At 36.6% G+C, this 243,793-nt stretch overlaps 3 protein-coding genes across 4 annotated transcripts; all 3 read right to left on the reverse strand.

Moving 5' to 3' along the window:
* Positions 1–61,830: 61,830 nt before the first annotated feature.
* Positions 61,831–63,619, reverse strand: LOC126759773 (uncharacterized). Its single transcript, XM_050474920.1, has 3 exons — positions 63,602–63,619; positions 62,128–62,255; positions 61,831–62,065 (listed from the first exon to the last, which is right to left on the reverse strand). Exons 1-3 carry the CDS (start codon positions 63,617–63,619, stop codon positions 61,831–61,833), a joined length of 381 nt encoding a protein of 126 aa, XP_050330877.1.
* A 23,910-nt stretch (positions 63,620–87,529) lies between these two features.
* Positions 87,530–92,865, reverse strand: LOC126759844 (52 kDa repressor of the inhibitor of the protein kinase-like). Its single transcript, XM_050475044.1, has 3 exons — positions 92,099–92,865; positions 92,000–92,040; positions 87,530–87,585 (listed from the first exon to the last, which is right to left on the reverse strand). The coding sequence occupies exons 1-3, from the start codon at positions 92,848–92,850 to the stop codon at positions 87,530–87,532; spliced, it is 849 nt and encodes a 282-aa protein (XP_050331001.1). The 5' UTR covers positions 92,851–92,865.
* A 30,558-nt stretch (positions 92,866–123,423) lies between these two features.
* Positions 123,424–232,836, reverse strand: LOC126751328 (5-hydroxytryptamine receptor 1). Of its 2 annotated transcripts, XM_050461512.1 has the most exons (3): positions 232,802–232,836; positions 182,050–182,138; positions 123,424–127,973 (listed from the first exon to the last, which is right to left on the reverse strand). In XM_050461512.1, the coding sequence occupies exon 3, from the start codon at positions 126,959–126,961 to the stop codon at positions 125,015–125,017; it is 1,947 nt and encodes a 648-aa protein (XP_050317469.1). In that variant the 5' UTR covers positions 126,962–127,973; positions 182,050–182,138; positions 232,802–232,836; the 3' UTR covers positions 123,424–125,014. The 2 variants fall into 2 exon arrangements, with proteins under 2 accessions (XP_050317469.1, XP_050317470.1); XM_050461513.1 differs by lacking the exon at positions 182,050–182,138.
* Between the last annotated feature and the right edge of the window lie 10,957 nt (positions 232,837–243,793).

Raw genomic sequence — 243,793 nt, forward strand, 5'->3', positions numbered from 1 at the left:
GGAGCCAAGAAATACCTGTACCAAGCTTCATCATGATATCTCAATTTTTACTCAAGTTACAGCTTGCACGGACGGACGGACAGACGGACGGACGGACAGACAGACATCCGGATTTCAACTCTACTCGTCACCCTGATCACTTTGGTATATATAACCCTATATCTGACTCTTTTAGTTTTAGGACTTACAAACAACCGTTATGTGAACAAAACTGTAATACTCTCCTTAGCAACTTTGTTGCGAGAGTATAAAAAAATTGTACACTCGTTTTCCTTCTCCAATTGATGAAGAAGTCACACCAAAGGGAGTCTCCTTGTCTGAAACCTCGCCAAGTTGAGACATAGCGGTATAGAGGCAGTTTCCTTTTGTGCTGTCGAAGGCGGCTTTAAAATCGACGAAGAGGTGGTGTGGTCGATCTTTCTTTCACTGGTCGTTTCCAAGATTTGGCGCATTATGAAAATCTGGTCGATTGTTGATTTTTCAGGCATAAAGCCATACTGATAAGGTTCATTCAGTTTGTTTGACGGTGGACTTTAATCTTTTACACAATACGCTCAAAAGAACCTTATGTGCGAATTTGAACAGCTGTTTTGTATTTCAACTTATTTTACTCTTTAACGCTTGGCGAATCGAAGACGACTACAGTCGGCTGGAAAATTTAACTTTTCTTACTACTTTTAAAATAAATATACAAGTATATCTATGATTCAATGCAGGGCAGTTGTATAAATCTTTATTTGTATTTACTTATTCCAGGAAAAACTGTTGACTGCATAATAAATCACCAGATTGAAATATTTATACTCTCTGTACATGCATGACAGTAAAGATGACTTTATTTTTGACCACCAAATGTATTTGCAAAAACATTCTCTGCAAAGGCCTTATATATAAATATTTCACCATAAATGAAGCAAAATGGCAATTCTGCGACACACACACGCGCAACGTTTTACTTTTATTGAATTTTCGTGCATATATTAGCCCAGATAAATAACGGCATTTACACAAAAACATTTATATGTATAAATAGCATGTCACCATTTAAGCATTTCCACTACCCCAAGCATACACACACACACACACTGATACTCGTTGGAGCAAATATGCAATTTAAATTTAAAACCGAAAGATGATGATTGAATAAACCATATTTTCGATCAATGTCCGTCGCTTTGTGGCTGCAGATGAAAATTGCTTGCGAGCTTGTTGTTTCCATTAACACTTGTGGGAATTCCTTGCAGTGAACATTTTTCAATGCATTTTTTCTCGATGCCATTACTTTTTGTATGGTATGTCTGTATGTATGTAAGTCGCAAAAAGTTTCATATTTTCGCATGCGTTGGTGCCAGTGTTCCGTTCAATTGCATATCCAGAAGCGTGTCAATAAATGTTTTGCGGTTTCGCATATGAATTCCGCGGCGAGATGATATATCGGCGAACTTACGAAATGCTACGTTTGTTTTGACACATACACACAAATAGTTACGTGAGTTTGTTTGAGGTTATTTTTGCATTTATAAATGCGGGAAACAATGCAACAGATGACACATAAAGCATGCGTAGCCCATAAACAGAAACATAGCGATAGGAAAAGTTGTTTTTACGCACACTGATTTGGTATAATACAGGGTGGCTCAATAAGTTATAATATGAATTTCTTTGGTTACACATGTTCTAATGTCATAACACCGTATGTAATATCAATTTTAAAATTTTTTAATTAAAAAAGGGTGGCAACATCATAATAACTTTATTAACTAAAAATCAAAATATATTAGACCAGATATCTTACTCAACTACATATTATTCAAAATACTGTTTTAAGGTCAAGTGGCAACTTCTTATTCAAAATACTGCTTTTTAGATTTAGTGGCAACTCCATATTGAAAAATCTGTTTTTAATAAAGCTTTTAAAATGTGTTCCCTTGCATCCAACTCAATAATTATAACAATATCTCAATTAAATAAAGTTAAAATTTTGAAAAGGATGGCAACACCATTACTTTTATACTTATCCTAAATACTTACAAAAATGTAGAGTTATCTCGCATACGCCTAGTAGTTCCTAAATTATATGAAATTTATAATATTTTGTAATATTAGGTGGCAACCTCTATTATTTAATCGAGTTTTAATAAAGCCTATTTCCTTTTGCAGTTATATTTATAAAATTTTTAAACAAAAAATCTTTAATTTATGTGGCAACCACATAAGATGACATTTCTTCTCAATAAAGCTAGTGAAAGAAAATCCTACGTAACGTGGGTCCGTAGAACATATAATATGTAACTTCAGATTTTATATAATTATTTAATGAAATACATACATGTATGTACATATGGCAACTCTGTAAAAAATTATCTGAAATAGAACAAAAATATAAAGATGTAATATAGTAAATGATAGATATGATAGTTTCATAGATGGTCGACTAAGGCAAACGTCTCTTCGGTATTGTGAAAACGTGTTACCCTTTTAGACCCGAGTAAGTCAGATGCATTGCTTTTCCAAGGAAATTCACTTCGATTGTCGTCAACTGACCATTTAGTCTGTATTTCATTTGTAGTATTCTCTACCTTTGAATCTCCAGGTTTTTGCTTGCGATACAAACATATTTTGGCCAATTCTAATGTAGCTAGATCGCTGTGGTGACATCTTAAAAATAAAGCGTTTTCGATTATGCCTCGTGTTTAAGATTCATCAGATAGATAGTTTTTTTGAACAAGTTAGAGAGCTTTTCTAAATCCTTTTGATTAGTACAGTTTTGATTTCCGAGCCATTATCCCAACCATCATGTTCTGCTGATAAATTAACTATCCGACTTGAAGAAAATACTTGCAGGTGAAGGAATCTGTTGACTTTGAAATAATATTGAATTGAAACACGTACTAACTCAAGAAAATTTTCAGCAGAGTCTAGAAAACATCCGTATTGTTTTGAAACCATTTGGATTGTTATATGTTACTGCACCTACTTAGTCACCCTTTTACTCACACACACACCCACATAGCAGTTCGGTGAAAAGTTTATGTTTGAAATATTTTCCAACTGCGTGAGCGGTTACTGTCGGCAACAGTTGCAATTTCTATTGCTGTTTTTACTCGCGGAGTCTGGCTACCGTTTTCGCTGCCACTGATGTTGTTGACAGTTCTGCTAATATGCATGAGCGCTTTTCCGCTTCCGGTTGTTGAAATTTCATGCAATTTATTCACGTTTGCAATGGCACAAGTGTATGCGAAACATTTCCACACACACACGCGCACCAATAAATGCATACATCTGCCGCCAGAGTGCAACAGTTTGAGGCACACACTCATGCATATGGAGTCGGTGTGCTTGTGCCACATTGCAAATGCACAGGCTTGTTGATGTTCAGGATTTACACAGGCTTATGTGATCACGAATGCAAGAGAGCGGACGGACCAACAGGAAGTTTGCTTACATTGCATAATACACAATATTTACATGCTAAGCAAATGGAACATTGCATGCTAAGCAGAAATGGTGCATTAATATTTTGTCATATTCGCCATAAGCTGGTGAATTTTAAATATGAAAATAAATTTCGCAAAAATATTTATCAAATTGCAAACGGAGTTCTGAACGGAATTAAAAATTAATAATTCCAGCGAACTTTTGTGTATACTTTTATATACAATTTTAAAAAATTCATGTTAAGTGCAACCGTAGCTTTCATCGAAAGCTAAATGAGCTAAATACACTGAGCATAAACAGAAATGGCAATTCTGGCAGAAATTTGAAATGGTTATCATTCGGAAAAGACTTCTCAGTTGGAAAGGTTCAAAACTATTTGACTTCACCAGCATGTGTTTACTCGACTTTTGCTCCCCTTGCACATTTCATAGTAAGTTTGTTGTGAAATTTGTAACACATAGGAAGAAGCGTTGGAGATCCTATAAAGCACATATTTTAATGATAGACTTGAGTGCTGAGTTGCATTAGCAATACCATTTGTTCGACCATCTGTCTGCACTACTACGTTGTTGACAGTGTGACCGATCGGAAGGAATTCGGAATGCACCACTGCTGACATAACCTTGATTTTTGACCTGCTTTGACTTGTTTTCTTCGGCTTCAGCTCACTTTTGCCGCAATATTCGGCCGATTGATCGTTTATTTTCGATTTATTAACGGGAAAAACGACGTTACAAAAGTAAGTCGATAGGGACAGCAAACCACGCCATATTTTTTCTCGCCCTTTTGACATTTCTCTTCAGTAGGGTTTGCCATTTCATCATGCAAAGATATACGATTCAACAACGAGTCGAAAATACTAAAATTTACTATCGAAATTCGGACTCAGTGGCCTTAGCTTTAAGAGCGCTACGTCTAATTTATGGTCGTAATAATCATCCTGTCAGATAAACAATTGAGCGTCTAGTTGAAAAATTTTAATCCACAAGCAGTACAAAAATGTTCCCGTGCTAGTGAGACAAAGAAGTGCCCGTAGTGTCGAGAATTTTGCTGCCGTTAGCGCATCAATTGAGGAAGACCAAAATCAGTCTCTCACACATCCTTCACAATCGTTGGCCATCTCTGTGACGTCGTTGTGGCGAATTTTGCGAAAAGATCTTGACCTACATCCCTACAAAATCAAATTAAATTGCAAGAACTGAAGCCACTTGATCACTAGAATCGTCATATGGTCGTGACTTCGGCTGAGCAACAACATGAAAATGATTCGGATTTTCATCGAAAAATCATCTTCATCGATGAGACTCATTTCTGGCTCAATGGCTTCATCAATACTCCATGAGTCACCATTGCATCCCGAAAAAATTACAGTTTGGTGTGGCTTATGGGCCGGTGGCGTCATTGAGCTGTACTTCTTCCGTGCTGATCAAGACCGGCACGTTATTGTGAATGGGAATAGCCGATAATTTTTGGCCTAAATTGGTATGGAATTGGACAATATGTAATTCAAACAGGACGGCGCCACAAGCCACACAGTGTATGTCACAATCAATTTATTGAAAACTAGTTTATCTGACGGAATGGGCTAGTAAATTTTGCCGCCTCCGATTTGATGCCGTTAGATTATTTTCTGTGGGGCCACGTCAAGTCTATGGTCTAACCAGTATCGGCCGATTTATGCTTGATATCCGTAATAGTCGAAATTGGGTTCAGCGTCTAAATTTCTGCAAGCATGCCCGTGATGGCAATGCAAAAGAAATCGAGTTCTATACATAATGGCATCAAACGTACTTTCATAGGAATAAAATATGTCAACGATATCCCCAAATTAAAAAAACAACTTTTGTAGCGTTTTTACTGAAAAATCCGTTAGCTGTCATACAAACTTAACAACCGGAGTCAAATCGCCTCTAGGCTCAGATATTTGATTCTTTTCTGAGCTTTTAGTCCATTTAAAATATTATAATGGGTTCGGATACTGTAAGTCAAAGAACAGGGTAGAGAATATTTTGTACCTTGTCGTTCTGTCTATCTTGGTTAGGATTTCCCATAACGACATAACAAACTTACTTTCAAGTCGCTTATCTGATCACAGTGAGTTCCCCTAGCATTTGTTTGATTCTCGGCAACGAATAATTGTGAAAAAAACTAAATTATGTGTACTATTTTCAAATCTCACTTCAAAAAAACAGAAAACAACTGATAATTCGACTCTCGCACAAAACGCTAATAAAAATGTTTAAAATCGGTATATGAAATAGTGGTTCTCGATTTTCTAAATGTCAACAAAGTTTTCTAGCAAAACAAAGATTTTTAAACGTCCCCTTAAAAATCGATGGCTCGAAACCGTTTTAGACACATAGTCTCTTAGACAATGCTATTCAGAATTACTCGTAGAAGATTTCCCACATAAACGATTTTTCCGATGTTTTGGCATCCTGTAAGTCAACCCGCTCTAATATACTTATAATTGAGAATATTCGCCGTGAAGTTGATTTGAAGTTGATTCGACGAAAAGCTTCAGAGACATAAGCGTATTTGTATGAATTCTTTCACTTATTGTAATCGGTTCCAAAACTTTAAACTTTGTCCTCGAAGTCGGTGAGGAAAATTTTCCAAAATAGATGGGCCAATCGATTTAGAATTTTCGCACGCATTTCACAGATATATTTGTCAGATAATGATCGAAGGAATAAAGTTTTTGGTAATAATTTAGATTTTCTAAGCGCCACTGAAATGCAAAATTTGACTCAAAAAACTGTTCGTTTTGGAAAGCCGGCATTTTGTCAAAAACTCAAATTTTGGGCTTAAATATTCATCTTAAATTTTAAGCATTTTTTTGGTTTTGATCTCGAAATAGTTTTAGGTAGAAAATTTTTCTCATATCCAGACACCTTATTTCGGAGGTTTTTCAGGGTATCGATTAAGGTATCAAGGCAATGCAAAATTTTGCAAAATGAATGGCCGAATTTTGTAAATTTTTATTTTTTCATTTATTAAATAAAATTTCTCCTTTAAAAAGTTTACAAAAACGCATTTTTTCTGTGTTGTTTGGTTTCAAAAAGTCGAATTTTTTATTGACTTATTAAATTCTACAAAACCTCTAGAATGTATTCATAAATTTTCTAGTTGATCCGAGTTGTAGTTTCGGAGCCTTGAGAACTTGTACACTCCGGGCTAGCTTAGCTAAATGCGCCGTCTTTAAGCACGTTATTCTCGAAACTATGTTTTTGAAGTCGGTTGGCAAGATTTCTCGTTAACTACTAAACCGATTTTTATGAAATTTTACACAGGTCTTTGAGATACAATTCTCACAGACTCGGACGTTCAATTTTTATTTTTTTTTATATTATTAAGATTTATGTAATTTTTTATACGAGAAAAAAATTGTTGCTAAAAGGCTGTTTTTTACCCGAGGAAACCCATATAACCACTTAAATGAATATAAACTACGTTGTTGACTCAAAAAACCGTCGTACACTTCAAAATATGAAATCCGTGACTTGTGTGATCCATAAGGTTTATTCAAACTGGCCCAAAGCAATTTTGTATCAATGTCTTAAATCGGATTTATTACAGTTTCAACATTGCTAACTATATCTTGTAGTCGCAGGCAACACTAAAATGTGCACAATTCTCTTACAATTCAGGCTTAGCAAAATTCACACTGAGCTGCAAAGCAACCGTTGCAAATTCGCACAGAATTGCAACCATGAAGTAAATCCCCAAAGACGATCATCGTGAAAGTCATTAAATATTCATAACGTTTCACTGCAACGTTGAAGGGATCATAAGGCAATTGGCTAATTTGGCCGCAAAGCCATTATACCAAGATGCCTAATTCTATTCAGGCATACATATAGTACATAATATTTGTGTACCGTTATATATACGCATCTACATAGAGACGCACACACGCTGACGCACAGCTGTGTCTATGTGTTGAGGTATTGATGCATTTTTGTAATTATTTTTTATGTTCACGGGCAATAAAATAATAATTTTTGGAAAAAAGCTAATAACAACAGCAAAAACTCAACAAAACAGTAAATTAGCGGAATTCGGTAGCCTATGGGCGAGTGTATATTTCACCTAATTTTACTCTTATAAGTATGTGTTGAAATGTGTATTTATGAGTGCATATATGTATGTGTGCGCTTATGTTGTCTAACAGAAAATTGGCATTAAGTTTAATGACTGCGAGCAGTCCATTATAGGCCAGCGAGCATTTTAGGGCCACGCGCGCACATAGGCGCAGGTGAGATGCTCATAATTTCAACCATAAATTAAGTTGCACTCTTCTGTACTTGTGTGTGTGCATGTGTAGACACCTTAGCAGTAAAACTCATTAACGCACAATTATGGTCGGCTCATAAAAAGTTATTTACATTAGCCACCTTCGACAATTAATAAAGCTTTCAATTATATTTCATACACACGCTCACATTTTCAAAGTCCACCACTAATGGTCTGCTAAGCAAAACACTAAATTTTGTATCTTCGGATAATTTTTAAATCTCTCTTATTTAAATACCTTGTTTTATTTAGACAAACCACAGACTACTCAAATATTATTAGAAATCACCTCGCCTTCAGTCCTTGAACTTCGCCGCAAAGTAGTTGTTGTTGTTGATTCAACGAGCAGCTTTGTTATCTGTGCACTTGAAATCTTTGCTTTTATGAAATTCAATCAATATTTTAATAAATTGCAGACTAGTGTGGACGCACAGCTGATGCGATTTGATTTTCCACTTGCCGAGCGGATATAAGGCGAGTTGCTTTGTCTCAACGCTTCATAGCATATGCTCATATCCGGCTGCAAATAGGAGCGTGCATACATGAATTTATATATGCAAATATCCTGCTCGGTGTGGTTATGCAGATGGGAAAGTTTATGTAGAGTTTTAGGAGAAATTACCTAGTCCGAATATGCCTACGACGACACTACTTGGGAAAGTTAACTTGACAAGGAAGGTATTTTCAAATGATTACATTATTTAATTACGAACTGAATTGAATTTGATTCATCAACAAATGCCTCGTATAACAGGAAGACACTGAGCTAACAGAGAAATGTGTTTTACTGTTGCAATAAGTGTTTGACGGTCCGTAACATAGTAAAGCGTCATCCATTTCGAGATTCCCTACCTCTCTTAAAGAAACTTAAAATTTAATGGGGAATGTTTATCATCATTCGAAAGAAAATTTTTTGGCATTTATTTTTGTAAATTAATCTCTTTAAAATTTTGGCCACGGCTTCGTCTCAGATGGTCCATTCGTTGAGTTCAATTTTCAATGACTCGTTCCAACATTTCGATTGGAAACTGGCGAATGATGAGCGTGATGTTCTGCTCCAAGAACTGAATTGAAACGGGATTGTTCGCATAGTCTTTCGATTTTAGATATTCCCACAGACGCAAGTCTAAAGGTGATCTTGGTGGCCAATCGTCCCACCCGAAACGTGAAATTATCTGCTCATCGTAGTGTTCTCTCAATAAGTTCACTGATTGATGCGATGTCTGGGAATTGGCGCCTGCCTGATGAAACCAAATGCCAATCGACCGACCCGAAACGTGAAATTATCTGCTCATCGTAGTGTTCTCTCAATCAGTCCACTGATTGATGCGATGTCTGGGAATTGGCGCCTGCCTGATGAAACAAAATGTCACTGAGATTACAAGCTTCATTTTCAGGCATCAAATAGTCGGTTGAGTATGGTCGCAATTGATGGTTACGTTCTTACCCGCATCATTTTTGAAGAAATATGGACCGATGATTCCACCGGCCCACCTAAACTACAAAACTAAACCGTTGCTTCTTCTGGATGAAATCGCAGATCTTGAATCTCTTTATCAGAGCGAAGCCATATCGTTGATTTTGGAGAGACTCTTTGACGACAATTTTCTTTAAAGCCTATTGCCTACCAAAAGCTTTAAAAAAGTGTAATATAACTCTCAAAAAGCTCACATTGTACGTTACTTTATTGAAGCTCCACTTTTTGTTACAGAGGAAGCTTTGCTTCATTGAGTCTTGATAGAAAAAGTAATTTAACTTAGCAGCTACTAGAACTTAAAGAAGATTTAGGTTTATTCTATTTGACTCAACTTTCGGACTCACATTTTAACTTAATTAATCGATTTTTCTTTAAAAAAAAAAACACCAAAATGCGTGCGGTCGTCGTATAACGATGGCTAGGCTATTCCTCTTTTTATCAAACCAACCACTTTCATTTTTGGGAATTACTAAAAGGAACCTCATACATACTTACTTCATTTGAAAATTAAAGTAGTACTTCCATTTGAAACTAGTTCATTTGAAACTAGTCCATTTTTGCTGCAGGCAACTGCATTTCTGGCTGCAGAAATTCTATAATACTTGCAGGTTTAGTAACACATGTGTAGACGCAAACACACTCCATCTAAACTGATTAGGTTTTGCGGAGAAACTTATCTTCTAACAGCGGTCACTGCTTCTCCTCGCCGCAACCGAGGTGCCTTCTTGGGAAATTGCTTTGACTAAATAAATTATGCGCACATAAATTTGACAAGATTGCATCGCAAAATGGAAAGTGGATTCCAGTAGGTGGTGTTCGCAGGCAATAACGCACATTTTTTAAATGAATTTGAATAGGGTTGCATAGAAGCTGATGCTATTAAATGGAGAGGTAGAGCTGTAAATAAACGCAGAGACTGCCGAAATTGAAGTATATTAAACGGGTATGGAGACGCCAAGTTCGGGTGTAACCATATACTCTTGAAACTTGCAAGAATCAAAGTCGGGGAAATTCCTTCCTTATGTTAAAAAAATGTTGCGAAAAAAACTTTTAAACTAATTTAATTAAGATTTCACACATTTAAGCTTATAGGGTTTCTTTTAATGGCGTATTGTAGGCGTGGCGGTGGTGCGATTACGACTATTTAAGATCTTGTCCTTACTTTTTTATCCAGGAACTTATATACAAGTAGCATTGTGATATAATATTTCAATTTTATCTCAATTTGCAGCTTGCAAGGACGGAAAGACGGTCTGATGGACACTCACTCGGAATTCAACTCATATCATTGTCTGATCATTTATATAAGTATAACCCTATATCTATCTCGGTTAGTTTCAGATGATACATACAATCGTTAGGTGAACAAAACTATTATACAGGGTTTGTCCGGAAAGTAATAGGCCTGAGTCGATTTAAAAATACTTATTGAACCAGTCGTTACAATTCTTTAAAAACTTTCAAAATAGGCTTCTTTTGAGTCGTTGCAGCGTGATTTCCAAGCATTGAAGGCGTCACGGAAGGCATTCTCCGGAATAGTCTTGAGAGCCGAGGTTCATACTGCTTGAATCCCCTTTCATCAGCCTTCCCAAGCAAGGAAACAAAAAAGTCCGGGGGGCCACATCTGGCCTGTAGGGCGGCTGCGAAAGCGTTAGGATGACGGCCTTAGTTAGGCAGTTGTTTACAAGAAAGGTGGTGTGAGCCGGGGCGTTGTCGTGGTGCAACTTCCAATCGACTGCGATGTCTCCACCCGATTGACCCTCCATTTGAGTCTCTTGAGGACTTATATCATATCTTGAGGAACAATATCATAATGGACGATGCCTTTGATTTAAAAAGAGACAATGAGCGTCGTTTTCACTTTGGAATTGCTCATTTATCAGCGATCTCTTCCCGGCCCTCCAAAAAGGCCAAAAAGGCCACCGAAGCACTGCACTTCTTGCTAAAGCAAGGTAAACCTGCTTGATCATATCAAACGTCTCTGTCGCAGATTTACCGAGTTTCACACAGAACTTAATCACATACCTATCTAACGAACGCTGCATTTTCGGCTTGCGCCACTCACAAAAACACATCGCGCGTAAATATTTGTCCTGAGTCTCCAGGTGCTCGGAGACAACTGACCAGCCGCTCGTTCCTTAGCTAGGAACGCCTTCTACCGAATATCTTCAACTTTGATATCTTCAAACGGTCTACCATTTTGAACCACCTTTTATCTTGGAACCAGTGAAAAGTAGTGGAATGGCAGTTTTGGAATCTAAGTCGAATCACTCTCCTCTGCAAATAGTTTGTCGAATTCTAAAATTGCAAAACGACCGCTACAAATTTGGTCAAGGTAAGTTATAGCTTTATGCAGTCAATCAAAAAGGAAATTACGAAAGGAAATATGAGCTGTTCTTAATTGTTCATCGTATCGGCAAGATCCATCAGAAGAAATCCTATCCTATCCTATTTCTTGCTGTTCACAACAAATGCCTCGTTATTTAATGTGTAACTCTCAACCGGGTCAACCCACATGCCATAAAACAAGTTTAGTATACAAGCAAAAGCCAAAATTACCATTTTAAAGCTTTCGCACAACCAACAGGTGTAAAAGTTTTCAGACAACATTCAAACAAATATACTCGTAACTCCCGCCATCTAAAGTAAAATATTTATTTAAACAAGGTGTTGAAAACCAGCACAACACTTTGGACTAAAAAGGTCAGTTAACATACAAACACTAGTAAAAACATAGATAGAATCAAATTGAAAGGTATCACAGTAAATAAAAAAAGTGTATAAATAAATAGCGAGTAAGCTCGCACTGCATACGAATAGAATCAAATATTAACATGTAAGTGTAAATTTAAGTGGTAAAAATATTCTGAATACTTTAAGGGAGGGGGAACTATATGTTACACAATATTAAAGATTATATGACAGCAAAGCTTCAAGTGCTTATATAACGTCTTAAAAAGTGTTAATCATATCTGTTTAGTTCTCTTATCGACTCCTTCATTCGATGAAATTTTTGTTTCTGCGAACATTCTTTTCAGATCTTAGGACAGAAAATAGTCGCTGGTGGCCAGCCCTGGAGAATGTATACGGTGAATGCGGGAGTACTAGGAAGCCCAGTTCACCCAAAATAAAAATGCTATAACCCTTGGAAAGGGAGTGGGTTCATAATGTGCAGTCCACCCGGATGACCGTCGATTGAGCTTCGGAATGAAATGATGGAGCCAGAGTGGCTAATATAGGGTTATTCAATAAGGCACTATAAAAGTAGAGTAGTAGTTTTGCTGTTCATACCAAAAGCCGCTGCTTGACATTTTTCTCGCATATTTGTCATTTTTCTTCAGTAAGGTTTGGCGTTTCATCACGGAAAGATATACAACAACGAGTTGAAATTATTCAAATTAACTACCGAAATACGGAGTCAGTGGCCTCAACTTTAAGAATGTGGGTTTTCAATAAGATCGCCACCTTTTAAATAAAACAAAAACGGTTTGGGATATCAATGAAATTCTTTATTTCTGTGAAAGTAAATTCGTCCGTATTCCATGAGTTACCATTGCATCCCGAAAAAATTACGATTTGGTGCGGTTTATGGACCGTCGGCGTCATTGGGCCATTCTTCTTCGGTGATGCTAAAGACCGGCACGTTAATATTAACCGATTATTTTTGGTCCGAATTAGGTGGTATGAACTTGGACAATATGTGGATTCAATAGGACGGCGTCACAAGCCAAGTTTGGTGAACGTGTTATCTCACGAAATTGCAAAATTAATTGGCCGCCTCGGTCGTGCAGCAGTATGGGCCGTTTTATGCTTGGAAACCGTCGAAAATTGAGTTTATCGTCTTGACTTCTGCAAGCTTGCCCGTGGTGGTCATGCAAAAGAAGTCGAGTTCCATACACAATGGCATCGAATGTTCTTTCATCCAATTTAATTGATATCCCAAACCGTTTTTGTTGCGCTCTTGTTGAAAACCCCGTTAATTGTTTATTATATTTCCACCAAAGTTTGTCCTCCCAAAAGTATTAAACAGCTGTCACTATTAATTAAACTTGAGTGATTCAATAAGAGATACAGTATGAGATCTTTTACAGACGTTACTTCTTCTTCTTCTTTATTGGCGTAGACACCGCTCACGCGATTATAGCTGAGTTAACAACAGCACGCCAGTCGATTCTTCTTTCGCTACGTGGCGCCAATTGGATATTTCAAGCGAAGCCAGGTCCTTCTCCACCTGGTCCTTCCAACGGAGTGGAGGTCTTCCTCTTCCTCTGCTTCCCCCGGCGGGTACTGCGTCGAATAATTTCAGAGCTGGAGTGTTTTCGTCCATTCGGACAACATGATGTAGCCAGCGTACCCGCTGTCTTTTAATTCGCTGTACTATGTCGATGTCATCGTATATCTCATACAGCTCATCGTTCCATCGAATGCCATATTCGCCGTGGCCAATGCGCAAAGGACTATAGATCCTTCGCAGAACTTTTCTCTCGAAAACTCGCAACGTCGACTCATCAGTTGTTGTCATCGTCCAAGCCTCTGCACCATATAGTAGGACGGGAATTAGGAGTGACTTATAGAGTTTGGTTTTTGGTTGTCGAGAGAGGACTTTGCTTCTCAATTGCCTACTCAGTCCGAAGTAGCACCTGTTGGCAAGAGTTATCCTGCGTTGGATTTCTAGGATGACATTGTTGGTGGTGTTTACGCTGGTTCCAAGATAGACGAAATTATCTACAACTTCAAAGTTATGACTGTCAACAGTGACGTGAGAGCCAAGTCGCGAGTGCGACAACTGTTTGTTTGATGACAGGAGATATTTCGTCTTGCCCTCGTTCACTGGCGGACCCATTTGCTTTGGTTCCTTGTCCCGTCTGGAAAAAGCAGAACTAACGGCGCGGGTGTTGAGGTCGCTGATATCAATATCATCGGCATACGCCAGCAGCTGTACACTCTTATAGAAGATTGTACCTGCTCGATTAAGTTCTGCAGCTCGAACTATTTTCTCCAGAGGCAGGTTGAAGAAGTCATAAGATAGGGAGTCGCCTTTTCTGAAACCTCGTTTGGTGTCGAACGGCTCGGAGAGGTCCTTCCCGATCTTGACGAGAGAGACGAGACAAGAGAGACATTACTACCTTTACTATATAAATCAGAGAATACTTCTTCTTCTTCTTAATTAGCGTAGACACCGTTTACGCGATTATAGCCGAGTCAGAGAATACTAGGTATATCATTAAACGGTTAGACATTATTTCTCTTTTTTTCCTAAAAAAAATTAAATGTTTTTAAGAAATATCATTTTGTAAGATACTACTTTATTGGCTGGGGTTCTCATTGGAAAACTATTATTAATTTTGACTGTTTTATTGTTTGTTTCTTTTACCAAATATTTGAGAAGGATGACACTGCCTCTCAATAATTTCTCTTAGGGGGATCTTTTTACATTGCTTTTTGTTTTCCTCACTGGAATCTGAGCTACTGAGGCCTTACAACAAACAACAAGGATATGCTGGGCTGAGGTTAAACATAAGAAATTATAAAAACGTCAATACGTGCAATAAAGTCAACACACAAAAGGAGTTAAAGGCGCCACCTTTATACAACAGGAAGTAAAGTAGCGAAGGAAAGGTTAAAATGAACGGAAAGAAATACAAATAAATTGTTTGCTTAGGTTAATGACTATTCGGATGCTAGGCGGAATGAAATCTAGAAAATGGAAGTGAAGAAATGTCTTAGCTAACATCGCCTAGCTGTAGCTAGGTCTCGCTGTAGCGAAGTCTTATTCTGAGTGTTAGTACTTTATATAAATGTAATATATTTACATTAAATTTTAAAGACGAGTATATACATATATGCATGGCTAAGTGGACAGTTAGTATAAATTACTACATATATGCAACCGCAGTACTCCGACCGCACCCACACACTACCACTCATACGAAAGTGCTCTTCAGCGACGAGTTTGCTTATGGTCATCACCAAATTCTGCCCACAGGCTGTTCTTAGCCTTACAATGACCCTTGCCGGTTTGTCCACTCCACTCAGCAGCTCCTCACCTCTTATCGACGTCTTCACTTCGCACTCAGCCCGTTGCCTCGAGTGGCAAATAAATGCTCCTAGATATGCGCAACGCCTCTTTGTGTGCGCTCACCGCTAAATGTCTGTGCGCCGTGTTTACATTTTCGTCCTCAATACGTCGTAGCTTCATGTATGTGGGTGTGACACGGTTTACTCGATTGTTTTTGTGCATTGTCCCTTTTGCGTTTCTTTTCGTCGATGACGGCAAGTAAAAGACAGCGCCGTGTCTTTTTCTAGTCATTGATGAGCAGTTTCTTTATTTTGGAATTCTGCGGCCAAGCGAAACTATGCTTTTATATAACATGACAACACACATGTAAATGTCGATATATGTATGTTTTCATCTTGGGACTTATCAGTTTGTCGAAAATTCTGCCGCAAGCACTCTTAGTCTGTCTTTTCCAAGAATTTCGACACTATCTGTCTCCATCGGCCTGGTAGTTGTCAACCTCCATTTAAGTTTTGAGTATGACAAATTAGGGTCAACGCCTGCCAATGTGCCATGAGTATCAACTGTGTGTATATACATATGTGTGAACGCAGTGAAGAAGGAAAAAATCTTTCTTCATGCCTTTTTTGCTTTTTTATCTTGCGGCTGTTTTGCTTTTCAGTAACTTCGTCATCGCTGTAGCATCTATTATTTATGCTGAAAGGCAAGAGGCTGTAAGATACTGTTATTTTTGTTGTGTCACTTAAAAATTAATTCTTATAGTTATAGCGTAGTGGCACGAAGCTGTGGAATTTAGAAATAATTTAGGTTTCCGACCCAATTTATATTGACTTAAGTTTTTTACGAAATGTTTTTAAATTTGGTACCATGATAGGAGAAAAAATCAATAAATAATTTTATATTTATTTTATTATTCTCAAAAGTATTTTCGAAATTATACCTTTACTTATTAAAACTGATAAATTCTTCTTTTACTTCTTCTTTACTGGTATAGACAACGTTTGCGTGGTTGCAGCCGAGTTAACAACAGCGCGGCTATCGTGTCCTGTTGTAGCAATGATTTCTAAGGACATATTGACCGATTAGCGTTATCTGTTTGAAAAATATAAAATTATATTATATTATAAACTGAGCCAAGTAGCCGTTCCCAAGCCCTTGTTGTGAAAGGAGGAGGGCTTAATCAAGTACCCAGATTCTGTATAACCAAACCACGCCCACAGACGAACGAAAGTGCCGGATACTTGAAGTTACTAAATCGCCTCTTGCAAGGGACCAACTGCGCAGAACAATAATGGACAATCAGCTTCTGGTACCGACAAGAAGAAAGTTAACAGTGATAGGTAGAGGGAAAAGAAGTTCTACGCGGAGGCGACACTTATGAATCTAATCCCGTCGTTGAACTCGAACAGGTCGGTGCTCAAAATCAACATACCTCGCTTCGAAAAGGGGTCTCCCGATTTGCTACCAATTGTGTGGAAGACGTTGCAGTTATCCTCCATGGTGGAGAGTCTCTCAAAGCTATGTTATAATTATCGATAAAGACCAAGACTCATAATCATTTTATGAGTCTGTAGGTTGCGCGAAACAGAGACTGACGCGGAAATGGTTGCGGGGTCAGGACTGACGCTTTCTCAGAAGGACAGACCCCTGAGTAGTCCAGCGTCACCAATCTGGTCGACATTGCCATAATCTTGGAACCCAGCACTTTTGAGGGTCGCGTTACTGGACTAGGCTCAGTCAACCTCCCTTTTCAAGCACATTCTAATATAGATTTTAGGCTAAAAAAATAGGAAAATTATTTTATTATTTATTTTATACAAAACAAATATTTAATATCGGGTGATTTTTTAAGAGCTTGATAACTTTTTAAAAAAAAAAAAAACGCATAAAATTTGCAAAATCTCATCGGTTCTTTATTTGAAACGTTAGATTGGTTCATGACATTTACTTTTTGAAGATAATTTCATTTAAATGTTGACCGCGGTGCGTCTTGGGTGGTCCATTCGGAAAGTCTTTTGGGCAACTTTTTCGATTATCATTTCGGCACGGAATAGCCCGAATTTCTTCGGAAATGTTGTCTTCCAAAGCAGGAATAGTTGCTGGCTTATTTCTGTAGACTTTAGACTTGACGTAGCCCCACAAAAAATAGTCTAAAGGCGTTAAATCGCATGATCTTGGTGGCCAACTTACGGGTCCATTTCTTGAGATGAATTGTTCCGAAGTTTTCCCTCAAAATGGCCATAGAATCTCGAGCTGTGTGGCATGTAGCGCCATCTTGTTGAAACCACATGAGTCAACATTTAAATGAAATTATCTTCAAAAAGTAAATGTCATGAACCAATCTAACGTTTCAAATAAAGAACCGATGAGATTTTGCAAATTTTATGCGTTTTTTTTTTTTAAAAAGTTATCAAGCTCTTAAAAAATCAGCCATAAATTGTTTTTATACTCTTGCAACCAGGTACTACAGAGTATTATAGTTTCGTTCACCTAACGGTTGTACATATCACCTAAAACTAAGCGAGAATGTCGGTCAATGTGTGATATATGTAACGGAAATAAAGAGATGAGCCTCCTGTTATAATGGTATGTCCGTATGTTAAAAATGGGTTCAACCGGATTAATACTTCTCTTAGCCCACATATGTATACGTGATGTAAAGATTTTCGAACTTTCGGGTGACTGACGGTGTACCGCACATACCGGCCAATATTTGAATTATTCCAATAAATTGCGCATAACAGTTTATCTTTGTGCCTAAAATAGATAAATTTGAGATAAAACTTGGCCTAGCCCCTAAATAACTAATATCAAGATTTTCGAACATCCGGCTGACTTTACTTTATATGATGGTTTTACACCTTAAAGTATTTCCCTGGCTTGGATTCTTGCAAGTTGCAAGCGTATAAAATATCGGTTGCACCTGAACTTAGCCCTTCCATACAATTTTTTTTGTTTAATTTTTTTACCATAAAAGAAGAACGGATTGAAAATATTTTTGAATTAATTTTTTAAATTTATTTATTGGAAACTTACAATAAATATTTATTTTCGAAATTTCCGCCAAAGAACATACATAGAAACTTTTCGGAAATTTTGAAGAGTAAGCTAATTAGAAGTATTGAACAAATGCTCGCATGCCTAAGTTTTCAAATACTCAAATACTTCTATAAGCTCTACTTGGTTCAGTTTTGTCGAAAACACTCCAAATTGTTATACGAAATGGATATAAATTCTCCTTCTCTCATTGTTTGTGTTACGCAGTAGTCATATTTAAAAACAACTCAATTTATCGCTTTCACTTTCACAGTAAATACTTACTATAGCGAAAAAATAAGTATCTCCATTTCAAACCAATTTTCAAATTAGAAAAGTTCTAAACCATCTATTAACATTTGTTAGAAATGTTAAAAGTTTTCATTAAATAAAGATGTTATAGCTCCGAATTTGGTCAGAGAGTTCAGAGTCCTCATTTACTTATTACTACACTTTCAAACGTATCCCGTTTGCATATATTTATTTTAACTTTCCTCCTTACATTTTTCGTAGCAAATGTGTTTCTAGTATGAAATCGTCTTTTTATAGGCGTATTGCATTCGACACGTGGCTATTTATGTGCTACATTGTATTTTCCTGATAAGCATATCAATTTATAATACACGTGTCTATGTACGAGTATATAGAATGTACGTAAAACAAGAAAGAACGTTAATTTCGGTTACAACGAAGCTATAATACCTTTCACAAAAGTTTCCACGCAAGAACTTGATCTTGATCGTTCACTTTGTATGGTAGCGATAGTAGCCCAATATCAGTCATTCAGACAGCTTCATGGTATGAAAAGAACGGTGCAAATATCAGATCAATATTAAAAGACTAGTTCGTATATACTATATAATAAGGTATACAGTTGGCTGAGCAGATAGATGGACATGGTTAAATCGACTCAGCTCATTCCGCAGGTCATGTAACATGTTATATTATTTGTATAGGTTCTTTGCTGTTTCCGTCTGGGAATTACAAACTTCGTGGCAAACTTATTATACCTTGTTCAGGGTATACGTTTTATTCCACATTCTTTTTCGCTTTGACATTTTACCGAATCGTTTGTTGATTTATTTGTTTGCATACATATGTAAGTGTTGATAAGTATAATGCTATATTTGGTTATATCTTCGAGTGTGGCGAATGCTATCTGTTGTTGCTAGTTAAAAGCACGTGCCGTTTGACAGAGATGAGAGTGTGTGAAAATCATCCGGATTTGTGGCTTGCCAACACTCTTTCTGAAAATCATATGTCAATTGAGCATAAGTGTGTGACACAATGGTCATTGAAGAAAATATAATTAATCTTTGTTATATTTATCGTAATACCTAGATACATTTGTAGTTTTATTGATCAAAGTCAAGATAAGAAATATATAGTACATACAAGGACAGTTCGAAAAGACAGAAGCTTTTTTAAATCGCCTTGTGTTTACACATTAGCAAAACCCTCGCAAATCGTATGGAGCCGTTGGATCACTATCAAAATTTGTATAATTGTAAGGGGTTACGAAAACTACTGAAACTTAAAATTCGTATTACCTTAGTCCATTCTATTCTAGAAAGTTCATCTGATTCGTACCAGCTTAACTTCTGATCATTAGTCTTTAAAAAAAATATCGACGAATTTGAAATTCTCGATAGTCTCTTCAGATGATGGAATACAGTTTTATAGCACAATCTTCATATCATATCCTCATGGATTCTTGAATATTAGGATAAGGGAAATCCCAGTGGACATTACATGCAGCGTGCAGATATACATTGTATTTCCAATCACAGTCAACGTTAACAAAATGGCTTTCAATATTTTAACCGAGAATCGAAACTATGTGCAATACTACAAAGGAAATTTGTTAAAAATAATAAAAAATGTCAACTATGGTAGCATCACAGCTGTAGTACCCTTCATAAATACAAAGGACGTGAATTTCATTGTTCAGTTTGTATAATAGCTATATGCTATAGTAATCCGATATCGGCGGTTCCAACTAATGAGCGGCCGGACGATCGGACGGACGAACATGACTAATATGACTCAGCACGTCATGCTGATGATGTATATACATATATTTTATAGGATCTCCGACGTGTTCTTCCGGATATTACAAACTTCAAGGCAAGTTTTATACACCCCATTCAAAATATAAAAAACGAAAGTAGGAATCGAAGATACACTAGAATTTTCTCTTCTAGTCTCATTTCTTCCGACTATTTTCCGTCTTAAATTTATCTAGGTGGTAAGAGCTTGGATCGATTGAAGTGTATGGTAGTTTGATACGATTACTAAGCTTTACAAGTTTAATTTTTGAAAGTTTAGAAGGAAATATATTTGGCTAACTATTTTTAGTTCTTTTTCAAGCTGCTCTCGTACATACTCATTCGTATATACTTCAGTATCTTCTATACATTACTCACCATAGGGGCACATATGACAATTATTTTATGAGTTGCTGCTGTGGTTATATAGACTGCCTAATGTACAAGTGGATATAATATACAATCACTTAGATTAATTCATAATTATCAATAATCCTCAATATTATCTTCTGGTTTCTGCAGTGACATGTCTGCTAGCGGGTACCTGTACAAGCTTTTAGCTGTCAGCTGGTTTGAGTTGTAATAAATGGACATACGCTGCCAATTAAGGGCATCAACAGAAATAGATACCCATAACATAAATATATGTAAGTAAAGGGTGATCCATTTCGAGGTTTCCTGTTTTCTAAATAACAAATACAGAAATAAATTTAGTCAGAAATGGGCCTGATGGCTGAAAAAAAAATTTGTCTCGAAAACGTCGAATCTTCTTAGAATTTTCCAAGTGCCCATAGGGCGAACCGATGTCACTTGGGTCGAGCGGCTTCACTTCTTACAAAAACTATATTTTGTATGCTTTCAATGTAAGAACTCGACGTAAAAGGCGCCAAGATTTTCCATACGTCGGTCCGTGTTGCGGCGAACGGCGCCGAATCTCTGCGGTCTTCACATAAACTCTCAGCGATGACGCTATATTCTCTTCTCTGCGTACTTGGCTTGGTCTATTCGCTCGAATTTTATCCAATAATGAATGCTCGGTCTCAAGTTGGGTGATGGTGTTGCGAATAGTACACTCAGTACACCGGTTATGTTGTTTAGACGTAAGTCTTTTCACTATGAAATGGCAAGCAATACTGAAGAAAAATAACAACTTGACGCGTGATCTGTTACAAAAAGGCCATTCTATTTGGATCACCCGTTATAAAGATAGCAAGACAGAAATAGATAAGATGTAAATATGTACAAATAAAGTTCTGTAAATATGAAGGCATTTGACAGCGAGTGCTGTGTGTGTGTATGCATATATGTATGTGTGAAATGTGAGTAATTTATGTGCTTCCGCTCGGTCAGCAACCTCTTGGTACACAACTTTATTATCAGCATCATCATCTCGGCACTTCCTTGCGGACATCTTTGTTTGTCCGCTTACCGAAACAAGCGTAGCTGGTAACCAATGCAACAACAACAACAACACTAATTCAATAGATCCGCTTTAAATGATTTATGAGCCAACTGGCATCTATAGATTTATAGCCCCATCTACTTACGAATTTATTTACGCATGTGTGCATGTGTGCATGTGTGTGTGGTTTGCACACCAGTACAATATGATTTAATCGATTGCGGTATTATTTGCTCGAATATTTGTGCAACTGCATTGTGTGCTCACCTAATGGATGATGTTAACTGAAATGTCATATATACACAAACGCACACTCACACATACACACATATAAAGGTTTGCAAGAACTACAAATCTGTTCGAGATAAATGCACAATTAATTGAACAAAAAGTTACATTTTATATTTTATTGATTGCCATATATTTTGGACAGAGTGAAGAAGTTTAGAGAGGGGCGAACACGCGTAGTGACCATAAAGTGAATTGGAAAAGGAAATCTTTTTTCGAATTTCCAGTTGATCTGGCGACAAAATTGGCTTTCACTTAAGTTAAGTACCATACTTGATTTGTAATTTTTATTGAATGTGTTGTGAATATATAGATTCGACGTTTATTGTTGTTAAAGCAGTGGGAATGTTTGTTGATTTAGAAGTTTTTAATACGAGTAGCACATAAATCTAGTTTCATTTAAAATTTATTGGCCTTGTTCTAGTTGGTAAGAATTGATTCAAATAAAATAATTCACCGGAGAAAAGTAATATGAGGGACTGACAAGTCACTCTTTCGTTTGCACTTGCGCTGATATCTAGGCAGGCGAGATTGTATCGCCCGTGTGATAGGCATACTACTAGTATCTAATATAGTTAGACCAAACCTTCAGAATACGCATGTCATTTACAAACTTTGGAAAAATGGTTGATGGTATTGAAATTTTTTTTTTAACAATTAAACAATTTTTCATGTTCATTAATACACTTTCTACTTTTATTATTTAAAACTTTTACCTTGTAGATTCTGTAGTAATAATGGGTTGTCAAAAAAGTCTTGCGGTATTTTCGCTAGTTGGCTCTGAAAGCGCGTAGTTCTAGCTTTATTCGTCGCATCGGGTCATGCTATACCTTTTTGGAAAGCACATTTCACGCGCTAACACGTGTTTGATTGATTGTCGTTTCGTCGTTCGTGAGTTATAGCGTCGCAAACATGGAGCAAAATAAAGAGAAAATACGGCATATTTTACACTACTACTACGATAAAGGCAAAAATGCATCTCAAGCCGCCAATAAAATTTGTGCAGTTTATGAACCCGATACGGTTTCCATTTCCACCGATGGTTATCACGTTTTCGTTCTGGTGTAGAGGTGGTCGAAGATGGGCCACGCTCCGGAAGGCCTGTCGTCGAAAATTGCGATAAAATCGCTGAATTGGTCGAAAGAGACCGGCATAGTAGCAGCCGTAGCATCGGTCAAGAGCTGGGCATGAGTCATCAAAAATTCATTTCAATTTCAATAAAAAGAAAATTCAATAAAAATACCGCAAGACTTTTTTGACAACTTATTATTCTTCTTCTTTATTGGCATAGGTACAACTTCCGCTGTTATAGGTGAGTTTACAACAGTGCGCCGGTCGTTCTCACTTTTCGCTGTTTGGCGCCAATTGGATATTCGAAGTGTAGCCAAGTTCTTCTCTGTCTTTCCAACGGAGTGGTGGTCTTTCTCTCAGAACCGGAGGATTTTCATCCGTTCGGACAACATGACCTAGTCGGGGTTGCCGCTGCCTTTTAATTCGCTGAGCTATGCAATGTCGTCGTATATCTCATACAGCTCATCGTTCCATCGAATGCGATATTCACCGTTGCCAATGTGCAAAGATCCTTAAATTTTCCGCAGAACTGGCACGCGTTTGTAACGCCGACGAAATACTTTTATGAACAATATGCAACATACATATATATAAACATACACATATATTTAGTTACTTAGGATATTTTGAAAAATAGTAATTTAGAGGTTTGAAATTTGAAAATAAAATCAGAATGAAATATTTCTCAGCTTAGAAGCGATCTTTATTTTTCTCCCACCAGTGGTAAGAATCTAAAGACTCTGATTTAATTTTAAAGTTTGGTCTTACAAATCAAACAAATTTATTGCAAACTTCTGCTTCTTTTCAGTGGCATGCTTTTTGCTGTTGAAAGTATTTGATCAATGCAACAACCAAATGTGTTGAGCCATTCCGATGTCAGAGCTCAGAGGCTTTGTTAGCACTACTCAAGCATACTATACATGATAATTTTGTCTCTGTTTGCTGACTAAACTTCTTTTTCTTAAATATTAAATATGTGGAATAAGATTCCCGAAGCCAACAATTTCACCATAGATCATCAACAAAAAACCATTTGGCGATATCGAACCATTAAAAAGTGCTCATATAGATATAAAGCGTATGATTGTAGTTAAGCGATTTGCCGCAAGCAGCTAAAGCGCCCACACTATAGGCAGATACCGTTAGCACATCGCTTATTTGTTTACTTTTTGCCAAGCAAACGATTTAAAGTTAATGCCAACGCAAATAAATGTGCGTGTGTGAACACTCAACAATCGTTGACATTTGAATATAAATCACCAACAAAAACAACAGCATTCAACTAACAAACCAACAGTTATCAACTCTTTAGTGGTCGGGAGCTGCGGACGCACCACTGCGGAGCAATCAAAACGGGTAAATTGAATTACGTGCATGAGATGCACACGTACGCAACGGCAGCAACGGCGCCGAGGATTGCCTGAGGACGGATGAAAAAAAATTACAACAAGAGCAGCAAAAACAAAAAATGATAAGCAAATAAACGAGCACAAACAAACAAGAAGTGACAGTCGCACGGGCGTAAACAAACAAAGGCAAACAAAGCGTGCAATACATGATGGGAATGAAAAGATGACAGTGAAAAGTAGGAGCCGCCGGGGCGTATGAGTGCTCGGCGAGCGTGTGTGTGGCAGCGCGTATGCGAGGGACGAATCGACAAAGCGTTGACATATGCGCCCATTCGGCGACGCATCGCTGACAAGCTGCGGTACTAACGCTTCCTTTGCACGAAATTCTACCCCTTTGCCCTTACAGCACCCCTTATAGCCCCGCGGAGCACTTGTTGCACCCCCACCAAAGCAGTTGTCAGCGTAGACGCTTGCGGCAACATCACTTCCACCACTTAGCAACAATAACATTTTCTAAATGCAAGGCAAATATTGTCACACTAGTCGGTACACAAATACAACAACACACACTCACACTCATGTGGAGACAAAGTGACAAAAAGTTGTAGACTTCAAAATTGGGGGACGCTGCATGCAGAAAGTAAGGTAAATCAAAACAACTGGGGCAATAAGCGTGACAAGCAGAGGCAGAGCGTTAAATCAAAACAAGCAAAAACAGCAGCAACAATAATGGCAGCAACAGCACACAAAATTGAAAAATATCAACAGCTACTGGAGGGCGGAAGCTGCAGATTAGGAAAAATGTGTTGAGAAGCAAAATTCGTATTTTAACATTTGGGGTTCCAAGCATTGCTGCAGCATGTTGAGCAGCGACAAATAAGTCAACACACAAAACAGTTATTTCTAGATTTTAAAGGTGAATTAAAGTGCTACATAGTAATGTTGTTTGAACGCAGAAGTATGATAAGAAATGAGCAGCAGAGAGCAAAAGTGAAAGGAGCACATCCAACGCATAAAAATGGGGGAATATTATGTACACACTAATAAAACAAATAGGGTCATATTTTCTTAAGATTCTTTACAGTGACACTTGTTCGGCAAAGATACAAGTGTAAAATATTTAATGAAAGCACATAGAGGGAAAAAGAGATATGCAAAAATAGAGAAAATGTATTACTTGGTTAAGGGCAGAATCGTCCGTAATGGCCGTAAAGAGTACCCTTTCACGATTTTTTATCCCGGAAAGACCATAATTTTTAGAAAATTAGGCTTCAAAACATAAGTTTTTTCTTAAAATTTGCAATTATTTTAGTTGTCTAAAACAATTTACACTTTACGTCAGTAGCCTGAGTAGTTTTTTCTGCCTTTTAAAATAAAACAGAGAAGTTTCGAGAAAAATGCGTTTAAACTATGACTAAAAGAACGTTAAGAACAACAACGGCGGCGACCGATGGATTCCCGGCCGAGCTATTTAAATAGGGCGGCGAAGAACTGATAAGGAATATGCATCAGCTTCATTGTAAAATATGGTCGGACGAAAGCATGTTCAACGATTGGAATTTAAGAGTGCTCTACCCAATCCACACAAAGGGAGACCACACAATCTGCGCCAACTACCAAGGGATACGTCTCCCAAATATCGCATATAAGGTTCTATAGAGCGTATTGTGTGAAAGATTAAAGCGCACCGGTAAGAAACGGATTATCAGTGTGGCGCCATATCTTGGAAGAGAGTCGACACACACCACCTTTTCGTCGATTTCAAAGCCGCTTTTGACAGCACGAAAAGGAACTGTGTAAACTGACGTTAAGCAATAACAAAAGCTCCGTCAGGATCGGGAAGAATTTCTACGAGCCGGCCGATACCAAACGAGGTTTCAGACAAGACGATTCCCTTTTGTGTGACTTCTTCAACATACTTCTGGAGAAAGTAATTCGAGCTGCAGAACTAAACAGAACACTGATGATATTGATACCATTGGCCTCAACAACCGTGTCGTTAGTTTTGCTTTCTCCAAACTGGATAAGGTAGCGAAGCAGATGGGTCAGGCAGTGAACGTGGGCAATATCTCCTGTCATCAAACAAACAGCCGTCGCACTCGAACTTTGAAGTCGTAGATAATTTCGTCAATCTTGGAACCAGCGTAAACACCACCAACAATGTCAGCCTAGAAACCCAGCGCAGGATAACTCTTGCCAACAGGTGCTACTTCGGACTGAGTAGGCAAATGAGAAGTAAAGTTCTCTCCCGAAGAACAAAAACCAAACTGTATAAGTCACTAATTATTGCCGTGCTGCTGTATGGTGCAGAGGCATGGACGAAGACAACAACTGGTGAGTCGGCCTTAGGAGTTTTCGGGAGAAAGGTTCTGCGAAAGCTATGGTCCTTTGCGCGTTGGCGATGGCGAATATCGCATTCGATGGAACGAGGGTTGTATGAAATATACGACGACATTAATATAGTTCAGCAAATCAAGAGACAGCGGCTGCCCTGGCTAGGTCATGTCGTACGTATGGAGGAAAACACTCCAGCTCTGAAAGTATTCGACGCAGTACCCGCCGGGGGAAGCAGAGGCAGAGGAAGACCTCCACTCCGTTGGAAAGACCAGATAGAGAAGGACCTGGCTTCGCTTGGAATATCCAATTGGCGCCACGTAGCGAAAAAAAGAAACGACAGGCGCGCTGTTTTTAACTCGGTTATAATCACGTAAAGGGTATCTACGCCAGTAAAGAAGAAAATAGCGTTAATCTTGAAAATGATCATAATTTAGAGTAATATTTCTAAAAAAAGAAACTTAAAAAGAAAATTAATTTCCGATTTTTTTTATTTTCTAAACCACGTTATCTTCGATGCGAAATAAGTATATAAACGATTTTTGTAGAGTCTACAAAAGGGTATTAGATTTTGTTGCACATCATCTGCCATCTGCTAGCACTTGCAAGAGTTAAAGCTGGAAAATAGTGGATATGTGACTTTAGTTGCTGTGAGCTAGCTATCGCAACTGCTAAATTAATAGATGCCATTATGAAGGTTGTGCAAATAATAGAAGTACATCGTTTCATCTTATGACGCTCTACCCCATTATTGCAACTTCGAATTAGTACCATCAGCAGTAGCATCTCCAAATTGCATTCCCAAGTTATACAGAAACTGATTGTATTAAACAATTAATTAATTTTCCAATTTTTTATACTGTCAGAAGGAAGCGTCGGTGACCCGAGAAAAGATATAACAAATAGCAAAACATAGTAAGACCTTGTTCATAATTTTAAAACTCTTCATTTATTCTTCAAAAACTATGTCGTCCCCCTCAAAGTAATCCCACTAGGCTACAATACAGTTGTCCAGAGTCACAGATCCCGGAAAGAAGTTTTTGAGACATTTGAGAAATGTGTAACTGTAGACTATACTTTTGGTTTTATAATACATGTCGTAGTTAATATGTTGTGGAGTGCTAAGCCGTTCAATCTTTCCTGGAGCATCGTTGTTCTGTTCCAGGTCTTGATTCGGCAGAATGAAGAAAAGGATCGTTCAGCGCTAGCAATTGTGGCCGGCAAAATGTAAGGTACGTGCAAAAAGTATGGATCGTTTGAAATATTGAAATATGTATATCCTTATGGCAAGTGATAAGGGTTTCTAAGCAGAAAGCGCTTGCGTTCTCGTAGTCATTTGCATCTTCTTTTGTTGTTGCCAAAGCGCTACTTCTGCTTTGAGCTTCAATTTTTGTAGTTCCTGGCAACTGTGAATTGAGGAAACAGCATCATGTCTTTGTATCCACCTTTTTTCAAAAAGCTGCAAAATTTTTTTGTCCAAAAATTGAGTTAAAGCAGTGTAATGTTTCGGTCTTGAAACTTGGAAAAACGTATTTCAGATATCTTTTTAATAAAAGCAATTTGAACGGATTGCGAAATACGGATCCACGACCTCCCAACATAACAATAAAACCATGAGTACCTATTACAATGCATTTCTGAGCATTCAGACCCACGTCTTTCATCTCTTTCAAAACCAACTACGCTAACGCAGCTCCCGTGAATGAAATCTCCTCGTGGTTGTTTTCTTCAGTACTTATGCTGCACCCTTGCCCGATTTTTCATCAGTATCTGAAGAGTTGTTGGGTTGAACGAAATCTCCCGCAGATCTTAGAACCCAATGATCTTTCAAAATGGTTTTCACCGATCCTTCCGATATTTCAACGATGCCAGTAGGATCACTGACTATTAATCCTTGATTCTCAATCATCAATTCCTTTATTGTAATGACGTGTTGATCATCAGTTAATATTGATGACCGTCCTGGACGTGGTTCATCTTCAACGCGTTCTCGAATCTCTTTGAATGATTTGTACTAATCAAAAACACTTACTTTATTAACAACTATTTTCTAATATACTGAACGGTTTAGCACTAGAAATTTGATGGAACTTCTTTGTTGAATAATTTTACGTATCGTAAAAATCGCCCAATGCACTATATGTACTTCAGAAAGACAAGTTTATACTTAACACTAATGATTATTTTGATCTGACGTTTAACACAGATGCCACAGACAGTCACATAAAATATAAACATATATGTATAATTTAAAAAGTCTTACTATTATTTGCCCACACGGGTATAAATGAAAAGTGTGACGAGTTGAGTCGATTTAGCTATGTCCGTCTGTTTGTATATACGCGAACTATTCCCTCAGTTTATGAGTTGTCTTTATGAAATTTTGCACACGACCTTTTCTCTCTAAGAGGCTGTTCATTTGACGATACCACCGATCTCCGGACTCATGTGCTTATATGCGGAACTAGTTATTTGTCGAGATATCTTGAGGAAATTTATTATGAATTATTGTTCACGGCAATAGTGCAATCTCCGAAGGAATCGTTCAGTTTTAGCATATAGCTGACATACAATCTGGTCGATCAGAATCCAGATCCAGTAAGGAATCTATTGTAATTGGGAAGGGCATTATAGCTTCAGCGCAACCGAAGTTAACGTTTTTTCTTTTTTTGATTAGCTTCAGCTATTCAATTCCACTCTACAAAGCTGAATAAAAGGTTATATCCACGCATTCACCAAATTAAAATTTATCTAAACACACCGCACTTAATTTCACCAACTCGCTTTCATCGAAGGTAAAGTAGACCAACAGAAAACGACGCCATATTTTTTCAAGCTCTTTAGACATTTCTCTTCGATATTTGAGAGTCTAGTTTAAAAATTTTAATCCATAGGCTCAGTACAAAATATTAACATACCATTGAGAGAAAGCGCCCATAGTGTCGCGAATATTTCTGCCGCTAGCGCATCAATTGAGGAAGATCCAAATCAGTCTCTCACACGTCGTTCTCAAGCGTTGGGCATCACTGTGACGTCGTTGTGGCAAATTTTGCGAAAAGATCTTGGCCTACATCCTTACAAGATCAAATTAACGCAAGAACTGAAGCCGCTCGATCACCAGAATCGTCGTATGGTCGTGAATTCAGCTGTGCAACAACTTCAAAATGATCCGGATTTTCATAGAAAAATCATATCCAGCGATGAGGCTCATTTCTGGCTAACGGCTTCGTCAATAAGCCAAACAACAACAACGTGGATGCCTTATTGGCCAAGCGGCAATCCACACGTACTCCATGAGTCACCATTGCATCCCGAAAAAATTACGGTTTGGTGCGGTTTATGGGCCGTACTTCTTCTTCTGTGATTATCAAGCCCGGCACGTTACTGTGAATGGAAATCGCTACCGTTCAATGATAACATACTATTTTTGGCCCGAATTTGATGATATGGACTTGGACAATATGTGGCTCCAACAAGACGTCGCCACAAGCCACACAGCGAATGGCACAGTCGTTTTATTGAAAGCCAAGTTTGATGAAAGTGTTATCTCACGAAATAGCCCAGTCGAGTTCCATACAAATAGTCATCATATCTACTTTCACAGAAATAAAGAATTTCATTGATATCCCTAACTTCGTTTTAATTGAAAAACTTTTGCAGCGCTCTAATTGCAAATCCCGTTATTCATATTCATCTGTAAAAAGCAACAGCAATATTAGTTTGTAATAATCTCCGATTTTACAGATTTTTCGTTTCTAATTTCGATCTGGAAAAGCTTATCAGGAACTGTAAATATTTAAGAATCTTCGATATTGTACCTTGTTCTACAAATTTATTTTTAAGATGACCTCTAACAACCTTAATCATTATTGAGTCCACATAAGCTTGTTATCAGTTTTTGCTTGTCGCTTGTTGGCATCAACACCAAAACCTTAGCTTAAAACTGATGTTTTAAACCCAATGCATTGTCTCACTATGTTGAGCCAAAAGTCAACCATCATTTCTTAATAAATATAATTTTATCAACAATATCAACATATGTATGTATGGTTATCGACGACGAATTACTTACATTTGTATACAACTAGTCGTACTAGTATTTGAGTCAGGTACAGAACACGTCGCACCAAAATCAACAAACAAGAACACACACACATCCTATTTACCAACAATTTCGAAATTACAGAGATCATTAAACTTTTCGTCAGTCATTACAATTTCCCAAATAGCTGCCACAGCTGCTGGCGACATCACGAGTACATTACCCCAGTTATATATTTTCATTCTCCTATGAAGCAACTAACATACCACTACTTAAATACCTGCACACATTCATATTTGTACGTACGCACACATATGGCCGACCGTTGTCAAAATGTGATGACATTCTACCAAAGTGGCAAGTGATTTGTTGAGAGAGCCCGCGTTGCAAGCGGCGAAAATAACGAGGCCACAAAGCAGAGTCTCAGCTATGGCGGCCTACCATTGCACATAAACCCACATGCATACATATATGTAAAGCTCTATGCACTCATGTGCCAATTCATGCAAAATGCGCCGCAATGCAATGCATCATTGGTAGTCACTGCGCTTGCAACACGCGCAACATGAAAATGCGACATTTCCGGCGGCATAAATTTTAAATATGCACCTCCAATGATATGCCGGCAAACTTGCTGACTAGCTGCCTGACAATTCAAGCGCAATCGATGCCTAGTACTGAACTAACGGTGCGTATGCAGCGGCACGTAACGCATGGCCCATGAGGTATATGGGTGTTCGTAGTTAAAGTTCGTTCGAGTGTACTCTGCTGAGGGCGAGTGGAAATGCCAGCGATGGCCAAAACTAACCAAATATGTTTGGTGTATGCCTGTCAGTGTGTGTGTGTGTGTGAGGTAGATATACCAGATGGTGATTTCCCGTACAGCTGAACGTTCCACTACCGGTTCCAGTCGTGACTAATCGAATTCAAGTGGATTAGGAAATGATAAAATTTCCGACACTTTGAAGCTATCAGTAATAAAAGCGAAAACATGTTAAACAGAGTACGGAGCTTTAATCTTTTAAACCTAACCTACTCCCAACTCAAGACTCTTCAACGAAAACCCCAGATAAGGCATTACTTCGTGAAAGTGTCATGTATGATGACGTATGTTACGTCATTTTACGTCTCCTCGCGAGCAGCTTACCACTTATCAGAGGACTGACATATAAATGCAGTAAAATTTTCCAGCGTTGAACTACCACCTAGCGAGGACAATGGAAAACACTTGTTCAGAGTTTATGGACTCCGTATACATCGAACAATAGGACTGACGTCATTTTGAAATTTGTATAGATAGCCTCTGAGGTATCCATGCTCGTTTAATCCTTGGGTCAGGTGGAAATTCAGGTCCCCATGTTGTTTGGTTATCCACGTATAGATGTCAGGTATAAGTCTGTGGGTCCACCGTTTTTGGTTGAGGTTTGCCACCGCTCTTCTTTCTCTCCTCTCTTTTTTTGATTTCTGTAGTTGGCACCGATAGCTCACATAATCTCGTGAATTCGTCTCCCTTGATTTTTATGGGCGGCATATTAGATATTACTTCAGCTGCTTCGCTGATTATATTTACGTACTGATTACTTTTACTTACACAAGATATTACATTAAAGAAGAGCTAATACTGAACCTTGCGGTACTCCACTTGAAATAGGGTAACTCTTGGTGCCTTCGTTGGTGTCGTAAATCAGCCTTCTATTTTCAAAATAACCATAAGAATATTTATGAGGTACTCAGGGGCGTTTCATATAGGGCTTCGAATATGTTTGTCCGTTTAGCAAAGTTGAATGCATTCTTCACATGCAGGGTAATTATCTTTTGTCACCTACTACACATATAGCAGTCTCGACAACTTCTTTCGATAGTGGACCTCTGTTTTCTGAAGCCGTATTGCCTTTTTGATAATACGCCGGCTTTCTGGATTGCAAATTCCAATCGGTTTCTTGTTATGCTTTCGTAGACTTTGCCCATTGTGTCGAGTAGTCACAGAGGTCGATACCATGAGGGTTTATCAAGTGGTTTTTTTGGTTTTGGGATTAAAACCAGGCGCTGGACTTTTCAGGGATCGCGAAACATGCGTTGTACATTTTAGCGAAAAGAGTGGGCTTAAAAAAAATGTGACTACCTTAAGAGATCTGTTTGGTATGCCATCGATTCCAGGCACTTTGTTGTTTTTGATTTTTCGGATTTTTCTGGTCTTTTTCTATGATCTGCTCCACAGCGTCTTCGGTGAGTAATATAAGGACTATAACCTCTACTGAGCAATATATTGAGCGAATTATGAACGCATCACACTATTATTTCGGTAAAAAACTTGCATGTTTTCCAAACGCTGCTCCGGAGCACTATTAATATTAAATCCATACGATTTTAGTCAGTTCCTTTCTTACTTTTGGGGGATACGTTAAAAATTTGACAGCTGTCGAACTATTAGTTCAGAAGATATAATAACTTGTGTGAAGCAATTTGTATTAGCTTATAAAAAATTGATCAAAAGAAATTTCATGTGTTAATAAAACATTTCTTTTTATTTGAAAAAATGCTGTTCTAGCGAATGTTTGGATTGAACAATATTATTTGGACCCTGCCCCAGAAAAATCAACCATTGAATTGTGATTTGCTAAGTTTGAACGAGACGAAATGAGCACCGAAGACGGTGAAGGTGATAGACGCCCTCCAGAGGTTGACGAATGCTTCAAAAAGTTCACAAAATATTTTAGGATGACCGCTATATGAGGATTATAAAGCTTTGTTAATGTAACGGTTGTTTGTATCCCTTAAAAAGAAATGGGACAGATGTGGGATTATGTATATATAAATGAGAAATGATAAATCAGGATGACGAAACGAGTTAAAATCCGGATGTATGTCCGTTTGAGTAAAAATTGAGAAATTAGAATGAAATTACATGTTCCTTGGCAGAGATGAGTTCGTAGATGGGCGTAATCGGACCACTGTCATGATTGCCTTAAATCCAAAAATTATTAAAGTCGGATTAAAGCTATTTCAGCCCGCAAATATGGAATATGTGAAAATCAGTTCTTATTGCGAACCTTTTTACTAAAAATATCGGGCAAACTCTCAGATTTATTATAATAATTATAATAATTCCCTTGCAAAATGTAAGATTTATATTTAAGATAATTTTACGCTGAAAAGTCTGCCTGACCATTAGACACCAGAGTGTTTCATTTAAAATTTGATTTTGATTTCTTCGCGGACATATGAATTTTGGTTTTTATGTTAAAAAAAAAAATTCCAGAAAATTTGAATCCTTAATTTTGAATTTAAGTTCCAAATGGCAAAGTTCTGAGCAAATGGCAGGTCTTGTCGAAAAACTCTCTAAGGGTAAGTTGTTTGAAATTAAATTTCGACCAAAACAAGTCTATGCATGTCACAAAAATGCTTTGTTTGAGATATGTACGCATAAGAGAGCTGCAACGAGTAAATCAGTGTTTAGGCGATGATATACAAACCGAACGCTGTCGATCATTTCAATCATTGAAGCATGAGTATGCATCATTTCGGGTATTTTCTGCTAATGCGAACGTTCATAAACAAATCATGTATAAGCTGATCGCTAGTGATTCAAAGTTGTTCTCTATCGCTGATTTGAAGACAAACCATTCGATTCTTGTACATGAACCGAACTGACGGAATCAGACAGAGTAACGGATCAATACCCGATTATGAACAAAAATTTACTCGTTACAGTTCTCTGGTACGCATATATTATATACAAAACGAACGCTTGTATTTGTCTTCCCCCCATCCTATAATTCACTACGCTAAAAAACCAATTTAAAAATTTGTGACGGATCTGCCAAGAGTTTCGTGGGGTATTTGAGGTGTCCTGATTGCAAATAAGAGTTCACAAATTTTTCATGAAGTACAGCTTTTTTGTTGTTTTAGCCAGAAACAGTTTCTAACATCACAGACGTAAAATGACTGTAAACTAGAGCTACCAAACCAAGTCCATCAATATAAATAATCATAAATTCGAGTTTATTAGCAAAATTTGTGTTTAGTATAGAATACGGGAAGCGCTGAGTTTACAACACAAAAGAAGTATTTTAACTCGCCTCAAACAGAACTTTTTGGCCTTATGGGATTTTAGAACCCGGTGTTAAATAAAAATTAGGTCTTACTGTTTAAATATTTTAGCATAGACGGTTTCGATAGTTCACTTACTAAATTATCAGACTAAAATCAAAGTTGTTTAAACACTGAAGTGGAAAAATTTGCGAATCATATAGAAACACACAACAATCACAAACTTGCAAGGTAAAAAAGATGTTATAATGAGTATAGTCCTGGAAAAATGTGATAAGTTCGGGAAGTAGTACATATTTCTATTCCGTCCACCATAAGTTACATAAAGACATTTTATAATACCAAAGTAATACAGCTCCTGTTCTAAAATAAATCTTCTCCGAGTAATGGCAGTGTTGTTAGTTTAAAAATCCATCGGTTTTTCTCCTAGGTTATTCGGTGCTCATATGTGTGTATACGGTAACTATGCATACCACAAGTGTCGAAATATTGATTTTGCGATCAAAACTTCACGCTCCATTGATTTAGATTTTCGTTAATTTGGTATTGCAAGTAGTAAATTTTTTGTTTAAAACATAAACATATTTACGGGCTTAGCTATTTGCATATCGTCAGCTCTACACTTGATAGAAGCGGAACTAAGAGCATGATTTAGGGCCGATTTCAAAGTGAATTTATGAAATATCAAATTGTAAAAATGTATAATTTTTAGCTTAGACTATAACTAGTGGGCCCCAAGTTAAAAATGCATCCTCCTAAAAACTGAAAAGATAACTATAAATACGAACTTGCATCGTTTAGTAACAAATTGTTAGTAAATGGCAGTGTGGAATGGACAAACCAACCATTGAGGGTTCGAGGTTTATTTAAAACCTTTTTTTGGGAGCCGGTTGCAATGCAGATAACTAGTTCTTCCCGCATTCAATTTAACCAACCGATACTCCCCTAAGACCCAGTCACCCATCAGAATTAAGTATCCGGTCAGACCCCGTAGCCGAAACTGGTCACTAGGGATTGAATCCCATATGCATATTACACCCACACACCATTCACACAATAAGTTAACCCTAATTTGCATTTAAACACCTTCGGTGCCTAAAGAATTCACGCGCAAACGACCCTAACTGTTCAGCAATCCCACTAGTGGAGATCACATCGCGAACATCTAAACGTCCATCAGCTAATTTCACAGACACCAAATGACCGAGTACATCGAGCATTCTGCAATTACATGTACCCAGTCCTCTACTCCTGCAGAGTTTTCATGACAGCGTAATGTGAGTTAGAACACCTTTGTCCTCTTCTGTGGATCTTGGCGAAATACTTTATTGAAAAAATCGAGGATCGTGAAGCCTCTGCCGACATCGTTATGATGAAAAAGGAAAGTGCTTGAGTAAAGGTTGATACAAAGTATTTAAGTGTCGTAACTAGTTGGATGACTGGAAGAGGCGAGCTCTGGCGGCTTTTCCTTTGTCCACATACCTGCAAGGGCGTTCCAGGTAGTCAACAGCCGTTAAATGAGAGGGGTGGTGAGCTTCTTTACGGATGGGTCAAAGCTTAGGATAAGGTGGGTGGATCAGTATATTGTCAGGACCTCTCTATAAACTTTAGTTGTGGATTTACTGACTATTATAGTGTTTATCAAGCCCAGGTTACTGCCATTAAAGTAACGGTAGATTTATTACTCCAGAGTGCGTCCTCCTTCAGAAAAGTGATTAACAACTCTAGCACTAACAGGCCAGCGATACTAGTATTGAGTTCACTAAACGTGGAGTCTAACTTCGTTAACTTAACCTAACGTCGTTATCAATGGCATCAAGTCACTTTATGAAAAAACTAGTGTGAGTAATAGGTCACAGCGGATTCGCAGGAAATTATAAATATATCGAGCTAGGAAGGAAATGCACTCTAACCCCGCTATCAGTAGCAAGGAAAGGAGAAGATGCTCCACTGCTCTCGTGTTTTCTACTATTGGATGGGCCTGCGCTGAGCTATCGACGGTCATGCTCTGCCGCAAGATTCTTCTCACCCAAGATCGATCGTAAGATATCCAATGACTTTTCTGCCCTCAGTAAGGCTAGCATCTCCCTAATTGTGAGGGTCATTATTCTATCAGCGTTCACGCCGTTAAATTGAGAATCTTACCGGATGCCAGCCGCAGATGATGTGTGGAAGAAAATGAGTTGAAAACACCTCAATACTTCCTTCTTGATTGTGTTGTGTTTGCGAGATTAAGGCTTAATCACTTTAAACATCGCACTTTTAGATGTCCCACCCAGTAGGTAGAAATAGAAATTAAACGTCTAAACAAATATGCGCTATCCACAAGGCGCTGAGTTCACTTATAAGATCGGACACAGGAGTACTATTTTTAAGATTCATCAAAGGACTAATCGTTCAAGTCCGATCTCTGGAACAGCCAGCGAATCTAACCATCCGCAAGCTTAGCAGGCGTAAATATTTGAAAACAGTAGGTTTAAAATTTTAATGTTTTTATGACTTAAAATCAGCTCCAGTGCCCTGAGTTCCTAAGCATAATGTTGATAGCATCTTTATGACTCACTTTTCAAGCTTCCAACTACTTATACATTATATTCAAATAATTACAATTTTTATACCCTGAACAGGATATATTAAGTTTGTCAAGAAGGAAGCGTCGGAATAACCCTACTATAAAGAATATATATAAATGATTAGTGAGCTGAGTCGATTTAGCCATGTCCGTCTGTCTGTCTGTCCGTCCGTCTGTCTGTATATATACAAACTAGTCCCTCAGTTTTTATACTTTCGCAACAAGTTTTGTTCACATAACGGTTGTTTGTAAGTCCTAAAACTAAAAGAGTCAGATATAGGGTTATATATACCAAAGTGATCAGGGTGACGAGTAGAGTCGAAATCCGGATGTCTGTCTGTCAGTTAGCTGTCCGTCCGTCCGTCTGTCCGTCCGTCCGTCCGTGCAATGTAACTTGAGTAAAAATTGAGATATCATGATGAAACTTGGTTATTCCCTGGTTCCATAAGAAGGTTAAGTTCGAAGATGGGCAAAATCGGCTTACTGCCACGCCCACAAAATGGCCGAAACCGAAAACCTATAAAGTGTCAAACTAAGCCATAAATAAAGATATTAAAAAGAATTTGGCACAAAGGATCGCATTAGGGAATGGCATATTTGGACGTATTTTTTTTGGAAAAGTGGGCGTGGCCCCGCCCCTACTAAGTTTTTTGTACATATCTCGGAAACTACTATAGCTATGTCAACCAAACTCTACAGAGTCGTTTTCTTCAGTCATTTCTATATACAGTTCATAAATGGAAGAATCGGATAATAACCACGCCCACCTCCCATACAAAGGTTATGTTGAAAATCACTAAAAGTGCGTTAACCGACTAACAAAAAACGTCAGAAACGCTAAATTTTTCGGAAGTAATTGCAGAAGGAAGCTGCACCCAGGCTTTTTTTTTTAAATTGAAAATGGGCGTGGCCTCGCCCACTTATGGACCAAAAACCATATCTCAGGAACTACTCTACCGATAGCGGAATAAAACTTTACAAAAATACGGTATTTGAAAAATATGTAAATGACGTATAATGAAATCTCGATTATCACTTTATAATGCGAGAGTATAAAATGTTCGGTGACACCCGAACTTAGCCCTTCCTTACTTGTTAAGATATCGTTTTGAAATTTTGCAAACGTCATTTTTTTTTCAAGAAGTTGTTCCTTTGTCGGAACTGCCGATATTGGACCACTATAACATAAAGCTGCCATACAACCTGAACGATCGGAATCAAGTTCTTGTATGTTAAGCTTTCACATTTGATAATTTATCTCCCCAAAAGTTGGCACTCCGAAGAAATTGTTCAGATCGGTTAATTATAGCATATAGCTCCCATACAAACTGAACGATCGGAAAAAAGTTCTTGTATGGAAAACTTTTGCATTTGGCGTGGTATCTTCACGAAATTTGACATGGATAACTGCTTAAGGTAATAATTTAATCTCCGAAAAAACTGTTCAGATCGGATTACTGTAGCGTATAGCTTCCATATAATCTGAACACATAGCTACTAAAAGAAATGCACCTGTGAAGGGTATATCAGATTCGGTGCAGCCGGAGCTAACGTTTTTTCTTTTTTTATTTAATCTTTAAAAGTTCGCCGTAGTTTATTTTAAATTCTTTTTTCAAAAGCTATATGCTATTTTGTCGGAGTGTATTCTTAAATTTGTCCATATATGGATTGTAGTGAATAAAACTACGCCTGACTTGGCGCCATTATTTTGAAGCAGATACTAAAGAGAAGAGAATATGAACAGTTTTTTCTTCACACAGCCAGGCTGATGAAAAAATGTATTTATGTAAATCATACTTTTACATACGCGTATAAGAATATATACACAAATTTTAAAACACACTTACATATATAAGCTCATATTTAATGAATTTTACGCTCCAATGAAGCATACAAAAAGCAAAAGTGCGGCACTTATGACTGTAGCTCTTATTAAATATGCGATGCCAAAGCCGTAGTGCACACACACACACACTCACAAATGTATGAAAATATAAACTCACACCTACTTAAGCAAAATCAGCGAGCTGCCAAACAATACCGGCATACATAACCTCAACAAAAGCAGGAACTGATTGAAGGTTAGTTGAAAAATATTCCTTACCAAACAACCTCAGCAAGTGAAATTATTTTCATAGAGAATAGGCAAACGTATGGGTGCAACACCAGAAAATAATAACAACAACAAGCGGAATAATAGCTGTATATAAACAGCTTTAGACGATAAAAAGCGAGGGGCTCACATGAGTTATCAAATAAAATGCAAATGAAATTGTGTGAACGCAGATGAAAAGGGGAAGGTGGGGAGAAAAAAAAGCGGGGGAAGGCAGACAAGAGAAACCGCGTTGAAAATAAGAAAAAAATTACAAAAGGTTTATGAAAACATTTCATTTGCCGTAGCGAGCGCTTTTACCGTTAGTGGGAAAAATCACTAACACATACATACATCACATCAAAATTAAGTGAAGCCTGTGGCACCAGGAGGGAGAAAATTGCTGATAAACAACAACAAAAACACCAATCACAAAGCATACATTATGCGCGCACATTTAGCGGTGCGACAGGGCGTATGATTGCTATCGTCATTATTGCTTTATCGAAATTGACACAACGCGCCCCCACTAACAAGCGACCGGGTATTTTGCGCCATTGCCGGATTTGGTGTACTGCATATTGATTTCATTTTGCAATTCCATAAACGTCATTGTATTTATAATTAAAATAATATATTTTTGTTTTCCGGTGACCGCAAAGTAATTCTCCATATTATGAAGTGACCATTGAGCACTTATTTTAGCGGAAAATTTTGCATGAAAGTACGCAGAAATTGCGCGTTGATGATTTAACAGTTAAGCGGATGTTTAAATGAGCGGATTAAAATTATATATGGACTGTAGCAACTTGTGGCAAAGGGGAGAATAGTTTTGTTCACATAAATGTTATTTGTAATACTTAATAGACCAGGGTCGATAATTTATTAAGCAAATAAATAAATAAAGTGGTTGGAAGAGAATATATTAAAATTAGAGAAAAACTAATTTACAGGGGCTCATGCAGCTCACGACTTTCGGTCTTAGACCAAGTATCCTCTAGGTAGCCAAGTACATTTCGTTGAAGGCGAGATAAAGTGAGAGGGCAACCCATCCTTCTCCAGGTTTGTGCGCTGCAATACAGCATAGGAAAATTCACCAAGCTACAGCCAGGTAAAACAAGAGAGATCGAACTGCCTCTGAGTACGAAGAGCTTAAAAATCTGGTCGAAAGGGGTTTTGCACGAAAATTCTACGAAAAGATGCGGCGACCGAAGTATGCTCTTACGCTCTTGTAGAACCTCAGAGGTGGTCTAATGAGTGATCTCCAGAGCATACTAAATAAGGAGGGAGCAATTCCCTAGCCTGCTGACTGGCAATGAAAGCATAACACTAGGAGAAGGCAAAACTAATTCCCCAATATAATGGAGCATACGTCCGATCGCCTGATATTCAGATATTCAGCATGCGCCCAATCTTGTACGGATACAAGACCCTTGAAAACAGCTTCGCCACACATGATCTTCGTCGATTTCTAAGCTCCTTTTGACAGGAATAGAGGTGTGCAAATTGACGCGGTGTCAGACAAGGCGGCTCCGAAAAAAGTGTTCAGATCGGATTCTTCTCTTCTTTACTGGGGTAGACACCGCTTACGCGACTATAGCCGAGTTGACAACAGCGCGCCAGTCGTTCCTTCTTTTTCTTCTTCCAAGCGAAGCCAGGTCCTTCTCCACTTGGTCCTTCCAACGGAGTGGAGGTCTTCCTCTTCCTCTGCTTCCCCCGGCGGGTACTGCGTCGAATACTTTCAGAGCTGGAGTGTTTTCGTCCATCCGGACAACATGACCTAAACAGCGTAGTCGCTATCTTTTAATTCGCTGAACTATGTCAATGTCTCGTATATCTCGTGCAACTCATCGTTCCATCGAATGCGATATTCGCCGTGGCCAATGCGCAAAGGATCATAAATCTTTCGCAGAACTTTTCTCTCGAAAACTCTCAACGTCGACTCATCAGTTGATGTCATCGTCCAGGCCTCTGCACCATATAGCAGGACGGGAATTATGAGCGACTTGTAGAGTTTGGCGTTTGTTTGTCGAGAGAGGACTTTGCTTTCAATTTGCCTACTCAGTCAGAGAAGTAGCACCTGTTGGCAAGAGTTATCCTGCGTTGGATTTTCAGGCATTGTTGGTGGTGTTTATGCTGGTTCCCAAATATACGAAACTCTCTACAACTTCAAAGTTATGACTGTCAACAGTGACGTGAGAGCCAAGTCGCGAAGTGCGACGACTGTTTGTTTGATGACAGGAGATATTTCGTCTTGCCCTCGTTCACTACCAGACCCATTTGCTTTGGTTCCTTGTCCAGTCTGGAGAAAGCAGAACTAACGGCACGGGTGTTGAGGCCGATGATATCAATATCATCGGCACACGCCAGCAGCTGTACAATTCTGCAGCTTGAATTATTTTCTCCAGCAGCAGGTTGAAGTAGTCGCACGTACCAGAACTTACTACAGATTGTGCCTGTAACTCAACGACATTGCTGTGAAGCTTAAGGTATCCTGAGCAATCCTAAAAACTTGGGTCACAACGTCGCCAAGTCTACTCCTAGTAGCATTTTCTCTGTCCCTATACCCGCAAGGAAAATGTGCGCGAAGAGAAGTCGCTGAAAAAAACCCGCCGTCAATTCCTCACGGATAGGCCGAACTCCGGAGGCACCTGTGAGATTTCTGATGGCATATAATAATATTGCAATTCACATATTACTCCGAAGTGCAGCCCTTTCAAGAAGATGAGCATTCAATACGACGGCAGGTTATATTACCTTAAAGCACGCTCACTGTGCGCCTAAAGTTAGTCAAGGATCAATAGCATCAAGCTATTTCTTCTTTGTGTGCCTTATGGTTATGGCAGAATCACTGGAAAATGCAAAGCTGTTAAGCTTTGAAAATAGATTCTTAGACATTTTTATAAGAAAGGCTCTTCAAGTATGACCTTTCAATAGTAACGGGAAGGTCCTCCCTCCTAACAGTTTTCTAATTTTTTCTTATTATCAGTTATACAAATTAAAATCCTGCTTCCAAATATCTCTTGTCATACACCTTAAATACTGATTTCTATAGTTTACGGGTCTAAAAATTTTCTTTTCCCTTCCCCAACCCCTCTTCCAAATATTTGAGCTGCTTTAGTGGCTTCTAAAATGCCACTTTGACTCGGAACACAAATCTTAGCACTCTTTATATAATATTTATTTAATGGCGCACAAATGCACAAGCAAAGTGGGAAAGTGTCAAAGTGTGTATGTTCACTTGGTTAAGTTGGAGTCGAGTTTGGGCACCCAGCAGTGCATAACGGCAACTGCTGGAATTCAAGCGAACAGCTCTTAATGTTTTAGTCTGAGCTAAAATACTAAAATACTGCAAAGTAAATTGTAAAAGGAAGGAATTTTGTCGGAAATAAATAGTTTTAAAGTCGAAAGCAGCAGCTGTCACAGTCGAACGCACGTGCGGCATGCGGCTGAAATGCACTGCTTGTAACGCCAACTGGGGCAGGTGGCAAGAACTTCGCAAAATCGTAAAGAAAGCAGATAAAATGTGTCGCACGCATGTGTGTGTGTGAGGCTGATTCTATGACAGCATGACAAAATGTAGCAAAAGTAAAGAATTTAAGTAGCAAATGCTCCGGCTTAACAGCAGTTGGTGGAAATTTCAGAGAAACTTTTTAATCGCTTCCTCAAGGATGTAGCCATCTTGTGTAAATAAGAAGATGCAAGTATTTAGTGTCAGTAAGGAAATATTTTAATTGCGAATCTGATAGAAGATAAACTTCTTTTTGTGCTTAGTATCTTGGATATCGAATAAGGACAACGAGGAAGTCACGAATTAATCAGTTTTGCACTGTTACAACGAAACTGATGTTAATCAAGCCATCCGCCTCTCTGTCAGAGAAACTCTGTATGTAAACATGTATTTAAATTAAATAAAAAAAAATATCTTTGGTTGCACCGAAGCTATTTTTACTTTCACAAAGACAAAACATTCCATTGAAGAACTTCAATTGGTCAGTTTGTATGGTTTGTATTGGGCAGTTTGCATATGCAATAGTGTTTCAATCGTCACTTCCTTCGAAAATTGCATTACTGTCTATGGAAATAAATCATGCCGAACTTCATGAAGATATCTTGTCAAATGAGAAAGTTTCACAGGCAAGCACTTGATTCAGATCGTTCATTTAAATTGGCAGCTTTATTCTATGGTGGTTCGGGTTTTGGGGAGAGAAAAGAAAATGTGCCTTAAGTGCAAAATTTCAGATGATACTGGTATCTCGTGCTACCGAAAACGAAATAACTATAAGATTGAATCTTGATGTGATTTCGTTCAACGTTGTATATGAACAAAGCGACTTAAGAGTGCCACAAATTTGATGAAGCAATTAGTATCTATTCGGGCATAGAAAAGGCCTGCGAAGTTCTATTGGAAAACCACGAGACTATACGTAAATCAGCAATGTTTAGGGATAGCCAGGCGACCCATGATATGCCCATGAAAAATTCCAGTATGGTCCACAATTGCAAGAAGGCACTAAGCTCAATAAAAGACAAGCTCCAAATAGACGAGCAGACGAGTTGGCAAAGGCAGGAGCTTTCCTTAACGAATCCAAGGCGGTGCTAATACCAAGCCCACTAGGATCGATGAAAAGAGAGATCAATAGACAATTTCAACAAGTTGCAAATAACAGATGGGAAAACATAACAAAATGCATCATAGTTAAACAATTATGGCCAACCTCAGACAAGAAAAGAACTAACGACTTATTAAATAGGTCTACGAAAAGTATCTATAGAGTAACAGCTACCATAACAGAGCGCTGGTCGTTCGGAGGACATGTGTCCAAAATGGGTATGCCCTACAACAACATCTGCCGAGGCTGCGGAATAGCAGAGAACAAGGAAACCATTTTCCACTTTCTCTGTGATTGCCCAGCCCTATCACAGATCCGACACAGAACACTTGGAATCCATCAAGCACCAAACCTTGAATGGATTTCTACTAAAAGCATATCAGACATAAGTAGCTTCATCGAAACCTCAAAATGGTTTGAAAGAAAAGGTGAAACGTGATAGCAGATACAAAAGGTCTACGAATAGTACATCAAAATGGCACAGCGAGTGCTAAATGAGCCCGAAAGACAACAGGGCTGCACTTCTATTTACCTACCTAATATCTATTCTAACTATTGTGCGTGGTTCGTGGAAAAACTGAGATTCTTCAGGCTATATCTTGCGATAATTGGACAGTGGGAAGATGTACCGCATTAGAAACAATATGACAGTGTCTATGGGGAACTCCTTTTATTGCGGTGAGATGCTAAGAGCATATAATTGAATAGATCTCTTACGGTCCACCTTCATCCAGGGAAACATCACTGTCGCACGCATATTGTGGAACAAAAGCGTAGAAGAATATGTTCTCAATATTTTTGGTGGGCTCATATCCATCCCTTTAGCTTCCTCAGCTCATTCAAATACAAAGGATTTTTGTCTACAGAATACATGTCTCTCTGTATAAATTTCAAGAGCCTCTTTCGTGGATTCTCTTATACATATAAAGATAACACTTCATCTCCCTTTTTAAACGGTTTTACTTTTTTGCACGTGTTTTTCTTTATTATCATATACTTCTTTTGCAATGATTCCATTCGTAAATACAAGTTTGAAAATGGAGACTAAACTAGAAACAGTAATACTACTACGAGGAAAAAACTGTTTACAATTTAAAAATTCTTAATTTATTCTTCAAACATGGTTTGTCGTTAACTCAACCCTCTTTGAATAATTTGTACCAATCAAAAACACTTGCTAGCGATAAGCAATTATCATATACGCTCTTTTCCAACATTGCGAACATTTCGACATCAGAAATTTGATTCAGCACGCAAAATTTAATGGAACTTCTTTGTTCAATAATTTCACTAATAAAAAAATCAACGAAGGCACATTGTGTACTTCAGAAAGACAAGCGTATACCAAATACTACTGTGATTTTTATGTGACATTTGACACAGATGTAAAAAGGAAATCAAGTGTGCAGGTTACTCATACGCTAATCAGGTCGTTCATGTAGTTTAAGCAAGTAAAATTTATGATAACAAATTACAGTTTAAGCAAGTAAAATTTATGATAACAAATTACCATTTCCTATCTTCCCTCTACTCTCAATCTGTATGTACATACCTTGTTATATGCATACATCACTGCGTATACGCAACTTCACATGCAAAGTCGAAAATTAAACGAAAACAAAACTCAAATACAGCGAGCAAAGTCTGTGTTTGTATACATGTACACACATACTGCAACACTATAGACTGCATCACGACTCGATTAAATTGCTCAGAGCTCCACCACTGCAAGCTGTATTATAGTTGTAGCTTAATTTCGAATCCCAACGAAATGAGTCCCAACAGAGCAGTTTTAAATGCACTGCAAACCAAGATAATCTGCCACTGATGCATGGGCAAGTGGAAAATGGCGACTGGAGAGTAGAGCAGCTGAAAAGTTGAACAAAGTGTACGGATGGATATATGTGTGAAAGCAACGCCGCAAAAATCGTTTTGTTAAAGTGTGAAAAAAATAATAATGGAAAACTAACCGTTAATCTGACCGAAGTTATTTTGCTTGTACGCACCTCCCAGTGTAAGCGTAAACAATTTTGTGGCAAGAAGCATTCAATATTGAGTGAATAATTGAAATACTTTTTGCATCTGAAGATAAAGGTGAGAATATCGAGGGCATTGTTACGAACGTAACAAGAGAGTGGTTGAAATGATAAGCAAATACTCAACATATGTACATGTAGAAAGCTGCAGCCATCAGGAATTGATTTCTAAATTAGATGCTTGGACGGAAGAGGCTCTGCAAAACAAGCACATATTTTTGACATTTATGTTTAGTAAGTTTTGACTGATATCTACAAAGCCATGGATTGCACGAGATTTGAAATTCGTGGAAATTTATACCCGAATCCATATTCTATTCAGCGAAGCCCGTAGATAAGCGAAATCGCGAACATTTCTGAAGAAGCTTGCGCTTGAATTTCAGCCAACATCAGTGTTAATAGTGGATCACTACTTTATTGGGACCATCTAGATCAGTTAATTTGATTCCGTTTGACAATTTTTGCAAAGTATATGTTTGGGCAAAGCAATGATCTCTGCTGAAAAACTAATTACACTTAATTAGTTTGAACCAAAATTCTGTCGGTTGTTTTGGAAATAAGACCAAAATTTGGCTGACAGAATTGTCTTTATAAGACGTTATATGATAGCCATATTATCAAAACTTTGTGCAAATAGTAATGCTATATTTAATTTCGAATTTAACACCTCATAAATAAGTCATTTCACTTATTTTACTTTATTATACTTGTAATCATTCTCGATAAATACGAATGTCGCTATCTCAAGAAGGTTCAGAACATGATAGATGTATATATATATAGAAACCGTATATACTTATGTGGGATCGATACAATCCGAAGAAATAGAAACTAGGTCTGGAGTAAAATACATAACACCTCATGTACATGTCATATTTCAAGTAAATTAGCTGATTAGAAATTGAGATGTCATGGCGACCGCATCAAAAAGAGTTTTTTCGAGAAAAACGAGTTTTAAATTTCGTCCACACCTCAAAACCGCAAAAATAAAACATACAATATTTTACAATCTTTTCCCCAAAAAGGCAAAAACGCAGTACATTCGACAGAAAATGTGAATGGTGTTTATGGACCTGATACTGTAATATCGAATCCCGCCCAATTTTGGTTCTGCGACTCTGTTCTGGTAATTTTGATGCCAATTATGCTCGACTCGGTGGTTGGTTAATAGTCGAATACATCTCTAAAACAAGTAAGGAAGGCTAAGTTCAGGTGTAACATTTTTTACTAATGCACGTTGCAATGTTCAATGAAAGAAATACCTTCATATACATACAGTTTGTTAGTTATATGGGGTCTAGGGCACCGATATATATGGTAACAAGTCACCCGGAAGTTCGAAAATCATTAAATTAAGTATATGTTGGCTGAAGGTAGTATTGATCACATTAAGCTTGTTCAAACATGTGCACACTCCGCATTTCAATTATGTATCTCACAGATTGACCGTTTATTTCGGAAGAAAGTCAGCTATGTGGACCCTCACATATCCATTACATTGCCTTGAATAGTTCAGGTTCGATTTGCACAATTTTTGGTCTTCAGGCAGACCTCAAATATACTATTCGGGAAAAGCTGTATCCCGTTATATATTGATGCTGTGTTCGTTTGCTGGAATGTGAAAAAATTATATGGAAATTAAAATTGTGTTATATAGGAAGTAGCCGTGGTTATAGTTCGCTTTCCTCAATTTTCGGACTATGACATAGAAATATCAAGCTATTCAAATACGGTGGCGAAGAACTGATAAGGAATATGCATCAGCTTTCTTGTAGAATATGCTCTGCATAAGCTTCCTTAATATCGCCAAAAAACGCCTTATCCAACGCACTTTGTGAAAGACTGAAGCCCACCGTCAACAAATTGATAACACCTTATCAGTGTGGCTTCAGGTCTGGAAAATCAATAACTTACCACATATTCATCATGCGCCAAATCCTGTTAAAGCCCAGTGAAAAACAAATTGACACACATCACCTCTTCGTTGATTTTAAAACTGTTTTTGACAGCACTAAAATGAGCTGCCCTTAGGCCGCTATGTCTAAATTTGGTATCCTCCTAAAACTAATACGGCAGTGTAAACTAGCGCTGAAGAATACCAAAATCTCCGTCAGGATCGGGAAAGAACGCTTCGAGTTGTTCAATAACAAACGAGGTTTCAGACAAAGCGACTCCCTATCGTGTGACTTCTTCAACCTGCTGCTGGAGAAAATAATTCGAGGTGCATTGTTGAATAGAGAAGGTACAATCGAAATCCGACGCTGAATAACTCTCTTCAACAGGTGCTACTTATTGAAAAATAAAGTCCTCTTTAGACGAACAAAGCCCAAACTCTTTAAGTCAACATCTGATGAGTCGGCGTTACGAGTTTTCAAGAGAAATGTTTCGCAAAATTTTTTAGTCCTTTGCGCATTAGCAACGGCGAATATCGCAGTTGATGAAACAATGAGCTGTACGAGATATACGACGGCATTGACATAGTTCAGTGAATTAGAGATAGCGGCTATGCTGGCTCAGTCACGCCGTCTGAATGGATGAAAACACTCCGGCTCCGAGGTTATTCGATGCAAGGCTCGCCGGGGAAGCAAAGGAGGAGGAAAACCTCCACTCCGTTGGAAAGACCAGGCGGAGAAGGACTTGGCTTCGCTTGGAATCTGTAATAGGCGCCATATTGCGAAAAGAAGAAATAACTGGGGCGCTATTGTTAACTCAGCTAAATCCGCGTAAGCGGAGTCTTCGCCAGTAAATAATTAGATTGTCTGAAGCAACTAATCGCCAACAAGCGGTCAGCTTTGTCTTAAGGACATATATAGCATCCTATACCTATCTATGAAAAATGAAAAATATGGTGAAAATTTCACCTCAAAAGAAGCTTTTGTAGACCGCCGGTCCCATCTTTTGTCTATAAGAAAACTTTATATTATATAGTTATGTACAAGTAGTGTACAAAAAACAGTTGAGCCGTCAAGTAAAGTAAAAACAAGGGCGCTGCAAGCAAAGCAAAGGCAAGCAAAGGGTGAAATACATTGCAAAACAGAATGTAATATGCAGAAGCATTAGGGTCGTTATTTTAATGGTGCACATAAAGCAAAGTCAGCGAAATTCTTTGAGGGGCGTATGATTTTAAAGTTTCCCATTAACTTGTAATTAAAAAAGCGTCAAAAAAGTGCAAATACTATACCACTCAGCTTGCACGCCGCGATATTTAAATGCGTTTCACGATTCGTATGCTCGTTAGCAAGGCAGCGAGTGTGCAACATTAGTATTAGTTTCTGTGCAGTCATAAATCCTGATTAGCTGCTGCGAATTTCCGCTCTTTTAGAGCTTTACCTCCCCGACCGCCTGCATTATCCGCTTAGCAGTGTTGATAGGCGCGCGTAAAATCAGAAATTCGAAGAGCTTCGGCACACTTAACGCCCCTTATTAAAACCAGCGTTAGGCGTTAGGGGGTGTTCAGTGGTGATGGGGGATGCAAAGACATCTGCGTGACTTGTTACACGTGCGTACGCTGGCAGACAGCTGTGTGAGAATGATTCCCGTCAATGTTGGCAAACCCCACAGATGCGCAAGTAGCCTCCTGCTACACGATGCCAACTCCTGCCGCTCAGCTCAGCTCATTGATTTGCAGCTGTTGTCTGCTTTTAGTTGATCGCCTGATGATTATTACGTGTCGAGCATTTGTAAGGCCTCCCACAGATGGATAATAATAATAAAAAAGTAAAATCTTAAATCGCATCGTGCACACCATGTTCCGTGTTCTCAGTTTGAAATTAAAGGCGAATGGCGGGAAAGTGGGGCGGCAGTGGCGTGTCGTTGAATGAGGGGGCGAATGATATTCTATAGCATATTTTGTAGATAGCTTGATATGTCTGGCAGCATAGAGGTGTTTACCGACAACTAAAGCAAATCGTACACACAGTCGTTCACACTCGGTAAAGCTTACATATAGCAGGCGCAAACGAAGCAGGGGTCCGCTGTTGCTTGCTGCTTCCTCTCGATTTATGTATTTGATTGCTTTTACCGCACTAGTTGCACCTTTTATTTGTTTTCGCTCAGCATCTGCTCACCCACTGTGCATTTGCCGCACAATAGACGTTTTGTAAATAAAAATCTACACTAGGGTGCGCCTTAGTTAATGGTGGTTGAAGAAATTTTGAGAATGGTTTATAATTTGAAGATGGTTAACATGCCTAGCCTCTTCTTCTTAATTGGCGTAGAAACCGCTTAAGCGATTATAGCCGAGTTAACAACAGCGCGCCAGTCGTTTCTTCTTCTCGCTACGTGGCGCCAATTGGATATTCCAAGCGAAGCCAGGTCCTTCTCCACTTGGTCCTTCCAACGGAGCGGAGGTCTTCCTCTTCCTCTGCTTCCCCCGGCGGGTACTGCGTCGAATATTTTCAGAGCTGGAGTGTTTTCGTCCATCCGGACAACATGACCTAGCCAGCGTAGCCGCTGTCTTTTAATTCGCTGAACTATGTCGATGTCGTCGTATATCTCGTACAGCTCATCGTTCCATCGAATGCGGTATTCGCCGTGGCTAACGCGCAAAGGACCATAAATCTTTCGCAGGACTTTTCTCTCGAAAACTCGCAACGTCGACTCATCCGTTGTTGACATCGTCCAAGACTCTGCACCATACAGCAGGACGGGAATTATGAGTGACTTATAGAGTTTGGTTTTTGTTTGTCGAGAGAGGACTTTGCTTCTCAATTGCCTACTCAGTCCGAAGTAGCACCTGTTGGCAAGAGTTATCCTGCGTTGGATTTCTAGGCTGACATTGTTGGTGGTGTTTACGCTGGTTCCAAGATAGACGAAATTATCTACGACTTCAAAGTTATGACTGTCAACAGTGACGTGAGTGCCAAGTCGCGAATGCGACGACTGTTTGTTTGATGACAGGAGATATTTCGTCTTGCCCTCGTTCACTGCCAGACCCATTTTCTGTGCTTCCTTGTCCAGCCTGGAGAAAGCAGAACTAACGGCGCGGGTGTTGAGACCGATGATATCAATATCATCGGCATACGCCAACAGCTGTACACTCTTATAGAAGATGGTACCTTCTCTATTTAGTTCTGCGGCTCGAACTATTTTCTCCAAAAGCAGGTTGAAATGTCGCACGATAGGGAATCGCCTTGTCTGAAACCTCGTTTGGTATCGAACGGCTCGGAGAGGTCCTTCCCGATCCTGACGGAGCTTTTGGTGTTACTCAACGTCAGTTTACACAGCCGTATTAGTTTTGCGGGGATACCAAATTCAGACATCGCGGCATAAAGGCAGCTCCTTTTCGTGCTGTCGAAAGCAGCTTTGAAATCGACGAAGAGGTGATGTGTGTCGATTCTCCTTTCACGGGTCTTTTCCAAGATTTGGCGCATGGTGAATATCTGGTCGGTTGTTGATTTGCCAGGTCTGAAGCCACACTGATAAGGTCCAATCAGTTTGTTGACGGTGGGCTTTAATCTTTCACACAATACGCTCGATAGAACCTTATATGCGATGTTGAGGAGGCTAATCCCACGGTAGTTGGCGCAGATTGTGGGGTCTCCTTTTTTATGGATTGGGCAGAGCACACTTAAATTCCAATCGTTGGGCATGCTTTCGTCCGACCATATTTTACAAAGAAGCTGATGCATGCACCTTATCAGTTCTTCGCCGCCGTGTTTGAATAGCTCGGCCGGCAATCCGTCGGCCCCTGCCGCTTTGTTGTTCTTCAGGCGGGCAATTGCTATTCGAACTTCTTCATGGTCGGGTAATGGAACGTCTGCTCCATCGTCATCAATTGGGGAATCGGGTTCTCCTTCTCCTGGTGTTGGAGGATGGAGGATGGAGTCATGTGTAGAAGTTCACGCAAGTGAGGAAAGTTCTCTGATCGCCATTCACTTGGGAGTGGCCAGAAACGATTCTTTTACACATGGCTCAAGCAGCTCACTACTTCCGGTCTTTGACCAAGTATCCTCTGGGTAGCCTAAGAACATCCGTTCGAAGGCGAGCTAAAGTGAGAAGGCGAAACATTCCCTACAAGGGTTGTGCGCTGGGTTTGGGACCCGCCACGTAAAAAACACCCCCAGTGAAGAGCTACAACCAGCCTCGGATGAGAGACCCCCTTTTGACATGCCTAGCCTAGCGACAAAAAATAGTGAAGATGAGGAACTGCATGCATTACTCGATGTAGATTGATGTCAAACTCAAGAAAAGCTCCCAGAATCAATGAGAGTCACTCAGCAGCCATTTCAAAATGTTTTAAAGCAGCCGGATACATTCAAAATCAAGGAAATCGGGTATCATATCAGGGAAAGCCAAGCGACAATACAAAAAGAGTTCGTATTTTTATCGGGTTGTGGCTGGTGACGCATAATGGATCCCACTTGAACACGCTTCACTTCAGGACAGGCTAATAAAAATTGGTGCTGATTCATACTTGCTCGCCAAGCCGGCAGAATTTGTCTGAAAGATGAGATAATGTTATAATTTAGGATGGACAATACTTCCAACGATACTACTGATGTCAGCAATCTTTGTAGAGATATTGAGGGTTAATAGATACCCCACAACACTTTTTGATGCTCAGAAAAACGCAAAAAATCGACTCACCCTAACATGTGCTCCAGGTGAACTTTGTAGATTATTAAGCAAATCAATATATAGGGTTGCCTAAACTATCAAGCTACGTTCTGATAATATACGAAAATATTAAGACTATAAAGTTTATAGCACTAATATCCTTCAATAATACGGTGAGCAAAAAATAGTAAGACTTTTTAATTTAATTCCGAAAATCGTGGCAAAGCTGGACCAATGCCCAAAAACTTTTAACAAATTCTCATTTTAATCATCGATAATTAAATTTAGTAATAAAATTATCCTTAGCTTGAACTTCTTGTACTACAACAAACAGTAAAAAATCTTAATATTTTACAAACTGTCTAAGTGATCTAATATTTTCAGACCTCTGTTTTTGTGACACCCTTTAAGACTTTCCTCATTCCTATTTAGCCATTATTATGCATAACATATTTTCAATATTTTCTGCCCAAATTTAGTCAAAAAAAAGTTTTGGTGAAATTATTCCATTTTGTATTCTTTGCTAGCTCCACACAGCGGACTCTCCATGCTGGCTCAGTAGCCGAGCATTTAATTGAAATTTTCTGTTTTTCGAAAAGCTTGCATTGCCACTGGTTGGATTTGCAACATTAAATTTAGTAGCATACTGTGATTTTGATGTGATTTCGTATTATGTTGGCCTCATCTGGCCGAAAGGCATTTGTATAATTTAATTTTGCGATAAAAAATGAGTATTTCTTGCTTGGCAGCGTTGTTGTGTGGTTAGCCACAATGAAATTTTTCTCATGTAAATAATTCATCTACCAACAACACAGCGCTGCATCAATATGACTAACTAAATATGAGCCCATTTATTATAAAAAGAAATTACCATTGGTTGATATGAGTGTTGTCAATTCGATACCCTCGGACGTCCGATGACTTATATTGATGTTATATAATATCTAATGATATGTACCAAAAGTATGTAGGGGTAAGATCATAAGTGGTGAGTAGTGTAGAGTCTTCGATTGTTCGACAGTTAGAGAAAATTAGGTATAAGATATTGCATAATAAAATACCTTTTGCTTCTAGTATTTGATTATACACTAATAACAAGAGGTATTTGTCCAGATGCCCATAGCTCTCCATCAGATTCCAGCAACATGCTTAAAAAGTTATTGGAGTTTAATTTTTTTATTTTTTAGAGGGTATATGGAAAATATCGCGAGCTGCAGAGCTTAATCGAGCAAGTACAATCTTTCATAAGTATATTGCTGCTGGCATACGCAGACGATGTTGATATCATTATCTGAACACCTGCGTCGTTAGTACTGCTTTCTCCAGACTGGACAAGGAAGTAAAGCAAATGTGTCTGGTAGTGAACGATGGCCAGACAGAATATCTCCTGTCATCAAACAAACAGTCGTCGCACTTGTGACTTGGCTCTCATGTCACTGCTGACAGTCATAACTTCGAAGTAGTAAATAATTTCGTATATTTTCGAACCAATATTAACACCAACAACAATGCCAGATTCGAAATCCAACGCAGAATAATTCTTACCAACAGGTGCTACTTCGCACTGAGTAGGCAATTGAGAAGTTAAGTCCTCTCTCGATATAATTCCCGTCCTGCTATATGTTGCAGAGGCTTGGACGATGACAACAACTGATGAGTCGACGTTGCGAGTTTTCGATTCAAAGGTTCTGCGAAAGATTTATGGTCCTTTGCGCGTTGGCCACGGTGAATATCACATTCGATGGAATGAAAAGCTGTACGAGATGTACGACGACATTGACATAGTTCAACGAATTAAAAGACAGCGGCTACGCTGGCTAGGTCATGTTGTCCGAATGGACGAAAACACTCCAGCTCTGAAAGTATTTGACGCAGTACCTGCCGGGGGAAGCAAAGGAAGAGGAAAACCTCCACTCCGTTGGAAGGACCAAGCGGAGAAGGACCTGGCTTCGCTTGGAATATCCAATTTGCGCCACGTAGCGAAAAGAAGAAACGACTGGCGCGCTGTTGTTGACTCGGCTATAAACGCGTAAGCGGTATCTACGCCAATAAAGAAGAAAGAAGAAGATTTCATAACTAACCACAACTGACTGTTTGTGTATTAATAATTTCAATATATATGCAAGTCTTTGGAATGCATTTCGTGTCTTGCTATCGTGAGCAATGTATGACTTCAGAATACAATGCAGCTAATATTTGTGCAATCAATCAGTAACAAATTAGTTTACTATTATACTCTCCACACGAAAACCAGCTCAATATATATAGCTATGCATAGTTTGCACAAGAATATACAATCACTTTGTGGTAATTCAATTCGCAAATATAAGCCAGTGTGCGCCCACTCGCATGCAGATGCATATAAGTATGTATGTATATATAGAGATGCAGTACAATGCCGAAGTCATGAATCACGTCTTATCTAAAGCTGCCATAGTTGCACCTTGAGAAGTTTCCCCAATGCGCTTATTGATTACATTTCTCCAATATTGCGGACGGCCCAAGGACATCAGTTGCAGTGCGACCGCCTACTCACTGCTCTCAGCTGCATGTAAGTAACTCCCGAGGCATTTCATGTATCACTAATTAGCAGGTGAGCGGCTGAATTGTGGTTTCATTGTAAATCCGTTTGAATTTAATCATGAAATTGGTCGGTGGTGAGTCAGTAATATCGACAATATTCTAGGAGAATGCAGCAAATTTAATTAGTCAGTTGTTTTTGCAGTGGTATTGAGATAACTGTGTGTATGTAAGTATTTGGCTATGTAATTTTGATGCAACTCTGTCACTGGCCGTTGTTTTGTCGCATCATACAAACAATATTTCCGACAATTAATCTTAAACAAAAGCAGCCAAATCTCCTCCTTTAATGCATCCGAAAGCTTCAGCTCCCTCTCGTGGTGCCTGCTGATAATTTGCGGTAATTGTCCTTAATTATCACAATTCTCGCAGGCGCCACAGCGTTTGCTTGTTGTTTGTGTTGTACATACTTATGCACGTAATACAAGTAGAATGTTATGTAATACATGCAATCCTTCGTTCATGTTTATGTCGCATAAAAAGGCGCTCCCTCACATGTGTTTATGTACGAGCATGGCTATGAGTGTGTCTGAGTCGTGGCTTTGGTTCACGGGGCGGTCCATTTGTGATTACACTTCGACATCTGCTCTTAATATTAATTAGAGATCAGCAACGATTACGCCGCCTGTGTTATTAGGTCATTTACTTTCAATTGATTTGTTCCACAATTATCTAAGAAAGCATTTGCTCCTATTTGTAATTTGGTGAATTTAACATTTAATATTCATATGTAATACCGTTAATCAGCCGAACTAAAATCTGTGGTTAAAAATATTACAATCGTTTTCGAAATGATCATTTTCATTCAAGGTTAATGGTTTAATTACTCTAAGGAAATTTTGGGTTATAAGATGAGTAAGGGAGAGAATCTGGTATATATTTTTTCTTGTTACTCCTTCAAAGGCCTTAACAAGGTTGCGAAAACTCGCACGATTGATGAACGTGATATTTGCATCGCAGCTAATTTTGACAGAACTGACTGCTTTCATAATAGTTTCAGTCCAGCGATATCCTCATAATGCTGTCTGAAGCGCCATTTTTTGCGCTTTATAGCTTCAGTAGTAGATATTCTTTCGTTAAACTCCATAACACTTGATTGCTCATAGTTTTGGGCCTGCATATTCGGCATATGATTCGTAGATACTTATTAATTAATGCTTGTAGTCTCTGTGTTTCCACACACTTCCGCGACTTCACGCATGCGCCAGATGTACCTTACTCACTTCAATTGCAGTTGTTGAAAAGCCGCCTTTGATTTGCTCATTCTACAGTTGCTTCTAAGGTTGCAAAAGCTGTCGGCGATTTCATGATTGCCAATACATACCTGGGTTCTCCTAGAATTATTGACACTCATGAACTTTCTTTTAGATATGGTTATTTTTAAGTCCGTGAATTTTTGAATAGAAAATAAATAATTAAACTGGTATTTCTTTTAAAGAATTCCCATTGCGATCTCTCGCTTCGACCAAATTTCTATTTCGAGTGAAATGATTAGTTGGTATCATTATTGATTATCATCCCTTTTCAAAACTCATACTCATTTAAATTAGTTTAAGTGCGAACATAGTTTAAGTCTCTTATTTTCTTTTCATTTCCAAGCATAAACTTCCTAACCCAAAACTCTGTACTATATTATAGATATTTTTTCACGATCCATTCTTTTAAATAATAACTTTTTACATAATTCTTTGTTAAGCAGTTCAAATTTTTCATGTGCTCTTAACGTTAAAAAAAAACTGAAAGGTACAGCACAATTCGTTGTGGGAGAGAGACTCCGGCGTAGAGTATTGTCATTCACCTCGGTGGATAAACGTCTAGCTACAATACACATCAAAGCGAAGTTCTTCAGCATATCGATGATTTCTGCCCACGTCCCGACGGAGGAGAAGAACGATGTGATCAAAGATGCCTTCTATGAAAGCTGTCCTCACCACGATGTCAAAATCGTACTTGGAGACTTTAACGCCAGGTTGCGTAAGGAAGGTATTTTTGGCACAACAGGCGGCAAATTCAGCCTCCAAGAGGAAACAACCCCATATGAGTTGAGGCTGATCGACTTTGCCGGGGTCCGAAATATCGTCATCTGTAGTACTAGATTCCAGCTCAGAAAAATTCATCAAGCTACCTGGCTGTTTTCGGATCGAAAAGCCACCAACCACATCGTTCATGTTGTGGTAAACGGAAGACACCTCTCCAGTATTTTAGACGTGCGTACGCTCCGAAGCCATAACATCGAGTGGGACCATTATCTTGTTGCAGCCAAGATTCGCACCCGCCTCTGTGCAGCAAAAAACGCATGTCAACAAACACAAGGAAGGATCGACGTCGAGAAGCTACAGTCAAAACAGATAGCCGAACGATTTTCTACTTGACTTGCATTTCTGCTCTCTGAGAGCACTCGTAAACAACTCGGTTTAAGGGAACTGTGGAACGGCATTTCAAGCTCCTTACGTACAGTTGCAACCGATACCATTGGTTTTCGGAAAATTCAAAAGAACATCGTGTTGCAGCGGAGAGAAAACAGACTGCCGACCTCGCAACGCTACGATCGACCACAACACGTGCGGGATGGGATACCAAGAGTTAAAGAAGCTATTAAAATACGGCGGCGAATAACTGATAAGGAGAATGCATCAGCTTCCTTGTAAAATATGGTCAAGCGAAATCATGCCCAACGATTGGAATTTAAGTGTGCTCTGCCCAATTCACAAAAAGAGAAACCCCACAATCTGCGCCAACTACCGTGGGATAAGTCCCCTAAACATCGCATATAAGATTCTATCGAACGAGTTGTGTCAAAAATTAAAACCCGCCGTCAACAATATGATTAGACCTTATCAGTGTGGCTTTAGACCTGGAAAATCAACAACCGACCAGATATTCACCATGCGCTAAATCTTGAAAAAGACCTGTGAAAAGAGGATCTTCGTCAATTTTAAAGCTGCTTTTGACAGCGCGAAAGGAGCTTCATATACAGTATGCCCCTATATCTGTATTTGGTAACCCCGCAAAACTAATGTAAATGTATAATGTATAAATTGACTTTAAGCAATACCAACAGCTCTGTTAGGATCAGTAAGAACCTCTCAATGTCGTTTGATACCAAACAAGGTTTCAGACAAGGCGACTTCTCATCATGCGACTTCTTCAATCTACTGCTGGAGAAAATTATTCCAGCTCCAGAGCCTAATCGAACAGATACAATTTTCTATAATATTCGACTCACTACCCGTCGGGGGAAGCAGAGGAAGAATGGAGTAATTTAAAGAACACTAACAAAGTGAGGTGAAAAATTAGCCAACCGCAGCTAGATTTCATGACACACTGGCGTAGTTTGTTTTTAAACTGGATGGCGTCTTGTTTCGCCGTGGAGGGAAGTGCGAACGCACGACACCTAAGTAAATTAAGTTGGCCATTACTCAGCCAGTTTCCTAACTTCACTGCGATATTAAACCACTACATAGTAAATGCTGACGTTATGTAAATTTACAAGTATGTAAACGTGTGCGCGTCGTCAATAGCGTTTATCTTCACCAAAACGTGCAACAAAATGCAGTGCAAAACGAAAAAGTGTGCTAACAGAAAATCGCTAACCAAAGCCAGCTGTGCGGAGAGACAGCCATTCGTCCGACAGTCAGGTAACGTAGCCAGGCTGTTGTTGTATTCATTGTAGACGCGCGACATTGAGGCTGGCTGTTGTCACGCAAAGTGCAGGGAATAAAATGCATTTAAAAGAGAATTGCGATGCATGAAATGGCGAAAGCGTGGCAAATGCGGGCTATTACTGCCACCAATGCTGACAACTAAGTGCTTTGTTCGTGCCGCCAACGCTGGCCAGTTGCGTCCGTGAGCGTGTGTATGTGTACGTGGATATGTGGCGGCATAGTATGCTGCTGGTGGAAGTTGTTAAGACGAATGGCAAAACCAGCTGGAAGCTCTGAACGCATAATGGCGGTTGCATTTCCGTTTCACTACAAAATGCTCAAGTATCATTGGTGTCGTAAATGCAGAGTTTATGCTACAATATGCGCGAAATACACACAATACTATAAACTTGCGCCAAGTGCTGCTCAAGCGACGTGCTGAAATATGCAACATTAAGCAGTATTACTGTCATATTTGCATGATATATCCAATTTTAAATAAGAAGAATTTGAAATTGTTGTGTCTTAACGTTTCTTATTTTAAGTTAATAATTTCCTCTTTGCGTATTAACATTCAAAATCAATTCGTAATACGATTGTCTTTTTGAAGTACATAAAGTGCATTCGGAAATTTTTTCGATAAGTGAAATTATTGTACAAAGGAGTTCCATTAAATTTTGTGTGCTTAATCAAATTTCTGGAGCCAAAGCATTCAAAATGTTGGAAAAGGCCTTCGGTGGAAATTGTCTAGCGCGAGGAAGTGTTTTTGATTAGTACGAAAGAAGGTCCAGATGCCGTTGACGATGGATCACATCCAATATGGCCATCAACATCAACTAATGACCAACAGGTCAATAAAATATTGTAATTAGTGCTTGAGGATCGATGATTTACAGTAAGTGGTCTTTCTATCATCGAAAGGACCACTGAAAACCATTTTGAAAGTTCATTTGAGCTTAAGAAAAGTTAAAGCACGATTGGTTCCGAAATTACTAAGTTTTTTCAAAAAGCAGCGTCGCATTAACGTCTGTGAAACAGTACTTTCCGACTACCAGGATGTCATGGTACGTATTATTACTGCCTATAAGTCGCCGTTTACGCTGCGGAAGCAAACGATCAGTCGGTCGAATATCGTTGCCGATGCCGAAAAAACCACGCCCCAGCAGGTTGAAAATCAAGTATTCTTCGACTATTGACGACTAGGACCGGCTAAGCTGTCAACAAGGAATACTATTTATATGTATGTTAGGCTTCGTTTGCGCGAAGCTATTCGTAAAAAGAAGGCGGAATTATGGGCCGACAACTGTTTGCTTTTGCACCATGATAATGCACTATCGCATACTGCATTGATTCCTCGTGAGTTTTGCGGCAAATTTTCAACCATTATCGATCCTCAGCCTCCTGGTATTCGCTTGAGTTACCTTCGTTTGACTTCTGGCTATTTAGCAAACTCAAACGAAAAAAGTATTTCGAGCCGAAAGGCTCAGTTTTCGACCTCTTTTTACAACAATTGGGGTAATATTCTCTCTTTCAAGGTGTCAATCGTCTCGGCCTTATCAGCGTAGCCAATTGCTATCACATAACCTCACAAAAATGTTCATTTGCAAACGCAGTAAGTCTGTTCATTATGAAATGGTAACCCAAACTAAGTAAATATAAATGAAATATAAGCTATCAAAAAGGCGAACTCCGAAAGAAGTATGGCCCCATTGAAAACCACATGAAACACCCGTTATAAACTGTAATGTTGAGCTCATTGACCCGTCTTCTCTACGCAATGACAGCTCTCATGTTTCGAACACTTACGCGCACTAGACCACATTGTTGTTATTAACTAGTAACTAAGCCGAGCTCTCGGAAGGAAGTTGGTCAACAAATTTAACTCTGTGATAATATTTTTGGTTCATGGGAATCAGTGACTTTTTTCCATAGTTATGCTATCTTAAGTTGAGATTTGAAATATAAGTTTGAATAAAACCAGTTTGCACATGTTGAGCGTTTTCGGAAAGTTTTCCAAATTCTACTCCAGAAAATGCAAAAAGGAATATAACATTAGAGACTTTCACATCAAATTATCGGTTATTCGAGGGAAGTCAAAAGCTTCATGTTCCGGTTAGGATCCGTTGTGTTATCTGCTGTGGTATGCATAGGAGACTTTGAATATAACAAATTCGTTTGCGACGGATGGTACTAAACAAATTAATCTATCGACCTAGGCGTAAGCCATATACGTACCTAGTTCGAGCAATATCCGTAAATTGATAGATTCCTGGAAGTTTTATTTCTGTAGCTGCTGAGCTGACTTTTTCGAAGCGATGGTCTCTACCGATGGAGTAAAGTAATTAAGCTGAAACATGAACGCTGCTTAAAAGAGGCAATAAGAAACTAGCAAAACTTAAAAGCAAAATGTCTACTGCATTGAGCATTGCCTCTAAATAGCGTTTACGATGGAACTTTGAACGACTTTAACTTATGAAAAGAAAGATGCATCAATGAGCAACTAATAAGGTGCTTTGTGAGATCACATGTAAAAGGTGTTAAAGAAAAAAATACACGAAGATCCGTATCCTTCGATGATCTAGAAGATGAAATGGAAATAGAACCTAATCAAACTAAGACATTATTTAAATATTTCAATGATGAAACTGCAAAATTGATTTGATAAAAGTCATGCATGAAACTCCTTTGGATGCTTTGAAAAAATCGTTAAGCAATATTTTAATTAGATTATATTTATTGTCTTTTCTACTTTATAATAAAATACTTTCATTAAAAAATTGTTGATTAGTTATGGTTTATATAGATTTATATTAATTATTTCCATTGTGGAGATTTCCACATAAATTTCTTGCTTGAATGTAAAACCAACATTTATACATTTTTCACTATTTACTGCCTTTGGCCAATGACATTAAGAGCTTGGCACTGAATCCACGCTTCATCACCTTAACACGCGTTTTGTAACCATTTTTATCGGCTGTATATATCGTCATTGTCTCAGTATCGCTCTTCTCGTCATAGGCCGTGTACATGCCCATTATCACCAATTCCTCATCCGCTGTACCGGGATTCATAATAATGCCAATCTCCTCACGTATACTGCCATTCGGCTCGTCCTGCCTAGGTAGATCAAAGGCGACAATTAATATGTTAAAATAGTTATAGACTTGTATGCCAGTTACTTGAATCGATAGCCCTCCTTTGTGGGCACCTGACTGTAGTACATGGTGATGAATCCAGGATAAATATAGTCCAACATTTGGGTATTTGCAGAGAGCAAAGAGGTGATAAGAATTGATGCCGTCAAAAGCTACATTATGACAATAGAGCTATAAAAATTAATTTGAACTTGAATTCTTATTGCAAAAGATCGTAAATATACAAGTAGATTTTGTGTTACGTGTCTCGAGCTTGAACCATTTTCCTGCCAAAAAAGATTAATAATTCGAGGCCAGGAACAGCAGCAACATTTTTACGTAAATATATTGATTATTGGATTTAAAAGATTACTAAAAATTAGAGTGTGTATAATGCTGATGAAATATATATTTAAACCATCCATACAGAGCTCGAGTGAGGCACTCGATGTGAAACCACACGCATAAAGAAATGCGAAAGTGTTGGTAAGCAATATACGTATTGGGAACCCACAACATCGCTTCATGATCGATTTTGTACAAATTCACTATTTCTCAGCCCAAAATTATTTGCGACTTTTTAGTAAAATCAATATGATTTAATACCAGTGCCGTTGAGAGCGCAAAGTTGGAAGAAATTGTTTGATCTAAACATCTTGCTGTAGAAGTCACCTCGAGGAATATTAAAGTTGTTTCAATTCTTAAAGATACAGAACTAGCTTTCAAAGGAAATATAACTTTAGAAGCTGATCAAAAGGTGGAATGGTCATTTCAGCGTCATTTTAATGTTTGTAGAAGAACATAAGACGGGATTGCTGCGTAATATTCTGCTCTTCTTCGAGCTTTTCGAGTAATGATTTCTTGTGCCGTAACCTCAGAACTAATCCGTAATTACGATTTCTAACAAACATTTTAATATTGGCCAAACATGAAGCGCGTCAAGTTTTTATGGTAATAAGTAGTTGTAACAAATCTGCTTGGGAATTTGTCGGTTGTATTAAATTTATCTACAAATGAATATTTTCAACCAAAGTTGAATCAAAATCGACCATGTTGTAAAAATTACTCCAATATGCCTTTATATGCGCTAAAATTTTATGTAATTCAATTAAAAGTCGAAAAAGTATACTGGAGTATTCCATAAACCGGATCCTAATTCGGTTGTAGATCAGATCCGTCGATCTAATATTATGAAAAAGCGCTCAAAACTATAAATTTAAATATTTGACCAAATATGCGAGCGAAAAAAATCTTCGAGTTATCAACTTTTAGTAGAATCACTTTTCTTATCACTTCTTAGTTAATATCACATTGAAATATCAAACAATACATTCTTATTATTTCGTGCTTTTGCAGTATTTACTTTTCATATTCAATATACCATATTTCACACAATATGAAAATTCATTGAAATTAACTTTGCAAATATTGTATAATGTTTTCCTTGTAATATAATAAAAGGTGTGACATATTCAATAGTTTTTGTAACTAATCGCCAAGCTTCTTCTGGATCACATACCAACTTTGTGGACACCATTTTGCACTGTATTACGTTAAAGTTCAAATAAACGACTGAAGCATTGTAAAAAGAGGCGTTAACATGAAGGTTTCCAATCATATGCCATTGAGTCCATCACTTCAGATATGCATCATTGTGATTTGCAAGTGGATATACGCATACAGTGACAAGTGAAAAAATGCACTTTTTGCAAGGCAATAAAATTTATTTCAATTGTCAAAACGAAAACTTAAAAAAAAGGCGAACCGAAAAACGATTGGTGTAAATCATATAAAGTGAGTTAATTAAATAGAGATTAAAGAGAGCAAACTGTCATAAGAGATTTGCATGTATGTACATCATTGTTCTGTATTCGACTGAATAATATGGTTGAAATATTCTGCACATTTTTTGATCAAGGCTAAACTCAAGCATAGCAGGCAAAATGTACATATAACAGCTTAATATGAACTTACTTTTAATCTAAGTTGCATTTTTACTGTATTCCACTGTAAATAGACACATATATGCAAAGAAAATACGTAACATCGAGGTAAACAGGTGGGTCCAACAATTCAACTGCAGTGATTTGCAGATTTGAAAACCATCTTTTGATGTTGTAATTAATAATCAACTAGTATATGCTCCGTTCTTGGCGATTTTATTGATGATTCGTTATTTTAAATTGTACAAGCTTGGAGACAGTATGACAGAGTAATAGACACCTGCTTTGACAAAAGATCAATTAAATACATTTTTAATTGCACTCACTATTGAAATGTCATGTACCAGACATGCAGAGCATATCTTTAAAGAATTTATGAGCTGCACATGGCACTCATCCTATACTGAAATTATAGTTCGAAAATATCAAGGTTAATGTCTAAAGTGAGGGTTTCGAAATAACGGTTACAGCAACAGCAGTAGTCCAGCTTGATCATTGACCTATTCTTCACAATTCCTCGTTACTTCCGTTTGTCAACCCGTGACCCAAAAATACTTAGCAATTGTCGGTGTATTTTTCTCAAACAAAAATTTATAACAGCAATCTGTCCAAAAATTGAGATCAAAGTTGGGGTACTAAAAGAGCTTTGACCACTACAGGGAGTGCGGTTGTCATCTATCAAACCAACCCACCTTGTAATTACCAAATTTTCTTCAATGAAAAGCAACTGATTTTAATACTTACAATTACTATAATTGAAGTAGGCTGCAGCCCAATAGGTTTCTTAATAATTTCTATATTTTCTTGAAAATTTATGGCTATAAATAACATACGACTTGTATGAATTCCAAGAAAACCTATCTGTATATTCAAAAATATATGAAAATTCCATTTTGCTTGAATGACCGTAACAAAATGGATTTGTTATTTTGCCATAAATAAATTAAACATATTAACTTCAAGAAACGATGGGACCTTATTCATCGACAAGAATGACGTACAACTCTAAACTAAAAAAATTTTTCTACTAAAAAGTAAACCTCCTTAGGTCTACACATTAGGCTTGGTATGTATGCTTTTCACGATCTTACGTAGGTTGCTAAATATATTTTTGGCCTAATAATGTAAATAGGCATATTTATCAACGAAAATGGTTTTTTTGTTGTGCTGTTTTGTTTCGGGCTCATACGCATAGATCCATGATTCGTCACCCGTGACGATCTTATAAACGTCTTTTGAAGCACCGCGATCGTATTTTTTCAGCATTTCTTTACACCAATCCACACGAGCCTTTTTTTGAGCGATTGTGAAATTGTGCGGGATCCAACGAGAACAAACCTTTTTTACGGCCAGGTGTTCATGCAATATCGAATGTATGCTGGTGGGAGAAATGCATAGGCATGCCTCTATCTGAAGGTATGTTGCATGACGGTCTTGCATTATCAGTTCACGTACGGCATCGATGTTTTCTGGCACAACGGCTGTTTTTGGACGACCTTCACGGAATTCGTCTTTGAGCGAGCGTCGGCCACGATTGAATTCGTTGTACCAGTTTTTCACACTGCTATAGGATGGTGCTTCATAGCCATACAAAGATTTTAGTTCATCGATGCACTCTTGTCGTGATAGTCCACGTCGAAAGTTGTGAAAAATTATCGCACGAAAATGTTCACGAGTTAATTCCATTTTTTGGCCGAGATGAATTTTTTAATTAAATAAAACAATTCACGATTAAATGACAAAATGTTCTGAGTGATGTTATGCTAAAAAATGTCAAACTTCCCAATGGAAATGTCAGATTGCACCTGGCAACACTTAGTGTTGCCCTAGGCCAGAATATATATAGCAGCCCTCGTATTAGATAACGCTTGCAAAGTAGCTAATAAAAAAATTAAATAAAACTGGCCAGACATTCGGAAAATGCTATATGTACTTCAAATTCTATAAAAATCAAGCGTTCCTACCAAAATCCTACCTACCTACCATAATTTCTCAAAAACGCAATGTTCAAAAACAAATGTCATCAAATATTGTATAAATCATTTATCTATGAATAATAAATTTCTTTTGTTTTTTATGAATGAATAATATTTACCCAATACGCTTTCTGGTTTGGCCACATGTCAAGTCACCAACATGTCGGCAAAAGTCAAGATCGCGAAGACGACAGAAATGACCTTCTAAGCAGTCAATTAATTCGTTGGAATATGCAAATATTATATTTTATATACCTGTACATGCGCGTTCATTTAGCAATAAATATTAAAAATATTGTTTAAGCAAATTATTAATTATATGACAATCATATATTTCGTGGCTCTTTGGAGTGAAAGCGAGCATTTAAATTTTGATTGACATTTTCTTCTTTCTATTAATGACATATCAATACATAGTATAAAAGAAAGTCGATTTTTCTGTCCCGATCTCTCTACGTACGCTTAAATCTCTAGACTACGCAACGGATTTTGATGTGGTTTTTTTAATAGATAGAGTGATTGCAGAGGAAGAAATACTGTTATTTTTGGGATTTCTAATGTGATGTCGTAAATAATTATATTTTCTCCGCTTACATTGAAAATGCAGGCTGAACCCTACGATGTTTATATTTATCAATTATAATCTACTAAGTATTGTACACATTGAAAACTTCGCGATAGTACATGTCTATCTCTTATGGATATCCCACAATAACATTTTTATGTCTTAAGCATTAATCCTTATCCAATTAAATACCGCAAATACGTTGTTGATTTAATATAGATCTTTACAGCATATGCGGGACGTAGTGTTTTAGCGTGTACATGTTTTTCACACGGCCAGTTATAGGTGGCGTGTTCACGCGTTGGAAAACCATCTTCTCTGTACATTTACGCACCGGAAAAAAAAAACAAAAAACGTTGTTTATCAAGCTGTGTTGCATTGAACAAAATGTAGAAAAATCGCAAAGAAATGATTTTCAGCACAATATAAATTCTTTTCATTTCAAAATACATAATTTCACGCAGGACAACGGCTGCGGGGTCAGCTAGTACTGGATTTAAGTGACGGTATAGACCTATTGCTTAGTTTAAGAAAAGAGTTTCCACATATCAGGAATTTTCATTTTGACATATTTTTGTGATTGTAAAGTTCTCTTTAAAATTGGCCGAAATCAATATTTCGTTGTGGTTGTGATCCGATTTCACAAAATTTTAAGTTGCACCAAGAGGACCTGAGGTTCAAGTTCTGGTTTAGATGGTAAGTAGTTTAAGTATATGAGAGGATGCGGCTATAAACCTGTTTTGATAATTTTTGCGTAAAGAAATAAGTACCGTTATACGGAGAGTAGTGAAACTGCGAAACTGGGAACTATTCTCTATAATTTGTGTAAACGCATGAGACAGTTGCTCCTAAGGACGTCACTTATTTAGAACCACAACAAGAACTACGTTTACACCCAAACTATAAAACTCTTCACAAATACCAAAGTTTCCGTACAAGAACTTTTGATCGGTCAGTTCGTATGGCAGCTATATGTTATAGTAGTCCGATCCGAATAATTTTTTCGTATATTAGATAATTATCTTAGAAAATAACCTGTGCAAACTTTTGTAAAGATACATTGTCAAATGTGAAAGTTTTCCATACAAGAACTTGATTCCGATCGTTCAGTTTGTATGGCAGCTGTATGTTATAGTGGTCCAATTTCGGCCGTTCCGACAAATGAGTAGCTTCTTGAAGACAAAATGTCGTTTGCAAAATTTCAAAACGATATCTTAAAAACTGAGGGACTAGTTCGTATATATACAGACAGACAGACGGACGGAGAGACAGACGGACATGGCTAAAACGACTCAACTCAACATACTGATCATTTATATATACACTTCATAGGGTCTCCGACGCTTACTTCTGGGTGTTACAAACTTCGTGACAAACTTAATATACCCTGTTCAGGGTAAACAATTCTATGCTTTTATCGAAAGTAGACAGAAGAAAGTTTCTCCGAGATCCCTTGTTTTATGAATATTTATTTAGTTCTCGAGATATGTATTTTACACTTTTGATGCTTTAAATTGACAGAGTAACATATACAATGTTCGATACCCACCATATTTGTAATTCCTTCATTATTAGCTACTGGTTCTGACGAATTTTATCATATTAATGAAACCGCATATTGAACCCTGTGCCAGTCATGAACTCGTCCTCCGTTTATCTTTCTTTAATAGTAGTGAATGAAAATGTACCATTGGTCTCTTTAATATTAGTATACGTATGTAGCTACGATCTATTTATTTGCTTTTACCAGGAAAATTCCTACAGGTCTTCTATTAAGTCAAGGCATTTTCTATTGAATTTTTATATGAATTTTGGCCTTGCATTGCTGATTGAAATTTATTCAGCGCTGTCAAATTAAAACGATTTATGTTTAAGGCGGTAAAATTTAGCTCACGCGCCTTTATGTGTTATCATGCTTAGCCAAATGCGCCTATAAAATCAACACTGGTAGATAAAAGAAGAATCGTAAATATATGTATACTATATATTTATCCATGTATGTATGTATGAATGGGCCGTGCAAAGCAAATTCAGAAAAACAAATTTTATCTACAAATCGCTACTCAGAGAATAAGCGGCATTTCCGCTTCAGTTGAAGCACTCGCCTTCCTCCAACATTATCACACACTTGGGACAGTCATAAATTCCAGCACATATCCGAGCAGGTAGCTAAATATGTAAACATTTTAGATTGTATTTACAAGTATATACATAGATATGTAATATTATCACATATATGTATTTGTATCCCTCTATGTGTAGAGATTCGGCATTCATTTCCGGGCATTCAACTAACGAAGTAACTTATCTCACCCAACTCCACGAAAAGCTTCAACACCTCTGCCGTATGTATGTCTTCAACGAGAACATTTTATTGTTGTTACCGTTATTGTTGTGACTGTTTGTTTTGCAGAGCATAAATATTGTATAATATCCACTTTGAAATTCAAATCACTTGCCATTTATGCAATTCTAAAGCTTAAATTGAGTCGACGGCTGTACGGAATGCTATGCAAGTGGCTAGGGTGTGTGTGTGATGCGAATAGTTACGACGAGGTGCGGCAAATCTTACCGATTGTGGTAGTAATGTCTAAGTTACCTAAGCTGAGTATTAAAACAGCGCGCGAGTGAAGTAAAGTAACTCAACGAATGCGAAAAGTTGCCACAAGTTCATTGAAGCTTACAGCTGTCGCCTGCTTTTGCGAACTCGCTTCACTTTCGAACTATACAAGTGCTGGAGCAAAGAGTGGCGAACTTCCGCAAGTCGCATTTCAAGTGGCAACTGCACACGCATTCATAGGAAGTTTATATCTCGTGCGTGCGCCGAGTTTTGCGCGAGCTTATGCAGTGCTTTTGGTTCGTACACGTACAAGCGCATTCACGCACTCATCTTTAATGGAGTACGAGGTTTAAAAATCAAGCACGTTTAAGAGTTTTTCGAAGAGGTCGTGCGGAGTACTTGCGTTCATATGTGTGGGTTTAAAATTAACTTAAACTAAGATAGTAATGCTGTTGAAGGCATAGGTCTAAGAGTACTTTTAGATAAGAAACTGAAAAAAGTCTAATAATATTTTCACAAGGCAACTGGCACATGCCTTAAACGTAATCTTACGTATGTAGATGAGACGCTCACACAGCTCTTTGAGTAATTCTAGACAGGAAACTGACACAACTGTCATAAAATCTGTCTTAAAACTATTACCGTTGTCGGAGAGAGTTTTATTAGAAGTGGGAAGACCATATCACACCTCGAATCTGGTCAATTATTCTTTTTTCGGGCATTGTGGTGAAGCGATATAGTCCTGGGAAATTTTTGTATAGAGATTTTTATCATTGAAAAAAAAATGCAAGCTTGCTTAAACATTTGTTGTTCCAATGGAATCACGGCTATGGAGTAATTGAAAACATTGCACAAGGGTCTTGTGAAGTCTACTTTCTTTCAAACACAATCAGTTGAGTGCCACGAAGCATTCAATGAAGATCGGGAAGTCATCGAAAACTTGCCTCTTGTGAGTCGTCCAATAGCCTCCCTTAATGATAAGACCACCGAAAAGGTTTAAAAAACATCGCTCAAAAATAGTCGTGTAGGCATCAGAGAGATGTTAAATATCTTAGTATCCCATATGGACATTTGGTTAATGTTTTGGATATGAAGTTTGTCAGTATTGGAGTCATACCAAAAGACGAGAATCTTTTACCGACGTAGAGTAGAAATCGCAAAAGAGATAATTGACAACGTTGATCAAACGCATATTTACTGGCAAGATGTGCGCTTATGAATATGACGTCGAAACTCTCAAACAATTTGGCGTATGGCGCTCCAGAAATGATAGTTTGTAGCCACAGGTTTCAGCGATTAAACTCTCATAAAGCGAAACACTCATGTCTGCACTTGGAATGGACAACTTGATTTACCACTCAAAGGTTAGAGGCAAATAGTGAAGTTTTTTGTTCTCGGTGCAGACCAACCCATGATCGTAGTGCCAAAAAAGAAAATGAAAGAAGAAACTTCAAAAATGAGCAATACCAGCCGAGGCTTATAGAAATTGTATGGACTTTGGATTAATCGTTGGAATGTTTAAAGGCGATGAAAAAGTTAAAAATTCATTTACATACTTATTGTTTGTACAATGGTCCCAGATCTTATTTGGTATTTTCTCGTTGAGCTATCCAACAACAGTGCTAGACTCAGATGAAAACGAATATTATTAGCTCTATAAGCACGGATGAGAAAGACTGAGGCTGTCGTGTCCTTTCGGCTATAACCACGTAAACGGTGTCTGCGCCATTAAAGAAGTAAAATACTTCTTCTGTCATTTTGATAATATAGTCTCAAAAGAAGTTTAAAATTTTTCTACTTGATCATAGAAATATTTTCTGATTTCTAACATTAGAAAAACTCATGTTTTGCATAGGCAAAAATATATTTGAACACTTTTAGTACATTCACTAAAATATTGAAACAGTTATTAATAAGATACACTACCCTGAAAATAAAAAAGGATGCAAACAAAATGTATGGGAAAGTATAAAATGAGGTTAGGGGAATAAATGGGAATTCTCAACATTTATAGGCGATTTATTTACGAAAAGTGAACTTGAAATATATTACCATATTACAGACGCTTTGAACGGGTATAGCAAGTAGACGCAGAAGGCAGAGCAAAAATAATAAAGAAAGCGACATTCAAGAAGGATCATGTCCGTCAATTGGCGCAGAAGAGTAAAGTTGACGCCTCCGCCATACCAACGCTTGCAGTTGGGCCAAACTCAGGCGCTTTTTCATGCACCCACAGCACAATTACAATCCCCCATACACACGTACACATAGCATATATCGGGTGATTTTTAAGAGCTTGATAACTTTTTTTTGAGCTGCTGAAAAAAACGCATAAAATTTGCAAAATCTCATCGGTTCTTTATTTGAAACGTTAGATTGGTTCATGACATTTACTTTTTGAAGATAATTTCATTTAAATGTTGACCGCGGCTGCGTCTTAGGTGGTCCATTCGGAAAGTCCAATTTTGGGCAACTTTTTCGAGCATTTCGGCCGGAATAGCCCGAATTTCTTCGGAAATGTTGTCTTCCAAAGCTGGAATAGTTGCTGGCTTATTTCTGTAGACTTTAGACTTGACGTAGCCCCACAAAAAATAGTCTAAAGGCGTTAAATCGCATGATCTTGCCAACTTACGGGTCCATTTCTTGAGATGAATTGTTCTCCGAAGTTTTCCCTCAAAATGGCCATAGAATCGCGAGCTGTGTGGCATGTAGCGCCATCTTGTTGAAACCACATGTCAACCAAGTTCAGTTCTTCCATTTTTGGCAACAAAAAGTTTGTTAGCATCGAACGATAGCGATCGCCATTCACCGTAACGTTGCGTCCAACAGCATCTTTGAAAAATACGGTCCAATGATTCCACCAGCGTACAAACCACACCAAACAGTGCATTTTTCGGGATGCATGGGCAGTTCTTGAACGGCTTCTGGTTGCTCTTCACCCCAAATGCGGCAATTTTGCTTATTTACGTAGCCTTTCAACCAGAAATGAGCCTCATCGCTGAACAAAAATTGTCGATAAAATATTCCGGCCGAAATGCTCGAAAAAGTTGCCCAAAATTGGACTTTCCGAATGGACCACCTAAGACGCAGCCGCGGTCAACATTTAAATGAAATTATCTTCAAAAAGTAAATGTCATGAACCAATCTAACGTTTCAAATAAAGAACCGATGAGATTTTGCAAATTTTATGCGTTTTTTTTAAAAAAAAGTTATCAAGCTCTTAAAAAATCACCCGATACTATATACGCAGATTTTTTAACATTATAAATGGCAGGGCATTAAGCAGTCATCGTCGCAGCCAGCGAAAAGCAACCGAAAAGCGCCAGAAAAGCAAAAATCGAGGAAGAACGAAATGTGGTAAGCGACTACAAGCCCATACATACTTATGTATGTATTTACTATATGCTTGCATAGCTATATATAGTCCGTAAGGCAATGAAAATAAAGTAGAAATCAAGACTGCAGAGTTTTTATGCGATGTTATTAATACTTAATGTACCTTTTTCTTGATATTAATCATTTCCCTTTTCTTGTGCCCCGTTTTTCCAAAGTGCTGTTGGAGGCAATGTTGCATCGCGGACAGGAAAAGGGCAATTTAAAGGCATAAAAAAGGGTTAAAAGAGTAGTTATAGGCGGTGGATAACTTCATCAACATGATCCGTAAACTACCGGACCGTAATTGTGGAAGAACGTAAAAGCATTACGAAATTGCAAATTGTTTCGATTTAAATGATTTTCGGGGCAAACATTAAAACTGATTAATTTTCGTCAGCGCGTTTTATTTTTATAATAATTTAAGTAGCCTTAATGCTATTTTTGGGTTGGAAAATTATTTCGCTGAATATTTTAAGGCCTGCACTTACTTTGTTTAGTGAATATTTAGTAAGGCCACCTAGGCCACCTATGTACTAATAAAGATTTGTTAAAAACTAAAGGGCACTACGACGAGTTAGAGCAATTAAGCAGTTGTTTGAGGACGATTAAGTTGAAATTTATGGCAGTAAAGAAGAAAAAACAATAACATATACATCCTCATAAGGAAAACGTTACTTTAGTCCATAAAGCAAAGGCCTGCACTCGTACCTTTATAATCATTTTGGTATATCATACCGCATAATTCAATTACTTTTGTCTTAGTTTTGGTGTTCTAAATGAAGCCCTTGTGAAATTATGGTATACAAAATAATTAAATAATGGGCAACCCTCTTATAATCTGTTTTTGGAAAGTAAGCCTCAGAAACGGCATTATTTCTCGCATTTGCAAAGAAATTTGCATATAACTCAGATTGAATATATTTATAAAATAGTAACCGCTGTTATAGAAAACATTCCTGAGAGGATCCGCTTTTTTATGTGATTATAACTTAGTTATAATTTTTGGTTGCATAAAAACAACTAGAACTAAATCAATTACAACTATTTTTTTATTTTTTTTTTTTTATTCAAGTTAAATTTACAATCTGTCTTAATTTTAATAGACAACAAGAAAAAACGTTAACTTCGGTTGCACCGAAGCTAAATACCCTTCACAGGTGCATTTCTGTTAGTAACTATGTGTTCAGTTTGTATGGAAGCTATATGATATAGTTAACCGATCTGAACAATTTCTTCGGAGATTACATTGTTGCCTTAGAAAGTAACATATACCAAATTTCGTGAATATATCTTGTCAAAAGTGAGAGATGTCCATACAAGAACTTGATCCCGATCGTTCAGTTTGTATGACAGCTATATGCTATAGTTAACCGATCTGAACAATTTCTTCAGAGATTACATTGTTGCCTTAGAAAAAAACATATGTCAAATTTCGTGAATATATCTTGTCAAATGTGAAAGTTGTCCATACAAGAACTTGATTCCGATCGTTCAGTTTGTATGGCAGCTATATGTTATAGTGGTCCGATATCGGCCGTTCCGACAAATGAGCAGCTTCTTGAAGAGAAAATGACGTTTTCAAAATTTCAAAACGATATCTTAAAAACTGAGAGACTAGTTCGTATATATACAGACAGACGGACAGACAGACAGACGGACATGGCTAAATCGACTCAGCTCGACATACTGATCATTTATATATATACTTTATAGGGTCTCCGACGATTTCTTCTGTGTGTTACAAACTTCGTGACAAACTTAATATACCCTGTTCAGGGTATAATAAGTAAATGTGCTGTTAAGGTACAAACAAATTGTGAGTGTTACTTCATTAAGTGACCCTCTGTTTAGTGACAGTATAATAAAAATAAAAATCCAAACTACATACATACTAATTTACATAATTATTTGCTATTTTCTTTATGTTAAAATAACATAATCATACACTAGTTTGTGCTAAAGTTGTGTATTTATATTACGTGCATGCGTGCTGGTTTACAAGTTTAATATGTTTTTCTTTTTAACCTTGTTGTAGTGGGTGCCTGTAGTAATGCCACTGCTAGAGGATTGGGATGGATCTCTAACCTGATTTTGTATCTTTCACTAAACTTTTTTATTTCATCTTTCACTTTGCATATTTTTAAATCTCTGTGAATAGTATGATTAGAAACATACCATGGAGCTTTTGTAATTGACCTGAGAGTTTTTGATTGAACGCGCTGTAATATTTCAATATTTGAATTGCTTGCCGTGCCCCATATTTGTATCGCATTAGCAGTTTATTTTCAAGAGAAAGAACATATTTTTTACCCAGAAGCCAATAAAGACTTCTCAATTTTATATTAATTTGTTCTTTTTTCGCTTTTACATGATATTTCCAGGTAAGCCTTCTATCTATGTGTAACCCCAGGTATTTCACATGATCACTAACAGGTATGGCTGTATTAAAAATTTTGATTGAAGGACAATCACCTTTTCTTAGGGCAAAAGTAACATGGACAGATTTATCTGAATTGACTTTAATGTTCCACATCTTCAGCCAGTCTTCTAGTTGGAATAAGTAATTTTGTAGTATGTCAGAAGATTCTGAAGGCACTTTATTTGAAGTTAGGACTGCAGTGCCATCAGCGAGTATTGCTATCGTAACATCGTTGTTTTTTGGGATATCCGCTGTGAATATCGAATAAAGATATGGCCCTAAACACTTCCCTGTGGTACGCCTGATTTTATTTTATACATACTTGAGTACTAATTTCCAACCCTAACATAAAATTGACTATCTTTTAAATAAGATTTAATAAGAAAGAAAAAGGGAGCAGGTAAATTTTTTTTTAATTTGTAAAACAGTCCGGGGTGCCAGACTTTATCGAATGCTTGTTGCACATCAAGGAATACACCTGAACAATATTCTTTTTGCTCTAAAGCTGACCTTATTTTATTATACATCCTGTGGCATTGTTCAGGAGTCCCGTGGTGTCTGCGAAACCCGTACTATTGGTCCGGAATTATATTTAAATTTTCCAATACCGGTATCAGTCTTCGTAAGAGAATTCTTTCGAATACCTTTGAGAAAGCGACCAGTAGACTTATGGGGCGATACGAACTAAGTTTTCGGGTTCTTTTGGTTCAGCAATCATAATTATTTCTGCACATTTCCAGGCTGTAGGAAAGTGCTGAAGCCTTAGTATGGCATTGAATATAATTGTAAGAGCTTGCATGGACTTTTCAGTTAGGTGCTTTAGTACTGCGTGGTCTATCTGATCGTAGCCTGTGCTTTTTTTGTTGCTGCATTTTGCCAGTTTCACTTCTGATAAAATAATACGCCTTACTGGAAAATCCATTTGGCATGGAGTATCCAAAAAGTGCATCACTTCCCTTTCATCAGAAGCATTAATAAAATTAAATGGTGTGAATACTTCATTTAAGTACTTAGCAAACGCCTCTGCTTTATCCACATCTGATCGATACCATGAATTGCTGATTTTATTGGAACCTTTCTGACTTTTGGGCGTTTGAGAAATTTTGTGGCATTCCACAGACATTCAGAGCGAGTTGCGTTAGGGCTAAGGTTGGTTAAAATGGTTTCAAGGGAGTTGTTTTTTAACTGTTTAAGCCTTGTTTTTTTTTGTCTTTTTATTTATTTTTATCCCTCCGGAAATCAAAACCCTAATAAAGGAAAAACGATCGTTGAGGAAAATATGGCAAAGGACCCAGAATCCAAGTGACAAATTAATTTTAAATTACAACTATGAGCAAAAAAAATAGTAAGATTTTGTTTATAATTTCAAAATTCTTAATTTATTGGTCAAAATCTGTGCCGTCCCCCTTAAAGTAATCTCCCTTGGCTTCAATACACTTGTGCCAACGTTTCTTCTAATCGTCAAAACAGTTGTTAAAGTCCATTTCCGGAATAGCCTTCAATGCGCGTTGCGAATCATGATTAATATCTTCAATAGACTCAAAACGGTTTTTCCTGAGCGGTTGTTTAATTTCCTGAACCACGTTTGGGAAGAAGACCAACCTGAAATTATTCAAAAATTATGCCGGTGAGTACGTAACCGCCAATGACGACCGTTATTGCTTCATGATAACCGACTATTTGTTGTCTGAAATGTAAGCTCGAGATCTCGTGGACATTTGATTTCAATAAGACGGCACCACTTCCCACACATCGCATCAATCAATGCATTTATTGAGAAAACACTTCGGTGAGCAGATAATTTCACGTTTTAGCCAGTCGATTGGCCACCAAGTCCATGTGAGATCACACCGTCAGACTATTTCGATCCGGGCCTTGGAGCAAAATTTCACGCGTGTCATGCCAGCATTTGAAAGATATAATCTGCAAAAAGCGAAGGCCAAAGAATGTTCTTTCGAATGATAATAAACAATTAAATTGGAAGTTTCTGTGTTTTTATTTAAAGTAGGAAACCTCGAAATGGATCACCCTTTATATATTTCACTTAATTAATTTGGTGCATAACCTTTTAACTGATTATATCGATTTAGAAGTCACGAAAAACGCGTTTTTTTTATTAATTTCTTATATTATTATTTGTTGTGAGGAGGCATTTTATTTAATAAATAACTAAATGAAAGCAATTCTAAAGAATTTTGATTATTTAGTGTGGCTTAAATAATCGAAATAGTTATCCAAAATCATTTCTTTAACATTATCGGAAAATATTACAAGTCGAGGGGTTCAAGTATTTCGTAGAAATTTTCCTCAATGCCTCAGAAAGCAGCATATTAGGAAAAACTCCTTTTCGAGTCGATTACATAAAGTTGATATCTTTTTCAAATACGCTCATATCTCCAAAACTATTCCTCGGATCAATATGATCAATATTCGGAGAATACGTATATTTTCAGATGTATGCATATTCGATCCGAGTTTTTGAAATTCACTTGTCAGTAAGTTAGATCATTAAAAAGCATTTTTAATTCCTAACAATCGAGAGAATATGTATTTATCCACTACCAGCGAAGCGAAGGGTATCTAATTAATTATTTCTTATTAATGTGAAATTATGAGATTATTGGTAATCTGAACCATGAATTTTAAACTTTAAGGAAATTACTTCGGCTTGAGATCTATGTTTATGTAAGGAATAACAAAAAACCTTAAAAACTGAACTTTCGTTTTTAAAAATGTTGCTCATGCCTTGTACAAAGTTTAGTCGACAACAAAATGTGATGAAAATAAATGAGAAATAATCTTTTACGAAACTGTATTTGGCTGTGAGTTAATTTTAATTTTGACTCAAAAATAGTCAAATAATATCCCAAGGTACGCTAACTTCATAAAGATCTCTGCGCTTCTCTTTTCAGCTGTCATAAGTCAACTTTTCTTCATTAATTAGCTAAAGTTTTCCTCAACTTAATCGCCAAGTTTGCTAAATCCACGAAGGAAATATGCTCGTACGTATATCTGTCAGCGATAAATCCTGAAACTCACGCCAATGATGTCTTTATTTACTTTTTCGATATTTTTCGTCACGGCACCATGTTAACATTTGCTTGCATGAAACTATCTATAAGCAAATATTTAGACTTAATAACTTAAGCCGCCACCCACATCACGAACAACTCAAACCTTACAACCGTTGTTTCCACTGTCTCTCTTGTGCTTATATGGTAGTGTGTGTGTGTGCCCTTTAAGCATTATCATTGTTATTATATTCCCTCAATGCTCTTAACGACCTGCTGCATCACACCATAAAGCCCCATTGTATTAATCACATTTCATTCTGCCCACATCTCCAAGGAAATCGTAAGCACTTTGCTATCATATTGTCGAACATTTATATTGCGCCACGCCTCCCCTTGCGCATCTCGCAAGTAACTTTGTAAACAAACATTTTTATTCATCTTCGGTCATTTTCGTACTCATTTTCAATGGATAGAAAACAAAGCCCACAAAATACTCCGAAAAGTAGTGGAATATTCGACCCGCATTGCTTCATCAAAAGCCCATTAACCATCAATGCCATCAGTGTGGCGTCACCGGCCTTTATGTTTACGTATCGAACTGGTGCGATAAAAGCCGAAGCTGCGTGTGCGAAAGTTAAGGAGACTGCCATCGGCACATGCCAACATGTTATTACTCGTTACTCGCAAGGAAAATAATACAATGCAACGTTCCAATTTTAGGCACACTTAACGACCTTGACAATGACTGCCGAAATGAGTTGCCTACACCGGCGCCCGCACACCACGCCAGCGCCAATCAGTATCGCTTGAGTTCGTGAAAGTTTTTCTCAATGAATGACTTTGATTTAATTTGGCGATTGTTCAGAAAATCCTTGGCATACTTTTACAGGAGTGAATAAAAGTGTAATTAAAGCGAAATTGCGGGGAATTTACAATTTGGAGATGGTGTCTAGGTAAGTGACTTCTAAATAGAAAGGACGTAGAGGAAGGGTGTGTGGTAAGAAATAAACCGGTGAGCAGGTGCACCGGTCGCAATTTGATTTCGTTATCAATGTGTTGGCGCTTTTCAAACACCAATCCAATAGAGCTTTTACCTAAGTCCTTCGAGCTTTAGTATTACAATGTAATGAATTTGGTGACGCCGCGTCTAATTATACTATCGCAACAAAGTTGCTAAGGAGAGTATTATAGTTTTGTTCATATAACGGTTGTTTGTAAGTCCTAAAACTAAAACTGAAGTGATCAGGGTGACTAGTAGAGTTGAAATCCGGTCTGTCCGTCCGTCCGTCTGTCCGTCCGTCCGTCCGTGCAAGCTGGAACTTGAGTAAAAATTGAGATATCATGATGAAACTTGGTACACGTATTTCTTGGCTCCATAAGAAGGCTAAGTTCGAAGATGGGCAATATCGGCCTACTGCCACGCCCACAAAATGGCGGAAACCGAAAACCTATAAAGTGTCATAACTAAGCCATAAATAAAGATATTAAAGTGAAATTTGGCACAAAGGATCGCATTAGGGAGGGGCATATTTGGATGTACTTTTTTTGGAAAAATGGGCGTGGCCCTGCCCCCTACTAAGTTTTTTGTACATATCTCGACACTACTATAGCTATGTCAACCAAACTCTATAGAGTCGTTTCCTTCAGGCATTTCCATATACAGTTCAAAAATGGAAGAAATCGGATAATAACCACGCCCACCTCCCATACAAAGGTTATGTTGAAAATCACTAAAAGTGCGTTAACGGACTAACCAAAAACGTCAGAAACACTAAATTTTACGGAAGAAATTGCAGAAGGAAGCTGCACCCAAGCTTTTTTAAAAATTGAAAATGGGCGTGGCCTCGCCCACTTATGGACCAAAAACCATATCTCAGGAACTACTAGACCGATTTCAATGAAATTCGGTATATAATATTTTCTTAACACCCTGATTACATGTACGAAATATAGGTGAAATCGGTTCACAACCACGCCTTCTTCCAATATAACGCTATTTTGAATTCCATCTGATGCCTTCTCTGTATAATATATAGTACATTAGGAACCAATGATGATAGCGGAATAAAACTTTACACAAATACGGTATTTGAAAAATATGTAAGTGACGGATAATGAAATCTCGATTATCACTTTATCGTGCGAGAGTATAAAATGTTCGGTGACACCCGAACTTAGCCCTTCCTTACTTGTTTTTTAATGCAATTGCTGTTTCTACTACTATAGGCGGCTGGATGTAATGAAATTTGCAAAATAAGTCTTGGGAGATGAAAAAGCCTGTAGCATTTAAAATAAAAAATAATAACAAATTATATTTGCGAATTTGATTTTATTATTCGACATGGTTGTAATCAAGGACAACGTGCTTACAATTGGTATCTTTCCACTTTCCCATACTTATTTTGCGATACGATTGCCCTTTTACCTCAATATAGCAGTCAACATTTTTTTCCAGTGCCCATCTACTTTAGGTACGAAGTTAGAAAGACCTTGCTGGGGCCAAACTAAGCATCAAGGCGGTGCCCAAATCGTAGGAAGCTTGAAAAGATATGTATGTAGCTTACGTGGTTAGGTCTAACTAAGAAACATACTAAGCTCTGGTAGCGCTCTTTTATTTATACTTAGTTTATTTTGCCGTTTCAGTAGGAATAGATCTACTGTAGAATGTTTACATATTGTATAAATTTTTTACCAAAACGACACATCTCTTTGCGTTCAATAGTCGGTCGACATAATCCTAGCAGAATCGGTAATTCGAGCAACTATGAATCGGCTTCGCACCAGGTTTACTCAAGTGTATAATACGCACTTTCACAGATACCTTACAATGCGCATCGTCTAAGAAGACCCGAATGACTCCATCCATCAGTCAAAGCACCACCCATCGCAAGCGAAGATCTCGAGTTGCCGCAAGAAACAAGAGTGAACCTCGCGCAGCTTCGTTCTGGATACTATAAAAATTTAAACTCCAACTTATCCAGAATAGACCCCGATATATCCAATACATGTTCTGCGTGCAATCAGTCGCCGCATGACATTGGCCACCTCTTTGCATGGCCCATCAACCTCACTCATCTGACACCCCTCTCTCTATGGACCGGCCCCGACGAAACAGGACGTTACTTGGGCCTTCCGTTGGATGGCGTCAATAACAACTTAGCAAATCCTTACCATCTTAACGGGACTAGGTACCCACAAAAACAACAGCAACAATTTGGAGCTATCTTCCCATCCTCTTTATGGAAGATTTTGGGGAAGCATCTTGATTTGCGAGATTTCCAGATCCAACTCGTGCAGGAATTAAAGCCGAACGACCATGAAGCGCGTTGCACCTGCGGTGAATGGGCCACCGATTCCGATTTTGTTCGGCGATAAAGTCCACTTTTGGCAAAATTTTCGCATTTAAATCGATGAAAACCGACAAGTCATTCTTGTCACGCCGTTACATCCATAAAAAGCCACTGATTGGTATGTTTTAAAGGTTAACAGTATTATCGGTCAATATTTCATAAAAAATTAAGTCATAGTGCTGTGGTTAATAACTTTTTGGTGGTCCAAATAGAGGCTGTTGATGTGAACGATCTTTGGTTCCAAAAAGACGTCACTACTCACCATACAGCAAACGAAGCCATCCAATTAGTTTAGGAAATTTTGGCGAGCACATTATCTCGCACTGTGAGACTATGGCATGGCCACCTCGATTATGCAAAATCGCTTGTCTACGCAGTAAAACCTGAGACGATTGTCGCATTGAAAGAGAATATTCGGTGCGTTATTGCGGACATCTGGCAAAAAATCCTCGACTGGAATCTATTCCGCCCTGTCGCCGGGTTCAACCGCCCGAAATCATTTAAGAGAATGCAATTGCTTTTCTTTATAATAAAGCAAAGTTCTTGGCCATTCCGAAAAAGGCAGTTTCATAAAAATAATATATATAAAATTTGAATTGAATATATCAACATACATAATACACATATATACTATATATATGTAAATAAAGTATTCGTGGTTTATATAACATTTCTCTTTTTAGTTTACATACATATGGTAAATATATGTACATACATATGTAAGTGCAACCTCATATTTTCTTGTTCCCTCTTCAGTTGCGGCTTGTGGCATATGGCGTACTTATGAATGAGTGTACCTGTATAAGTAACAACAATGTGGTTGCTGGCGTTATTTTGATACCAGTTCCCCCTAAAGCAGTTTACATTAAAAATCGAAAGACCACAAGAGCAGACGGCAAGAATCACATGGAAAAAATATTTAGGGCAGAACGGCACTTCCACACACAAACAATAATACATGAGGAGGGACGATATAAAAAGAGAATAGAATTGGAAAAGAAAATAATAAAAAGTGTCAATAACTTTTATTGCCTATTGTGTAAGTGTCGAACAAGACGGCAGTGAGTGCTTGAAATGAAACTTTTTTGAGAAATATGCTTTGCCCCTTTGCGAAGTGATTCTAGGTGAGAAATAAGGGCAGGTGTTGAAGAGCACGTCAAGCATAGCGACACTTTGTATTTGTTGCTTCTCTAGACATTGTTTTCGTTCGGTGTCGAATAAAATAAAATTTACCTGCAACAGTAAAAGTGAGTATGTGGCACGGGACCATTGTAAGGCCATGGTGATGGTGTGCTACCACGTATTACCTATTGTTGCCAAAATGTATATAAAAGTACGAATATCTTAAAATTGTTCTTTTTGGGGTTGCGACGAAAAAAATGATATTACCCACTTATGAAATATACGTGGGCTTGCATCTTAAGGGGTAATTCTAGTCAAGAGGCCAGAATTTCTAGCATCTTTTGGCAATTTATACAAACAGTAGTTGCTATTTTACGATCCATTTTATCATTTGTTTATTTATATTTGAAGAGTTCACAAAATTAATTTAGAAAAAATCCATTGTCTCGTGCGTCCTTGAATTAGAAGGGGAAACAATTCCATATCGTTTTCGCCAAAATTCATTTTACTGAGGAAAGGTGGTGGCTATTTCAAGAAGCTGCAAAATAATATATAAACAAAAAATTTACAAAATGATGCCTACTTAAAAATTAAATTTACTAATTTTTTAACTTTGTCCAATTTTTTTATATATTAAAAACTTCAATTTTTCACGTTTTTGCTTCACGTGATAGAGGGATAGTATTTACGGAATATTCTTGCCACATTTCATGCAAATCGGGTAATCGGGTAACAAGAAAAAAGTAGTTTCACGTTTTAAGCTCCGTCCGCAGCTCAAAGCGGCCCAGTTGCTCAGACACTTAAACCATTATTTATTCGGAAATAATGTAAATTTTGAAAAATATCTTTAAGAAAATAGAACAATCTCTTAAACTTGCTCTACAAAACTTATATATTGCTTATAAAAGGTGATCCATTTCGAGGTTCCCTACTTAAAATAAAAAACACAGAAACTTCAAATTTACTTTGGGGAATGTTTATTATCATTCGAAAGAACATTATTTTGATTTTTTTTTAAATACTATCTCTTTCAAATGTTAGCAGCGGCTACGTCTCGATGGTGCATCTTCGCAGCAAGGTTGTGATTGACTTTATATATCCCCACAGAAAAAAGTGTAACGGTGTGATATCATACGATCTTGGTGGCTAATCGACCAGCCCAGAACGTGAAATTATTTGCTTACCGAAGTGTTTTCTCAATAAATTCATTGATTGATGCGATGTGCGAGAAGTGACGCCGTCTTATTGAAACCAAATGTCAACGACATCACGAGCTTCCATTTCAGGCATCAAATAGTCCGTTGTCATAGCATGATAATGGTCACCATTGACGGTTACGTTCTCACCAGCATCCTTTTTGAGGAAATATGGACTCATGATTCCACTGGCCCACAAATCACACCAAACTGTCATTTTTTCTGAATGAACTGGCAGCTCTTGAATCTCTTCTGGTTGCTCTTCGTCTCCAATGCGGCAATTTTGCTTGTTTACATACCCATTGAGCCAGAAATGGGCCTCATCGCTAAACAAAATTTGGCTCAAAAACTGCGGATCTTCTTGAAACTTTTTAAGAACGTCGAGCGTCTTTAGTTCTTGCACAATGTACGCTTTTAATTAAAGATCCCGACGAAAAATGCGCCAAGTCGTTCCATTCGTCAGCCCGAGTTGCTGCGAACTGCGCCGAATCGACTCTCCACAGTCTTCGTGGACACTCTCAGCTACGGTTGCTATATTTTCTTCACTGCTTGCTGAACGTGGTCTATTCGGTGGAATATTATCCCATAAGGAATGCTTGGTTTCAAGATGGATAATGGTTTTGCGAATAGTATGCGCAGTAGACCGAATATGTTGACCATAAGTTGAGCGAAGCGCACCAAACACATTCTGTACAGAACGTAAATTTTCGTAATAAAGTTGAATGATTTGTAAACGTACTTAGGCCTTTCCATGACGAAATGCCAAACAATACTGAATAAAAGTAACATGACAACTTGACACGACTCACGCGTGAACTGCCGAAAAGGGGCTATTGAGGAAAGTACCTTTACTTGGATCACGCGTCATGATTGTTCATCCTATGGACTGTCAGTGTGATGTTATTTCCACTGGAACTGTGGTCAAAGCCATAAGTAGATATGAAGGTTTTTAATCTCCGACGTGAGGGATCATTCGTAGTTAGGCAAATTCTTTGCGGTTTCAAAAACTCATTTGGAAGCATGTTCGGGTACATATCCCTAAACCTTGTCAAAGATGAGTCTTGCTGTTGAAAAGGAGCTCTTAAGGCTCTTTTGAATTAAAACCCCAAGTAATAGCCATGCGTCAGTGTAACTCAAGGGCTTCTATAGCGGAATTTTCTTAGACCTATCAAAGTGTATACCTACCTTTCTGAAGGACCTAGCACTTCGGGCAGCGGATCTGCCGCTACCGAACGATTGTGACATCAGCTTGACTCCAGATTTTCCAACAATATCAACTTTTCTTTTTATCGTCGAACTATTTGTATCGAAACGTTCGCTAATATGAAGGATACTATCGTAAGGTTAGGCCACCAAGAACGGTGTATTGAGGTCAAAGATAAGGATAACATATCAGCCTTCAGAGCAGTTCAAACGGAACAGTGGTATATGCAACGCTCTCGATTATATAGACAGCTCACTGGTGATAATATGTATAGCAGTATATGCTAATGGAGACACAATATACTGACACTATCAGGAGCGGACAACAAACGATGCCGCTTGTTATAGCTTATAATTAATGGCAACCATTTCCTGAAATCACTCGGCTGTACAACGACTTGTCAGCTTGTCGCTCAGCGATTTTTGGTTACCACTTCGCGACTCGCATCAAATTTACGATGCCTACATTCAATTCGCTACATTGTACCGAGACAACGAATTCCATTGTTGCGCAAATTTATTGCCCCTCGTGAAAAAAAACGATAAAATACGCATAGTATCAACTATTTTAGTCAACACCTGATTTCATTGCATTTCGTTTATAGAGTTATTTTTATCGCTCTTAAAGCAAGACCTCTTGTTACCCAAAACGTCTGCACTGCACAGTAGTTCGTACTTTAGTTCATTACAATGTCGACGGTTTTATTGTAACAGGCAAATCAAAGTTGCAAGCTAAGGCAGCTAAGCTTCTACTCTAACGAGTTCTCTTTACTATTGCTGACATACTTATCTTTGCACACAGACACATAAATATATATCTGTAATACAAATGCACAGAGAGTATTAAAATTTTATTGCTGCCAAAAACAAATTCCTCATTATGTCTACATGTCTTCATACTTTCATTTTCTTCCTATACGAATATAACTTCGTTCTCTCGGCATTTGGTATTTTTCTTTATTGAGTCTTTGTTATATTTCCTGGAAAATGTTACAATGAAAGATACAGTTTTTGACTGCATGTTCCATAAAATGTGTAATATCTGCACAACGAATTGTTAAATTCTTGCCAACCTAATTAAGTGCAATTTTCCTGAGATTATATTTGTATGTATCAACGTAATTGCTTGCTGCTAGTGTCCAGGCAAATACCCTTTAGAAATTTGCGATCTATAGAAACTTTCAAATTGTGAATACTCAATACATATGTATATATATCTTTTCTTAGTAAGTCATACTATTCGGAAAATAATTCTTCTTCTCAATTGGCGTAAACACCGCTTACGCGATTATAGCCGAGTTAACAACAGCGCGCCAGTCGTTTCTTCTTTTCGCTACGTGGCGCCAATTGGATATTCCAAGCGAAGCCAGGTCCTTCTCTACTTGGTCCTTCCAACGGAGTGGAGGTCTTCCTCTTCCGTTGCTTCCCCCGGCAGGTACTGCGTCGAATACTTTTAGAGCTGGAGTGTTTTCGTCCATCCGGACAACATGGCATAGCCAGCGTAGCCGCTGTCTTTTAATTCGCTGAACTATGTCAATGTCGTCGTATATCTCGTACAGCTCATCGTTCCATCGAATGCGATATTCGCCGTGGCCAGTGCGCAAAGGACCATAAATCTTTCGCAGAACTTTTCTCTCGAAAACTCTCAACGTCGACTCATCAGTTGTTGACATCGTCCAAGCCTCTGCACCATATAGCAGGACGGGAATTATGAGCGACTTATAGAGTTTGGTTTTTTGTTCGTCGAGAGAGGACTTTACTTTTCAATTGCCTACTCAGTCCGAAGTAGCACCTGCATGGAGGATGGAGTCACGTGTAGAAGCTCACGCAAGTGAGGAAAGTTCTCTGATCGCCATTCACTTGGGAGTGGCCAGAAGCTCACGACTTCCGGTCTTTGACCAAGTATCCTCTTGGTAGCCTAAGAACATCCGTTCGAAAGCGAGCTAAAGTGAGAAGGCGAAACATCTCCTACATAGGGTTGTGCTTGGGACCCGCGACGTAAAAAACTCTACCAATGAAAAATCACAAAAAAAATTCGGAAAATAGTTAGCTTACTTAATTTATTTGAAATCATTCATCGCCATAAAGAAATTTGTTGAACGTGAAATCAAATGGCCAATTAGCACTAAGTAAGACGGTGTAGAGCTATCAGTATTTTTGAGTTCGCACTCTTAAATTTATTAAGAGGATGTTTATTTTCTTGCTTTGGAATATAAGCAGCACATTAAAACTAATAAAAACTTTGCGCTGACTAAACCTAATATTAGAGTTTTTAAACCTCCAGACCTCTTAGGAGTTAATAACATACATATGTCTCAATATACAAATTAATACCAAGAATATTATAAATATTAAACTATCGATAAAGATTTTCAGTCGTATAACTAGTGCTCAATTCTCCACGGTCTTCGTTTATACTCGCAGCTACGGCGAAGCGCCCGAAACACATTCTTAAGAGAACGTGAATTTTCGTAATAAAGTTACACGATTTGAAAAACTTGTTCAGGTATAGGTCTTTTCGTGATGAAATGCCAAACAATACTGAACAAAAATAACATGACAGCTAGACACGATTCACGCGTGATTTGTCAAAAACTGAACTACTGATAAAACTACTTCTACTTGGATTACGTTTTACATGACACTGACCAACTAGCTTGAAGCAGCCCTACCGCCGTACAAGTCATTCGTGTAAATATATATATCTTTCCTAGAGGGTATCATTTATGTTAGCTTCACACACAACTCGTAATAACCGAAACAATGTAGCAACTGAAATTCTGTATGTGCGAAAAACAATGTTAAAACATGATTTTGCCACAAAGAGTTCAATGCAGTCGAAGAGAGAGAAAATTTGGGGCATTGCAAAAAGGAAAATTCACTTTTAATTTGGGAGTAATACTCAGTTTGCAACACGACCTATACACACTGAACGATTTTTTAATTATTCCGACTTTGCTTTTAGAAACGTTGGAATTAGTGACAGAAGGAGAAGAAGAAGTGTTAGTAACCAAGTTGGCAAAAATGAGGATAGCGTTGTTGGTGCTTTATTGTGTTTTTTTTTTTGCAAATTAAAATTCTAGCAAAATTAGTATGATGAGATGAGATTAGGTTCCACGCATGAAACCAAATGCCCAAAATTTGCTGTTTTTGATCTTACTGTTTAGCAAAGCTTTCTGGAGCGATTCATACAAGAAGGTCGAACTTAACATTTAGAAACCCGACAATATGTGTTTTCAGGTATCAAATGCTGATCGACCCTATAACATTTTTTATACCTAAAATAATTGTTAAATGTATAATTTATTTTTCAATGAATTTTCATCATAACAAGAATATAACTAGAGACAAGAAATACGCCATCGTTAAACTATTAATAGTGACGCTGACTGCACAGAGCAAGTATAAGTATTTTAAAATTCACTGTTTTGCTGACTCGAAACGAAACTGATGAGCCCAGACAAAACCCTTGAACATGTGTCTGCTAAGACTCCCTTAATAAAGTGAAAATAAAAGCACTTTGTCAACTACATTTTAATAATATCTCATTTTCTGTTTTAGTTTAATCAACTTTTGCTTGAAAATTGCAACGTAATTGTCAAATGTTTCTTAATAGAGATAGTACAGAAATTTATTTCGGTATTAATTAATAACACAAATACCTTTGAATTAAGATATGAAAGAACTTGCAACATAAAGCTGAACATATGCACAAACTTCCTAAAATGCCAGCAAGAACAATGAATTATTTGCACGGCACTAAGACCTAGTGAAATATGAGTAGGTGCCTGGAACGCAAATACATACATGAGTAGATATGTAAACCCCTGCCACTTTTATAATATGGGTAACACTACCCGACGAAGTGGGTGTAATGACAATGCTGTCATAAACTTTCGTCGTTACAACCTTTTAATTAATTTCCATCACAAGCGTTCGTAGTGGCACCTAAACCGTCTCGAATTTACGGTGAAAGTTTTTTTTGCTCTCGCTCTCTCTCACTCTCTTTCATTTTCACTTCATATTTCAAACAATATTAATTAAAATTTCAAGCTTCCGCACACAATTTCAGCCAAGCACATGGACACATATACACACATAAGGACACATACTCGGACATATCCCTGGTAACTGTTAGGTGCAAAAACGCTGCAGCATGCGCCAACAGAAGAGGTCGCTTCAAGCTAAAGGCCGAACGCCAGAGGCTTTAAGGTATACAGTTGCAAACATCAACAGCTAGGGCGAGAGCACGGCCAGCGGTGCAGAACGCGAACATCACCTATTTGCCGACTTGCCGCCAAATGTTGAGTCTCGCAATTCCGGTCAGCTTTTACCGCATGAAACATCAAAGCTTAATGCGTTGAAACGAGTGAGCTGTGGCAAACGGGCCTAAAGTCACTTGTTAAGGCACTCATGTGAGTTTCTCCAGCGCAGTTTATGCAACTGAAATGACCTTAATTAGTGAGTGTCGAGAGCTTGACTTGGCATTGTCCATCTGCTCGGTGAATTGATTTTGAAATTAGTGCGAATTTCGGTGGTCTGAGTGAGCAAAAGTTAGAGTGGAAATGGCGAACGCACAGCCATTAGTGCACTAGTTGGAGGATAATGGCTATTTTGCCAATAATTGATTTTTAAATTAAGCTTAAGGAGGTTGAGATTTATTATTAGTGATTAGTCGCATGTGCAGTATGCTAAAATGATATTAAGGATAACTACTTCGACTATATCACTTTATAACAAGTATTCCACTGATACCCATGCACAATTGGGCAAACAATTCTTTTAATATAAGAGAGAAATTATTTTTAAGTGTTTAGAAACGGGTTACCCCCTGGTTTTTTCTATAAACCATTATAATTGCTCTTCAGTGTTAAGTTTTTAATATCAAAGAAATATTTTGTCATTTGAGCCACTCATATTCGCAAATTGATCTAAAATCTCCATAGCTTTGCATATAGCGGTTTAGAATTTTAATACAGTTTCAGCAGACTATATTCAATCAATCAATAGTATCAATTTAACTTAATAACTTTTTTGTTACTTTTTCATGAAATCTTGTATAAGAGATACCCGTGGAAAGATAGCGAGAAAAGAAATGGCGAATCGAAGCTATTGATGTGCAGATTGTTGGCTAGGTAGGTTCGATGGCTGATCAAAAATCGCACGTGGACTATAAGTAGTTCTTTGTGAGGCCATAGAAAAGAAGAACTTCTGTATTCGAACTTATAAATTAGCGACACGCTTGGTAATCAATACAAATTTCCATAGGCATTTAATTTCCACACCTGCCATCTCGGTGGGATATCGGAAGGTATGCGCTCCCAAGAGTGTACGCCTTGACCTCCCAAACGCGAGATTGTCAAGAAAGTAGTGTTGGATTGTTTCCACCTCATTATCTTCCACACAACTCCTGCAGATATCGTCTGGTCGGACTCCCAGTATTACTGCGTGAACGACAATAAGGCAATGGCCCTTTAAAAGCCCCAATACTAGGAGGAGGCTAACCTAGGCACTTACTTATATCACGAGCAATTATTTTTGAAACCTCTACTTATAAACTTGTTGCTTTGAAAGACAAAGTTTAATTCAACAAACAAAGATCTAAACTCGTATTTTGAACTGATTGAATAACCAAGCTTATTTTTCTTTAATGTAAGGGGTTTCTAGAACAAAACATATCATAGGAACTACAACAGCGCTTACGGCTGACAACGAGATTCATGGAACATTGCCAATTCAGAAGACGTGCTAACAAATTTTACTTTCGATAAAACTATTAAAATATCTTAATCAGAAATAGTGACTCAATCTATTTTTGGGTTCAACTTTTGTCAAATAAAACAGTTTTACTATACATACTATACTATACAGTTACCTTTTTATAGTGGAGGAAGCATCGAAAGCCGGCGTCCGGAACTTTAATTCGCTAAACCTACTCCCAACTCAAAACTCTCCCACGGAGCCACCGGTTAAGTATTACTTCGTGGGAGGGACATGACATTTAAGTATCCTCTATTGTGCGGATTGGCGGAAGCCAAATATGATGAAACTGAAACTTTTCATTTGTCATTTTGAAAGCAGACGCTTCATTAACAGCTTTCCGTTTCTCATTGTCGTTAAGTTACCGACCGTAAAACTACCACCAAGTTTGGTTTTGGTTGTTTCCTTGTATTTGAAAAGCGAGGACAATAAAATAATACATTTTCAGAATCTTCTATGTACTTTGTACAGTCGCACAGTTCGGACTAATGTCATTGTGGAATCTGTAAAGGTAGCTTCTAAAGCACCCATGTCCACTAAGTATTTGGGTCAGATGGAAACCCAGGTCCCCATGTCGTCTATCTATACATGAGTGGTTGTCCGTCTGTTGCTTCAGCGCCCTTTGGATGAGGATTGCCAACGCTGCTGCCACATTTTGATGCTCTTGTTCCTATCCTCTATCTTTGCCGATATTTTTTTAGGCGCTGATAGCTAGTAAAATTGCTCGAGTTCATCTCCCTGTATATCAATAGGTGGCATCCTGGCTAATACTTTAGTAGCATCGGTTGATATAGTCCTAAAAGCACTTAATATTTGAATTGCTTAAACTCTATCTAATACAATTATTTGTTTAGCATACGCTAATTACGCATGCAGTATTACGGAACTCATTGATTTTGGTATTAAAGTTCACTGTTTGGAACGCACGGAGCCGCTATTGGCCATCATTCTTGATAGATCATTATAAATTTGAGTTGCTTTAGCGGAAGTATAGGCTAAGTGTTCCTTAAATTTTAATTTGGAATCCAATATTACATACTTCCAGGTACTTCAGCTGCTGCCGTGAAGTAATCTCGTATTCCTCTATGATGAGTTCTATTCAGTGGCGAACGCAGGAAAAAAATTTGGGGGGGGTTTTAGGTAAAAAGACAATGTTTCATTATTTTATTCACAAATTGAAGTCTAATCGTCTTTTATTTTGGGCCATAACATTTAAAATCTCTTCCTCCGTCACGTCTATATCTCTATGGATATTCAAGAGAGCCATTCCGTTCAGGCGTGCTTCTCCAGTTTTATTTCTTAAATATGTTTTGAGCCTGCGAAGTGAGGAAAACGAGCGTTCACTTGAAGCGACAGATATAGGGATTGCTGCTCCAATCTTTAAAAAACGATGCACTGTTTTGAAAATTTTTGCATCGCAACAATTCAACGCGTCTAAAAATGTTTTGGATCTCTTTGATTGATTTAACCAGTTCCTGTCAATATTATCAAAATTTTAGTTAGAGAATATAATCTGAAGAAAAGATTTTTAACCTTTTCCACATTCTAAATTCAGCAACGAAATCATCGGGATCTTCTACATCAGCGGACCATTGCTTTTCTAAAACACGAACAGTCTCCTGCATCTCAATAACGTCCAGATTTACGCATTTATTTGGCAAAATGTTTTCAATTTTGGAAAGCAGCTCTCGATGTTTTAAAAATCGTTCATTGATTTGGTCCAAAAAATGATCTAAAAACGGTATGTAAATTGATCTGCGGTAATATTCTTCCGGTTCGCCTTCATAATTGTCGCGATTAGTTTGCCGTTTCGCCAAACGCGGAATTTTGATTTCTAAATCTAATTCTGCGGCTATTGTTTTAACTGATTCAAAAATTAGTTTAAACGATTGTTCAGAATCCTTACGCATTTCACTAATTTCAGCATACAAATTATTTGCATAAGCAACGCAGCTGCTCAAATCACAATCTATTTGCTGCAAACATAGGCTTATGTGTTTTGATAATGCAAAAATTGGCTTTAGTATCGCCATAGCAATCACAAATTGAGGTGATTGGATTGCAGTCAACAAAGCATGTGGCTTTGATAAATCACTTCTTAAATTTTCAATATCAAGCTCTTCCAACGCAGTACAGATCAATGGGAATAAATCGTTAAATAAAGAAATAGATTCTAAATGCTCCACCCAACGTGTTTCGCAGAATTTAAGTAACCTCACTTGCTTTGAGTTTGGAAAGGATTCAAGAATAAGATTTTTGAGCAGTGTGCCTGCTTTAGTTGACATCCGAAAAAGATTTACGGTCTCTTTCATGGAACCGATACAATTTCTTATAGCAGGTATTTTGCAAGTCGTTGCGATGGCTAAATTTAAGCTGTGATTAGCACAGTGCACATAAAGAGCCGCTGGATATAAATTTTGGATGACACTAGCACAACCTTTGACATGTCCACTCATCGACCGCGCTCCGTCATAACCTTTAGAAAGAAAAAGTATAATTTAATTGTCCCAAAAATAGAAGAGTTGAAAACTCACCTTGACCCCTTATGTGTGCAAACTAAGTTTAAGTTCTTTTAATTTATCAATTAGCACATTCGCAAGACCGCTGCCAGTTGTATCCTCAACAGGAACAAAACATAAAAAGTCCTCTCTCAGTTTTTCCTCATTCTCAAAACGATCAACATACCGTATACAAATTGAAAATTGCTCAATGCCACTAACATCCGTGGTTTCATCAGCAATTATTGCAAAGCATTGAGATTTATTAATACGGTTAATAACTTTTTTTGTATTATTTGTCCTGCTATTTCAATAATTTCATTTTGGCTGCGCCAACTGAAATAATTAGCATTACGTGCTGCAGTTTGAACATGTTTTTTTAAATTTTCGTCGCCACTATCTATTGCTAAACGCAAAAGAGCCCTGAAGTTCCCGTCGTTTTCAGCAGGCATTTCTAAAGAAAGATTTCCTTCGTCACGATGGCCTCTTAACGCAAGCCTTGCCTCCCGCAGATAAGCAAAACACGGATTATAGGATGTAATTTTGCTCGATTTTCAAGCTGTTGCTTTTTGCGGCCATGATCAATTTCTGTTAATATATTGTTTCTTTTATTTTCAAAAATCAGCTTGAAATTGGCTGCGTCTTCCACTGCTCTGCGGTGATAATCCTTCTGCTGATGTTCTTTGCATTTCTCAAGTGCTTTTTTCCAAGTTTTAAAAGCAGTTTGAACAAAAGCATTTGCCTTTTGTTGACTACCATTTCCAACGTTTTTCCGAACAAAAGCAACGCAATGTAGACAGTAGGCACCATCTTGTCTAGGCGAATATACTAGCCATGGAAAAGACTTCAGCCACGACAACTGAAATTTTAAGTTTCGATCACCAGACGACGGAAAAATAAATGATAAATGAGGCTGCCACACCTTCGTTAAAAGCTCATATGTCTGCTTTTCGTCAATTTTTTTGCAAAAATTAACGATATCGTTTGCAAACTGCTAAATTTAACGTGATATGTGTACATAGGTAAACGAAATATTTTTTTTATTGAAAATAAAAGTAAACACTTACTGCCACTCGGGGGACCTTAGGGGCAGCGTTTTCTTCATTAATTATAACGGGAGAATCACTTACGCGTTTTAAAACACTACTTTGAAAATATTTTTTAATCGAATTTTCACTCATTTTTACAACTTAGTACTTTCTTCAACGACCACTTTGTAATGACGCCAATTACTGTGTAGTACACATTGTGTACAATAAGCAAATACATTTCATTGACGCTACTGCGGTAACGGTACATTAACAGTCAAAAAATTCGTTTGTGAGGGAGAATCGACAGTTAAGAGAGAAATCAGAGAGCTTTTTCATCTCTGCTTACTGATGCTCAAAAGAGTTACAATGATTAATACGAATGCAAAATATAAGGAAAATACAAAAACGGCACAAGAACAAAACACACGTACCCACATTATTCATTTGTTCTATTCTCATTCACGCTCTAATCATTAGTGACAAGTGTTGCCGCGAGCTAAAAAAATTAAGTATATGTTGCCAAGCAAAATAAGTATCAAAAAGTATCAAAAGCACAACCGTTGTTTTAAAAATTTTCATTTGAAAAACAAATAATAAGTAAAGTTGTGTATCTAATTCAGACCAGTTTTTTTCTGGTCGTTTTTATTAAAAATATAGACATTTTAGTTAAGACACTCAAGTATTTTTTTGCAAATAGCATAATTTTTTTTAATTTAAATTTATTTCACAACAGTTTGCTCATGGAACGAAAACTGAAAGTCATAATAAATGAGTTTTTATTTTTCCTGTATTATGATTAACAATAAACTCTAAAAAAATAATAGAAACCTTATTGGTGACTTTTCAGTTCAGAACTAATTTTCAAAAGAAGTGCACTTTCGACTCGCAATTCCCCTTAAATCTAAAAAAATCCAGTTCAGCAGCCACAGAGTTATAAGGCAAACTCATTACTTTGAAGCAAATTAAAAAAATGTCTCTGTCCAGTTTATATTTTTCTGGGTTTTTTAATTGGCCTATATTCCCACAACTTTTTAATACTATCCAGATACAATAGCTTTGTTTTTAGTTTAACATTTTCATAGTTTCAAAAACTTAAATTCTATCAGCAGAAAAGTATCAAAATAGGCCGTTTGTGAACAAAAAGGTATCAAATCACAAAATTTAGAAAAAAAAGTACCAACAAAGATACAATTGTATCAAAACGGCAACGCTGTTAGTGACTAATGTATTCATTTATTTTACATATTCATACATCGTCGGCAGAAAGATTGCTTTGAAAACAACAAATTACAATTTTTCAAATGACTATGTAGAATTAAATTCTATTATTTAAAAATTCAATTACTTTGGGGGGTTTTAACCCCAAACCCCCCCCCTTTCGCCCCTGGTTCTATTCGTTCTCTCACCTTCCAATTACGTGTGAAACTTCTGTTTTGTGCTCAGCCAGCTGAGTCTGGAGACTCACAGAAGTCAACCATTGGCGTATATCATTTAAGAACTTATTGCATTTGTGTCCTAGGTCATCGAGTAGTTTAGCCACTACTCCATGGCATATGTTATTACATTAACGTCTTTTGGGGTCTTTTGGGTCCTTGGGGTACTGCACTCGAGATAGAGTAGCTCTTGGTGCCTTCGTCCATATCAAAAAACAGCCTTCGATTTTTAAAATAATTTGTTATAACGGTCATGAGGTATTCAGAGGAGCAAGTATGGCTTTGATTATGTGTGTCCATTTTGCAGTGTTGAACGTATTCTTGACATCTAGGGTAATCAGCGTGCAGTACCTTTCTGTGCCGAATATCCAACTCTTGTCACTTACTGCACATTTCGCAGTATCGACGACTTCTCTTAGTGCGTGAATATTGGATCTCTTTTTTATAAAGCCGTATTGTCTCCCTGATAAAACGTCGGCTTTTTCGAAAGCTAACTCCAAGTGGATTTGTATTATATTTTCGTGCACTTTACTCATTTTGTCGAGCGTATACAGAGGTCGGAACGATAAAGGTTCTTCAATTTGTTTCTTTGATTTTGGAGGAGTACCAAACGCTGTTACTTTCCGCGAGTCGTTGTACACTTAGCAAACAGTTGTGGTTTTGAGCTTATAGCTTCTTTCAGGACTTTGTTGGGTATGGCATCAATTCCAGGCACTTTGGAATTTTTTATTGTCTTTGCTGTGACTAAAAGCACTTCTTCCGTGACTAAGGTAGGTGACTCTGCAGCTTCGTTTCGTCGCTTGGCATAGGAAACCCGATAGTGTTTCGAGAGTAATGTTTCGACGACTTTTACCATAAAAGATGCATCTGTTCAGTTTAAATGGCAGCTAAATACTGTAGTAGTCCGATATTAGCGGTTCTGCCAAATGAGAAGTTTCTTAGGAAGAAAAGGAGGCTTGCGAAATTTTGGATCGACGTCTCAAAGACAGTGGGATTACTTAGCGCACATACAGAAAAACAGATGAACAGACAAAAGGAATGGCCAAATGGACTCAGCTCTTAATGATGATCACTTGTATGTATATTTTAAAGGGTTTCATCGTTTCCTTTTGAGTGTTGAGGATATAAAATGTTTTACATGCATATGTAATTGTTGCCATGGTATTTCTCTACTGGGATTCACATAAAATTTGATAAAGATATGTAAGTAAGAGAGTGTGGAAAGAAATTAAAAATTCCGCTTATTGTAATTTTAATAAAATGTTTCTAAAAACCTCATAAACTCTAATTGTTATGCAATTATAAGTGAAAAGATTTCTTATTTTCATAATAAATACAGTTATAAAGCACAAACAATCGCTTCTGTTCTATCTTTTAACGTAACTAAAAGCTCTAACTCAATAAATTTGAATTTCTCCCATCCATGACCCTGTTGTTCTTCAAAGGAGCTCGCTCCCATACACACGCACGCACACACCAACAGCCTTGCATGTCATAAATTTCCTTGCATTAGCATACAAACTGCAACTATTTACACAAAATTTCGGCTTGCTTGTCAGTAAGGGAATAATAAAATAATTTATGAGGCATATTTGATAGCCACACACACACACACGCATGCGCACAACGGCGCACTCGCTAGCTCGCTTAGATTAAAACTCACGCCACAGTGCCTCGGATGCGGAAGTAGAAACATGCACTCACACACACATACACGTGAGCATGTATGTATGCCTTTGTAAGATTATGCTGAAAGATTGGCTGCATTCTGCCACAATGCTGCCGCACCTCGTCTAAAACCAGCTAACGCTTATACTTGCCACATACTGCTGCCACCGCTGCTGTAGTTCCTTAGCATATAAGCAGACTTTATATAGAGAAATAAATCTACCAGCAGATTTGTCTTCACCTGCCTTTCGGTTTCCTGCCACTTCCGTTGGCGCAACTACACCTTCACGTATTTATATAGAAGTGTATGTGTATGTGTGTGTGTGCTTGGTAGCAAATAGTTTGGTAATTCTGTTGTGTGGGCGTTGGTGTTTCGGCAACATTTTGTTTGCTTTTAAAATTGCTCGTACAATTACCGCCGCCACCGCCTTGTGGCCGCTGCGCAGCATTGTGTTGTTGTGTAGTAAGCGCGGTTTTTTGGTTAAACTTGCTGATACCACTTCCTTTATGCATATGTATTTAGTTAGCTCACCGTTGCAACCGCTGCTGTTGGCTGCCATCGTTAGAACGATAGCGGCGTGTTGCTGCTGCTGCTGCCACTGTTACTTACTTTTAGTTGTTGTTGTTGTTACACAATGTCATAGGTATTCTAAAAAATTACATGTACACACATACACTACAAGTATATATAATATATACTGCTTTTATATGCATATAAAAACCAATGTTGTAGTTGTGGTAAACATATAGTTTTATGTGCTTCTGGTACATGAACATTTCGACTTATATTATCACTAAGTTAGGTACGAAAATAAACAATCTCATTTTAAAATTCTTTTAAGTAAAGTAGGCGATTAAGACCACAAGCAGACTCACTATGAAGTTTTGGTTAGGTTAGGCTAGGATTATATCTAATATAATATAATCTAGGTAGGCTCATGAGCCGCGCATAGTCCTTTTAGTCCTTAGCGCTGTCTGGTGGGGTGCCGGTACGTACTATAGCCAACGCTTGAGGCATGTAAGTATGTATGCCTTTTAATAGATTCTGTGGTTCCATCGATATTTCTTCCAGTGTCTCGTTTCGTGGGGCCCCAAATGTATGAAGTGTTGTCTTGTAAGTGTGGGACAAATGCACAATACGTATATGCCATTCTGCTCCATTGTTTGTCTGAAATATATCCGCTTATCGTACCTCTTGCATCTACTGCATTCATCTCAATCTGACAGCCCCATCTTCAGGTGTGTGCCGCTACTAAACTGTGACCAGTGAGTATTCCAAACATGTTCCTACAGTCTCTTCTATTAAGGGGATATATACAGTTAGAAGTTGAAAAAACAACCAATTTTTTATTTTATTTTCTTAACGTACATATATTTAAGAATCCATACAAGTTATTTTCGAAGTTACACGCAAATTTGAAAAAGCGTTTCAAAGTGCTTGGAAATGCATTCCAAACCATAAACGCGTTTTTCTCAAAATGCTGTTTTCAAAGTCGGTGACCAACATTACCTGAAAGAGGCTAAGCCGATTAGTCTCAAATTTTAACGAAAGTTTCTTAAATATATTTTAAGTAATTAATCGAAAAGTTTTTCTCACCGATAAATATTTTATGATTTTTTTTGGAAACCGTCATTTTTACAAAAAAATGTATTTTGCTTATTCCTTTGATTAATTACTAGATTTAATATTACTTTAGCAAAATCTGTTTGGTGTATTAATTTCAGGGGAACCAGTTCAGAGGTATAGTGGTCACCGCAAAACGTCTTTTTTGAGAGGAGCTCCCGGAGATTAGCTGTAGTTCCTTTCCAAATAAATATTTTTACAAGGACTAAGTCTTACAATACAGCTAAAAGATAACATATTATGTGTACAAATTTTTAGATTAATAAATCCAGGAAAACTCGTTTTTTCGACCTAGTAACTGTTTATAACCCCCTAAGTGTGGGCATGACTATTGACAATCTCGCCCACTATCTCGTTGCCATTGATGGTTTTGTGACCTGATAGGGTCAGTAGAAGTGAAGTCGGATGTTCTCGGCGACACTCTGCACTACTGCCCTGCTTCTCACGATACTTTTGGCTGCTATGCGAACCTATATTATAACCTTGATCGCTGTTTGGCTGTCTATGTTGATATTAAGCTGTTTTTTATCCGAGGAAACCTATATGACCCTTAACCCTTCGTTGTATAGCATTGCGTATATGCAATGTTAACTTCTCATCGATCCGCCAGCTACATTGTTTTCAATCATTTTAGCCTAAACTTTTATTTGTAAGGCGCTTACTGATATTGATATAGAATGAATAATAGAAAACTGTGATGAAAGTGAATTTGAATTTTTTAATGATGATGATGAAGCAAATTTTGAATTGGAAATACAACGACGCGACGCGAAGAAGCAAGCCCATCCATAATTAAAAAATAATAATTATAATCAAAGAGACGCAGGAGTTGTAAAGTCCTTAAAAGAAAACAAGAAAAAACTTTAACTTCGGTTGCACCAAAGCTAATATACCCTTCACAGATGCATTTCTTTTAGTAACTATGTGTTTAATTTGTATGGAAGTAATTCGTTCTGAACAATTTTTTTGGAGATTATATTGTTACCTTAAAAAATAATCTGTACCAAATTTCGTGAATATATCTTGTCAGATGCAAAAGTTTTCCATACAAAAACTTGATTCCGATCATTCAGTTTGTATGGCAGCTATATGTTATAGTGGTCCGATATCGGCAATTCCGACAAATGAGCAGCTTCTTGAAGAGAAAATGACGTTTGCAAAATTTCAAAAGGATATCTTAAAAACTGAGGGACTAGTTCGTATATATACAGACAGACAGACGGACAGACGGACAGACAGACGGACATGGCTAAAAAATTTATATATATACTTTATAGAGTCTCCTGTCCTTCTTTCTGGGTGTTACAAACTTCGTGACAAGCTTAATATACCCTGTTCAGGGTATAAATATGAAAGAAAAATTTGGAAACTAAAACAGTAGGACGGCTTTTATACTGACTTCAAAGGCAACGAACAGCTATCGTCAGATTTTTTAAATTTCGCTGGGCCGTGCAGCTACTTTTGATATATTTTCTTCAGATGACCTTATGGAGTCAACAGTTTATCAATCAAATTTATATTTTTATTATAATTTTAAAAAAACCAGAGAAAATGAAAAATATAGACAAACAAGATCTAAAAAAGTTTTTAGGGCTATGTTTTGTGATGTCTACTGTTCAAACTCCTAATATTCGAAAATATTGGACGCCAATAGTAGGCAACAAATTAATACCGGACAAGATGTCAGTGAATAGATTTGAAAAAATTAAATAAATGTTGCATTTCAACAACAATGATGAAATGGAAGACAAAAATGATCCTTGTTTTGATCGATTTTTCAAACTACGCTCTGTTGTAAACCATTTGATAAAAAATCTAAATCAATTACCTTCGAGAGATGCTTATCTGTTGATAAACAAATATGTTCTACTAAATGTAAATCGTACTTGAAACAATATCTCCCAATAAAGCCAAATAAATACGGACTTAAGTTGTGTGTTTCGGCTGGCATATCTGGATATAATTATAAGTTCGAAATATATACCAGCAAAGAAAACAACAACTTCCTAAAAAAATTGATTTGGGATCAAGTGCCAACATAGTTATAAGCTTACTAACAGATATTCCCCCACAAAAGAACTACAATTTTGTTTGATAGTTAGTAGACATCTTTGCCACTGGCGATTGCCCTATGTAAACGTGGAATTTACTCAGTGAGAATAGTTCGTCGCAACCGAATTTTAATTTAAAGCTTCCGGAAGAGAAAATTGTGATGAAGAAAACACGTGGAGAATTTTCAAATATCTGTAGTTTATTAAAGTATGTACATTAAAAAATTAACTTGATTTAAAGTACTGTGACAAAACTCCACTACAAACAGTTGAACGGTTTGATAAGAAATTGAGCCGGAAAATATTGGTCGCTGGCCCAAACGTTGTAGCAGAGTATAATAAATTCATGGGAGGTGTTGATAGGCTAGTTAAGGGGGTAGTCTCATGTGAACGCATACATTTTAGCACTGTTTAGGAAATTTTTTTTTATGCGACAACAAAATTCAATCATTTTAATTTTTTAATATATTTTTATTTGTATTTTGAAATGTACAAAAAAAAAATTTATCGTTTTTTTACATTTTTAATATAATTTTTTTTTTTTAATCAAAGTAGTCCCCAACAAAAAAAAGTAGTTCACTGGCCATGGTGATAGTGGCTGTTCATGTTGTCTGAAATAAAAAAATCGAATGGATTATTATTCAGTAGTTCTGCGGCTATCGTCCCTACCAAATATGTATAATCAATTTCATTAAAAAAAATGTCGAACTTCAAAAAAATGTCACGAAAATTTTGTTTTTTTTTTCGTTAAAAATCGTTTAAAAAAATATGAAAATATTTTCGAAAATAAACAATTCTGATAGGGACGATAACTATAAATGAGTAGCAGAACATAAGTAAATTTTAAAGCAATCGGTTGAATACTTTTTTTTTAGGACTACGACAGTTTCAGAAAATGATGATTCGAGAAAAATGCGTTTAAGACAGTAAGACAGGTAGACAGTCGCTTACGACACGTCGGCGACTATGAGCTGAAACTTATCAAATACTATGAATTTCGGTCTGAATTTTTCACAGCATGTTTTCAATACGTTTTACTGTCAAAATAAAAAAAAACGATTTTTCGAAGTGATTATATGAGAATACCCCCAAAAATGTGAAATTGATTTATGTTTCAACAAAACAAGAAATTGTTTCAAAAAATTGCATACCAAATAAATTGCTAGAAACACGGCAGCCTTAAAATTTCAAATTTGTCATCTCATAAAAATTTTTATTCTCACTAAAATTAAATCATGACACGAAGAATTAATAATATTCGTACCAAGTTTTTATGAAATATATTTTTAAAATCTCGCCATTGAGTTCTTCGCCGTTCGGCAACAAGATCTTAATTAAAGTAAAATTTTGACCTAACGATCCAATTAAAGTAACGAACCTCATAAACCGAGCGCATCACACTGAGTTGCATTTAATTGCTTTCTAAAACTATCAATTTAGTTCAGGAAACATTCACACAACCAACGCGCAGTATTTTTTTAGGAAGAACATTTCACCAGATAACAACATTTCAGCAGATAATAACAAAAGGTCACAGAATACTGCAACAAAAGAAATCTGCAACGTATGCACTTAACAATATATGAAATTGCATTTTGAGCCAATAAAGTAGCCAAATGCTCCAGGGATACTTTATGGCCAAGAGCGCGCACACACACACGACTATGTGCTGAAACGAAGATTATTACAGCAAAAAGGAAGAAGAAGAGTATGAAGCTGAAATTCTTGCCGCTGCACACATACATACAATGTCAAGTGTATGTGTGTATGCGGAGTTATATATTTTAGTGTAGAAATACAAGTGAGGGTCGCTATTGAAGTCCCCAGACGGCCTTACATTTGCAAGTGGCAACCTTCGAGTCTGGCTCGGCTGCGCTCGGCTCGGCTCAGTTCAGTTCAGCGCAGGTGTTCAAATAATAAAACGAATTTACACTTTATGCTAACTTTATGCACAAAGCGAATTTGGAGGTGAAGTATAACAAGCAAAAATGGAAAAAATACTTCATAGAAAGAGAAAAAAATTATATAAAATATTTACAGTATACTATAAATGAGAATCGCCGAAGAACATGAAAACAAAAGCAAATGCTGCTCTCGGCGCATTTTAGCACCAAGTTTTATGTTCGAAATTTTAAAGTTGCGCTCATAATGAGTATGTTTTCATATACATATGTGGGTGCGCGTGTGTGTGTGGTGGTGCAACGTAGTGGAAGTTATGGCACAAACATAACGAATTACGTTTTAAAAGTGTATTACAAGCCGGTTTTTATGCGCCGTTCAGTGCCATACACGGGGGAAAAAGTGCCACATGCTCAGTTTAATAATTTAGTAGTTGCGATCAAATGGCGGATACTCAAGTGAACTCCATTATTTTGGTACTTTCCTCATTACAGCCGGCTTACTGCATTATTTTAGTGACAACAAGAAAAAACGTTAACTTCGGCTGCAGCGAAACTAATATACCCTTCACAGGTGCATTTCTTTTAGTACCTATGTGTTCAGTTCATATGGCAGCTATATGCTATAGTTAACCGATCTGAACAGTTTCTTCGGAGATTACATTGAAGCCTTAGGAAATATTCTCTACCAAATTTCGTGAATATATTATGTCAAATATGAAAGTTGTCCATACAAGAACTTGATTCCGGTCGTTCACTTTGTATGGCAGCTATATGCTATAGTAATCCAATCTGAACAATTTCTTCGGAGATTACATTGTTGCCTTAGAAAATAGTCCATACAAATTTCGTGAATAAATCTTGTCAAATGCAAAAGTTCCATACAAAGTTCCATACAAGAACTTGATTCCGATCGTTCACTTTGAATGCAGGTATATGCTATAGTTAACCGATCTGATCAATTTCTTCTGAGATTACATTGTTGCCTTAGAAACTAATCTATACCAAATCTCGTGAATATATTATGTCAAATGTGAAAGTTTTCCATACAAGAACTTGATTCCGATCGTTCACTTTGTATGGCAGCTATATGCTATAGTTAACCGATCTGATCAATTTCTTCTGAGATTACATTGTTGCCTTAGAAACTAATCTATACCAAATCTCGTGAATATATTATGTCAAATGTGAAAGTTTTCCATACAAGAATTTGATTCCGATCGTTCACTTTGTATGGCAGCTATATGCTATAGTAACCCGATCTGAACAATTACTACGAAGATTACATTGTTACCCTAGAAAATAACCTGTGCCAACTTTTGTGAAGATACATTGTCAAATGTGAAAGTTTTCCATACAAGAACTTGATTCCGATCGTTCACTTTGTATGGCAGCTATATGCTATAGTAACCCGATCTGAACAATTACTACGAAGATTACATTGTTACCCTAGAAAATAACCTGTGCCAACTTTTGTGAAGATACATTGTCAAATGCAAAAGTTTTCCATACAAGAACTTGATTCCGATCGTTCAGTTTGTATGGCAGCTGTATGTTATAGTGGTCCGATATCGGTAGTTCCGACAAATAAGAAGCTTCTTGAAGAGAAAGTAACGTTGGCAAAATTTCAAAGCGATATCTTAAAAACTGAGGGACTAGTGCGTATATATACAGACAGACGGACAGACAGACGGACACGGCTAAATCGACACAGCTCAACATACTGATCATTCATATATATACTTTATAGGGTCTCCGACGCTTCCTTCTGGGTGTAACAAACTTCGTGACAAACTTAATATACCCTGTTCAGGGTATAAAAACGAACCTCAATATACAAATTTTTAAAAACAGCAAAAAGACGACGAATTTGCTATTGTGACCAAAAAAGTTTTAGTTGTGGCAACTTGCTGCCAGCGCATAGAAAATTACTTTTTAATAGTTTCTTTGGTTTTTGCAATTCACCGCAAACACATGAACTGATATAAAAGAAGAAGTGGCGAAACGCAAAGTGACATCACATGCTGACACATGCCTGGCACCTGTAAAGGTGGACAACAGAATTTAGAGCAACAATAGACCATGACATAAGCAGTAAATTTCATGAGAGAGAATTGTGAAAAAATTGCGGAAAATCATCGTTATATCATTCTCCTACTTTTCGCAGCTACCCGTTCCAATTCTTGTGGTATAAACGAGAGTAATTTAAAAAAAACAAGTTTTTTTCTGACAAAAAGCGTTTACATGACACTTCGTACACTCTGCCTAACCGTGACAACCAGTTTCAAGTCACCCGTCAAACCCGTTGTAAAAATACCGAAGTGTATGATATCGGTCAGAATTATAAAAGTACCGTTCTGTCTGTCTCTCCGCCTACTTCCCATGTAGCACAATTGTAATCTCCACTTGATTCGTTCAGTTTCCAGTACACAAATCAAGAAATAACACTAGTTTACAGAATTGAACTTTTTGTCTGTTGCCGCGAATTCTGCGATTGATATTGTTCACTTATTACTTGTTTTTGTCAAATCTACCCTCAAAATTTTTTGAGCTGCTCGAGTTACTTTGTTTTTGACTTATGTCATTTAAGCATTAATATTCATCGAAAACAGGCGTATTTTACTGTGTTAAGATCAGTTTCTCAAGTTTTTGCGTCATGAGTAGTTTAAGAAGACGTTGTTTAAATAAACCAGAACATTTTTGCTACATATGCGGAGAATATGTGTTTAAAAATTGTAGAAAAGTTATACTCTTGGATAAAAATAAGAATTCTTGGGCTCCCAATTGTGTTTGTAAATCTTGTGTGGAATATCTAAGATTATGGAAAAGTGGTAAAAGAAGTGCCTTTAAATTTGGAACACCGACTATTTGGCGAGAACCACGAAATCATCTCGCTGGGGTACCTATTGCCCACAGTACAAAGTTAAAGGAGGAATATTGTAACATTTCGCTAGTCTTGAACAAAATAAAATATGTACAATGACCTTGAGTGGCAAATTTGTGTCGATTTAAAAATGGTCAACATTCTTCTCGGTCAACAAAGTGGTTATACCAAGTTTCCCTGTTTTATATGTCTTTGGGACAGTAGAGCTAAAGAACAGCATTGGGTGAGAAAAATCTGGCCCTTGAGAGAAAAAATGGAGCCTGGAAAGCACAATATAGTCCACAATTCATTAGTAGCTCGTAACAAAATTATCCTTCGACCATTACATATAAAACTGGGCCTCATGAAACAGTTTGTAAAAGCACTAGATAAAGATGGGAACTGCTTTTCTTACATTTGCCAAAAATTCCTCAGCTCACTATGGAAAAGATTAAATTTTTGATGGCCCCCAAATTAGACAACTTACGAAAGATACTCAATTAAGAAATTCCATGACTGAGTCAGAACTGAAGGCTTGGACAGCATTCCTATCTGTGATGCAGAATTTTCTCGGAAATAAAAAATCTGTAAATTATATTGAACTTGTAGAAGACCTTCTGCTACAATTAAAATATATGGGATGCAATATGAGTATACAACTCCACTTCCTCCATAGTCACTTAGAGAGGTTTCCGGAAAATTTAGGAGATATGAGCGAAGAGCAGGGAGACCGTATGCATAAAGACTTACGCGTCATGGAAGAGCGCTATCAGGGTTTCTGGGATACAAATATGATGTCTGACTATTGTTGGTCTCTAATATGTCATTTTCCAAAGTCTGCACATCGGAGAAGAGCTTTAAAACCAAGTTTATTAGAACTTAATGATTAATTATTTTTCTTAATAAAATTTTTCTTAATAAATACAGGTTTTTTTCTGTGTAATACCTACATGGCTGAAACTCTGAAACTAGAGCTGATAAAAATATTTAAATTATATTTTTGGAAATAGCATATTATATGGAGTCAGCAACAGCTAAAATTTCTTCGGCAACAAATGTACTGTAAACTAGAGTAATTAATATAGCGGGATAAAACTTTGCACGAATAATGTCTATAGTGTGTGCCACTTTATGACTAAAAATTGTTTAAGTCCAATAAAAATTGTTCAAGCCCCTAGGTACCGAATATGTGAACCCCAGAGTCTATAGTTGCCTTTCGGTCGAAATTATCGGTCAATGTGTTATCTATATAGCTGAAATTAGGGGATAATCCTTATATTATAATGGTATGTTCGGATGTCAAAAATGGGTTCAATCGGATTAATACTTCTCTTAGCCCCCATACACTTAATATAAAGATTTTCGAACTTTCGCGTGACTTTGTTCTGCATACATCGGCCAATATGTGAGTTATCCCAATGAAAATGAGAGAGCGTGTTTTGTTTATAACAGTGTATCTTTGTGCCAAAAATAGATAAATTTGAGCGAAAGCTTTGCCTAGCGCCTATATAACTAATATCAGGATTTTCGAACTGACTTTACTCTATGTGACTGGTTTTACACAGTATAGTTTTTCCCTGGCTTTGATTATTGCAAGTTGCAAGAGTAAAAAATGTTTGGTTGTACCCGAATTTAGTCCTTTCTTACTTGTTTTATTTTATTTTTCTTGGGTTGATACTTTGTTGCGAAGAAGTATGTAGTAACATTGTAGAGCTCCTAAATGAAGAAAAGCTTTTATATAAACTGAATCAAAACGGAGCTGAAGAGTTCCCGGTTATCTATAAGGCAGTTTCCTTTCCATACTAAGAACTTTAGCTCAATTATTAACTTCATTTCTTAATTACTACTTTTCTACCATGGTCAAAAAATAATTAAAATTAATTTATAATACGTGATTTTTTAAATTCTTTCAAATAAATTTATTATATTATAAACTTTTGTAAACGATGAATTTCCAAACATGAAATCTCTGATTTTTTTGACATTCCCTTCGTCGGTAAAGGACGTCCAGAGCGCTGTTCTTCTTTAAGGCGTTCTTGGCTCACTTTGAACTCTTTCGATTGCTTTAAAACATTTTTTGTGCCATAGTTTGATCATCGAAGGTCTTTCGCAACATTTTTAACGTTTCTGCACAAATTCTTGTGACAAAGAAACCATTAAAAGTAGAAAAATTACCTATGGTTTTCGAAAACTTGACCTAGCTCCCATATAACAAACATATAACAACCGAGTAACTTCACTTTATATGATTATTGATTGTGTCTGAGGTACTTTATGAATCCCAGGGAACAATCATTTTTTTTTTGTATGTGGCATGTCAATAGTATGTGGTGTTGGCGAATTTGATATGAATATGCCGACGTTCTCCATAACTCGAACTCTTGAATTGGCAGCAGAAATTAAAGAAGAGAAGCCTCTCTAACTCGAAGTTTTTTGTGGATTATGGTGTTATACAGTGTTTGTTTTGGTGCACTATTGCAATCCTGTTATTGATGATGAGTATATGTTTCTAAAAACGCTTTTACATCAACGATGACTTTTACAAATACCCTTAAAAATAAGAGTATTTACTTTAAGCTGTATCATTTTTTCCAAGATTTCCATTAGTATTGGATTCCACACGGTATATATAATATTTACAACCGTTTTTATAGCCAATTTGTTATGAAAACCAATGTGCACAACACACACTTTCAATTTAAAACTCCTCAGTAGATGCAAGTAAAGCCAACGATAAAGATGAACATTTATTGAAAACATAAAATAATAATAAATAATGAGTCAATTTGTAAAAGCAGCTGCTTCTACTCACCGTCACACTCATGCCTTAACGCAGGCGATTACCCCGGCTTTTATTTCTTAAATAAAAGTCACTTTATTTTGAAGAGCATATTGATCTTATTACCAAGTTTTCGTCGAGCACGGCAAGCAAAAGCGAATATACTTAAAAAGTTATTGTTCACCTACAGCAACAACAGCAATAACAACAACGCAATAGCAACAGCCAAGCGCTGCGACAGCTCCAGCAAATGGCAGCGGGAAATAGTTGTTGCGCTCAACTCACCTGGGCACGCGTGTGCGTATACGTAACATTTTGACTGCCGCCAAGGAGCGCGTGTGCGTTCAACGAATGTAATTACAGCGTCGCTTATTGCTCTGCGGTTGCACTCTATCTGAGGTAATGTGGCGCGGTGAGTTGTGCTGTTTTTAAGTACTTTTGAATCAAAATGTGCGTCGAAACTTTTTCATTAAATCGACGTGTGGCATGAAACACTTACAAATGCACAATTATGAAGCCGCAAATGCTCGTGTGTGCGTTAATAAACATGTGCGAGTGTGTGTATGTGTTAGTGGAGGAATTTCTAGAAAAAGCGAGGGTGCGTTGTACAGTGATAACGCGCCGCCATGTCTACTGCTTTGGCTTAAGTTGGCTATATATGTATGTAAGTATAAGTGGTACATATACAAATTCCAGCGTATGTACAGTTGTGCGTGTGTATGTTAGCGCGTGCTTCCGTTTCCGCTGTCTTATCTGCACTGAGACAATAAACAATAAAATTGTGCGTAAAGCAGAAAAGTTTTGCTTTGCGTTTTGTCTACTTTACGCCACTTGCCTTAAGAAAATTTGCTGCAGCTAATGTGGGGATGACAGTGATAACAAAGGCAGCGAGACAACAATAACTGGGAAGGCAATTTGTTGTGATTTAGCACTTATAGCAAGTGCCCAAAGCATTTCGCATATTTGTCTTTTTTGTGGTGAATTATTTTAGTTAGATATCGCCTGCGGTTTAAGCGGCGACACCAATACATTTATGCTCATGGTAAACAATACACCGATTGACACACGCATACACCATATCTAGTTTTCCACATACATTTATTTATAAATTAGGCTTATCTTTACATCCGTAGACATATTTGGGTATATATAATGGTTATTTGTGGGTAATAAGATAGCTTGAATGGCGGTTTGGAAACTTTTCTTATGGTTTTGCTTCAATTTCAGTATTCTTATGAGCTCATATGTGAAAGTGTTAAAATGTTATACCTTGTACTGAAGTGGTAACGAAACAAAATCTGTAATAAGTAAACAGGTACGAATTTTATTATCGGTAAAAAATTATTACAACAAAACCACTAAAACTGTATGTACAAAACAATCTTCAGATTTTCCAAAAATTATTTTTTGTTTTGCGTGATATTTCGAGAAAAGCCATTTCTTTCGTTTACATATTAACATAGTATGTACCCTTTCAAAGAACATAATATAGTTTCATTTAATTTTTTAAATATCCTGTGGGATTTTCGGTTACTAAAGTGCAGTCGTCAATAGTACACTCACTATGTACATCGGTTTATCTTTAAAGTCACAACGGACCCTTAGCGCAGCACATTGATGAAGTCCAATATGTTGTTAGGTACTAGTGAGGCCGTCTGAATCCTATTCAGAAAGATGGATCTGAGGGTCTCAATCCTGCGTCTGCGTACTGCTGTGCAGTCTATTAGCAGGTTTGCTGAGGTTTCCGGCTCCATGCCACAGAACCGGCAGTTTGCAAACAGAGCCAGGCCCGTGTTGTGTAGGTACTTTCTGAGTGTAAAATGGGACAAGTTTTCGAAATTTATTTAACCTACTAAGGTTGTAACCAGCCATTAGCAACCTTGCATGGCGCATGCCTTGAAGTTTGTGCCTCTCCGTGTCTGCTCTCTCCTCATTACGTAACAGCTTCTTTATTATATGGCGACCAACCGCAATATACGGTTCCGGTCCTACCATTCTTGTGGAAGCTACAGAGCAGGCGAGCTCGTCGCCCAGTTCATTCCCAGCATGCCTGTCGTAAGAGGTGACTAAAATCCACATGCACTGTGTCTGACCCTTACAGGTCTTGGTTGAATGTCAGCATGGTCTGAAGAAATAGTGCTCTAATACTCAAACGATATTATAGACTTCATATCAATTCCTAATATAAAGGCATTTGTTGTTCAAGCGACAAATGTCATTGAGTTTGGAGAGCTCAACTGGTATTAGCAATAGCAACAAAGTTACACAAAAGACTATAACCTGGTACCACGGGGAGCAGTTAGCCCTTGGAGGTAACTCCAATCTGCTCATTGGGTTTGGCCCTTTGTGGAGGTTCGTGGTGGCTGTGGTTTAAACCTAAATGCAGGCAGGGCTTTTGTCGGGTGTGGATTCGCATTGCGGCCGGCTGCCGGACCCAGACTACGGCAGAGGTTTAAGGTCGGCCTCGAACCCGACCAAGGCGGCTAGGGTGTTTCCTTCCACCCGAACCAATCGGAACCAAGGTATAAGTGCAGAATGCATTCATGCTTTGGTTCTCCAAGGTATGATTGCTGAATGCACTTACATATGCCTTGGGGCGCTAGTCAACGCATTGTATTGATGTAAGTGCTTCTAGCAATAGAAATCACCGTGAGGTTAGGCCTTCGCAGGCAGGTACTCACGTGAATCACAACGGACTCTATACCCTTGCGACCAAGCAACAGATAGACTGTTTAGCATTACTATACACTCCTGCATTAGAAGTGATTTAACATCATAAGCGGAGATTGCTTTTAGTGCAAAATTTGGTATGTAATAATGATATTAAATTTCTATGCGACAGCATAAAAGCAAGGAAAATCGGAAAAAATGCCTACTTTCTACAAACACAACTTTAAATTCCATTTGTTTATTTCACTATCCAGTACTATACTGAATAGTGAAGGAAGTCGTGAATAAATCAAGATATAAGGAAGAAATTTTCACAAATAGTGTCTTTGATGTATACCATCTTAAGTCTAAAAAATTTCAAAATCGGACCAATGGGTCAATAAGTCTTTTATACCCATACACTTAATTGAAATATACATATATCGGTATAAAATAAATAAAATCGGAGGAAACTTTCCCTAGCCTCCATATAACCAATATGCCAAAGGCCGCCTAATACGACCAAAAATTGTTGAATTCCACCTATAACTTTTGAATAAGTCAAACGCTAAATATTTGGACCCCAGTGCGTATGAAGAAGATAATTAGCGGCGGTACTTGCTAAGGTGAATGTAAAGTAATTTTCTCTGTTTTAGAGAGACAGAGAAGATTGAATTAGAATTTTATCCTGATCTGATACATGCAACTAAAATCCTACTTTGTATAAATGTAGATCTTGCGACCAAAAAGCTAAATCTGAAATGACCTAGCTGTTCTGTTGAGGTGTTCCCTAAATTATTTTGAGAAAAGTGTTAACATATTATATAATTTAATTTTTATTTTGGTATACATCTAAAAACTTGTGGGAAATTAAAAAAAAAACCATTTATTTATACCTAATGAGGCCAATGCCGATTTAAGGCGCTACAAACCGGCTACCGCGAATAGGTTAACTATTAGCCCATGGCAACGTGCCACTTTTTATGATGTTGCCGCATTTCACTTTATTTAAAATTTCATCAATATATTAATTGGACAAACACCATTCCAGAAAAATCATCTCCACACCATGATTGAGTCCAAACCATGGTTCATTATGCGGGAGAAGTGGCGATCATCAAATTCCTGATTGATTGATCGGCAAACATATCTTCGACAATCAGGACCTATGTGATTAATTTTTGTTTTTTTGCTCCAAGGGACATTCTTTTGTAGATTTTTTTGTTCAAGACCAATGAGATTTAGCAAAGTTTACGCATCGTTTATTTTGAATTTTAGTGAGGAGATGTTTCTTTGTTGCTGCCCTGCCGTGAAGTCCAGACTCGACCAAATGCAGGGAAATTTTTGAATTTCAGGGAGAATGTCAGTGGAAGTCTTTGGTAAATGGTAGTGATTATGCGGTCAATTTCTGTTGAGGTTAGGGTATTTTTTAGAGTGCAATATCGGAAAAATTCTGTATATGCTTATGAGCATTGAAAGGCATTATTTGTTATTTAAGCAGATTCGTAATTTCTTTCTACGTCTTTCCAGCTTGGCGATGGCCGAATATGGAGCGGCTTTGAGCAGGTGTACAGCTGCTGATTTTTCTCTATAGAAAGCTAAACAACAACTTTCAAACAAATTCTTACGAGAAATCAGTAATAATCACCACAAAAAGGGACAAATGAAAGAAAGAGACCTTTTTTTCGAAGCTTCGGGTTATCTCAAAATTCTCCATGGGCCAAACAAGCATTTCTGTTCTAAGTCAAATTGATCCGCAACTTTTTCCTCATATAGAAAATATTTCAAAATATTTCTCATGGATTCTGGTGACTTACTGAGTAAAATATACTTTTGTAATATTCATAGATGCTTTGTTTTATAGCAATAATCAAAATATCTATAGGGTATACTCTGAAGTTTTCTTAAAACAGTCGAACAGCTACAACCGTAAGTTTTTACCTTACATTCTATTAACATTAAAATTGAACTCAGAGAATTGATAATACCTACCATTAGCGTTCGCCATAAGGAAATCAACATTTAGGAGCAATTGCCACGACCTACTTATCTACAAATAGAATCTCTACAAATGCAATCTTAACGCAAGCTCCAATATTTTTTTGTTTTTAATATACATTTCGTTTGACTGCCTGCCAACATTGCCTTGGGTAGGTTGTGCAAGGCCACAAAGGAAACTCGATATGCGGATTGTTATCGACAAACTCACTAACACTTGTGTTACATGTCTCCGTTTTGTTTGTGGGTTCATATGAATGTTTGCCCACGCATTCTGTGCTGTGTAACCATTGTTCCACTAAGGTAAATAACAAATACTGTAACTAGGCCAATTTTGGTAAACGCAAAATAATAGGAAATTAAGTAAATTGTGTATGCAGTCAAGGCAGAGATGCCCTAGATCCTTGAAGGTAATACTTGGCCCAATATTACGTAGCGATGTATTGTTTTCAAAAAGCAAAAATTAATGGTTTTTAGAAAAGGAATTATTATCATTTTTGTAAATAATATAAATAAAACAAGCAGATACCCGAAATAGTATTAGAAACAAGCGTCTTTTCATTCTAGGCAGTAAACAGTCAAAAGTCCGTCAAAAGTCCGTAAAAACCTTGTTAAGTGATGAAAGATTGAAAACTAAAAATTTTATTCGCCGATATTTTGAAGTGAGAGCTAGCGAAATTCTTTGAGCCATAGAATGAAACAAGCCGCTCATATTAATAAACTCGATTTTTCAAAACAGTACACGAAAAAGACAGAGCAGGGTAGATTGGCAAAGAAATCAAAGAGTTAGAGAACTAATTCATTACCGCTAAATCCAGTTACGTGTATCCCAAATAATAAAAAAAAATTATCCTATATCACTTTATAGCAAAAAATTTGGGTGGTTTTAGTGAATATTGCATGCCGATCCTCCACAATGGCTTACAACTCCATCAACGAACAACCAATCTGTCATAATAATCGATGAAGTTTGTCACAAACAAAGCCAGGAGAGGTTTTTTGGTGTAAAGTTTCCAAAATATCTTGAAAACAAGAAATAATGTCAATATCAGCTGCATTGAAGCTACAATACCCTTCATACGACCTCATAGTGGTAGCAGCTGCTAAACATCTGGATGACCTCCATCTCAAACGCAATGATAGCATAAACGGTATGCATCAATGGTTTGCTACCATAACTTTAAAGTTGTCTGAACAGAAAACGACAGTTTTGCTCATAAGCACAAGGAAGGTGAGGAAGGAGTATCACTCGTTGTTGGGGGATGTGACATCAGCTGAAGGATCTGGGAGTAAAATTGGATTCTAAATTAAAGTTTGAGGAAGACCAGTCGTATACTTTAGGTAAAACAAACAAAATATATAATACTCCATTATGTATGATGGCCCATAGGGGCTCCGTGCATTCCATCCAGCGAGCTTTAATAGCAAAAGCAATAATAAAAAATGCTTAACGAACGATTTCAAGCAGCGCTGCTAAGTCCCATTGACGTCTAGGGAGACGAATTAGCGCGATTGTACCAGCTATCAGAGCCGTATGTAAGAGTAAAAAAAAGAGGAGAGATCCCAAGTCAATACAATGTGGCAGCAATGGTGGCAAACCTCAACCAAAGGACGGTGGACCCGCAGAATAATCTCGAACATCCATTCGTAGATAGATGGACAAGATGGAGACATAGACTTTCAGCTAACACAAATGCTGAATGGACATGTGTGTTTTAGGAGCCAGCTTAGTCCGTACTGTCCGACGTATACATAGAAAACTCTAAGCACGTCTTTCCCAATGCCCTCGTCACTCATGTGTCGGGTCCTCTGGTAGATGGAAAGCTGTCAGCGAAGCGTCAGCTGTAATTATGACAAAACTAAGACATATGATCGATGAGGCATGAAGTCTTTCTCTCTACCACGTTGTAATACTTAATCAGCTGGTTCCGTGGGAGAGATATAAGTTGGACGTAGGTTAGGTTTAGCGGATTAAAGTTCCACACTCCGGCTTTCGATGCTTTCTTCTCACACGGTTAGTTGAGATAACTGCTGGGAGCTATACTGGTACGATCCGAACAACATGTTAGGAAGTTGTAGCAATGCCTTGGATAGAATCAATGCCAAATTTCATGAAAATACACTAACAACCAAAAAAGTTTTCCTTGAGTTTGATCGGTCTGATTTATGGCAGCTATATACTATTATAGTCCGATCTAAGCAGATTCATTGGAGATTTTAGCGATGCTTCGGGTAATAATCTAATCAGATTCAGTTCGTTTGACAGTTATATCTTTATTGTCGGAAATTGGCAATTCCAATAAATGAACAACTTCTTGAGAAGAAAAGGAAATTCCTGATGAGAATTTCATTGAGCTTCATAGTGGAGAGTATGCAAATATGATCATAAACAGACTGGAGGCTGTGAGGCTACAGAAGTTATATGATTTTTGGCATATTGACTTTCTTGACTATTTGCTGCCAGTTTAAAAAGCTGAAAAATTCTAAAGAAATGCAACCAAGTGACAACATGATATGTTTATCGACAAAAACAAAAATTACTTTTTTTCTGCTTCCAGTTCTTCTTCTCACTACCGATTAAAATAAATATAAATATATTATTGCAGGAAGTTGGCGAAATATTTTCGCTTATCCGACATTAAGCGCATAAAAGCATTAGAAACAGTTAGTCTAGTAACAGCAAAGTGCTCGCCGGAATAAACACAGAGAATTGCTCTTAAAAAGTTTTTAAATGCTTACCGCAATGCATATGGGATTTCACAAGAGCACACAGTTAGCTAACTATGAAAAAGCTTCCATAGAAAATAATCAATCGCTTTGGCTGGAAAATTTTAAGAATGTTCATACACGAACAATTTCAAGTTGAACAATGACAATGACAAAGTAATCTCCGGCGCCGTTGTGCTGAGCAATCACCGGCAACCAAGGCCAAACGGGGAACATCCACGCACACGCATACACATTTATAACTTGTACATATATAGAGAGATAATGGTGTGCTTACTTTTGTTGGGAGAGATGGGTTGGGGTTTGTGGTTGAAAGTATTTTATATGTTTTAAGATTATTTTTACTATCGTGATCGATGCTATTGATACAGAGTTATTGTATAAATATACAAAATATTAAAATGTTCATTTTTCGCTATAAATATTTGTCTAAATTATGAACTTTCTCATTATATTATCTTCTAATAATATAAAACAATACTTTTTACTTGTTTCTTTATGTCCTGAGCAGGCGATATTAATTTGCCGCATAGTTTGTAACACCTAGAAGGTGACCGTTTAGAGTATATGCTACTGTGCCCAAAATAAGGTGACATTTGAATTTAAACTGCGCCCGTCGAAGGATTTGGAGAATTATTGTTTTTTTAGGTTTGCAGTACATTTATGTAAAATTTCATGTCAAAATATTCAATAGTGTTTGAGATACGTGTCGTTTTGTGAGCTCCTAAAAGTGAGTTTTTCGTTTTTTGCGATGTCGAAATTTGATGAGCAAAGAATTTGCATTAAATTTTGTTTACGAAATCAATTTTCTGCTGCGGATACGTTGAGGATGGTGCAGAAAGCCTTTGGTGATGAGGCTATGTCTAAAAAAATGTTTACAAGTGGTATAGTGAGTTCCAAGCCGGCCGTGAACGTGTCGAAGACGAAGAGGGTCCAGGGCGACCATCAACCTCAACCGACGAAGCTCACGTTCAACAAATCAAAGATTTGGTGTTGAAAAACCGTCGATTAACAATTAGAGACCTTGCTAATGAAGTTGGCATATCGAAAGGCTCAGCCAATAACATTTTGAAGAATGTTTTAGGCCTCAAGCGCGTTAAATCTCGACTGGTACCGAAAACATTGAATTTTTTGGAAAAAAGGCGTCGCGTTGAAGTGTATGAAACGATGCTCTCCGACTACCGGGGTGCCATGAAACGCATTATAACTGGCGATGAGACTTGGATCTATGCTTACGACCCCGAAACAACCGATCAATCGAGCGAATATCGTGCCAAAAGAGAGAGCCGAGACCAAAAAAATTGCGCCAAAGTCGCTCAAAAATCAAGGTCATGTTGACTGTTTTCTTCGATTATCGTGGTGTTGTGCATTATGAATTCCTTCCAACCGGTCAAACAGTCAACAAGGAATATTATTTGAACGTTATGCGTCGTGCTATCCGCTTAAAAAGGCCGGAATTGTCGAAAGACAATTCTTGGTTTTTACACCACGATAATGCACCATCCCATACTGCCCTCGTAATTCATGATCTTTTCGCCAAAACTCAACCCATATCGTTCCGCAACCACCGTATTCACCTGATCTGGCGCCGCGCGACTTCTGGCTGTTCACCAAGCTGAAAAGACCGCTCCGGGGACACCATTTTTATACGATAGAGGAGATTCAAGCCGCAGCGAAGACGGAACTGAAGGCCATCCCGGAAAGTGACTACAACCAGTGTTTCGAAGATTGGAAAATCCGTTGGCATAAGTGCATTGCATCGGGAGGGGATTACTTTGAAGGGGATGAAATTGATTTGGAAGAATAAACAAAGAATTTTCAAAATAAATCCAATGTCACCTTATTTTTTGGGCACAGTAGTATATTGTGACTGAAAAATAACTGGAAATTGTAAATAAAACGCAAAATATTTAATTATTCATCAATATTTGTTTTGTCGCCTTCAAAGCAATCCCCATCAGATGTAATACACTTATGCCAACGATTTTTCTAGTCCTCGAAAAACAGGTTCCATTTCGATGATTGTTGACTTATTTGCACGTCAAACTCAAGGATCTTTCCGCTTTAAAGGCTTTGTACCACTCGTAGGTTTGCGTTTTTGATAAAACTGAATTACTGCAAGCCATGTCTAAAATTCGCAACAATGCCGCACACGAAATTCGGTTAGAAATATAAAACTCGTGTTTATAACATTTGAACATCTCCAAAAACTGCTGCGAATCATCATCTCATCATTGTTTTTAGCCAATAATTAGCCCGTGCGGTATCCACTTTGCACAGAGCTTTTTTATGTCCAAATATTCGTGAATAATATGATGAATAATTTCAGTTGATATCTTTAGAATGCCTGCTATCTTGAAAAAGTTCAATTCAGTGTTCTTTGGAGCAGAGGTAAGTGTTTAAACTCTATGTGAAACTCGATAAATCTGCGACAGAGACGTTTGATATGATCAACCATCAATTTTCTGGGTGACCGCATATCTTATTACTACTACTTACTTTTGTTTAGAAATTCAAAATGTATTAATATTACGCGAAAGTTTTTCGTTCTTCCACGTCCAATTAAAGCAAATGTCATGACTCGTTCCTGAATTTAGCCAACTAAGGAAAAAATGTTGCTGTTATTTTTGTCACGACAAGAACGTCGGGAGAGTTTTCCAACAAAGTTAGGTAATTTGTAAATTTCTGTGGCCTGTCTGTTAGTTAAGAAACTGTTTGCGGACTATCCACAAAACGGTGAAGATTTTCGCACCTTATTTGGTTAGCAGCTGAGGTAACTGACTAGCTTGTTAATCAGTATCTTAAGGATATCCAGTTTACGAAAAGTCAAATATGGTTTTTGTTCCAGAAAAGATAGGTATTTTACTAGAATATATTACTTGAGTTGAACATTAACAGAAGTTTTCATAACACCGTTTAATGGTTACAGATATAAAAACCACCCCGTGATTTCAATTTTAACCGAGAAACAGACAGATACACTTACGGTTCAGTTATCTATATAGAGATATGCTCTTATGTACTCTTCGTTTTTGGATATCACTCTTTTTATAGAAGTGATCTTAACGATAAATATCTAAAAATATTGAAAGGTACTCTTCAGTCCTAGGGACTGTATAAAATTTAGTTTATTGAACATTTATGTATATTCGAAACTTCCTAAATGATTGATAATATCTTTCATCAAATATTGAGTATTGCAGAAATCAATTTGAAAATTAATAATACGTTGAGTATTTCTTTTCCAAGTGAGTCCTTCTACTTACCAGCTTTTGCTTCCATAAATTGAAAATTCACAGAGAATGTAACATTTTCTATTATGTCATTGACAAATAAATTTATTTAGTTTGTATTTCAGTATTTTTCTGTTGCACTTTCTTGCAGAGTTTTTTTTATTTTCGAATTTTTTGTTTTTAATTTAGAGTTTATTGCCTAAATCATACTAGAACTCACTTAAATTTTCACATAATACTTTTCAGTTTTTTGCATTTATTTTTCCTTTTGCTTAATTTATATATTTATATTATGTTTTGCAGTTATTCACATTCAAATTGAATTGTTGATTGTAAGAAGTGAACTAGCATGCTTGCATACAGGGTGTTCCAAATAACAATTTTATTTGGTATCCATGGTTTTAGCACAATTACATATGTTGAAAGTGTGTTGCCAAAAGTAGGGATCATAGTATCTTGATACATTTGCTGCTGAAAACATGAATAGGTATTTAAAAGTTCTAGCAGAACTAAATATTTTTAGAATATTCTAAGGCTTATGAACTGACTCCACTTTATTTGCGCTCTAAAATATTATAACTTTATTTAACAATATTATTCCACAAAATCTAATTACACATCCTTCTTTTTGATTGTCTGTACATATCCATATGACGAGAATTCGTCTTCTATGTAAATATAACTGTGAAATTTTTTTCAATTTAAAGTAAAGATATCATCTGTCTTGGTCATTCTTAGAAAATTTTAAAAATTGTTGTTTTCTTATTCATATTTCGTGAACGCTTTAAAGTTGATCTCAAATTATTTAATCTGAAAAAAATATAACCATATATATACCATAAATATAACCATTATATTACCAAACTGACAAGTCAAGCAGTCTAAATAGAGAAAACATTAGAAAAATGTTAAAGTTCGAAATATTGGGCTTCATGGAATTATAATGTCGGTTAAAAGACTTTAGCTTTAAAGAACGAAACCTACAGACACTAGAGTGATTCGAAAAAAAAAAAATTTTTTTTCACTCACCCTAACAGACACGTATGTACTATGTATGCTCTCAAGGTACTAATATTGTCTAGATATTGGTATAAGTAGCTTTCTTTATAGAATTTCGCAGATAAGAGAAAATAGAAAAAAGTAAAGCTATTTGCGAAGTTTAAACAAAATTTTCTTCTTCTTCTTAATTTTTACTAAACAAAAATCATCTTTAGTCTGAAGTCTAAACAATTTTTTACACTTTGTTAAGTACGTTGAAGTTTTCTTTGGAGATAAATTATTTTGCTTTTGAAATATAGCTTCAAGTTTCAAAAATATCGCTAGCTAGTTCACGGAATTTAGTAAATTAAATTTTTTTATTTAGTAAAAACCCGCATAAAGTATTATAAGAAGAAATCTTCTTTCAGAGGAAACAAAAATCAAAACAGAAATATCTATAAACCCGACGAGAATTAGACGCGCACTCAAGTTTGGTGAATGATATTCGAAAGACTGTATATTTAGCAAAGTCACACTTGTTTGACCATATTTATATATTTTTTAACTAATCTGCGCACCTAACGTTTGCTTTTCAATAAATTTGTACTTGAACCACCCTGTAGCACATGCAAGCTATGTAGTTCGCAGAAAGTGGAAGAGTGTTGTTTCAGTTTCTTTCGTTTTTGCGCATGCACAGAAATTTGAACGTCAACTATGAAAGTATGGAAGCTGAAGTGTACTTTAGCATGTAATGCCGTTATTTATATGTACATACATACTATGTAGCTACTATGTGTGTGCTAGCTATGGGTGATTTCGATTAACACATGAATGCTTAATTTTACAACTATTTATATGTTTGATGGTATGTATGTATGTATGCATGTTTGTTTGATTGCTTTGCTACAATGATTTGATGACATGCTGCTTCTTACTTTTTATCAGTTGACTTTTGCAAACATATTTTGTGTTTGCTGTTTTTTTATTTTTTTAATTTTCCTTTATTTATTCATTTCTTTTAATTTTTTTATGACAATTATTATATTCACACATTTGACAGCACTTCTTTTTCTATTTTTTTTTTATTTAATAATTTTATTTATTTTGTTTCTTAAATTTTTACCAAATAACAGTTAGTTATTACTTTTAATTGTATGCTCTCATATTTCTACTTTATTGTTTTGCTTATATTTGTTGCTATAAAATTTTCATTTAGTAAAATTAACATTAAAATTTGTATCACAGAGAGACGTGACTTCTATAAAGAGACTTTGAACTTAGCAAATGTATAATTTACACATAACTATATTTATTTTAACAGCTTTTTGCACTTTTCTACAATAACAACATATTTTTTTGTGCATTAATTAGTTTTTTATTTACAAAGAAATACAATATCAATTCATTTTTCATTAATTCTGCGGCAATATGGCTTATAACAGAAAATGCTTTGTGTAAAAAATTATTTAAATAAATTTGCTAAAAATATAAATACATTGTTTTTGTTGTATCCAGTATTTACACATTTGGGTTTGGTTAAAATTTCCTATATTTGGCTTGATTGGCTAACTTTATTTAAAATTAACTAGTATGATTTTTTATAATGAAACTACTAATATTTTGCAAAATTAATATGCCACCATTAAATGATTCATAAATGATAGTATAATTAATACAATAACGAAATTTCGAAATATATAAAATATCCACAACATTTTTTTTCAATCGAAAATATTTTCAAAATGCATAAAAAGGTTTTGGATATGCAAAAAAATTAAATATAATTTAATGAAAAAAAATAAGAATAAAATGTATTTTTTTTTTGCAAAATTATAATTTTTTTAATTACAGTAAAAAATGTAAAAAAAAAACTAAAAACTGTTTAAAAAGAAATAATATATAATTTTGCATAAAAATTTAAAAAAGTGTAATTTTGGAAAAAAAAATTGTATTTAATTTTATTTTTGTTTTGCAGTTTTAACATTTCTACATTGATTACTAAAAATGAATTAACAAAAAATATACAATTGTTTTAAACAACGATATAATTATGTAATAAAAAATATCATAAAATTAAATTTTATAATTTAGTCCTACATAGTATGTTTTGTTGTTTAGAACAGCTTCAGCAATTTTTCTAATATTATACACACATTCTTTCTTATTTTTTGTTGTAATTACATAAGTCATTTATTTCTTAAAATATAAAAAATACTTATTAAATTGCTTAAATTTTTATGGATGAGCGTGAGAGTGAGATGGAAATAATGAAACAAATATATATTTATATATATATTTAGGGTTTGCCAAAAAACCTTTAAATGTTTTTTTTTTCGTTTGGTACCCTCACAAATAGATTAGACATCTCTAGGAAAATCTCTTCATGTATCAGTTCTTATTTGTAACGGGAAGTTAAAAAGTTCAAAATAAAAACAAAATTCCTTAAAATAATAAAATTTTGACCGTTAATGCTGCGTCAGAATGTACATTAAAGATAATTCCTATTTTTTCAAGTACACGTAGTTGGCATCGATATTCGAATTTTCTTTTTGTTAATAAGAAAAACAATTCGGAGAAAACTTAAGAAGAAACTAAGAACTCATAATTGGGAGAATGTCTTATACATGTCTACGAATCTATTTTCTGAATACCAAAAGAAGAAAATTTTGGGTTTAAGCCCACCCTAATATTTATATATATTTATAATTTATGTACAAAGAGAAGGAAATTAGGCAACATTGCTTCAAATTTCCTGTTATAGTCGGGTGATATATACAAATATATATAAACCAAATGTAGAAGGTTGTGGTGCTATAGTTTTATTATGTAGAAAACAAGTTTTTAGAACATTTGTAAAATTTAAAAGCAACTTAATTCAAATATGGTTTTGAGTAAGCTCTCTAAATCGATATTTTCCAATTTTAGCGTTTTAAGGTAAGCCTAGGCAATGAAGGATGCTAATTTTTTCCATAATTTCCTGCTTCACACTATCTTCAAAAAGATTTATATACAATTTACGCTTAATTTCTGCTTCAACTTGTGTTTTAGGCCCCAGTTGAGAGTGACCGTGAGTTTAGCCGATGTTCAAACTCACTCTGACTATCTGTAGAACTTTATTAAAAGTTTAAAAATCTAAATTTTGCTGTTTCATTCCGAAAAGTGATTGCTCTTTATTAACTTAATTTCAAAATATGATTGAACTCAGATTCTGCCGGAATTTTTAAGCGCTAACCATGCTTTAGTCGCTACTAAGTACGCTCGTTGCTCTTACCGACGCTCTATTTGCTTTTTTGATGCGCTCAGTACTTTAGCTCGAATTCTTTAGGCAAAGCTATTTTATCTCGCCAGACTGTGTTTACAAGATGACGTTTTTCGCCCAATTTATTGAACAAAGAAGTGCGATAATGCACCATATCATACTGCATTGGTTATTCGTGATCATTTCGCCACATTTTCAACTAATATCGTGCCGCAACCACCGCATTCGCCTGATTTACCTTCGTGTACCTTCTGGCTATTCAGCAAATTCACATGATCACTCCGAGGACACCGTTTTGACTCAATTGAGGATATAAAAGCTGAATCGAAGAAGGTTTTGACGGCCACGATGAAGAATTTTTCCAAGTGCTATGATGACTGGAAATTTCGTTGGCATAAGTGTCTTGCAGCGGGAGGGGATCCAATCAACTGTCAAAGTCGCGTAAATGAACTGCTCTCTCATTTCCAATGACAGGGGAGTTGGGCATCTCTATATCTCTAAGGAGAACTCTGAGCTTAAATTCACAAAAAAATTGTTTTTTAGCGATTTTTTCTTTATTTTTGAAATCACCACATTGTTGCAACATATCACTAGGTTAGAATCGGATCAGATTTCAAAATATTAAAGATTTAGTATACTTTTCGATATTAAATTACAGTAGCAACGGGATAAGAGCAAATATTAATTTTGGAATTTTAGTTTTCTTAATGAATCTATAATATTCTCAGACCCAAACAAAAATATTTCAATGCTAATTTATTGCTTACTTATGTAACCACTTTACTGGTTACCAACGCTTTGTTGAGAATTCAGAGAGTCGTGTCACTGAAAAGAAAGAAGAAGATTAACATTTCTCAAACTAAATTGTTGGAGTTGTTGCTTCAAACGTGTTATGTTTTTTGCCCCTTTCTTCGCAGTTGCAAATTTCTATATTAATATGTATGTATGTATGCATGTAGTTGTATGTAATTATGTATCTGATGACTTGTACTACATTTTCAAATTTCAGTTTCATTTGATTGTATTTATGTATGCATTTCCAGCACTTGACAGTTACGAAAAAGTATAAACACAAGTTAGTAAGTTTGTTTTGTTGCCTTAAAACTAGGAATTAGTACTTATTGACTAACATTCATTAGAGATACCCACAGATAATTGTAGTTGCACTTGCAGTGTCAGTTTTGTTTGCCATATACACACATACGTTTTATCAATTTTATTGGCATTTTTTACAAATTAGTACTTAGTAGTAGGTGAGCTTAAGTGTACGCTAATTTAATTCATTTCAGTTCAATATAGAGCAGCTGCTTAAACACATCTATAATTGTACATATATATTTTTACACATTTGTATTGTGACTACTTTTAGTAACTTTTTGCGCTCTAACTAGTACACTAGTCCCATCATTCTCGCTTACTTGCTTTATGGCTACGTTTATTTTTGAATTTTTCAGCTTTTTTGTTTCTGTTGTCGTTAATTTTTCTTTACGTTTTTATTATTTTTATACAATAAAGTATATACCTCATTTATGTTACATTTGAGTTGTCACTTTGAAACGCTTGCAATTGCTTTAAAACGCTTTGAAACACTGAGAATACAAATACACCTACAAATACACATACACACGCACACACACGAAAAACAAAAAAACGTATTTAGTCTTAAATTAGTCAAACTAGTAGAGTCTAGTGCGTACACGCCTACCTACGCCACACGCTTACACTTGTTCACTCACATGACGCGCTTAGACAGCCTAATTTCAGAGGAAACTCTCCCGCGCGCCATGCCGCTCATCGCCCAACATCACACGCTGCGACGGCGGCTCGCCATACTGATCCTGGTAGTAGTTTTCACGCATCATTGTATTGAGACTCGAGCAGCGGAAATAGAGTATCTCCTGGAAGGGTTTGCGGAAATCCCTATTCAGTGTGGCATAAATGATGGGATTGAGCAATGAGTTGGCATAGCCCAACCAGAGGAAGAGTGAAGCGAGCGACGGCGGCACATGCACCGTTTCCGATTCGACAAAGGGTCGTATCAGTGCGAGTATAAAGAATGGAAGCCAGCAAATGGTGAACGCCGACATAATTATGCCCAACGTAGTGGAAGCTTTCTTCTCTTTGGCTAATTGAAAACGCAGCTTCTTTTGATGCGGTGAACCGAGCAGGCCGCTAGTGCCACTCACAGCGCCGCCACTGCCGCTAGTGTGATGCGCACTCAGACCGCCACAAGTGGAGTATGTGAGCGAGGTGTTGCCATAGCTGCTGTGGCGCTGTCCATTACCGCTACCCATCACCGTTAAGTCGGTATTGCCGGGTGGCGAGCCGGTGCCGTTGAGCGCATGCTGCAAATGCGTTTGTGCGCGCTTCTCCTCGAGCACTATACGCCTGGCGGCGCGGAATATTTGATAGTACACAAAGAGCATCACAGAGAGCGGTATATAAAAGGAACCGAGTGTTGCATAAATTTGATATGCAAAATTCTGACAGACAATACAGATGGGTGTGCCGTGCTCGTCTACATGCTCGTTGCCCAATATGAGCAGTGGCGGCAGCGAAATGCTCGCGGCCACCAGCCATACGAGCGCAACGCAAGCCATCATGCGACGCGGTGTACGCTTGACGCCATACTCTAGCGGCTTTGTAATGGCCAAATAGCGATCCACCGAGATGGCGCACAAATTCAATATGGAGGCAGTGCAGCAGAGTACATCAAACGACACCCAAATGTCGCACAGTATGGGACCGAAATTCCACTTGTCCAACACCTCATACAGCATAGCCATCGGCATGACCAGCAGCGCGACACAGAGATCAGAGAGCGCCAGCGAGACGAGCAGATAGTTGCAGGGGCGCCGCAGCTTACGTACCATGCACACGGCAATGCAGACCAGCACATTGCCAATAACAGTGCCGATAATGATGAGCAACAGCACAATGCTGACAATAATCGCTTGCCATGGCGGCAGTTCGATTTCGCCGCCGAACTCGTCTTCGTTCGATCCCTGCTCCGACGGTGATGTTGCGGCGGCGCTAACGTCGGTGGGGTGTGCGCCAACCATGGGATCCCAAATGCTGCTGGTTGTGATGAGTGCGGCGCTTGCACCGCCACCGCTGCCGCTGCCGCTACCAGCGCCGGCATAACTCGCGTTAATACTGTTTGCATTTTGATTGCTGCCGTTCAGCGCGCCACTGCCGCTAACGTTCGACAACGTTGACGTGAGACTGATAACATCGGTTATGGAAGTTAAGTTCGTGCTAAATGCGCTGCTATTGAACTCATCAACGCTAACGCTCACTGATGGCGCCGCGTCAGGCGCGCTGTACGCAATACCTGCGCCGACGCTCAACGCTGGATTTGTGGGCTTGCTGTTGGGTAGCGAGCGGCGGCGCACTTGTGTAGCGGTGACAGTGGCGGCAGCTGAAGCCTGCGCTAGCCAATTGCTAAGCGGTAGTGTGAGCAGTAGAAGGACGGTGGCATGTAGCGTGTGGCGCAGTGCTCGCGGGCTGGGCTGCGCGCGTAGTAACAATTTGTGGCGTATGTTGCTGTTGTTGCTATTATTTGCGGTGGTTTTGTTTGGGTGACGGCTAGGCGCAAAGCGCTTTGGAAGCGTGCATGTGTTGTATTTATGTTTTGTAGGTGTATTTGTTTCGCAATAGTGTTGTTGTTGTAGTTGTTGGACGTCCGACTGCATGTATGAAGCCATATAAAATATAAATAGGGTTGTATGAGTATTCAAATGAAAATTTTTGTATGAATGAAAATTAGCAAAAAAATGGTTTGTGGAAAATTCTAGAAAAACTCGCTTAAAAACTCAAATTAAGCTTTTTATGTGCTAATTCTAACTTGACTAGTTAATTACCAAATAATTTTTTGTTTTTTGTTTTAAGACCAAAGCGCGCAACGTCGCCTTAGTCTGCCAGCAGCTTTTGCTCGTGTTTTGCGTGGAAATATATGCGGCGCGCAGGCTTTAGTGCTTTCAACGCCCGCGCTTTCAGTTGACGCGGCAAATTCCATAAATCCATTTATCTCCCGCTTACTCCCGGGATTTTGCTCGCAATTGCTTTGTGGCTTCTGTGACTTTGTGTCGATTCATGCTTCATGCGCGCGCTCCACACTAAGCCCAAGTGGTTGCTGATAATTTTCTCGTTTACGTTTTTCTCCGCTTTTGTTTCGCTTAATTTTCGTTTTATCGTCAGAATTAGTTGCGCCTAATCTGTTTGTCATTAATCATAATTGTGGCGTTTACACAGTTTGCGCGCTTATTTTCATAGTTAAATGAGGAAGTCTCACATCTCAATCAATTTAGTCTGACTCGCCGCTTTATTTAGTGTGTTCTTGTGCAATTTGACTTTGGTTTTTTTGTTTTTTTTTTTTGTTTTTCACGTTCGTATTATGTTTTCTTCACCTTCAAGAATTCTTGTTAGTTTCTTGGTCATCTCATTTGTTGCTCGTACCATTTCATTTATGGCACTTAATCACCGGCATCTCCGAACTGGGATTCGTTGCAATTAATCTTGTTATAGTACAACTTGTTAGTCTCAGAGTTTCGTGGAATATATTTCTCATCGGGGATTTGCTATCCATCAACTTATTCACGTGTCTAAATTTAGCAAGGTTATACTATGGGGATTGTTTTGTTGAAGTGAAACCGTTCGATTTGACTGCTTCATCTATCATAGATGGATTGTTGAAACTATGTGCTGATTGTCCAGTTGCTGTAATGGAAAAAAAGAACATTTAAGGCTTGAGTTAAAAAAATTTTATAAAGAAGTGTTTCAAGAGACATTTCAATAAATGCTTTTATAATCCTAACAGATATGTTACCACAAAGGGTATATTCCCCATAAAACCCAAAATTTACCATCATATGTTGGATTCCAATTTTCACCCATTAAAAAAATATCATTTAAGTGTTTTAGAGTATTTTTTAGGGTATCCGAGATATACAACTTAGAGCTAACTTGATGGTTGAAAATTACTATATAATATGATATGATAATATTCTCAACATATGTGAAAAGATGCCGTATTTCTAAGGTTTGTAATTGAAATTGATATTAACTTATATGTTTTAAAACAAAATAAAAACAAAAACTAGTTAGATGAGCAATATTAACATTCCTACAAAAAAAATTTTTTTTGGTTTGGTGCAGAACAGTAGTTAGTAGGTTGAATATTCCCGCTACTAGATGTTTTTTCTTCTTTATTATGAACAAGAGCTGATATGGAAAATATGACTTGTTTTCTCGTATCAACTCACAAAATATATCCAAAATCAAGTATAAAATATAAGGCACCAAAATGAGTGTAGGCCAGTGATATAGACGGTTAATATCAATCCCAACCACTTCGCCAGGGTCTGTCTAGAAAAAGCCGGGAAATAGAGGAAAAAGTGACATGATGACTCCACCTCGCTTTTCTCCATCTAGCTTTAGCTTTAACCTATAAAACATTTTTGACATTACTACGGTAAGAGGTCTCACCACGTCACAAAAGTTTTAAGTCCACCTATACTTTCATCACTCTCTCCTAGATGTTTACCTTCAAACCAATATGTCAAGAGTTTATTCTTTTTTCTATTGCAGAAGTAAACGCTATTTGGAGTTTTACTTTTTTAATTTCTCAGTATAAGGACTTTCAACCAACTTATTTGTTAATTTGTTATAAATAAGCAATAAATATATTTCTGATGATCTATTTATACATATCCTGTTCATACATATGTATAGCCTGTAAGTCTGCCACAAAGTTTGTGAAGGGTGCTATAACTTCGGTGTAGCCAAAGTTTTCTTAAAAATGTGATATAATATGATTCAATCTCCATGGCTGGATGATGGGAGCTTTCAGCTAATTTTATTCTACCTTGATTTTGGAGATTTCAACAGAAAACCAAGTAAGGTTCAGACAGGTATTATTAAATAATTTGTATCGCAATTTCTTTTACACAAATCTTTTATGATTTAGAAATCTGCTTGTATAACAGAACAGACTATAATACTAGTAAAGTTAGGAATTAAAAACTAGTAATATTTATGATATATAGAATACTAAAGAAACTAAAAAACCTCATATTAGAAAAGATGAAAAAACGACGATCTGTAAAGATTAATTTGATTTACTGTTATTTCGAAATTACAATTAGTTAAAAGAAACTCACTAGCTTCTCAGTTAAAGTTGAAGTCTCAAAAAATTATAACAATTCACTTTATCCATTTCAAGTTAATTTTCAACCAAAAATACAATTACCGACCTTTCGAATCGTCCATTCCATGCCATGTCACTTTGTTTGTTTCAAAGTAAATCTCGAAAGCTGCTGCAAACATTTGAAATATTTGTTACTTTAGTAGATTCTGCAGAATAATGAGTCGAGTCAAAGCAGTTGCTTGCCTCTGCTCATATCCCAAGATGGCAACAAAGTGTGAACAAAATATTCTGCTTACAATTTTGCTGATAATGCAAGTTCGGTTGCCTGGTATTTGCTCCAAATTGACAGAGCACACATTCTGGCGAGCTAATGGAATACTCAGTAGGAGCAAATCAAAGCTTCTTTGCAACAAAATGAAAAGAGCACAAAAGGAAAAAACTCGCATTATGAAATTGTGGGCTTTAATCTCTTTAGATATGCCACGACATGCGGATCTATGATTATTCAGAAGCTCTTTGGAAAATTGTGCTGGTGCTTGCGTGTCCATAGTAAAATATGGTGCGTTGGTTTGCGTGCCAATTATGGGTGTATAGACTTGACTATTTTTTCTTACTGAATCACTGTGGTTTAGATATACACATTTTCACTAAACTAAAGCAAAATATAGTGTAGTGCTAGCATTGTATCGCGGATTGCCATTGTTGTTTTCTCTAGAAATCTAGTTGTTTTCTGAAAGGGAAACTCTTAAGGCCGAAAAATGTTTTGTTTGTTTAAGAAATAGTCTAATACGAGCTGCGAGAATTAGGTCAGAATAATCTTTACGACTAATAAACTAGCAAATGTATTTTCTCATCATATTTGATACAGTCTGCCAAAAACACTTACATTTTCAATTATTTTAATACAAATTCTTATATATTCCTCCTTAGCTAATAATTTACCAACGATTAAACTAATTTTGCATATACTTGATATACATACACAATATATTAGCGTCAATTAGGATGGCCATCAGTAGCTTCAGCGAATTTTGCTTTCACCTCATTTGTGGTGAAGCAGTCGTTTTAGTTCCGTCGTCATATTCATAGAAGCACGTCTCGTTATCAGTAATGCTGCGTTTGAAGAATGTAGAGTTCTCAACTATATAGGTTGTCGAGCAACTCCCTTGCAACTTCGACTTGTTGTTTTGGCAAAATTTGCTGGTATTTTTCCAGGAGTCTAGCAATCATGCGCTTCATACCCAAAAAACTAACTGAGATGTGTTGAGTCGATCCATAAGAGATATTGATATCCTCTCTTGGTTTAGTTTATATGGGTCAAATTTAATCAATGGTATATACATAGATAGAAGTAAGTTGCTTCTATTGAAGCTGTTCTGTTTAAGTTGTAGCTATGGTCTTAAAGTTCTTAAGAGAGTAGTGAATCCAACACATTATAATAGCTGTTAAAACTGCCTGCCAGCACTGAGAAAATAGCAAATACATATTATTTACTATACATAAAAGAAAATCTTTTCAAGAGTCTATAAATGGAAAAAGTAGAACTGAAGAAGGCGGTTTTACTACTTTAAGTGAGGTAATGTTTCTTTTTTATCGAATTTAACGCGGTTACTTTGTTTTTGCTATAAATGTAATGACAGTTTTGCGACATGGAGGTGAGATTGACAACAGTGCTGATATGCGAAAAGAGATCACATCGCCTCCATGACAAAGGTGAGAACACAGAACAGACCTCTTAGGTCGCACTGAAAGCGACCATTCAATTTTTTCTATCAATCTCGTATGACACATACATTTTTGAATTCTCAAAGGTAACGCGCATAATATAAACCAACAAAAAATTATTTTATTTTCATCAAATGTTGACCATTTAAAACAAATTTATATTTTCTCATGCTTTATTTTTTACTTTTTCAAAAATATTACAAATATTAGAAATAACAAATTTCCTGGGCTTATTGGTTCATATGATATGATAGATAATATTTAAGGAATAATTATTCTAAGTAAATCGGCTAATTCAAACTTTATATACTGTGACGACTGAAATGTTTTAGGTTAAAATTAAATCGACAGAGCTGCCAAGGCATCAAAACTTCACTTTGAAAATAATTTGAAATATGAAAAATCATATTAAAGATATATTTCTGAATATCTAAACTAACGAGGTTCATATTCATATTAATAGACTAAAATTTCTTCATTTTTGTTTTATCGAAGTTTGCTGCCAAAAGCGAAATATAGGTATTCAAAGCTCAAAATTTGTCTAATTATGTAAAAATTACAAACTTTTATTTTAGAGAAGATAAAAGTATGTAATGGTGCAAAAGTTAGATTAATGAATAAGGGAAAATCTAAAGGAAACACAAGCATATGCCTACAGTTACCCTTTTTTGAGAGAATTTCAAAAGCCTAACGACTGAAAAATTATTTAATATTTTTATTTAATACAAAAGGGCTCGTTGCAAACATAACATTTAGGAGCTTTATCCAAATGTAGGTATTTTTTATCCCAATAATAGGCAATAGATTACACCAAATGAAAAAAAACGAACATAAATACCAAAACACCCTAAAAATGTCCACTAAATCAAATCTGCAATGCTTTGTTGTGAATTCCAGAAATAGCAAAGCAATTTTCTTTTTTGTTCAAATTGCTTTGTTGCAAATAATTTTTATTGCCTATGTTAGAAACAAGCTGCGAGCCAGCGACAATAGCTTGACCTACAAGCGAATAATGTGCGATCTACTGCGCATATTTACATCAAACAGTCTTGTTTACGCTATTGTATACAAATACAACGAATAACATATATGATTACATTGTAAACAATGCCGCATACAAACACAGAAGGGCACCTCTGCATTTTACGACGTCCCTAACAAGCGTATTTGCCGAAAGGAAATTCCAAGAAAGCATAAAAAACGCAAACGAACAGAGCACAATAAAATTATAATGGCATACAAATATTTACACACACAAGCACACTCATATATACATACATGCAGTAGCATATATATATTTGTGTGCACATGTGTGTGTGTTATTGTCGCCAAATCGCTTAAACTCGCACACAAATTACGTCAAATTGATTTAACCGAAAATCCGTTAAGTCACCATAGGAAGCGCACGTTACTCATACGCCATGGCGCGCCACACATTGTTATAATGTGACAAACCAAAATAATGTAATCACATGCGCACGTAAGCGAATACACAAAAAATACGCGAAAGGACTTAAATTCCTCGCTAAGCATAATAATTTTGGCAATATTATGTGTGCGTCAAGCGTTTGGTGGTGTGAGTGTGTAAGGGAAGCGATTGACAAATATAATATTTAATAGCACGTATACTGGCGCACCCACTCGCAAGCGTGGTCGTGAAGCCTTAAATATGCATTAGCACATAAATGGGCGTAATTGTGCTATAAAATTCCGGATTGCATACCCTTCAGGTGCGCAGCATTGTTAATGAGTTTCACACAGGACTGTACTTATAGCTACAAATATATTCTCTCTAATTACTCTTAAGAGGAAGTCTTATGAACATTTTAAGTCTTTGCGAGAGTGTTGCGAATTTCTAATTAATACTAATTTAGATATTTCATTCTTTCTTGGCACAAATTAGAAACAGAAAAGCTTGTATTAATAATAATTAATAAATTCCAATCTGGCTCAATTTTAGCAAATTTGTCAAACTAATCTCATATATTCTTATTTTTTCTCAGATTTAAAAGTATTTAAGATTCAAAAGTGGCTTAAATATTTCTTCAACTAAGTTCATCGTTTTGAGCTTCGTTGAATAGTGTGAAGAAAAAAATTGTAAGAGATACTTTTACAATAACAGTTTTTGACAGATCATGCGTGAGACGTCACAAGCTGTCATGCTATTTTTGATCAGTATTATTAGCATTTTATCTTAGAAAGACTTACGCCTGAACAACGTTTACAATCCGTTTAACATTACTACGACAATTTACGTTCTGTAAAGAAAGGGTTTTGCGCGCTTAATTTATAGTCAACATAATCGGCCTGCTGAGAGTACTATTCGCAACACCATACCCTATCTTGAGACTCAGCAGTCATCGAATCCAGCGCGCAGCGATGAAAATATAGCAGCATTAGCTGAGAGTGTACACGAAGTCCGTGAAGAGTTGATTTGGTGCCGTTTGTGGCATCTGTAATGGTATGACACGACTTGGCGCATTTTACGTCGACATCTTAAATTGAAAGCGTATAAAATACAGCTTGTGCAAGAACTGAAGAATCGGTGGACCTTTCCAAGAGATATACCTTCGTTATGTGGGCTTTTGAAAGATCCAAGAAGATACGACGTTTTCGACCCAAATTTTATTCAGCTATGAAGCCAATTTCTGGCTCAATGAGTATGCAATCAAACAAGATCGCCGCATTTGGGACGAAGAGAAACCTGAAAAGATTTAAGATCAGCTATTTCATTCAGAAAAAACAACAGTTATATGTGGTTTGTGGTTTATGAACCATTCTTCAAAAATGATGCTGGTAGGAACGTAGTCGTCAATGGCGACCGTTATAGCGCTATTTGATGCCTGAAATAGAAGCTCGTGATCTCAGCGACGTATGGTTTTACCAAGACGACATCACTTCTCCACATCGAATCAATCAATTGAGTTATTGAGAGAACACTTCAGTGTTCTCGTTTTAGACCGGTCGGTCGTCTGATATCACACTTTTAGACTTTTTCCTATGGGCATATGTAAAGTCTAAAGCTTATGCGGACAATTCCGTTTCTATTCAGGCCTTGGACCAAAGCATAACGCGCGTCCTTCGCCAGTTGCCAGTCGAAAATTGGACTCAAGAGACGGACCATCTGAGACGTAGCCGCGGCCAACATTTAAAAGAGATATACTTCAAAAAATGAAGGCTAAAAAATATTCTTTCGAATGATAGTAAACGTTTTCCATTAAATTTGAAATTTTTGTGTGTTTTTTCTTTAAAAAAGTCGGGAACACAGAAATCGATCACCCTTTATAATTTTGTAAAACTCTAACGTTAATTAATTTTGTGCCAAAACGAGCCGAAATAATGAATCCTTGCAATGAAGATTGTCGTTCAGGCACGATCTGACATCGTACTTCGGTATCGAAACTAGAATTTTAAAATAGAACAGTGTTACTCTTTTACCATATGTATGTGTAAATATGGTAAATGGAAGTAAGTATCAATAACTTTATATAATTATCAAAAGATTTATGTTTTGTTTATACATATGTAAATGCATATTTATTCCTGAAATATCTATTTTTACTCTTGTTATTATTTCAGAATATATAAATATTCCGAAACCCCCAGTCACCATCCGCAGCAGTCACTTCTGGCGTGATGTTAAACGCGTTTAAAATGCCCATAAATATTAATCATGTATGTGTATTATCAAACATTTTGTCCCGTGTAATAATAAATTTCTATAGTAATCGCATTAAGCATAAATAATGAATGTGATGAGTTGCGCCAACAAGCCAAAAAACACAAGTATTACCCGCCAACAAAGGTGAAATCGCACAAAAACGACAACAAACAGTTTACATAAATTATGTTGTGCATATGAATGTACACGGCTGGCAGTTAGACTGCAATATCTTTAAAAATTCCAATTTAATGAGGAATATATCATCAAAACATACACACAGACATATAATTTACAATAGCAATATTTTAAATTTTTTTCCTAGCTACCGTTTTACAAATGAACACAACAAACGTGAGATATATATATGTAAATATGAATATAAAGGTTCTTTATTTTGGGCAATAATTCTTCAACGCCTTAAAATTTAAGACACAAAGGAAGTCATGAGCTACACTCATGTGCTTGAATGCCCGCTCGAAATTTATTTGTTTGTAAGTAGCGAATAAAGGGCATCCTTGCAAGGAAGCTCACCAGCTATAAAATAGTAAATTTTGTGGCTCAGTTGTTTTATAAGGAAACTGCATGATGAAAGGCTCAAGGGCGACAGTCGTAATTTGGTAGATTTAGTTTACGATTGTGAGCTAATAGTTGGTGGATTTGTAACTCGACGTCCGCAAATGTATACCAAAACTTCAACTATAAAAATAACTTTCATTTATTCGGTCATAGAGGTTTCGTAAGTACCTACTTTCATTATTATTATTTTTTTTAAATTCTTCAGACACATATATGCCATGATACTGGGTAATAACACCTTTAAAAAACCGACTCTCAATCTTGTAATTGTTCAATATTATTATGCAAATTCATGTTCCCCCGTGGCGACGGTAACAGCTCTTAGCGCAAAAATATCAGGCTCTTTTCATCGTAGATGTCAGCTAAATCCTCATGTGGCTCAGAAAACGCAACTCTATTCCCAAAATTTGGTTCGGGTTGTAGTATGGTGGTTTTGTGAGTTCTAGTATAGAAATTCAAAGACAATATTTTTGGGGTGACAGCATTCCGTTATGTCAAAAGTAGGCTGAACCGGAGCAAAACTTGTCTTAGCACCCCATACTTAACATAAATATTTTCGAACTTTCGTTTGATTTTATAACGCATCTATCGGACAATATGTAAGAAATATTAGGAATATTCGGAAATAATCTACTAATATATTTCGAACATGCAAATGTAGTAAAGAAACCAAGTAAGTTTGCGACTTATAATGAAAACAAGTTACTAAGGCACCAAATTTGATTGTAATTTATTTACGATATCGTCGAACAATAAATGTCGAATTCTTTAATTCTTTCGCAACATTTGTTAGTGTAAAGTTTTATAAACACTTTAAGGTCTTTCCACGCCTTTAAACCTTGTAATTGCTAGACTTAGTACTTCCTTACTTGTTAACAAATATGTTCGAAGACTCACGTAGCAGTTAATTTTGGCCTCTTATCTACAATGAGTAAAAATTGAATGTTAATACTTTTTAAATCAAAATCATGGATCTCGAGTTGACATTTTGGTAGAACACAGCAAAGGCGCTTTCTATTTCTCCACATATCATTTCAATATTACTTCATCCATTCACAGCAACAAATATTCTTCTCGGGAAATCTAAGCATGTTCTTATGAATGACACGGTGCGCATTTCGCATCGTGTACTTAACGACTTAAATACTTTCTAACCAAAAGTCAAGAGTCTAAAAAACTTAAACCAAATACAAAAAAGTGATTGAGTTTCAAAGTGGCAGAAGAAGTCATATCTTGAATTAAACCACTCTCTTAATTTAGAAAGTCACTTAAAGAAACCAAGAAATTACCTTCGGTAGCAGCTAACCGCCAACAGCGTAAACCCAACTTATTTGCTTCTCATCCGTAAAGGCAAAAGCAAGGGAAGAAAAACGATTTAAAATTTTGTACCTACCAAGGTGTTCCAGCAAAAAGATTGAAGTGCTTATATAAGTATATGTACAAATATTTTTAGCGTTATGTATTTTTGCCGGTTGGTGTCAATATGTATAAGTTCCTACGTGCGAAGTCAACGAGTGTGGCATGAGTGCACTTGGGTAGTTGGTACAATACCTGAAGTAAGAATTCAAAGGCGAACACAAATGGTTTAGGCATGTGTGTGAAAGCTTGTGTGAAAGGTAAATTTAAGGAAAAAATTGCTTCATATTTGTTATAATACACACATATGTATTATATACATATATAACTAGATACATAAGAACGTATGCAAACGAACGCGTCTGTTTCTGACTTTTGATTTGTGTTGTGAAAAGTTCTCAATTCGCGCAGCTCAAGGTGTGCTCTGTACATTTATAAATATATGTATATATATGCACATACTTATTACAGCGTTTCGGAAGTTTAGTAAAATTTTGTATAGAATAGATTATAGGGTCATATTGCAAATAATACTCAGATTTGATAACTTTTTACTTTCCTTTTAACTTAATCTACAGTAACGGTAATCGGATGATGAAGTAAAAGGTAATATGAAAATGACTAAGATATTTGAGTTCAGGCCAACAGCTCTAAGTTAAATTCGAAAAGTAAGTCGAATCGAAAGTAATTTAATTAAGTTACATAATTGAGGCTTCATTCAAGAGGTCGCGAAGTTTCTATCTTGACTCATTATTTTCAAATTCAAATGATTTTCAATATAAAGGGTTTTCCAATAAGAGCGCTACAAAAGCAGTTTGGAACATCAATTAAATTCTTTATCGTGTGAAAGCACATTCGTTGCTATTATATATGGAGCTCGATTTTTTTTCCATGGCCACCACGGAAACGCTTGCAGAAGTAAAGACGCTGAACTCAATGTTTGATGGTTTTAAAGCATAAATCGGCCGATACTGCTGCAATTTCATATTTGATATTCGCACGAAGATCGTCGCTGATTTGTTGGCATTAACAGCACAGCAAATAGTCTAATGGCGTCAAACCGCACGACCGAGGTGGCCAATTGACTGGGCCATTTCGTGAGATAACACGTTCACCAAACTTGGTTTTCAAAAAATCGATTGTGACATTCGGTGTGTGGCTTGTGGCGCCGTCTTCGTAGAACCATATATTTTCCAAACCCATACCATTCGATTTGGGCCAAAAATATTCGGTTATCATTGAGCGGTAGCGATTTCCATACACAGTAACGTGCCGGTCTTGATCATCATGGAAGAAGTACAGCTCAATGACGCCGCCGGCCCATAAACTGCACCAAATCGTAATTTTTTTCGGGAAGAAATGGTGACTCATGGAGTACGTTTGGATTGCCGCCTGACCAGTGAGGCGTATTTTGCTTATTGACGAAGCCGTTCAGCCAGAAATGAGCCTCATCGCTGAAGATGATTTTTCGATGAAAATCTTGTTAAATTTCAAATTTGTTACTCAGTTCAATTCACGGACACACGACGATTCTGGTGGTCAAACGGCTTCAGTTCTTGGGTCAATTTGATATTGTATGGATATTTTAATGCACTACATGGGACCTTCCAGCAAAACTCTGCTCTAGCACACAAGACAAAACCACACAGCAGTGGCTTAAAATGAATATTCCTGGCTTCAAAGCTGCAAATGATTGGCCATCGGAAAGTCGAGATTTGAATCCATTGGTCTACAATTTGTGATCAGAGTTGGAGAAAATGGCCTGTCGCCTACTCCACAGAAATTTGGAGAGTTCCAAAAAATCTTTGCTTCTAACAGCGTCATCAATTCCAATATAAACTGTGCATACTGAAATTGATCCATAACCGAACCGTTTAAGTTTTACGTAATTTATTTTAGCACTTAAAACAAAGTTGTATTAAATCTGTCTATTCGTGCGTATTTCGCAGCGCCAGTAACTCCTTATATATTTTCCGCGGCACACATGTGATTTTGCGTAAATATTTAAACATGATTTTCGAAATCTGAGTAATGTGAAATGCACGCACCAAATTTGCCATGTAAACATGTGCTTAAGCATAGACATATAGTACATACATATATATATGAGCAAGCCTTGTTCAACCGAGTAAGACATTTGAGAACGATCAGCGAAGGAATTCAAACGTAATAGCGTGATTGCTTTATATTTAGCTGGAAAATCACAGCCAGCAATTGTTCGTGAGCTAAAACACCTTAATGTGAATAAAGTTTTTGTTTATCGCACCATCACTCGTTACAATGATACTGGTAGCATCGCAAAACGCCATGGAGGTGATCATTAAAAGACTGCAACATCACGTGAGATGGCTCGGAAAGTGAAGAAGCGACTTGAGCGAAATTCACGACAAAGTGCCAATCCAATGGCTAAAGAAATGAAAATATCCGGTCGCAGCATTGGACGCATATTGAAAAATAAGCTCAAGGTCAAGTCTTACATGTTCCAAAAGGCCCATGATCTCACACCGATGCAGCAACAAGTAAGACTTGAGAGAGCGAAAAGCGGTTCGCTTGGCCGAAAGCGGCCAAATTCCGAACATTGTGTTTTATGACGAAATTTTTTTTCCAATTGAGCAATTCGTAAACTCTCAAAACGATAGGGTTTACTTGACCGACCGTTCATACGAGAATCTAAGTCATCGGTTGGCCACCAGGAGGCAGCACCCGCCACAAATAATGGTTTGGTCCGCTGTTACCGCAGATGGGCGCTCCCCAATTGTTTTCATCGAGCCTGGCGTCAAAGTAAATGCGACATATTACCGAGAAAGTGTTCTGGAGGCTGCTTTGAAGCCGTGGACAAACAAACATTTCGGTCGCAAACCCTGGAGGTTTCAACAAGACTCAGCACCGTCTCACAAAGCGCGAGTGAACCAAGAATGGCTGAAAAACAACGTTTCGAACTTCATTACGACAACACAATAGCTCTCGAATTCACCAGATGCGAATCCAATGGATTATTCTCTTTAGGCCTTTTTGGAGAGCAAGGTCCGAAGTAAAAAATACACCAGTCTCGAGATGCTGAAAAAAGCTATTGTGCGTGAGTAAGCCAAAATACCGGCAAGTCACATTCGGGCAGCTTGCGATTCGTTTTTTGACTGTCTCAAGGCCGTAGTTAAGGCAAAAGGTGGTCATATCGAGCAAAAGTGAATTGGTAATTTGTGATTATTTTCACACATTTTGTACTTTAAAATAAATAAAAATAATTTTCCAAACCGAATTTATGGCTTTTTTATTTGGTTACACACGAGTGCCGAACCTATATAAATGATGAGCGTGACGAGTTGAGTTAATTTAGCTACGTCCCTCCCGAACTAGTCCATCAGTTTTTGAGAGATCGCTCTGAAATTTTGCATATGTATTTATTTTCCTCTGCAAGAAGCTGCTCCTTTGTTGTAACCGCAGATATCAGACCACTATAACGTAAAGCAGGCATACAAACTGAACAATCGGAATCAAGTTCCTTTTTGTCTGAAAATATTTCTTTACATCCAAGGCAGCGCTACAATATCCGAACAAATTGTGTAGATCAGAACATTGTAGCATACTATAGCTGCCGTACAAAACAATAAGCTTCGGTGCTAACGAAGTTAATGTGTTTCTTTTTTTTCTATTTTTTATTATATTTTATTTTATTTCCATTTATTTTATTTTATTTTTATTTTTTTTTTATTATATTAATTTTGTTTCATTTATTTTCTTAAGCGTATATTGAATTATAATTATTAATTTATGTTATTGACAGCTATTTTGTATGCTCAACCCTTATCCACATAGTATATCGACATTCAACAGAGCAGCAAGTTGCCCGCATGTGTTTGAAAGCAATTGAGAATTTATTGTCTACAAAGACAACGGGCCACGGGCAACAGGACAGCCAGCAAGTTGGCAAGGCAAGAGCGCACCAAAGCGGCGCCTGTGTAAGCTGCTCCATAAATCGTTCGTCGATAACAAAGTTGCGCACAATAGCAGCTGCGGTAGCTTGGCTTTATTGTTTCTATACTCTAGAATATCAAGTGACGCAGCAACTTACTGCTTCCTGCCCTTTGACTGCAGTTGTGGCTAAGCTATGCAGTGTTAGCTCATCCTTACTGTTTACACACAATGTAAACACACACACATACATACATACATCTATGAGTTTTGTTTACAAGTCACGGTTGCATGCGTCGAAAGTATCTTTTATAAGCAAACGCTTCGGCACTGCATCCCGTTCACATTTTGTTGCGAAAACTCGCTTGCGCCGCTCTCGCCAGTTTATCATTTCATCATTTATTGCTGCTCACCGTTACCACAAAATGCACAATTTCATTTTATTTTGCCCTCAGCGGCAGTGCAACGGTAGTGTTCACCACATTCTTGTTGCATAAGTAATCCGCCGCAAGGCTTTCGCCACAAGGGTATTGTAAATATTTTACCTCCTCAATATATTTATATAAAAGTACAGTTTTCTTTTAGGTCTTCCGTGCATCTTTCTTTGTTTGCTGCTTATTTGCTTTGCATATTCTCAATGCTTCATGAGTAACTTGCACTTGTTCTTTCGAGTAATGTGCAAGTTTTACTAGTGCGGAGCGAGAAAGCTGAGCTGATAATGGAAGTAGCAGTGTTTCCTTGGATTATCTATGCCCTGTCTTCAAGTGGACTTAGCTCATTATTTTTTAATGCGGTGCTGTTAAAGTTATCGACTGTATAAAGATTATATTTATACCAATATTTAATGTGGGGTCAATAGCAATCCATATTCGAGCGGTTTGCCAGGAGAGGACATCCAATCTTGTTTTAGTATTTCGAATAGGCGTTGGACGACAATAGCTCTCTTCTGCGTCTGTTTTGTATTTGGCGTTCATTTGAAGTGCAAACAGAAGTATTTTTTTTTACTAAAATACTTTGAACTTTGTACCTGAAAACATGTTTTTGTAGAAAATTTTTTTTTTTAATTCTTTAAGAAGCTTACCTCAGCCTAAAGTCATTGCATTTTATTGGAAGTTTGTGGTGAACTTGCTTTAGCTGAGCAAACGTGTCAAAAGTAGTTTCCAAGACTGAAAAGTGGTAACTTTAGTTTGGAAGAAAAAGAACGTCCTGGTCGGGCAAGAAAGCTTGAAGCTGAAGAATTACTAATTGTAGTTTATTGCTAAACAAAGAACCATTTGAAAAAGTTTAAAAGAAGCCGCGGATACATTCAAAAGCAAGTAAATTGGATATCATATCTTCACCTAAAATGCAAAATAACGTAACAACATTTTCAAAAATTTACAGGGGAAAAAATGAAACACGTTATAAAATGGAACATGAGTGAAACAAAATTTAAATATTGGTTAAAACTGGGTTATATCTGATAGCAGAACCTTAAAATGTTGGACATACATATGTACTTATATAGTGATCGTAATCAATAAAACATCCAATTTCGAATTTTTTTATCATACGTTGTTTTGCGTTTTAGGTGACGATATGTAGTGAAGTCAGGAAACGTTCAAAACGTTTTTGTATTTCAGAAATATTGGCTGAACGCTACAAAAAGAATCCATTTTGAGTTGGTTATTCCGGGTGATGAAAAATAGATCTACTTAGATGCAAATAGTTATATTTTAAACATCGCCGTGCAGACAAATTGAGGGAATGCGAAGCATCTAGCACGCCAAAATAATACTCTATATTTGGTGGGATGATGAACTTCTAAAACCGAGTGCAACCATTAAAGGTGAAAGACACCCCAACACCCCCTTGCTTATGCGAACAAATGCGAATGAATACCCTAAATTTGTGACACGACACGAGGCAATAATTTTTCATCATAACAATGTCTATGCTGTTATCACCACCGTCAGTGCGATGAACGAGACAAGGACTGGTTGGGATTCGTAGCGGGAGAGAGACTCCGTCGCCAAGTCTTGGCATTCACCCCGGTGAACAAACGTCTAGCCACAATCTGCATCAAAGCGAAGTTCTTCAGGAATATCCAAACCAAAGATGTCTTCAATGAGCGCTTGGAGTGCACCTCTGATCGGCCGGTCGGTAAATTCAGCCTCCCTGATGAAATATCGACTTCGTGAGGACCGAAATATGGTTATCTGTAGCACTAGTCAACTTAAGAAACCAAGTTACTTGGCTGTCTCCGGATCGAAAAGCCACCAATCAGAACGATTATGTTGTCTAGTGTTTTAGATGCGTACCCGCTTCTGGGCAGCAAAAAACGCACGCCAACAAACACAAGGAAGGTTTGACGTCCTGAAGCTGCAATCAGAATAGACAGAGGAACGATTTTCTACTCGATTTGCACTCCTGCTCTCTGAGAGAACTCATCAACAACTCGGTATAAGGACTCTGGGGATGCCATTTCAAGCTCCCTATGTACAACTGCAAACGATTGCCTTTGGAAAATGCAAAAGAACAGCCGGTACGATGACGAGTGTCGTGTCGCATTGGAGAGGAAACAGACTGCCTGCCTCGTAACTTTACGTTCGACCATAATACATGCGGGATGGGATAGATACAGAGAGTTGAAGAGAGAAGCGAGACGCATTTGCAGACAGAAAAAGAAAGAGGCCGAAATGCGTGAGTATGAAGAGCTTAACAAGCTGGCCAGGGGCAATGCTCGAAAATTCTAAAAAAAAAATGTGGCGGCTAACCCAAGGTTTCAAGACCGGAGCATACTCTAGTAGAACCTCCAAAGGTGATCTATTGATTGATGCCCAGAGCATACTGAGATTATGGAAGAAACTTCAGCCTGCTGAATGACAGTGAAAGTATAATATCAGGAGAAGGTGAACCCGATTCCCCAATCGATGACGATGGAGCAGATGTTCCAATGCCTGACCATGAAAAAGTTCGAATAGTAATCACCTGTCTCAAGAGCAAATATTATATTCAAATACGGCGGCAAAAAACTGATAAGGAGCTTTCATCACCTCTTTTGTAGAATTTGGTTAGCTGAAATTTAGTGTGCTCTGCCCAATCCACAAAAAGGGAGACCCCACAATCAGCGTCAACATCATCAATTTCATTTGTAAGAAAATTACGAACAGGTGGCAACTTTAGCACAATAATAGGTGCGCTTAAAATTCTTATTAAACACCTTCAGATTAGTAAGACACTATAACTAATTTAACTATATTTTGTTAAAATAGATGCTTCCAATAATCGAAAAATTTAATTCAACTTTTAATTTTTGGTTTAAGAAACTTTAACTGTGTTTTAGTTAAAGTTTAAAATTCGTCAAAGCTTACTTGAACATTTGCTTCTAATTAAAAAAATCAAAGTGAAGACAACTCTTTGTTTCTTAATTAATTTCACTGACCATTGCATTTTGTATTCAAACTCTAATAAGTGTGGCATTATTATGTTTTATATTTTTTCCTCGCCGAATACAATTTTCACCAAGCACTTAAAAAAATCAAACAAGTGGCAATGTCTTTTGCTTTTACCCATTTAAATTGCACTGCATAGTTTTGTTGCAGCCAACCGTCACAAAGTTATTTCATCATTTCAACGTTTTCTGTCTTATCACCATACGCAGTTGCGAACCGGACGGCATAGTGCCTCCCGCGGTTTAACCAAAATGACCAATTTCACTTCAACGAAAATGAATTTTGAGCTCCTTCACTGTAAATGCAATTTCGTCTTTTGATTCGCCTTAAGAAAAGTAACTGGATATAAATGAGTTTAACCACGTGAAACCGCAAGCATTGCAACAAAACACACTGAAGATTACTTCGTAAGAAATGCGCAGCTGGAATTGCTAACGTTGCAGAAATGCCGAAAGTGCGCGTGGCGAGATTTGCAAGAAATGCTTATTTAATATGCAGACGCCGCCATACACAACACACCGCGAATTGCTTGCGCAAATACTTTTGCCGCAGAAGTGGAAATATGCCAACAGGAAATTTCAAAGGCTCACACACGCGCCACCGCTAGTAAGTGGAGAGTTGAAATTGTGCAAAAGTGCAAAGCGTTTGGCGCGAACAGCAAGTGATGAAGTCTGGCGGCAATTCTTAGCGCTGCATATTAACGGTAAATGCATAAAAGCGTATGAGCTGGCTTGAAGACGCCGCAAGCGCTCAAACTGCGCAGAAGTGGTAGCGAGAGGGGAGAAGAGGCGCACGAGCCGCGCTAATTTCCAGTTGCAAACGCTGACTTTGCACTTGCACAACTGTGCGTTCATTTCTCTGTTGCTGATATACTACTTTCGCAGCCACTTAACGGTGTGGCACCGCTTGCGCTGGCACTGTGGCACTGTGTGCGCGCAGTTGCCTCATAACGGTGTGTAATTGCATTTCGCAGTTTTATAATTGCATACCGCTATGTCCGCTCTCGCTACGTAACAGCTTGCGGATTGCGGTTTGTGCGCTCTAGCGCCACTGTGTTGTGGGTTGCTCATACGCCGTGGCAAATGGTATGCTTCGTGGTTGGTTGGCGGTTGCGAGTGTCAGCAATGCCAATGTCGGAATTGAAATGTAAATTAAAAACTGTAATTACATTGGAAATAAAGTTGCATTTGTGCATGGCGAATTGTAAAATGCGAAAAGCGCTCGCACACGCTCTCCATATACTTGTACACAAAGTAAAATGTTTGTTGCTGCGTATTTTCGCGCACTTTCATGAGTCGCTACTTTGACAACAATTTAATTTTCACTATTGCCAATTTCATACCTGATAAATGTATGTAGTATGCTTACACTTTGCTAATTGAAATAAATAGCGGTATTTAAACCCAGTAGTAAATTTCATGAGCATAGCGAAGCAACTGGTTTCGGATGGATTGGCAATAAACATATTTCATATTATATAGACCACAGCTAACCATGTTTGAAAGCAAAAAAAAAGATAATTGGAAGGATAAAATAACCAGAATTGAAGGCAGAAGTAAGAAAGCGCTAAATTCGGGTGTAACGGAGTATTTTATGCTTTCCGAATGAGTAAGAATCTAAGCCCGCGAAAAAATCGATACATACAGTATATGTAAAGCCAACCGAAGTTTGAAATTATTATAAAGTATAGGCTAGGGAGTACTTATTAACCGATACTTTTAATTTTTGGTATCCCGACATATTTTTGCCAAAGAAATTGTTTTGTGACCTACTTTGAGATACTTCACAGAATGATATTTTTTTCCTTTCAGTAAAAATTTAGCTATAAGCCATATATTTGGTATCGAGGCGCTTAACAATCAATGGACTGATGTCTTACCGTAAAGGAAACTATTTGGAGAAGATCTTGTTCTAATGACTGCGTTAGTGCTCTATTTATATACTCTAAATATTGTTTAGTTAGCAAGTTATCGCACTTTTAGTAGTTTTCAATACAACCCTTATATGATATAGGCGAGTTTAAGATGCGAATATCGAAGGTAAGGCCAGAAAAGATATTATTTAGTTTTATAATTTTACACTAGGTGTCTCATTAAACTCTTCTAGCTATCTGAATCTAACTTGGTAATTCACTCACTAACGAAATTAGATAATGTCGAATTTTAAAAATGTCTTCCTTTTAGACTAAGCGATTTTGTAATACGTTTGCCTGTTCAGTTTTATACTGGATGGGTGAAGCTTCAGTAGAGATCATCAAACAAACTTTATCGATACCTCAATGGGTAGAAGTAAAAAACAAAATATTAATATCGCTGTAGAAGTGTTCGGTTCGCCGTCAGTATTCACAAGTTTGAAGAAAGTTCCGCGTTTTACAAGATAAGAAGATAAGACATAGAAGTATATTTAGGCTCTTGAATGGTTTAAGTACTTCATAAAATAAGGTGGAATCTGAAGGCAAATTTATTGGTATTGAAAATGGAAGAATTTGATTGGAAGGTCGAATACTTATTTACATTTAATTAAGGTAAACGGCACTCGCTGTACAGTTTTTAAAGTTCAACGAATTCAATACATTCTTAACCATAATTGGTTAATGCGAAGCATTAAATTCAAAATAACTACATAAGTACAGTAAGAGGGATCAGCATTGAAAAGGAATTAAGTGTTTACACTGCTGATATCCGCACAAATCCACTTGAATGTAAAACGAACTGAAGGTGGTCCAAAAAAAATTATTTGTTCCGGCTTACTATTTTAAACGGTAAAATCATTAGATGCCTTCAATTATACTTGTGTGGGTAAGCGATTGTATAGGCTTACTTCAAACTACCTGGCTTTTAGTAGTCAAAGGTTGCATATCGAAAGCATAACCTATATGCTAATATATAGTAGTACCAAATTTTGATATAAAATCCATTAGTTGTTTTATATTTTGTGAATCCTATCGAAATCAAAATAAATAATTTATATTATCTTCTAATAATTGAAAACTTTCTGAGAAAAAGTTTGTAAAAATTTTCTGCCAGTAACTAATAACAACCCTATTATACATTTCGTGCACACATATCTACAAATAAATATTTATATATCTTTATTCATATTATGATTGCATACTACATAAGCTCACCTTGATTAGATTGCAAGGCAATTTGTATTACAACACCCAAAGGACTTTCAATAACACAGCATTAGACACTCGAGTGCCACAACATTCCAACTGATTGCCTACATATGTACACACATATAAACATACATACATTCATGGGATATAATAACAGAAGTTTGTTAAAATTTTCCAATAAACATATTTAAGTAACTAATTGCTTGTTGTAATGATTTTCATTAATCTTCGGAACTTCAACATTTAAGTACTTTTTTAGTTATATGTTCTATGTTAGATAGAATTGGCATGTCATGAACTTTCCAAGTAATCAACAGTTTATGAAGGTGATTCGTCGTTGTAAAATGTTTAAAAGCCCAAAAAATTATATTTTCTACCTGAAGGCAAAATAGCTGAGTTCTGAATAAGTAAAATATTACATTAAAAATTGTATATGTTTTTTCAAAAATATTAGCCTGATTTCTTCAGAACAGAACCCCGGTTTGCAATTTGAAACTAAACTTTCAAGTCATGCCAAAATTATTACTCTTTGCTACCATCCAGTTCCCATTAATTTAATTGAATTCAGTTTCCACCTAAAGTTTATACACTCTGCACGCAATGAGATGATGGAGTTAAATTATGTTTCTTGGTTTAAGAAAACACTATATTTTAAGAAAACAACTTAAAATTCGTAGAACAAAGTTTCTATAACATGGCTTTATTTTGCTCTATGTCTGCCGTGAGATCACGTTTTTCTGAAGAAAGTAGATCTCTCACAGGTAAAAGTCTCGGATCCATGTTCTTGATCAGCCGTTCATATAAGAAAATTTGGAATGCCTTGTCTTTTGCATGTGGACCTGAAATTTGCGCCATAATCAAAGAATTGTTGTTTCTTTTGTATATTTTTCAGTTGAAAGTGTCATGGACGTGATTTTCTGTTGCTTAATCTTGATTTCCGTGGTTGTTACACTTTTTCCTACCATCTCCGCTGCCGCTATCAATTCAAAAGACCAAGAGGAAACCTTTATCTGTTTTTGTTGAAGACTTTTATACAAGTATTTTATTTTTTTCGAAGATATTGTCGTTAAACTTGGTTTTTGAGCTCCCATTTCAATTTTACGTATATTTTCTCTGGAAGTAATCCTGATTTTATGGAATTGGTACTTTTTTGACTACGACGTACAATATTAGATAACATTATTCTTTTCGCAGCACCTAAGAGAATGCTGGATAAAACATACAACTGACATAACATTATATAGTAGAGATAAGACTGAACGAACTTATAACTTTCTGAACAACGCTTCAACATGCTCTCCTGTAACAATTTACGAAACGTGGGTTTGTTTTCAAATGTAGTTATCTCGGGCAAAAGAAGAGAAAAGTACAATAATCCACATAAGAGAGATCTTTAAGTTGAACTCAACTCAGACAACTTTACGGTAACCCATCTTATAACCAAGATTAGTTAAAATGCTTATCTCTACGTAGCAGATCATAGGGATTTCACAAGGACAGTTGAAACACCGTGTAACGACGAAGCGATTTGAATCGTGGTATAACATGTGTTTGTAGCGGCTGAGCTCAGCAATAGCCAATTGACACGGTTGACCGAAGATTTGACACCAAAGATCCTTCAACCTCGATTTTTAAAGCTGGGCAATCGAGATGAAATAGTGAAGATGCTTTCACTTATCCTTCTTCTAGACAATTTTGAGAATTTGTTCGTCAAAAGTGTTGGGCTCAGCTGATAACTTGAAACAGAATTTATCTTTAAACTTCAGCAATAATCCATCTGTGGGACGGCATTTAAAGTTCCTTCTGTGCAGCTGTAAGCGAAATCATTTCTTTCCGTAAAGGTCGAAAGAACAACTGGTATGATGAGGACTGCCGTGGTGGCAGTAGAAAGTAAGCAGACCTACTATTTCGCAATGTTGCGATCGATGACAACACGGGAGGAGTGGGATAGAGACCGAGAGTTGAAGAGGGAAGCGAGACGCATATGCAGACGATAAGGAAGAGCTGGCGCTGGCTAGGTCATGTTCTCCGAATGGAAAAGAACACTCCGGCTTTCGATTCAGTACCCGCCGGTGGAATCATAGGATGAGGAAGACCTCCACTCCGTTGGAGAGATCAGGTGGAGAAGGCTCTGGCTGCACATGGTATCTCGATTTGGCGTCGAAAAAGAAACAACTGGGTTGCTGTTGTTAACTCGGCTATAACTTCTACGCCAGTAAAGAAGAAGATTATTCCAAGAATGCTATTAAGACATATTTACTTATAATTGCCAATTAGCTTTTTAACTACGTGTTCTTATTAAACATAAACAAGTTAGTAAATAGTTCCATTATAAAATTTCCCTTCTGCTACAATCAAATATTTTCTCCCTCTCTCCTTCATTCTAATTTGTTTGAGAGATTATGATGTAATTTTCTGCTTAATTTTCTTGTTTTCCTGTGTTTCGCTCCGGTTTTATTTCATTATAAGCTCCTTTGACATTCTCAATAGAGTTTCTTCTGATTTATTTTGCTTTGTCGCGGGTATTTTATTGCAGCCACGCATTTGTTTCTTATTCTCATTTCATTAATCTACTTTTTCATTTTCCTGTTTCCCCGTTTATTTTTTGTGTATTTTTTCATTTCAGCAAATTACCTTTGTCCGTCTGTTAAATGACCGGGTGGTTTGGTGTGCGCTCATATAAGTTACGAGTATATTGGAGCGCCAGAGGACTGCCGAGTGTACTCACTGAATGATTGCCATATTTAACTGCACATATACATAAATACACATATATATATTCACTGTATACATATATGTATGTGATTATGCATTTATATGTGTATAAATTCATGCCGCATGACCATCGGCCTGTTTGAGTTGCGTGCACCTTTGTGCTTGCGTGTGGTGTTGCAAAGTGAAAAAGTCAATATTGATGTTGAAATTACAGCACACCGGTGCACCGGTGCTTGTATTGTCTTTCAATCATTTCATTTTGCTCTGCATATTGCATGAACGCATGTGCTTTGGGGGCGGGAAGCGGACCCAGTCAGGTATCACTGAATACATTTTATTGCCCGTGATTTTAATTTTCTGCCAATTTTCTTTATAACTTGAATGCATATGCACTGACGCTGATGAACTTTGATATTGGGTCGATGAGTTGGCACGTGTCGCCACTTCAACTAGTCTTGTGCGCCCGCTCATGCATATAGCTGGAATGGTAGGGTATTATTTTTTAAAGAATTTGTTTTAAACTACAACTTCAACATTTAATTTTCAGTATTCTAAACTTAATTAAAAATTTTATCTTCGAAATCATCTAATTGAGTAAAAAAAAGCAATAATATTTTCGAAAAATATCTAACCATGCCAGAATTGTGGTTACGGCAGAAGTCAAGCTAAAAACAAGTAAGGAAGGGCTAAGTTCGGGTGTCACCGAACATTTTATACTCTCGCATGATAAAGTGATAAACGAGATTTCATTATCCGTTATTTACATATTTTTCAAATACCGTATTTGTGTAAAGTTTTATTCCGCTATCATCATTGGTTCCTAATGTATATATTATACAGAGAAGGCATCAGATGGAATTCAAAATAGCGTTATATTGGAAGAAGGCGTGGTTGTGAACCGATTTCACCTATATTTCGTACATGTCATCAGGGTGTTAAGAAAATATTATATACCGAATTTCATTGAAATCGGTCTAGTAGTTCCTGAGATATGGTTTTTGGTCCATAAGTGGGCGAGGCCACGCCCATTTTCAATTTTTCAAAAAAGTCTGGGTGCAGCTTCCTTCTGCAATTTCTTCCGTAAAATTTAGTGTTTCTGTCGTTTTTTGTTAGTCCGTTAACGCACTTTTAGTGATTTTCAACATAACCTTTGTATGGGAGGTGGGCGTGGTTAATATTCGATTTCTTCCATTTTTGAACTGTATATGGAAATGCCTGAAGAAAACGACTCTGTAGAGTTTGGTTGGCATAGCTATAGTAGTTTCCGAGATACGTACAAAAAACTTGGTAGGGGGCGGGGCCACGCCCACTTTTCCAAAATATTACGTCCAAATATGCCCCTCCTAATGCGATCTTTTGTGCCAAATTTCACTTTAATATCTTTATTTATGGCTTAGTTATGACACTTTATAGGTTTTCGGTTTCCGCCATTTTGTGGGCGTGGCAGTTGGCCGATTTTGCCCATCTTCGAACTTAACCTTCTTATGGAGCCAAGGAATACGTGTACCAAGTTTCATGACGATATCTCAATTTTACTCAAGTTACAGCTTGCACGGACGGACGGACAGACGGACGGACGGACGGACAGACGGACGGACAGACAGACATCCGGATTTCGACTCTACTCGTCACCCTGATCACTTTGGTATATATAACCCTATATCTGACTCTTTTAGTTTTAGGACTTACAAACAACCGTTATGTGAACAAAACTATAATACTCTCCTTAGCAACATTGTTGCGAGTAGCCAAAAACAAGCCTGGGTGAAGCTTCCTTCTGCCACTTCTGCCGTAAAATTTAGTGTTTCTGACGTTTTTTGTTAGTCGGTTAACGCACTTTTAGTGATTTTCAACATAACCGTTGTATGGGAGGTGGGCGTGGTTATTATCCGATTTCTTCCATTTTTGAACTGTATATGGAAATACCTGAAGAAAACGACTTTGTAGAGTTTGGTTGACATAGCTATAGTAGTTTCCGAGATATGTACAAAAAACTTAGTAGGGGGCGGGGCCACGCCCACTTTTCCAAAAAAATTACGTCCAAATATGCCTCTTCCTAATGCGATCCTTTGTGCCAAATTTCACTTTAATATCTTTATTTACGGCTTAGTTATGACACTTTATAGGTTTTCGGTTTCCGCCATTTTGTGGACGTGGCAGTTGGGCGATTTTGCCCATCTTCGAACTTAACCTTCTTATGGAGCCAAAAATACGTGTACCAAGTTTCATCATGATATCTCAATTCTTATTCAAGTTACAGCTTGCACGGACGGACGGACAGACAGACAGCCGGATTTCAACTCTATTCGTCACCCTGATCACTTTGGTATATATAACCCTATATCTGACTCTTTTAGTTTTATGACTTACAAACAACCGTTATGTGAACAAAACTATAATACTCCCCTTAGCAACTTTGTTGGGAGAGTATAATAAGAAGCTCAGTGTAATCGTCATGAAAGCTGTTTTTAGTTTTAAGATATCTCGCTGACATAAAGCTCTTTGATCATTTTGACAGGTTGGTCATCTTGGTGGCAACACGAGGTTAAGTTAGATGGCTGATCAGAGATCGCACGTGGACTGTTATATGTAGTTCTTTGTGAGGCCAAAGAAAAGAGGAACTCTGTGTTCGAACTAAAAATTAGCAAAATGCTTAATAGCCAATACATATTTGCACAGGCGTTTAATTTCCATTTCCGCGAGTTCGGTGGGATGTCTCCTCCAACACTCCTCCCTCGCTGGAAATATGAGAAACTTTACTTATGTTTTAAGCTGTTTGTAGGACCGAAGTCTTAAGAAAATTACTCATACAAGAAATGCAGACAACTTCATTAACACTTCATAAACCTCTTGTTATTGTAAAATCCTTCCATATATATAATATATAATTGCCATTGTATGCTGAGTACTGATATGAACGATAATCTTAAACTGAACGTAAAACCCAAGTTCCCTCGCAAGATTTTTCTTTCTCTTAAAAGTTGAGGTAGTGCTAGGTAAAAAGACTTCATGGATTGGGGATGAAAATTGGGTCACTTATGACAACGTCAAGCTAAAATGATTACCGTTGAACCAACTCAAATAGTGAGCAAGTCAGAATTGAAGGTCTGAAAAAATTCGCTATGTGTTTGGTGCAAGTGACAGTAAATCAATTACTATGAGCTGATCCCCGCGACTTTCACTCTGAAATCGGTGATGAACTGTCAACAATTGAACCTACTGAAGGAAGAAATCGGCCATAAACAATCACTTTTGATCAGTAGCAGAGAAATTGTGTTCCATCAGAAGCTTGTTTGGCTGGTTTTTATGCATCCAACATATATGTAGATACTTAGTTCTTATCTGCTAACAAGTGCTTCACGTATTAACTGTTCTGTATGGTATGTGAGGTGTCCTAATTTTAAAAATTTCTATCACGTCCTGCTATTTATGTCATTTTAGTAAACGGTTGTTGTTTGCCTCCTACATCCCTCGACTTCAGCACAAAAACCCCTACGTGTTAGGAAATTTTTTCTAATTTTCGGTTTTAGCTACCAAAAATGTGCAAAAAACAGCCTCTAACATCACAGTCGCAAAGTTATCCAACAAAACGATACATATTTGACCGAAACGGAATTGGTCTGAGTGAGCTGTCTAATGTGCCTTCAATTTAGTAAAACACAATGTGTTTATTTTTATTAGATATTGTTTGTGTCAAACTAAAATTTACTTATTTTCTTTGACTTTTAGCAGTGATGTTGAGTTGCCGGAGTTCTGAGTTTCAGGCTTAGATATATTGAGAATATGTAAATAGTTTGCTGAAGCTTTAAGTAAAGGGTATTAAATTTAAATATAAAGCATTCGAGTATAAATGATATGAATGAATATGAATTTATTTTAGCAGAATTTTGTTAACTCGGACGCTTCTGAAAAATATTTTTAACTATGACCTGACGATGCATCCATTCGAAGGGACTTTACGTTTTTGGGTTTTAGCTAATATTTTGAATTTATTTTAAATTTTATTTAATTCGTTATTTCTCCACCTCCAACTGCAAACAGCAATTGTGCAGAAAAAAATAAAAAAATTTTGCGAAAAAATAAATATTTTATGTACAATTGAATGAGAATTGCGATCCTAAGCACAATACTGCTTTACCCGCTGCCCATTGACATGTTGGCGTATTTATGCTATTGTCAATTGGTGTATTTCAAGTAAGCAGAATACCATATTCCAAACCAATTTTTGCTGAGAACTCGCAAGAATCGTCATATGCATACATTAATGCATACAAATATATATGCTTCAATAAAAACACACAAACATTCTCCAATATAGACACACATGCATTCTTTCATATACACACATCACATACATTTTTCCACATGCACACACGCATACTCAACAGCATAGAATGTAAATTTTTCCACAGCTCCACATCAAACCCAACATCCTTTGCTCAGCCTTCGCTGCTTTGGTCCCATGGCAGTTGATAAATATTTATGGCTTTTTAGAGTTAATGTCGCTGAAATCATCGTTTTGCCATCAGCGGCAATGCAGATATATTGGATTCATGATGCAAGTGCTGAGCAATGCCAACAAAGCATTTTTTTATTTTCTTCTCGCAATTTTTTGAATATTTTTGCATTTCATATAAATTCTATGTACCAAGTGTTATGTGCTAGTATTTATTGCGTTATTGTTGTTTTTCAGTGAGAAAAATGTTCAAAAATCACTTTGTATGCTCCAATCTGCAGGCAATAAATTATCATTTATTTCCTTTGTTGTTGTGCCATATATTTGCATGGTTTTTATTTAAATGATTTCGCTGGTGTTGGCTCTTTTATTTGTCAGACTAAAAAATTCATATGCAATTTCTATGTAAATTTAGTTTCGAATTCTGTTTGCACTTCCTGCGCGTCGTGTAACATTTGTTGTGTGCATATATATCGGGTGATTTTTTAAGAGCTTGAAACGTTAGATTGGTTCATGACATTTACTTTTTGAAGATACTTTCATTTAAATGTTGACCGCGGCTGCATATATAGTATGCGTGGTGGTCTAACTGCATGTGCCATTGTTGGAATTCATGTTAGCACATACTATAATTTCATCGAAAATGCATATGAGCCTGAGAGAATATTACTTTTATGGAACAAATATCTATTAATAGTTTCGGGTTTTTTGTCGACTTTGCGAATTTATTTCATGATTTATTACCTGCAAAGCATTTGTAAGCGATGAGCTCGTAAATATTTATTACATTTTTAGAAACGCTCAATTGAATTTTAATTCGATATTAGTTAGTCTTCTGCTAATTGGAAAATGTTGCTTTATTTATATTGAAATTAACACAGTAGTGCGATTTAACTAATTGTACAATTTTTACATTACTTATTTTAAAACTTTTATTCATACAAAAATTTTCTGAAAATAGTACATATTCGTTCATTGATGATATCTAATGAAAATATAGTTACTAAAAACCAAATTTTAAATAATTAAAAAAATTATTAATAAATTCTTGTTTTTTCACCGAACATAATTTTTAGCCAAAGACCATCCGAATCTTAAGTTAATATTCTAGTACGAGTATAGAAATGTGGGGAAGTAGATAAGAATCAGTACAGAATATACTGTACATACACAGGGTATTAGTTTTTCGAACTATTGAAAGTCATAAAGAGATAACTAACCGAAGAGAATAATAGAATATCCAATGCCCTTCAAAATTAAAAACTAACGTGTTTTGCGAAACAACAATATCACTGGAAAATATTTATTTTAAACTAAGTATTGAACCATCATTACCAACTATGATGAGCGCCACAAACAAAGGTGTCGCCAATATTAGATTTTATTGATGAACTTAAATCATCTCTGAGTGCAGAACTGGCTTCAACAGAGCGATGCAGCAATTCTTACATCATCTATAGCTGCTTCTTCACAAACTTACTTTATTACCATAACCTTTTTTTAACCGAACGATACCGAAACCGAGAAATGCTAATGACAACACTTGTGTCGAAAGCGTTGAAGTTGAAATTTTTAGATTTCATGAAGTTTGTTATAATTTTTGTTCTAAAAAAAAAAACTGAAACAAAAATACTCTATAGAAGATATTGTCTTTACAATGACATACCGTCGAATAAAAAGAAAAGAATTGATTGCAGAGAATTGCAGAGTCTTAAAAAAATAAATTTTACTCAAAATTTTGTTCGTTTTTGATCTGCCAATATTCGATTTTGGATCTGGTAGGTGATTGTATACTATAGAGCGGCGTCTACCAATTCGTGATGACGATGTCTGTTTACGAAATTGTGTAAAATTTTGTCAGTATGTTTAGTAAGGTTTGCCAATTGATCATGTCACGTTTCACTCACGTGCTTGGAAATTGTATAAGAATATTACATAATTTCAAGTTCTCGAAAAAAAGGATGAAAAAATGGTCATCTTCTCAGATGAGTCCCATTTCTGGCCTAAAAGCTGTGCCAACAATCAAAATTATCGCTATTGGAGTGAGTCAAATACTAGTATGGTTCAGAAAACGCAAGCACAAACCAAGAAATGGAGGGTTTGTTGGGGATTGTGGAATGGTATTGTTTCGAAATGAGCCAGGAAATGCGGTTACCATCAATAGCGAGCGTTATAACACGATGTTGACTGACTTTTTTTCCTGGAATTTTATGAAATTCTTGCATATGATATTTATTTCCAACAAGACGAAGAAAGCATTGACACAGTGCGTGCAAAATTTAGCTTTTTTTTATTTCAAGAAATGGCCCCGTCAAATGGCTACCAAGATCATGCAATTTTAGGCCTCTAGATCAATCAAGATCATTTATGCAATCATAGCAAAGCTGGATGAGCCTAATTCAGACTATAGCCGTAATCAAAAAATTTATGCCAAAAATCGTAAATGAGTTGAGACACACATATAAAGTCGACATTTTAGCAAATGGCACAACATCTAGATCATTTTGAAGATGAGTGTTTGTTTCAAAGTAAATAAGACTTAAAAAAATACAGAACAATAAAAGTTAATATAATACCCTTTTCCAATATAAAATCAATGTATTTTATTTAAAATAGTCTTCTGTTAAATACAGCTTTTTGCACAGTAGAAAAGGATGTCGAACGAGTGTTTTAGCTCGTTGGCCGGTATGGCCGCCAGTATGCCAGTGCAAGCCTTTTGAATGGCCAAAATGCAAATGCATTTTTCCGAAAAGGAAGAAGTCGCACGGTGCTATATCAGGTGAATACGGGGAGTGGTTAATGATTAAAATGTGATTTTTGGTCAAATAATCGGTCACAAGCGTCGATCGAATGTTGGATTTTAAGCAAGTTTTGGTCGTCAGTCCTTTTGTGCGGAACAAACCGTGCACATACCTTTCGTAAGCCCAAATGTTCGGTCAAAATGCGATAAATCGATGTTTTGGAGATGTTCAATTCCATTTCCATGAATTTCAATGGTGATTTCGGCTGATTTTTGATGAATTCACGCACAGTTTCGATGGAATTTCCGGTGATCACGGATTTTGATTGGCTCACATGTTGATCGTCATTTATGTCCTCACGAAAACTTTGAAAACGTGCACTCTGCTACGGTATAGGCAATCATCGCCATAAACTTGTTCCATCAATTGAAACGTTTCGGCAAAAGTTTTACCAATTTTAAAACAAAATTTAATATTGGCTCTTTGTTCGAAGCTCATTTTCGCACCGATAACACAAAAATACTGAACTTCTAAGTTCACTTCCAATCTATGAAATGTCATGAAATTCTCACTGGATAATCGATAAAGATAGCAAATTCTAACGCATCAGTCGACATATAGATGACGCCACCAGGGGGCGCTAGATTCAAAAAGTCCTTTGTTACTTTAGAACGCTCCTTGTATGAGTATCGACTTGAAACTCCGTTTGCAACCCCACTTGTAAGAAGCGGTTAGGCGGTGAGATGTGTACTTTGAACTTTTAGTATTATTTTTTCCGATTTATCATACGACCGATTTTGAGTTGTCTTCAAATCGCGATCTTATCCACATTAAGATAATTGCGTGAAATGACGAACTATTAATTGCAAAATCAATCAAAAACAAGCTCCAATTAAGGATATAATCAAAAGTGCGTGCGTGCGGTCGATCCAGCCAGATTATCCTTTTCGTTGATAAATATGAAAAATAAACACTTACACATGCCCAGTAATATATTTATTTGAACAACATGGAGCGTAAAAGGGCTGCGCTAACAAATTGATAGAAAATTACTGAGTGCGATAGGTTAACTAAATATGTAAATATATGTAGATATATCTGTGTATTTTTATATACGGCATGTGTATAACCAAATTGGAAACAACAAATTGATATTGGGCTTTTGTTGCATAAATCCATGCGGAGAGCTGGTTAACAAACGAATGTAAATGTAATTGTGGAAGGCACACCAACGCATGGACTAAAATTATTTAAAATAACCTGTATTCATATACATAACAGTAGATACAAACTTGCGGCTAGCCTTAGAGCCCGTGAAATCCTGTGAGCATTAGAACACTAGGTGGCTTAAGTGAGCTTAAGTCACGTTTCAAATTTTCTAGTCAAATGCATTTATTTGCACAACAAAATGAATTTGTCCATTAAGTTGAGCCAACAAAAGGCTGCCACAAGCAGCACACATGGTATATGTGTAGGTAAATATATATATACATATATATATACAAAGTAGTCTACCAATGAATGCAAATATGCTTGTGTGTTTGATTATATTTCTCTATTATTTCCAATCAAAACTGACAATGTTTTTGCATAAATACTAATGCCGACATGATTTGGCTGCAGCAAAAGCACTTAGTGTGATTCACACACTCAAATATGTGCAAACCATATAAATACATATGTGTTTGTAGCACATCCACATCACACACACACACATGTATAAGCACAGAAAATGGTAATTTAATATCCGACTCAAGGTTACTGGCTACGGCAGACCTAAATGCCTTGGCCTTTTATTGTGCAATTTAGTTGCTAGATAATAAAGCTCCTGTGGCGCTATAATTCCAGTCATTTGTGCTGAAAAGCTTTGTCGGAACTTTGATTGCTTTGCAAGGCATACAAAAATCAGGGATAGTTATTAGACGGTATTATGTCATAATTACTACTGAGCGGTCCATTGAAACGTTGTGCTTTCTAAAGTGGGTAAATTATAAAGTAAAGTCCTGAAATGAAATGTGAAGTGATAACAAGAGAAGCTGGATAAATGTACAGAAGAAACATTTAAAGGGAAAATAAAAAAACTGGTTTAATGAAAAAAATATTTTATTATTCATTGAAAGTATCTCCTTTTACATCCATTGAAGTTCTAATCTAGCCAAGAGGTGGCAGTACTTAAAAATATTGTGCAATTGGCAAAGCGTAACGGCTAAAGATATCAGTGAAAGTAACTGTAATATAAATAAGCACTTATAATAAAAATAGCCAGTTAGCTTTTAATTTAAAGTCATTTAATTTTAGAGCTTCTTCATAGCTTACAAATGTAGATCCTGTGATTGCTTGAATATGCAACAACTAGGAAGACGACATTGGGAAATATTCAGCTCATTATCATCGCACATTTAGAAATGGTTGTGTCTTTACTATATACTATATTTGCCAGAATAACCGAAATTATCTACTTGAGTTAAGGTGGAACTACTAAATGAGCAATGCCTACTGACAATACTACAATCCAGAAAAAAGTGCTTCAAGCTGATTGATCATAATTGAGAGCAGTAAGCTTGAATATTTGGCCTACCCATATAGCAGTAAAACGTGGCAAGAACAGGTATGAAAGGGCTAAGTTGGGGTGTAAACGGGATAGTAGAAGGCTAATGCAAGCTCTGGAGTGACTGGATTAACGTTTGACATTACTCAAGTATATTCGTAACAGGTCTCATCTTAATTTTAAGAAAATAACACACATATTGACCGCTATATTCGATATAACGACTGCTAAAGTAACAAAAATTCTTATATATCGTATATGGAAGCTGGTGTGATTCGTGGTCAAATTTTACCAAGTTTTGAACTAAACTAAAACTATTTTAAATCCAACATAAAATAATTTTGCTAAGATATCTTATGTATTGACCATATATTTTTGTTAGAAACCTCTGATACTAGGTGTCTCCATTTTATCCATTTTTGGCAGATTTTATTAGCGACCCTAAAGGTCTCTCGGGATAGAATTAAACTAAAGTTCAAAAATCTGTATATAAATATAGGTATTGGGTCTCTCAAAAAGCATAGAATTAAACTAAAGTTCAAAAATCTGTATATAAATATAGGTATTGTTTTATCTTAACGAAGAGAACATTTGTGGCCCTTTCTTATTATATAGTTTGTAAAACATAATGATGTTGAGATATTTATTTAGTGAGTTTTCGTACTTTAGTAGTTTTCAGCCTAATGGGTAGAGTCATTAACTTCACCAATTTTCACTTAAATTACAGTTTTTTAACCCAATTTGTTACGCTGCAATATAATTCGGTAGGCTGGTAGTGGTGCCATTCCGCTGTCCTACAATATCAATCTTCTTATAGTACCAAAGAAAGCCAAGATGATGCTGATCGGTTCACAAGTACAATTCAAACTTTTTCATGTGAGAAATGTGTATAGTTAGTTCGATTTAAGTAATAAAAAAGTGTTCTCCATCTTAGTAAAAACTGGAATTAAACAAATGACTTACGAAACACTGATACACAAACAAGTGTTTTTAGGCGTAAAGGAATAAAAAGGACTTCCTATGAAGCGGCGGCGTAATAATATATATGATCATTAAGACTGGAAAAGTGGTTCCCAATATGGACCACATACATTTTTTTGGATTTAATTGTGACAAAAAAGCACAGGGAAATTTTAATTAAATTCTCTGGGTAAACGATATTCAAAAAAAATTAATTTGGCTAAGCTAAAATGGATAAAAATATCGAAAAAAGAATTTTACTCAAATTTTGTATTTCTAACCAAATTTCTTAAGCGGAATCATTGCGAATTTATTTATTTAGTAAAGTCTTTTGGGAAAGGCTTACGGTGAATCAGTTTTATCAAAAACACAAGCCTACGGGTGGTACAAAGCCTTCAAAGACGATCGAGAGATCGTTGAAAAGACGGTCATTCTGGACAAACTTCGGCCTCTTCAACTGATGAAAATATACAAAAGTTAAGGATATGGTGTTTGAAAATCGTCAGTCAAGTATTAGAGAGATGGCAAGCGAGCTCGACATCTCTCGCGAGTCTGTTCGAATGAGTTTGTTGGATATTTTAAGTGTGAAACGCGTTCTTGTTTGACTTGCCCCGATAAAGCTGAACTTTTTTTCAAAAATCGATGGTGCGAGTTCTGATCTCACATTCATGGAGAGCATTATAACTGTCGATGGAATAAGAGTTTATGAATTTGATATGCAAACAAGTCAACAATCAATAGAATGAAGGGAAACAAATGAGCCGAAACCAAAACACCACGCCAAAGCCGCTCAAAAATCAAGGTGAAGTTCATTGGTTTTTTCGATATTCGTGTTTTGGTGAATCACGAATTTGTTCGGGATTGACAGCCAGTCAATAAAGAGTTCAATTGTCGTCGAAATTGGTCAGATTTGTGGAAAATCAATGCATGGATTTTACATGACGATAATGCTCCATCGCATCGAGCAACAACTGTGACCGAATTTAAAGTCCAAAACCCAATGAATATCACCGTATTCACCAGATTTGGCTCTGTGTGATTATTTCTTATTTCCCGAACTGAAATTTCCGTTTCGTGGAACCCGTTTTCCGTCGATCGAAGCGATAAAAGAAAATCGCTGAAGGCGATGAAAGCCATCCCAATAAGTGCTTATGAAAAGTATTTCGCGGACTGAAAAAATCGTTGGCTTTAGTGTAATACATCTGGTGGGCATTATTTTGAAGGCGACAAAATAAAGATTAATGAATAATTAAATATTTTGAGTTTTATTTACAATTCTCCGGGTACCTTTGTGTCACAATGCATTATAAGTTTGAAAAAAAGCCGAAGGCGATTGGCTCTCAATAGACCGCCATTATACTTTTTCCTGTTTTCTGTGGTTGAATATTTACAAGTTTTCGATTTAAATATAGTATTTTAATCTTGAAGTAGACTCTGACATATAAATGAAAGTAGTTTGCCTTCAAAAGTTATCATGTTTAAAAACATAACTCTCTTTTGGTAGAAATTTGAAGAAAAACGTTTCGCTTTAGAATTTTCTGAGTTGTGTCTTCCATAAAGAAGTAGCTTAGCTTTAGAAAATTATATTGTGCTTCATATGTATGTACATATAAACAACTAACCCATGTGATTGTATTTCAACTGTCAACACTTAACAATAATCACACACAACCCTCGGGCTAATTTCAAAACGATTACTTTTGAAATTTTCACATTACTTGAATTGCTTTTCATTGGCGCCAACATATTGCCACGCATTTATCTGCGTGATATCCTGCCATTTATAGTGAAAGAACGCCACCTAAATAATGAAATGACATATTGGCGGTGTAGAAAATTAGTTACTTATTCCTATAAACCGACTGTGGAGAAAATCATCATTTCAGATAACAGTAATATTAATGGCAAGGACCGCAAAAAAATTAATGGCTGAAAGCCTAAAAGCCAGCAATTTGTAAAAGGTCGCTGCAGCGTGTGAACGCATTCACTTAACTCTCGCTCCAACCAATTCAGCATTCACCAAGAAATCAATTTGATTTCTATCGAACGTTTAACGGTAAATGAAGGCAGAAAGGCAAAAACTTATTGTGACTACGCATTTTTAGTTGTGAATACAAGCAAACAAAGCAGCTAAAGCCAGAAGAGACGCGGAAAAAGATGCGTCTACAACGAATATGCGTGAGCGTAAATTGCTTTCCTCGAATGTGTGTGTGTGTTGTGGGTTTTTTGCACGCGCACTCCAACATAGTGAAACACATGTTTATACATACATACGCACTTGCTAAATCTAGCCTTAGCGGCGATAGTCTCCCATCGAACATCTCACCGTCTGCTTCGCCAACCCATCAAATGCGCGCCTCTTCAATCGCCGCTTCGGTTATGATTGCATGCGTCGATCGATGATGGGAGTGGTGGTGGCGATGGCGGTGGCGTCAGCGGCAACAACTATTGTCAGTGCCATTACCGCAAGCAACCGAGCAACCGGGTAACAATGAGCCGCTGAGTGTTGCACAAAGTGTTGGCGCGATGGAGCAGTTAGTGGTGGTGTTGGTGGTCGTGCACTAATGGTGCCATCAACGGCATAAACGTTTATATGAACTCAAGCACAGTCATTTGTATGTGTTTGTGAGTATTTAAATACAAGTAAACGAATAGATTCTTGGCAAATGACACAGCAAATTGCTCACACACACACGTAGTCACGGATAAATGAGCAAATAAGCACATCGAGTTAGGCGAATATTAAAGCGTTTTTTGATTGCGTTAAATTTACTCGTACATAGCCTTTAGGAAAAATATTAGCTGTGAAATTTACCCAGTTTTTATACCCTCAACAGTTTATATTTAGTTTGCTATGACTTTTGTGGAATCCAAAGGAAACCCTATAAAGTATATACTTGTACAAAAGGGGTTACATGGGTTTCCTCGGGTAAAAAGCAGCATTTTTTTCCACATTTTCTCGTATAAAAAATGAAATATTTTATTATAATTTTTCATTATTACAAACATACAATATTAACAAAGAAATTCTGAAATTTTTGAGAATAAAATATTTTAAACTCGGCCATTGCGATGCCACCTCCGGTGACCGCTCGGAAAAAAGGTAGCAGGATAACTCCTTACAGGATCATCTAAAGTGAAAAATAAGTGTTTCAGTTAAAACTTTCACTAATAATTTGGAGAAACAAAAAAAAAACACTGAACATGAATTTTCGGCAGACATTTTTACAAAAACTGAAAACTTAAGTGAAATTTTCAAAAATAGTTGAAATCAAAAAAAAATTCTTCATTCAAATCTTTGAGAATTGTATCTCAAACACCTGTGGGAAATTTCATGACGATCGCTTCAGTATTTCTCGAGAAATCTTGCCATACAACTTCAAAAACACAGTTTAGAGAAAAACGCGTTTAAATACGGCTCCCTTAGCCTGGCTAGCTTCGAACGCACAAGTTGTCAGGGCTGGATATCCGAAAATTTTACTCGGATCAACTTGAAAATTCAGGAAAATATTCTAGAGCTATTTTAGATTTTAATAAGACAGTAAAAAATCGATTTTTGAAACCCGTTCACCCATGAGACCCCATAAATGATCAGCATGATGAGCTGAGTTGATTTAATCGTGCTCTCCTGTCTATTAGTCTGAATGTATGTATGTGAGATATCGGTCTGAAATTTCGCTGACGTCCTTTTTTATCAAGAAGCTGCTCATATTGGAACACTATAGCATATAGCTGCCATTCAAATTCACCAATCAAAATCAGAATAAAGATCTTTTAATATCTTCTTATGCTATAAACAATGCATCTGTGAAGGGTATCATAGCTTGAGCAGTGAAATTATCAAATTTGTTATGTAATATTTGTGTGATGATATAAGTTTAACGAAAGAATAGCGTTTATTTGCTCTGCTACCTTCATCGACAGCTAACTTAATTAAATCAATTGAATTCATTTTAAATTCAAGTTTTACTTCTAGAAAACTTAATTAATGAGCGATTTATATCGTCATCGTGGTGTCTCTTCGTTGATTTGTTGCCTTCGATTCGCCAAACGGTGAAGAGTAGCGAATCGAACAAACTACTATGAGGTGCTCACTTACTCTCTTGATTCAGATTCAACTTGTTAAGTTTTTTGTTGCTTTTAGATGACAAAAGAGTAAAATAGCAAAAGATGATGAGAGGGGAAAATGCGAATCGATCAAAGCTTTTGTTTTCAAACACATTAACAATATTTTCAAGGAATTTTAATAGTCTTCAAATTTTAAATTTAAATGCACTTTGTGAGAGATTAAGGAGAATTATAGAGAAAGGAATACACCAATATTTTACTTGATTTAATGAACTGTCATGAGGCCTGTTGGAAGCGAAGCAAAATTTGAGTTTTGGTTATAAAATGGATATGTATTGGTTATCATACACTCAAATTGAAATAAAATTTTATTTATGGTTATAAAGTGGTTATATATTAGTTATTATATCTGACAGCTCGATTAGCATTCAAGATCTTTGTTTTTGAATGTAGCCGGGTATAACGTATCAACCAGGTATGCTCACTCAGCTTGAGCATTTTCAACCTTAACTTCCACCAAAATACGATAACTTTCGGATAGGTTTTTCTTTAAATTATGGCAAAGAATTCCCTGCAAAAACACTTAACAAGGAAAAAATAAACTCAGACACAAAGATCAATCGATAAAGCAGATTCGAGCTTTCAAACACATATCCGAAATATTGTAAGAATGAGAAATAACACAGCAGGCAAAACATACATAGTTAAAGACCCGATATATTGAGAGTTTACAGAGTCAAGCACGAACAAGCCAATGACCATACAATTTGGGACTTAATAATCTATAAAATGTAATGGGAAATAATACAAAGTATAAATAAAATTGTTAATCTTTATATATTTCGGTTTAACGCAGCGTATTTGGTTAAACCAATGTTGGAATAAATAATGTGTTTCATCGGACTAAAAGGCATTTGCAGGTAGTTAAGTCACAAGATAATACACTCATTGGTCAAAGCCACCAAAACCGCTTTGCCGTTAGAGCAAGCTACACATTGCTCTGTAAGCGCCGTCATGACAATATTCTATCGATTCCTACAGACCATTAAATTCTCAGTGTGTATGAACGTTTACTCGCCTCAGGCAAGTGACGTTGCAATACTTTGCTAAATTGCTCATCTTAAATGTCTGTTGTTTAATCCACTGCAGCTGCTCAATTGCTTGCTTTCTTAATTCCCCGCTTGCTTGCGACGACACTTATATTGGCCATTGTTATCGCCGCTATCCTTTCACCAATTTTAATGGATTTTTGAATCCATTCAATTTTGTGGCAAGCGCTAGGATACTCTGAACACACAAAGTAGCGCTTGCCAACACTTGCAACACACTCACATACATATAAGTAGAAATATCCTTGGCGCAGGCAAGTAACCGAAATGAGTTGTTATTTATTTTTCTCTGAAATTTAATAAGCATTTAACGTTGGCCATAATAAGCCACAATAATGATGATTATAGCAAAAGATAATGTGCAAAGAGCAAAGTGCACGGCGTAAAGCTCATCGACACTTAACGATCTCATTTAAATTTTTTCTCTATTTACACTGGATTATAAATCGAATGATATTTTTTATATTATGACATAATTTAACAAAGTTAATACGATATTTACGCCTTTGTGCTGTCGGCGCTGGCAGCCGAAGACTTGATTTATTGCGTTGTTTTCCTTCGCTTATTTGCTTTGTGCCGCCACCTTGTGCTTTAAGCAGTGCTTGCAATGCGCCTTGCTATCTTGTTCCATATCTATATATGGGTGCATGTACATGCCATATTTCTTCTACTTGCCTTTGGAGTTGTTGCACACTCTTTCCGCTGTCTTGCTGCATTACATATGTACATAAATATCGATTGTATTCGACTTCAGCATTATGGCGTTTGCCCTTCTTTGCAACGCATACACCCATACACGCACATCCACCTGCACAGTGTCAGCTTTCACTTCCTTTTGCTTTGTTTGTGTAGCACTTTATCGCTTAAGCGTACGAATATTGTTCGTAATCACTGTCACTGCCACTGTCACTTTGCACTTGGCACTTTGACATTGCCACCGTCACTCACAAGTGCGTACCGGGCACGGTGAGCACAGCACACACACCTACATCGATCATTTATACATGCATATAGATATGCGGAGGTAAGGTTTATGGCTTGTCTCTCCTTAACTTCGTTTTACCGCCTTACCTCCTTACCTCCTTACTTACATGCAGCAGCAACCAGCAACGTTGTTGGCGCCCCAACGTGTGCCGCAAGACCTTGACTGGGCACTTTATGACTGTTGCTCATACTCGCAGTCGCATTAATGCTGTTTACCAATGCAATACTCCACATCTCCGTACACGTACACGTACACGTATACCCATACATGCGCATAATATGTGGGTAGATAAAATATACCACCATATTAGTGCGGCGCATATGTGTGTGCATGTGGCTGATCTGGTTGTTTGTGTATGTGTCAATTATTGCCTGACGGTCGACACAAAATAATAATGACATGGAGGTGGATAGTAAATATGAGCACTTGTATTTATTATGGAAATTAAATTCACATAAAAGCAGCTAAGGACGAGCTGAAACTGACAGTCGGCTTGGAAATAATCAGCGATTGGCAGAAAGGGCACAAATATGTATATTATAAATCCATGTGTGAGAGTATATGTAATAGGGCGGAAATTAATTTGCATAGGAAGAGGTTTTGATCGAGGGTATCAAGTAAAAGTCTAAAGGTTCAATAAAGGGCTAATTAGAGTTTTAAATTTACAAATGTTTTTTCTCAAAATTTGTTGATACAACCTGTCAAGAAAGTATAGGGAACTCTTTATTTCCCCCTCTCATCTCCCGCTTATATAGAAGCCAGGTAAATTTTTTTTCTAGGTTGGTACAACTGTCCTTAATTATGATGCCAAATAAGGGCGATCTGTCAACCAGTGTGTTTACAGCAGCTGTTCATGTCAGTCGAAGAAGAATTTCTGGAGAGGGTGTATATTATTTCCACATAAAATGTGACTCAGGGCGAAAGTCAACAATTTCAACATACATTACCTTACAACTATGAAATATTAATGCAAGAGGTAACCTACTCTAACCTTCTTCTTATATAACAGGAAATAAATATAATATAAAGAAATTAACAGAAATTTAGAAATCGACTTAAGCGGCAAGCTATTCTGTGGAAATCCTTTTTTTATACAAACGTTTTTCACGCTGGACCAATTCAATTCAAATTGACCGCGATAACTCAACCCAAAAACAAACAATTACACTTAAATATTTATTTTTTTGGAAAATAAAGATAAATTAACAAAAATGAAAGAAATTATAAATAGTTTACGGGCGACTTGAGGTCTGGAAGAGAAAAAAATTTTAAACTCGGCCATTGCGACGCAATTTCCGGTGACCCCTCGGAAAAAAGATGCAGCCGCGTTGGCAGTATAACTCATTATGGGATCATCTGAAGTGAAAAAATATGTGTTTTAGTTAAAACCTTAACTTAGAACTTGGACGAAGGAAAAAAACTGAAAATTGAATTTACAAAAACAAGAAAATTTCAGTGAAAATTTTGCGACATTTTTTTTTCAAATAGTTGTAATCGATAAAAATTTTTTCGTCCAAGTCTTTAACGATTGTATCTCAAAAATTTTAATGTTTCATTATTTCTCGAGAGATCTTTCCAACCGACTTCAAAAACACAGTTTCGAGAAAAACGCGTTTAAAGACGGCTCACTTAGCCTAGCTAGCCTCGAGCGCACAAGTTCTCAAGGCTGTACCTCCGAAACTATTACGCGAATCAACTTAAAAATGTAGGACAATATTCTAGAGGTGTTGTAGAATTTATTAAAACAATAAAAAGATTCGAATTTTTGAAACCCATAAACCCATGTAATCCTTTAAAATTGCTTCGTCCACACGAGTCTTTTTTAGAGCGATCGATCAACTATGTGGGATCCAACATGAACAAATTATTTTACAGTCAATTGCTCATGCAACATTGATGCAGACGCCAATAATTTCCTCAATCTCACTAAAGGCCGAAATTCGTCTTAGAGTTATCTACTACCTCTATAGAATTCGCCATACCACCGATAAACACTGATCCTTGATGAAGCTTCATCGTCAAAAATTGAACTAAGTTAATTGTTGCTCTGTAGCTGAGTTAAACTCCGTCGAAAGTTGTAAAAAATAATCTCGCGATTATGTCGTGAATTAAATCAGTTATTTTGCTACAACTAATATTTAAGTTACTGTATATAATATAAATGGCGCCGTCAAGTTATAAAAAATATCGTTCGATATTTCGCGCATCTTCGGCTGAAGGGAAAATTTTAAGTTACTGTACTATATGTAGGTCAAATAGCGCTCGTATGCCAGAACAATTTGATATATTAAACTTTACGATAAAGTTGTGAGTTGCCCAATTGAAACACCAGGGTTGTTAAGTCCTGAAATATAAAGTCTAGCCACGAATTAACACTAAGCGGAGAATAAAACTCAATTTGAGCGGCATAACAATCGAAGTGTATGTTAAGTTCATGACTGGCACTCAAAATCTCACTCAAATCTCCTTTAATATAATTTTAAAATTATGCAAGAAAGACACTCGTTCTCACACTTAATAAGCATTCAATGAAGGCTGAAACGACCGCTTCTTCACTTATTATGCCAAATTATTTGTTATGCGTCATATACATCTCCCTTATAAAAAATATAACACATACTTTCTTTGCAAAATTAACATGAATAAAAACGAGTAAAATCAATAAAGCCTTTTACTTTTATGTAGACACATACAAGAACAAATCTACATTCTTACGTACATAAAAAAAACCTCCTTGGTTAATGTTCTACAATAAATATGAAATTAGTTTCCTTGAAACAAATTACGGTCTTCGTCAAATACTTGAAGAAGCTATAAATCCATTGATGCCTTATTTATGCCAATTTGATGGGACTATAGAAAATAGTATATTATTTTCTTATTATTTGCTAAGTACTAATTTCTCTATACTATAAGTATATAACTATGCGTTTTTATTGTCATCGTAAAACGCGGTAGTTTGTGGTCTCTGCTGAGTGCTCGTAATGCTGATTGCGATTTTGTGGCTGTTGTAAATAAAGTGCTAACCTTAATCAGGATAGTCTAGATTTCAGCTAGTGTGGGTATGCATACATATACATATATAAGTTTCACTTAGCGGTACATAAAACACACTTTTCCACAATTCACCAATTTTCAGACGACGTACGTAGTACCTCGCTTCCTTCTAACTCCTCTCTCCAACTCTTCTAAAGAGGAGTATAATTTATTGAAATACTTTTCTAATTGTTCTGCGTAAATTTCGAGCATATTTCTTCTAAAAATATTATTTTTCCATTCTTTGATTATAGCGAGGTATACACAACAAATTGGTGCTGAACTCAACTAGCGCCATTAGAAGCGGATATACATACATATAGCCTTGAATTACCGTTCAAGCTACCTTTAATGCTATGTTATCACATCGTAAGCCAAATTGTTGTAAAAAAGGTGCTTTATGTGACGTTCTAAATCTATATCAAATCATAGAAATATATTTCCAGAATTTAGTACGGAAGATCAACGTATGAGGAGATTTTCGTGGGCGTGACAATCCCAATAATATATTTATATTTCGCCAACTACTAAACTATGTTATAAATAAGGTCTGTCGCAAAATAAACAGGACTGTTAAAAAAACAACAAAAAATTAATATTTTTCAAAAGTTATATTTTTTTATTCAAAGTAGTTTCCTTGTGCTTCGATACAGCGTTTAGCCCGGTCAACTAGCATTTCAAATGAGTGTTTAAGATTATTTTTCGGAATGCTCTTGAGAATATCGGTCGCCGCCTTTTGGATAGCTGAAATGTCCTGAAACCAGTGTCCTTTCGTGGGCAAATGAAGTTTTCCAAATAGGTAAAAATCACAGGGGAGTAGGGTGAGTGATTAATGGTTAATATGGAGTTTTTTGTCAAAAAATCAGTGACAAGCGTCGACCGATGACACGGCGCATTATCGTGCAACAGGCGCCAGGACCCTGCCTCACGGTATTGTGGTCGAGCACGACGAATACGTGACAAAAGACGCTTCATAACACCAAGGTAAAACACAGCATTAATCGTTTGGCCGTCCCACCTGGCTCTCGGTGTACAATACCCTCGGAATCGTAAAAACAAATCAGCATTGTCTTTATTTTTGAATTCTGAAGACGACCGACTTCTGATCGTCACAGAGGTCCTCACGACCATCTTGGAATCGATTAAACCACTCATGCACCTTACTACGGGATAGGCACTGATCACCATAAACTTTTTTCATCATTTGAAATGTTTCAGTAAACGTTTTCCCAAGTTTAAAACAAAATTTAATATTTGCTTTTTGTTCAAAATGCATTTTACGACCGATGACCAAAAGCTGCTGTCAGTTTTTGATCGTTAACATCGATTGTACTTATCCAATTGTCTTAAAATTTTTACGAAATGTCAACAAGAGATCAAACTTTTTATTTCATATACCATGGCGCCACCAGAAACAGACCTTGTATATAGTGGTGACACTGTTCTTTTGCGTCTTATAAATAAAGAGTGTCCCGAAATTATTCCAAGACTTACACTACAGCACATGACAGTTTAAGCTAAGTACAGATGGGCCGTAATACGATACAACAATGTGTCTTCAATATAGAAAATTATTTCATAAATAATGGAAGTTAGGTGGCCTCATCTCGGAAATTTCACACAAAATATGGTAGAAGTGTTTTAACTTCGTCATTGCGTTAATTTTGGGACACCTGTGCCTTTATTGCGACAATTAACGAAATCCTATGCTAACCATCCCCACTTTCCATATAATGGCTTGTATACGTGATAAAAATTATGAAACATTTTGTAACCTCTGGTAAAATTATTTAATTTGCTTGATTATATCCGATATCAACTGAATTTTTGGCGTTATCTCCATTAGCATGTTAGTTATAGTGAAAGCGAATCAGATGTTTTACTTCAATCTTGTCTGGTTGTTAAATGTATTAAATAGCTCCCCCTGAATTTGGAAAAAAATCTTACACTACTGTGAGCAACAACTAGTAAAATGAGAAAAATGATTCAACAAAAAAGTTGCATTAAATTTTGTGAGCGAAATCAAATATCTGGTGGCCATATGTTCAGAATGTTGTTAAAGACCTTCGATGATAATTGTTTGTCACGATCAAGTGTTTTTTGTTGGTATAAATTATACAAAGAGGTTAATATCATCTGTTAAACAACACGTCAATGAAATAAAGGAATTGGCCAGAGATCTTACTGGCATCGTCGGAATTTCGGAAGGATTAGTCAAAACCATTTTGAAAGATCATTTGGGCATAAGAGAGCTGAGGACCGAACAAGAAAAGGAAAAAAATGTATTGTTATTTTAGTTCGTTAAGCAATTATGCTCTGCTGGAACCGGTTTACCGTTATTAGTTATGCTGAAAACATACACACATTAACAAAGGATAAGCTTTTTGTGCTCGAAAGTTGTATATTCTTAATAAAGAGATTTACTTCAATAGCAGACAAAACAAAAGAGGCAGCCAGCCTTTGGTGCAACCTCACCGAAAAACAGGAGCTGATGCGCTGGGTTCGTCATTAGAAGCCCGCCTTTTGCATTATTTCAATTTCGTTGTATGTACATATATATATATTTTTCGTAATCATAAACAACTGGTAAACTGCAAAGTTTGAAAAATTAATTAAGACAAACCAGCAAAAGAAGGATAAATGCAAAAGGTGTTTTAAGCACCAGCACAACACAACAGAAGAACAACAAAGGCACGCGGCTAAACAATAAAGGTCAAACAACTCCGCAGGGCATCCGAAGCCCAACAGTGCGTAAAAGATCGCATAAAGAAACTTTATAAATAATACGAAAAGTGAAAACAATAAATAAAAGCGCGAGGCAAAAGGGTACAAAGATGGAAAATATTAAAGAAACTTGCGCTTTCGCCGCGAGCGTGAGCCAATTAAAATATTACATAATCCCAAGCAAATATGCGCGTCTTTGGTATACTAAATCAAAGCTCATTTCAGGGCTCAGCTAACTCGATCTTATTTATTATTTCGTTTTTGTTCAACTGTTGCATGAAACATAATGACCACTGTCTCTTTGCGTTTGGGGCGAATTTTCATTCTGATGAGGCTTCAACTCATTGCTTTTTCGCCGCATAAATACCTATGCATATACGAGGGTGGTCCAATAAGCACTGAGCGTTTAAATAAAAGGAATGATTTTGCTACCTGCTTCTCGGACTTCCAGACAACGTATTTTTCAGATGGGTTTAAGAATTTGGAGACTTCTTGAGTCGAGTGTTTCAAGTTGAACGAGGAAGCCAGGAAGAAGTCTTTAAACTATCTAAAAAAAAATTTTGGAAATCTGAAAGCAGATTTCGATCATTCGACTAAAATTTATACGAGGGGAATACCCTTTTCAAAGTTGGAAACCTTTCTCTTGTGGCCAAATTTTCAATGTTACGTTGGATAGGGCAGCAATATATAGAAGCCAGTAGATGCGCAGTCATGGTGTAGGATCACTTTAAATACAGCCTGATACTTCGGCAGAACCCTGTAACCGTTTTATCCGTCTCCAGGAAGTCGCTGTAGATGTTTCACCGATTGGACAGATCTTCCCTTTTTTGTACAAGTTTCGCAAGGTGAAGTTCAACTATTCCTTGGTCTTTGACCTTGACTTTGACCGTTCCTTAGCCTTTGATGTATACCACATCATCCATGTATTGATGACAGTGAAGAAATAATCCGGTTTAAATAGCGTCAAACAGCATTGTAAGTTCAGATCACGATTACTTCTCCTGTTATCCGGAAAGAGCACAAGTGGCAGTCAACCACCATGTTTCTTGTGAGGCGTACTAGTATCAGGTATCTGACGCATCTTTAGCTGACGGTTTGTCAATAGGAGACGTCTTTTATCTGTTTTCTTCCGTGGTAGCCGTTTTAGGAGCATATGAGAGAGGCTCCTTATAAACCGACATGCGAACAAGACCAACGCGTTAACCAACATTAAGGTAATTATTGACGGAAACCACCACAGACGGAAGGGTCATCGTATATAGCGTCCAAGCCCTCTTATATTTTACTAAGTAGGAGAATGTCTTCAACGAGACTCAGCTTTTATCAGACTGCCCTCGTACTTATGCGTATATATCTCTGCCACATAGCTAAATGGGACTTTCGCATGTCCGCATCAAATAATAGGAATACAAAGCGGAAAAAGGTAACAATGCCAGCAACAGCAGCAGCAACAACAATGCATCAAGCAAATTTTTATGTAATTCGCAAATGTCGCATTAGGCGCCTTTAATTGTCAAACCAAAGCGACCGTACGGATAATCGCTTTTGCGGCAGCACGCACACGCAACCGCATGCCCGCGCGTGCCTCCCCACCCTGCCGCCCAGAGTGGGCGTCGCCACGCCGCCACACTGCCCATTCAGTTATTCATTCATTAATTTTCCCGCCATTTTTAACGTTTCCTATTTTTGAATGTGTGCGTGTGCGGTTCGTTGGTTTTGCGGCCGGTCCACATGACGCGTTCAAATGCCCGTATTTGCTGCATTGAATGAATACAAACGGTGAGTGGTCATTTTCTATTTTCTATTTTGTTTTTGTTGTTTTGTTTTTGTGGATTTTCCGCAATCAGCAGCGAAATTGTGCAAGTCAAGCCCCTATTTCAATTTCGATTTTTCGCGTGGTTTTTCGTTTTTTCGGTTTCGGTTAACAAATCACAAAATCATTCATCAACTAATTCGGTGTTTTTGCGCTTGTTTAGATAATCTTTTTCACTTGAATGGAGCTTAAAAATCAAATGTTTGTTGAAGTGCACAATTTACGGCTGAAAGAGTTTCCACGCTGATACAAAACTAATTATAAATTCGGCTTATTTCAATTTGTATATTTTGACAAAGTGATTGAGGTGGAAAAGTGTTGATTTAATTTATATACCTTCAACCGTAACAATTGGAAAATTTTGATCACAATTTCAGTTTAACACCTTTTCTGTTAAGAGGTATCCACCACTTTTAGTTTCTTAGCAGTAGTGTTTAGATTTCAATTGTCCAGGAATAAAATTAATTGTAACCTGTTGATGTCGACTTCTTTAATAGATTTCGATAAAAGATTTTTTTGTACTAGATCTCCTATTTTAACAAATTTAATTACTGTTTCCTCTTGCTTCTCAGTGCCCTAGTCTTTACTATTGCCTCATAATTGACATCAATACCGACTTTATTTAAAAAAGAGTGTAAAGTGAGTCAAGTGATGACAGTGATTGACCTAAGCAACTTTCCGTTTTCACTATCACATCTCTTCCTAGCTTAGATACAACATTAGGTTCGACCGACAATAACTGTAAAAAGCATTTTAATACAACGGACAAATCCATACATATTGATAATTATAATTTCGCGAATTCTCCCTTAGGCTGGTTGAGGTTTAGGCGATCTTTGCTATAAAAAATATGCGCATAGATTTGCTTTTTCAGGAAAACCAATGGTTTACCAATCAGTAGACACATATTCATGTGGCGGTTCCCAAACCGAGCGCACAACTTTGATGAGGGGTGGTTCGTCTTCTCATTTTTGCTCGCCTTCAAATAGATATTCTTTGGCTAACCAGAGGATACTTGGTCTAAGGCCGGAAGTCGTTTCTGCCCACTCTCAAGTGAATGGCGCTCACAGAACTTTCCTTAGTTGCGTGAGCTTCTACATAAGGCTCCATCCTCCAGGACTTCTCCGCGCCGTTCGATACTAAAAAGGTTTTAGACAAGGCGACTTACTATTATGCGACTTCTTCAATCTACTGCTGGTTAGTTCGAGCTGCAGAACTGAATCGAGAAGGTACAATCTTTTATAAGAGTGTACAGCTGCTGGCGTATGCCGATGATATTGATATTATTGGCTTCAACATACGCTCCGTTAGTGATGCTCTCTCCAGACTGGACAAGGAAGCGAGGCAAATGGGTTTGGTAATGAACGAGGGTAAGACGAAATATCTTCTGTCATCAAAGAAACAGTCATCGCACTTGTGACTTGGCTCCCATGTCACTGTTGACAGTCATAACGAAGTCTTAGATAATTTCGTCCATCTTGGAACCAGTATTACCAGCATAAACAGCGCCAGCCTCGAAATCCAGCTCAGAATAACTCTTGTCAACAGGTGCTACTTCGGACTGAGTAGGCAATTGTGTCGGCAATTGTGTCGGCCTCAGGAGTGTTTGAGAAAAAGGTTTTGCGGAAGAATTATGGACCTCTGCTATAACCGCGCAAGAGGTGTTTTTGACAATAAAGAAGAAGAAGTCATGTATTCATGACAGAAATGTATTTAACTGGTAAAATTATGAAGCTTACGCTTTAGCATATGTAGGACGGGAGTAACTTCAGGTCGAAATGGATAGATCTTCTGACAAAGACACCTTTACCTCAAAAATATAAATTAAGTTTAGTATTTAAAGACTTTAATATATAATATATGGAACTTTATAAAAAAAATAAAAATCATTATTGTTAAGAAATATGTATGCTTTATAATGAGCTTACAATGTTCAAAGTTCTCGCATTCCTTTGTGTTATCCCATATTTTTAGCCAAATAATCTTGAGTTCACAAATATTTCTAAGTACTTTATCCAATGAATTATGCTTCGTTAGGTTAGACTTACATTTTTGTTGAGGTTGAGTTAGGTTAGCCGAAAGGTTGATTCTCGCTTCACAGATGGCGATGGATCTCATTTGGAAGCCGTAAATGTTGGTCATTTATGATACCCGAAAACTCTTAAAAAGGTATCATCAGTTACTCATGACGAAGGGTTTTCACCTTAGCAGACCTTTTTTAGGCTGGTTGATATCCCAGCCTTTTCAGGGTATTTCAGTCAGCTGCTTTGATACACAACTTTGAGAAAAAGTGTACGACAAGGCGATAAAACCTTTTCGCGCAGTCACATTAATTTAGAACATTAGAATTATAATTGAAAAACCAGTTTTTGCCCTTCGCACAGGCGGAATAACGATAGGCTTGATTAACGATTAACAATCAGCTATTACACTTGTGTGTGTTCTTCATATTGTATTTTTTCTATAGTAGAAAATTGATCAACTGATTGCTGTTTTATCAATGCACAAAACCAAATTTGCAGACTGGACTAGAATTGGCAGTGAGGACAACGCAGTGTTGCATTCCAATTTTAAATTGATTTCAATTCGATTAAGAATAAATGTAGTAAACCAAGTCACTATTAAAATTAAGCTAAAAATCTTTTCTTGCAGGTATACGAAATTTAGATATCCATATGTTACTAAAGCACTTTTTACACCTTTGGTTAGACCTATGTATATTGGAATATAGCTCTGTTGTATGGAACCTTAGTTACGAAATCCATTATGACAAGTCGGTATAAAAACAAGTTTTACTTTTCGCCTTAGGGCATTTCCGATGAGATCAGAGGTTAAGACTAGTCCTTTAAAACTTATAAGTCCACCTACACTTACGAGTCGTAGAGAATGCTGAAAGAATATAATAATTCTTAGTAAAAATCTTGAATGGAACAGTTAGAAGTTCTTTTCTCTTGTCTGAAGTTAAATTTAATATCCCGGTTCGCTTTTCGAGGTAGTTTAGACTCTTAATATTATAATCTTGTAGATCAAATTTTGAACTTAACGAGCCATTCCGTCGCATACGTCATGATTTTAATACTCATTCCAGCATATTTTATTTATCGGATTCACTTTTCAAAATTTAAAAGGGCATATTGCTTTCTCTCCATAAATAAAATCGTAACAATTGTTTATAACTTATTTTAAATCTTAGCTGTTGAAATTGTTGTTTCTTTATCTGAGCAGTTTTAGTTCTCGACGCTTAAAACTCTCTTGCGTTTCATGACTGCGCCGAGAGAGGGTAATTATGTGGGTAATAATAATAATATTGTTTCTAAATATTGATTAATTTTAATCCATAAATTGGATTTTTTTAATTGGACTAACTCCAATATAGGGATAACGTAGAAAAGTTAGAAATCCAGGAGGATCTGTTTCCCGCACTAATGAGAGTTTGAAAATTCAGCCAATTATCATTAAAAATGTTATTTGCAGTTCTTCATTTCATCTAACTTCTGTCTGGAAAAGTACGACTATTTCCGTTAAAATTAAAACTTCTTCATATCCAATTACATACACATACATACATATAAACAATTTCTGCAGAAGGACAAATATGCGAGTGAGTTTTATTACATTTTATTCAGGCACATTGCCAGACTATTTGTTTATCACATCCGCTTTTTTTTTGTTTTGAGCAAAATTATCATTTCGCATTTGCAAGGCAATAAATTGGCAGCATTTTCGTAAGCCGATTATTTAAATTGACGCTGAAACAGACACCAGCAGACATTTGTCCGAATCGAGAGTTTGTTGGGTGGGTGCTTTTTTATCTTTTTATGGATGCTGATTTTTCATTTGTGTGGCTCTTATTTACCGTGTGTCACAGTTGTTTTTCGCTATGGTTTTCAAATATTTGCTGTGTTCGTATTTGTTTTGTTGTTATTATTTTTTTTTTATGTTGGTGTGTGCCTTCATTTGTTTATTGATTTAAATGGGATTTTGCCTGGAATAAATACGCCCGAATGCTTTGCATGTGCTTTTGCGGCTGCAAGCTGTGATCGATTTTCTGCCTCATAAAATATGTATGCAGGTGGGTTTGCATTTTTGACAGGTGCAAAGCCTTTACGACAGCATTTGAATTGTATTTTAGTTATTTACTTATTTACCTGAACATATGCGGCTTAAACTGAAATATATGCATTTAATGCTGCGAGCAATTACTCGCAATATTTTTGTAAGCGCGCGGGATGACGGCTCAAGGCTCAAACGAATGGATGGAATGAAGTTTGTATGCCGTTTATGCGCTCGTGTGTTGAATGATGGCTTTTTGGCTTAACTTTTGAAAGACTCGACAGTTAAATGCAGTTTTCGTTGAGCTTAATAATTGATACTCGTTTGCACATAAAAGTGTTGTTAAATCTGCAGTTGCGACAGAAAATAGCACAATTCTCTGCATTTGCTTATATGAGACAGTATTGTGTATCACTTATACAAACGCTCAGTCCCAGGTATGGAATAACATGCAACAATTTACAAAAATTGAGAAAATAAGGATGTGTCAAAATAGCCTTAAAACTTCGAAACCATTTTTTGAGTTTGAAACCCACATAAACGGTACAAAACTGCAGCCAGCTATGTTTCTGAGAAATTATTTCAAGAGGGAAGTCCTCCCTCGCTGAGCTTAAATGAAAATAAATGAATTTATTTTTCCACGTATCGGAATTAAGTTCGTCGCCTATGAGGTTTTCGTAGAAACAGAAAATTAATTAATCCATATCAACAGCTATACGCTTTTTGGCTACATCGATTGAGAAGAGAAAGCTAAATTAAATTGGTATGAGAGTGTTGTGAGGTCATTCGAATAAACTGCTTAACTTAAATTTTCCCATTCAAAAACTTTTCTAATTGCTGAGTTATCGAAACATAATGTATGACAGGCTGATGGAAAATTTACACCCACTTTTAAAAACCAAACAAGGAGAGAAAAAATATTAAGAGGTTACATGGGTTTCCTCGGGGGAAAAACAACCTTTTTCAACAATTTTTTCTCATATAAAATATTAAATATTTTACTAGAATTTCTTACTGTTACAAACATGCACTATTAGCAAAGAAATTCGGAAGTTTTCGGAGAAAAATATTTTAAACTTGGCCACTGCGACGCCATTTCCGGCGGCATTGGCAGAATAACTCCTTACAGGATCATCTACATAATGTGAAAAATACGTGTTTCAGTTAAAACCTTAACTTATGACATAGAGAAGAAAATAAACTGAAGATTGGATTTTTCGTAGACATTTTTACAAAACAATTAAAATTTCAGTGAAAAATTCGCGACTTTTATTTCAAATAGTAAATTGTAAACGAAAAAAATCCTTCGTCAAAGTCTTTAAGAATTGTATCTCAAAGACCTGTGTAGAATTTCATGAAGATTCGCTGATTAGTTTTCTAGAAATCTTGCCCACCGACTTAAATAACACAGTTAAAAAAAACGCTTTTAAAGACGGCGCACTTAGCCAAGTTAGCCTCGAGCGCACAAGTTTTTAAGGCTACTTGTATATCTCTGAACTATTACTCGAATCATTTTGAAAATATAGGTCAATATTCTGGAGGTGTTGTAGAATTTATTAAAACAATGAAAAAACAAGTAAGGAAGGGTTAAGTTCGGGTGTCACCGAACATTTTATACTCTCGCATGATAAAGTGATAATCGAGATTTCATTATACGTCATTTACATATTTTTCAAATACCGTATTTTTGTAAAGTTTTATTCCGCTATCATCATTGGTTCCTAATGTTTATACTCGTAATATACAGAGAAGGCATCAGATGGAATTCAAAATAGCGTTATACTGGAATAAGGCGTGGTTGTGAACCGATTTCACCCATATTTCGTACATGTTATCAGAGTGTTAAGAAAATATTATATACCGAATTTCATTGAAATCGGTGTAGTAGTTCCTGAGATATGGTTTTTGGTCCATAAGCGAGGCCACGCCCATTTTCAATTTTTAAAAAAAGCCTGGGTGCAGCTTCCTTCTGCAATTTCTTCCGTAAAATTTAGTGTTTCTGACGTTTTTCGTTAGTCCGTTAACGCACTTTTAGTGATTTGCAACATAACCTTTGTATGGGATCGTGGTTATTATCCGATTTCTTCCATTTTTGAACTGTATATGGAAATGCCTGAATCATTTTGAAAATATAGGTCAATATTTTTCTACGTCCAAATATGAATGCGATCTTTTGTGCCAAATTTCACTTTAATAAAACAATAAAAATATTTTGTGGGCGTGGCAGAAGGCCGATTTTGCGATTTTTCTTATGAAACGTGTACCAAGTTTCATCATGATATCTCAAACAGCTTGCACGAAGAAGAAATCCATTTCGACTGTTGATAACTTTGGTATATATAACCCTATATCTGACTAAGGACTTACAACATATTGAACAAATAAATACTCCCGCAACGTTGTTGCTAGAATAAAAATCATTATAAATAATATATGGAAATCTGTTGGTAGTAATTCCCGCATCTAAAATGTCTTACATATTGACCGATAAGGATTTACGATGTAAAGCCAACCAGAAGCTAAGAACTCTTGTATTAGATTTTTGGGGCCTAGGGGCTAATATTGACCCGAATTGGCTTATCATTACCAGGGAAAGATTCCTAATGAGTTTAATTATGAAACCTCACAGATTGATCAGCGAATTTTACCCACTTTGACGTAGTGTTATATTATTAGGAAGATAACTTCTTCGAATATCAATATTATTTTCACATAATTTCGGTAAAAAGTCAGCAATAGGCGCTGGAGTTTACATACTACTGTGCTCCGTATTTGAGATTGAAAGGTGAATTTTTAATTTATACTTCGCGTGTTTTTCGAATAATTTAATGTATGCATCCAGCGGTCCGATTACGTGCATCTGCAACACCGACGCCGAGCTGCTACTTCTCTAGATTTGCGCACTCAAATTTTACGGAGAAGCCTAAAAACTACCCTGTTACTGGACTGCTGTCAGAACGGCGGTCATGGTAATGGCGTAGAAATATGTTTAAGCTAAAACTAGTAAGCGTCAAGGTTCACGGTGTACCATTTTACAGTTACTCCAGACATGATTTTAACTTTCTTTTCTAATATAGGGCAAACTAAAATTGTGAAAGGTGGATGGTAAAACATAAAAAAATAAAATTCTCTCTCTATCTCTCTCTCACTCACTGTTTAAGTGCCTTATATGTATGTAATAGTACTAGAGGATACTGCTCAAAATCATAAAGCTCCGGAATAAACCGAAATAGAGTGGTGAAATTAACGGAAAGTCATCGCTTTGAGACAATTTTTTTAATGTTGGTTAAAAACCGATCTCCAGCCAAAGTAATGCGTAGTAGTACTATGGATCTAATAACATTACAGTAGCTGCAAAAATTCAAAGAACTGGAACTAGACAAGTAAAAGAGAAAGGAAATAAATGTTCTCACAAGGGCCTGAAAGAATGTTATTTCATGTGTTATGATTCATTGTAATATGTTGATATTTGGTGAGGATACTTAATTTGGGAATACCTATATTTTCATACTATTCCTGTATTGTTAAAGCAAACATATTAGCATATTTTGTGCTGGTGTGCCTCTAAATGTTAGTAAACAAACAACGGGATTAACAGATTATAAATTTCTTAATTTTCATAATATGTATTATGTTTATATGAAAGATATATACCTGGATTGAATTATATAAGAAGAAAAGCCTTTTACTCAAATTCTTTCTCTTCTTTTCGTGGTCTGAAAGAGGGTACTTGCCGTGAAAACCTGAAAAAATAATAAAAAGGCATTTAAGTTCTTAAAACATTGGTATTTCATATTTACTTTTTTCAATTTTTTTCTGTCTCTGCTCTCAGTGCAATGCTGTCGAATGCCACTTATATATACATATATATACCTACAATTATATGTATGTGTGCATGCAAGTTTGTTTATATAACATTTTGCTAAGAATACAGTAAAAATTCACTGCTGTCCAACAAAACCTCACTGACACTCATTAATTTCGCAAGAATACTAATAAAATATTGAAGAGCCCTTATGCAACACTTGTAAGCGCTACTTGAGTTGTGCAGCAGAAATAAGAGAAACTGTAGACGCGAAATGAAACCTGAATGGCACACAAAGTTGCAATAATAATAATAGTAATGATAGGATAGTAAATGGATGGAGGAAGAAGAGAAGCAAAAGTAAAAACAAAAAGCAAAATAAGAATAAGGTGGGGGCAGCAAAGTGTGGAGGAAGGTCAATAAAATTAAGAAGAGCGCTAAAAGAAAATTGCAGGAAAAATATAGTTGTCTATAAATTACTGCATAATAATAACGAAAGTTATGCTGGTAGAGAATTAAATCCTAGCAAATTTGGCTGTTAAGTGGAGTATTGGCTAAGACAACTGTTAAGGCGGTTAAGTGTTAAAAAAGAATTTGAAATTCGTATTTCCTCATATGATACTGTATTAGATTTAGTTATGGAGAGAAAATTCGTTTTTTTCCAGTAAAGGATCAGGGTCACTACTTATGAAATGTTGGAATATCAATTTTTGTTTCACGTTAACCCCAAATGCTCGGCATAAAAATCACATTTCAATTAGAAGCACAAAATTTTGGAAGCAAATTTAACTAGAATGTCACCAAAACTGCCATACTAACTGCTTTGCTTACGCGAATAGCGTTATAATAGCAACAGCAGCAATTAGAGCTAGCAGGCCTAGCACTTTAATAATCAACGAACCAAGAACGCCGGCAAATAACAGTAGCAGCCGAGTTGACTCCCAAGTGCCAATTAGTCAAAAAGCAAAAGTGACGACCGAGTTCAGGCAAGTCGCCGCACCACTGACCGTTAACTAACAAAACAAGCTAACTTACTGCAGTAACCACGAATATACATATGTATATCACCCAACCTACATACATACACACATAAATACTTACATACATTCAAACACATATACAATATACACAACCACTGTATCGAAAGAGTTATTTGCGCCCACAAGCGCATACAACTCACACAAACCTACAAACAAACAAAACTAGAGTTGCTACTTAAATGAAAAGCTTGCTGATCTGCGCGTGTAACGGCCATGTCCATTCCATGTAAATTAGTCGACGTTCGATGTGGCCTCCACGCCGTCAAGCGAAGAATGAAGCCTTTGTACATATTTTGCGTTGAATTGCTTAATCCTTCGATTGATTGCGTGCGAAGTGCTTTGATTGTTGGCAAAGTTGTGCGAAAACACACTCAAGCTGTGGCGCACACATTGCGTTATTGGTGCGGTTGCGTGTGCGCTCGGTCGAAAGTTCTAGTCAATGAGAATATTCAATTTCCAGCGCATTGATTGAGCACCTTGCATGGTAATTTGATTGTTGGCGTCGGACTGTAGCCAATTGTCGAAGTTTTACGTTCGATTTCATTTAATTTCTCGGCACCGCTCACGCGTGGCAGGACCGTGCGTCTTCACTTCAAAATGTGTTGTGATGCATGTGGATGTTGGTGCGAATAAAAATAAGTATGTTTACATGTTCTACAGCATAGCATACATAATATAGAATTCAACACTTTTTAAAGGGAGAGAAATTTTGTGTTGCAAATTTAAGTTGAAACGAAGAGTTCCGAAATTGTCTTCAGACTGAACGCGAATAATAGAAAATTAAAATATTTTTTACGAAATTTGCGGTTTACAAGTTTTCGATACCATTTATAGCCATATTTCCATATACAAGTATTACGGGGTTACATGGGTCCCTCGGGTAAAAAACAGAGTTTTTCAAAATTTTTTTTGTCATATAAAAAATTAAATCTTTTACTAGAATTTTTTACTATTCCAAACATTCCCCATTAACAAAGAAATTCTGAAATTTTTGAAAAAAATATTTTAAACTCGGCCATTGCGACGTCATTTCCGATGACCCCTCGGAAAAAAGATGCGCCGCGTTGACAGAATAACTCCTTACATCATCATATAAAGTAAAAAAATACGCGTTTCAGTTAAAACCTTAACTTAGAACTTAAAGAAAGAAAAAAAACTAAAGATCGTATTTTTGGCACACATTTTTACAAAAAAATTAAAATTTCGGTAAAGATTTCGCGACATTTTTTTTCAAATTGTTGTAAACAAAAAAATCCTTCGTCCAAGTTTTTAAGAATTGTGTCTTACAGAGCTGTGTAAAATTTCATGAAGAACGGTTGAGTAGTTCTCGAAAAATCTTGCCAACCGATTTCAAAAACACAGTTTCGAGAAAAACGCATTTAAAGATGACGCAATTAGCCTAGCTAGCCGCGAGCGCACAAGTTCTCAAGGCTACTTGTATATCTCCGAAACTATTACTGGGATTAACTTGAAAATTTAGAAAAGTATTCTAAGGATGTTGTAGAATTTAATAACGTACGGTGAGGCTGTCCTAAGTGAAAGAACATGTCGTGAATGGTTTCAACGTTTTAAGAATGGTGATTATGAAGTCGAAGACCGGCATGGTTGTGGAAGGGAGAAGATTTTCGAAGATGCTGAATTGGAAGCATTACTCGACTAAGATGCGTTTAAAACCCAAGAGGAATTGGCGAAAACGTTGCAAGTGACGCAACAAGCCGTATCAAAATGCCTCAAAGCCATGGGGATGATTCAGAAACAAGGAAACTGGGTTCCTTACGACTTGAAACCAAGAGATGTCGAAAGGCGCTTCTTTGCATGTGAACAGCTGCTTCAAAGGCACAACCGAAAGGGAGTTTTTACATTGCATTGTAACTGGCGGCGAAAAATGGGTCCACTACGATAATCCTAAGCGAAGAAAGTCATGGGGAAGCTTGGACATGCCTCCACGTCGACGGCAAAACAGAACATTCACGGCGCCAAGGTCATGCTCTGCATTTGGTGGGATCAGCTGGGGATGATATATTATGAGCTGCTAAAGCCAAGTGAAACCATCACAGGAGATCGATACCGAACGCAATTGATGCGCTTGAGCCGAGCACTAAAAGAAAAACGGCCACAGTACGAGGAAAGACACGATAAAGTCATTCTCCAGCATGTCAATGCTCGGCCTCACGTCGCAAAGGTGGTCAAAAAATATTTGGAGACGCTGAAATGGTAGATCTTACCCCACCCGCCGTATTCTCCAGACGTTGCTCCTTCTGACTACCACTTGTTCTGATCGATGGCACACGGTCTAGCTAACGAGCACCTCAGTTCTTATGAAGAAATCAAAATTGGATTGATACTTGTATCGACTCGAAAGATGAGGAGTTCTTTCGTCACGGAATACGCATGCTGCCCGAAAGATGGTCAAAAGTAGTAGCTAGCGACGGCAGATATTTTGAATAACATTTTTGTAACCGTTTTTATACAATAAAGCCTTAAACTTACAAAAAAACGGCGGAAGCAAAGTTGTAGAAGTTGTTTTGTTTTCTTTCCAAGAAGAACACCATAAATGTTCAAATCTGCTTTATGGCTTTTTCAACTGACCAATCAGTATTTGAGGTTTGTCGATATTCATGGCAAAGATAATAACACTAATCTTCAGAAAATTTTGTTTACTGATCGTAATATGTTAGTATGTATATGTCATACTATTTATGACGTCAAATATGACGAACTTTGTGTCTGAAAAAGTGCTTTTGCGGAGAGTTTTTCTTCATTACATTACCATTAAATCTCAGGCGAAAGTCAACGTATTTTGGCGGTATACGTTGAACATGGTCTAACTAAGCGAAAGTGTCCAAAATGGTTTTCACGATATCAAAGTGGTTATTTTTAGCTGGGAAGGCGAAGGATGCCTTGTCCGGGCCAAAAAGTTTGTATATGAAAAAGTGAAGCAGCACTCTATAAAGATTGTTGCCAAACCATATGATTGGAAGCCAAGACACGTTGAAATATAATGTTGCATGTCAGAAATGCTGCTTAAACGCTATACAATTTAGTAGTTTTTTCACCGGCATTTGGATCCATTGTGACAGCTAAACACACAAATTAATTTGTGAAACTTGGCCCGGGGAAGAAAAACTCCTCAAATCTAAAATGCTGGGATTTTGCGACTAGACTCTTGGCATTAACTTTTCACCTTTTTCATGTTGCAAACTGCATGGAAAGGAGTAGCGACGAAGTTTTACCTGACCCGCCTTATACCATACCAAAGACTTTGCCTTTTCTGATTACTCTTTGCTCCGGTACAGAACGCCCTCACTGGAATACGGTGGATATCAAAAGAGGGTATCAAAAATTGGCTTGATTAATTCATTTACCGCCAACCCGACGCAGTTATTTTGTAATAGAATCTACAAATTGTTAGTAAGTATGGAAAACTTTATGCCTTCAGATGAATAATACTTAAAATAACATGGTTATCTGATTTGAAAACAAAAAAATCACACGAATATAGCTATAGACCCAAACCACAAACCACACCTGAGTCCAAGCATCAGTTCACTGAATATTTGTTACTCGGTGAAAATGCTCAAAAAACAAAACAGTGGACCAAAAATGTTTTAGCCAGTAATTTTTGGACTTTAAATTGAATTTTTTTTAACTGATACCTCGAACATGATGAAACAATCAGTAAACAATTTTACCTTACATTATTGCATAAATTGAATGTCGATATCAAAATTAGGCCAATAATTTTTCAAGTCAAGTGTCGTCTTCAGAACACTGTACGATCTCTTTAACCTTCCTGACATCTAGCCGACTGCTTCCAATTATTTGGCGAAAACTGCATAGAGATCACACGAGTCAGCGGAAATTATCAAAAAAAAATTGACGATATTATTATATTTTCTGCTGCGATAGGCATCCGAGGCATGCAAAAGCGAAAAACAATATCTGAGGAAAAACGAATAGTATGAACAACGAGAAAGAGCGAAAATTTTCCAGTTTCAGCTCAAAATCAACAAATTTAATTAGTCTGTAAAAAGTGCGCTGATATGTGGGCAGGTGGGTTGACCAAGCTGCACGTTCTACACGGTCTTGATGCCAGCATGCGCGCAAACTTCATTAAACGTATTTTTTAAGTTGGTTGCTGATGTTTATGCAATTAAAATAGTTGGCGGTAATTTCATTTCGTCCGCGACAAGCGAGTTTTCTATAATTGCGTTAATCTTTTTCTTTTGCACCAAATCAAAAACAAAAAAACAGGAAAAGTGTTGCTCTTATTTGCGCAGTTTTTAAAGAGATAATAGACGCGCTTTATTTTCTGAATGGCTGCAAAGCCGATGGAAATTTTTTTTTGTGCCAGTATGGTCAAAGTATTTACATAAAATTAAGCGATTGCTCATTACTCTATGCTAACGAGTGTTTTGAAAACTTAATTTCTTTGGTTTTAAACTATTTTTTTAAAGCAGAGTTATATTTAGAGGAACACTTTTAATGATCACATTTTTTATTTCTGGGTTTCTATGAAAATCACAAGTTCATAAAAACAAAAACTTTGATTTTAGAAGAAGGAAACTTTGTTCATCATTTTAAAACTATTAAATTATTCATCAATATCTGTATCGTCCCCCTCAAAGTAATTTCCCTCGGCATCAATACACTTGTGCCCACGTTTTTTCCATTCCTCGAAACAGTTGTTAAAGTCAATTTCCAGAATAGTCTGCAATGCGCGTAGCGATTCACGTTTAATGACTTCAATTGACTCAAAACCTTTTTCATGGAACGGTCATTTGAGTTTGCTGAATAGCCAGAAGTTACAGAGAGCTATATCAGGCGAATAGGGTGGCGGTGACACAATACTGGTTGTAAATTTGGCAAAAAAACTCACAAAGAATCAATGCAGTATGCCACGGTGCATTATCATGTTGCAAAAGCTAAGAGTTGTTCGTCCATAATTCCGGCTTCTTTTTAAGAATAGCTTCGCGCAAACGACGCATAATATTCAAATGGTATTCCTTGTTGAGAATTTGGCGAGTCAGAAGGAATTCGGAGTGCAACACACCTCGATAATCGAAGAAAACTGTCAACTAATCTTGACTTTTGACCTGCTTTGAAGTGGTGTTTTCTACTTCGGTTCGCCCTTGCCACGATATTAGGTCGATTGATCATCTGTTTGTCGGTCGTAAGCGTAGAACCAAGAGTCATTGCCAGTAATAATACGTTTGACATTCTGGTAGTGGGAAAGCATTGTTTCACGTTAACGAGACGCTGGTTATCAAAAAAATTGAGTGATTTTGGAACCAATCGTGCTTTCACTTTTCTTAGCCCCAAATAATCATTCGAAATGGTTTCACTGATTTTCCGATATGCCTACATTGCCAGTAAGGTCTTTGACTGTTAATCGTCGATTCGTAAGCACGAATTTCTTTGTTTAATTGAGGCGTGGATCATTAGTTGATGTTGATGGCCGCCCTGGACGTGTTTCGTCGTCAATTTGCTTGCGCCGGACAATTATCACCGAACTTCTTTGTTGAATAATTTCACTCATGGTAAAAATCGCCGAATGCGCTTGGTGTTTATTTTGATGCGACATTTGCACAGAACATAGAAAAAAAGTATTTGAACCAATTGAGTTTTCGAATGAAATTCAAATTAAAAAGTCTTACTACTAGCCAGAATTAAATATTTTCGCTTAATGGATATAAAAAAACTTACTTAAAAAAAAGAATACTTTAGTTACTCGACGTATAAATAAATAATGTATAAATGTTTAAATATAAAATTAAAAACATATTTTATGCAAAATTTTTCGAAGAAGATTTCTCACCAGAATTTATAGATGCATACGTACACGTTCATGTACAAGCTCCCTATTTTCTGTTCATGTATATTTTGAATCAACGAAGCTTTTGCTTTCTTATTTCTCACATATTCCCAAGCATCAACCTCTTTGAAAATAAATTTTGTAAATAAATCTTTTTTCCACTCCATTTGATGCCAACTTTGAACAGAGCTGAGCAGGAAAACGAATGAGAACTAGTTTTACCGCTGCGAAACTTTCGCCAGCAACTTAGCGAGAACATAAATTCTCAACTTAAACAATTATTCGCATGCAAGCCGCAATGAAATGTGGTTTAAGTTTTGCCTAGTGCTTGCTATAAGCTTCGGAAAATTGCCAGCACTTTCAGCATGTACTTTAATTTTGAGTGTGGAGTTCAGAAATCTACAGTATTTTTCGGTTCTGGGAATTTTTTGAGCTCAAATTCCGAACAGTTTTACTATTCTATTTTAGCATGGATTTTCAAAACAAATTCTATATACGGGTTTGAAAAAATACCTAAAAAATTGCGAAATTAAAATATGTTCAAATGAATTTCGGTCCACAAATTCAAAATCCGTCGAAAATTTTCAAAGAAAAAATTGTTTTTCATAATTTTAATGAAAATGTGTCCCGGCTAAATTAAGGCCACAGCTGCATGCTGTCGCATTTGTCACTCAATTATTAATTTTTGTTTGTTATGAAATAAATATTTACAGCTCACAAACCTCGCCATATTTTTGGAAAAAAATTGCTTTTGTATTTGCGATTTTTTTATTCTATATTCAAATTTTTTGTTAGCAACAAAACAGAAAGCTGCTCGAATGTGTCACACAATCATATTTCAGAATTAGAGAATTATAAAAACTGCATGAAAACTAGAAATTATTTAAATTAAATTTCTATTTTCTATATCGTCACCTGGTATGCAAAACAACATATCTAGGGTTTTCACAAGTCTCATAAAGTTATAAGTTATAACGATTCGAAAACATAGCATTGAGAATTGTAAATGTGTAAACTCATTTTTGTATGAAATCCAACAACAATTTTTTTAAACAAGTGTAAAAATTTATAATTTTACGACTTTACGATGCTTTACGACGGGTTGTGAGTACCCCAATCATCAAAAAAAAATCAAAATTGACTTTTTATTGCTTACTACTTACTACATCATATTACATAAACATCCTATATGTAAATAGCATATTATTTTCAGCTTCCACTGTCAGATAGTATAACCAATATATAACCATTTTATAACCAAAACTCAAATATTGTTTCATTGTGAGTGAATTCTTTTATACCGTTTTCATTTCGGCTGTTGACTTATGAAAAGTGATGTTATGTGTTTTTGCATTTTAAGTGACGATATATATATACATTTCACTTTATATATCGTCAAAACTCATCAAAAATTTCGTTTGTCTTATTGATTACGTGAATTTTTTATATTACATACATTTTCAACATTTTCAATGTTCCATTTTTTTCGTGTTTCATTCACGCCATTGTAAATTTCCGAAAATGTTGTTACGTTATTTTGTATTTCAGTTGACGATATATAAGTATATATGTAGGTATATTTGTTGTGAAACACAATCGTTCTAATGAATTAGGGCAGTAGTATTTAGAGACAGAGTAGACAGAAATATTTCAGCTTATTATAATAATATTAAGTATTCAGTAATGAATTTGTTTAGCCTACATTTCAGTAATTTAGGCATTGTTAGTACTTAATTTTAGTTTCATACTCTAAGTATGAACTATCGTAATTTTCTACCCAATTACTACACGGCGTATGAGCAATATATTTAAACACTTTACTTTCGAACGTAACTAGACCAGTGCATCAGCCTTTGAAAATACTTAAAAGAGAAGGAATTTCAAAGTATGTTATGTTGCAACTCCTTGCAAACAAAAAATAAAACAACAAAAAAAAAGAAAAAGTATTTGACGCGCGCTCTGCTACTACGAAATAATTCGTAAATATAAACAAAAATCAGGTTTTAGTCATTTAGTGTCATTTTTGTGCACCTTCTAAGGAAGCTTAATTTAGAAATGTACAGAATTTTATACCGTCAGAAAGTAGAGCTTTCAACGAACATAAAACCGTCTACTTTTTCAATCTTTTAAATCAAAATAAGATTTCTTTCTTCATATTTTAACTAAAAAGTATAGACTCTGTTTACACCAAAATGCGTGGGAGAAATATTTTTCTATACAATGTTTGCATTTTTCATATAAAGTTTGAGGTAATGCGAAAAAGAAGTTGATACAAAAGTTGTAGATCTTTGCATTACACACCTCTTTGCCATATAAATTTTTTCTATAGCATCCGTAGTTTTGCCGGAAATCGTGATAAATCGTTTTTAACTTTCAAAAATTTAACCACTGGACCTCAGTACGCCCGTAAACAATTTTTCTTTAAATCTTTGTGATTTCATTTGAAATTTTAATGGGTTTAACTTTAATTATTTTGCTTTCAAAAATTATCTACACTGGTATAGACGGCATGGCGTATGAGTAACTAGGTTTCCGACATATTTCCTGTTATCTAATATAATATACATAGTAGATTTAAGCTTCAAATTAATTTCAAATATATGACAAATACTTCTGAAGTATCTTCAAGCGTAGCTGATTTCGGAAAACTATGTCAGGACCTGGACAAAAACATAAATCGAAAGCTGAAAAACTGAGCTGGGATAAAATTTTATTTCAATCAAAAACAAAAATTTTAAATACAATTTCACTGGACAGATTTAGTAATTATTGACTATATATTTAATGAGTAAGAAATTTGCATATTTACTATTAAATCAGCTTAGGTCTCTGACAATGTCTCTCGAACGGATTTCCTTCATAGACAGCCCATTACTGTCCTTCTCTCCATTTGTCCAGAATTCGTATCTGACTTTGATATATGGCTGAAGCTTTGATAGACCGTAATAATTGAAATAAATGTGACGTGTTTTTTGATGTTATATCTTTCAATATGTTTTTAAAAGTTATTCTGATTTTCCGAAAATAAATATTTTCTAAGCAAAAGGAAATAAAATAATAAATCAAATTTTAAGTTCTATAAAAAAATTTTTCGTTGCACTTTTCTAGGTTTATATGGAGACACGAACCTATACAAATTTAGCACTTACCATATAACATTTTGTTTCTAAACATACACTCGTTCTTACCTGAAAATAGAAAAATAAAAAGAATTATTATTATACTCACTCAAAAATAAATACAAAGAATATACAAAATCACCACATATTAATTTAAAAAAAATTCAAAAAATATGAAAATCAATGACTCACTGCAAATCAGCAAATACGCATTCAGCTGTTAAGAGCCAATGAACTCGCTTTCGGCACACCTTGTATTCGAGCACTTAAATTATCGTAAATATTTTACTCGAAAAAGCAATTGGGCTCACAATTTATTGCAAAAATTTGTTATTTATGTAATGTTTTCAAGATAAACACAACCAAATTAGTCCGAACCATTTCATGTGAATTTTATTGCAATTTAAATACTAAAATATTGCTGAATTTGTTGTACTCGGTTTTTTTATAAAAATTTTCAATATAATTGAGCATACACGATAGATACGCTTGCATATATATAAGTACTTATCTATATATGTGTTTGAAGTTATGCTATTTTTGGTTTTGTTTTACGCCACAAATGATTTGCTAAATTAAACTTGTCTGTTCTGACTCAAACTTGTTAATTTATGGTACTTATGTATGAAAAACTGTAAATTAAAAGCGCAAAATATGTATATGGTGGTGTCCTTTCACTTTCGTTTTTCATATGAAAACGGAGAGGATAACTCTACGATATAAACGTATGTATAAACATGCAAAACTGAAATTCATTTTAGAATTTTTGCATGTATTGAATGAATATTCCTGGAAACGTGTTGTAATCAATCTTAATTGTTTTCTTTTTACGAAATGATCTAAAGTTACATTTCGCATTTCGTAAATTTAAGTCAGGAATAGCGAAATGCAAAATATTACATTATTATTTTTATACTCCTGCAACATGTTACTATAGAGTAAAAAATTTTTGTTCACTGAATGGTTGTACGTGTCCCCTGAATACAAGCGAGATAAATATAAGTGATCAGGGTGACGAGGTGCGTTAAAATCCGGGTAACTGGCTGTCTGTCCATCAGTGTAAGCTATAAAAAATAGCTAAAGTGGCGGGGCTTGTAGATGGGCGTCCACAAAACGCCATAAATGGAAAATGAATAAAAGGTCCATAATGAGGCATTAAATTAAGATATAAACTGTAGCTTGGTATAAGGTTCCGCAGTAGCAAGGTGTACTTGTGGTGAAAATGGATGAAATCGGAGGCTAACCCATTCACTCTCCAAACAACGACACTGTTAAAAACTGCTAATAGTGCTATAAATCAAGAACTAAATACCATCCAGATAGTTTAAGAAGCGATGGGCACTGCCTACTTTTTGTGAACTCACATACCGAACCGATCGACCGATTTCGACTAAATTTTATACGTAGCATTCTTCTCATATTCCTAAGTCATCATGCAAAAAATGGGCGAAATCGCACTCCACCCCCACTTACTTCACATGCAACAGAATTTTGAATTCCATTCACTTCCGGTATACAAATGAAAAAGCTATTATCAAAACGAGATAAAACTGTTTCAAATTAGTGTCGTTGAAGTATGCCACTTTATGACCGAAAATGGTCCAAATCGAACCAAAACTGTTCAAGCCGCAAGATACGAAATATGCGGACCCCAGTATCTATAGTTTACTTTTGGTAGAAAATATCGGTTAAAAGCAAAATATGTGAAATGTTACGTATTACCGAAATTCCCATGTAGTAGAAAATAAAATTAATTTCGTTACTCTAACAAATCTTATGTTAAATATGGTGGTCAGAGAAATATATAAGTATATAAGGTGTGATATAAAAATACTGGTAGTCGAAAAAATTTCTAATCAAAATTCAAATTATCTTTTTATATTTATACTAATAAATAAATAAACAAATATTTACCATTTTGGATCGACCACTTTTTACCATTTTTCCGCTAGAAACATTAGTCTATCAGTGTAAATCGAAATTTCGAAATTTCCAGAACGGACGCGAACGAACCATTGTTGTGCTACACGAACTGATACAGCATCGTTTCCATAAACTTCACAAATTTCATTGGTGGCTTACGTGGTATTTTTCACTTTTTTATACAAATATTTCAAAATATAGCGAATTTCTTCATTACTTTCACGCATTTTTGAACAGCTGTAACTTTTTTCCAACTTCCGCGAATTAATTTTTTTTCTTGATAAATGAAGCCTAAAATCTCTCCTTTCCAACATTATCTTGTATAATACAATGTGATTGGAAGCAGAGGAGATATATGACTGCCGCGACATCTCTTGACAAAATATGAAAAGACCAATATCTACAATTGCTTGGATTCCGATTCTCTGGTTAACATTTTGCATCTTAAGGTATTTCTCTTGCTTTAGTCCTGGAAAGCTGTTCTATCGTAGTTCTCCAATTAATTTCATCCTAGTGTTTTCATAATTTCCAAATGCCTTAGCTCTATTATAAGTGTTGTTGAATTTGATAAGTCAGGCGCATAAAAAGTAAGATTTTCTGTAAATCAAAACTTGAAACTTACTTGCCGTTACATGCAGTCATATATAGTTCATTAATAACTCGATACAAACTAAGTTCGCTTAGCCCTTTTGATTGTGTCGAGGTGAATTTAGAACTTGTTTTCGGTATAAGCCTCTGCCTAACTCAACAAAGCGTTATTACAGCCATTGTCATTGAATAAATACGTTAACAACTATAATGTGGTAAAGTTTTTATAACAGTACAAGAAAAATTGTGAGACTGTTGAGTTCTCCAAAAACTAAATCAACTGGGTATTCGCGGAATTTTAGCACAACTAGTTTTCTAAATGGAAGTCGGGGAACATTTGAGGAGGTTTCCGAGTTTATGATAATTTCAGTCTGATTAGAAAGCTTGGTTTGATTGGATTAGGTTGTAGGGGGATATGAAGGACCCTACTTAGCTAGCTGAATAGTATTACTTAGCCGTGGTATAATTTAGATATACAAAGTGGGGTGAGTGTAAAGTGACCCAAGCCGATTTCCATTTAAGAAATTTTCAATTCAAGAGAACCGTTTTTCTTCTAAACATATACTAATATAAACATTTTCGGGTTTCGTGAAAGAAACTTTTATTAGATCTACAACTTTGCTTTCGTGTATTGTCGGTATTTCGGATGTATTGTATAAACACGGTTACAAAAATGTTATTCAAAATATTGGCCGTTGCTAGCTACTACTTTTGACCTTTTTTCTCGCAGTACGCGTATTCCGTGACGAAAGAACTCCTCATCTTTCGAGTCGATCTAAGTATCAATCCAATTTTTGACTTCTCCATAAGAACTGAAGTGCTCGTTAGCTAGACCGTGTGCCATCGATCGGAACAAGTGGTAGTCAGATGGCGCAAGATCTGGAGAATACGGCGGGTGGGGTAAGATCTACCATTTCAGCGTCTCCAAATATTTTTTGACCACCTTTGCGACGTGAGGCCGAGCATTGACATGCTGGTGAATGACTTTATCTTGTCCTTCCTCGCGCTGTGGCCGTTTTTCTTTTAGTGCTCGGCTCAAACGCATCAATTGCGTTCGGTATTGATCTCTTGTGATGGTTTCACTTGGCTTTAGCAGCTCATAATATATCACCTCCAGCTGGTCCCTCCAAATGCAGAACATGACCTTGGCGCCGTGAATGTTCGGTTTTGCCGTCGACGAGGAGGCATGTCCAGGCTTTCCCCATGACTTTCTTCGCTTAGGATTATCGTAGTGGACCCATTTTTCGCCGCCAGTTTTAATGCGATGTAAAAATCCCTTTCGGTTGTGCCTTTGAAGCATCTGTTCACATGCAAAGAAGCGCCGTTCGACATCTCTTGGTTTCAAGTCTTAAGGAACCCAGTTTCCTTGTTTCTGAATCATCCCCATGGCTTTGAGTCGTTTTAAAACGGCTTGCTGTGTCACTTGCAACGATTCGGCCAATTTCTTTTTGGTTTGAAACGCATCTGGTCGAGTAATGCTTCCAATTCAGCATCTTCGAAAATCTTCTCCCTTCCACCACCATGCCGGTCTTCGACTTCATAATCACCACTCTTAAAACGTTGAAACCATTCGCGACATGTTCTTTCACTTAGGACAGCCTCACCGTACGTATCCGAAAGCATTCGATTAGCCTCAGCCGCACTTTTCATAGAATTAAAAAAGAAAAGCAAAATTTCCCGCAAATGTCGAGAATTCGGCTCAAAAAGTAACATTTTCAGTTGACAATAAGTTTGGGATGCTAACAGATCTCTACAAATATTTTGTTGGGTTAGTGTTGACACAAATGTCCAAGATCGATATAAAACGATTAAATCGATTTAATCGACCAGTGCTTGACCCTAGAGACATCTATTGGAAAACGGCGGAAGTAAAGTTGTAGACATTACAAGATAAATATATAGGAACCCGAAAAATTTGGTTAAGAGAATTTTTCAAATAAATCTTGAGGTTATGTGAGAAAAAGAAGTTATAGATATTTTCATTACCACTAAAGCCCCGCTTTTTTTACCCCTATTTCAACAATAAAGATTTCGCTTCGATATTTAAACGTTGCCTTTATTGTTAAATTAATGGCTTGTGGCGTAGCTGTTCTTGCTAAAACCACGAGAACTTGTGCTGAACGGTACAAAGCCCGCGGTGAACAGGAAACATTCGTCATTCATTCATCAACAAGTTATGCTTTGCGGTACAAGAGTACTCATGTATTCGCTTATGTATGTATATATATACTTACATATATAAATGTGAGAATGATGTTGAAATATGTGCTAAAGTGGTGGGATATGAAAGGAATAAAAATATAAATACACAACTTCATAAATATATTTTGAGGAAAGCAAATCTTTTGCATACATACATAAATATATATAGTATTTACTTATGTTTATTTACAGTTTAGCAAATGCTGCTGAATGAAAGCGAACCAGAGACTGTTGCCACCAAAGCGTTCGCTTAACGGCACACTCACACACACGCACATATCAGCACACATTGCCAGCATAAAATGTGAGCATTTCTCTGCCACCACTGACGGCCGCACTGATGTTTGGCGTGGCCGAAAATTTTTGAGTTTAATTTATTATGCAAATTTTTTGCTATTTGTTTTCAAAATAATTTCCAACTTTTCATACTTTGCTGATTTTAAGTGAACGAATTTCAGCGAAAGCCTTGACGCGTGTTAACCACTGAGTGTGTTTGTGGGTGTTTGTAGGCGTGTACGTGCCTGCCTAGGACATGTGGGGTGGAGGTGAAACGTCCAGTGCAACATTTTGGCAGAAGTCAGCCAAATTAAAAACCAAACTGTGTACTTGTGCCAATTATTTTCAAAAAGCAAATGTGCAATGATGCCGCAATTTAATTGCTTTTTTGTGTTAAAAATAAGAATAATTTTAGAAGCCCAAATTTCTGTGAAATATTTTGGTTCAGCAGAAATGTTATGAATTTTAATATACAGTCACTCTTCATTGACATATTAAAATAATGTTGAGACGCCAAATGTTCTTACCAAATTTATTTACCAATCAACGATCTGTATTTTCACATGAAAATTTTTTACAGAGTAGAAGCTCACTTTTGGACGCATTCGAGCGCTGTTAAACAAAAGTTTCGCATTTGGAGTGATGATAATCCATAAACCGTTGTTGAGAAGGAAATATTGCTTCATATTTCTGTAAAACAAATATTGTTAAAGTCATTGGGGAACTATGGAGCCTGAATTTGAGGACAATCTTCGGTTCCAACAAGACGGTGGTACGTATCATACGGCCAACGAAACAATTACATAGTGTATTGAAGGAAACTCGCGCCGTGTGTATGGCCTCCAGGACGGTGCGATTTATCACTGGACTATTTTTTGTGGGGTTTTGTGACGTCGCTTCTCTAAACAGATAAGCCCGAGACAATTGACGCTTTGGAAGAGAATATTCGGCGCGTTATTGCTAACAAACGGCTTAAATTTCTGGAACTGTTTCGAGATTGTCCGAAATAACCCATTTATGAATACTGCCAAGGTTCATAATTATTACCCGGTAAACTTCATTATACATTTGATATATTTAACCCATTTTTCGCCCAGCAACTTTGATAAATCACTAAGTCGAAAATGAACGAGATATGTCGTGAAATCAATACTTGTATGCGATTTTTCATCTTTCTGATTCCATAGTTAACAATCTCAAAAAATTTTAAGCATCGAATTTTTTATTATTTTATTGAAATTAATGCAGTGTAAAGGTTAAGGTGAAAAATATATATAAAATAAACCTTTAAAGTAGCGCACAAATTTTATGGGTACAAATCCAGCACGCCGCAGGAAAGGCAGCGAAATTCACCTCCCAACTCAGCAGACTAATAGCCAACATAGGAGGCCCCAGCCATCAAAAGAGAAAACTCCTAATGTAGACGACAAAACTCCTAATGTAGACGACAATCAGCGTCCTATTATACGGAGCTAAGATCTGAGTAGAGGTGCTTAAAAATGTAAACCGGCGTAAGGTAGTGGCCAGAGTACACCGCACCGTAGGACTCAGAGTTGCATCAGCCTTCCGAACAGTGTCAGGCGATCTTCTGGCAAACGAAAGGAAAAAGCTGTAGGAGCTGTAGAAAACACCCGTTACAAGAGCGTAATAGAACAAATAAATAAAGATACAATAACAACATGGCAACGAAGATTGGAGAATGAGAGTCGCGACAGATGGACGGGCAGACAAATAAAAGACCTAAACTTATGGACAAGCCGTACGGATCCTTTAAAAAGTACATCCACAGGATGGGAAAGATCAAGGAGCGGCATACCTATAAAACGACGCGATAGAAGACGACGCTGAACACACATTCTTTGAATATGTGCGATGGCAATAAACGCGGACAATTTAATCAGCGTTGTGCTGGAGAGTGAAGCATGCTGGAGTTTTATCCAAAAATTCGCAGCAATCTGGCTACGCAGAAAAAAGCAGAACCTGGACAAAGGAGGCATCCCTCAATGAGAAAAATTGAAGGCCGCCCTAAAGTAATGCAAATGTGGTCCCAGGGTGGGCGACGATTCCTTAGAGGGTGGTGTTTAGTGACCTGGAAAAAAAAGAAAAACCTCACTTTTTAATCCTATCTTGTAGAATTACAACTAAATACCTAAATAAGATAACAAAAGAGGATCAAATATTTGCTGGCACAAATTAAATTAAAACAAAAAAACCTTAAAATTAACTTTAGAGAAGAATATTTTACTGCTTTAAAATCTAAAATCCCTGCTATAAATTCTTAAACGTCTAGACATCTACTAATTTGAATTGTAAAACGTCAGAAGCAATCACAAGCTACCAAACGTAATGCAACATAATATGAAATGAACGCAATAGCACTGAAGTCCTTGAACACTGTTAAGTACAAAAACGGCAAATAGAAAGTGAAAAATCAAGGTAAACTTCTCACATTACATAAGCGTACAAATTAAACAAAATTCAAATTAGCGCCAGTCCTTAAACAAGCGATATGAGACATTAAACATTTCTTTGCGGTAGTAGTCTGGATATAACAGTATTTTGATAAAACATTACTTGTTTATTCAATCTACTTGAGCGACATCATTAATGAAGACAGCGGGCATTTTCAGGCGTTCTTGGATCTGACGGCAAACGCTAAATATGCTAATTCGTGAAAATGGAAATGTGAGTGAAGAAAGCATGAAACTTCTTTTGTTGTTGACATTCAGTTATCTGTATTCACTTTAATCAGTGGTTCTTATTGCAATGTTAAATGCTAAAATTATTGCTAAAAGTTTGTTGTTATTTTTGGCTGACGGTTTTTCGACAGCATGACTCTTCTCTGGAATGTCAGAGATGAATGTGCGGGAATGTTGGCGACTGTGGAGTAAATACAGAAAATTTTATGGAATTCACTGGCCATGACAACATATTTTATCGCTGCGTAAATTTCGATTTTTTTGATAAGCTTTCAGTAAATTTGGTTTCTTCTTGGAGATACTCAAATGCATTAACTTAAAATGTCAATTGTAGTAAAAAAAAAAGTAGGAACAGATATTTCAAAAAAGTTTTGATAAGCGACTGATTCTTGTTCCTCAATGAGTCCATTAAAGTTGCAACTTTTATTCATTTGTCAATAAGCTAATCAACTAACAGGGGCTGTGAGCCAGCAGATTTTCTTTCTTCTTTTATCACATTATTGCATAAGAGAAAAAATTCTATCACTTCACTTGCTTGTTTTGCTAACATTTTTAGCTATCATAAACATCAAGCTGCGTTTGCTTCTCGAGTGTGTATTGCGCCACGTTCGATTCGTTTCACTACGACGATAGATGAATTCACTAACTTTTCTTGATTATTTGCTTTTCATTTTCTCTCTATTAACTCCGATTTTTTGTCGTTCAAACTGACGTATTCAACACTTTACATGAGGAGTTTTCGGCTGGGTAGTCAAACCAGAAGACATAGCAGAAACTGACATTAGCCGTCTCAACAAATTTTTGGGAGCTTCAAAGCATTGCGTCGATCTCATATAGGATTTTTAGCCAACACAAGTGAGATTCTGGTTAGGATCGACCTCTTCACCTACCCTAAGATTAGCCAATTATATTTTTGTTTTCCTTGATAGTCTTATGTATGTCAACGGAATCCTGCCGGCATTTTGATTGCGCTACCAGGATATAGTTTATATTTTATTTATAGTGTATACATCACAGCAGTGTATACAATCATAGAAGTTGGAATTGGAAATATTAATGAGACACTTACTCGTTGATCGCGTAGTTTAAATAGTCCGATTTATGATCTTGAGTGTTCACGTCAACATTGGTGAATCGATGTTGACTATCTACATATATCGACTGCGAAGTACAGGAAATAATAATTGCTAACATTATCCAACTTTCTTTAATCTACACTTTTCTATTATACAGTAGTTGCAACTCATTTTGTCGAAAAAGTAAAAAAAGCTCACTTTTGCCAAAAGCTTCAGCCAGCATGAATGTATGTAAGTGCTTCAAAATACTTGCCAAATTCAGTTAATGAAAAGCAAATAATCGAGAAAAGTGAGTAAAATCTCTTTTAACTCATAGTTAAATGAATCGAACGAGCCACAAGTCACCAGAGAAGCGGAGACAGCATGACGTTTGTGATGGCCAAAAATGGGAGCTAAGCACAAAGTGAAAAATGCAGAGAGGAAAATGGAAAAATATTCAAAAATTAATGCGAAGATGCTATAATCAAAAGCAACTTAATACAGTTATAGTTAGAGCGTTGCTCTACAACATTACATTTCTGTAGCAGAAACGCACAAGCGAACTTATCTACAAAAACACAAATCAACGAGAGTGAGGAAATAGACATTTATACATGCAAATTGAAGTTGCATAAATTCACTTTGCTAGACAAACAGAAGCTCTTCTTAAGTTGACTTAGCTGATGTTGCTGCTGCCGCTTCGGTTTCTCTTTCTGTTTCTGATTCAAATAACGTTGGTGAAGCAGCAGTTGCAGCTGACACCCAAGCGACCGGGAGCGGACTTTTGCTGATGGATTACCAGCCACGCAGCGCTCGGCGTGCATTCATCAAGCGCCTTGGCGCACAACCATTAGTCAGCGCAAAGTGAAGCGGCAAATCTGGAGTGAAAATAAAGTTCAAATATGCAAGTCTTGCGGAACGCTACGAAGGAAACAACAAATCTATAATGCCAGGAAATGAAGAAATGTTGCTGCTGGTTCAGTTCTCTTTCACTTTTAGTGCCTTTCTATTGTTATGGTTTTATTTAAGTTCAGTGTAGCGAGAAACGTTATTATAAAGTCTCATTTTCCAGCTTTCAACCAGATTGACAACCCGGGCGATCTTTCTTACTCTCTCTGTACACATTTGCTGTCGGCAAAGGGAAATGGAATGCAATTTTTTATGCATAAAATGTTTATGTTTTCGGAGATGAAAGAGTGTGGTGGAGTTGAGCAAATGGAAAATTTCATAACGGCATTTCATTTATGTGACAATTTCACTCAATCAGAGAAAAGTACCATTAAGTTAGCTAAAGTATAATAAAGATGTTGAGTACGAATTTCGTAATAAAGTTTTCAAGGGAATATTAAGACATCTTTGATATTTTCGAACTCGAATCGAGTAAACAGACATCAATAAGCATATTATAAAATCTTCAAAAATTAATAGTTTTGCACTGAATTTAAAAGTAGAAATTTCAGGTCTGCGAAGTTAAAAAAACCAAAAAAACGTTAGCTTCGGTTGCATTGAAGCCATAATGTCCTTCACAAGAACAAAATATTCTATACAAGGTTTTTGATCAGTCAGTTGCTATGGTATCTATATATTTTAGTGATTCGATTTGAACAATGGCGATAAAACTGTTACTTTGGACAATAATGGATGCCGAACTTTTTGAAAATATCTTATCAAAGAAAGCATACGTATACAAGCACTTGATTCCGAAGCTATATGCTATGATGGACCAATTACGGATCTAAAGAATTTAGAGATCCGTATACTTATTCTTAATAGGCGGAGTTCGAGTTCGAGGAGCTGCTCCTCCAGTAGATAATTGTAAAAAGTCAACGGTGCCACTACCTGATCCAATCTGCAGCTGAATATGCTATAGTAGCTGACCCAGCGTACTCATCAGTCTTTCTGTGAGCAGGCACCCAAAGCTTTTATAATAATTATTATGTACATAATTAGTAGCAAACACGATGTCAGAGCTAAGGAGTCTAGATATGCTTCACTGGTCTCGACTGTGTACGGTCAGCGAGCTCATGGATAATAACACAGTCCAACTATCTGGTTGGATAGTCACCACTTTGAAGGAGGCTGCGCTCCGCAACAGTATATCTACTGCGTTAAACTGGAATTACTACATGACTCCCGACAATATACTTCTCCGTCAACTTTACCGCAAACTTTTATCTATCCAATAAAAAGCTCTCTCGTCCCTTTCGTCCATCGACTCCATCCCTTCCATACCCCCTCGCAGATTTACTAGCAGAAAGAAGATTATCAAGCCTAGCCTATGCGCCCTGAGAATCCTGGTAATTGTGGTATAAAATGAAAGTATTTATGTAAAGTGACCAGACTCCGAGTAATCTAAAGAACCAGCTTCTCAGAGTCTGAAAGTAACCTTTGCGGCATTGAGTGCCATAATTGGCGTTTTTCGTAATGCACCGCACATACTGATAAGAGCCACTCGATGAACACTCAATAATTTTATCATGATAAAAATACAAAAATCCATACCATACACAAATTTAATAGAATAGTGTTAGAAGATTAACTATGATTCCATATTTCTTTAAGAAACCCAATCTTTTACCATTACCTTCCCTGGTATATGAGAACCGAGTTTTTCCTTCCTCTTTTCTCGATATTGGGTTTCTTTGAGAGCATAGTATTTAGTATAGCTATAGATACTTAACTTCTTCCGCAGACCGGAGTGCATTCGGAATTTTGTATTGCCGACTAATGCGAGGCTATAACCGCGTGTCTCCGTCAATATAAAAGAAGTAGATTAGTACGAGGTCAGTTTCTAACGATGTAGAGGTACCTTTAGGTTAGCTCATCCACAGCGTTTAGGAATTTCTCTCTTCCATAACAGCTACCAGATTTATCAAGGTTTTTCGGAAGATGACCAATGAAATTGCGAGAGGACTGTCCCGTTTAAGGTGCCCCTACTCATATTTCGGTCTGTCCGCGTTCTATTCCCATTCTTACACTATAACTCAACTGCAGAGAAGACTGAAAATGAGATACTTAAGATTCCAATCAACCACAAATCCATTTAGAGCTCTAATGACCGCTTCGGATAGTACGTTATTGAATTCCATCGCGATATCAACGAATTGGACTCTTGTTAGTATTCGCTGGAGTGACCGAACCGCTGTGTTTCGCAACACTTGTTAAAAGACAGCTATTGTATATACGAATGAACGAGCTTGTGTTTTTCTGGAACTTTCAAAGGCTTTCAGAGTTAACTACTTTATTAAACGTATTCTTAGACCAAATCAATGCACACTTTCCTCACATCAAATTATTAGCTGGGTAGTTCGTTTTCTTCACTACTACGTGCTTCATTGGTGAACCCGGGCAACCAAAGTTTATTCAAAGCTAAGCTTAAATTCAGTACACCATAAATGCCAACTTTTAGCCACAAAATGAAATCACCATTACTAGCATCTGATAACTTCAACTTTACTTTGTTTACAACATACAGCATTTTCTATACTCGTTAGTAAATATGGAAGCTTAGATTAATTTTTAAACGACCTCTTCAAGCAAAAGTTATACGCAAATACAAAACTACGAAATACCTGGAAATAAAATGTCGGTTAAAGCAAATATTTATTATTAAACTAAGAGAAGTTTAATAAAACAAAACTGCATAAATCTGCGAGCGAGTGTATTTAAAGAGTGAGTTCAGGGGAAATATTCGTTGTTCATACATTGCAATTACTGTCCGAACTTCCGATCGTATGTACTCGTTCGTGTATATGTGTTGAAATACATGTGTATGTGTGCAAGAGCGTTTTTGTTTCGAAAAATATTTGTTGCACGCAGGCAAGCACCAATACACAGGCACATCGAGTAGCTTTCGCAACCACATTCAGCATTTCAGCGCTTAGCGTAGATAACGGTACAAGCAGCGCTGCTGTCGATTTTGACCATGTGTTGGCGTAAACTTTTGCCGGCATGGTAATAAATTTTATTACCGTTTTCACTATTGATGTGCCAGTCGTGGTTGCTGTTGCTGTTGCTGTTGCTACTTCTATAGTTGTTAGTCATTTCCTATTTGTTGTTGTTGGTGGTGTTGTTTGTTGAATTTGCGCTTGGCCGCGTGCACTAGACTAATACGTTGACTTGTTGTAGGTGTTCGCTGAAAGTTTGTGGGTTGTTAGTTGGGCTTTTCTATTGAAGTTTCTGTTGGCGTCGTTGTTGTTGCACACATTGCCGTTGGCATGTTCGAGGTAATTATGTACTCTGATTTGCAATTTTCATAATTACAAGCGTGCTGAGTGCAGCAATACGATTGCAATAATAATAAAAGCGAGTGAAATGCAAGCAAATGGCAAGAACATTGTTTGACCTAACACTTTCAGCACATTCGGACCGCATGCCGGGTGTACGTTGACCAGTCGAATTCATACAAGGTGCGTTCCAAAGTAAACAGGACTTAAAAAAAAAAACAGAACAAATGGCTTTTTCGGCAAAATCAATTTTTTTTATTAAAAATAGTCCCCTCTGCTTTAATACAGCTTTTTGCACGGTCCAAAAGCATGCCGAACAGGTGTTTTAGCTTGTTGGCCGGTATGGCCGCCAGTATGCCGGTGCAAGCCTTTTGAATGGCCTCTACGTCTGAAGTCGCACGGTGCCATATCAGGTGAATACGGGGAGTCATAATGTTTAAAATGTGAGTTTTGGTCAAATAATCGGTCACAAGCGTCAATCGAATGTTGGATTCTGAGCAATTTTTTGATCGTCAGTCCTTTTGTGCGGAACAAACCGTGCACGCACCTTTCGTAAGACCAAATGTTCGGTCAAAATGCGTTAAATCGATGTTTTGGAGATGTTCAATTCCATTTTCATGAATTCCAATTATGATTTCGGCTGATTTTTGATGAATGCACGCACAGTTTCGATGGAATTTCCGGTGATCAAGGATTTTGATTGGCCCACATCTTGATCGTCATGACATAGGCAATCATCGCCATAAACCTGTTTCGTCAATTGAAACGTTTCGGTAAAAGTTTTACCAATTCTAAAACAAATTTAATGTTGGCTCTTTGTTCGAAGCTCATTTTCGCACCGATAAAACAAACATATTGACACTTAAAACGCAATAACTTCACTTCCAATCCATGAAATGTTATGAAATTCTCACTGTACAATCGACAAAGATAGCAGATTCTAACGCACTAGTCGTCATTCAGAGGGCACCGCCAAGGGGTGCTAGATTCAAAAAGTCCTGTTTACTTTGTAACGCGCCATGTATAATAGAAAGAGGACTGAAAGAGAAGATTTAAAGCAAAACAGCTAAGCCATTCATTTCCCCTGGCCAATGATGCCAACGTCGTGATAAACAATCCACACATTAGGGTGGTGTATTTTGTAACTAAATAATTGAAACCAAAAAGCTTTCGGGATCGCTTTTGTGATCTGAAAAATTGCAAACTCTGAAAATCCAAATTCAACGTTTATGGGTCGAATTAAAAGACAGCGGCTACGCTGGCTAGATCATGTCATCCGAATGGATTAAAACACTCCAGTTCTGAAAGTATACGACGCAGTACCTGCCGGGTGAAAGCAGAGGAAGAGAAAGACCTTCACCTACAGCGAAAATCGCGTTCGATTCGAGAACAATGGGTGAGTAGCAGAAGCAAAGGCGCCCTTGTGGCCAATGGAAGGACTTGTCTTATCCTAGTGTGTACAACAGGCCTGACCTCGTAGGAAATAGAATAAGCTCACGGTGTTTTATGTTCTCTACCCAGACCGACCTCTTAATATACTAAACCAGTATCGATGCAATGAAATTTACTTTTCAGTTCTGGTTAAAAAAATTTTTCTATTATCAGTCTATGTACCACTGTAATCCTTGTAAATATGAAATAATCAATTTTGTCAACAACCCTAAAGCAAATCCGTAATATACATGTCGACATATTGCATGCGAGTTTCACTCCTTTGCAGTTGTTGTGAGCAAATGCAAACTTTTAACCACACCAACTTTTTTCATCTTTTTCTGAAAACCGCTTAATTATATAATTATTTTCTATTGCAGGTAATTGTTTTGAATGCAGTTCGTGTTTTTGATTACCGGACACCCGCCGGCCAGTGGTGACGTCACTTGTCATCGGCACGCGAGGCGAGCGCTGCACAACTGTCCCATATCGCCGACGTGTTGGTAAGATTGTCAATTATGCGGATTATCATTATTCATGCATGCAGTTGCCCCACTGCCTCGGCTTAATTTGACAGCAGGCCGATTGATTTCTCATGCACTTGCGAACAAATGCAATTGTACACCCACAGCCTGGCCTGGATATGTACACATGTGGGTCTGTGTGTCCGCAGTTGCTGCAGGCATAAACGACCAGTTCGATTATGGAACATGAAATTCTGAGTTAAATGCAATTTTGATGATGTCTCTCATTAGTATTGAAATTGAAATTGCTTCTGTTGGCAATTTGCGTTGAGGAATTGTTATTTACCCAAATACTTGTCCACAGACTTTAATTGAATAGAGATTGCAGTGTTTCGTGGAACTTTTTGATGTATTTAGTGCGAATGTGTGTGTATATGAGCAACGTTCAGAGAGGTTTAAGGTAGCATTATTATTAAATTCAAAATTCCTACGAAAAGGTTTCAGTTGAATTATTATTTACAATAAATTTGCTCACGAAAGACTTACTTAATACGACATAAACATTTACAACAAGTTAGCAAATCAATAAATTTAACATAATCATGCGATTAATTGGATATAACTGCCACCTTTTGTTACTGACATAAACTATTGATCTACATCAAAAAACCTGGCTTTGATAATTTATTCTGGGAGTATTCAAAGAAGAGTAGAATTTCTCTCTTTCAAGGTATAGACATGATTAAAGATTTAAAAACTGGCATCTTCCTATAAAGCGACTGCAATTGGGTTAAGACTCCGAACCTCATTATTCAGAAGGTCCTGGTGCTGTTTCTTTTGTATAAATTAAATTAACTGGTCATATCTAAAACTAAGTAATCTTAATCTAAATTCACAATTTGGTGGTAAAATACATTATTTCTTAGCTTCACATCAATTCTTCACAAAATGGAGAACTTTTAAAAAGAGGTTCAGTTTTTAAGTAAGGAAAGGCCTTAAGAGCATTACAAGAAGATTATTGAAATGATGACTCAAACAACCAAACCACATTTTCTGCATAAGCACGATGCTCATATCTATAGAAATTTTCACCATTTTACTGGAAAGATCGAGTTTTGTTAGTCTAAAAATTCAGTTTTTTCATTACCAAAAAATAACTCTTGTTTCAAATAAATAAAGTTTCGGCACGTACACGGGGACACATGGAAGAAGCCCGCTATTGACTGATGTAACTTTAGTTCTAGTGCTCAGATCTTTATGAAATTGGAAGAAATAATCTTAAAAGGATATACTTTAAGAAAATGCAATAAAAACAAATAAGGATGGGCTAAGTTCAGGTGCAACTAAACATTTTATACTCTTGCAACTATCAAGAATCAAAGCCTGGAAAGTACTATAAGGTGTAAAACCAATCACATGTGTAGAGTAAAGTCAGCCGGATGTTCGAAAATTCTAATGTTATTTATTTAGGGGCTTTGCTAAGTTTTCGTGCAAATTTATCTATTTTCGTCACAAAGATACACTGTTATGATTAATACATGCTCTCTTATTTTAATTGGGATAACTCACATATTGGCCTATATATGCCGCACAAAGTCAACCGGAAGTTCGAAAATCTTTATATTAAGTATATAGGGGCTAAGGGAGGTATTGGTCCGATTCAACCCATATTTGACATTCCATTATAAGAGAAGAATTATCCTTTAATTTCAATTATAAATACCACACATTGACCGACATTTTCGATCAAATATCAACTATAGGTACTGGGATCCAAATATTCAGTACCTAGGGGCTTGAACACTTTTTATTGGATTTACAAATGTTTTGATCATAAAGTGGCACACACTAACATTATTCGTGCAAAGTTTCATCCCATTATATTAATTGCTGCTTGATTTGTGTACTGGAAACTGAGCGAATCAAGTGGAATTTAAAATTGTGCTATGTGGGAAGTAGGCGTGGTTATTGTCCGATTTCGTCCGTTTTTACAATGTGACATAAGAGTGTAAGAAGATCGCCACGTACTAAATTTGTGAAATTGGTTGGTCGGGCCCCGAGATAAGGGATTTCTTCAAAAAGTGGGCGGTGGCATGCCCATTGTCCACTTTTCACACCGGCTCCTGTAAGGCTCTCACATACCATCTTGATGTCTTTGGCGTGTTTAGTTATTGCTTTATCGCGCTTTGAGTAGTTTTTAACAGTGCCGTTATATGAGGAGTGATCGTGGATCATCCGATTTCATTCATTTTCACACTGCCTCCATTCAAGCTGGCCGATCAAAATCAAGTTCTTGTATACTAAACTATTTTATTGCACAAGTTATCTTCAAAAAATTTGGCATAGATAATTTTTCAAAGCAACAGCACAATCTTTACAAAAATTGTTCAGATTGGACCACTGATCAATCAAAAACAACATAAATATGTTTTTTATACTTTTATTTAATAAGAAATGCCTTATTAAGGACATTATAGCTTCGTTGTAGCCGAAGTTAACGTTTTTTCTTATTCCTCCGATTTTAACTGTACAGCCTCTTTGTACGTGTTTTTGTGTTCACTATTTTTATTGGAAGTTAAGGTGTAATTATGTATATTCTATTGGTACTCTCTAATAGAACTGATATACAATTTTTACTAGTGCTAAACGTATGCTACTCCTAGTGCAATTGGCTACTGCTTTAAATAAATTTTACTTTAAGATAATGTTAAAGAAAATTCATTAAAAATAATAAACACGGAGCGTGTTGACTTCTTAGCCATTAAACATTAAGCAAATCGAAACTTTAAATATCTACACTGTCTCAAGTAGTATTTACTACGAGTGAGATATATAAAACTTGACTTTAATACTCTGGCGTATACTTATATGTACATACATATATTTTTAAAGGAAGCAAATAAATTTATTAATTTCCGCATACCATATTCTGCAATTCATAAATCATTAAGTCAGATTCAAAAACTATTAAACGAGAGCAATTATATCATTTGTACATACACAAAAATTCCTCAATCATTGGATATTTAAATATTTAACATTCCTGTTGGATGCCTTCACCTCGCCAGATTTATTACGTCCAACTACAGCCACAGTAGCTGTTACTTGTTTGATTTCCTACTTGAAAGCTTTACTTTATTACATTTGTTTAGGAATTTATTATTTATTAGCTAATTACTTGCGGTATTTTTATATAGAAACAAGTCAGAAATCGCAGAAACCATCTTACTTCCTGACTACTTTGTTAAGTGCAAAACGTTATAATCCAAAAGACAACTTCTATGAATATATATGGATATAACGGGTCATCCAAGTGGAAGCACTTTTTTCAATAGCATTTTTTTGACAGATCACACGTGAGTCATGTCAAGCTGTCATGTTATTTTTGCTCAGTATTGTTTGGCATTTCATCATGGAAAGACTTGTGCCTGAACAACGTTTACAAAACGTTCAACTTTACTGAAAAATTCACGTGCTGCAAAAAATGTGTTTCTCGCAATTTGCTTAACTTAAAGTCAACATAATCTGCCTACTGAGTGTACTATTCGCAACACCATCACCCAACTTGAGACCCAGAATTCATTACTGAATAAAATTCGACTCAAAAGACTACGTCCAGCACGCAGTGAAGAAAATATAGCAGTCGCAGCTGAGAGTGTACACTGAGACCGTGGAGGGTTGATTCGGCACCGTTCGCAGCAACTCGGACTGCCGTATGAAATGACTTGGCGTATTTTACGTTGAAATCTTAATTTGAAGGCATACAAAATACAGCTTTTGCAAGAACTGAAGCCTATCGACCTTCGCAAGCGACATCGCTTCGCTCTGTGGGCTTTTGGAAAGATTCAAAAAGATCCGATGTTTTCGAGCCAAACTTTATTCAGCGATGAGACCTATTTCTGGCTCAATGAGTATGTAAACAAGAAAAATTGCCGCATTTGGAACGAAGAGCACCCTGAAGATATTCAAGAGCTGCCATTTCATCCAGTACAATTGGTATCAAATGGCTTACCGCCATGAAAACCCACTATTTGATGCCTGAAATTGTAGCTTTTGGTCTCGGCAACATTTGGTTTCAAAAAGACTTTGCCACTTTCCAAATATGGCAATCCAATCAATGGATTTATTGAGAGAACACTTCGGAGAGCGGATAATTTCACGGTTAAGGCCGGTCGATTGCGCACCAAGATCGTGTGGTATCACACCGTTAGACTTTTTCCTGTGAGGATATGTAAAGTCTAAAGTACATATATGCGGACAATCAGGTATCGATTCAGACCTTGTAGCAAAGTAGTAGCACGCGTGTCATTCGCCAATTACCATTCGAAATGCTCGAACAAGTCATCGAAAATTTGGACCAAACGGATGGACCATCTGTGACAATGGATCACCCTGTAGTTAGCAATGTATATCTACTATTGATTTCATATATGAGCACGTACATACTTATGAGCTCACACACACACCAATATTTTCATGTAAGTATGTAGGTACAAATTAAATATTTTCCGGAAAATGCAAATTGAGCAAACGCTGGAAATGACAAATTATCACAAACGTGCACACACACTCACAAACACATAATTTAGGCGCACGTACATTATTGAATTATTAGAACAATATCCATATATTTATCATACGTAACTGTATGTGAATGTATATTCATTAGCTAACATTCTTATGCGAAAATCCTTAGAATAATAAATGTCAACATGCCTGGGCAATAAAACAAATTATACCCTTCCATCCAATTACCAGTAATTTGCAGCTGCTGAAAACTTCTATAAATAACTCATTCGCATATATTATTGTATTCTATATAGTATGTTATATACACATATATAGTATATATGTACATATTGGTATAGAGACATGCAGTCACGCCATTGTGGACCTGCTGCTTTCATAGCACTCTTCTACAAACATAAATAATGAACCACTTCTTTAAACTCCTGCAAGGACAAATATTTGATCCAGGCAATCAAAATTAATTAGCAGAACATAATTTTGACACGTGCAGACTTTTACATCAATCAACTCTGTACATGCGCGTATGTATGTTTATATTTTTGTGCGAATCCACACTTGACATCTTATTTACTTTTGCAAAGAGGCCTCAAAAGCTGGAAATAACATGGAAATATTTTTGGGCAAATTTATTTGAGGAAAGCTGTTCATATGCACGTACTTTAATTGAGCTAAGCTAAGTGCGAAATTCGAAATCAACTGCTAGTTCACATTTATGATCCTCAGGTAGTATAAATAATAAATCCGTTCTCCATACAACTTTGATACATCTGCTTCTTTCAGGATTTTTACCTCATGAATGAAATGATTGCGGTAAGATGCTAAAGGCAAGTAGTTCAGCAGATCTCCCGCGTTCTACTATGTGTCACACAGGAGGTCCATTGCTAGAGCACTGGAGATCTAACTCGTCCACATTCCGATGTCAGCGTGGCTAGCTCATCGGCTTTGCAGTTTTCAACGATTCCGTTATGATCAAGCACCCAAAAGAGTCTGTTGATGGTCATGCCTTAATTATAACACCCTGAACAGGGTATATTAAGTTTTCAACGAAGTTTGTAACACCCAGAAGGAATCGTCAGAGACCTGTCTGTCTGCATATATTAACATCTTCTTACCGATTTTGCGCTAAAATATAATTTTTTCAAGGTTGTAAGTTTATTTGTGTAATAAAAAATATCATGGCGTTTTAGTTTTTAAGATATCGTTCTGAAGTTTTGCAAACGTCATTTTCTCTTCAAGAAGCTGTTCATTTGTTGGAACTGTCGATTTCGGTAATAAAGACCTTATCGTTTGTTAACAATTCATCAATGAAATCATCATTCTTACCATTGTAGATCAGATTCGAGATTTATAGAGATTCCGTTAGATGTCGCCAGACACGAAAAATTATCCGGTGTTGTAACTTAACAAGAAAAAACGGTAACTTCGGTTGCACCGAAGCTAAATACCCTTCACAGGTGCAAATCTGTTAGTTTCAATATATGTTAAAGAATTTGCCACAATGCAGTTTGTATGACAGCTATATAAACTATAGTCAACCTATCTGAACAATTTCTTCGGAGATTACATTGTTGCTTTAGAAAATAATATATACCAAATTTCGTGAATATATCTTGTCAAATGTTAAAGCTGTCCATACAAGAACTTGTTTCCGATCGTTTCCATGAATGTGAGTATGGCAGCTATATTTTCATATGTTATTTTAGTGGATATACGATATCATGTCGTTGAGGTTCCGACAAATGAGCAGCTTCTTGAAGAGAAAATGACGTTTTCATTTGATAAAAGTTATTGGCTTTATATTGGGCCGTCGAAAAAGTAATTTCGAATTTCGTATTTCAAAAGATATTTTAAATCAACTGAGTGTTGGAAAGAAAACAGCTCGACAAAAAAAAATTAAATACTGATCATTTATATATATACTTTATTTGGTATCCGACGATTCCTTTCATCTGGAACTTGTTACAAACTTCGTGACATAGACTTAATATACCCTGTTCAGGTGTTGTAAAAAGATGCGTTAGATGAATGAAAAGTAGTTCAGCAAGGTTGACAAGCGATTTGTACTTGACGGCGGTTTTGCAAGGGGTTCAGGTCTTTTGGTACGAGTCTAGCAACGATACTGACTACTGAAGGCTATACCAACCGAGAATTATAACAAATATAAGAAAAACTTATTTAAGTATTAGCAAGCAAGGTATTAGCTCAAAAGGAACCGATTTAAAGGCGATAATACAGATTTGTTTGAAAATACGCGAAAATCTTGACTTCTTGTTAGATCAAATTTGATGAGCTGATATAATATTAAAGCGAAATTTAATGATTCAAGACAAACCACCGTTATTTCTCATATAATATCGGATGATCTAGTATACTAACAACTCAATTTTCTTATATTATTATATTTTGAAGTAGAAATATGAAAACCTTCGGAATTACTAGATACCCTTTTAGGTGTAAATAATTTCAAACCAAAAAAAAATTGAAAAAAGCTATAGACTCATTCCCTATTTATCTGCTCATATATATTCATACATTTAATTGGTTGATTACCTAATTTATTAGCGCAACAGGTGGTGCCCAAAACAGAGCATGAACCACATAATGTATCTCACTTGTATATATAAATCTATATATGTATGTATAAGTGTACTGCTACAATTACCGTAATGTAAACATTGTTGAAAAATAAACAATAAAATTATTATACACTAGATATAAACAGCTTAAGCTGTGAGTGATTGATTAAAAGTAAATTTTGTGGCAGCCGAATATCGGGTGGGAGCTGCTATCTTAAGTTAGGCAATTTTCGGCAGCAAAGAATTGCTAGTAAAGTGTGTGTAGATGTTTAAGAGTTGCATAAAGCAACGCTTTATCAATTTTGATGAATTACTATGAACACCCAGTGTGCCGGCGTTGTAAGGTATAATATACATACACAAAGTTAAGTAAATGGTGTTTTAAAGACATAATATTAGTGGAATATATCTATTTACATATATGAAAGAACGACAAAATTATAATTAACTCAATGTTTTAGCGCCAAATAAACATTCAATCAACTGCAGAGCTTAGAGTAAACGAAGGCATATGAACACTTCTTCAAGGTGTTGAGTGCTGTATACATAAGTATGTAAATATTGCTATATGTAAATATGTTTTTGTTGACAATTTTTCGTTCATGGTTTATATGTAGCGACTTTATGTATAAAATCTTTTTACAAAGCCAAAATAATGGGTCTGGCTAAGGTATTCCGTCTGTCTTTGAACTGCACTAAAACTCACAAATCTGCCACCGTGGCAGTCAAAGCTATGAAGCCATTAACGGTATTTTCATAATATCACGTCGCAAGTTTTGCTCATGCCACAGCTAATGCTTACAAAGCAAGAAAAATAATAATAAAGTAAGTATATATATTTTAGAGCGGGTCGAGCTTGTTTATAAAAAATTGCATTTGCGGAAAATGCTCTACGAATCATGCCGAACAACTCTGCGTAAGAAAATATAGGTCTACAGTAGATTCGCGCCCGCTGCTTTTAAGGCGACATTAAGCTTTTTTTTTAAGCATTTATAAAAATCTGTTCACCAGTTTTTCAGCAAACCGATTGAAATTTAACGCCTAGGTGTATTTCGATATTGCATTATTAGTCCAATTCGGGAGACTATATTATATAAGTTTATTTAAGTTTTAAACATCAGCTAAATATTTAAGAGCATATAATTTTGCTGAATTCTACTCCAACATATAGGGTTTTCCAATAAAAGTGACTTGATTTCTTTACAAAAAAAAATCACAATTGTTAGGGGAATTCAAATGTTTTCTATTTAATATGAAGTGCAATCGATACAAGTTCTGAAAGTAGCGTTCAGAGCTCGCATTCGACACAGGAAGTGTGCAGAATATGTGAAGAAAGCTATGAATTATGGGGATCTTCAACGCTGCCTTTTGATCAAGTTCACCTTTGAGCATCAAACGTCGCACGAGGTTGCCATTATCCAAAAAGCATTTGAATCTATCCATCAAGTAGTCAATAAAATTTTCAATTTCTTTGGTTTTCAAAGCACATTCTTTTCGGGAAGCAGTAAGCTCAGTTGAAATCCATTCAAAACTTCTCTAGGAAAAGAAGATTTGAAAACGCTTCGCCAATTGTATTCAACATATAGATAGACACTGAGACCCTGTAGTGTTCTTCGCAAGTTCTCAAGCAGAAATTTTCGCGTTTTGTTTGTCGGCCACGGATTCTTGGTTTTTCTTAGTGAACTTTCAGCTCTGCCGCCATTTTTTTTCGTGTCTGAATAAATCGAAAATGTTCCACAACTTTTTGTCTTCGATTTTGGAACGTTACAAGCAACGTATCTATCATATTTCTTTCCGAAGAAGCAGAATGAGTTAGAGATAAAATGTCAGATAGGTCAAAAATTTCATTTATAAATTGGAATTTGCACTCGGCTGCGATGAGCATCGTTGCTTTGGTTATGTTTATAGTATGAAAACCATTTTATATGGAAACAGATTTGTTCGTATGTAGCCTTAGAGAATATAAGGGAACTGTGCTTAGCAATTTGTAATATTAAATTATGTACTAGGCATTCCAACAACATCAAGCTCGCCAGAAGAAATCCTTGATAGGTTTTATATTTCTTGTGTATTCCTCTCATTTTGGTGCATCTAATACAAAAGCAAATAACTAATTCACGTCGAATAATATTAAACACTCTGACTCTGACCCGATTCAATATATTGTTCTGACTCAAAGATATTCGTAATTTTCCCTCATTTCTCTCCTCGAAATCCGCCACTGTTCCACCATACCAAAAATCACGACAAGCTATCAATTTAGGTGAATGTAGTGGTTGTTCAGGAAGAATTTGTTGATTTTTTTCGCGCCGAAATCTACAGTTTCGTTTATTTACCGCACCACTCAGTTAGATATTGGTGAACGATTATTTTGATAATTAAATTGACTAATTTGTAAGCGTTGCTCTTGCATATATCTTTCCATAATGAAATTGTAAACATTACTGAATACCATAAAGGAAAAAATTACATATCAGGATATACTAAAAATGGCCGAAACTATACATGGAATCATATCATTCCTATTGGAAAACCAATTATGCTTTATTTTAAATAGAAATTAAATTACAAGAAATTGCCTTTTTGCATTATTTTTATTTCAAATATTAAATTTAAGTTTGGTTTTCCAAAAGCATGGCATACGGTGTCATATATATTGATATATTAAATTTATAATATCATAAAATGAAAAATAACTTTTTGAATGCTGCACTAACTCCAAAACTGTATACAACATCGTCTCATATGCCTTCCGCAGATCTTAGCATTTTAGACCAACACACGATGCTTGAACTAAAGCCTCAGTTATATTGTAGTTATGGACGTGAATTTTTCCATATGAACCACCCAACTCAAGTCTTTTTATGAAATGCTTTTTGATTTGAAATGGTATCTTCACGAAATTTGTTGTAGATTATTAACTAAGACACAACCGCTGAACATATTGTGCAGATCGGACCACAATAGCCTATAGCTGTCATATAAATTGAGCGATCAAAATTGAGAAAATTATCTTTTTAATCGTTTTATGCTATAAAATACACATATGGAAGATGTAAAAGATGTTAAAGCCAAAGTAGACTTTTTTTCTTGTTCTTTTATGAACGAACGAAGAATCAAACTCGCAATCTTTCAAGGTCTTAACAAGTCATCATAATATGAAAGAGACTTTTCTCTAATTTTTTGTATATAAAAAAGCGGTTTGTTAAGGCTTAAACAGTTAGAAATAACTGTAGAAGATTTGTCGAATATGCGATTTTCCGTTTTTCTCTCTACTACAAATCGACCCGCTCTAATGTACATATACAAGTATATGCATATTTAAGTAGGTGCATGCTTGTTTGTAATTTTTATTTACGCAAATTTTCTGAATCAGGCGAATTTTGCTGAATAATACTTTCACGTTGAATATTGAGGCGCTTTGAAATTTCCCTTCCAAGCGCTGAGCTACGACAATTGGCCACCTACCATACATACACATGTGCGCATTCTTAAATACTAAGTTATTTTACTTGGAGCTCCTTTTCGTTAAATCATCATCAATCATACTCACCGCTCCATTGATAAGTTTGTTCCGCAGTTGATGTGCGGCGATGTGATGAAATGTTTGCTTGTATGTGTATGTGCGCCAATCTTTTGTGTGTTTCTATACACAAACGCTGCTGTGGGCGATATGGTGCTTTTGTTGTTGCTATCGCTAATGTTGATCTGGCGTCGAAAGCGATTATGATTAGTTATGAATTGAGCTTGCTGCTGTGTACGCATACTTACATACAAACATACTTACATATGTATGCTTTTATCTGTGCTGGAGCTGTTGTCTCTGCTTGTCTCCTTGCCCCCAACTGCTAATCGCTCGTTAGTTACATAAATTGGGTGTCGGAAAAGCTTTGTATTTGATGTGCACCTTAAACTTCGATCGTTTAAGCAAATAGCTCATGTTTTACTGTTATCACTAGCAATAAATATGGCATCTAATGTGCTGCGCGATAATTTAGTGAAACGGTTTAGATTTTATTGGAACCGGAAATGGATAATAAGCTCAATATCAATGTTGTTTCAACCCGAGCAGCTAGGACTATTCGCAGATATGCAGATCCTTTTAGTATTTACCGCAGCTATTCTTCAGAGAACAGTATTTTCAAAGATTCTTATAAATATTAAATATTGTAACAGTACTGTAAGTATAGAACCGAATAATATTCTACCACATTAAAGTAATCTTAAACAATATGTTTTTTAAACTACTGTGTCGTTATGGAGGTGCTTATTCCATATAAATTTTTTTGTTGGGACCATAAGCTATGGTTAAACTGGCAGCATTAAAAGGTTATTATTAAAGATAGATTGAATCGGAAAATCGCCCACAAAGCGTCATTAATCGGAAACATACAAACTGACATTAACTGGGTTTTACAAGAAGAAACGAAAGTGTAATTTGGTATGCTGTGAACTGAAATATAGCAGTCGTAGCTGAGAGTGTGCACGAAGACCGAGGAGAGTCGATCCGGCGCCGTTCGCAACAACTCGGACTGACGTATAGAACGATTTTGCGCATCGTTTACGTCGAAATCTTAAAATGAAAGCGTACAAAGGACAGCTTGTCCAAGAACAGAAACCGTTCGACCTTCCCAAGCCAAATCGCTTCGCTCTATGGGCTCTTGAAAAGTTTCAAGTACATCCGACGTTTTCGAGTTAATTTTTGTTCAGCCATGAGACCAATTTCTGGCTCAATATGTATGTAAACAAGCAAAATTTCGGAATTTGGTACAAAAAGAAACCTAAAGAGATTCAAGCGGTGCCATTTCATTAAGAAAAAGCAACGGTTTGGTGTGGTTTATGAACCAGTGGAATTATTGCTCCATATTTCATCAAAAATCATTCCAGTGAGAACGTAACCGTCAAAGGCGACCGTCTATTTAATGCCTGAAATTGGAGCTCGTGATCTGGGCGACATTTTCTTTCAAGAAGAGGGAAAGATAAATCTTCTTAAAGAAAAGTAAATCTAGCAAATTTCTTAATGAAACTCGCAAAATATCTTCTTTCTGATAATAATATGTCGTAATGTCAAAACTTAATTAAAACCGGTATATTTATGTAAAATATCTTAAAAAGTTAACATTGGATACTTTAAAGACCGATAATGTGGGAAATTCGGTCCACGTAAATGCAAAATACGATTTTCTAGATTCTACCAAACTACCTGGTCGATCATTGTGTAAAATATCTTCTTGCGTGAAAACATTTTCTTTCCTTCTTTTGATTCCTAGTCACGATATTCCCTTGGTCCTTATGACCTCTGGCTTTCAACTTGACCCCAAACCGTTTATGTTGGTTAAAATACACTGAATTATGCAGATTAGTTTATATGAATTAAGATGTGAATTATTGTCGGACAAATAAATTTTTGATGCGTTGCCATTGCTTTTTACCGAAGTCATTAAGGCAAAAAAGGGTCTCATCTGAGAAGTTGGAACGGCCTTTCAACGATTTCTTCGAGAACGTGAATTTGCGTAATAACATTGGACAATGTCCAAGCGCTGCACCAAAGTGAAATGTTTCATGCTGAAATTGCAGACCTTACTGAACACACTAAGAAAATTGTACATAAATTCGGTATAAATTAAAGTTTGCACAAAAAGAGCTTTTGAAGTTTTCAAGAAAAAATTTGTATAATATTTTTTTTTAATTGCACTGTATTTAAAGTAACATTGAATAATTTTATGAATCAAACTCAAAAAAATAAATTTTTTTTGAGGTTTTAAATAAAAAATGCTACACGAAAACTTGTTGTAAACAAACTTTGGTCAAAGCAAAAAATTCGTGCATTCGCTTCAAATAAATCAACATCTCATTTTAAACGAGCAATACACTTATTTACAAATAATCAATGAATGAAAAACTCGCAAAGCAAAATGCAATATGTGTTGTTTTACATTCACTTTCACCTCACTCTACAAATATTTACTCATTTATACACTACACACTTGCATAAACACTTATAAAGACTTGTGCTTTGGCTATCGGATATGCTAAATCACTGAAAACCGCAAACATTTAGCTACTTGTATACAGTGGCGATAAAAATTGGTAAATAGTAAAAAGCGCTTAAAAAATTTAATTTATTTAACACACACTTTTTAGCAGGAAGTAAACAAATTTAAACTTTTTTATTTGTTTATTCGAGTTTTTTTGTTTTAATGTATTTGTGGGCGCGGGTGAGCTTTTATTTACAATAAGTGAGTAAAAATACACAAAATGCTGATGGAAGCAATACTTTGAACATATCCGCCAATTAAGCCAAAAGCACTAAAATTAAAGTGGATGTGTTTACAGAAGAAACTGAAAAGCAATAATTAACATATGGTCAATCTCTTTATTGGCTGAAACTTTTCAAATAATTTGGCAGAATATGCGCTATTTAGGAAATTACTATTTCGAGGTGCAAATTGCATGCAAATATGAGTTTTTATACGGTATAAGTGTTTTGACTGCATTTCAGCGCCATTTATTTATTGACAAGAAAGTTTAAACATTTTTCAAATTTACAAACAATATAATTATTTTTCAAAATATCCGAAAATCCAAATTGTGAAATATTTCATCATGTCTTAATATCTTAAACGGTGTTTACAAATTTTGTCATGACATTTATAACGCCTTAAACGTCGACTCTTGAAAGTACATACATATACATATGTATATAGCTAATGACCAACATGTCGAGCTGGGTCGATTTAGTGGTGGTATAAATTAGGCCCTCAGTTCTTAAGATATCGGCCTGTAATTTTGGATGCGTCTCTTTCTACACAGGAAGTTGGTCATTTGTCGGAACAACGATATCGGACATATAAAGCACAAACTTACCGATCCTACTCAAGTCCTTATATGGGAGAGGGTTTTCCAAAAAGAATGACATGATTTCTTTTCATTTGTTTTCCTTGTATGGAAAACTTTTATACAGTGTGATATGGTTTATAATCAAAAACAAGAAAAAACGTTAACTTCGGTTGCACCGAAGCTAAATACCTTTCACAGGTGCAATTCTGTTAGTAACTATGTGTTCAGTTTGTATGGCAGCTATATGCTATAGTCAACCTATCTGAACAATTTCTTCGGAGATTACATTGTTGCTTTAGAAAATATTATGTACCAAATTTCGTGAATATATCTTGTCAAATGTGAAAGTTGTCCATACAAGCATTTGATTCCGATCGTTCAGTTTGTATGGCAGCTATATGTTATAGAGGTCCGATATCGGCCATTCCGACAAATGAGCAGCTTCTTGAAGAGAAAATGACGTTTGCAAAATTTTAAAACGATATCTTAAAAACTGAGGGACTAGTTCGTATATATACAGACAGACAGACAGACAGACAGACAGACAGACGAACAGACAGACGGACATGGCTAAATCGACTCAGCTCGACATACTGATCATTTATATATATACTTTATAGGGTCTCCCACGATTACTTCTGGGTGTTACAAACTTCGTGACAAACTTAATATACCCTGTTCAGGGTATATTAACCACACTAATTGGTAAGGAAACTCAAATGATTTTTCTTAATGTGAAACATAATCGATACAATCAACTTTCGAGTACTTTTTCCACTAAATCAAATCATATCTCATGAAATGAATGTTCAGTATTGGCTTCTAAAGCTTGAAAAGATTTTGGTTTATTGCTAAAGACCAATGTCTTCAAATAACCCCACAAGAAATAGTCTAATGGTGTGAAATCACAACTCCTAGGAGGTCATTTAATGTCACAATTTCTTGAAATAATTAAACCTCAAAAGTTTTCTCGCAATAATTCGCTTGTTGCATGTGCTGTGTTGCACGTAGCTTCATTTTGTTGGAACCAGTTGTTGTCAAGACCAACTTCTTCCAATTACGTCCATAAAAAGTTGGTTATTATCGATCTAAACCACTCTCCACAGACAGTAACAGTGTCACCAGCTTCATTTCGAATTAAGTACGGACCGATGATTCCACCAAACTAAAACCACACCAATATTTCAATTTAGTTGTATGTAATGGTGGTTCATGAATAATTTGTAGATTTTCTTCGCACCAGAATCGACAGTTTTGTTTATTTATGGCACCACTCAGATGAAAGTGAGCCTCATCGGAGAAGATGATTTACTTAGAAAAATATTTTCGTTTTCAAATTGTTCCAAGGCAAAATCAACAAATTCATGACATTTATGGTGCAAGCCGAGTTTCTCAAATTCCGCAGGGTTGTGGATTGAGACCTTATTGGATTCGACAAATTGCGGTCTTCAGCTACATTTGCCTGAACAGCAGCAATATTTTCATTATTTCGTGCGGCTCATTGTCTTATTGGCATTTGAAGATTATGCAAAAAAAAGCTAAGCTCGAAATATTGAGCAATTTGACGAATAGCGAGCAGAGAGCGAAGCTTTTCAACCATAAAATATCAAAAGCGAACGAAAAGTTGCAATTGGAGAACGATTATTTTCATAATTAGGGTTTTCACAAGTATCATAAAGTTATAAATTATAACGATTCGAAAACATAGCATTGAGAATTGTAAATGTGTAATCATTTTTTGTATGAAATCCATCAACATTTTTTTTAAAGAAGTGTAAAAATTTATAATTTTACGATTTTACGATACTTTACGACGGGTTGTGAGTACCCCAAATAAAATTTAATAATTAGTAAACATTCAACATTTCAGTAAACATTACTGAATATAATGAAAAGATATTACAGACCATGACGTATTAAAATTTTGCCGAAAGTACACCTAGAAATTAAATCAGCTCTATAGGAAAACTTGGTATTTGAAAAGGACGTAGCAAAATTTGACAAGGAGTTTTATCCAAGGGATTACTACAATCTCCAAAGAAATTGTTCAGATTGGACAACTATAACACATAGGACGTAGCAAAATTTGACAAGGAGTTTTATCCAAGGGATTACTACAATCTCCAAAGAAATTGTTCAGATTGGACAACTATAACACATAGCTGCCATTTAACCTTACCGACTACAATCTAGGGCAAATATCTTGGTATACTTTTTATAAAAAATTCACTTTTGAAGGTGCTAGTTTCTGTGCAACCGAGGGTAACGTTTTTTCTGCTTTCTTATTAAATTTCCGAAAACTACACTGGACTGAAGAAACTTTGCCAATTCCGAAGCTATTAAAACTAATTTAAAGCAAATAAAACTAATTTATTCAGATCAAAGAAGCTTTTTTGATTGATAAACATGGGATAAAGAATTCCCTTCTTTGAAACCGTTTTCAACAGCAAATAACTCGAATAAATTATTTATATTATTTGTATTAAAACTATTTTACTTAAAAAAAAAAATTTAAAAGACCAAATAAAAAGAATCCACAAACAGAATCAAAGTTTTTCATTTTGCAAAAAACATCGGATGGTAATTTTTGCGCCACCTGCTTTATCTGAATTGATCGTTGTAAGTTTGGAGCGCAATAAGACATTGCCTAGTAAATAAGAAAAGATCCTTCGCTATGAAAATATCAAATGTCTTATATCTAATTACTATCCTGAAAGCTAAAATAAAAAAAGAATTCTTCTAAATTTATCAACTGAGAATTGTACAACCTAATGGGTCTAATGGAAGCGCAAGCGTTCTAATGATGGCTTAGGTACTTTCAACCAACATGTATTACGTGTCAAACTAAGTGCGTACTTATAGAAATAACGTTGCACTTACTCTGTGATATTTTCTGGTTTATGTTTGCTAGAAATAACTTGATCTCGTCAGTTTTGTGGTTCCATAACAGAATCCTCTTTTTATCTATTTGAACTTACAGTAACTAAAGCAAAACCTGATATTACAAGCAAAAAATCAAGAGCTATTAATGCATTAAAAATAATATTTTTCAACAAGCTATAATAATTATGAATGCAGTATAAAATATTATTATTAATTTACTTAGTCTTATCATATATATTTTCCCAACAGTATTTGGTTTGTGCTATAGAGGTAATTTTTTACAATATTTCAAACCATTTACTATTTCGATTTAAATATATTCAAGTTCAGATTTATAGTCTTTCTAATCAAAGTTAAGTTGGAAGTACTGCCTACGCGCTAACTGAAAGTTACCTCAACGTGGTAAAAAACTGGACGAATTCAAGTGGCCTAGCTGTGAAACCAAGTAAAATTGAAATGGCTTTATTGACCAAAAAGAATAAGATCATACTGTTTCTCTCACATTTTCAACCTGTTGATAAGATGAAAAACCTAGAGCTTATCCTTAAAAAGCTTTCATGCAAGCCAATATGGAGGAGCGAACAAGGGAGACATGAGCTGCTTCACCTAGAAGACATATTGAAAAAGGTTAGGTCTCTCACCACAGATAGTTTTTTTGCTCCACAACATCATAATAAAGTCAATAATGTGCTACAGTATATACGTTCAGTGGAGGATGCTCGAAGAGGCTACACTAGCTACGAAGCTTGAACGTGTCCAAAGGGGCCAAAGAGGCTATATTTGATGCACTGCGTACCACACTTATAATAATGTGTAATACCATTTTACACATAGCCGAGAATACTGCCGGCAGGTGCATTGCTGCGAAATAAGCTCTATGAAGACATCCGAACAAAAACACGCCGATTTTCTCTCATCCTTTACTCAATGCAGAGGCTACGCCTGGCTGCTCACACACCGAAGATGGACTTGTGAATAGGGAACAGTGCGCTTTTTCTAAGCAAGAAAAGTAGGTTGGAGGGAGAGTTTTCTGTAAGGAACAGTTGTCAATCATAGCTTTATTTTATGTGACCACTGTAGTGTTATTTAGGTGGTGATAGACGTATTGTTACGAAGTACAGCCTCTTTCATAGAGGTGAGCTTACTTTAGGAATGCAGAGCAGCGATACTAGCGCTGACCACGCTAACTGTGTGCTCAAAGCAAGTCAAAGAGTGTCGCACCTCACTAAAAATAACATCTAGCTACCTGATCACCAAACTCGTTTGGGTGCTTGATCCCAGCGGAATCCATGGAAACTTCTAGCTGATGAGCTAGCCAGAGGGCCACTCTTGCCATGCTCACTTTGGAATAGGGCAGAGTTGGATCTCCATACACAACTTCCGTTCTAGCAAAGGACCAATACACCTCATGTTCGCTTAGAAGGCACTGTTCAACATCTAGCTCCTTTGCGACTGCAAGGTCCCTTCGACGCGTAAAACTACATGCCATTAGCATCCTCCGCAACTATACGAATTCTTACTAGACATTTTCCAAGTCTCATTCATGCAGAAAAGCTAAAAGTCTTGACGCAAATTGTTAAAGTTGTGTGGAGAAGCGAGAGGTGGAAATATCTAGGCATTTTATTCTCCATTGACCATCCTTTGCAAGACTGAGGATGAAACATCTCGGCAGTCTTACCTTCGGCGAACCATAAGAGATAGGCGAAACGGACATTAGTCGTCTCAAGAAATTTGTGATTGGCTCTAAGCGTTTCGTATATTTAAAAATCGGTTTGACTTAAAAGTTATTTTTGGCATACACCGATAATCGCTAGAAATAACAACAAATAACATGTTTTCTGTTTTATATACAAATTTATTTTTACCTACATTAGTTGGCATAAAAATGCACCTGTAATATGTATAATATGACTTGAAAACTCAGTGTAATCAAGTCACACAAGGTTTTCTTACTTTGGTTTAATATTTCTACTTTTAGTAATATTTACGTATTTTAATTTAAAAATAATATTTTTATTCAGATTGGCATCACCATTTGTGACCAAACGAAATTTTAAAATTTCACAAAATAAAATAAAGCGCTGTCAGAGAGGCTAATCTCAAACTTCATTTCCTGCAACAGCCCCTATCCACCCAAGAGGCATGTATTCAGGTTTGCTGTAGCATAAAATGTAATAAATTCCAACTTTATTTTCCACTTAAAAACGGTCTATGGCATATACATAAGTGGCAGTTGTAGGCGGGTGTGTCCGACTCACACATACAAAAAGAACGGCAAATGTAGGCATATGCTAGGGTGGTTATCTGTAAGAATGTCAGTGCGTATGTATGCGCTTGGCTTTAGGTGTCTGGCAAGCGTGCCAAAAATAAACCAATAAGCTGAGATTTTATTAGTCACGTTTCCTCACCCGGCCGATTCAATGAGATTAGCTTTAAGCAAAATGCAATTGCTTACATCAATGGACTGTTTACGGAATGCGCCGTAAAGTGAAGGCAGCATAAAACACTTTTGTTGTAAATAGCAAATCCGATTAATAAACAAGTTTGTGGATACATTTGTACAGTAAATCCTCTGACATTTATTTAAAATACATATATACAAGTATTTATTGCAAAATAACCAATATGACTTAAGCACATTTAGCCGGAAAAGAGGAAATCATGAATGATGAGAAGAGCACGATTTAATTGATTGCTTTGCTTCAAGTGTACATTTATTTTACTTCACCATACTGGCCTTGAAGGCTCACTATATATATTTGCCAATTTCAATTATTTTCTGCTCGCAAATAATTTATAGCAATTAATTTCGCACTGGAAATTAAAACTATCGAGACTTTATTGCTAACGCTCATATTTGACAAATTGAAATTATAGAATGCTTTGCGGCAGAACGACAGCGCCAACAACATATTGCTTCAATTTCATTATAAATCGCATTTGCTTTGCAGCAGCTCACAACCAAGACGATAGGAAGAGTAGGAAAAAGAAGAAGAAAGACAGGCTGTGCGCTCAACCGCATGGTTGCCTAAGAAGAGCCTGCAATAAATTGCCCGTGAAGAATTGAGTGCAGAAAATATTTTAATTTATTATGCGAAAGTTAATACAAAGAAGCGCACGCTCACAAACTATACATTATAAAAACATATACTCAAAGATATATATATATATACATATATACGTATGTAATCACTTAATCGAAAGCCTAAACAATGAAGTAGTCCGCACTGACGGCCGAGCAGCTAAGACTTAGCACCGCGTCTACTTAATGCGCTAAGCGGCGCTGTTATAGTTGTTGTCTTAAATATTATGCGGCATGAAAAATTAATAGCTTGCATATAATTAATAAGACACGGATAGCAGTAGAGATAATTATCTTGTTATAATTACATGGTGATAAATTAGAGCGTTTCATGTAATTTCTTTCAGGTTTTTCCTGCTAGCTTAAATTATTATTGTACGGTTATTTTGTCGGCTAATTAATAAAGAAAATAAGCGCATTAAACTCATGGCAGCTAGTATTTGCATTAAGTCATTAAATGTTGCGTATACGCCCAGGGTGCTGAACAGATACCCACAAATCGCGTTGTTTATTGGAACAATTTTATTATTATTTGTGGCAATTAAATTACTTATATTTATGTAGGAAACTTTTAACTACATAGGTATTTGAACTAGTTGAAGATCCTGCTGTAGCGAATTGTGTAAGCTCGATAAATCGAGTCTATTTGACTATAAGCTATGAATATAGATATTTTTAATTGAAGCTAGAAAAACGTTAAACTTGATTATGTTAAGGATAGTATAGCCTTCACAAATGCTGAAATTTTCATACAAAAACTTGATTTTGCTTGTTCAAATTGTATGGCAGCTACATATATGTTATAGTTATCCGATCTTAAAAATTTTTTCAGATATTAAAGAATTGTTTTAGGCAATAGTCCATGCCAAATTTGGTGAAGTTATTTCATCAAATGAAAATGTTTTCCATATAAGAACTTTATTTTTATACTCTCGCAACAAAGTTGCTAAGGAGAGTATTATAGTTTTGTTCACATAACGGTTGTTTGTAAGTCCTAAAACTAAAAGACTCAGATATAGGGTTATATATACCAAAGTGATCAGGGTGACGAGTAGAGTTGAAATCCGGATTCTGTCTGTCCCTCCGTCCGTCATTCAAGTGCTAAAGTCCGTAAATAACGGTTGTTTCTAAGTAAAAACTAAAAGAGTGATATATACCAAAGATATCATGATGAAACTTGGTCCGTCACGTATTTCTTGGCTCCATAAGAAGGTTAAGTTCAAAGATGGGCAAAATCGGCCCACTGCCACGCCCACAAAATGGCGGAAACCGAAAACCTATAAAGTGTCATAACTAAGCCATAAATAAAGATATTAAAATGAAATTTGTCACAAAGGATCGCATTAGGGAGTGGCATATTTGGACGCAATTTTTTTGGAAAAGTGGGCGTGGCCCCGCCCACTACTAAGTTTTTTGTACACATCTCGGAAACTAACATAGCTATGTCAACCAAACTTTATAGAGTCGTTTCCTTCAGAATTTCCATATACAGTTTGAAAATGGAAGAAATCGGATAATAACCACGCCCACCTCCCATACAAAGGTTATGTTGAAAATCACTAAAAGTGCGTTAACCGACTAACCAAAAACGTCAGAAACACCAAATTTTACAGAAGAAATGGCAAAAAAAGTTCATCCAGACTTTTTTAAAAATTGAAAATATGGATATCTCAGGAACTACTTTTTCTGAAATTCGGTATATAACATTTTCTTAACACCCTGATGACATGCACGAAATATGGGTGAAATCGGTTTACAACCACGCCTTCTTCCAATATAACGCTATTTTGAATTCCATCTGATGCCTTCTCTTTATAATATATTCATTAGGAACCAATGGTGATAGCGGAATAAAATTTTACACAAATACGGTATTTGAAAAATATGTAAATGACGGATAATGAAATCTCGATTATCACTTTATCATGCGAGAGTATAAAATGTTCGGTGACACCCGAACTTAGCCCTTCCTTACTTGTTGTAAAGTTGCATTCAATATGATTGTTCAACCTGACTCAATGAACTATTCTTGTAACTTTAAAATACAAGTATATCAGGAATTGAAAACACAATATACAAAATTCGAAAAGTGTTCAACAGTATCAAGCACAAGTCCCTGCTAAGCTTCAGTAGAAGCTTAAAAAAGTATAAACCACGACGCAATTTTAGTATTACAATTATTTGTTCAAATATAGCTCTATTTGACAAAGCTACAATTTTAATACATGAACACATACATACATGTAAGCCTAAGTAAATAAACCGTTCGCTTTGTGCAGCAACTGCAACTACAATTGATTTATTTTTAATTACTGTAAATATTAGATTAATATAATCACTTTCCACATCAGCAAACATTTCAAAAAGCACGCAAATTTCATATATGTATACGTTCGTGTATGTGTGTGTGTGTGTGTGCGCGTTGTGCCGAATATTTGCCTGCAAAGTTATTGTGACATTTGCAAGCCACAACCACAAGCATTTGTTCTACAAATGAAATTAAATCCATTTGTTGATTTAAATTTGCACAATTTATTGTTGTGGTCACGCGCACTCATATCCAGGCGACGCACGGTGACATTTGCATGCGCGTGTGTGTATGCCTTTATATGCATGTATGTGCGTGGCATATGTACTAGTAAATTTGGCGGAGATAATATCGAATTTGGCAGCAAAGTGGATTAGAGTGTAGCGGAAATTTGTCTTTACATACATATGTATGTTTTCCTTCGCGCCAACACACACACCCACAAGTGACTAAGCGATTGCGTTTGTTGGGAAATATGGTAAATAGAAAATGTAAAATTTATGACAGCGAAATTTATTAAGCAAAAAGCGGAAATTAATATTTTATATTTTATTTTCAGACTTACATATTAATATTTATAAATTTTTTGTATGTAATACTTTTATTGTTTACAAAACTCAAACTTTTTTACAGACAATTAAACAGACATAATGCCACTATATCTAAACCTGGTATTACCGCAAAGCTAATACGGCTGCGTAAGTTACACGTTGAGCAACACCAAAGCATCGTCCGGATTGGCAAGGACCTCCCGGAGCCATTCGATACCAATCGAGGTTTCAGACAACGCGACTCCCTATCACGTGACTTATTCCACTCATTTTAAGAATCAAATAATTCGAGCTGAAAGCCTGAATAGAGAAGGTACAGTCTTCTATAAGCGTGTACAACTGCTGGCGTACGCCGATGATATTGATCTTATTGGCCTCAACATCCGCGCCGTTAGTTCTACTTTCTCTAGATTGAATAAGGAAACGAAGCAAATGGGTCTGGTAGTGAACGAAGACAAAGGCGAAATATCTCCTGTCATCAAACAAACAGCCGTCGCACTCGCGACTTGCGCTCACTGCTGACAGTCATAACTTCGAAGTCGTAGATAATTTCGCCTATTCTGAAACCAGTATCAACACCAACAACAATATCAGGTTCTACTTTGGACTGAGTAGGTAATTGAAAAGTAAGTCTTCTCTCGACGACCAAACTCTACAAGCCACCTATTTCATTCTGCTATATAAAGTGGAGGCGATGACATCATCTGATGAAGCAACTGCGGTGGGTAGGTCATGTTGTCCGGACGGAAGAGAATACTCTAGCTGCGAAGGTTTTCGCTTCAGTTTCCGCCAGTGCAAGAAAGAGAAGAGGAAGGCATACACTCCATTCGAGAAGGATCTGGCTGCACTTGGTATCGCTAATTAGGCCAAACAGAGTAAAGAAGAAACAATTTCTTAACTAGGCCATAACCGAGTAAGAAGAAGAAAAGTTCGTTAAAATTTTGAAATATCATTCGCATATCAAAAGCGGATTAATGGAGAATGAAATGAATAACACCTTCAGAAAGACTCACTCACATTTAACGTAAAGTAAAGTTGTCCACAATCGACGCGAGCATAGGTGATATCGAAAGTGTGTGTACGCCAGATGACATCCATTCGGAAGCGACAATCCACGCACAGCTTTGTCTGGCAGGGCCACTTATTCTGGAAGCTTCAACCACGCTCACAAAAGTACGAAAAAGTTCATCAAACACCATTTTAGCAGTAGATGGAAGCCCTGGCTAAAATTCTGTCAAAGGCGTCGGGGCCGAAAAATGCGCAGACCGCAAACAACGGATACTAGCATCCAAACCTCAGGAGGACAATGGAACCCTATCAGAAAATAAACAAAACACGACTCGGAACATTCGAGATTACTAAATGAAAGGACACCTCTTATAAGGGATCGACTGAGGGGGATATCAATTGACCATGAGTTTTAGGGACCGGTAAAAAGAAAACCTTCAGTGACGATGCCCAAGGAATTAGGAAGAGGCGGCCCGTCCTTCAACTGCACCATAGTCAACACTGGTACACTCGGAAGGAGCTTTTCCCCATAGCAACAGATAAGGTATGAGGCGACCTTCAATTATGCTCTATTGGATCTACTCCATTGCAATCATACGTTTCAACGTGTATAGTACGCCGGAGCTGTAAGCTAATGTGTATTAATTTACTAAGTGCATGATGAGTAGGTCCCTAGACCCTTGAATATTGGAATTGAAGCCGAGTCTGTAGGAGATATACCAAAATAGCAGCATAACAGATGGAGATGTCATAGTAGTGTCTATACCCACCAGTCCCGCACTTATTTCTTAAGTCTGTAGGTGGTAGGGCTCACTTGTTGTGCTTAGCCGTCCAGTTAAGCGTCGATCACCGTCAGATTACGACAATAATCGAAGGCTTGCTCCCCACGTTACTCTGGAATAGCAGTTTTGAAGAGGCTGCCAGCATTAAAATCGGCTACGATGCCCACGGAGAACACCCGGGCGCCCCGCGGACAAATATGCAGTTGGAGGGACGTGAAGACTTCTTAAAAAGAGCGTAGAGACATAACACTAACAGTGTTTTCATACGTTATTTACCTAACCTTTGAAAGTTTTGGTGGCTCGTTTTACTTAGCTTTCATGTAGTAGTATAAGTAGCATAAGTGGTACGTAATGATCCAGCAGTTTATCAAATTCATCAATTAAGACATAAGGACAGATGCTCTCATTTTGTTACTCGAATGTCGCCGTTCAGTGACCGAACCTATTTTAATTTAATTCGAAGTATGAATCAAATCTTTATGTGTTACATGACTTTCCTTTTGGTAGCTTAGTAAATTAATATAAATTTATATATATACGAGAAAATAAGTTTATACCTTATCTAGTCGTTAGTCAAATGCTCAAAAATAAACATATGCCACCACAAATAGAATAACCCTTCTGAGTGAATATTCAAAATAAACAAATTGCCATTAAAACTTAAAGCCTTAATCAACTGCAATACAGCCAGCCCACACAAACAGCGTCCGTGTGTATTCGTTTTGTCTTTTGCTACCGTTATGTTTACCTGTCTGCAATAAATTTGCGCCATAAAAGCAAACCAATGTCAAATGAAATTTATTGTTTGCCAAAAATAAAACAGTCCATACAATCTCAGCACCACAAACACAAAATAAATCGAAATGAAAAGAATCAAAGTTGAGTACACGAAACCAACAAGAAACACATGTTCATAGCCATATAAACACCCATATCAAATAATTACGTCCAGCAGAGCGCACACACGAGCAATGCGTTATAAGGGCATACGAGCCGGCTGCGTTCAACGCCCAGACAAATCAGCCGATATGTGCAGCAATTGACTGATTGCACCGCCTGTCAATATATCAGGCAGTGACAGCTCAATTTCTGAGCACGTGACTGGCGGCGCTATCTCAGCGAAGACCAAATTATCAAAAACAGAATCGTAAAGAAAGCAGCAAATGTATTGAAAGCAACAAATAATCAACGCTTATTACTCACCTTCGTGCAAATGATCGAAATGACATATTTTATCTGCAAAGTAGAAAAGATATCGCATTATTATGGTATTAAATTGAAATGGAAAATTACTTGCTTTACTCTTATCTTTAGGCTAGAAATAAACAAAGAAAAATGAAATAAAAGTTTAAAAATTCATATCTGGCGGGCTTATCTAGCTTTTAGCTGGCCAAAAGCTAAGTATATGCAGAAATACTATTGGCTAAGGACAAAGTATATCAATTTCAACAGAAATCTACAAGTTTATCTGCAGTTCTTGAGAGAGTTTTCAATTTTTAAGAAAGAATAATATTCATTTCCCCATTGCTAAGTAATGTATTTCCAATAATGAGTGTGTTTCACAATGATGCTCTTACTTGGCTCCATAAGGAGGTTTAAGATGGGCATTGAGTAAGTAACGAGACTATGTTTTTTGTACATATCTCGGAAACTAACATTGAAAAATGTAAGCGAGAGAAAATCACTAAAAGTGCGTTAAGACAAGGAGCAGCAAGTATAGAGAAATGAAATAGTCAACTGCAAGAGCAGATATAGAAATGTCAAATAATGAGGAAAATTCAAGGTTTTTAAGATTACCGGTATTGTTTGGTTGAAATAAAATTGCATTGTAGTACTACTCTCTCATGTTTCCAGTCAAGAAAACGAAGAAATCTCAAGTTGCACAAGCTGTGAGCTGAATGAGAAAATCAAAAATTTTAGAAACAAAAGATCCGCCGCTTACGACTTGATTACTGTCGAGGTTCTACAACAGCTTCCTTCAAAGAGTGAAGTAAAAATTACCAACATTACTAACGCGTCTTTCATCTTAAATACGTGCCAATGTTTTTGAGAAAATTATCATAAAAAATCTCAATAAAATCATATAATGAAAAATCATAATTCAGTTTGGGTTTCGAGCTGACCATTCTACAATTAATCATATCCTAAGAATAACACGCATTATTCAAAATGCCTTTGAGGAAAAAACATTCCGTTCTACCGCGTTTTTGGAAGTTACAAAAGCGTTCGATAAAGTTTGTCACTAAGTACTGCTTTCGAAAATGAATTATAACATCATAAAATCACAATCATAAAATCACATCAGGTCGCCACTTCCGAGTTAAACTAGAAGACAAGTATTCTATTCTTAGGGAAATAAAAGCAGGAATACCACAAGGTAGTGTGTTGGGCCCTCTTTTTTATATTTTATTCACGCATGACCTGCCAGTAGACTGCAATTATACAACAGCAACACTTACATATGATACGGCTTTGTTTGTTGTTGGCAGCAGTGGACAAGAATCAAATACTAATCTCCAAAAAGCTGTAAATAAAGGCGTACAATGAAACGAACCCAACGAGGCTTAGTCTGTATGCATTGTTTTCACAAACAACAATATACAGCACTTACCAAATCTCATATTCATTCATACTAAGCCTAATTGCCAAAGCGCCTTGGTATTGTAGATGTGCTGATATAAAGCGTGATCTAAGCGTAATTTCGGTTAACGTAGAAATATCAAACATAAAATATTTTGAAGTAAAATAATTTATTATAAGTTCGGTAAACTCAGTAAAATCGATGAAATTTGATGTGATGAGTCAAGTCTTTGCCCAATTTTATCCATTTTTGACAAAAAGATGCACTGTAATGATTAAAACGCCCTCTCTCGTTTTCTTTGAGATAACTCAGATATTGGCTGACACATACATATATGCGGAGCAAAGTCACTCGGAGGTTCGAAAGTCTTCATATTAGGAATGTGAGGGTTGAGAGAAATATTGGTCTTATTCAACCCAGTTCTAACATAGAGACATACCATTATAAAAGAAGAATTATGCTTTAATTTTAATGATATAAATCACACATTGACGGTTTCTACGATTTGACCAATTAAGAAGAAGAACTCATGTTATTTTTGTCACACATATATTTTATATATAATATACTTTACTTTTAATTATATATATCACACATTGACCGGTTTCATAATTTTTCGATTTGACATTAGTGTGAAATGATAGCGCCATGCCTTCCACTGCCTTCATTGTCTTTCGTGCTAATTTAAAGCCGAAACCAAAAAAAAAAAAACCAAATAACGACAAAGCCGCTCAAAAATCAAGGAGATGCTCATTGTTTTTTGGATATTCGTGCTTTGGTGCATAATGAATTCGTTTCGGAGGGGCAGACGGTCATTAGAACATCCGTCGAAAATGGTCGGAATTGTGAAAGAACAATTCATGGATTTTACACGATGATAATAGTCCATCGTATCAAGTTACGATTGTAAACGAATTTAAAGCCAAAAACACAATGGATACCATCGATAAACTAACGTATTCATCAGATTTGGCTCCGTGTGATCCGAATCAAGAGGTATAACAAAATTCGCTGAAAGAGCTGAAGACCATCCCAAAATGTGCTTATGGGAAGTGTTTCGAAGACTGGAAAAATCGTTGCCATAAGTGTATTATATCTGCTGGGGATTACTTTGAATGCGACAATATAAAAATTGATGAATAATAAGATATTTTGCGTTTTGATTATTATACAATGTATAAAAGTAGCTCTTTCAGAAAATTTTTAATGTTCACCGACTTTTAAACTTAAACTTTCAAGTCTTGCCTGGCACGAATGTATTTTCTCTGTATAGTTATAAGTTTATTTTTCTCATAACGTCAATTGAAGCTCACCCTAATTTATGTGTACACGCTGCACAGTGCAATCTCTTTCGACCATACGCAGCGGTCGTCAAAAGAGCCAGAGGCACGTTGACGCTGCATTGGTCAAACGCCCACTTACTGAAAGTATGATGTTATACACACACATACACTCACATAAACAAATTGTAGTTAATAATAAAAATATGCTTAAATATTATAATTTTAATTTAGGTTGGCGTAGCAGGTCAACATGCGTGACGGAGTGGTGTGCAAATTTGCATAAGTTTGCAGATATGATGTAGAAAATCCAAATATTATTTATAAGTTTTATATGTAAAAATATGCTTTTCAAGCCGCAGCAGCAGAACAGCATCCATGCGCTCATCAGAATACGCATTCAGCGCACAACGAGTGCATCTGCCATAAAACCATATAATTAAGTGCATTTTCCCAACAACACCAACAACATTTTATACATATACATTTATTGTTTTAGATATAATATGCATGTATATAATCAAGTGTGGGTGACACTATACATTTACTTGTAAGGCATTGATTGTATGCTGGCGCCAGCCTATGAGCGCTGAAGCCAACAGCTGTATCAAATTGTAATAAAAATTGTACACACCCACCCATACATATGTGTATACAATCAAACCCACATATGTATATTTATTTTGTGACACAGCGTATTTTTTGCCGTGCAAACAAAAAGTAAATTCACCAGAAACAAGTAAGGAAGGGCTAAGTTCGGGTGTCACCGAACATTTTATACTCTCGCATGGTAAAGTGATAATCGAGATTTCATTATCCGTCATTTACATATTTTTCAAATACCGTATTTGTGTAAAGTTTTATTCCGCTATCATCATTGGTTCCTAATGTTTATACTCGTATTATACAAAGAAGGCATCAGATGGAATTCAAAATAGCTTTATATTGGAAGAAGGCGTGGTTGTGAACCGATTTCAGCCATATTTCGTACATGTCATCAGGGTGTTAAGAAAACATTATATACCGAATTTCATTGAAATCGGTCTAGTAGCACCTGAGATATGCTTCTTGGTCCATAAGTGGGCGGCGCCACGCCCATTTTCAATTTTTAAAAAAAGCCTGGGGGCAGCTTCCTTCTGCCACTTCTTCCGTAAAATTTAGTGTTTCTGACGTTTTTTGTTAGTCGGTTAACGCACTTTTAGTGATTTTGAACATAACCTTTGTATGGGAGGTGGGCGTGGTTATTATCCGATTTCTTCCATTTTTGAACTGTATATGGAAATACCTGAAGAAAACGACTCTGTAGAGTTTGGTTGACATAGCTAAAATAGTTTCCGAGATATGTACAAAAAACTTAGTAGGGGGCGGGGCCACGCCCACTTTTCCAAAAAAATTACTTCCAAATATGTCCCTCCCTAATGCGATCCTTTGTGCCAAATTTCACTTTAATATCTTTATTTATGGCTTAGTTATGACACTTTATAGGTTTTCGGTTTCCGCCATTTTGTGGGCGTGGCAGTTGGCCGATTTTGCCCATCTTTGAACTTAACCTTCTTATGGAGCCAAGGAATACGTGTACCAAGTTTCATCATGATATCTCAATTTTCACTCAAGTTACAGCTTGCACGGACGGACGGGCGGACAGACAGACATCCGGATTTCGACTCTACTCGTCGCCCTGATCACTTTGGTATATATAACCCTATATCTGACTCTTTTAGTTTTAGGACTTACAAACAACCGTTATGTGAACAAAACTATAATACTCTCGTTAGCAACATTGTTGCGAGAGTATAAAAATCGGAATTGTAGAGTAAACATTAAATGAAAACCACGTAAATGCTCAGCAAATGCTGCAGTCTCGCTTGAGGGTAGGTCGCCTCGGTAAACACGGCGTTGGCTCGTTTCATGTCAACATTCAGCAGAATACGAGAATGCCGGCGGGCAGGCGCACTTTCGCACCCAGCCAGACAGCCACTACGAGTAATGCCAAGGAGTGACTGCCAAGCCGCGGCAAACTTATATGCCTGAAAATGTGTGGTACATACTTGTACGTACGTGTGTATACACATCCTTTATAAATAAAATATAAGAGAAATGTTTCTGCGAATTTTTGTTGATTGTGAAAAATTTCAATGTCCTTTGAAATTTGAATGCTGATGTGCGCGATTGTATTCATTGTGAAGCTCCAAGTACTGATGAAGTGAATTGCAGGCGGCATTAGACTAATTCATTATATACACACATCCAGATACATATGTATATCGCTATTTACCATGGCAATGACAAGACAAATTCTTTCAAGTATGATTAAAATATATTAAAAAGTTTAAAGCGCTGATTAGAGTTGTCAGCAAATTAAAGTAAAATAATCTAATATGTAGATGTAACGATGCAAGCGTGTATTGTACTCAACATCAAATTTCAACTGGACTTGATTGTGACTGACTTTTTGGCCAAACGCGAAAGAAGAGCCATCGCTCAGCCACCGCCCTAATTGAACAAGTAAGAAATGGCTAAGTTCAAGGATCAAAGACTGAGAAATACCTTCAGGTGTTGGCAAAACTTTCTATTAGAAAATGTTGGGAGAGAATTCAAAATTCAAAGTTCGACGAAATCATAATACAAACATGTTTGTTATATCAAGGTATGGTATGGTATACCAAGTTTCATCAAAAATGAACGAATGGTCGGTCAGACAGAAACGCACCCGGATTTTAACTCGTCAGATCAGCCTGTTTACCTGTCCAGTCCCTGGTCTGACAAATAAATGTTCCTACTATAAGTAAATCCTTATGATTTTTAATTAGCCCTAACCTTATATACAAAAGGCGCGTGTATAAATTTAATAGCTGGCGGATCGTTAGTTTGTGAATCGTTTTGAGTTAAGCAATTTTTGTTATTGTGAAAGAATTGTTACAACGAAATTTTGCGTGTTGATGAAATATTGCTTTTTGAAAGAAAGAAATTTAGCTGGAGTAAAAATTTGGCTAGTTAACAACAGCCGCAGGAAAATCAACTATCAACGATTGGTATGCTAGGTTTAGACGTGGTGATATGAGCACCAAAGACGGTGAACGCAGTGGACGCCTTAAAAAGGTTGTTACCTACAAAAAGACATCATAAGAAAGCTCTGTGCAAAGTCGGTGCCTAGCGATCTCACTTTTGACCAACCCTATCGACGAGCTGATGATTCGGTGCAATATTTGGAGATGTTCAATCGCAATAAACCCGAGCTCTTGCGTCCACATGTGACAATAAAGGGAACATGGCCACGTCATTTAGTCCAATTCACAGTCATCCGAGTGGACTTCACCAGATAAACCTATTCCAAAGCTGGAAAAACGCAACAATCGGTTTGCAATGTTAAGGTGTCTGTATTTTGGGATGCGTATGAATTAATTTTTATTGACTAGCTGAATGAGGGATCATCAACAGCGACTATTACATAGCGTTATTGGATCATTTGAAAGACGAAATCACCAAAATCCGACAGCATTTGAAGAAATACAAAGTGCTGTTTCACCAAGCCAATGAACCGTGTCACAAGTCAGTGAAAACGTTGATAACTATCCGTGAATTGGCCTTCGAATCGATTCCGCATCCGTTGTATTCTCCAGATCTGATCCCCAGCGACTATTTCCTGTTCTCAGATCTCAAAAGAATGTTCGCTAGCAAATTTTCGTCGAATGAAGAGGTGATCGACGAAATTGGGGCAAATTGTATTACAAAAAGTAAGGAAGACTAACCGAACATTTCATTCTCCTTCAACTTGCAAGAATCAAAGCTAGGCAAATATATTAAGGCACAAAACGTCAACCAGAGGATCGGAACCAAGCAAAGTTCATCTCGAGGTTTCATCGCTTTAATCAGTGCATCACGTTTAAAAGGAACTAAATATGTTGCAAACAAAAAAATAATAAGTTTGCCAAAAGATATGTTTTACTATGCTAGGCTGGGGATTTTCAATTGACCTCTTAGGTGATATAAAGAGCCATTAGATGAACAAAGCTACTACTGGTACTCCGTTGTAACATGTTGCAAGAGAGAAAAAAAAACTTGCAAATACGTGTCCAATAAAGCCGTTAGACTGGTCTAACGCTTAAAGAGATGAAGTATTGCAAAATATCTATTAATGCTGTTATCATTATCTTAAACATCAAGTCCAGTTACATGCAAAATTTCAAAATATTATACGAAGAATTTTAAGAATAAGTAATGGGGTGGAAGGATTTTGCTTATCGCATGAGTTGCCTTAATGCCGTATCAACACTCGCAAGCCTGCAATGTCTGCAAATTATGCGAGAACACAGCAGAGCATTTCGTTGATGGTGTCTACTATGTTGCTACAACACAGCTACTGCAGCTCGAGGCAATATTCGGACTTATTTATGGACCGGCAGGCTTAAGTGCATATACCAGCATGTAAAAATCAACATACATGTGTGAGAAACTGTATATGTACTGTTATATTATTCAACAGGAAGAGTGTGTCTGGCTTTCCTATTGCATAGACTGCAATTTCACACATACACACACATGCTCATACATACTCACATGTGCTCATCTCACCATTTCAATATGACGATGGTTCTCAACCTTTGCTTCAACGCCGAAGGCTAAGTTTCAATTGCACCGTTATGTGCATGCACATGTGTGCATATCTAAATGCATCTGTGAGTTGCCTGGCTGCGTGAGTATGCTTGTTCTCGATTTTATTTTTAGTTCCAGTGTAATTTGTTGTTATTTATTTTTTGTTAGTCGCCACTGCTAATGACACTTGACACCCCAGCCTGTCAACGACATGCAAGCGCCGTAATTACACCGCACACAGCCCAACAAACATACATATATATGGACACTATTTTGTAGTTATGAGCAGTTGCTGTGCACACCATAGCGGTTTTTTGTTGGCCAGCAGGCATTCGTGTAGGCGTTATGTCTGCGATTCCACATGCTCTTACAAATATATTACACCTACTAACAGATATAAAGAACTTTTGTTTTTGCATTTAGTTGCAAGAAAATTGCTGTCACGGAAAAATGCAGAGCTTACTTGTACACATACATATGTATAATATAATATAATATAATATAATATAATATATGTGTATATATTAAATGTATTATTGTTGCGTTTTTAAGTGCTCACTCATGCCTGATAGTTGGTCCCTTTCGGTAATGCTTTAAAGCTAAGCATTTAAAAAATGTGCTTTAGTTTTTATTTTACAAACCATTTTATTTTAAAGTACATGTAATGAATTTAAGCAACATATGTAAATAGCACGGATTGGACCTCATCAGGCTGCAGGCCTGGAAAACCAACACCTGACCAGATATTCACCCTGCGCCAAATCCTGGAAAAGACCCGTGAAATGAGAATCGACACGCACCTCGTCTTCGTCGATTTCAAAGCTGTTTTTGACAGCAAGAAACAAAGCTGCGTGAATGCTGCTATGTCTGCATTTGGTATCCCCGCATAATTAAAAGGACTGCTGACTTTGAGCAACTACAAAAGCTCCGACAGAATCGGGAAGGACCTCTCTGAGCCTTTCGATATCAAATGATCCTGGGTAAAATAATTCGTGCCGCAGAATTAAATAGAAAAGGTTCAACTACTGGCGTACGCCGATGACATCGATATTATTTGCCATAATCGCGCCGTTAGTTCCACTTTCTTCAGATTGAGCATTGAAGCGAAGCAACTAAGTCTGGTAGTGAACGAGAGCAATACAAAATATTTCCTGTCATCAAAAAAAAATAGGTCGTCGCATTTGCTCTCACTTCACTGTTGACAGTCATAACTTCGTAGTCGTATATTCTTCGTCTATCTTGGAACCAGTATTAACAGCAACAACAATGCCAGCCTCGAAACTCCAACACTAAATTAACTCTCTTCAACTCCTTCTATGTGGTGCAGAGGCATGGACGATGCCAACATCTGATGATTCGACGTTTAGAGTTTTCGAGAGAAAGGTTCTGCCGAAGATTTATTGTAATACTTTACGCATTGCAAACAGCGAATACCGCAGTCAATGGTCGGCGTTGACATATTAAGAAGAATTAAGAGACAGCGGCTACGCTGGCTAGGTCATGTCGTCCGAATGGATGAAAGCGCTCCAGCTCTGAAAGTATTCGACGCAGTACCCGCCGATTTGCGCACTGTTGTGCCAAGAAAGAAGAAGAAGATGTTTATAAAATCTCATCTCAATTCTGCACAGTTTTAGCTATGATTCACTCATATGGTAAGAACGCGCTAAAAATATGAAGCTTTACTTAGAAAAGTCGTTCAGTTATTTTAGCTCAGCTTGCAAATTGTTTACAAGCGGCCCAACGGCCACCGTCTGACAACACTTCACGTCATTTCACATTGAACTTTGATGAAGGGACGGCAGGAGGTCTTTAAATAAAGGTTTGTAGCTGCCAAAACGATTTTTGTCCAAAATACACTAGGAATCCATTGTCGTAGAACCCAGCCATTGGTCACTAACAGAGCAATTTTGGCATTTTCAATGAATATTTCAAATCGCTTATAACGTGTGTTTTTTAAAGGTGTGGTTCTGAATGAGGCTATATTTTTTTCGGAGACGGTCTTTTTGACAGCTATTACTTTTTTTATTCGGCCATTTCATAATGAACAGACTTACTGTATAGTAGCGTATGTAAATCGTGGGAATTGCTTAACAATAAAACAGTTCAAGTGAAGCCGAACAACTATCAAACGCATCGTACATTCAATGAATGGCCTCAAAACGACCACCGATGCTGATATTCGCAAGACATATTTGTAGTGGGTATACCTGCTCTTCAAATATGAAGCTGGCCATAATGTTGCAGTCAATGAGGAACGGTATAGAGCCATGATTAATGACTTTTTCGTGACAGAATTGGTGGATGTTGGTGTGGACGACCTTCAGTATAACTGCTACATGCCATACACCCAACGAAACAATCAATTTATTGTAGGAAACTTTTGGTGAGACCGTAAAAGTTAGCATATCTAGATTATTTTTTGTGGATTATGTGAAGTCGCTTGTCTATGCAGAAAAGCCTGAGGTGAGCGACGACTCGAATGAAAATATTTTGCGTGTTATTGCTAAAATCCCTTAACTTCGGTTGCACCGAAGCTGTAATATCCTTCACAAATACAAAAGTTTCTATAAAGGAACTAGATTTTGATTGGTCAGCTTGTAACACAGCTATATACTATAGTGGTCAGATCTGCACAATTTCTTCGATGATTGTATCATGTAAACTTTCTAAAATTTTAATGCCACTTAAAAAAGTTTGCTATACAAGGATATGATTATAATTGTACAGCTTATGGGACAGCTATATGGTATAGTGATCCAATGTCGGCTTTTCCTACAAATGAGCAGCTTGTAGAAGAAAAAAATGTGAGTACAAATTTGGAACTGATATCATAAAATCTGAAGGGCTAGAGCACGTATATTTTGATTGAACGACTTGGCTAAAGCAACTCAGCTCGTCACGCTGATCATTATATACAAATATTTTATAAGGCCTCCTACGTTTTCTTCTGGTTGATACAATCTTCGGGACAAACTTGATGTACTCTGTGCAGTGTATAAAAGTAGTAGTTGTATTTTGATGACCGAAAATGTTGGTTACGCCGAATTCATCGACTACAGCCCCAGAGGTCAAGGAAGTAATAAAAAACGTAAAAAAAGCTTATCTAAGTTTCTAGTTTGCTAAACAGCGGCTGTCTTTACTGCTGTGTCCTGAATTGAAAACATTTTCTCGTTGTATCTCTTAAGGCATTCAAAGAATTATAGGCTAGTGATTATATAGTAACTCTAAGGCTTCTTCAAAATTACAAAAATAATACGTTAAGGAATTTTTTTTTTGAACTCACGCCAGCTTTGGTACATTCAAAATATACGTATTACAGAAAAGTTTTATTTTTCCCAAGTTTCGCTTTGTTTTATATGAAAATGTTTACAAAAATAGTGCTTGTTCTTATGAAGCCAGAAGTAGCAATGCGTGAGAGACCATCGGAAAGAAAACAGAGGTCTTTTAGCACTTAACTATTATTACAAGAACTTGATATGAGGAAGTAAACATGCTCATTTCCTTTGATTATTTAACTTCTCCATTTTGTTCAGCTTTTTAAAATGAATACGGAAATAAAATTATATTCTTGGTGTGCTATTGTTTAGTATATACATATATACGAACGTACATGCATATGTATATACAGAAATATTTCTCTACAGTCCTTTAGACACATCGACGCAGCACTGTTATTATTATTTAAGTACTTATACATATATACATATATATTTAATATATGAAGTAGTTTCGTTGCTATCT

This window comes from Bactrocera neohumeralis, chromosome 2 (assembly GCF_024586455.1).
Source record: "Bactrocera neohumeralis isolate Rockhampton chromosome 2, APGP_CSIRO_Bneo_wtdbg2-racon-allhic-juicebox.fasta_v2, whole genome shotgun sequence".
Taxonomy (NCBI): domain Eukaryota; kingdom Metazoa; phylum Arthropoda; class Insecta; order Diptera; family Tephritidae; genus Bactrocera; species Bactrocera neohumeralis.

Bases quoted from the DNA above. Each gene is read 5' to 3' on its own strand.
- LOC126759773 (XM_050474920.1), bottom strand. The intron at 62,066-62,127 runs GTAACTGGCATA...TGATCTACCTAG, and splicing joins AAGGAGGGCTATCGATTCAA to GCAGGACGAGCCGAATGGCA.
- LOC126759844 (XM_050475044.1), bottom strand. From the start codon at position 92,850: ATGTCAACTAAAGCAGGCACACTGCTCAAAAATCTTATTCTTGAATCC. The intron at 92,041-92,098 runs GTTAAAAATCTT...TAATATTGACAG, and splicing joins GAATTTAGAATGTGGAAAAG to GAACTGGTTAAATCAATCAA. The intron at 87,586-91,999 runs ACGCGTTGAATT...TCGCACATACAG, and splicing joins GAGATCCAAAACATTTTTAG to AATTTCAGTTGCTACATTGT.
- LOC126751328 (XM_050461513.1), bottom strand. From the start codon at position 126,961: ATGGCTTCATACATGCAGTCGGACGTCCAACAACTACAACAACAACAC.